At 41.4% G+C, this 237,624-nt stretch overlaps 7 protein-coding genes across 22 annotated transcripts; 3 read left to right on the forward strand and 4 right to left on the reverse strand.

The window, feature by feature from the left end:
• The first annotated feature begins 18,839 nt into the window (after positions 1 to 18,839).
• Positions 18,840 to 55,844, forward strand: WIPF3 (WAS/WASL interacting protein family member 3). Its single transcript, XM_030479127.1, has 10 exons — positions 18,840 to 19,210; positions 23,101 to 23,294; positions 27,511 to 27,783; positions 32,167 to 32,305; positions 46,519 to 46,651; positions 47,254 to 47,382; positions 48,887 to 49,630; positions 51,160 to 51,306; positions 51,975 to 52,076; positions 53,001 to 55,844. Exons 4-10 carry the CDS (start codon positions 32,222 to 32,224, stop codon positions 53,039 to 53,041), a joined length of 1,380 nt encoding a protein of 459 aa, XP_030334987.1. The 5' UTR covers positions 18,840 to 19,210; positions 23,101 to 23,294; positions 27,511 to 27,783; positions 32,167 to 32,221; the 3' UTR covers positions 53,042 to 55,844.
• On the reverse strand, positions 53,012 to 93,686 carry SCRN1 (secernin 1). Of its 5 annotated transcripts, XM_030481267.1 has the most exons (10): positions 83,764 to 93,185; positions 83,580 to 83,671; positions 83,336 to 83,495; positions 72,188 to 72,369; positions 66,554 to 66,756; positions 63,459 to 63,653; positions 62,515 to 62,680; positions 60,502 to 60,682; positions 58,712 to 58,871; positions 55,757 to 58,437 (listed from the first exon to the last, which is right to left on the reverse strand). In XM_030481267.1, the coding sequence occupies exons 3-9, from the start codon at positions 83,492 to 83,494 to the stop codon at positions 58,713 to 58,715; spliced, it is 1,245 nt and encodes a 414-aa protein (XP_030337127.1). In that variant the 5' UTR covers position 83,495; positions 83,580 to 83,671; positions 83,764 to 93,185; the 3' UTR covers positions 55,757 to 58,437; position 58,712. The 5 variants fall into 5 exon arrangements, with proteins under 5 accessions (XP_030339724.1, XP_030337127.1, XP_030336289.1 ...); XM_030483864.1 differs by lacking the exons at positions 55,757 to 58,437; positions 83,580 to 83,671; positions 83,764 to 93,185 and adding exons at positions 53,012 to 53,733; positions 93,593 to 93,681; XM_030480429.1 differs by lacking the exons at positions 83,580 to 83,671; positions 83,764 to 93,185 and adding an exon at positions 93,593 to 93,686.
• Positions 93,687 to 103,685: 9,999 nt separating this feature from the next.
• On the reverse strand, positions 103,686 to 112,007 carry FKBP14 (FKBP prolyl isomerase 14). The gene is made up of 4 exons (XM_030491954.1): positions 111,549 to 112,007; positions 109,591 to 109,742; positions 106,761 to 106,888; positions 103,686 to 105,660 (listed from the first exon to the last, which is right to left on the reverse strand). Exons 1-4 carry the CDS (start codon positions 111,971 to 111,973, stop codon positions 105,502 to 105,504), a joined length of 864 nt encoding a protein of 287 aa, XP_030347814.1. The 5' UTR covers positions 111,974 to 112,007; the 3' UTR covers positions 103,686 to 105,501.
• Positions 112,008 to 112,269: 262 nt separating this feature from the next.
• PLEKHA8 (pleckstrin homology domain containing A8) lies at positions 112,270 to 141,825 on the forward strand. 5 transcript variants are annotated; one of them, XM_030486881.1, is made up of 15 exons: positions 112,458 to 112,535; positions 114,214 to 114,279; positions 123,010 to 123,126; positions 123,776 to 123,931; positions 125,404 to 125,528; positions 126,615 to 126,773; positions 127,500 to 127,540; positions 128,230 to 128,387; positions 130,244 to 130,403; positions 130,849 to 130,934; positions 131,578 to 131,636; positions 132,940 to 133,070; positions 133,568 to 133,638; positions 134,942 to 135,003; positions 135,946 to 141,825. In XM_030486881.1, the coding sequence occupies exons 3-15, from the start codon at positions 123,105 to 123,107 to the stop codon at positions 136,141 to 136,143; spliced, it is 1,428 nt and encodes a 475-aa protein (XP_030342741.1). In that variant the 5' UTR covers positions 112,458 to 112,535; positions 114,214 to 114,279; positions 123,010 to 123,104; the 3' UTR covers positions 136,144 to 141,825. The 5 variants fall into 5 exon arrangements, with proteins under 5 accessions (XP_030344474.1, XP_030340980.1, XP_030341828.1 ...); XM_030485120.1 differs by lacking the exon at positions 114,214 to 114,279 and having other exon boundaries at positions 112,279 to 112,535; XM_030485968.1 differs by lacking the exons at positions 114,214 to 114,279; positions 135,946 to 141,825 and adding an exon at positions 135,414 to 135,545 and having other exon boundaries at positions 112,279 to 112,535.
• Positions 141,826 to 148,807: 6,982 nt separating this feature from the next.
• Positions 148,808 to 192,780, reverse strand: COLQ (collagen like tail subunit of asymmetric acetylcholinesterase). Of its 2 annotated transcripts, XM_030489863.1 has the most exons (17): positions 192,548 to 192,780; positions 179,304 to 179,416; positions 177,437 to 177,541; positions 174,904 to 174,948; positions 174,181 to 174,207; positions 172,463 to 172,534; positions 170,016 to 170,078; positions 168,957 to 168,983; positions 168,250 to 168,294; positions 167,487 to 167,522; positions 166,487 to 166,567; positions 161,928 to 162,024; positions 159,721 to 159,860; positions 156,746 to 156,865; positions 156,073 to 156,193; positions 153,683 to 153,785; positions 148,808 to 151,695 (listed from the first exon to the last, which is right to left on the reverse strand). In XM_030489863.1, the coding sequence occupies exons 1-17, from the start codon at positions 192,651 to 192,653 to the stop codon at positions 151,626 to 151,628; spliced, it is 1,371 nt and encodes a 456-aa protein (XP_030345723.1). In that variant the 5' UTR covers positions 192,654 to 192,780; the 3' UTR covers positions 148,808 to 151,625. The 2 variants fall into 2 exon arrangements, with proteins under 2 accessions (XP_030345723.1, XP_030346540.1); XM_030490680.1 differs by lacking the exon at positions 170,016 to 170,078.
• A 9,224-nt stretch (positions 192,781 to 202,004) lies between these two features.
• HACL1 (2-hydroxyacyl-CoA lyase 1) lies at positions 202,005 to 225,755 on the reverse strand. Of its 3 annotated transcripts, XR_003994797.1 has the most exons (18): positions 225,649 to 225,755; positions 224,519 to 224,623; positions 219,745 to 219,785; positions 218,478 to 218,558; positions 214,984 to 215,056; positions 214,395 to 214,472; positions 213,334 to 213,428; positions 212,833 to 212,945; positions 211,313 to 211,448; positions 209,932 to 210,037; positions 208,429 to 208,512; positions 208,059 to 208,160; positions 206,973 to 207,127; positions 205,406 to 205,564; positions 204,991 to 205,098; positions 204,221 to 204,407; positions 202,649 to 203,934; positions 202,005 to 202,612 (listed from the first exon to the last, which is right to left on the reverse strand). XR_003994797.1 is itself a non-coding variant. In XM_030509866.1 (17 exons), the coding sequence occupies exons 1-17, from the start codon at positions 225,721 to 225,723 to the stop codon at positions 203,902 to 203,904; spliced, it is 1,731 nt and encodes a 576-aa protein (XP_030365726.1). In that variant the 5' UTR covers positions 225,724 to 225,755; the 3' UTR covers positions 202,005 to 203,901. The 3 variants fall into 3 exon arrangements, 2 of the variants coding, with proteins under 2 accessions (XP_030365726.1, XP_030365856.1); XM_030509866.1 differs by having other exon boundaries at positions 202,005 to 203,934; XM_030509996.1 differs by lacking the exon at positions 214,984 to 215,056 and having other exon boundaries at positions 202,005 to 203,934; positions 225,649 to 225,735.
• On the forward strand, positions 225,592 to 234,877 carry BTD (biotinidase). Of its 5 annotated transcripts, none has more exons than XM_030510368.1 (5): positions 225,592 to 226,035; positions 227,181 to 227,221; positions 229,058 to 229,292; positions 231,567 to 231,716; positions 233,395 to 234,877. In XM_030510368.1, exons 3-5 carry the CDS (start codon positions 229,074 to 229,076, stop codon positions 234,577 to 234,579), a joined length of 1,554 nt encoding a protein of 517 aa, XP_030366228.1. In that variant the 5' UTR covers positions 225,592 to 226,035; positions 227,181 to 227,221; positions 229,058 to 229,073; the 3' UTR covers positions 234,580 to 234,877. The 5 variants fall into 5 exon arrangements, with proteins under 5 accessions (XP_030366228.1, XP_030366064.1, XP_030366316.1 ...); XM_030510204.1 differs by having other exon boundaries at positions 225,962 to 226,035; positions 227,123 to 227,221; XM_030510456.1 differs by lacking the exon at positions 225,592 to 226,035 and adding an exon at positions 226,038 to 226,383.
• Positions 234,878 to 237,624: the final 2,747 nt, after the last annotated feature.

Here is a 237,624-nt window from a genome sequence, read left to right on the forward strand (position 1 = left end):
ATACTTCTAGGCGTCATAATTTTTAAGAGATCGCCACCCAGTGGTAAAAGAGAATTAATGTCATTTTTCAGCTGCTGTAGGCAGCAGCATTTGTGTATAGAAAAGCTTAGAAACTACGGTGCAGATCAAAATACCACCATAATAACACATGCAAAGCAAATATTAAGGATCATGCAATCAAATGATTTTTTTATTTTAGGGCGGATTAATCAAGGAGGTAAACTATTTGAAATGTAGATGTCATAGCTTTCCTTACCATGCCCTGCTATACAAGAAACAGCCCTAAGTAGGTAACTTACTATTTGAACTACTGACATTGGTTATTATGAAGGCAGGAACCTCCTGGACTCCACAACTCTTACTTATCACCATTCAGAAAACTCAATAGAATTGATTGCATTAACACGTCCACTTTTTTAGCTGGCTGGGTTTCAAGTAGCTAAGTCTCTGAAAAATTAGCGTGCTATTATTTAGTCACAGTTCTTCTGGACTGATAAATGTTACTTGTAAACTGCTTGATTGCTGTAGAGGCAGGATTACTCAGAGGGGGTCCTGGACAATGAGTTGGACATAAGCCAGCAGTGTGCCCTTACAGCAAGAGTCCAGCAGTATCCTGGGCTGGAGCATCTCACATACGAGGAAAGGCTGAGAGAGCTTTAGCTTGGAGAAGAAAAGGCTTGGAGGGGGTTCTTTTCAATGTGTACAGATATCTGAATGGAGGATATACAGAAGATGGAGTTCTTTTCAGTGGTGTTTGAGACAGGACAATAAACTGAAACACAGGAGGCTCTGTCTGAACATCAGGAAACACTTTTCATAATATCATAGAATGGTTTGGGTTGGAAGGGACCTTTAAAGCTCATGTAGCCCAAATGCTTGCTGTAGGCAGGAACAACTTTGTCTAGATCAGGTTGCTCAAAGCCCCATGATTGTGAACACTTCCATAGAATCACAGAATGGTTTGGGTTGGAAGAGGCTTTTAAAGATATCTAGTCCATCCATCACTGTGATGATGACTGAGCAGAGGCTGCCCAGCAATGTTGTGGAGTCTCCCTCTCTTGAGACATTCAAAATCTGTCTGGGCACAGTCCTAGGTAAGTGGCTCTAGGTGGCCCTGCGTGAGTAGGAAAGTTAGACAGATGACCTTCAGAGGTGCCTTCCAGTCTCAGCCATTCTGTGATTCTGTGGTAGGATAGTAATCTGGTTTGTTTCCATTTACCACACCTAGCTTACCAAAAGCTATTGCTTAAAAGTGAAGTTCTTGATTCAAAAAAAGGAAACTGTCAACTTGAAAGTGCTAAAAGAAGGGAGAACAGGAATTTCATATGCTACATCTACATAGTGGTTGATGTATTTAGTCCACTGAATATGGCTTTACAATTACTTTATTCATTCTTATTTGCTTGCCGTTTCAAAAATATTTTCTGTATTCTATGGCAGAAGTCAGAAAAATACGCAAATCCAGCATCGTTGATTCTTCTGTAAAGCTAACATACCTCCTACGTCACTTTTAGATTGTATTAATGCTTGGGATCACAAACTAGCAATTTCTGTAAAGCAAAGTCATCTTCAAATAGTATTTTCAAACCAGCTTGATTCTGTGTTCCACAGTACCGTTGGAGGGCTCTGCAATCATAAGGCCTTCTCTGCTCCCACATTATTTGCTGCTCATAAAAGCCAGCTATGCAGAAGGAAAATATGATCTTCAGGACCATATGGTCCATATGGTATGTTCAGGTGCAGCCACAGAATTCACTATGGGCAGTGGCCAGCTCCTGGCCTGTAGTGTTTCCCTCCCATGTTTCTGGATTTCATGAGAATTAATTTCATCCAGAACTTCCGCAGGCTTTGATCTGCCACCTAACAAAAGCGAGGGTGTTTGGGATCCTGCCCTCTGTGAAATGCAGTGCTTGCATAATCATTAATCCTCTCCTGTTTAGCTCAGATTTTTAAACTGTCACTTATACAGTAGGAGACAAGTCTCTAGTTTCACGTGATTTATTCAATGAAAAATAAAATTGCCAAAGAGCAACTTCTTTCTGGGCACTTAAACAAAGAAAGTCTTTTGTGTCTCCAGTGATCCATGAACCTTATCGCCATGAAATGTTCGTGTTGGTAATTCATTGTGATGTGACCAACCGCATACATCACCTAATGCAATCAGCTCCAAAGATGGAAAAACGCATACATACACAAGATTACTTTTCCTTCATTCTCTGGAATAAAGAGCCTCCTGCAACTCCATTGTACCCTGTTTTGAGGCAGTGATCCAACACAGACAACCTGGGAACCTTGGCTTGTGTCTCAGCAAAGACCATTCTCCAAACTATGGATACCAACAGGCTTCCTGTTGAGCAGCAAGGACCAAGTGCCTCTCGGGAGCAGACCCAAAGGAAATTTTACATAAAGATTGCTGGTTTGTAAAATAGCTTCATCTTTCAAGACAGATTGCACACTTTAGTCCAACTTCTGGCAGTTGCATTGGAACTCAAACCTGAAAGCAAGCTCCAGCTCCTGTCACTCCCTGGGTATCAAAGCAGACTGTGCTCAGGATGCAGCCACTACCAGTGTCACAATCACACTGTTATGACATAAACAATTTATGTCCTGAAGATACTGTGACAAAACTAAAATACCCAATGCTTTATCATGCATGTAGTTATACAAATGTTACTCATAGTTGGAATGTGTTCATAAAACTGTGTAGCTAGGTATGTGTTTGCTTAAGACCTGGGAGGCATCCCAGACTTGTATTTTCCTGTTTCCTGCAGCTTAAAGAAACAGGGTGCAGTTGAAATTTGTTGTGTAGTGGGCAGGATGCAGGCCTAAAGAGTACAGGAGATGTAAGGATCCTTTGCTCATGTATGCATAAAAGCCTGTGAGGATTATATTGGATTATGACAGTGGTATTGGTGCACATGAACACTAGTTAGAAATGAATTCTAAATTCAAGGGACTAGGTAATCCTTGTTTTAGCAGAATGATGGTTAGCATGTTACTTGTATTTGGTTTTAAACTGATACAGCTTAAACAATACAAAAACTAGAGGTAAACTGGGTAGCAGTAGGAAATAAAGATGCAAAGCACCTCAGTATCAGTGTATTATCTGTCCTCTACTCGTGTAGCTGTTGCTGGACTAAACTGCCTGATTTATGCACCTTGTAATAATTATGCCCCCAAATTTATCACACAATTGCAATTTCTTGATTGGTGTAAAGCTTTACTTCATGAACGTACCATTCAAAGTTAATGCCCCAGTCCACTATGTGGACAACTTATACATCAAAAGCTGCTGACACTGGCTGCCTAAGATGTGGTGTTGTCTAATCATATTTGCTAGCCCATCTTCTCAATCATACTAAGGTCCCATATGCAATTTCTTTTTTGCAATGGAAGCTTATGTACAGGCTGCTGCCTTGACTGATACCTTGAGGAATGAAGCATGGACCTTGGGGGAAACAAACCTCGAGGATCTATGCGCTGCTGCAGTTTGGGCTGAAGAGTAGCTGTGGGCTGTAAAATGCCTCTGTGAATCAGCACAGATGGGATTTGTATCACATACCATGAGGCATTTGCACTTCAGTTCAGCTGAGTCTAGCTACCTCAAGCAGACGAAATTTGGCCAGAAGGTTGAACAATGAACTGGTGTGTTTAAACTTCTATGGATTTAATGAATAAATACCTATGAAGAACACTATCAAAATGGCCCCTTGGTCTCTTTGCCTTTATTCTCATTCCTACAGTTATTGCAAGAGGAGCAGTGTCAGTTTGTGACTTCTAACCTCTGTGATGTGACAAGGTTATTAATCCTTTTGTCAGCTTAAGCCATGTTGAGAGACTAAAGCAGAAAATGAGGATCAGCTTTCTTTACCAGCATCCTTCTGTGTTTTGGGTGTGTGTATACTTAGCTACAATAATAACAATCATATTTTTGTCAAACCAAAGCTTTTTTCTTTTTACGTATTCATATACATTAATGGAAATTTAACATGTTTAGCAGAGATTTTATTTCTCTGTGTAGGAGAGTATGATGAAAATAGTCACAATTTTGGCAACTGTCTCAGAATATAAAGATCTGCTCATGAGTCTAAAGCAATGTTTGGCTGTTTCCATTTAATCTGTGCAACTTGATTATAATGTGTTTATACAATTTCATTAATGTTAAAGTACTGAAATAATGCAGTAGGCCAACTGTCTTCTCTTCACAGACCCAATGCTACAATGGACAATCTGTCGAAGAGATAAAAACTCTTACAGAAGGCAATCACCTGACCTTGCCAGTCACAATCAATGACAATGGTTACATCAGAAAAGTCTCACTAATTGATTCCTGGCTCCATGACTGGTGTCAGTGCCAGAATTTGGGGATTTAACCATGAGTGAGTTTATACAGCACTAGGCCTGCTGGCGACAGATGGGGGACGCCTGTCCCAAAGGGAAAAAAGGATCCTAGCCCAGGAGCTAGCAGGGCTTATAGAAAGGACTTTAAACTGGGTTTGAAGGGGGAAGGGAATAACACCAGTCTCACTAGAAATGAGCCACGGGGTAGCATGCTGCTGTTGGAGTCCAGATCCACAGGAAAACTTAAATGCATCTATGCCAATGCCTGCAGCATGGGCAACAAACAGGAGGAACTGGAAGCTATCGTGCAGCAGGAAAATCATGACATAATCACTGTCATAGAAATGTAGTGGAATGATTAGCATGGGTGGAGTGCTGCAGTGAATGGCTACAGGCTCTTCAGAAGGGATAGGCAAGGAAAAAGAGGTGGTGGGATTGTGTTGCATGTCGGGGAGTGCATCAACTGCCTTGAACTCAATGTTGTAAGTGGGAAGGCTGAGTATTTGTGGGTTTGTGGGAAGATCAGGGGGAAGGCCAACCAAGCCGATATGCTGGTATGTGTCTGTTACAGACCACCCAGCCAGGATGAAGCTGCAGAAGAAGTGTTCTTCAAACAACTGGGAGAAGTTACACGATCGCTTGCCCTTATTCTCATGGGGGACTTCATCTACCAGATGTCTGCTGGAAGTACAACACAGCAGAGAAGAAACAATCCAGGAGGTTCTTGGAGGGTGTGGAAGATCACTTCCTAACCCAGCTGGTGATTGAGCCAACTATGGGGGATGCCTGACTAGATGTCCTGTTCGCAGACAGAAGGACTGGTGGGTGATGTGATGATTGGAGGCCGTCTTGGGCAAAGCGATCACAAAATGATTGAATTTTCAACCCTTGGAGAAGTCAGGAAGAAGGTCAGCAAAACCTCCACCTTAGACTTTTGGAGGGCTGACTTTGGCCTGTTTAGGATGCTGGTTGGCAGAATTCCTTGGGAAACATTACTGAATGACAAAGGGGTCCAGGAAGGCTGGGCACTCTTCATGAATGAAATCCGTAAGGCGCAGGAGCAGGTGGTCCATATGTGCCAAAAATCAAACTGGTGGAGAAGAATTGCAGCCTGGCTGACCAGGGAGATATTGCTTGAACTCAGGAAAAAAAAAGAGAACTTATCACCTGTGGAAGAAGGGACTGTCACCCCATGAAAAGTACAAGGATGTTGTTAGGTTATGTAGAAAGTCAGAAATGCAAAGGCACAGATGGAACTAAATCTGGCCACTGCCATAAAAGATAATAAAAAGTAGTTTTACAAATATGTTAGCAATAAAAGGAGGGCCAAGGAGAACCTCCATCCTCTGTTGGATACTAGAGGAAACCTAGTGACTGAGGATGAGGAAAAGGGTAAGTTACTTAATGCTGCCTAGAGTTTGGACTCTTAGTGGGGCTTGGATGTCAGGATTGCTTTAGTTCCACTTCTGTGTGTTAGCAGGGTAAACCAAGGCCCCAGAAGCTGAAAACATGCATAAGAAGACATTTGCTCAAAACCAGTTCTGTTCATTGTTTTCAGACCTATTGTGTTTCACGCTACGAGAACAAAGCGCTCTCAACTGAATTCATTCCACAGGCTCCCCCTCTGCCCTGGCTTCTCCCCTAAGGTCCCCCTCACTCATGCTCCTCTCTCTCCATGGTGCAGCTGCTGAACTACAATTGGCTGCTCCTAAATTGATTTCAAATCCTATGTTTTCCAGGAACCAAATTCATTCACAGCCTTGCTCAGTCACAGCGCCCAACTTGACACCAGATTTATCACTAGACTTTATTAAGACAGGATGATAAACAGCAGTGGTTTACTGTCAGTCAAGCAGTGGTCAGTTGTCCAGCTACCCGAATCCCATAACCCTCAAGCTGCAAGTCTCTTTTGTGTACATTTATTTAGTTCCTATATCTTGTAGCATATTGTTGGGATTTATCTTTTATCATGCCCTTTCTAAATGGTTACATACTTAACCCACCCCCTAAGAAGGCTGAGCCCCAGGCCTCAGCAATGATAGGTGCTCAGATGAGGCTATGTTTCTTTGAATGCTGTAGCTGGACTTGTCCCAGTCTGCAGACGCAATAACACAGGTATCTTCTGTACACTGTTCTTAGTCCCTGGGTGGACTACAGACATTCTGCTACTTTGTCTGGTATCTGAGCCGTTAGCAGTCACACTCTCCTCTTTACTTCAGTTGCACAACTGAAATAATTAGACTTGCTGTTTTCCAGCCCTTTTTTGCATTTCATTAACCTATGCCTCTCTGCAGAGTCTGCATCTCTAGCATTTGCAATACAAATGCACCTGATGTGTGGCCTGCAGCCCCAGCAGTGCCTCCAAGGGTTGCCCCATAACCAAAGGGGGACTGCACCAAGGTCACTCCCGAGCAGTAGCTGCACACCCCAGTCTTGCATCTGTCAGGTGGCCTCCTGCTCTTGGGTGCACCCATCATACTTCCTGCTCCATCCATCATTTTTTATGAGACCTTTGGAGTCTTGTGCATCAGCAGCCAGGTAAGATGAGAGGTCTGATATACAGCAGGCATTCATTTGGAAAGGGATTCTCTGCCTTTGTGTACAGACTTGTTTGCATCCATTCCTGTTCTTTCTTGCCTCTGTACTGAAAACCTTCCTCTAACCAGCCTGTAACGTTTAGTACAGACTTCCATATAAGATTAAAGTATGATAAGGTATCTGCAGCAACAGCCAATTAAAGTGAATTTAAAAGGGAAAGATTTTGAAGGTTAAATGTATAGCAGGAGGTGATTTAATTACTTACAGGATAGAGAGATAGAGAGCCTAAATAGACAAATCAGTGCAGCTGGAATAATGACACCCAGCAGCCTCCCAGGGAAATACAGAGGACAGATAAGTCCATCATGAAAGAGGCTTAAGATAACCCACATTACATTGCATTTGCTGTGGGTTAAGCCTGAATGCAGTTGCCATGGTTTAGCTGATGTGAAGTAACTTCTTAAGCTCTCGTACCTTAATCACGTGTGTGAGCCCTAAGGTTGCAGAAATACACACTAGATCAGATGGGCAGAGTTGCATAAAAAATGCAGAACTTTAAAAACTATGAAAAGAAAACAGAATTTATTCAGAAACAGAGAAAACCACTTTCTTCTGTCTTGTGTAGATTCATTTCGAATTTCCGCAGCACCTTAACCTTGCAGTAATGTGAGATATAAGAAGGGAACCACTACAAGAAGGGTGGAAGTCAAAGATGTGAAATTATGTTATAGTTAAACTAATGTAAAACTAAACATAAATTTCAGATGTGTGCTGAACTGGATGAAAAGCAGAACGGGGACATGGGTATTTAGGTGAAATCAAGAACAATTCCATGCATTGGGCAAAAGGAACAACAACCAGGCTTAGTGCCAGAGTCATGGAAACAAAACAGTTTTATCAGTGTCTTTCCCACAGGAGTCATTCATACACTTCAAATGTTCTTTGGGTCAGAGAGCAAGCAACGGTGCAGTTCAAGGCACTCGTGTGTGACTTCCAGGGCCAACCCTGATGACTGGAGTTATACAAAGTGGACAGTGTCAAGAGCAGATAGATGCTCAAACACTCCTGGAGTCAATGACCAAGATACTCTCCTATAATATCAGACCTAAATATAATTCCTTGTTCCAAATCAGGCAAAGAAGGGATCTGAGCATCATCTTCCTGTACTCTAAGTGAAAGCTGGATATGTAGTTCAGTATAAGCAGCAGAGACAAGAGCTCCCTGGGCAGCAGACACCCATGGCCTTGTTTCCCACTTTGTCAAAGCCAGAGCCTGAAAATCCAGTCAGGGCTGTTGCTTAGGACAGGGAATGAGCCATTTCAGAATAAGCAGTTGTCATTCTCACCCATTCCTCTTGCAGCAGCAAGTCTGTCTCTCCTGAGCTCCTGTCTGAGAGTCTGTCTCTCCACTCATCATCACAGCTCTGTCCTTCCCCTCCCTCCCTTCCTCCCTTCCTGTGGCAGGCAGAACCCAGGCCTCTTCTCCAGGCAGCAAAACTCATTTTTATTGATGCTGATAAGATGCCTTAAGCTGAACCTGGTGTAAACACAACACTTTTGCATAATAAATCTCATTTTATTCCAAACTGTATACAGAATCATACTTGGATCAAAACTCAGAAAGAAGTTTTTTCATCAAAAGGAAAGAGTTTTATTTAATTCATGGGATATTTATGAACTGTAAATTAAAAAATAAAAGTTTTTTGTCTTTGTTTCCAATAATAAACTAAAAATTTGGAAATACTAGAAAGGAGTGAAATAAAGGCACGATCTGTTATAAATCAGAATGAGAGACATACCTGACCTCAAAGATGAATAGAGAAAAAGATCTGTGAAAGATCAATAACTACATTAAATGCAGTAGCTGTGGTAGAAGCTACTTGGTATGAAACCTCTGATTTCAGCAAATTCTATATCAAAATCCCTTCTTTTTTAGTGGGGACTCCAGAACTGGCTCCCAAGTGGAGATGAGAGTGGTATTCAATAGGCTGCAAAGTACTAGAAGGCAAAGAAAAGGCAGAAGTTAGCTGTTAAGGCAAAGTAGCTGCCTGCTGGGTAAAAACCAAATGGCATAACTGGTGGAGACATGATGACCTTGTTGCCTGGAAACATTTAAAGTGAGTTTTGTTAGTGACCTTCCAGTTGGCTGGGGTAAAAATCAGCCAACCCAGAGGTGTTGGCTGATTGCTAGCAGCGTGCTCGTTTTCTGTGGGGTCATTCTGCCCTTTGTATTGAGACTAATTGAGCTGGTGAAAGGAGCTGCACAAAGGTGGCTGCTGCAGGGCAACTGAGGAGTTTGGCACCCACTTCTGCAGAGTCCTCCAGAGGGAAAGAGAACCGAGGGCTACCTGCATGGCTTCAGAGGAAGACGTTAGCGTTCCACAGCCCTCTGGTGCTAAATGCCAGAATGATCAACCTGATTAGTGCTGAGCTGCTCCTCTGCACAGTGTGTCTTTGCTAACCTTGGAAACTCAATTAGAAATTATTTTAGCTGGGCTTTTTCTGCTTATTTATTCATTTGGGTTTTGAGCTGAACTGCACGCCATTCTTACGAGATGAGCTGATTGGGCAGTTCTGGATACTGCAACACTTCCTAAGGGAACAAATATTCTTATATTTTTTTACTATTGCAATATCTAGGATCCTCAGACAGCCTTCTCTGATCTTTCTTACCATAAACAGCACATTCCAACCTCAGAATAAACATTTTATCTCCCAGTATTTTCTAAGAATGTGTTCAGCTTTGGCCCATTTTACCTCATGTTCAGGTAAATTATTTATGAGAATTTATCTGAGGATGAACATAGTGACTTGATAAATATATTATCAAAAACAAATGAAAAAGCACAATAAAAGCACTAAATAAAAGGGAATTTGATGGCAAGTCTGTAATAGAGAAAGTGAAAAAAAAAGATCTTGCCCCAAATTCTGTTCATAGATTTTCCACCTGTGGGACTTCTACAGTTTCATAAATTACCATCTCCTCTGCAAAAGATTATTAATCTTATTTTTCCTAGGGAGAAATTAAAGTCGCACTGTTAATCATGTTGCCTTCTACTGAGAAGTACTAATGCTTGTGGGTATGTTGGTTAGGTTGCCACAGGTGGAGATATCAGAGAATGAAAGCTGAGTTATTTTCTTTGTGTTTTGTCTCCTCAAACAGGATGGTAGCAAATCTCACAACAGCAGTTTTTGCTTGCCAGAGCAGGTGAGGCATCTTTGTCTGCATCAGTAAGAACTGTAGTGGGTCTCTCTCAAACTCACAAAAACTCAAAGCAATGCTGCTGCTCCAATAACCACATTCCACTTGCTTTTCCATCCTTTAAGAAAATTCACTTCACAACTAGACAAAACCCACAATTTTATATTCATCTCAGTATCTAGAAAAGATGAGTTGGCAACTAAGGCTCTTCTATGCCCTACAGGGGAAGTGGATGCAAATAAGAAGATGAAAAAGAGTGGTTTTGACACACCATGCCTTTTACAACACTTCCAGGACAGTTATTGCAAGGCAATTGAACTCTGGAGAGTTTTATCCCAGATACTTAAACATCTGGCTTTTAATGCAGAATTCATTAGCACCTGAAGTCATAATTAATAATGGAAAGTGCATTAAGATCCTGAAAGAAAAACAGTTGTTATTGCAAAGTATTAAACATTGAGTAAAAGAAGCAGCTCCTCAGTGGCATGTAATAGTTACAGCTCTTACTCCACAAATCACTTAAAGCCACTTATAACTACTATTATTAGCTATAAAAGCCCACTTGGGTTTTATGAATGCTGCAGAACTGAGACAAAAAGATTGCTTTGAAAAGAATGGTGTCTTGGTCATCGTAAGTCTTTTGGCCTCCAAACAGGCCTGGTCAAAAGAAAAATGGAAATTATACCGGTCCAGTTACCTAGAAAAATATCTGAAGATTTAAATGCAATGTATCTAGGAAGATTTTATTTTAATTAGAACATAGCAGAATAACAGCAGCAACCTGCAGTGATATCATCAAATCCAGGCTGTTTCTATGGTAACACCACCAACTCCCAGAAATTATCGTGTCAGTTTGCCATAAATAGAAAAAAAAAAGAAAGAAAGAAAAAAGGATTACTGGAGAAAGAAAATGAAGAGGATGCTTATTGCCAATATGCTGTCAAGTTTTATTCTGCAAAAAAATGTAGTGAGGTGAAAACCTAAGTAAAATTTACACTGCTCCTGCCGCACATGTGGGGCCTTGAACACCTTTTCTGAAGACTTTATAAATGTTTTTTATGGAAAAAAACCCCATGCAGTGCACTATTCTCTACTGATCTCCCTGCTTTCAGTGCTGTCTACAGCATGAGTGAGCTCAAGGTTGGTGTGGGAGAGAGAAATGCTTTTGGTCATAGACACTTGCTGTATTTCCTCATTTCCATTTTTCTGTTAGCTCTGCACTTTGAAAGTCCCATCTGAAAGGGATACAACTACAGAGAAAGAAAAGTAAGCAATGAATATCACAAACAGAAGCTATTCTTTCTCTCCATACGCTTATCTGATTGCTTCCAGCCTGGTGCCTTCAGAAACCACATAAACACAAGGGAAACCACTCAAGTTCCTCCCAGGAATATCTGGAGATGTCCTATCCCTTTGAGACTCCAGTCCAGCAGCATTTCTGCACTCTGGCACTTGGCAGGCTTGTTTCTGTGGCTCTCCTCACCACTGCAACACGCTCCCTTCTGTGGAGGCAGTGTCTTTCCAATGAGCTGCCCAGACCACTGTCAATAGCTTCCCAGCACTGTATTCCCAGCTGTGAAATTCTCTTGCTCATGGTTTGTGACTACTATTTTTCCACTTACAAGATGTGTTCTTCTCTCAGTGATTCTCCTTTATTTCCCCCTCACCAGCCATTCCTCCTGAAATTATCCATTATAATATTTTTGAGCCCTGCCCTATTGTGGCTAGTAATAGTACCTGAATGTCACACCATTACCTGTATCATTTGCTTCATATATCATATGTACTGAGAAAAAATTCTCCGCTTAGAAATAGTCCATGGTAATAAATTATTATTGAATTTTATCTCATTGAATGACTGAAAATAATAATGTCACTTTGGGCAAAACCAGATGGTGATAGCATCGGTAACGGCTGCTGAGAATATTGACAGTGAATGTGATGATAGTCCTTCAAGTGTCATCTTTCCTCTTTAACAATTTAATTGAAACTCCTGTCTGCATATAGCACAGCAGAGGGCACTCCTTTCTTCAGGTCCCTACAATGAGTCTAACATACTTCAAGTGCTCTCATGGGCTGGAAGAGATAGCAACTATATTTCAAAGAGGAAAATACCTTTAAACATCTATTAAAATGTTGATGCCATCACCTGTAAAGAATATGTGTGAGCCCATTTGTTCCAACAGGACTTACACAAATATTTTTCATATGCAGCAGACTATAAAATATTTCAGATTTTGGTAATAAGTGCTGAAAAGCTGAACAGGCATTTACTAATATATATTTAAATCTTGGTTTCAAATGAGGATATATCTTTCTTTAGACATAAAAGGCCAAATTACTATTTCAAATAAAATCTGGAGGATTTGCAATAGTATATCCAGATGCTAAAGCTGCAAATTTGTTTATGCAAGCAAATCATAAGACCTGCTGCCTGCCCATCTCCTGCTGTCTAACAGCATAGACCGGTCGCTCTATATGAGCATGATTCTAAGGACTGCAGAGTTGAACAGTTTTTCAGGTCTGACTGGTGGTGAACTAGATAGAGAAGCAGTCCAGAGGCAGAGTGTAAGGGAAGCACAATAATTTGCTGAGAATACTCAGTTGTGCCTGAGTTACTGCCAGGAGCAGTAAGGACTACCTGAGCACTTGTACTCAAGGTGACCAAATACAGACTTGCACATCTTTTTGACTACACTAATACTTAAGCTGCACATGCAATGTTAATAGCTGTGTATGCCATGACGTAGGAGACTTTCTTTTGCTGTTCATCACCCTGTTCTAGGTAAACTCTGAGCTAAATCTAGTATTTGACACGTTGATGCTTAAAAAAAGAAGTGTTCAGAATAATATGTTCAAAGCCCAGGATGCAGAAAAACAGTCATGCTGCTGCTTTGCTATAATGTGATAGTTGAAGCAAAAGGAATTTTGGGGGAGGGAATTGCTCACAAAGATCACAAAGTACCTTTCTATTTCAAGAAAGTGGCAAAGGAAACCGTCCTCTTGAAACAGACTATTTGTGCCTACTAATTATTATCTTCAAGTACACTCCCCCTGGTGGGGATGAAAAGGTTATACTCTGAAAAGTGAGATACGAAAATGGTATTCTGATTCTTGCCATATTCCACTTTTCACCCTAATTGCAGGCTAGCACCAGGCATGCTTTCAGCCCATTATTCTCTACAGAGGCCTGCTAATGGTATTTCATCTACTGCCTAATTCTACAGCTTTAACATGGAAAAATTCCTTTCAAATTCAATGCCAATGGAGAGCAAACACTAGGTCTGCCTCTCTGCTTTTTGTTTAGCTGTTCAGTAACTGGATAAACATTAACCAGCTGGGTAGTGCAATTATAATTTTTTTAAGGTACCATAAATGCTTGCAACAGCATATTATCTGGCAGCCTCACAAATATTAATGAATGCATTCTTGTTCCACTCACGCTATTAAGAGCGATTAAGTACTTTCACAGAGGTCATGCAGAAAATGAACGGCAGACCCAAGAAAAATCCAAAGCTTTTTTAGTAAGAAATACTTTTTAAGACATCCCACAGCATAAACAGAAAAAAGCAAAAGAAATACAATTAGTGGAGGAGTTGACATTAAGTACTAATTATTTACTATGAGCCTGAATGTACTTAGACATCATTTCCAATGAACTCGGCAAACAGCTTGCTCAACAAAATCAGGAGTAAGGGTTTAGGATTTGGATTAAAAACACTGAAAAAAAAGTAAACACTAATATTCCCCTCTAGGGAAATCATCTCTACTAATTATTTGTCTACAGCTTTCCTCAGTATTGCAGTCTCAACTGCATTTGTAAACATGGCTCCGTTGTTCTGTAATAAGCAACTCAGCCACTTCTAGGAGTTTCTTATTAAAATGTATTAGAGCAAACTAAAGTTCTGAGTTATTATTAACTCTCTATGGAAAGGACAGAATTTGTACAGATAACAAGGAAAAGATCAATATTTGGAGACAAACATATGGGAATATCTCTGTTCATACATGGGAATGTCTCTGTTAATTGTGGAGTTAGTTAAAAAGTCATTAAACACAATGGCTGAGACTGTTATTGTAACAGAATCTTCAAACGTTGAAAGCTATTCAGAAGTGCAACCAAATGGCATGCTAACTTTTTTCTTTCTCCTAAGCTTTTAAGTTTCATGCATTTTTATGCAAAAACTGTTTTTTACATTATGCTCAAATGCCTTGACCTATAGTTTTAGTGTGCCATTTGAGTACACACACCAGATTGTTCTCCTCAAAATGAGTAACAATATGCAAATTAGGAGATGTGGTTCTTCTTCCTTTGTTTGAGACAGTCTTTATCTCCTCTTAAATTGTTTCATTTATTTTGGGTCTTTTTCATTTTCTTGGGTGGGATTTTGAGAGGTCTTGAAGATTACAGTGTCATAACCACGCTCTTAGTGGAGAAAGATATTTTTAAAGAAGAAAAGGTCAATGATGTATTTGTTAAGAATAATTATCTAGTGTTGAACAAGTTATGAATGGGAGGAATCACCTATTACATGATCTGCATTCTCTGAATTTGTTTTTATTTTCAATTATTTGTAATAAAAGCAGACTAATCAAAATGAAATTTCTCTTGCTACAAAGCATCACTCTCCCACCAGATACTATGGCAGGTCACCACAGGCCATTCACATCTCTCATGCCTTTAATGATCATGGCTTCTTGGTATACAGCACAGAGATTCTGCTTCCTCCTGTTTTGTGTTAGGTTAGACTACACATTTGTAATCTCATAGACATTATAGGCTCATCATGAATTCAGCTTTCCACAGAATGGCTAAGACCAGAAATGGAAGAGTGCAATATTTCTCATTTACATTGTCAAGGCTGAAGGTCTGGGCTGGGGTTCAGCTGCACAAGAGAAGGAACTGTAAGAGAAAGATACCAAGTATACTAGCTGACTGTGCTAGAATAAAAAGATGACACACCGGGGCTCTTGTCACTCAGCACAGCCACCCAGAAAGTACTCCCCACAATGACCTGAGAGACACATTCCCAACCTGTGGCAAAACCCAAATTAACTCTTGCAGTTGCTTGCAACATGGTGCCAAGGAACTACGAAGAACATTGCACCAGTAGCCTGCATCTCAGACAAGATGCAGAGGTTCTCCTTTTCTGGAGAAATTGATATATTGTTTGATCCACATTAAAATATATTTGTCAAGAGTAAAAACATAATTTCAGCATAAAACATAATTTTTAATAGTTTTTCAGATAAAACGTATGGAAAATAAACTCATATTTACACCTATGTTTTGTAAAATGTATCAGTGTTAGCTACAAATGTTTGAGGCCACTTTACTGTATTTGAAACACTTCAAATAATCTTAAATTGGTAGATAATAAAACCCAGGAAAGGCACATCCTATGTAACAATTTGGGATCAGTTTTGTCCCTGCTGCGTTGCCCTTCCTGTGATCTTGGATGCAGCTGTGAGAAGGAGGATTTCATATGGGGAACCAGAAGGAATGGGGGTTTCAGTGCACTAGCCTTCACAAATCTCCTTGCAGTTTGTACAGAAGTCTTTGTCCTCTTCCACTACCATTGAGTGTTCCAGAAGTGCCTTCACACCAATTCAGCATTGGAAAGAGAGCACTTCTTTACTATGCCTCTCAAGAATGAGACTTGTAATTCCTCAGCATGCAGCCCCGTAGTAATCTTTTAATAACATCTAATTCTCAACAGGTTTCTGTAAACAGCTTCTACTAGCCAAGAGGCAAGTATTACACACTTCAGTGTACTAAATGTATGCAAACTATGTACCATGGTTAAAGTTGATTATTTCAAATTAGATCAGTGCATAAACTTCATACCAGCTGCACGGGGGGAAGTAGCCACTGTCTCACTGTACAAATTCTGCTGTCATCATGTGGACCTCATTGGGAAGTGAAAGGAAGTGAAAGAAAAGCCATAGGAACAGGATGAAAACAATTTTTTCCTGCACTCTTGCAGCTTGTTCCCCTGAAGTTCCTTTGTAATCTAAACCGAAAGGTGGACAAAGTCCATTTCAGCATTAGAAATCTAACATCAAGTCTCAGCTGAGATTAATTTGCATGAATAATGAAAGCTATTTTCAAATGTGGTGTTATATAAATTTTTTAAAGTAAATGCTTACTTTTTTTTTTTTCCCCTGGGGCACTACCTATGGTACCTTTGGCTTTGCTTTGTGCTTTAAAGTTCAAACTAGTGACCAGCTGGAAATGAGTTTAGAGCTCCCTGACCACTGTGGAAGCAACAGCAGCAGATACTTAGGACTGAGAATTATTTAGTCTGACAAGCAATCAGAAGGCTATTCCCAGAATAATAAATCAAACTCACACCTCTGGACAAACAGGATAGAGAGATCCAGAGCATGGATTTTATGTCCCCGCCCTGATGAGCAGAGGTGCCTCAGCCCATGGGTGACCTCCACCAGTCTCAGAGACTGATATTGCCATCATCCAGATCCCAAGTGACATTGATTTGTCTGGACTGCTTTATAATCAAGCAGGGCAACGAAAAACCTGATTTTACATTTCTACAACTAAACAGGTTTTCTAGAGAAGATGGGCTTGCCTCTCAGCCACCTGCAAGCACCATCCAAAGGCCACTAGGCAGACAAGAACCCACACTTCAATCTTTAAGTTATCCAACAGCATCCCCATTCCTGGGGCGCTTGCTGCATGACAAAATGGGGGTGTCTCATTCCTCCAGCTGGCTGGGAGGCTGCTTGGCAGCAACTCCCTCACCCTGATAAGGAAGGCTCGCTAGGGCAAGGCCATAATGTTTCCATGTGCAAACTGCCTTGAGAAAATACAGAAAAAAACAGGCTTTTTTTATTTTTTTTTTTTTTTTCAGATGCTTCTAGTGCTCTATCTGGGGCACAAGAAACAAGGGCACCCAGCCGGCTCCAGGGGCAGGCACTCCAGAGGCTGCTGGGCAGAAGCGGTTTGGCAGGTGGATGGCCTCTGGCAGGAGGACAAGGCAGCAGCACCTTTTCGCTGTGCCATGGGGCAGTATTTTGGCTTCCACATGGGCTTTTAAAGACAACCAGCTCCGCCAAGGCACCTGCCTGCGGGAGGGCGGCCAGACCGCAGCTGGACTTCACCCACAAGCAGAAGGGTGAAGTTGGAACCTCATCAAGGGTGAAGATGGAACACGCGGCCCAAGGGTGGGCGCCCTGCCAGCTCCTCCTCCCTGAGGGTCAGCCCCGCGCAGGCACCTCCAGGCCAGGGACCCCGGGCCGTGGTGCTGCCGCCCGCGGGCGCTGTGGGGCGGCGCTGCGGTGCTGCTGCTGTCAGACCCGGCCGGCTGCGGCCGGCGGTCACCTGCCTCCGTCCGCGCTCCGCTCTCGCTCGGGGCGGTCTGTGTGTTAAACTGCTACTTAAAGAAAACACAACTGTTATTGTTCCCAGGACCGGGACCGGCTCTTTTCCCCTCAAGAGCTTAAGATCCTTCCCCCCGCCTCCCAGCCAACTCCCACCTTCCCTGAGGGTAAGCGGGGGGGCGGGCGGCCGCCATACCTGGCGCCCTCTGCCCGGGGAGGAGCGCGCTGCGGCCGCTGAGCAGGTGGGCACGGATGGGACACGGAGCAGCTGGGGCTGGGAGGGGTCCGGTGCCTCCGACCCGCCTCGCCGCGACAGTCAGCCGGGTCGAGGCCGGGCCGGGGGCCGCGGGGGTGCCAGTCGGCCGGAGGAGGCTGGAGCTCCGCGGGGGGCGAGACAACTCGGCGGACAAACTTGCTGCCGCCGCGGCTCATAACCGGCTCCCGGCAGCGGCCGGGTACCGCCGCGTCCCCCGCGCTCTGCCGCCTCTCCGGGCAGGGCCCGGCCCCGGGCAGCGGCTGTGCAGGGGGGGCACGGGGATACCCCCGCGTTTGGGATGCGGTTGCTCAGAGCGGTGGAGGAAGCGCGGTTGCTGCTAGGTACGAGCCGTGCTGCTCTTGGGTTCGCCAAGTGAAACGGGCGGCGGTGCATAGGAAGAACTTTTTTTCTTAGCTCTCGCCCTTGAAATAGGTGTGCTGGAATAGGTCAGCTGAGAAACCGGGGTTGAGTAACTGAAAAAGCTACCGTGTGTTAAATGCTGATATACCTGTTGCAGGGGGAATGCTGGAGGAGTGTTGGAAAGAAGCTCTTAAAGGTTTAATAGCAATTAACATGGGTAAAAATAAGGCTAAAACTTTCTCACTTTTGCATCAGCCTGTTCGTGCTAATACAGAGAGAGGAGGAATGTGTTGGTAAAGGGTAGGTAGCAAGAGGGTTTTCTGTTATTGTTCTTAGGCTGTGTTTTATCAAAGGCATTACAGTAGTAGGTTATTTCACAGCATCTCTGCCCGTGCAGGGAGGAGTGGAAGAAGGCGTGTTTGTGTCCCACAAGGAGTTCAGGAGTTCTAGGAACAGGAGGGGTGCATTTGGCCAGCATGGCTTTTTTTCATCTGTTACTAAAAGTAACAAACCTACTTAGTACCAATCTTACTAAGTGAGATTTCTGAATGGTAGCAAAATAAATCTGATTTACGAGAAAAGACACTGAGATAGAAGATAAGGTTGATGATTTCAACACAGAACAGTCTTGGGACAGTATGGATTTATGGGCTAAAATTTGCAAGTTCTTCTGCTAATTCAGATAGTGAAACAACTGGAATTGTGGTAACAGTTATACCTGTTATCATGCATGCTGCATGAGTTTGACTGTTGAACTGCTTCCTGATACATTTAGTATTTTTGGTTTGTCCAGCTGTATATCTAGCATAAACGCCTGTGTATTCAACAACATGTGTTTAATCATTGCTGAAGTCTTCAGTTCGCATCCTTTGTACTGAAAGACAAGCCACAGGGAAGATGATCAAGGAAACGAATACATCTTCGTTCTGTGGTGGCGGCTTGAGCTGAGACACTTGTTAGGTGTGTGTGTATGGTATGTATGTATGCATGGTATGTGTGCGTGAGGGCTTTTCCCGATCACTGCGTGGACCTGTGACCCGAAGCAGTGTCCCGACCGGAATGCGCAGGCGGTGCAGACGCTGCTGCCACCCACAGCTCCTGAGGGACATTGCCCAGCGTGACGTGGAAAGTTTGAATCTGCTTTGCTGTCAGCTACCAGCTTCCACGTACAAGGTAACATACCAGAAGCTCAGTGTGGGACTCTTAAAGAGGATTGTGTAAGTGTGTTTTGTTTCACTGATAGAATGCTTTGGGTGTTTTGCCGTAGAGGATGATGACAAAAAGTGAGTTAAACTCATAACCAGAAATAAATTCTATGGGAGTTGATTCTTTTCCTGTAGAAGATCCTGGTCAAGGAATGGGGCTTAACAACCAACATGCAACCCTTCTTGATGTTATGATGACACTGTTGTTAAACATTATTAAGTGTTATCTACAACATCTTACAAAGATTGAGGCTCTAGTAGGCTAAGTGGTATACGAAATTGCCTGAAAGTGCAGGTGCCTGTGCCAGCTTGCAATATGAAGCTTGATTCATTGATTGATTTTTAAATTAAGCATATAAATTCTGTGAAGACAGGTGTATAAATAGTTTGATCAGCTTTGCATACAGACTTTGGTTGCTTAGGGGCAGATGCAAAGCTCAATTCATTAGCTGCAGTGCTCAAGTCATTGCTGGTTAGGATCTCTTCCTGAAAATGATTGAGATGCACTAGAGACTCAGATTCTGTGATTGCACCGCACTGGAAAGAGCAGTGATTATGATGTGATTTATCAAATCATATAGTATAATGCAAAGCAATTGACTCCTTTGTTTCTCTCTCCATGAGTACCTCCAAAAGGAAATACAAATAAAGATCCTGTAACATGTCGATTTCTGTTCCTGCAGTACATCAGGAAAGACCATGCTGGGACTGTGTACATAATGAGCACTGAATCTGAATTTGCAGAAAGTATTTAGATAACGTTTTTTAAATCAGAACATAGGAGTGTCACATCTCAGTAATCACGCCATAAAAGTCAGCAGCGTTTCTTGAATGTCTTAACAGAACATTGCATAGGTCTTAATAGATGCTCTTTATACTTTAAAAAAGTAGTTTTTTTGCCTGATGAGGTCAGTATTTTGGGAAGTTCATTGTCCTCTGAAAAGAAGACCTTGAACTGAAACCAGTGACCTAGTTGTAACAAACAGAAAAATACTTGCACATTGTAAGAGAGAGATGTTAAAGGCTTAAAAAGGTGAACAACATGATTTTATATGTAAAATAAATGTTAAGTATTACATAGTTTAATATTAATATTTTAAAATATGCAAAGAGAAGCAGAGCAGTGAAAGGATTGGCATCAAATTTCTTTGTATGTTTGTTAGTCATAACTTGCCTATAAGAATTACATGATCTTTTCAGAAGCATCTGCTTCTGTAGAAGCTTTTCTTGCCTGTGCTCAGTGACCGGGACAAGTTCTGTTCAGTTATGAAAAATAGGTGAGACTGGACTAGCTCAGTTCAGCTCTCTTACCCTTGATTTCCGTAAGTTACTGATCCTGGATGTGTGTGAGCTTCTGCTGCATTATTATGTGGGTATTTTATGCCATTCATTTTAAGGTCTAATAAATGAGATCACAGATGAGAAGTTGAAGCAGATGATTGCTTTGGAAAATGATACTGAGCTCTGTTGTGCCAGAATAAAGATTCTAGCTTCTTCCAAGTATATGTAAAAATATCTAAATAAACATAATAATCAACTATAATATCCCATAAATTCTTTTATCTAAAGTCTTCAGTACTCACGTTACACTGAATTACTAGTGACTGCTATGTAGTTCTGAGATACAGCTTTCTGGAATGCCTTTACCACTATTCTTGTAGAACTTCTCACACAAAGTAGTTGCTCTCTTTGAAAGGCTGAAGCTTTCTGAAAATTGGCTCAGAGTAGTAAAACTTTAATGTGACTTCACAGTTGCTTTTTCATCTGTGATCATTCTGCATCAGGGTTGTTTGGTGGCTTCATAGCCATGATGAATAGTGATGTAAACAGTGCTATAGTTGCAACCAGGAAAAACAGAACGCCCTTGGGACTTCCAAATCAGAGAGAAAGAGTGTATTTTTTACAAAATTGTATTCTTTTGAATATGCCCACCTTAATTTGACTTCTGAGTATCGTCAAGTGGACTTACTTAGTATTACATACTTGACGGCTATAAAACTGCCTTTGGATTGCTTTGAAGGTTTGTGAAACAACTATAGAGTTTTCAGAGGGTGTGAAAAGTGTGTTTTCATGCCTTGGTAATTCAGACAACAGCTGAAATGGATTTCCTTTAGACTACCAGAAATATCTCTCAAGTAAGACAGGGAGGCGGATTCTTCGCAATGACCCTGTGTTGTCTTACGCCACTGTTATGAATAGATATATAACCCTCTTTGATGAGAATGGTGTCATTCTGTAGCCAGCCCAGGCACAGGAGAGCAATGTTAACGGCCACACTATTTTTTTGTTGCTACAGTATAAGTGATACTGCAAAGTGAAAAGCAGAGGAAAACTGGACCAAAGGTCTCTACAAGATAAAGTTCACTAAACACGAGAACAGAAAATTCCACATAAAAGCACTTGCTCATTCTTGACACTGCTCTTACAAAGTCTAAGAAAACTACCCACTGTGTCTGCTCTGCAGCTTCTATGTAATGGATATGCTATATCCTTCATTTGCACTGTTGGCAACTGCAGGGTTTGCCTTGGTAAATTAAAGCATTGGCTAGAAATTACAGTGCTTCTCCTTGATTCATAAGATAGGTGTAACATGCTTCCTTCTAGATGAACAAAGTGAACGAATGGGTTTAGAGATAGTAACCCCTTTGTGTTTGTCCCTTTATGCACAGGTCTGTAAATGACTGCTGTACCATTTAACTTTTTCTAGTTACTATATCATGTTTTACCTTCTTCATTATAAGTGACAAAAACAGAAAAAGAGGAGAGCAGAATGTGGTACTAAATCATAAGGGAGGTCTTGAGATCTTTTGTTCCTCCTTTGTATCCTCTCGTTTGAAAGGTATTATGTTATTGCTTTCCTAACTGGCATAGTTTTGTACAGTGAAAAATACACATGCACCAGCCCTACTGACTGCATATAAAATAGTCCTGGCAGGTTTTGGGCTTTTGTCCAAGTCAGTTACGCTTTTTGTATGCTAAAAAAGAAAAGAAATAACACTATATCTGTACAAAATCTATAGATCTGCTGTGTTAGTTGAGTAGACACATAAAGAAAATCACGAGTTGCAGTAAAGGCAAGCCAGGCTTACACAGACTTCTTTTTTCAGCAACTTATTTTCAGAGGGCATGTTTACTCCTCTTGCGGGTGCATGAATCACTGCAAAAATACCTGTCAAATTCTGCCTAGGATTTGGACAAAAAGTTGCTTTAATCGATCGGTTGTGTGAATGCAAAAAGCTGAACATGTTAGTGATATTATTTGTGTTGCTGCAGCTTGTATTTGCTTGAGTTTTTTCAGAATTAAACCCTAAAGAACTGACCTCACTTCTGTTGAAAACAAATGAAAATTTAGCATAAAAAATAAGAGATGAGTTAGCCCCTAAATTAGTCTCCACCCCCTCTGTCAATTGACTATCTCAGTTGTGTACTGTATGAGTGACAGATACGGAGCCCAATAGGGCATTTAATGCAGAATGAAAGCCTTTTTTAGCCTTGAAATGACTATGTAGCAAGGAAATTATGCAAAAGCGGATAGTTCAAAATATTCTTGGATCAAGTGATCATGAGTTTACATTGACTAAACAGTAAAGCACTACTACGTGGGATACTTGAGCTTGCTCTGAAGAAGCTGTACCAGGAGCTGCAAAGGCCTGGTGTAGCTGCAGAATGTGTATACCGTGGTTGCTTGCTGCTTTCTTCTGCCCAGATTAGTTTACCTTGTTGTTTTTCTCCAATATTTCAATCTTTTATCCAGTCCATCAGGTGAGGCTTTGTACACGGGTGCTAATACTTATCAGCTCTAGTCAGGATATATCTATCTCCTGGTACCTACTAGAATCACCTTTCTTTTTTTTTCAGAGCTGGAGGAGCATAGTTCTGCATCTTTTCTGTTTTTCTCAAGACTAGCAACGTGTGCTGAACCTCTAGTGTCATCATGCAGAGTTACTTACTTTTGCACCATATGCAGTGTTTGTTTCTCCCATGGCAGACAACTCCACCTTTGAAATGAATTGGTTCCATTTGTCTTGCCTTCTGCAAGCAGCAGACAACAGGTGAGGTGAATGGTGAAAAGAGCAAAGACAAAGAAGAAAGTGGAGAGGGGGAGTGGAGAGAGTGATAAACCACTAGAAAAGGAGAGAAATTTTCAAAGAGGGAAATAAAGAAAGAGAAGGGCCAGATCCAGCATAAAACTTGACACCAGTGTTGGTGGAAATGAGTGAGTCCTCATCTTTCCCCTGCTTGGTCTGGTGGTAGCAGATCCTGGCTGTGCTGGAAGTATTATTGGGAGCTCATTCTGCCAGCTGATTCTGATCTACTTGTTCCAAGGAGGAAAATTGTAGAAAACCACCTTCCTGCTTTGTATCGATGATAGACACAACTTCAAAAAAATCTTCTATTGCCAGTTAATCCCTAAAACTACTTTCCTTCTTCAGCAGAAGTTAGCTGACTACTTTTGGATTCTTAGTGTTCATTGCTTATTCTTTGTGAATGTGGATAGGTACAATCACAGTCCTCTCTGAATGTAATGACTTTCACAAAGAATTGCAACTGAAGTCCTTTAAGAAGTCAAAGGGCTGAATCTTCAGTTTCATAAAACTCATTGTTTTTTCTGAGAACATAGTTTTACTAGCAATTTGGAACTAGGCCTACAAATCAAAACATCTTTTTTCAGGGATTTTTTTTATGCCGTTGCAAATGACTTTGTGAGTTGTTGTTCATTCTACAAAATGAAATCATTGTCCTGAGTAAATGGATGTAAGTTTGAAGCTTCAAAATTTTGTCCGTTGCCTTTATAAACAGCTGACAATTTTCTGTACAAGAAAGCACATTTACACTTTTATGCACATAGGAAATTTTATAAATGTATGAGCTATAACATTTAAGGGGCAATAAGACACTTTGCATTTTATTTTTTTCAGGACAATGAATTAGTTAAAATACTAAAAATGCAACATTATGGTAGCGTAGTGAGGCTTCCTTAGTAACATAGGGGTTTATATACCTTTTACTTACAAGTATGGAAGGCTTACCCTGGGGTAAAGAACATCTGAGATGAAGTTATCAACTATGTCATTGAGAAGGAGCAGTAGTTTCAACAGGACTGACAGATAAAAGCATGAAAGTAAGAATGTATGAGCATGTTCAGAAGTTACAGTTTAATTTGTCAGGACATTAGGGATAGGATTTTTACCTTTTGAAATAGATTTGGAAGGGAAATTAAGTAATCATAATTTCAGTGAAAACCAGGATCAAAGCTTCCCGTTCTTTCTTTGAGGTGAGGATTTCCCTGGCAACTTATTCCTGCAGGTCACTAAATCATCACGTTTTACATCTCTTATGAAAGACAATTCTCCTTACAGCATTACAATGACCACAACCCATGCTGGGGCATGGTGCTGATACTGCATTGTAGGGAAGAATAGTTCGTGTTGAATTGACAGATTTCTTTTCCTTGCATTGCCAGTATTAGACTGTGTTTCTCAAGCTGGTAGATATTAGCCTGATGTGGCATGCATACACATTTCTATAAATTTATATTTTCCAGATGGAAAGCTATGAAAACAGGATCTCTGATGAAACATCATGTGGTTGAAAGTGAAAATTTTAGAATTGAGACATGGATTTTGAAAGTCCTGTAGTCTTCTGATACTGATTGCAAATTTCCATTTGCAAATTCTTTTCACTTGACTGGCATTTGAAAGCAGATATTTGTTGAGCTGTGTATAGCAAATATAAAAAAGCTAGATACTGAATAGTGCCTCATTTGACTTTTCTCTTTCGATGCTAGCTACTTAATTGAAAGCAAAACTTTCTTCTGTTGGGGGAATTGATCAAACAACTTTAGAAATTTCTTTGTTGGAAACCATTTTGTGTACTAGTACACTTTTCAAACATCTCTATATTATATGAATGATAGTAAAGAAATATACGAATAACTATAAAGAAATATGTTATTAATAATTATGTGAAAACATGCCTGTTACTTCTCTGCAGAGACTGCAAAACTTGTGTTAACTTGAAACATCGGGTTGCCTGTACTAAGAGAGCTCAAGTGCTGTTCACACTGAAACTCTTGAGGAGTGTAAACAGCCATCTTCAGAATGCGGCAGTGACCTTGAACTTCCACTGAGCTGCACTTTCTTTATTTAGCTTAGGCCAATGATTAACTTTGCTAATGACCGTATATCGAATTCACCATTGTTCATATATCTGGCACTGAATGATACGTATGGATGATACAGTATATTCAAAGGAAACTCTTTGTATAAATTGTTTCCTTTTCGAAGTTATGTCTTTATGCAAGTTCTAATTGCTTCTCATTTACCCCGTTTGTCTTTAGGCTCTTTAACTTCAGGTTAACACTACATTAGGCATAATATATTTTTTCTTATGTGTCTTTTTTTGCTCTTACTCCTTATTTAAAAGAGGATGACAAATTCTATTATTCTGCTCCCTTGCAGCAATTAGTCTTCTATGGCAGATCCCCATGGAGCAGAGGAAGTTACACCCTGAAATAGTCATGTACAGGGACATGAAGTCATCTCTGCAGCTTTGCCTCTGAAGGGAGGTTTGTCAAGACATAGCACTTTAATTTCTAGCCTCAGCACTGCAGGGAACCCAGCAGAGATCTGCCCACAGCACACATGGAAGCAAGGCGTCTCCAAATTCCTGTAATCTGTGCTAGGTCAGCCCTGGCCAATTTGTTGCAGTGTTATCAGAGTCCTGACAGAGTAAGAGTCATGCTGTTTTTTTCAGGCAGAAAGGAGATGCAACCCTTAGCTGGATTGAGCCTGGTGGAAGTAGTCCAAGCTGAGGAGAACTTACGTTCCTTGGCTTAAATACAGGATACCGTTATGTGCTGTGAGGCAATCCCACAGACCCTCTGTAGATGAATGCTGCTTAAGCATTTCATCACATGTTAAATGGAGGAAGAGCCCTCAAGGTTTGTACATTTCAACTGAATTGAAAAAGCCAGATTCTGCCTTTAATTGCAGTGATGTGAATGGTGACTGAGAGCAGAAATTTCTCTCTTCAAGTTGCATACAATCCAGGTACCATCTGTTAGGAAATGATGGAAGACTAGAGTTTTCTGAGTCAGCTGTAGGATTATACATGTGAATGTCTTAAAATATATATAGTAAGATGGGTATGTATATGAGTGTTTGCCTTTCTTCTGTAAAAGAAGATTGTAACAGTTTAACACTTCTGCACTACTCTTAAATCTCTCATATACAGCAGAGATTGTCAAGGGTTTTGTGGACAAGGTTATTTTTGCAAAGGAGAAAGACTGTAAGGATACTCGGGGGCTCTACTTTGATTCTTCGTTGTTCTGTTCTCTAAACACAAGAAGTCATTCACACTGAAAATGGTAGAAAGAAATGTAGCATCTGATGCTTAAATTTATGTGGTTTGATTCTGTTATAATTAAAATATAAACTGGTTCATTCCAAATAGAAACTTTTTCCAAGTCATTTCCAGTTGTGTGACAGAGACAGCAGAAAAATTTATCTGTGTAACACACATCTACTCTTCTCTATTTATTTTTTTTTCTCTTCTCTGCCTCTGCACGTGTTGTACTGTCTCTAGAAGATCTGTGATATGCTCATTCCAGTGATTTCAGCTGTTCTTTGATGATGTTTCACAGGAGCAAATGGGGACACAATTAGGCTCATTGTCTACTTTTCAGATCATAAAAGTTGAGCAGATGCTGCTGCTTCTGTGTAATTTTGAAGTTCTTTTAGTTTTCTACTAAAATAGCAGGACTTAAAAGCTATAACTCTGAACAGTATAGTTAATGGGGAAATCATACTTAATTATATAAAAGCTGATTAAAGTTAAAACCAGGTTTTGTGGTCTACTTTTTTCCTTCAATTTTTAATTAGGAAAATAAGACCAATGTTTTAAATAAGCTTTCCTGCACACCTTTGAAATATCTACCCCAGCCTTCAATTTCAAGCAAAAAAAAATCTGTTAATTTCCCCAAAGCTGAATTAGCTGCCTCAGAGTGTGCAGTTGCGGTGATTGCAAATCCAGTAATAATGAATCCGTTATTTTGCAGTCCTTTCACCAAATTAATTAAAAGGGCTGCATTTTCAATTCCAACCATGTCACTTCGTATTAATGGCTATACCACTGAAAGACCTAAGGATTGTAGCCATTTAAACAAATATACTACTAGTTAAGAAATATTTTTGTGTATAAATGCATATTATGTGCATTTAAATAACTGCGATTTTTTTTTTCCCCCTCTTGTCTTTTTCCCTCTAGACATTGAGGGTTTCGTGCCTTCTCTTTCCATGATGGGTGAAGGTATTTCAACATAGTCTTTGCAAACAGACCTGCAGTGGTTCTGCTGAGCATCAGTGTGGCAGGAGACGTGTCAGCTGCTGTCCAAAACCTGTGTTGTTTCTTAGTGTGGCTCTGTGCTGCCAGCAGGACTTTGGCTTGGTGTAAGCCCAGCACCGTGGCAGAGACACTTCAGGAGAAGATCTTTGGGGAGTGCTTGGATCAGAGCTCGTGTACATCTGGTGACTGGGCAAGGTAAGACCAAATCTGCATAAAAGCTTAGGCAGAGATACTGAGTTTCCCACAGGTGAATCCACCACAGGACTGAGAGAGCAGAATATGAAGAAGGAAGATCTGCACCTAGTCTGTCTTGTCTGTGCTCAAAATCAGAGTCTGGGTGAACACTTTATTTGAGCCTTCAGAAATTTGGGACTCGAGTTCTACATTGAGGACTGCACTGTGGTTCTTAAACCCAGCTGCTATTCAAGCAAGCACTATGAGAAGAAGCATGGAACAATCTGTGACACCTAAATTACCAGTTTTAGAATTACCCTTACCAAGAGTACAAAAAAGCTGATTGTTTTGAGATCAGTTCACTGACTGATGGGATGACTTGTGAGAAGTAGAACAGCTCAAAAAGTATAACTAGTCCTTGTAAATGTACTTCTGAATTATAAATCTATTTCACAAAGCTGATGCTGAGGGGTAGGAGAAACTAATTTGCTCAATATGAGGTAGAGTCATCTGCAGTGGAGTGCAATCGGGATCAAACTAAGAAAAGGAGAAATTAGGCTGAGTGTCAGGCAAACTGAATTATGAGAGTTATTTGACTGTGAAAGAGCTTCCCAAGGGAAATAATACAAGCCACATTATTTGGGACGCCTAAAATTAGTCTTCAGAAAGCCCTAAAAATAATGTACAACCTTGCTTTGGAAGGGAGGTGGACTAGAAAAGGCAGGGTTTGGGATTTTCCTGGGGGGGTTTTAGCAATAAATTCTGCAATTGTTGGGCCTGATTCTGTTCTGTGATGTGGAAGCCACAGGAAGATTTACATTACTTTTTGCCTGAGAAAACTGAGGCTAAACATACAGGCTTCTCTCCTCCACCTATTGCCAACTTTTTAAACTGTATCTTTTTATTTCTGTCCCTCAGGGATAGTTCAGACCCCTCTCTTCCCGTTACAAATATCTATATTTAGAGCAGAAAAGAAAGGACGCATGTCCCCTAAGGATCCTTCATGGCATTTCCCTCTTTTCTGGCTCTTAACAGACACTAGAACTGATCAACATGATAATCCTTTTTTGGTTTTAATTCATAGAATCATATCTAGAATGGTTAGGATTGGAAAAGACCTGAAGATCATCTGGTTCCAACCTGCCTGCCATGGGTAGGGATACCTCACACTAGACCATGTCACCCAAGGCCCTGTCCAACCTGGCCTTGAACACTGCCAGGGATGGAGCATTTATCACTTCTTTGGGCAACCTGTTCCAGTGCCTCACCACCCTCACAGTAAAGAACTTCTTCGTTACATCTAACCTAAACTTCCCCTGTTTAAGTTTGAACCCATTATTTCTTGTCCTATTGCTACAATCCCTGATGAAGAGTCCCTCTCTGGCATCCTTGTAGCCCCCATTCAGATGTTTCAGCTTACAATGTGCAAATCCATATCCCCATCATGTTCTGAAACTATTGTCTGAAACTGACAACCATATTTTAACTAGCAGCTTCATGGGTGAAGAGCTGGCGGAGGAGACCTGGTGTGGAGGGAAAGAAGTGAAATACAGCCTTTAACCAAGGAATAGAGGTCTCCAAATAACATGTGTTGATATATTGAAAATGTTGCAGACTTATCCATCATTTTCTTTAAATACCATGTAAGTGAGATTGGTGCAGTAATACAAAAGAGGTTCTCAAAGCCAGTCCTACATATTCCAGTGTGTAGATTGTGCAGTTATGACTAAATTTTAATACCCTTTTTATTATTATTGTAAGTTAGATTGACGATGCCTACCTTTATCTACATACAGTCCTTCTTTGCTGTCATTGTCTGCTTCTGTGAATGACAGCACTCCTCCTTCCAAAGCTTGAACAAATAGAATCTTTCTGTGGAAAATGGTTCTTCATTGTGTAGGTATGAGATGTGATCACCTTCATACTGTAATAGTAATTCTATAAAAGGCTTATCAATTTGTGTGCACGGGACGTCAAGCCTCTGAATTTGTGATACGAGAAAGGAAGGCACATATGCAGAGTTTTTTCTGAAAGCTAGTTCATTTGTAGAGGATTTGAAACAGCATGGGAGGAAAGCTACAGACTGTCTCCAGTATTTCGTTCAAGGGCTATGTATCATAGCCCCCCAAAATGCATTCTTCTCCTCTGGAGAAGATTCAGGGGGATTCAGGATAGAGGAGTGGGATACATGGTAAAGTGAACACTACCTCTGCACTGAATTTTGGGTTGCAGACCACACAGTTTCTGTACCTGGAACTTAGGCTGGAGGAATGGGTGCTGGGACAGCGACTGGTGAGGGAGGCAGCTGGAAAAGTCATTTGGTTGCGTTTCAGACTGTGACTTCTAAATACCAAGAGCCAATTCCCGTTTCCTTTCTCCCACGGCTGCTCGCCTCCAGTGTGCTTTAGCTCCTGCTGCCACGCATGTGGTCTGCCACACAAGTGTGGGTTGGATTTTTTTTCTGATTTGACTAAGAGCATATTTCCTAATCTAAACCCTTAATGAAGACAAAAGGTCTGTATTGCAGGGTAGGAAGATACTAACCCGAAACATGTTATTAGCAGGGAAGAGTCATTGTCCTTATGTCCATGTTTTTGAATGACTTAATTGAGGAGAAGAGCTCTCTTCTGATAATAGCTTTTTGCATAGGGCAACAATGAGGATGGAATGGTGGAAATGCTGTGATGCCTGCTTTCTTGGAAAGCTTCATTAAGCCATTATTAAAGTGACTGTAACCAATTCTGTTACAGATCCAGAGAGCTTTGATATGCTAGTCCTTTGCATAGCAATCTCTCAAGGGAGGAAGCAAGTGTTGCAGAGGCTCTGCATATTTAATTTTTGATTGATCTTCCATACAATTTTACAAGACACAGCAGAGTGGAAAATACTCAGATATTACTTGGATATCGTTCACATACACTAGGTAGGAAATGGACATGGCTGCATATATGTTTTAACTTCACTGCCTCTTCTAATCTATCCCTCTCTAACAAAACAGCCAAGTATTCCCCTAAAGATTGTAACTTGCCTCATTTCTGTCTTGTCTTCTCTCCTGAAGTTCTCCAGATTTAACTGTATCATGACTCCTGCTTACACAGGTGATTCTTAAATTACTTGACCAAAAGGTTTCAGACAGCTGGAAAAGCATAGGGTGCCTGATTTTAAAATAAAAGGGAGGGATGAGGGGAATAGGGCCTAGGAATTGTGGTCCATTCAACTTAACAACAATTTCTAAGAAAATATCAAAATGAGTAACATGTTTCTAAATGCTTGGAGGAGAAAGTAAACAAATTATCATCTACAGAGATGTATAAAGAGCAAATGTGTCAAATCAATGTAATTTCCTGCTGAGGTGAGGTCTTTCTTACAGAAAGAAAATAAATAGTGGATGTCATATTTTGCTTAACTGTAGGATTTTGACGCTGCTTCACATGACATTGTGAAGAGCCTCAGAAGACAGTCATGACATGATGGACATAAAACTAGATGTAAAACCATGTTTGGAGCATTTATCCAAGAGTCACTATCAAAATAAAAGAAGTTATGAAGTGTGGCTTGCAGAGGGCTCTCTTTGGCTCTGCCTAGTACTTTCATTTGCAATTTTACTGATGAAATAGAGTAGCTGCATGTTAACTTTACAGATGACCTCAGACTGAGAGGGTATGCAGTCATCCTGGGGGCTGCATTAGAGGTGAAAATCAGTGAGTGATGCACTGTTATTCTACAGGAGACTTTAGGGGGAAAAAAAAAATAAAGGATATAGCTTTTGTTGGAAGATCAGTGTCTTTTTCATCAGTGTATTACTAAAGAATTGTGAAAAGTTAACATTTAAATGGCAGGAAAGACTCATGTGACTTGAATACTTGAAATGTCTGGTCCTTATATGCTGCCATTTGGTAATAGAAGCTTTAATTTGTAGAATTGTTTCTTCAGTTATTATTTTCCTTTGTTTCTTTTTAACATTGGAGCAAGTCCAGTGTACCTTACAAAATTCCTTACTCTGCCCTTAGAACAGCAAACCTCTGGCTTAAAGTCAACAGTTTTTGTTCCAGCAGAAATGTCTACATGCGATTTGTTCTCCTCTGAGTTGCATTTCAGGGCTATGAGGTAGATTAAGGCAAGGTGTAATAGCTAAATCTGGACAGGCTGGCATCTATGCATTTGGTATTCGTGGCACTTGTCCAGATCTGTGAGCTTGCTCTTTAGATGGATGTTGTCATCAGATAACCATAATGAGGCTGTTCGTACTGTAGGTTTGGAAGTAGCGGAGTATAAAAGTCTTCAGTCTGCTGAGAGCTAGAAATTTGGCTGATCTTCAGCTTACAGTGTATAAACACATTCATCTCTTTTTTTTTCCCACCCATTTTTCCTATTTCTCTTTCTCCTCCCTTCCTTCCCCTCAAGGACATAGACTTTGGCTGTATTTTTCATAACTGCGTGAAGCTAGAAATCTGAACGGATGCCTGTGCCGCCACCACCACCACCACCTCCTCCACCACCACCTCCACCGCCTTCTGGAGGGCCCCCTCCACCACCGCCTCTGGTAAGATTGACTTTTCATCTCTACTAGCAAAAGCTTAGCTGTAGGAGTCAGTTCAGTTCATTTATGACTGAATATATATTGGGATGCATGCTAAAAATGCTATTACTGCTAGGGGTGCAGGATCAAAAAGTTCAGAGATGATTGCATTAGAGTGCATATGGTGAGACTTTAGCATTTGTGAACACTTCTCCAGCCACAGGGAACACATTTTGTATTGGTAACGTGCAGGTGGTACATGTTAATTTCTTCATCCTCTTTCTTACAGCTTCTATTAAGACTCACAGTGTTCAGCTGTAGGTGTTGCTTTTTCTAGCACATGCTGTCTTCCTGGGGATACAGCACAATACGCTTTTATACATGTGCAGGAACAATTACTGCTTGTAACAGATCATTACTCTGTTGTGTTATGAAGCAGAATGTGTGCCCTGCCAGCATGTTTCCTATAAGTGGAGGATGCTCTGAGTGGAGTTTCAGGGTATTACATTTTGCTACAATCACAATTATTGTACCTATGGTAAAACATGTTCAAGTAATTCCTTGTATTTTGCTCTCATTTGTTCATAGCTTGTTTCTGCATTGAAGTTCTTAGAACTTTTTTGAAATAGTGAAGCCTGGCATGGTTGTGTTCAAGATATCAAATCTCTGCTGACTTCTTTTCTTTTCCATATGTTTTTCTGTCACTGCTGTGCTTACTTGTGGTAAATGTTAGTCCCTGTAGCAAAGCAGTATGTGGGACTTCAAGTGTACTTTGGTTTTGGGGTATTTTTAAAGAACTTTGTTTCCCCCTTTCATTCCCTGGCATCTCTGCCTGTTCTGTTCCCATGAAGGTCTGTTGATTTGGTTTGATAATGTTCTTATGTTATCTTCTTCCAGAAGGCTTCCTTGCATGTTTTTCTCTGCTGCTTTGCAGGCTGAACTATTCTGTAAATCTCTCCATGAATTGTGGAGATGAAGAGGAAGAAGGTAAAGACAGCACATGAAATAAGCAGTGCTTGACTCCTTTTATCATTCTGGTTTGACTTTGGGCACCTTGAGCAGTGTTTTCAGTTAGCAGCTCTTCTGGATTGGTACACAACCTATAGTTAGATACTGAAATATGTGGGCTGAATTTTGTGAGCAACTTAATGCCCAGCAATTAACGTCAACAGAAGCTGCAAGTGTTCTTATCCTAATAAATTTAGCTCAGTAAAGTATCTAGAAACATTTTTAGACTCCTCTAACATATGGCAGTTGTAAATGACTTGAGAAAGCTAAGAGGATGCCTAAGGACCAGTAGGACCAAGTTTGGGATTTTTGTTTCCCCTCCTTTTCTAATGACTAAAACCACTACTGGGATAAAGTCTTGATACAAGAAGGTTTATACTGTATTTCTGTGTTTTAGTCGGAGCAGTCTATTTCAAATGTGATCTTCTATGCATAAGAATTGCAGAATTGAGGAACAGTTTTATCTTGGTGATACGATACAAACTAAACATATTTTTAATGTCTGATATTTAAGCTTTCCTCTTGATAAGTGTTGACACTAAAAAGAGCACATGAACTAACAATAAAGGATTAGTAAAATAATGTGACAGAATGTTGTTGTTTTCTGCAACAGCGTAAGGCCTTTTCCCTGTCAAAACTGAATGAGAGAGGGCTGACTTTGAGAGGATCTGTAGTCTGTTTGGTGTGTTCAGCAGAATCACAGTGTAAGTCAGCTCTCCAGTTGGTGCCAAGTTGCAGAGTAAACTCTTATAATTGAGGAATTCATGAAAAGTTGCTCCAGACCCTATTTTCTTTTACTAAGAAACTGTTTTCTAGGTGTTGGCATCTGTCTTTTACAGCTGCTAAACTGCCCAGCTGTTGTTACACTTGCAGTATCTACAGTTGGAGGATGGAAGAAGAAAAAAATTCTAACAGGCATGTAGCTTTAAGGAACACCTTCAAAACAAATAAGTTTTATTTGGTCAACCCCTGGAAACATTCCAAAGCAAACAGCACTGTGATTAAATCAGAATAATGTTTACCTATTAGCAATTATAAGTTAGGTTTTAGTTTTGCTATCGATATGCGGGCAAGCCACTAGTTTAACTCACTTATGTTAAAGAGAAAAACATCTGTGAGTAGGCTGAGGTTTTAGAATCCTGTCATTTTGACTGATGCCACTGCATGGGTACAATAGACTTGTCTTGCTTTTCTAACTATATGGATAATAGAATCATAGAATGGTTTGGGTTGGAAGGGACCTTAGAGACCGTCTGATTCCAAACACCCTGCCAGAGGCAGGGACACCTTCCACTAGACCAGCTTGCTCAAAGCCCCGTCCAACCTGGCCTTGGTACTTTCCTCTTGAGTTCACTATTAAGAGATTTTTAGCAGCAGCAATCACTACATTATCTCTCTTTCTGCACATTTTCTTAGTGAATATTGTGAGTCATGGTCCCAAAGGATTCTGCAGTCCTTACTTCATTGAAATACTAAGCACTGTTGGCACTTGACTTTTTTTATACTGTTAACTCCCTCTTAAGGCAGAAGAAAGTTAGGTTCTTCCCTACTGTTTTCAAAGATTTTGGATTTGCAGATATTGTGTAAGTACTCGTACAAAAGTTTCTGCAAGGCAATACTAAAGTGATTTGGAGATGGTATACAAGACATGCTAGGAGCCACCTGTGCCCAGCAGCTGAAAAGCTACTGGCTGTTAGAGCATACTTAAAAGGAAACAGAATGGATTTTTCAGGAGGGAATGGTAGGGTATCTGCAGTAGCAGATGTAGGTGGCTGAGTCAAACGTAAATATAGCTGATTGGATTAATTGAGCATGTCTTCAAATGCCTGCCTTCTGGGGGTCATAGATAAAGATGAGATGGATGAGTAGGCAGAATAAAACTGTGCCCCAGTATATTTTCTGGCACTGGCTTATAGAATTCATATCTTCTCTCTTCCCCCCTCCACCCCAATAAAGGAATCTTAGAAAGGAGGCATTGGGATGTTTGCTCTAAACCTCTTCCAATTTTATAGGCATATGTACATCATGTAAGGTGGGGGTTTTTTAAATAGGTTTTTGTATTTGTATTTTAGGGAGACGGTGTTATGGTTTGTGAGGTTTGGTGGTTTTTTTAAAGCTTTCTGCTTCTGAAAAGCTTCTTTTTATTTCCCGTTTATTTCTTTTACCCCTTTTGCCTTTTAGTTTGGCATATCACAGAACCATCAGGGTTGGAAGGGATGTCTGGAGATCATCTAGTCGAACTCAAGGCAGGCCCACCTAGACCCCAGGTTACACAGGAACATGTCCAGGCAGGTTTTGAATGCTTCCAGAGAGGGAGACTCCACAACCCCCTGGTCAGCCTGTGCCAGTGCTCTGCCACCCTCAGCATAAAGAAGTTCTTCCTCATGTTGAGGTGAAAATTCCTGTGTTTTGTTTTATGGCCATTGCTCCTTGTGCTGTGCTGAGCACCACTGAAAGAGTCTGGCACCATCCTCCTGGTACCCACCTTTGGGATATTTCTATGCATTAATGAGATCCCCTCTCAGTCTCCTCTTCTCTATATGAAACAGGCCCAGCTCCCGCAATCTCTCCTCATAAGAGAGATGCTCTAGACCCCTGATCCTTGTGGCCTCTGCTGGACCCTCTCCAGTAGCTCCTTGTCTTTCTTGTGCTGAGGAGCCCAGAACTAGACACAGTATTCCAGATGTGGCCTCACCATGGTCAAGTAGAGGGGGAGGATCACCTCCCTTGACCTGCTGGCCACACTTCTGATGCACCCCAGAACACTATTGGCCCTTCTGGCCACAAGGGCACATTGCTGTAGTGAACTTATCCACCAATACTCACAGGTCCTTCTCAGCTGAACTGCTGGGAGGCATTTTGGTTAACTTTGGTTTGTCGTGTTCCTGGAGTAGATACCACCACTGAGACTGACTAAAAGTTTTCTTTACCTAATCTCCCAAGAGAAGATTGAGAGAGAATTTTGCTTTGATAAAACCACATTCACTTTCTACACGCAGTGGAGACTTGTTCACTGCTGTGCAGCCTTTGTACATTCAAATTCCTAATGTTACAATCAGTCATCACCTATTAAAATGTTAATATTGAAGGAAGTGTGGATGTGTAGCTGCCCTGCTGGGTTATGCTTTATTCAGAGAAGATGTTTGTTTAATGATTCATATGTTTGTGGAGTTTAAGAAAATACTTCTGTTCTCTTTAGAATTGTTATTATTAAAGTCTTAGCATAGAAATTAACCCCAAAAGTCACAAGGATTGGGTGATTAAAGCCAGTAAAGTAGCACCAGGAGTTTATTTGCCTTATTGGCATACTGAAAACTAGGAGAGCAGAAGAAGAAAGGAATATGCTTACCTTAGTGAGAGAAGTGTGAAAGTTGAAGTAATACTGAATGCTAGATAGCATGTAGATGGATTTTAATGATTACCTCACTCTTATGTAGTCTAAAATAATAAATAAATAAGTAGGATTTCTGTTGTAGGTAAACATATTCAGGGTTTACCACATTATCCTGACCTTGCTTTCTTCTCCTGTAGTAAAAAACTCAGAAAAGCAATTCCTCATGGTATAACACTGCGATAAATGCACAATTTACAGAGGTGGATTTCCAAGGTTAAGAAAAACATCAACTGGTAGTTTTCCTTGGAGGAATGCTTTTTTCTCCTCCTTCATGCAGTTGTCAGAGTGTAAACCTTGTCGAGCTGTTTTCTTCAGCCTTCCCAACAAATTCAGAGCTGCAGTGCTTTTCTGAAGCTGTGTGGGAGCTGGGTTTGCTCCTATGACATTTAGCACTACTGTTCTTTGGAAGGAGGAAAAAACAACGTATGCAAAACAGCTTGGTTGAAGGTAATGATGATTTATGGTGTTTTGATTTGGTCTTACCAAACACAAGAGAATGTGTGCTTGTAAGTGTGTGTATGCATAAATGTTTGTGCATGCTTGCTAATCATTTATTGTAAAAATTAAGGTAATTCTCCAGTTTTCATTCAGACCCCTAGCTGTGCAAGCATAACACCGGAAGAACAGAATCATGTATAGTGCCAATTACAAAAGATGAAGGAATATGTTTATTAAAATTCTATGTGAGCTGTGAGTAAGATGACATTTAGTACTTTGTCATGAATTCCCTAAGTCAGGAGATACTAGATCATTTTTATTGCAGATAGAGTGGATCTTGTTGATGACTGGCCATTGTGCAGACTGTGCTAAAGGCTGGGCTAAGTGCAGCTGAAATCTTTGAGGATGCTTTGTTCCAACCAAAATAAAGGAAACCGATTTATAGCGTTTTAATAGTGTATCACGTCTCATACCAGTCTGCTGTCATAAAGAAGTGAGAGGCAATTATATAGAAAAAAGTGCTGTGCCTTTGTGTGGTTTATTTCACTTAATTTTCAGGTAGTGGAAAGCATGTGATTGCGTAGCTATGGCATCTTGAAGTGTTGCTGCTTTAGCCTTCTATTCTTATAGTCGACAAATGTAGGAGGGGTAAGTGAGAGAGAGAAAAGGTTTGGAAGGTGTAAAGAAAACCTTAATACTAATATTGCTCTGTGTGTTTCATGTGGACAGGTACAAGGGCATGCGTGTTCATATGTGCTAATCTTGAATGCTTTACTTGAGATCTCTTAGGTGAGCACATTTAATGTATTTAGATGGTAATTTCTGTTTTGCAAGTTTCTTCGTAATGTTATGTGCTGTACATGTTCTCTGAATGGAATGGAAAGCATTTAAATGTATAATTTTTTTATTCTTGCTGTTTTTCACCTGTATAATTTTCCACATAGAAGTATGGAAATTGCAGCATGTCCCAGAGGTACCAGTGTAAATGATCAAGCCCATGTAGTAGATGCAGCCTAGCTGCAGAGAGCTAATAGATTAATTTACCATTCTAATCACAAGGTAATATTGCCCTGGAAAAGCAGTACGCAGTGGCTACATATTAAATTCCATCTGTCAATTAATGCTACACTTGTAGCCTTTTAATTAAAAGAGAACCCAGAATTATAGCGATACTTGAGTTGGACTTCTCTGCATGGCTGGAAGGTGACATTGCAAGAAATGTGATTTCTCACTCTTCTCTTATTTTGGGCTGACCATAATTTTGCGTAGATGCTAAAAAGCATGTCAAAACGATCAGTAGCTTCTATACAGGTAACTGGGTGGGAGAAATGTTCTTAGAACAGAGATTAATTTGTGATACATATAGGCTATCACATGTTGGATATTTTGTTATCACCTTTGTCATTGTGGGGACTCACCTATGGTAGACAGAGAGAATAAACAGCGGTAGCATCACCAGCTCTCCCAACAGTATATTCAGCCTCATGCTGTTTGATGTTTCCATTGCAATGCCAAGGTCTCAGTTTTCCTGTTTACATAAGAATTTTGATTTCTGTTGTCATTGATGCAGAGGAAATCTTGAGAATTTGAATAAAAAAAGAATTAGAAATCAAACAGTGAAATTCAGATTTATTTTTGAAGCCAGTCTCAGGGTATTTTTGGTATCTGACTTACGATCTTTCTGAACTGCTGGGAAACACTTCTAGAGCAGTTTTGATTTCATACTGCCCCCATTTTGGTGGCTTCTGTTACTGCATACTTTCTTTTAGTGAAAGAACAGCCAGAATTTGTATTTAAAATGTGGGTGTCAGAAGGTTAAATACCCACGGAAAAGCTAAATGGCTCAGCAGGTATAAACCATCATATTGATTCTGTTGCACTTTTGCATTCAGGCACAGAAATGTAGCAACCCACACTGGAAAACTTTAATTACACCCTTGTTAATAAGCCCACTGCTCCATTAGTAACAGGACCAGTTGAATGTTTAAGTAGACAAGATTTTACATTGCCTGATGGAGCAGTGCTAACGTAAAATGAAGAGGGTTTTATTGGGCACAGTGGTGGTTGAAATGAGCACTGGAATGTAGGTGTAAAGAAGAGAAACTCCTGCTATGCTATTCTTTCATTTTTTTGTTCCTGCCACTGTTTCTGCTGGTACATTTTGAGCAGCTGGATGCTAGAGCAGAGCAGGCACTGGGCTCTGCTCACACTGAAACGCCTCAGTACTTGGGACTAATGCCAGGACTAGGCCGTGGCTAAAACCCCAGGAAGAGATCTGTAACAGCTGCTGCACTGTACTTCCCTTGCTAGAAGTTGAGGAACAAGCCTAGTGTAGGCACAGCCTATCTAAGTACACACATTGCTCGATGGCCTTTTCAACCTGGCAGGTTCAGATTGCAGAACTATGTGCGATGGAGACTGAGATCACGGTTAATCATTATTGAGCTGGGTGTAGATGGGATCATGAAATGCTGGTCCTGTCATTCTCTTGAAACAATGCCTTTATTGGCTGCCAGGAAGCTATTTGGCAGGTCCCCTCATGTGCTTTCCCTCAGAAAAGTTGGCTGGAGAGTGACCGCGCTCTCATGGGAAGCGTTTGAAGCTGAGCTTGCTTGAAGGCTGAGAGACTGCTGTGTTTAGCCAGGTAGACCAAGTGCCAGGAATTAATTAGTTTCACCCTATGCTACACAGCAGAAACACAAGAAGCGGCTCTGATCTTGCGATTGACTCTGCAGGTGGAGTCTTGCACTGTGGTGAGGTTTCCCATAACTAAAAAGCTTTAAATCAGAGGTCAGGGCTCTGTTGTAAGTAGATGAACCCAAACTCGCACGTACCAGATCTCACAAGCTTCTTTATAAGCAAACAGGTTAAAATATGTAAAATGAAAGAAGTCACATGCTTTGTTGTTGAGACTTGTTGGGTTTTTCCTTAAGCTGGAAGAGGGGATTGTTTTGATGATTTTACTTTGTATTTGACAGTACCTGTGTGAAACCACACCTGATGCATGTTTAAAGTAACTTCAAGAAGGATGACAATATTTTTCTCTATTATACTTCTGTTTGTGACTTGCTGGAAACTGGGTTTATTTCATTATTTTAATAAGCTTTTTGTTGCAATTGTGTTTCTCAGCACATTCCCAGGGGAGGCTTTAGCTGCCGCTCTGAGAATTCATTGTAAAAGCAATGCTCCTGCCTGCTGGGCAAACTGCTGCTGCTGCAAATACAAAATCATGAATTCTTGGCATAATTCTAATCTACTAATAGGGGATTCATCTTGGGAGAACAAGTTCCTCTGGTGTTTCAGATTTCCTGTTGGGTCACAAATGCATAGATTACTTCTATAATCCTATACGATGTCAAGGAAGATATCCTGGCTAGCTTACACTGAGATTTTTGGTCATCTTCCATTTTCTACCTTGTTCCTAAACAACCTCATTCTTCTATTAAAAAATTATGACATTGTAGCTTGTTAGAATGTTCTGGCATCTTACTGTCAATATATTTTCTTTTTAAATCTCAGTTCTTGTTTGGAAAAAGGTGCAGTCTTTGAAGAGTTTAATTCATGTAAATACATCAGTCCTGATGGTTACAAAGATCTCCTTATGGAACATTTGTGGTCAGGAGCTTGTGATTAAGTAGAAGGAAGTTATGGAGTAAGTTGCTTGCAAGCAGGTCTCCCCTGTTCTTAGTCCACTTATTTTCATCACTGGTGCTCCCAGAAGGGTATTTTAGCTGGATGTTGCCCCTTAAGGCCCCTTACTCTATGTCTGTGCCCTCCAAGCCTGCTGTGAGCACCAGCCCTGTGCCTGGCTTTCCTTCAAAGGAGCTGAAGCCTTATGGCTGGATGGGGACCCACTCATCCTCTCTCCCTCCGTGCTCTCCTATTTGGAGAGCCTTGCTGTGCCATATGGGTGGTGAGAACACCCGTCATCCTTCCTCAGATGATTTACCAACCCCCAAAAAGCTGTGTTTTCCTCTCAGTATTCATTCTGACATGATGCACATGCAGCATCATACAGCTACCTTCACCTTTATTGTCCTCTTTCCTGATCAATCTATATATGTTTATACCAGAATTCTACTTATTGTTAATATAGGAGTAATATTTGGATGGGGACTTTTGTTATAATTCCAATTGTTCGGGCTCTTCCTTGATGCTTTGCAAGTGCTTGAATTAAGGTATAGATGTTTCAGTTGTCTCTCACTATTGGTGCATGATTTCTTTGGCCAGGCTCGGCACTGTCACATTACTGACCACGTTGCCTATGTGGCTATTGCTGCTTTTGCCCTGTCTGCTGTTCTACGTGGTGGTTTTAATTGTCCATTGACATGTCTGTACACTTTTTCTTCTGCATTTCTTAATGTAAGTTTGGGATCTGAATCATGTCAGATCGGATGCTAGAGAGGCCCAGCACTGGCCCAGGAACTCTGGTTTCCATGAATGTGTGTGTCTGTGATCCAGCACCCCTTACCCTAGAGCTTTCTGTTCATCCTTCTTTCATAGAATCATAGGATGGTGAGGGTTGGAAAGGACCTTAAGATCAATTACTTCCAATCCCCTCACCTAATTCCAGTCCTCATCTTTATCTTGCTGCAACGTCTTTCCTTTCCTCAGAAGCCAAACCTGAGGTGTTGCCCCTTGCATTGGTGAAGATGCCTTGGCTCAGCCCCTGTCTGTGCAGGTTTGGCTGAGCATGGCAGAGAAAAAATAATAAAAAGGCAAGGGTTTGTTAAGGGGTGTCCTCAAACTCTTCTTTTACTAAAATACATGCTGCTTATGCCTTCTGCCAGCATCTCTTCTTGATGTCTGTATTAAGTCCTTTTTTTTTTTTTGTCTAGGGTGAAAAAATTGGGCATGGGAGAGGGGAAGGGTGATTGACACCAGATTCATAGAAATAAATGAAATTGTCAGCAAAAGAGAGAGCTCTCTTTCTGCCCATAATAAAATACTGTGTGTGAAATTGATTGATTTTTAATTTTGTTGGTACGTATCTCGCCAAATAGATAGTTAGGGATAAGCTAAATGTATTTTGACTTCTTTTTGGTTTAGTTTTTTCATCTAGTTCAGATACACCCAATATTTCCCCAATATTTCCCATAAAAAGTGACCAAGAATGGGAATCTACTGTGATGATACAATTCATTACATGTTAGGAGTATAAATATTCTCTGAAAGAAAAGAGAATGTAGTGCCTTTCGATGCGATCATGCTTTATTTTACCTTACTTATGGCTCCTACCTATTATGGGGCTGGAGTACCGGATCCTCTTTTCCCATCAGCTGATGGGATTATTGTGAAACAAAGGCCTGTGACTGCCTGGCTACTGGTTGTCCAGAAGGCTGGAGGTACATTTTTGCTGCAACTGTCATGTTTACGACACTTCCCAAAAGTATTTTGCAAATTCAGGAAAGAGCATGTTTAAAAATCAGAGTAAATATAACCCATTTATGGGACAGGGTATGAGTCCACTGTGACCTGAAGTACCTGCCTGGCGTCCAGAGGATTTCCCCTTTTCTGTGTGCAGGGGTGCTCTTTAAAATCTGAAAGACAATAGTTAGCACTACCATAAACTTCATCAAGTGCCTGGTGCCTTCTGCATTTACATCAGTTTAGTATCTGAGCACGTATACCTCTTAAATATTTTAAGTGTCACGGGAGCCCAGAGGGTAGGTCGATGCTCCCATCTGTCTTGCAAGACGTAAAGTGACTTTCCCAAGGTGATGCAAGTATCTCAGCAGTCATATACCAAAAAATGCAGCTCATTGCCACGGATTTCAGTCCGTTTTGCTTAAAACCAGAAGTCTCTTGGCAAGTAATTTGCCTGATGCAATGCAGTTTAGGGTGTTAAGATTGCAATTAATCAGAGCCAGACCTTGTGTGGTCCATGTATGCAGCATAAACAGAGCTGGTCTCTTAAACAAAATGATTCACTTTCACAGAACTCGTCAGTGGAAGAAACTGTTAAGAACCACGGGCTTCCTGCCCACTGCAAGGTACTGCACGTCAGTGCAAGTAGCTCTGCATGGGGCATAATGGCTTGTGCTTCACAAGAAGCACTTCTGACAGAGACGATCCAGCCTTGATCTGAAGCCCAAGAAATTGATAGTCTGCTGCCACCCGCAGCCCATTGCTGCGGGGAACTGTCAGTCTTGCTGCTCCCATGCTTGCTGCTTGCTAATCAGAGCTTCCCTGGCCGTGTCTTCCATTAATTCAGCAAATCGCTGTCTCTGCTGAGTTCTCACCATCATTTCCCTGTGAAGGTCAGTGTGTTGTGCAGGCAGACCACCCGCATGTAGATTTCAGGGCTAGCAGGACCAGACTGAGCTGCTAAAACCTGAACTGTTTCCTCCATCCTTTTTGAATACCACTTTGGCTCTTTCCTGTGCAGCTCCAGTTTTCCAACGTTATTTTAAAGATCTGCAGGCCAGAACTGAACCTGTAATTCCATTTTTGCTTGGGTGATTTTTTCTGAAAGGGTAAAATATCTCAGAGGAGTGTGCTGTCCCTCCCTGCCACAGCGCTGTGCTAAGAGGCCAGGCACACTGCTGGAGCCCACAGCCACGTTCAGGCTTGTGGCACTCTGAACGCAGGCTTTCGTTTCAGAGGTATGGCCAGAACTTCTCATCCAGTCGTTTTCAGTTTTGCATTTATACCTTGTGCATCTTCTGGGGTTTTTTGTCTTTTTTTACTCCTTTATTTTTTTTTTTCCCAATGTTGCGGGGGAGCATGTTTCGATTTGTTGTTCTTTTCCTCAGCTCCTCAACCTGCAGTGGTCTGGATCTCTGTATAACCATGCTGTCCTCATTAATTTCTCTGCCAGTCTAAGTTATCAGCTGCAAATTCTGAAATGCTTATTTATTTCCATCACTGGTGATTTACATTATGGAACGTCACTCTAGATATTGTGATTTGATGGTACTTCCCTGTTTACCGGTACTTTGGAGCTCAAGCATTGACCCTATACCTTACTCAAAGCTGAGCATGTAATTTAGGACATTGAAGACAAAAGTAGTGGAGTTTGGTGAGATGAAAAGCGGGTAGTTCATTTACATTCAGGCTATTTACACATGTGGTTTGATCTGTTCTGTTTCCAAGAATGTATTGAATGTGCCATTCTTTGTGTCTGAAATAGTAGCAGAATAACCTAGTGGTTACTAAGGTAATGAGAACCCACCGTTCCCTCACCAGTTCATGTGAATAAAGTATGGAATTTAATTTCACCCTGTGTTACCTGAGGCAGCTCCGGCATCTGATAAAACAAGTGATCTTCACATTCTTCTCTTCCCTTCTGATTTTCATTGAAAGATTGAGATGTTTCTCTTTGTGTAAATAAATGTGGCTGCCCTGCGGATGGCAGAGGAGAAAGTAGCCTCAGGATTACATCTTTTGTCTTGCAGCTCTTTTTCCTCAGTGACTCAAAATATATTTGTCTTCATGCCGAAATGCTTCTATCGCATGTGATCAGGATTGAAGATTCAGCACCATCGAGTTCCTCTTTTTATTTTTCTCTTGATACACAACTTACATGTTTGGTATCTGCTCTTGTACTATGGATTGCAGGCATAGCATAAGTGTGCATCCCAGATTAATTTCTTAATCAAAGGGAGGAAGGTGCCTTTCTGACTGTGTATCACAAAGCAATATGGTAAAAACACGGGTTTGCACAGGCAGGACACCAGTAGGTGAGGGATGAGATACTTACTTATGTGGGGAAATGGTTATTGACAGGGACTGTCACTGGCCTTGGGAGTGCAGGCAGCAGACAAGAAATCCAAAGGAGCGAGCTCTGAGTGCTGTGCAACCAGGCAACAGTACACCCCAGAACGTCTTGACTTTGTAATGGAAAAAGAGAATCCGTATCAAGCTACTCAGCAGCTAATCAATCACCCGAGTCCAGCAGGCTGGGCAGGGAAGATTGTATCTCTCACGTACACAAGGAGGAAGAAGTGGCAGCTGGGGCATGGGACTGAGTTGTGCTTGAAGTAAGGGGATCTATTGTAAGAGAAAGGCAGCTCGTTTGCTGCATTATGGGCCTGCAGAATAGTGTTCCTGCTTTTATATGCTACGGATTGTGAACAAATTAATCTCTTAGCCATGGTACAGTGATAACAAGTCCCGGGTCAGTCACAAATACAGCTTGTCACAAGTGGGGTATTTTCGCCTAATAGCTATTGGAATATCAAACCTTCATATTCCAGTAGCCTATCTGCTCAGAGAAGTAGATCAGGGAGATGAAGTGGACAGCTGGCATAATATATGGACACTTGAACCCGGAAACGAAAAGACAGCTGCTGGATCTAATTTTAAACACAAGTCTTGATCAGATCCATTTCGATCCTGGTTGTCCCAATACAGCAAAGTCATTAGCGGGAGTCGAGAGGTGTGAAGTTGAAGATACGGGCAAAAAGCTTTTTGTGAGAAGGGGAATCACCCTGTTGCAGTTATGGTATTTCCATTTCTCACAGTGAGTATTGTCAGCTTACAGAAAATGTGAGTGGAATGTGAGTTCTGGCTGGTCTAATGCTGCTTATACAGGCAGCTTTTCTGGGCTGGCTTACTGGGCAGTGGGACACGCTGTCCCGCAAGCACAAGGGCAGGCAGCGCTGCTTCAGATTAGGAAACTCTGTGATAGTGTGGGGGGTTTCTAATATTTTAAAATAATATACGGTTACAGCCTTGGCCAGGTTATAATTCTGAGTTTTACATCAGGGGTCAGGAATGCGGCGGGCATTAGCAGCGGCCTGGAGTGCCATCTAGTGGGGCTCTGCGGAGCTACCTTCGTTTTGGTTTTGGTTTAACAAGTACAGAAATAACCACAAGTAACGCTGTATTGGTATAATTCTTCGTTTAAGATGAGGAAATTAGACATTTTATTAATTCAGCAGCTGGATAAGTATTTTCAAGTTTCTGTTTTGCTTTCAGAATGCTATCACCAAGTTGATTTTTTTGTTTTCAAAGAATCATAAATGATAGAATGGTTTGGGCTGGAAAGGACCTTAAGATCATCTAGTTCCAACCCCCTGCCATGGGCAGGGACGCCTCACACTAGACCATGTCGACCAAGACTCTGTCCAACCTGGCCTTGAACACTGCCAGGGATGGAGCATTTACCTCTTCTGTGGGCAACCCATTCCAGTGCCTCACCACCCTCACAGTAAAGAACTTCTTCCTTATATCTAACCTGACCTTCCCCTGTTCCGCTTTCTGTCTTAACCTTTCAGCTTTCCTGCCTCCTGTACAATTGAATCCTGTTCTTGTTGATTCAACACAAAGGCCTTGAAATGACAGCTGCCAAGGATGGTCTATTTTGAATCTTCTACCCCGTGTTTGCCTATGTGTTGTTTTGAAGCATGCATTTCTGTGTGTACCTCCCATCTAATGCTCTTCTCATCCACAGGCAAGTTCGGAGGTACCAAAGTTGCGAAAGGAAGACCAAAAGGCACGGAATGCACTCTTAGCTGATATCCAGCAGGGAACTCGCTTAAGAAAAGTGACTCAAATCAATGATCGCAGCGCACCACAAATTGAGAGTAAGTGTGTGCCCCTGAGCAAGGTCCTGGGTGAGCTTCCCTCAGTCGTGGAGGTCAGCTGGACAGTGTTCAAACTGAAGGGCTGCATCTTCACAGGGCTCTAGGATGCGGAGAGGGGACACTTTCTAAACTTGCATCTTGCTCGAAGATCAGTAACTATCAACACTTCATAATAGCTCTGTAACTGGATATCGCCTTAACAGGGATTCCTCATCCAAAAAAAATCACAAATGAAGAAACCTTTGAGAGTTTCTCAATAAAATATTTGCTTAAGTGGGAATTGTTGGCTCTAGTGGAAGAGTTGTTCTTTACTAAATAAGAACAAAAAATACCAAAGAAATCTGGAAGCATAAATTTAATGTTGGCTAACACAACTTTTCTGGTGTCATTATTGATGTGAGATTACAAAGTACCAGACGGTGCTTTGCTCCAAGATATGGGTCAGAGAGTAATGGCAGTTCACTGTATTACCAGTAACTTTCCTTGCTGAGTCTGCCTGAAGAGGAAAAAGCCTGGTCTTGGCTGTGTTTGGTGCCGAGTCTTAGCAGTGTGAGGATGAAGTGACTTTCTGATATACCCTGGTTTTTTATTCTTTCTAACAGAACCCAAAGGAACTAACAGAGATGGAGTTAATCCAGCTGTTAACAAAAGCGGCTCCCCGCAGCCCCTGGGAGGCTTGTTTGCGGGTGGCTTTCCTGTCCTCAGACCAGCAGGCCAGAGGGACATGTCGGGTAAGGGCTTCATTTGTGTCAATGAATAGCTGGGGGGAAGTGTAATTTGGGGTAAAAGTACCTTGCCATGAGCTTTATTGATTGATTTCTAATGGGGTTTTTTCTGAAGCCTTAGTTCATCATGTGCCTATGGAAGGCTCAATTAATAATGATGTGCTTAAAAGCATCTTTCTAGATCTCAGGTGCCTTGTTCCATTTTAAATGCAAATAATAAGCTGTCTCTACATGAGGTAGGAAAGAAATTGAATAGATTGTACAGGGGTTTAATTGAGGCTTTTTATATTAGTTTAATGAAAACTTTTAATCGTGCCTCCAATAGAGCATTGAACTCTGAGCTTATCAACTTCAGCACAAATTGTAAAGCAGTCCTATTTCCCTCCCTCCATTAGTGTGTATTTCTATGGTATTATGGGCTTGTGTGTTAAAGATCCACATTTAAGATTTTTGCCCTCTGGATTTTATAAAGCACAGTTTTGAGCCAAGAAGGTAGTTTATTGAGCTGAAAAAGAAGGTTCTTGTTGCTTCACAAAGGCAGGAGGGGGGCATGTGTGGGAGCCCTACTGCTGCTTTCACCTCAGGAAGCGCCAGCATCAGTGAGGGGTGACTTTAGAGTGGCAGCAATGGCCTCTGGCCCTGCTGGGCAGCTGGTGCCTGCTCAGGCAGCACAGAACAAAGCAGGTATGTGCAGGGAAAGACAGAACTTGGCTGTATATCCGGGGTTGGTGGTTTTCTCCTGGAAGGCAAACCCAGGATGCACAGCACTGCCTGTGCTAGGGCTTCCTCACATAGCATCACCTGCAGCAGCTGCTGTGAGTTGTTGAAACTATGACCATGCCTATCAGACTATGTGAATACAGAATGAGATGCCTTTCTTGACATCTTGCTTTGTGAAAAATCCTTGACATTTAATCAAGAAAATACATTTTGTAAGGTCAAGTGTTTGGGCATTTGCTGTTGAAAAGGAAACATCTGAACCTGTACATTATGGAAAGCCTTTGGGCACTGCTTTTAAGACCTTGACTTTTATCCATGGGACTGAGATTTATGTAAAGTTGGTGTGAAGTTTTTAATCTTAAGCGAGCACTTCAAGGAAGCGAGGTGATGCATGTCAGTCTGCTTGTGTTCTTTGAGGCCTTTTTGCTAGGACTCTCGGTTCCTCCAAGCAGACGGCTCGTGGATGTTCAGCAGGCTGTACCAGGCACATGAGGCTGGTATGAACCACCCCAGGCCTCTGCAGAAAAGCCGCTTCTCCTTAAAACTGTTCCATTTTGTAGAAACTGAGGAGCCAGGAGGGGAGCGGAGTCCCTGGTGCCCACTGGAAGCCATCACCCCTAAGCCCCATTACAGCAGGGGCAACATGTTGGATTATGAGGTGTTTTGGAAGAATTAAGTCACTCGGGGTCACCACTGGGGAGAGGAAGATTAAGAGCTCATCCTTTGCAGTGTTTTGCCTGAGGAGCGGGAACAAAAAGCCAGTGTATAACGTGTGTTACCTGTTTTCCAGCTGGGAAGCCCGGGCAGCTCCCTGGGATCCGAGCAGCGGCTCCGAAGCCCGCTGCCCCACCGAACAGCAGCGCCGCCAAGGCGAGCAGCGTCCCCTCGCAGCCCACTGAAAGCCCCAGGGCAGCTGCCCCACCAGAGCCCCCCAGCACCCCCCGTGGAGCTGGGGCAGGCCCCGGGCGGCCCAGCCTGCCGGCCCCGCCTCCACCGCCGCCTGCTTCCAGCAAACCTTCCCTCACCTTCCCTCCTCCTCCCGCTCTGCCCCCTCCCAAGGGGGTGTCCCCCAGCGCGGCTCCTCCGGCCCCGCTGCCTCCTCAGCCTGACAAACTCACTAAGTTTCAGGCAGGTGCTTCACACGCACCCCCCCCACCACCACCTCCTCCTCCCCTGCCCTTCGTGCCCCCCTGCGGGTTTCCGAGCAGGACAACCGATTTCCCGGCTGCTGCTCCCGCCCCAGCTGAAGGCAGGGACTGTCTGCCCCCCACACCGCCCCCCCCGCCTCCCCCTCCGCCCCACGCGCACCCCCTGACCTCCAACAGGCTCTCCTTCCCGCCCTCCCCAGCCTTTAACAGCGCTCCCGGCAGCGCTGACGTGCCCCCTCCGCTGCCCCCCAAGTCTCCCAACTTGCTGTCGCAATTCCACAAGCCAAGCAGCATCCAGTCCCTGCCGCTCCCTCCCACCCCCGGCATCCCTCAGCCCGCAGCGGTGGCACCGGAGACCAGGAAGAAGAGGCCCGGCCGAGGCGCAGGTGAGAGCAGCATGCTGGAATGCTGGAAGAGGGGAGGCTCTTTTTCCCTTTGGCCAGCCATGGAAACTGCACTGGTGGCTGGAGAGCTTGGAGGGATGAGGGTGAGCTGCAGCTGAAGGGTGAAGTCCATGGCATGGGAGGAACACGTGTAGGTTTGCATGGCGTGCATGTGAGATTGCCAGGTTCTTCTTAGCCCTGGGCACGTGTGCCATATAGTTTAACCTGTGATTCTTGGAAGCAACATGCTGATCCGTGGAAGCAACATTTTAGGACTGCTGGGCTGCTTCTTGCCTTTGTGTTGGCATTGGTGCATCTCCAGCAATCTCCTAACAGTCTCCTAACACTCTCAGGTAGGGCAGTGGAGTGTACATCACTGTGTCTGCCCCATTGCAGCTGCTCGAGTGCCAGCCTAGCCACAGCATCCCTCTACTGCTGTGCCGCTGCAGTATGGAGCAATATTGGCAGTGGCTGGGAATGTTACAGGAGAGAATAAAACATAGATGGGGCAGCTCCAGCCATAGATGAGCAAAGGCAATATGGGTGCACTCCTCTGCTCTTCAGCAGAGGAGCAGCCAGTGCCTCCCATGATTAAGGCAGTAGGGCCAAAGGTTTCTCAGACTGCTTGGGAAGTGGGGATATGAGTTAGTGTGTCCTTGAGCAGATGGAGGACATTTATCAGACTTCTCTGATATAATGAAGATAATTAAAAAAAAATGAGGCTAGATCTGTGTGTGTTTGAGAAATGGAGACAGCTCCTTAATAAGGCACATCTGAGCAGGATGTTCTGTACCCTGTACTTCAGCAGCCACATGTCGAGAGGAAGATTACTGGTTCCCTTTGACAGCCATGGGAAAGGCCGTGTGCAGGTCAGGTGCTTCGTGATGGGGATTAATGCTGCTCAGGAACTGTCAGATGAACTGTTATGTTATTGAGCTGTCTGTGCCACGTGGTGGTTCGACTTTCAAGGTTTCCATCAAATTAGCCTGCCTGTCTCCTGGCTATCCAGGGGGAGCAGCAGTTTGGAGAGGCCTTGGGCTCCTTCCCCCTTACACAGTGCCTGCGGTAGGTGTGCCCAGAAGATGCAAACTTCAATGGCTCTTGCAACTCCTCAGTGAAATGCACAAGAATGATGGTAATACTGCTGCATAGCTGCCAGGGTGTCAGGAAATTGTTTTCTTTTAGAGATACCATCCAGCATGGTTGGGTTTGGTTTGATTTTGTGTATTTTTCGTTAAAGAAACTGCCTGTTCTTGTGAAAGTGGAATGATAGTCTTCCCCTCCAGACAGGGACAAAACCATACTTCAGAATGTTGGACTTTCCTTAGAACTAGAACTAGCATAGTGACTTAAATTCAGTACTTAATGCTCTAAATCCACGGTCAGGCTGGACAAACAGCAGCTATGAAGCTGAGTACATTTGCCCCCAATATTGCGCTCCTTCTGTGCTTCCCCCCCTCTTCTGCAAAGCTTATGCTCGGTTTGTTAAGTCATGATGATGTTTATGTGCTGGTCTGCTGCTGCTATTTCAGGAACTGGTGCTGGGAAGCTATCCACACCTCCACAGCCACCTGCAAGATCACCTACAACTGAGCTTACGAGCAAGTCTGGAGTCTCAGCCTGGGCTGCAGCTCACGACCCCTACCCACCACTTAAAAATGGAAACATGCACATCATCGGTAATATCCTCTAAATCAGATCTCTTAGCCTTAGTTAATAATTTTAGTACAAAACCCTACGTGTCTCAGACATCAAAAAGTCAGTCAAGACTTTCTCACAGCAGTAACAGGGTAGTATAACCAGAACCATTAGAAACATTTTTGTACGACCTTATATGAGAGAAAATGAAGGCTTTTCACGAAGGCTTTGAATCACCCAGTAGACAAGAAAAGCATGAGCTACCTGCAGAATTATTTAAGATTGTGAAAAGTTGCCATAGTGTCCTTATATTATTATTCTTAAAACCAGTTTGTGGATATTTCGTAGCTTCAATCCTATAAAGCAAAGACTGCTAAGAATTATTTTTGTGGTCTGATGAATTGGCCATTCATTCTTAGCTAAATGGCTTGAAAACCACCTAGGAATAACCTCTGTTACCACAATATCATCAATGCAGGAAACTGGAACGGCAGCCAGAAGCTGAACTTCAGTTAGTAGCAGGCAGTGTTTGCAATTAAGCCAGAAAACTTGGATGGCTCACAGAAGTATTCACCAAGATTGGTTACACAGAATGAGCCACTATCAGTTCCAGGGGAAAACGAGTCAGCATTTTAAGTTGAAGTGACTTGTGGCATTATAAAGTATCTCTCTAACAGTGACTGATGTTTATTTCTCTGAAACTTCCCAGATGACTTTGAATCGAAATTTACTTTCCATTCTGTGGAAGATTTTCCCCCACCTGATGAATTCAAGCCATTTCAGAAAATCTACCCCAGCAAGATAGCTAGAGGTAAGTGTGTAAATGTGAGAGAATCCAATAATTATCCAATAGGATTAAAAGCAGGGAGTGAAAATAAAGAACAGAAAGCAGCATTAACGTGAAGAACTGGGCTGCTAGCATAGGAACAGAGAGGAATGTGATGTTACAGTGGTAACAGGGACCAAAGATATAATGAAAAGCACTTAATTAATTAAAGTCTTAGTAGCTAAAAATAAAATGATGTGGCTTGGCATGCAGGCTGTGTTCTGTGGAGTGCTGAATTTGCAGAGCCCTTAATGTTAAAAACGGTGGTGTCACGTAAGCAGACTTAGGCAGCTACTCAGTTGGGGTTTTTTGTTCATGAACTTGTAAAATCACAAAAGAAAGGTGACTTGATCAGTGTCTTCCATCATGTGTTTTGAGTTAAATCCTACACAGTGTTTGACATACCTGAGTAACAAAGGGACTTAGTACCTGAGCCTTGTGAGGAAAGTAATGAATGACTGAACCTGCTTCCCCCCTTAACTTAAAAACTGGGTATCAGGTCACTGTGGTAACAGCAGAAGTTCACCTATCCAGCTTTGAAAACTGGTAGTTAAAGGTGCTGAAAGATCTCATGTCCATATCCTGCTTTTTGCAAACCCCTGTCTTTTCTGTATTATTAGTTCTAACTATTTATCTTCAACTTTAAGGTTCGGAGTTTTTTTGTTTCCATGTCAAGGTACTTTGTATGACTTTTCATAGCAGCTTCTGTCAGTCTAAATTGTCTGCTGTATGATCTGATCAGAGACTTTTTACTGAAGGGCTACAGAGCATGAGCAATATATGTGTATATATATATGTATCACTTCAAGGGTAGGAGATAAATGCTGTAGAACTGCATCCAAAATACATACCCCAAAAATGTATCTATCTATCATCTCCTCTGATTAAACATCTCCTATCTATTTACAGATCCCTCCAAAAATCCTCCATTAAGAACACATGTGAGATGAGAAGAGTCTTCTGATGGTCTCTGGATTAGTATTAAAGAAGAACAACATCAAGATAATATCTGAAGCAGAGGGGTCCCCATTACAGTGATAGAGATTGTATTTGAATTGCAAGTGCTGCACTGTTAACATTCTATAGACTGGAACAGTGATGTACATGATGCTTTTTGAACTGGACTACATACTACAGGAATGTTAGTACAGGCTTTTAAATTATTGTATATAGGTGGATATTTTTTAAGCAAAGCGGCATAAAATTGAAATTCTTTGTAGTGTTGAAACAATTCTCAATCAAGCTGACACATTACCTCAGGAAACTTTTTTGCATTACATGCCTGGAGTTAATTTTTCCCCTTCCATCATAATTTTTAAGTATCTTGGAAATTCTCCAGTTATTATTCAGCCATTTTTCAATGACCTGTCAGAAACTAACCTGCTACCTTTAGTCTCTTTGTATCGTTCGTTACTTCTTCTATTCTGCCTATCCTCAGATTGCAGCAGAATGTCACTTTCATGAACAGATGGGCCCACAATCCTTTTCTCGTCAAGCATGAAGAGGACAGAGATGACCAGGAGCTGTGGCTGCTGTTGAGCCTACCTCCTATCGAGTACAGATCCTTATAGGATAGTGTCTGAAGAAGCCCAGCTGGGTAGGGTGGTCATGGACTTGACAAGGAAGATGGAACTTTTCCAAACTGGAAGAAAAGAGAAGTTGTTCTACTGTAAGCAAAAAAAAAAACCCCAATGGTGTGTGTGAATACACATGCCATGAAGTATGTATGTAAGGGCAAGTGTCCTGTCTTTTCCTGCTGGCAAAGTGGTTATTTACCATTTTGTGTGACAGAACGTCTTTACCCAACAATTAGGAGGCCTTTGGATGAGTGGTCCAACACCTACATTTTAAAGAGGCTACTAGACCTACTATTGTTCATGCAAAGCAACGAGGATTCATTGTCCAGAATACACCACATGGAGCAAGCAGTCCCCAAAGATAGAGTTGGCTGAAAAAAAAGAGTAACAACCTAGAGCAAATACTCTTCTGCTTTTCATATGCAGCCTGGGGTAAGGTCTTTCGATCGCAGATGTTCAGATCTGGTCGTAAGAATCTATTCCCAGCACGAAGTACTCTTGTGCGTTTCACTGCATTAGGAGTGTTGCCAGCAGGTTAAGGGAAGTAATCCTTACCCCTTCACTCAGCACTGGTGAGACCATACGTGGAGTTCTGTGTCCAGGTCTAGGCTCCTGAGTACAAGAGATATGGACATGCTGGAGAGAGTCCTACAAAGGGCCACTAAGGTGATGCAGCAATGGAGCATCTCTTCTATGAGGAAAGGCTGAGAGAGCTGGGACTGTTTAACCTGGAGAAGAGAAGGCTCAGGAGCATCACATCAATGTGCATAAATACCTGAAGGCTCTTTTCAGGGGTGCCCAGTGGCAGGACCAGAGGCAGTGGGCACAAAAATGAAACAGAGGCTCTGTCTGAACACCAGGAAACACTGTGACACTGGAGGTGACTGAGCACTGGCACAAGTTGCCCTGGGAGGCTTTGGAGTCTCCATTCCCAGAGATACTCAAAAGCCATCTGGACACAGTCCTGGGCAGTCTGCTCTTGGTGACCCTGCTTGAGCAGGAGGGTTGGACCAGAGGCCCTCCAGCCACCCCTTCCATCCTCAACCATTCTTTGACTCCCCTTCTTACAGGAGTTGCTGCACTTGGGTTACAACAACCCCATGCAGGCTTGGTGAAGAGTGGCTGGAAGTTTACTTGGTCCTGGTAAGGCTGCACCTTGAATAACATGTTCAAGTTTGGGCCCCTCACTACAAGAAAGATACTGAGGTGCTGGAGTGGGTCCAGGGAAGGGCAACAAAGTTGGTGAAGGGTCTGGAGCACAAGTCTTATGAAGAATGGCTGAGGGAACTGGGGTTGTTCAGTCTGGAGAAGAGAAGGCTCAGGGGGGACCTTACCGCCCTCTACAAGTACCTGACAAGAGGTTGTAGTGAGGTGGGGTTGGTCTCCTCTTCCAAGTAACAAGCAATAGGACAAGAAGTAACAGCCTCAAGCTGTGCCTGGGGAGGTTTAGACTGGATATTAGGAAAAATTTCTTCACTGAAAGGGTTGTCAAGCATTGGAACAGGCTGCCCTGGGAAGTGGCTGTATTTAAAAGAGGTGTAGATGTGGCGCTTAGGGACATGGTTAATAGTTAGACTTGATGATCTTAAAGGTCTTTTCCTATCTAAACAATTCTGATTCACCAGCCTGCAAAAGGGCACTGCCAGGCTATTTACAGTTATTGCATTAATTTATAGAATTGCCATAAATTCCCCTCAGCTACAGCTGTAATAACATTATAGATCACAGGTAAAGGTATTTCCCCATGGCCATGCCTTTGAACAAAACCACTCGGAAAAGACAGGTAACTGCATCTTCACATATCTCTGCTTTTCTCTTAGTTGTTTCAACAGCTCAGTTGTGCTGTAACTCCTACTCCCACACACGTGCATTGAGAATGGTGTAAGGGTAAGCAGCTCTTCACCTGCAGGCCTCTGAAAAAGCATCTTTAGTCTTTTCCTAGCCTATTATGATACCTTGCTGTACATCATGTGAAAAGAAAGAAACTAATCAGTGATGCTTTGACCAATACTTACTGTCACTGTCATTATTATAGTTACTTGATAAATATGCATGAATATAGTAATAAGCAGGGGCCAGCAAAGACGCTGCTGCTCAAACAGCCAGAACCATTTATTACTGCTTTGACAAATATATTGTTACAGTACTATTAAAGGTGACTTATTGTTGGTTCTCATTTGTTCTGGAACTTGCGTATTGCTCTGTAATGAGTACCTTCATAAGGATTTTAAAACTCCTTAATGCTAGTTGACCTGCCAGAAGATAACTAAAGGAGAAAAAAATTTACTCCTGTTTTTATTATGATTAGACGCAAACCTCATATTTCAGGGATTAAATTAGAAAGCCTGTACACATTTGGAAGCATTGGGGAAATGTTATTCCCTTATACACGAGATTGTTGTTCAAGATCCACTGAAGCTTCTAAGTTCTGTAACCTGGAGATACAGAGAATCACAGTAGCCATCACTCCCAGTAGTCCCATTATGTCCTTCCACTGAGCCAGCGCTGCGCTTGAGACCACTGGTAGTTTTAAGGCCACGGGAGTGCTCTGGTTTCTCAAACGTGTAGGACTAGTGGTTGCTAGAGCAAAAGCAACATACTACTAGAAAATTAGTACCTGGATCACTGTACTCAAACCAATTTATTAGTTCTGGCATAAGCAGTTCCAAATAAGGACATAAATTCCCACAATATAATTGCAAATGTTGGTTTCCTCTTTCTTAAGGAACAGGCAAATAAGATATATTATGGTTTTAGCAGGAACGCCCTCTTTCACCTTGCCTCCCTTCCAACCGTCAAAGGTTGGAGATCCAAATCGTGCAGGAGAGCTGTGTGAAGTGGTATATCCTGATTTGAGCCCTCTGGATGGGACAGTCATTTTATCTCTGTTCTCTCCTGGTCCACAAATATCCAGCGACTCCTATCAGGACGCAAAGTGCTCAGCAAGCAACAGTTTAAAGCAGCAGCTTTTAAGTTCAACATGGTATGTGTTAAATGTACTCTCATTAGGAGTATTTTCATTTGAAGCAGCCTTTCATTCCAAAAGTGGATTTCATGGGAAATCCATTTACTTCAGCTATGGGCACTGTGCATCTAACACAACACCCTGAGAAATGAAGCATGGCCCTTACAGACCCTATTCTGGCTAGTTAGATAGAAGCTTAATTTTAGGGTTACCTTGCCTATTTTCTCCTTCCCTTGTCTCCATTTTCATAATACCGAGGCACAGGAGCTGCTCCTGCAACAGAGAGTGGGGGAGGCGTGAATTGTGAGTGGAAAGATTATTAGGCAGGCCATAAGAGAAAGTATCTTCATGCTTGTTTTCCATAAGTGAGAAGGCTCAATGTTTTCTTGTCCAATTGCCAGTTGTCATATAAGGCAGCACCAAAGCAATGAGTCTGAATGGAGGAACAATTTCATTACAAGAACTTCTGAGAACTAAATGTGACAATATGGCGATGACTGTTTCCCTAATGCACAACTCTTACAGTATCAAGTTGAGGTGTTGCTGCCTTGCCAAGGAGCTTTTATTTCCTCAGTACAGAAATCCATGGTTCTTCACAATCCCCTTCCCTGAACAGTGAAGGACTTCAATACCATATGCTAACTTCCACTTATCAAACACGCGGAATTCTTGTCTGAACCTCCTGTTAAAAAAAAAACCCATCCGTCTTCCCATGACAGGAAACAGTGTTCACTGGTTTAATTCTTAAAACTGTTTGCCCTATCTCATTTCTACAAGGAAACACATGAAAAGCAGTTCAGTCTGCAGGACTGTCAAGGAAGGGAAGCATGCTGCAGAACCACACTTATTGTAAGGAAGCATAAGACAGCCATTTCTAAGCCTAACCAGCTGGACTGCCACAACCACCAGTAACTCACTGGTGCTTAATGGATTCACCAGCCATGTATGCTCACCACAGAGATTACGAGGAGCTGTACAAAGGCAGAAAGATGGAGAATAGTCAAGTATTACTGATCAATGTCCAGCATCTATTCCCAAAAAAAATCCCAATTTGTAGCTTGTATATAAATACAACATCTTACGAATTGCATCTTAAGAGCCAATAGGTTATAGATAGATGTCTTAAGCATCCAGGCTGGCTCTACTTTTCAGTTCTCAGCACTGGAGAGGCAGCCAGGTGCATTACAAACACAAGCTTCCCTAAGTTGGGTGCAGGTGAAGGCAAAACTTAACCTGGGGGACCTAATTCTGATCATTTGTACAGGCATAGTGTCAGAAGCAGAGTTACTGTAACCAGATATACCCATCTGAGGCCAGTACAAGGTCAAGAACCAGGACTTACCTTCCTGCCCCCTCAAAACTGGGATTTCAACTCTACCATTCTTTGTATGAATTAGCAAGAAGAGGAAAATGCGAGTCAGCTTTGCTGCAAGCTAGTCCTGAGCAACAAAGGCAAACCAGATTGCTTTCAATGATGATATGGCAGTTAGCCTGATGAAGTTAATCTTCGCTTTAATTGGTTGCCCAACATACATATTTAAACATTCTGTACTAAATTAGCCAGCATGCACACAGTAATTGGACCAGTCAGTGACTTTCTCCTTTCACTATATACATACACAAACAGGAACACCACAAGATTGGACAAAGAAAAGCAATTTGTTAACCGGATACAGCTAGCAAGTAACATTTTTTTTCCTCTAGAAATGTTTTTTCCTGCAAATTCACAGGTGTAAAGACTTTCTTTCAAGGCCTGAAGAACTTTGCAGTCTTCCAGTGAAAAGGCTAGCAATAGCCACCGTAGCTGAAATGAGATAAAATTCGTTTAAAATCCATTCCAAGCAAGAGTGAAATTGAGAAAAATAAAAACTGCCTGCAATGTAGCATAGGGAAAAGGGACTCTGGAGACAATCTGAGCAGATGTACTGAGGTAGAAAGGTGGCTTTGGACCAGATTCTGAACACCCTTAGCTTAGTGTGAAAGAGAAGGAGGAGCATCAGAATCAGATCCAACATTTCACATTCACTGATACCTAGTAGTAGAAACTCAGTATCTAAAGAATTGAAGTGTTTGCTTACATTATTTGAAGAACTTTAGTTCTGTGTCAACACAGTCATAGAAAAGATCCACTACTTCAGCAGGATCCAGAACCTCTGCACGAGTGAGGATATCTTCCATTGCTTCTAAGCCTTGTCTTTCAAGGTCTAACATAATCCTCATTAGTTTCTGGCCTTTATCCTAAGGGCGTGAAACAACCAAACTCAATTAACCAGGAAACAGACTCATTAAAGCATTTTACTGTTCTATTATGGAGATCTTTTCAAGTACTTTTAAAAATGAGAAAGCCTTTTTAAGTACAAACTATTTCTGGTTTTTTGGATGGTCAAAGGCTAAAAGGAACAGTGCTGGACACTTAATGCATTAAGAAAAATAACCAAGAAGGAGTTGCTGAGTTTAAAGCAGAGAAGGCAGATGGAGTGAGAGATGGACAGAGGAAAACGCTGTAATGCTTGTACACATGAGAAAGAGGTAAAGCAACTTCTTAAGCCTGTAAACAGGACTACGTGAGAAGACTAGAAGTAGGATTGTACAGATCATAGTATGTACATTTGTATTCCTCAGATCATCACCTGCAAGATGATGATTAAATCTGAACTTATGTGTCATGTAGCAGCATTAAGACTCCAGGTCCCAGGAAAGGCTTTGTGTGCCATTCTGACGTACTGCTCTTCATGTTTCTGGGCAGGAAATTCTCTTCTAAAGAAAGTGTCATTTTGTTTTACCCAGCACATTGAGTTGACATTACCAGAGATCACAGACTTCAAAATAAACCATTCTGAGGGATTATAAATCATGTCTAGCCAAAACTGCATTTATATAAAGTTTGTACTAGTAAAGGTTATCATGGTTTCCTTAATCACTAATGGCTGAATCTGGATGCTGTTCTGATCTTAGCAAGACTCTGACCTATGCAAATAAACACAGAGGAAAACTGCAGAAAAGCAAGTCCTCTGTGGAAATTCAACATGACTACGTGCGTCTGCCACAAATTGCCCAAAATACCAACACGAGTGTGACTGACATGCCCTGGTGATCTCTCCTTCTGAAATACTTCTTTATAGCCAGTAACCAAGTTTACTGCTGTAGTTGTAATTGCAAATGTCAAAGAACAGTTACCGAACTATTTGCATTATGACAGCAAAAGCTGTATCTCAATCAGTTGGAAAAGCTGTTCAGAGTAATCCCCTTCCTGCCTTGATTTATCCCCAAATTTATTCCCATAAGAGATCTTCAATACTTCAGGTTTTTACACTGGAAGGTTTTCAGCGCTCACGTACCTGTTCAATGGCACTGGAAAGCATCATTTCTTCTGCATAGCATTTTCAATTAATTCTTACAAATTAATAGAAATGCATTAAATCGAGACTTGCAAAACTGTCATGTGCCAATTAGTTCTTAAGAAAAAACCCCAAACCTCCAACTACGTAGTTCTTAATCCGTCATATAATTTAAATTACAACATTCCTGCTATCATCGTAGTATGTAATACTGATACCATGTTGCACTAGCATCTAGTGTTCAATAATCACTTTAAAAGGACTATAAACACACTGAAGACTGAACAAGCTCATCAGTTTCTCAGTTTGACTCTTCACTTTGTGAAAGTAATAGAGCAGAGCAACACTTTCTGGATAACCAGAAAACCCACTATGCAGAATAGAGTGTCCTTCAGAGGGCATCATTATTCAAGCTAAACATGCAAGGATTCCAAGAATACTCAGAGAATGTTTTTCAGTGAGTGATTCTGAAGTTATGGAGTTAGGAACGTACATTCATTCACTTTAACTCCAGGTCCCACAGCTCTTACCTGATCATTCTCAAGGAGAGATCGGGCCCATTCATGTGCCTTGTACAATTCATGCCTGCGATCAGGTTTCTCTTGGAATCGAGGTATCTTTTTAGCAGGATCATCATTGCCAAAAGAAGGAGACTGTACTTTTGGTACTAATTTTACATCATCAACAAAAATAAAGGGTTTAAATATGGACCTGAAATAAATGAGAATTACTGCTTGCAGTAATAAGAGAGATTTTATATGTTGTTGAAAGATTCACCAGGCTATAATAAAACAACAGATATGGAACAGCAAAAGTAATTCAACTGCACTAGGCAAGGACTAGGCTAGAGAGTTGGTACTGGTCACAAGCAAAATAAATTTGTGTTCTTTAAAAGAACTGGGTTTGTTGATTACTGTAAAACTTTATTAGCCCTTTTTACCTATAGACATCCTTGGTCTCCTTCATGCCAGCTCTGTCACTTCTTTAGAAAAGTAGGACTGTATTTTCCTCTCCAAGTTTGTTTTAAACAGATCACAGCATTCAGCCTTGCACCACTTTTTCTCCTCTGTTCATATAGCCATCTTTCCTTCTCCTCCCAGATTTAGCTGTCATTAAAATCGAAACCACACACTTGTGCAGAGCAGGGAAGATTAGATACCTTGCTCACTACCAGAGGATTTGGCATATAGCTAGCAATACTTCAGAATTTTATGTTGTGGGGGGAGACACAGCCACCAATATTGCGACACTTCAACACTGAGTTTGAATCTAAACTCCAAGAGAGACAGACAACAAAACCCCAGCAATCCAGGCTCTTCAATGCTCAGAGTAGGTATTGGCAAGTGCATGGAGAAACTGCACCCTGCATTCTGCAGTAAAGCAGCTGCCAGAAATGCAGGACTTCTGCAAAACATGATTAATCACCACTGAGTGCACACAGTCAGCAGGTTCATTGCTGCTACCCTTTCCATCACTGTCATGAAGCCTTGCTGACTAAGAGTTTATGTGACTCATTAGCTGCACTTAAAATAATGTGGGTTTTACTGCTTTAGAGTGTAAGATAAAGCAAGAAGGGCCTCTGAACAAGGGTTTTTTACAGCTGGATTTTCCACCTTTTAAAAGAACAGAAATCCCACCAAAACAATGTGAAGCTTTGCTCCTTTTTATCTCAAAGGATTTGCACCAAGTCAAAGTTCTGGCAAGCAAGCTCAAACTTCATACTTAGCCCTGAAAGTCTGAGTTACATAATGCAAGGTGAGTGGAAAGTCCCTTTGGCATGGATGACTTCTGTAGCCCTCAGTAGAACCTCCTGCTTACTACTACTCTTACAGGAATGACTGTCAGCTGTTCAAAGGTACCATTTTCTTCTCTCCACAACCTCTTTACCTCAATGCAAGTGGCAAGTGTTTTAGTTTAATTTCTGTGAATCCCAGGTGGATTCTGTTTAAAACATAAAATAATTAATTAGTTCTTTGATTACCTGGCCCATGAGTTCCTGTATCTCCTCTGCTGCCTTCAACTAAAGACGACATCATTTAAAGCAACTGGAAATTGTCCCCATAATTGGGATACCTGGGACTTGCAGATGTTTTGCTCTGTTAACATTTAGATCATACAAGGCTACCTAGAGTACACACCCCCTCCTTACCAGTTAGACACTGTATTTGTTTCAGTTTTGCACCCACTTGTTTGAGAGAGGTGACTAAAATGGTCCACAACCTCATCATCTCAATAAGAAGCCACTGGAAAGCAACTAGGCTGCAGTAGTAGTTCCTGGGACTCCTCTGAGCTGCATTTATTCTAGAAGCTTTGAATTTAGGCAAAGTTCCAGACCTGGCCTTTCAGCCCAGTGGTGCTCATTTAGAATTGCAGCAAGATGCAGTTCAGTAACACAGGACTGTCAGATTACACACCAGCAACTACTGATTGCATTTCTGGTTAGAACACACTCTCGAAGCATGCTCCAATTTGGGTAGCAGGATTTAATATCTTTCAACCCATCACCTGCTCTGCCCCCAAGGAATCCCAGTGCTGTGGCTTACCTTGAAGGGTCTGGCGTGCCAGTGAAGTAGTGAATACAGGGAAAACTAGGGTCCTGAGGCAGAACAGACACTATGCTAGCTGTAGTAAGGAAAGATTCAGAGTCCACACAGACACCGCTGTCCTTGTCACGCAGGACATCAATCATGGCTTGTGCAGAAACATCACCTATATGAAGAGGAAAGAAAAATTCCTGAGTGTTCAATGGCTTGGACCCCAGGTAAGGATTTAAGCCTGTATGGGTTTTGACCTAATATGACCACTGACAACTGACATGGACATGTCACAAATTCCAATGAATAGGTTCTCTTCAAACAATATAAAGCCAGAATGAACTTGCCTAGCTAAGTAAAAGAGAACAGTAAGCAGCATTAAGTAGGTATTACAATAGCTAGGTAGGGAGAAACGTCATTAAAAGGGTATTTTTCAAGAAGGCCATCATGTCTGCAGCATTGCTTTAGCAATCACCATGAACTTGCATAAAATCACCAAGACTACTTGCACGAAACACCCATTTTCCTCTAAGAAGCTATTTCTACCCAAGCCCAGGCAGGACGGGAGCACCCTGATCTCCCACTTCTCGCCTACTTCCATTAGCTCTCAGGCAAAATTCTGAAACATTCACAAGGTGTTACAGCAGATAGGGCCACTATAATTACACTAAAGCACAAATGTAGTGGCACATCACGCACATCAGAACAGCAGCAAAGAAAGTTATTTTATAATTTCAATCCTGGTTTTAAAGCATTAAAATTGAGGGGGACTTGAGGACTTCATCCTAAACTGTGGCAATTTTAGGGACAGTCTTCAGCTCTGGTCTTTCTCTTCACATTGTTCACACATAGCGGTTGTCTCAGTTACATGTAGTTCTGGACAGAATGCCTGAAAAGAGGCAGTAGTGACTAAAAATCCCACTGCACATACAGGAAGATGGTTTAACACTCACCACCTTGCTTTTCTAGGCTCTCCCTGCCAGAAGAGCAGGCTAAATGGTCATCATTAAGAGAGAACACTTCAGAAAAATTGAAGTCCGAGTCTCCATTCCACCAGCCTTGACTTCTCACGTAATCCCTTAGTTCAGGATGCTCAGCATCAATTTTTGTAGTTAATGAAAGCTGATTGCAAATGCATTTCACCCCCTCTGTAGAAAGAGCCACATATTCAAAGAGAGCGTTAATACAGTTTTTCTGGGAGAAGCTGGAAGGACAATTTAATTTCAATTAGGAAACAAATTAAACCATTGGTTAGGATGTAGATTGGCATGACTGCATAACTACACAACTAACACACGCAGAATTACCAATCCCTGCAGGTTGCAGAGCTCAATTCTCTGTGCCCTACTTAGATATTTACACTGCCTTGTGATTAATAGTGCTATTTAGTCAGAACACCAGTTTCACAACTTGGACCTCTCACATTCTGACCATGAAATAACAGGGGTCTCCAAATGCACCTACCTGTCTCCAATGGTGTATTCCACTGCCACAGCAAGGCTCAAGGTTTGACTGCATTTAGTTTCATGAACATTCCTTGCCCCCCAAAACTGAAAATTTGATTTGGAAAATGGTTTTAAAAGCTTACCAATTGCTTTAAGCTTCCCAGTTGAAAAACAGTTTTATTCTTAGTCGCAAGATAGGCTTAAATTAAACTTAATTTTAAATCTTAAATTTTCAAATGGCATGAATTAAAAAGAAAGTGTGAGCAGCCTTCAAAGAATATTAAAGGGTCTTTTAATTTGCTTTTCTCAAGAACACCGCAGTGCTTATATCCATATATCTACAGCATGACTAACAGTGGCTGCTGCAGATATTCCTCAGAGAGCATAAAGCAAATGCATTGGAAGCCAGAGAAAGAGCTGATAAAGTAAATCTCTAAACTAAAACCAAACCAGATTCTGGAATTTGGCACAACCTTTTTCTTAAACAGAAACCAAAGCAGCATTTGTGAAAACTATTACGCTGCCTTCCCCAAAAGCAAGCTTGCTTTTGTAATGCCTCGTGCATGCAATTTAAATAATGAGTAACAATTTAGAGTAGGAAGTTCTCTGCATCAGCCTGCTAAAAAGTCACTGCCATTCAGTTCCAACTTATACCAGGGTCACTGACAGCTTGTTCTGATCCACACTCCCAAACAGGAAACCTTTCAGGGAACTTTCTTGACTTGAGTGATAGGAATATTTGTGTTCATATCAAGGTAGGCAAGCCACTCTTAAAGAGCTCTTTAAATATTACATTTAGTAACTTGTGTAAAATAGTATTTCATGGGTTTGATCTCCTTCAAGAAATGAAAATCTATCAAGCAATTTTTCTACTCCAACTGAAGAGCAGTAATAGGAAGGATTGTAAAAGTGTTTATCCTTAAATTACTGTAAGAGAGTTGCTTGATAAATATTCACTATAAGCTTTACAGAACTGCAGCAGTGATGATAGAATCAAGAAAGAAACGCCTTCACACTGGGGAATGACACATTTTCCCTGTTTTAGCAGCATTTGTGCACTTATTTGAAAGCCTAAGAGGCACGCCTATGGTTGCAAAGAAGAATCCCCTGAACAAACTATGAAATATAGAGTTCTTACATAGCCAGCAGCCTGGCAGCCCCTGGCAGCCTCAGCAGACTGCAGGAGATGGAAACTACTTATCTGCGGCTCGAAGGGACCTCCTGAAGAGAAACACGCTCGTAAAATCAGAACAGAGCTGCAGTATAATTTCAAAAAGCTACAAGCAGCAGGTGAAGGCAGCAGTATATTTGCTGGGAAGAAGGATGGGAAGGTTATGTATTGCTGGATGCAGCTAAAATGGCTAGCAGAAAACACTATTCTTCAAATATTGGCCAGGTATATCAACAGAAGTCAGCAGGATGTCACTGCATTAGCCCAGGAACCTCAGGAGCCAGCTGCTTTCCAGAAATTGGACTCTGAGGACAGCATCACCATTCTTCCCTCCCCGATGTCTGGTATCTGTATGTGCTAGAGGACTCCTTCTATCCTGTAGGTTTCCTTAAAATGCAAGCTTTGCTTGGGAAAACATCATCCCTGCTAAGGTAAGCTGATTCATATTTGATGGCATGAACCGACAATAGGCCATCACACACCTTTACGCAGCCTGGTGTTATTTCTTTGCTTTGGGATTTTCGAAGTTAAACCTCCCACCTCCCCATATCTGCTACCTCCTACCTTTCATTGAAGGGGAAATGAAAACTGAATTCAATGTATCTGCCACAGCTCAAAGCATGGATGACAAAAATCCTTTCAAGCTACCTGAATTTTTAATTCATTCAAATGTGAGTAAATTTTAAAAAGCTCTACTCTTATGAAAATAAAAATCCCTCCAAAACCAAAACCAACAACTGATAATAAATTAAATATAAAACCCGAGACACTTGTATTATATTAAGGCAGCACATATCTGCCAGCAAAGTTTTAATTAAGATCAGCCACCAAGCCAGTGAAATCTAGAAGATAGTTTGGCAGCTCTGGCTTCACACCTACAGAAAAAGAAACCACCTACAAGTTTAAAGAGCAGAAAAGTATTGTTCTGCAGTATCAGATAAGAAACGGTGATATGAGGGGACTGTATCTATTGCATTAAAGCAACCAGCAGCAGCCCATTCCATGTACCACTTACCACAAGCCCTTTTCTCGAAGCTATCAATGCCTATCCTTCCTTCTTAATATTTTAGATTTGTAAGTAACAATTCAGGCATTAACTGCATCAGAAAGACACTTGACACATTTCAAACAGTAAATAAATCTAGCAGAATACAACACTTACCAAAGACAAAAATCTAAGCATGATTATTACATAGCTGAGGTATACAGGCAACAATCTCCAGCTTCACAGAAGATGCCGAGTTACATCAGCCAGTGCAAATCAACATTAAAAAATGAATAGTACAAATACATAAAGTTAAAATCAATTATTTAATTAAACATTTGCATAAATTGGTCACTTATTTAAACTCAATGACTTTAAGACCAATTCTTCCAAGACAATTCTTACAGCTATTTATAATAAGGAAGGTTTGCTGTGAGTGATACCGACCTGTGATTTTTTCCGCTGCCCAGTACCTTCCAGAAGTCTCCAGTATCCAGGCTTCATTTCTGTCCACGATCAAAAATGCACTTTGGAAAGTATGGCATGAGCTCCCATCTTCATAATAATTTCCACCTTGTCCATGCTCTTCCAACAGAGCAACTATTACACCCAAAGCTTCTTTAGCTGTTGCTCCTCTTTCTAGGCCAAGTCTGTAAGAAAAGGGCAAAACTGAGATTCAGACAGACATGTAACAGTGAGGTCTCCGTAAGTTATTGATTTTAAACATCAGCACTAATCTCGTCTTAAAATACCGAAGAGGTGTCAGGTATGCCCAGGGTAAGAATTCCTGCTTTACGGAGTTACTAGAATTACAGGATAAGATATTAGATGATATAATTTGTTTCAAGCCTTTATTTTCTACACTGCTTCTTCATTCTGACACCTACCATAGCTGGTTTTTAGTTTTTAAAGAGTCCAACTACCAACCAATGACCTCAACTGCACCGTAAACATGCAATGCTCTATTTATCCCTGCCCCAGGCAGAATAAATTTGAAGGATAATTTGCAAAGGTCTTTTTAAAGTAATAGCTGTATGGAAGCTTACTTTGCTGTACAGAAAGTGGGGTACTGCAAATTAATATTACCAGAGATCAAAAAATGGAAGAAGTATTCAGTATTACAATCTCTCTGCAACTTCTCTTTTCCAATGATCTGATATTTGTTTGGCCATCAAAGCTAGATGCATGTTATCCTTGGATGCATATGCACACTGTAGACAGAAGCATTTGTGCACAGTCATGCTTCAGTGTTCCTGCAGAGGCTTCCCCAAAAAAAATATTTAACACCAGATACAGCTTTCATCTGAATTAAGAGTAACCATATGTCTGAAAGAACATGATTTTAAAAAGGAAGTTTGAGCAAATCAAGGGTATTTTAGGGAAAAGAAAGCTGAGGAACAAGAATAGGTTTTACAAAGCTATAGGGAATTACTGTATCCTGACATGAACAAATGGGTGAAATAATCCCTTGAGATAATTTACAGCCCTAACCAAGTCAATCAATGAAAGCAGTAACTAGAAAAGTCTAAATCAGACCTGCAATCAATTCCACTCCAAAATATAATTACTGCTAATGAGGAAATGCACTATTTCAAACAGCAGCATATCCATGCCTCCATCCTTTAGGACAGTTACCTGGATCAGTCCAACATTTCTCTCTGCTGGTTATGTCACCTTAATATTTTCTGCTTTATTTATCTTTTTCTAATAGGTCTATGCACAAAGTCATTTTGACTGATGGATAGTTCCAAGAAATTCACTTTTTTAAATCTAAGTTCTGTGCTAGCCCTTTAAGATCCCTTCCAACCCAAACAATTCTATGATTTCCCTGGAAATCACATGACAAGAAAACACCACCGTTTCTTTCCTAAAAACTACAGTACACAAATCAGCTCCTGGTAACTTGGATAAAATTTGCTGATCTAAATAGTTTTGTATCTGATCTCTGCACTGGGCCTATTTTGTTAAATAGCTGGCCACTATTAACCTTGGTTTAGGTCAAATTGTTGAAAGCAGTGTTTTCATCTCTCTCCGCAGCATCGATTTATCACTTCATGACAAAGGAGAGCCAAGTAGAATTTTAGGTCCTAACTTACAGTGACAATTTCTCCCCCCTCATCATTTTACTTCACATTTATTGTTGTTCCCTCTTGTCTTGTTTCTCATATTAGCTGAAATTGGTTTTGTATTGTTGTCTCCATTTTTAGTTCCTATACATTCATGTTATTCCTCCATTCTTTCCATCACTGGTGCAATTGCTTTTTCAGAGTAATACAGAGATGTCAGTCCTAGCATGTAACACAGAAATCATTTAAAAGCCAATCCAAAAGCATGTCTTATGTATTCCCCAAGAGCAATTCAAAGAGCTGTCACTGCCACAGGTAAATGAATGGGCTGACAACTACATCAGTGACCATATACTCACTAGATTCAATGAGAATTTGCTCCCTTCTCCCCAGTTTATGACCAAAAGCATCAGGTTATAATTAGATCCAAACCTACCAAGAGACATAACATCATAACTTTTAATAACGTCTCCCTGACATTATCCCTCTGAGATGGCTATGGTCTAGCTTTCTCTGTCAAAACTACAGCAGATATTCAGGCTGAAGAAATCTCTTTCAGGTATGTTTTTTGCAAATGGCTCTAATGTTACATTTACTTCCATTTAACAAAGGCCTAGGCCCTGCTTTTGTTTGGGTGCTCCCATCTGTCAGTCACAAGGGACAGCAAACAAACCCCATCCTACGCAACAACCACACAGCTCATCTCCACAGAAACGTGGGTCTTGCCACGTATCTCTACATCAGTGTCCTGGGTAACTGCAGCGTAACCCTCCCACTAATACATTTCGGAGTACCCTTCAAGGTGAGCAGGAAGAAAATTTTAAGTAATTTTACCCCCAGATGAGAGCTTGAATTATTCACTAGGCAAATTTCAGTGACTTCGTGCAATCCATTGCCTCAGTACCTCCAATATGCTATCACACTGTCAAAACATTATCTTAAGCTTTTTAACTTATCAGTTAGAGATGCCAAATTTCCAAATGCAGTAACATACATGATGATGACATTCTACTTTATTCAGTTTTGATGTCTCTAAGGAAAGAAATCGGTAAACAAATTAATACAATTTTAAAGAGCATTCTTGACTCCTTGCCAAGACTGACATAGAATCATAGAATTGTGTGGCTCTGAAAAAGTGACTGCACCAGCAATGAAAAGAACTAATACACATAGGGTTTAAAAATTAAGACAACTATACAAAAAAAAGGGCGTATTTTACAGGTTTCTTCATAATACACTGTATGATAATGTTGTCCTCTTCTAACTGTAGTGGCATAAGCAAAAGTGTGCACCAATGGGTCTTAATCCTCAGATACAGCAGTGTTCTGTTACAGGGTAACACACTGTTTTCAGTCTTTAAACCAGGAGTCAGTTACCAAACGAGCTAAAAACTTTGCGAAATACATCGTTACTGATGTGCATCGTGACCTTTATTGAAAAAAATCCTTTGCCTATGATGAATTTCCAATTTCCTGTTTCAACAACAAAACAAGCTGACTTCAGAATTATACTACCCAGCTGAAAGATGCCTCTGGTCTGTTCAATCCATGTGCTCTCCCAACACCCACCTACAGCCTTTGCCCATATTGGCTGGATTTTAAATCCTAACTGAAAAGTGACAATTCCAGATCAGTTCAAGAGAGAGGAAGTCTCCCCTACAGGACAAGAATAATCACGTTAAAAGAATGTAGAAGCAAACTCTTAGGGGAGCCTGAGCAGCCAAGCAAAATTTGATTCTATTACCTGAATGACATTCCTGGGTTGACAACTCTTAAGTGGGCTCTGAAGAACATGTTTCAGAGTCTAAGTTTCTTTAGCAAACAGCTAGTCATACATGCACATACAGAATGTCAATCTTCATCCTTCGCTAAGGTCTGACACAGATACAGAAGTCCAACATATACATAGACGTGAGAAAAATTTCGCCAGCAGAGATGTGCATTTCTTAATTAGGCTTTATTTTTATTCCAATAAATCCTGAGTGACAGAATTAGCCTGTTCTCAGATGGGTAAAAAGAGGCAGAGCTGGTGCCAGCTGCTTGATTGCAGGCGATATGACTGATTTTGTACTTGATGGCTCTCTATTCTATGAGGTGATCCAAACCAGATAAGCTTAATGCAACTGGCCAAGTCTTCACAGTAAGAGAAAGAATCACTATGGCTGGAACGAGCGGCAGATGGTAGTCTGCAACATATCTCTAGTTCTCCTTGCCTAAAGCACACTCTGCATTCGAGCTACAGACCATTTTTTCTGCAGATAAAAAGGAAGAGAGGGAATGTAATATCTACACATGATGTTCACTCATAGTTTATTACCAATTTCTCCTGATTTGCTAGTGTGGGTAAACCTAGAGATGCTGGACACCCTATATATTTGAATGTTAAAAAGTATTTTGAGACTGCAATAACTATGACAAAAATAAGCAGAACTCTGCATCTAAACCAATGCTTTGTTAAAGTTTCAAAAGAATGGTGGTAGGAGGGAAAAAATAAAGGTGGAGCTTGGAAAGTCACCTAACATCTCTTTTTTTTTTTTTCTGACAAAAGCTTGTCCTGTATTTTCTTAAAAGAGCCTCTGAGTCTCCCTTCATGCAATTAAACTCATCACTGCAGTTAGTCCTCTAAGGTACAGCTTCTCCACAGACTCCTTCTGTAATTTAGAGTTTAGAGAAAACACCAAAGAGAAACATAACCCAAATTCCCTCATGACTTTCACACCGGCCAAATCCTATAGATCTTAGATCATATTTTCCATTTCCACTGCATTCTCTCCAACTGGCTCATAGTCCTCTTGGTTAACAGTAGCTGGAACCAGATACTGTATTTCTGCAGAGACATCATTAGAGAACATCTACAATTACAGTTTCAGGCAGCAATATACCTAACAACAATTTCTTGTAACTCATGCATCCCAGCTTGCTTATGAGAATACCTTCTAAGGTTTTAATGCCCTCTTAAAAGTCAAGGTGTCTATTTCCTATCCTCCACTCATAAAATTTGTTAACTCATTGCAGGAGTAAAGCAGAATGGTCCAACAGGATTTTTCCTGACTAACAATTATTATAGCATATTTATGAACTCCTTGATATTTAAGTGTTTTTTCTCCCCTTCAGGAACAGTGGTTAAGCTGGTCTATAACTACAACTCTTTTTAACTCTATTAAGTATATCCACAATATTTGACCTTTTCCAGCCATCCAGAACCTCTTTCATCTTTCAGTAGTTTCCAGAAAAATGAGCATTCACCTGAAATTGGTTCAGCCCACTCATTAAATACCCTAGAGCAAATGCCAGCAGGACCACTGCCTCTAACACTGATTCACTTAAACAAGCACTTGTCCTGTCCCATCTTTAACTGAGTCCATTTGCTCCCTTTCTCTTTTAATGTTTGATGCATTTTCTCTTGTTCTTTCATTTTCGGCTTTCTTCTCCCACCCAACTCTCCTTTAAATTCTCTCACTACAAGATCAGCATGCAGGTTGAGGTGTACAGTGCAGCCAGGCTTCCATGAACAGACTTACAGGAGTTTGCCAGCATTTAAAAAAGGGCAATGGTTTACATTGGAATGCATGGGCTGAAGTGAGACATAGTCGTCTGTTTATGCCTACAGTTGGCTATAAGCCCAGAATAAGCTTTTTAGGTCAGAGTAGGCTGTTGTAACATGGGGGAGAATGAAGGGCACACCAGCAATCTGATGTTGCAAATCAGTTAGCAGTTCTTTATTAACAATGGAATCATGCCTCTTATCCTGTCAGAACAGCCACTTCTAGACTATAAGGTAGGTAGACAAGGTAGGTTTAGTGAACCTACATTAGACTGGTACATATTTGGGAGCCAAATTCAGATTCCAAGTGTTTTAAGTGTTAACTCAGCTGTGTCTCAAGCTCTGCCTGGACAGGTCTGCTTATATCATTTTAAAATCTCCTAATGCCATCACCACAAAGCGGATACCCAGTATCATCATCATCTAATCCTTGGTGTTTGAAAGGCTGGTCACAGCTTGGCAAGCCACCCACCTGACAAGATCCATTCCAAGCAAGGCTTCAGATTCAGAAGCTGGTTCTCTGGTCACGACGGCTTCATTAGCTACACAGACTCCATGCTCATTCGCTCCCATCTCTGCCCCCCAGAGCCAGGAGGGCCTGCTCAGCACAACAGCGTGAGTCTTCGGCACCTGCTCAATCTCAATATATGTGCACTGCAGAGAGAGCAGGAAGAGAAAAAGCAAATCAGTTGCAAGCACTTTATCTAATGCTGTGACTGAAGAAATACAAGACTTCCGTGTATAGACAGGGCACATTGTTTTTAAAAAGTCCATGTTTTATGTATAAGCAGGGAATTTTTTAAACAACATTTAACTGTCATATTTGAATCTTTACAGCCTTATATTGCAAAGCTGGAAAAATACATCTCTTTTGGTAGTTGCAGGCTTCAAAGAGTCAAGCAGAACACAAGTGCTAAAAGCAGCAGAAAGCAGCAGTAGACAGACTGTACTGTTACAGTAAAGCAGCAGCGATCACATCTGTACACAGTAACAACATCAAACCATTATACCATCTCACCTAAGCACAATCTCCAGTATGTTATTAAGTACATAGTATAACAATGGTAACTGGATAAAATACATTAGAAGGCTTCCCCCTCTTCCTTGCTGCCTCCCCTGCAGCTGCCCCCAAGACTGAGCCTGCCAGTAGAAAAGGGGGTGGGGGTGGAAACCAAGACTTGAAAAGATTCAGTGGAATGCTTTGATAAACAGTCACAGGAAATAAAACACGGGCATTGTTTTTGATTAAAGCTGATGTTTCTGCTAGTTTAAATGGTCTACTGTAATCAGAGTTCTGTGAATGCATTCTAAGTCAAAAATACAAAGGAAGGCTGCAGAGAAATAATTGAAATGGCAAAGAAGAAAGAAATTATGTTATCCTTCAAATATATTTACCTTTGCCTTGCTCTAGGACTTAAAAACAAGCACTGTTTTCCCAGACAGCACGGAAGAGAGCTTGAGCCATCATCAGATCATTGGCTTGTAGAAGCCAAAGGAATGGGCTTTACATTTTACTACCGAGGTCACATTAAGTTCTTCAAGGACCAAACTCTGCAGAATTTTCTTTTAAGGAAGCTGAAGCTGTCTGTGTTATTTATGAGACACTCTTACTGCCCAGCATTCCTGTCGTAACATCTTCCTTGCAGGAAGTAATCTGCAACATTTTTATGGAGGAATATTTGGTCAGACATATCAAAGTGAGCAGGATGAGCAGACTGGACTAGTGGACTAAAGGTTGTTTGCCATGAAAACACATGCTGTGAATACATTGGAACCTAAAGCCAAAGGAATCAGTCCAAGATTATTAGCAGTGAGAAGCTGGTTTTTTCCTAACCTGTCCTTGCCCCTCTGGGGATTACACAGCATGATCATCTTCAGCCTTCAATCTTGAGTAATGATATTCACAGAAATAGTTAGGCTAGCATGCAATTAAAATGTATAACAGACTATCTTTGATCAGGAATGGCATTTGTAGAGTCCTTCAATCTAACCATGCAAGAAGGACACAAGAAATGAGCTTGCCACCCATGTGCAAACAGGTCAAACTGTCACCTTTCTATAGAGCAAATTACAGGTGAAATAAGAGGATGATTTCTCACAGAGGACACATGTTCTAAAACAAAAAAAGAAAAAAAAAGGAGGGGTGGGGAATTCTTTCATTCTAAGGCATTAAAAATAAAGTAGGGACATGCTTCCCTTTTCCTTTCTGCTGTGTGCTTCATTTTGATTTTGGCTTAGGCAGTAAGACCCCAGCAGGGACTTACAGAAATACCTGCTTTATTTGCTGGAGAAAATCCCCAATATTTGACCAGGCTGTTTGACCAAATCACTTATGCAGTAATACACTATGATTGTGTAGAGGCAAATTCCTCACCTATTGAGGTGCAATGACATCTGGCACTGACTAGGAGCTATGATCCGAGTAATAAAAACACTACACAGTTCACCTTCTGCTTCATTTTCTAACCAAGCCACGCTAGAGCAGACATTTATCAGGACTTATCAGGACCCCCCCTAATCCATCTGGTGAGCTGTCAGCAATGAATCACATTTTTGACATACGGAGTTTTTTCACAGCTTTAGGTCAGAGCTGTTTGGATAAGCATGTATGTGAGTGAAGAGAGAATAACTGTATTTCCTGGACATGCAAGAGAGGAGCTGCACCAGCACGAGAGAGGGCCGGGCCAAGCACCTTCCCACGTTACGTACGAAGACATGACCAGAGCAGCTATCAGGAGGCAGGGCTGCAGCCAGGCAGGCACCAATCCCAGCACAGCACAAGTCTGGGCTGCCTGCAATCTCATCACAGGTGGTCAGCTAGCTGCAGCCATCCTGCAGAGCCATCCAGGACATGAACCTTCCCCACTCTGCAGCAGAAAGCAAAAACCAAGGCACAGTAGGGAGGAGACTTTAGTACTCCCTAAACCCCCACTTGCATAGCATTCTCTGTCTGAATAGCCCTATTATACAAGCTTGCTTATGCTGATGCTTTGATTTTCCAGAAGAAAAAATGATGAAAACACTCGGAAAAGTGATAGGCTAAAAAAATGCTGAATGCTTTTTCTCTGCAAAACATTCTGGCTATCCTTGCTACCAATTGCTGATTACTTGGGGCCTCATTCCAAAGCCAAACATTTCCAAAGCTGCTATTCATGATAAAGATTTTATTGTCAATGGTAGCAGTCAAGAAAGGGGAAAGAGGAAATTGCTCCTGCTTGAAGGATCCAGAGCATTCTGGGGAAAACGTGCTTTTGCTTTGTAACTATGCAATCATATGACAGAAACCATTCAGAGGCCTCTCTACCTCACAATACAGCTGTCACCTTCTATATTGCTTCTTCACATTCCCCAATCCAGTGATAAGCAAACATGGACCATATCTTCACATTATTTTCAGCTTCCACACAATAACTTATGTACATAGACAATGTGCAAGCCTCATTCTTATAAACTGCCTTAGAAAACCTAAATAACAGGAAACCATTCCAGTCTGATAGCAGATGACAGGCCTTGTAGAACTACCATTGTCTTGATTCTTGTTCAACAATCCTTTGCCATGGTTATTGCTGAAAAAACCTTGATGAGATTTTACCTTCCCATTAGAACTAATTACTTCAGTAAGCAGAAAAGTAGGCACTCAATAGGACTGACGTATGAAGGCAGGCATTTGGTTCATATTTGCTAACAATAGGTATGAGCTTCTCATAAAACTAGGGTCCAGATGTGACAATCGATTATTCAATTTTAAACATAAACCTCCCACTCTGTAACTCCACACACCCCACTCCACACACCACCCCCCCCCTTAAAATAACATCATCAACTTCCAGATGAAAAGAATATCTTCACGTAGGAAACAGAGGAACTGAGCTATCCACCTGTAGCCAAGACGCGTTAATCGCAAAGGTAGCTCAACCAAAGCCAGTCGCTGGATTTGCAGCACAACAAACCATTGCTACCTATTCCACAGAAATCAGAATGCACGCTTACAACAGCTCAGACATGGAAGGAAATAGTGGGGGAAAGACAACACTATCCATCAAAAAGCCTCCCTGGCCACTAGATCTTTAGAGCTCAGATGATGACAAGATTTCAGAAGCAAGCACAAACCACATCCTCCCCGTCCTCTCTCCGGCACCCCACCGACCTGGCAAATCCCTCCAGCACAACAGCATAGCAGCCTGTTCTGCTGAGAGCCGTGCCAAACTAGGCAATGACAAATAAAGTGGATATAAGGTACTGCTGTGATTCTGTTTGCTACCAACCCTGTCTTTAAAATTCCTGAAGCATCCAGCCTCAGCATGTCCTAACACTAACATTTTTCTTTGAGTATGAATGCTGAAACACAAGAATACTGATGTATTTGGTGGCAACGGCTGTGAGTGAGTGGTGTCAGGCTCCATTGATTTGCTAGAACTCCAGCCCCGAAAGCTGCGTAACTGGCACGATGCCCTGTGACAGTAAATTCCCACAGGAAATTTAAAAGCAAAGAACAGAGACTTCACATACAAGAGATGCAGCCAATAACTTTAAAGAGAATTGAGCAAGCTGCAAACTTTTCTTTTTATTTCACTTACAATATATCAAGAAAAGAATCTTATCAAGGCAGTTCTAAATATAGTACAAGGCACAAACGATCTCCCACCCTAGCTAAGGCATACAGATAGGTTGGAGGTATTCCAAAACCAGACACAACAGTTATAAGCACAAGAGATTTCTTCTTTCATTAATGAAAAGAAACTATTGTGCAGCTTCTACTGTACTCAAGCTGCAGAACAGCCAATTCCTAGCACTGTCAGTCAGGTCATTATGAAATATCAGTGAAATCACACAGGCTTCAGCCCTGGATAACAAAGGCAATAGTCAGGGAATGCTTTAGAAAGAAATGATCTTTGAAGAAGGGCCCTAAGATTCTAGATTCCAGAAAAGATTCCTCCACACCACTCTCATTAGACTCAGGCTCTAACTTGGAATTAACTCTTTGCTTAGCTACTTTAAGCACTGCTGTACAAAATATCTGTACTATTGCAGTAACTCGAGAAGTTGCACCGTGGCTGCTTTTAACATGGTAAAAATGTGACAAGACAGTCTGGCAGCCTGCTGCCTCCATGGCCATAAAGACTGATGGCCTGGCTGGATCTGGCTACAGAGGAGACTCCAGAGGTGACGTAGGCTACCTGGGCCCTCGCGCTGTGGTGAAATGGGGAACTGGAAAGCTAGAACATGGCTGTTCAAGAAAGCCCCTCAGACCATCCCCTGTGGATGTGCCTGACAGAATGTGTTTTATAGATAACTCTTTTGCTGCTTATTTACAGGAAAAAAATGTAATACAGCTAAAAGGACAGGGAATGACCATTGACTGAAAAGAAAAATATGCAAGCAGTAGCACGCAGTGCTAATGGCTAGCTGATGCTCTTAGCACTGCTTGCTTATGCACTAACCAGCATCAAGTATACAGTAGAAGACACGTGGATGACTTTAAACACCCATTATGCATGGCTATGATATCATAAAACTAGCAGCAAAACTGCTGTGCTGCAGTGGAGGGGACAGCCATACACAAGGACACATCTAGCCTGGGTACATCTCAAGTAGTCAGCCCTAGTTCTAGAGGTCACAAAGTCAAACCAGAATGCTGAACAGAAGTCTCCCAATGGCAGGATGAATCCTCAGGTAGCTAGCTTTCAAAGACACATGCTATGCTACCACTTGTATCCTCATGTTGCAGCCAGATATAAAGAGCAGCAGCATTTACTAAGTGTAGAAATACAGAACAAAACCCGTTCTTTGAATTAAGAATGGCTTATCCTTTTTTATGAAGCCCCTAGTACACTTTATATGAACTTTTGTATTTGCATATTATTCTTTCCTGTTTCTGCTCATTGCAACCAATAACTGCAAAATTTGAATCTGTATGCCTCTGATCTCTAGCAGTTTCATTTATCTTGAAGACTAAGAATGATAGATTTTATTCTAAAAAAGATTTAGAGAAACTAGAAAAAGCCAAACAATTCCCCTGTCAAAAAGCAGAACTATACACCCTCTGACCTACTCTAACCTGCTCTTTCAAGCCACCAAGGAGTGTGAGGCAGGTGAGCCACGGTATGGAAATGTGCTCAGCAAAATGAAATATGAAAATCTTTAAACAAATAAAATACGCCAAAGTGCAGCAAGGCTCAAAGGCCGAGAACACTCTCTGAAGACAGAGTCAGAGTTGATTTAGCAGTCAAGAACTCACCTCTTATTTTTTAAGTTACAAATCAAGCAGTTTTCTGAGTGAAGAGCAAAAGTAAAACTGAAGTAGCGATGAAGCTTATTAATGTTTTAAAACAGTAAGAAACAGATGTCAAAGAAGCCACAAAAAGCCCATCACGGAGATATCCCTGAACTCTCAGATATCCTCGGACTGATTTCTTTGCTTGGCCACTTTGAAATGCCTCACACATCTTTTTTGCCGTAAGTAAACAGTTTGGGTCAAAACAGGATAGTTGGCGGGTTTTTGCCCCACACGATTCCAGCACTCTCCCTCCTCTTCCTCTTTGTTCCAATTTAAAAAATTGGAGAATAAGAAAAAGAAATAGTTCAAGCTAACCAGTTTTGCTTTGGTAACAGAAAGGAGCAAAACAGCAGCACTCCTACAGTAAAAAAACAGAGGCTTTGAAAGGGCAGAAACAGCCAAGAGATTAGGGCTTCTACCTCTGAACTGCTGCTGACTCGTGCACAGTGTTACAAAGCAAAGTCAAACACGTTAGTTTAAAGGCCAGCCGCCTGCAGTGGAGCAGAACAGAGAAAAAGCCCCCATTAGCCAAGCAATAGACTGTTGAAGGCAGAAACTACTTTTACTAGTTGCTGTCTGCCTGTATACTGCCTCTCTTCTATCTCTGTGCGAAGTCTAAGGGTTAGTTTAAACAAGATGGCTTGATGTAAGCCATCTGCCTGCATGTGCCATGACATGGGCTGCTTACACAGCCAGTTACTGGGTCTCAACTGAGAGGCAAGACAAAGCAGCTTCCTAAACTCTCTCTGAATTGTAAGCCTTTAGACTATAACCTTTTTTATCTACACAGAGTAAATGAAAATTTTCATCACGGGCACAAACACTGCTGTGTTTCAACAAGGTTTCCTGCCAGTGGGTACTTACCCATGGAGGTGTCGTAGCGGGGCTGCCCAGTTCAAGTTCACAGCTGCAGTAACATAACTGTAAGAGTGGCACTGCCAATCTAATCTGGAGGCTTCGCAAGGAGCAAATTCTAGATAGGTTAGGCTGCTGCTTGGCTTCTGTTATCAGGTTCTGAACATCTTACCCCAGATTTAATGCAAATAACCCTAACAGCTGGCATAACAAGGAATCAAAGTATATCAGAACTAAACTGCGGCACTAGCACAATGCCTAGTGATTACATTACAAATACCAGAATTAAGATACCTCCAGGTAGTACAAAGCCAACTTTAAAACACTCAAAGTCTGCTTTCCAAGCTTTTTAATCTATCTTGCAACAGATAGAGACCCTCAGTTAGCTTCAAGTTCTCTACCAGTGCTCAGACCAATGCACAGCAAAAAAAAAAAATCTTACTGCTCTTCTGAAAACTCAGCAAGAGATGGTAGGGTGTCCTTAAAAAAAAAAAAGTAACAACCAAACAACCAAAATCACTCAGGTATAATTGTGCCATGAAGTTTTAGGGAACACAAAATTCCTCTTGCCCCACAGAGGGCTGACTTTAAGCCCAGAGGAGTGTTTAATACCAACATATTAGAAAAGTTTTCCATATTCCACAATTTTCTAGATTTCGTTGTAGACCATTGTCATGGTTTGAGCCCAGCCGGTAACTCAGAACCACACAGCCGCTCGCTCACTCCCCCCCTTCCTCCCCCCGCTCCCAGAGGGATGGGGAGGAGAATCGGAAGAATGTAACTCCCACGGGTTGAGATAAGAGCAGTCCCGCAACTAAGGTATAATACAAACCACTACTGCTACCACCAATGATAATAATGATTAGTGAAATAACAAGGGGAGAGGATACAATTGCTCACCACCCGCCGACCGATACCCAGCCCGACCCGAGCAGTGATCTGGGCCTTCCGGGTAACTCCCCCCGGTTTATATACTGGGCATGACGTGCTGTGGTATGGAATACCCCTTTGGCTAGTTTGGGTCAGGTGTCCTGTCTCTGCTTCCTCCCGGCTTCCCCTCCTCCCTGGCAAAGCATGAGACTGAGAAAGTCCTTGGTTGGAATAAACATTACTTAGCAACAACTAAAAACATCAGTGTTATCAGCGTTGTTCCCAGGCTGAAAGTTAAAAAACACAGCACTGCACCAGCTACTAAGAAGGAGAAAAATGACTGCTATAGCTGAACCCAGGACAACCATCCTTTCTATTCTCCCCCTTCCACTCCCTCCATAAGTTGTGTGTTATTAACTTGGAAGAGCTTTTACAGCTCTGCACTGAAACAAGCAACCATGACTATTTTCAAATCATGGATAAAAGGTCAAATTAGAAGAAAGAGAGGTTGATCTAAAAGGAAAAAAAAAAAAATTGACCTGGAAAATTCGGCTAAGAAAAAGTCACCCACTCAGGACTTCTGAAGAAGAAAGAAAACCACAGCAAGCAGCAGGTTACCAGAGAACAAGAGAAATCTAGTCAGTAAAATCTACCTTAAAAAGAAGAAAAGAGGGCTTCACATCTTACAACTCATACAACATGAATCCTCACAAACACATGAAAAACTCTAAAAATCCACAACTGGGGAAAAAAGAACACACTTACTTTTAGCAGAGGAAAAGGCCCCTATTTATGGGTAAGGGAGCAGTATTTCACCTGCACTCACAAGTTTACTAGACTGATCACTGCAACGAGGAAAAGTGCTGACAGCATCTGCCACTAGAAAATTACAATGCAAGCCAAGAACAAACTTTTGAGAAAGTTGGAAAGTTGTCACACACAGAGAACAGACCTTCATGAAAAGCCCCATTGTTCAGGGTCTTGGGAATCTGCTGACATGAAGGGAAGGAATTATGCTGATGAGTTAGTTGCAGGGTTACTTGTCTGGTAGGTTGAGTCAAAAAGACCAAGCTTAAAATGACTTGCAGTATTGACTGAATTCCCTTGTTTAAGGCTCTGCCATAAACTAGCTGATAGCTATATAGCATAGTCTGCCTGATTCCTTTATGGCAGACCTGCTTAGTTTTATAAAACACAAGGGAAGGAAAACTGTAGCAAACATACCCCCACCCAATGATAACTGAAGTGTTGGCAGTTTTCACAGGTTTTAAAGAGCAAAGTAAAAATTCTGAACATGTCAAAGCCTGCATCTAGCTTTGACATTCTTCTTCACTCCCCGTATTAGCTAATTACCTTCAACAGTAAGTTTGCTTATAAAATGGATAGTGTTGCATGCCTGCTACTTAAAAAACATGAGGTAGCTGAATTCAAGCCCTTCCTAAAAGCTTTTCATAACTTTCAGAGGTACTGCTAGCAGTACACGTGGAATTAACAGGCTTTGCACAAGCTCTGTCTATAGGTATATATGCATTTGTCGTAAAACATAGTCTTAGACACAACCCTACAATAGGAGAAATACACATATTTCAGCTAATTAGCAAACCTGAAGACCTTACTTCTATTCTGCTCTCACAAAGCACGTTTGAAACTGCAATCTTCTTATTCACTAATGTCCTTATTTCATAAAACAGCAAAATCTAGAAGCAAACCTAGCAGCCTAAACCTTGGATTCTAGAGCTTTTACTGATCAGCCAATCTTTCACAATTCCTACAGCAAAGGGGATTATTATAATACTTTTCTAAAGACCTTCCAAGTGGCCGGTTTTAAAAGACAATAAGTTAAAATACATAAATAAATAAAAGGGTTATTTCTAAAGAGAATTACTCTACAGCACTGGTATTTTCTGGATTTGTTTGACTGAACACTCTCTGCAGGTGGGGAAAAAAATCTTGAACTTTAAAGAAGAAATAATAAACAAATCTATGCTTAGGTCTGTCCAAAGGAGAGCAGTTAAAGGAAACAAGAAGAATTTCAGTAAACATCTGGAGCCTGTATGTTTCTGTATACCACTATCCTTGCAAAACCTCAGGCTAGCTAATGAAGAATTATGCAGTAGCTCAGACTGGCAGAAGCCAAACTATCCAGCTAATTAGGGCTTAAGCCACTACTTAAAGAAAAAAGTATTAGCCCACTCCAGTCCCTTGTCTAAAAGCACACCTTCACCACATTGCCACAAACCTCACCTTCATCAGTGAAGAACCAACTGAACATTTAAGGAGGAGGCTTGAAGGTACTGGTTAGCAGAATAGATCTACAAATGGCAGTGTGCTATGCAAAGGGATTGTGCTCCCTGCTTCCAAAAGACTGGCAAGAGGGTCCAGTTTATGACTGATTTCTATAAAAGGCATTAAATTGGTTAATCATGGGGTGGGAGAGGGATCATAATAAGATTATATATAGCTTAATTAAACCCTTCAGCAAATTACGACAGTCTCGTCAAAGAATAAGATATGGGGCAAAGAGACCAAAAGAATCAAGTACTCTAAGTTCTTACAAAGTACCCTTTAAAGATAAAAACACTCGAGAGCAGTTTCTGGAAGTTCATCTTCCACAATAAGAATTTTTTACTAAGAGGGTGGTGAGACACTTGTTGCTCAAGAGAACAGGTTGCCCAGAGAAGCTGTGGCTGCCTCATCCCTGGCAGTGTTCAAGGCCAGGTTGGACTGGACATTGAGCAACCTGGTCTAGTGGAAGGTGTCTCCTGACAACACAGATCAGGCTCTGTGTCCTCTGCTTTTTAGCTACCTCCACCAATCCTCATCTTCCCTTCTGCTGCTTCAGCCTCTTCATTCCTTCTTCACCACACACTTTCCCCTCTTCCTGTCTTCTTGTTTCATTTGTCCCCTTGTTCCACTCTTCCACATCTGCTTATCCTTTCATTTCTCCTGTCTTTAAAGTGAGGCTACAGTAAAAACTATAATTAAAATTACTTCAAGCAGGGTCTCTTTCAACCTGCATCCGTGCCATCAACATCCAGCTACAGGACTCCACATCCAACCTGAATTCAGAGAGAAGCCACAGTACTGAAAATTGACCATGATGCAGGTGCCTCAGCTGCGGAACGTGTCAAAGCCAACTGTTATGTACAACAGTTATGTTTGGCTTACAAAGCTTACATTCTTGCTTTCTTCCTCACTTTGCCTTATTAGAGCACAAGTTATTTTGAGGCAGTGATTCCTGGCTACCTGTTTTGCAACATGCGTAGCATAGTCAGGCCACATTATAACTGTAAAACAACTACCATGCAACAACACAACACAAGCCATATGGCAAGTGACAAACTTTGAAAATTTGCTCTAACTTACAGTTAGCCACAATATTTTTCCCTTAAAAAAATCCTGCCTGTCTGCTGAATTGTGGTTTTTTCCTCAATTAAACAAAAAAGTTACATTCTGAGTTTCACTTTCAGGACTTTCAAAAATCTTGTCTCTTCTCTACTCAAGAGAGGTTTAAGTGAAGGGAACAAGGACTCCACTCCATCTGACTACAAAACAACACAGCATTCATTTCTTCTAATGATAATTTCTCACAGTTTGAATGTAACAGTTCACCCTTACCTCAACTTTGCTTCCTGGATCATGATCTGCAGCAGCAAAGTAGACCACCTCCTGTACTTCATCCCTTGGCCGTGCAGAGTTCTTTCCGAACACCACCAGCCCATCTTTAGAACATGGGGGAAAGGCTACAAAACAGTAACTTGGAGGAGCTGCAGCCATCCTGGAAAGGAAAAGAAGAGTAAACAAACAAAACTAGTGTTTGCTGAATTCATAACTGCATGCATTAGAGAATCATTCAGTCTACCACTACTTATTGTAGCTAAGAGATAACGCATTCCCTCTGTCTGTCACTTGATTGTCCAATGATAACGGAAGATCAGCTCACAGGAAGCTTATCTGGATTTAATAAAAAAAATTATAGTCATTTTCAGACATTTTTCAGCCAAAGCTCGTGAAGGAATAACGAAGAGGAAAAAAGATAACTGTACCTTAATAAGCCTACTCAGCCTCCACACGAAGAAGATACTCTGCACCGGAGCTGTTCAGGAACACATGACCTAGATGTATTCTGCTGACTCAGGCAAGTACAGAGACACAGAATAGCTTTAAATAATTTACTCTCTGCTCCCATGCAGTTTGGTATTTTAAAAAAAGAGAAAACGTGTTTGAGAGATTCCTGAAGGAGGACAATGATGTAACTGTAAACTGAACAAAGATATAACACAATTATATCAAAACCTGTCAATTTATCTGCTCAGATCAGAGAGAGCCTGAAGCACTAACTGCACTTTATTTTCTCTGTGGTTTGCCGGCATTGCTGCTCTTACCTAAAGCTAACTGATTGCAGTTTATTTGTGTATGCAGGCTAATGTGAATACTCTTTAACATGCTTACAGAGTAATGCAAATATTTTCAGATTTTAAGTGTTTCCAATGACAATATATAAATAAAAAATGTAAACTGTTTCAGGTTTACAACACTACTGTAGGAAGTCTTGTGTGTATTGCCGTATCTGCCATTTTTTCTACCATTCAGGAAAACTTCTGACACATTTAAAAACAAACCAATACAATTAAAAGTTTCCCCCCAAAAGCTGCTGATTTATTTGAAAGACAAAGGGGGGGAGGGTGTGGAAAGCTGTTTTGATCATTAACCTGCACATCTTTCAAACCATTCAAATTTGACCTTTTATTTTTTTTGTAAGCAGTACCATTTCAGCACACACTTCTCACCGGACGCAGGCCTCCAGCATTAGCCCAAAGAAAGAATACCTTTTGGATAACGGTGATAGCGCATAAAGTGGTGATCATTTGTGAAGAACACACTTAAAAGTTTGCCTATAGATTATGAACAGATCACACAGATGCTAAACCTTGCAAAAAACAACTTCAAGAGAAGATGAGTGTTAAAGGTGTCCTCTACCAACACAATGTGGCGTGAATTGTCTACAGAACTGACATGACCTTTTAATTTAGGTAAGATTATATAAAAGAATAATCTGCCAGTAGAGTTGGAAGTGCATTAGGAAACAAACCAACCCCTTTTTACAAGCAGGGTTTTGACCAGTGAGAAAGGATAAGCTACTATAAACTGGAATGGCTTCAGCTGACAGAATACATGAGCAGAGGACACGTACCTGCAGACTTGCATATTGTACCACTGCCAATACACTTGTTTTGGTTAATGTCTTGCAGACAGACATGAAGACAAAGTCCCATTTCAATTACCACTCTTACCACTTGTGAGTCATCAAAGCATTTGTGATTAAACTGAAATGCAACATGTAGAGTGTTGCCCAAGCTTCAATACTAATGAAATCATGGAGTGTTTTGTTATGAATTATTCAGAGTATGTATATTTATTTTGCTGTGTTGGCGATGTCAACATAACTGCTTTCCAGCACCCTGAGAAGTCACATCTACCTTCAGGTAAGTCATCATTTAGTGCTCTAAACCTGTCTTCTGCTGCCTTGCCAGACCAGCCAAAATCTTGAATAACTTGCAGGCTTACTATAGATCTCAGTTCTCGAATGAAATATTTTCTTTATTCTAAACACAAGCTAAGTGGATTTATTTGAAATGCATATGGCAGCTGAAAGACATTAGACACCCAACAGCCTAGAGAGAAAGTTTAGAGTATTAAAGTACTAATTTTTATTACATGAAGTTGTAAGAAGGCTTAAAAAGATGGGAGGGAAGACTTCATCACTGAATTACTGAACGAATTGGAAGGTATGCAAGGCAGACTTTCCTCATACGCAGACCTTCCCTGTAGGGCAAACATACCTACAGACTAAAGCAGGCAGGGAAAAGAATTAAAAACTTGTATCTAACGTTCTACAAACTTCTGAAGTCCTCCTTGGAATAAAGCAGCCTCAATTGTACTTGTGAGAATTTTTTCTATTTTTATCCCTTAAATATACCAACAGTTACTAAACAAAAAACAAACTGTCATTTTGGTAACACTTTTAAAGTACAAAAGTATGAGTAAACTACACTGTAACCAGAGTTCACTTCAACATACAGTGTATTTCATACAGGGAGGTATATAACAGTTAAACACTGCAAGCCGAATGTTACAACCTTATACTGAAAACACAATTGTCGTAAGAGTTAGCGCCAAGACCTTAAATCACATTTCTAGAGAAGGAAGCTAGCCAGCAGTCTACTACAGTTTAACTCTACTCAGTTTGCTAGGTAGCAGTTTTTCCTAGAACCTCATTTGGTTCATTTTCAATATGGTAAGGATGGTGGTTTCTCAGATACACCCACAGCTTGTTCAGAAAACCACTGAACTTCATCTTCCATCACTTAACTAAAGCAGTGTTAGCAGCCACCTATCTAAGCAGGACATTTCTACTTGCCTACTTAACTTTCTTTTTTTCTTAGCTCAACTTCAGGTTGCCCTCATTCTCAGTTTCACACATTTGCCACTTCTTTGCCCTCTCACAAGCTACCATCCTGACTCAATACCAAATAAGCATTTTTCATCCACAAGAGGAGCAGAATACTCCTCCTTCACAGTACCTCTGATAAATCAGGCTAATTTACAAAACCACCTACTGTTAATCCCTACTCTTTCTTTACAGATTATTTACTCCTCCAACGAAAGGCAACCCTGAAAACCTTAGAAAACACTGGGAATAACTGTAAGTACATCTCAAAGAATACCCATTCACACAGTTCACTACAATAGTGCATGTTAGCATACAGGCCTGATTTTCTCCTACATGTTAGGGCAGACAAAGGTAAATCTACACACTGTATGCCAACAGGCCCTGCAGACCACGACACTCATGGATGGGTCACTGCAGCTTAAGAGGAACAGGGAGCAAACAGTCTATATACAAAACCATTCTACATATGAAAGCGGTAGAAACAAAGAGCTGTATGTTGTGCTATGCCACAATGTAATGCTGCTGCAGTTTCACATAGTTAACAGGCACCACACTTGGCTGACCTAGAATCGCTTTCCACAAAGGCTGCAAAACCAGCTCTGAGCAACAGCTACAAGGTAATACACTCCACTTGCCATCTTTTTATTTGATAAAAATGTACTGCAGCTGGGATGCAATATTATACGAGGCCATATTTTTTCCAGAGTCTTCTGGTCACTATGGCACTTAGCTTAGTTTGTGTTCTGACACTATGAAGAAGTTTTGTTTAACAAGTTCCTTGATTAAGATCGTCTCTCATTGTGATAAATCTCATTTAGAGGCTGCCAAGCCAAATTAATTCTATGAACAAATAACCATTACTGTCAGTGGTAAAACACAGGGGCACTGGGCAACATGTGGCTCCAACAGAAGTGAAACAACAGGTATGACAATTACGAGGGCTTTATAAACATGTGTGAACATGACCATACTCCTGAAATAAGGTGAACATGGAAGTGCTATGGCCTAGAACCACCTCAAAAAAACTAACCCACAGATCTCGACAGACACAAAAACCTAATCTTCCAGTTGAAAATACCAAGCTACAGAACATTTCATTTTAGAGTATTTTCCATTCCACAATATGAGGATCTTACAAATGCCAACGTGTATTAAGACAGGTCACAAAATCTAATTAGAACAGCTTGCACTATTAGTGTCAAAATTTGTCCTCAACCAGACTTCTGGAGCGGTTGACAAGCAAAAAAAATGTTATTCTTTAAGTCCGTACATACGGGTTGTGACATAATCTAATAAAAGCTTCATTTAGATGTCATTTTTCAGTTATAAAAAAAGAAATAGACAAATAGTTCTGTTATAGCAACAGACATGGAGGAAAATCGCAGTATCCCATCCTCCCCTGGTGAACACAGCTGCCAGAGACGGAAGCCACACTCCTAGGAGAATAGGAATGGGCATAAATTATTCAGTGTGTTTTGGAATCTTCCCCCCGCCAGCCTGACCCCGGAAAACTTAAATAGATGTGTATCCACAGCAAAGCACTCTGAGCTTAGCAAGTCAGAGACCAGACTGAAGACAGGAAGATTTTCATACTAACTTGCTCAAGACTTTTTTGTTTTTCTGGGTGGGTTTTTTCTCAGAATAACGTTACGTACTGCTTCTCCGAAAGCTGCAATTTGGTACTGAAATAATCTTTTATAAAGTTCAAGAATTTGACTGCTACAATAAAATAACTTCTAAGAAAAGTAGCTTCATCCTCCCATATCAAATAGGTGTCCTCTTTTCAATCCAACTAATTTTCTGTGTTTGCCAAAATATCCTGAAGACATTAAGCACAAAGTAGATATTAGTATTATGAAGTTACAAATTAGGTGAAAACTGGCTTGCCAACGGTAGCTTTCATAGTTGCTATGTCTTACTTATAACATTGTTTTGTTTTTTTTTAATATTAGGTTTTGAAGCTCTTCTAATAACTTATTGTTCAAGCAATTCCAAAGCTTATTTCTAAAACAGTAAAACTGGTTTTGCCAACAGCAGTTCGTTTCTCTGACCCTTCTTTCAATTGCAAAACAAAACAATAGGCTTATAATGAAAATGGAGCACTCGCTAGGAAGCAGTAGGCAATAAAAAAGGATTAGTGTGAGAAAACAGGGTCAAAAAAAGGGGTCTATCTTGACATTGAATTCATGCTTATTGAGCTGAACCAATATTTACTCTGCACACTTTTTTAATTGCTGCTAACTTAATGCCCTGCGACTTTATCTCAAGAAAAGCTAAAGATGCCCCTAACGTCATATACAAAACCCCCTTGGTTTTAATACAAGTTAGGTTAGCTGGGGTTTCTGAAATGTTAATTAAGATTTATTGTTAATGTTAATTAATAAAAATTTCTGAAGTAGCTATTCCTATGTGTAGAGCTACTCCTTTCCTGACAAGGCACCATTTAGGACATGTTAAGTGATGCACAAGTACAAACAGTTCTGTCCTTAATACACCACACAGAATTTTTGTTTTCTACACCAATATAGTCTCTTGCCTAAGAATTTAATAATACCCAGTCACCACCACATAGAGCAATACCAGACCAGTAAAAGATACTATACGGGAAGTCAGCTACCACCATTAGAGCTCCTCTTCCCAAGAAATCAAAACAACGCTCAAGTAGATAACAAGGAAGAAAAGTTCAGTAAGCCCAAGCAGTCAGCACTGACGACAGAAAAGCATTCACCTCATGTTACTATGCATAGAACTTAACTGTAAAATCTGTCTTGTGTTGACATGATTTGACTCACAAGCTGGCAAAACTTCAGCTTGATCAAGCCAAACCTTCACCTAAGAGCACAAATGCTGCATTCATTACTCAGCATAGCTATGCTAGCAAGTCTTCCAGCATGGATGGAACCAGGAACACCACACCTTGCTTTCATTCAGCTTAGTGAGGTGCTTGCACAAATATATCACAAAAACTCATCTTCCAAACATTTTCAAAGTTTGTCTTCAAGGGTTTTTTTGGCATAACTGTTGAGCTTTCTGAAGAACAGACGTAATCAAAGTGGTTATCGCCAATGCCGGCAATAATCAACATCATGTTTTCAAGACAGTGCAGGTCTTGAAAAGACCACAAAAACAAAGGTGGGAGGGTTAACACTGGGGTTTCATCTCAGACCTCCATAGCACTTTGGTCTGATCATATAGCCTATTTTTTCCCCTCTCACTTCTACAGTTTCTTCAAATTAAAGCTGGTCTGGAGCAGGTGCTTTAGGTACCAGAAATACACAGGGTGCCAAACTTGCTGGTAAGTTCTGAGTGCATTCTGGTGATTGACAGCATTTTCTTTAACATTTATATTGCAAAGAGATTTGAGCTGCTTTAGAAATCCAGAAGCACATTAAACCTTTTACAAAGACATTCTGTGTATTAAAGAATGACTTCACTATACTTTGGGCTTTTATAACACAGAAACCCAGCTGTGCTAATGCTTCTGAATTATTTCAGTAGTGTTTAAAGATCTGTTTTCATTGCTACCAGAAAGAATAAGTCACTTAACCTGCAAGAAACACGTACAATGAAAAACTGAGAGGCAATATCCGAACAAGGGTCCTCAGATTTGGATCAAGACATTAGGAGAGGAAGAATATATCGAATAGGCCACACATTATTTATTCTCAATTCTCCCACATTTTTAACAGGTTGACAGGAAAAAAGGTCAGTCAGAACTGTGAAAACTTTGTTCAGGGTTCAGTTCTTCATTTTGAGCTCCTGTTTTAGCTTTAAATTAAGCTGTGCCTGAGACAAGCTTGTATTTCCATTTACAAATCAAGCCTAGTGTCTTATGCACATAGAGACATGTGATCTCTGCATCCTGCAGAAAAGCAATGTTCCCAAAAACAGAAACGAAAAGCAAAATTCATTCAGCTGCAGGCAGAGAACAAAGACAGTAAACTGAAAGGCACAATAATAATATTGTTTCCATCTCAGGAAACATTGAAAGGTTATTTTTTTAATTGACAATTTGGACAGTTTTAATGCATGACTTATCAGGAGAGAGGAAGGTTGCATTTACCAAGAAACTAGAAAGCAGAGACTGTTCCTGAATATAAAGCACAAAACCATGCCTGTGTCCCTACAGTTTGGACATTTCATTATTAGACCTTAGTCAAACTGTTTGACACTTTCATTACCACCAACAGACGATGGCACTGATTTACCACTTGAAGGTGCCACTCTCAACTTTGACAGTCTCTGTCTCTCTAAGCTGTGTCTGAGAAGATACCTAAGAGGACTTATCAGCAGCTGAAACTTAGCAAGCCATGCTCAATATTTCTCTGTCCCATTCCCCCTCCTCCCCCATTAACTACTGAAAATTTCTGAAGAATTTGCTCAAAATGAGCAACATCTCAAATTTCTAGTCAGAGATTTGAGATGGCCCCTTTCCCCACTAAGTTTACTTTAATTTTTGAATTACAAGACATAGCAATTCCCTACACCAGCATAAATTCAAGTTGCGCTTCAAAGCTTCCCTAAGCAGTATATCCCCTTCAGTGATTTAACTGAGCAAATGCATAATAGGTCTGGAAGGAACTGAAAATATTTCTCTTGCTGCATGTGGGAAAATTTGGAATATTCCTGGCAACAGCTGCCAGATTTCTTAAGGCCATCTAACAAATTAGATATTGGCCATCAAATGAGCATGCTAAAACTCTTCAGCATTTAAAGTCCTAACAAATGGTAAGATTTCAGCCGTTATAAAAGTTTACAGTCTCTTGACCAACCAGTTCTATTTTAATACAGCCTTACCCAACCTTTCAAAGCAGGCATCTTTCAAAAAAAGACAGGATCTTATTTTTTGCCTCAAGAAATCTGAATTATGTTAATGAAAACAGTTCTATTTAAAAACAAATCAGGGTCAGTCACCCAGAAGACAACAGATTTCAGTCTCATTTCCATCACAGGCTGTGTATACAGGCAAAATTCATTATTTATACAGACTTTTCACTGAGTGGATGTCAATGCACTTAATTAAGTCTCCAAGCAGCCACAGAACTCTATTCCTTTTGTAGCTGCTATTCCAGCCTGCAGCCTAAGGTCATATCTGTAAAACTCTTCATTCCATAGCGAAGCACCTGTTTTCCTGCTTCTGCCACTGGTGCAGAGACCTCTGTTAGGAGCTACTGGCATCTAAAGCATCTTTGTACAACACACAACTTCATAATGAGAAGTCGCCAACTGCTGCGTAACACTTCGCCACATAGCTTTCCTCTTTGTAAAGAGCCAGCATAACCCAATTTTGTGCTTTAGTTAGGCCTTCATCACTGCACAGAAGAGACTGTCCACCTCCATGCACAGCTGGCTAATACACACTGACTGGTAGTCATTTCAAATTAGCAACATCATTATGCTAACAAAGGGTAAAATATAAAGCAAAGTACCTTGTTGGAAGTCTCAGTTTAGTTTAAAAGATAACTTAAACCAACAGCAAATGTTGCAATACTAGCAACAGAGTTTGCAAACGTTAGGATGTAATGAAACACATTGGCAGAAACCAGCCATTTGGGTACCTTAGAGAGAGGCAGTATAGACAGCAATTCTGTGCAATTTCTCAATCTGCTGAATTTACAGAAAGTCCAACATAGCACAGGGACAATGTCCAGCTTCACAACTCTTCAAGTCCATAATAAACACAGAAATTCTAACTGGAAGCTTCTAGCATAAACTAGCACACTTTCCCATATGCAAGCTGCATAAAACATCCATGGTTGACGACTTTTGAAGGAAAGGGTGGAGAGCAAAATTCAGTACCATCTACCAAAAAGGCCAAACTCGGCAATGGTAAATAAACAGAGCTTAAGCCATGCCCAACTTTACGAGGAAAAAAGTTGCAAATTTCCTAAAAAAAAAACCCCAAACAATTAACCATAAAAATCTCAAACTCTACGCATCAGAAATACTTTTCTGGGGAGGACCAAACCTACATCAATAAAGGATTTCCGTCCATCACATTTACCTCAGTGTAACACCTGTGTGTCTGGACTGTCATGTAAGCTCTGGGTTCTAAACTACTTGGGAAAGTTCACAGCACTATGAATGGCATAAGTCAATTTCAGCCCTGATTCATCTCAAATCAGTGAAAGTCCTGTATCCACAAAGGTCAATTTCCTAAATATTTAAAATTCAGGGTTCAAGATTTTCTGTTTGGCCGGAGGGTTTGGGAAGCATGTTAGAAACAAACCAACATGCTTAGAGGCACTTCAAATCCCTAATTCTAATTCTAAACAGCTTTTAGACCAGTATCTGAAACAGTAATAGGCCACAGCCAAATGAGTCAGATACTCCACTTCTCACAAGTTCACGTATTTATTCTACGCTACTGAGCAAATTTAACCTATATCTGTAGTTTGCATCACAGAATTTACCAGGTGCATTGCAGCACAACCACTTCTCTGGGATTATTAAAGTTTGACATCTTAAAGGTATGGATGGCTTTACCCTGTTTTAAGGACATTTTTCATATGGATAGATTTATACATACGTGCACTTGTAGAATCAGGCCCTAACAAAGCTGTCTCCTGGCTGAGATGCTGGTTTAATATGATTTTCCCCCCCTCTAATCATCATGACCAGAGATAATTTTTATTTTTTAAGGCAGGTTAATCATAGCCTCTAGCATTATTACAGTAGCAGAAATAGAGATCTCAGGTTTGCAGACTCCTGCAGGAAGGTATGTCTGCTCATCAGGCTGCTCCAGCGCATGAAACCATCACATACCTACCTAAGCATAACAGTACGCTCAGAAACGCACACGAAGGCATCTAGATTTCAAGGTGACTACATGAAAAGGCACCTTCAAAATAAAGAAGGGGGGACACAGCCCACGCCGGGTCTTTAAAGAGCAGAAGGGAAACCAGCAGCTAAGTAGACAGGGCAGCCAGGGAAGACGGACACCGGAGAGCCCGGCTCCAGACTGGAAGGCAAGGGACCGCCGGGCACGGCGCTTGCCGCTGCCAGCCCCACCACCGAGCCCTCCCCCGGCTCCGGACCGCCACCCGCACCCCCGGGGCCCGGCCCCCGCGGGGCAGCCATGTTACACAGTGCCCGCAGCCCCCGCCCAGGGCGGTGCGGGGCCTCCCGCCGCCGCCGCGGGAGCAGGTGCGCCGAGGGACACCGCCGCCGGGGGAAGGCGCCCGCACTGCACCGACACCGGCTCTGCGCCATCCCTCCCCGCCATCCCCGGCGGCATCCTCCCTCCCTGCCTCCCCGCCGCCGCCCGGCGCTGACGGGGCGAGCCCCGCGGGCAGGTCGCTGCCCGCAGACCCCGCATCCCCCCGGGCCGCTCAGTAAGGCACCGGCCCCGCCGCTCAGAGGAGGAAGGGGCCGGGTTGATGCCGCCCTGCCCCGCAGCGTTACCAGCACCGCTCCCGTACCTCAGCGCGCCTCTCGCTCCGCTCCGCTCCCCTCAGCCTGGCGGCGGCCCCTACCGGTAGGAGCAGGCGCAGCGCACGGCACCCTCCCCTCCCTGCGCGCGCAGCCGCCGCCGAACCGCTCCGCGCGGCGAGTCCCGGCTGGTGCCGCGGTGGTGGAGGAGGGGGTGGCCGCGGTGTGACCGGCCCCGTGTGGGGCAGCGTCGCTCGGGCCGCACAGCGCGGCCTCCGCCCGGGGTGCGCCGCGGGGAACGCTCCTGCCCTTACCCCGAGTCTTCCTCACGTCCCCCCCGCTTTGAGAGGCGGCGCCGGTCCTGGCTCCTGGCGGGAGCCTGCTGTCCTCGGGGCAAGAGGTGGTGGGCGCCGGTGCCCCGCTGGGTGGGTGGGTGGGTGGTTGTACCCTCCGTGCCAAGGGAAAGGCCGTCAAAGTGCTAAGAAGAGGCATCCGTGTCCTGCATGCATGGATAGGGAGTGGTGCGTCGCCCTTCAGCCCCTCAGGGAGCAAGGAGGGCACAAACACTCCCTTCACGTTATGTGTTGGAAGAGCAGGAGCTCGTTTATTCGGTTTTAGTCATATAATTGGGTGCGTGACATGTATCCCTCTGCCTCACACACAGGATAAGTCTAGGGAGTAAATAAAGCAGGCAATACAAAATGTGGCTGCTACCTCGTTAACCAGTCAAACCACTGAATAAGGAGTCTACCAAACTTGGCTGAGCTGTGAGGATGGCTTCGTGACTGGGGACGTTGCTGCTGGCCACCTGAGAAACATCACGGTAGGGTCCTGCCCCTCCAGCAGCTGAACCCCTGGGGACCTCTCAGCTCTTGGGGTGCAGCAGCACCAGCACCGCCAGGCCCGGAGCAAGGCAGCACTGACCGTCCCTCTGAGGCATCATGCAGAGCACAGCATCCCTCGGCTGTGGTGCATGGAGCAGGTGGCCTGTTCCATTTGCCAAATGGAGCTGTCCAGTGTGTTCAGCACACAACCTGTGCCTCCGTACACAGGTGAAAGTAACTTCACTGCTAGGTGTAACCATGCAGGTTTCCAGCTACCTGGTTAAACTGCTCTGGTTTAGGAAAACAAACATGGTTTGCTGGTGTGAGGCATCACCTTTGTGTTTCTATCTCTGTCTTCAAGGAGAGGAACCGAGGAACCTTGCTGCATGCTGCACCAATGCCTGCCTCAGACACAGTGTGAAGAAGACTGACAGGTATGTTTTGTGGGAAGACAGGAAGGTTGAAAGGAAGCTGGGGACAAGGTCACAAAGGCAAAGCTGTGAGGATGACAGCAGACAGAACAAAGAGCATCAAAAGCTAGAGCATTTCAGTGCCAGAGCAGGAAGGAGCAAGTGTGTTAGGTTGGTGCAGCAGTGTGGAACTTGGGGAAGGCACAGAAAATACAGAAATCTATAAAAGAGCGTTGTACCTAAGTGCAAGGGGTTTTACACTCAGCTGTCGCCTCATTTCACAGTTTTTAATGCTTTTTGCCAGCAGAACTAATTACCTGGAAGTACCCTGTCAGCATGTCCTCTGTAGCGCTGCACAACCGGGCTGGGTGGTCAGAGTTGGGTTCCTCAGGATGTTTGCTTTTCTTCCTATTTCTGTTCAGGAGCCTAACTCATTAACGTGGGCCAAGACAGACTAACATGTCTGCAGAAGCAGCTGCCACAAGAAGCACAGGACTGAGAGTCAGTCCAAATTTCAGTTAGTACTACACGTGATGCACTCCTACAAGGTAGGAATCAAGACACTTAAATATCACACTGCTTATTAGATCAGTAGACCTTGTTTAGTAATCTGGCAAAAGACAACCAAAAAGCCAGGCAGAATCTGAGTATGGGACCCTACATGAAAATAAAATTTAGAAGGAAAAATGCTGGAATCATATGCAGCAAAAAGACTTTCCTTTCAACACCACAAGGAGCAGTGGTTTGTGTGTATTCAGAAACTATGGACAAGCGTTGGATACTTGCTGTCAAACTTAATCACAGCGCAGAAGTTGTAACTTCATTATATAACCAAAAAAGAAAATAATTTGCTGTTCCCAGGCTAAATCTCAGTGAATGTGAAACATTGTGGCATCTGCACCTTTTGGGGGTGTATCAGTAACCTGAATAGGGACTAATTTACAAGCCATTACTTAGGCCCAATGCTTTTCATTTAAAAGCCAGGCTGATCATCAGCAACATGGGGCCCTTCACGCTCCAAGATCTTCCATTATGTGTTTTAAGCAAGAACTTTGTTTTCCTCTGCTATCAGTTTGCTGTCATCAGAATTACAGTTCAATGTGTGTTGCAACAGAAAAAAGGCTGGATATCTCCTGCTTAAACTACCTAACTGAAAGGTGATTTGAATCACTGAAAGGCTGAGGAGTTTATACCAATTTAATTGTAACAATTTCAGTTAAACATAAGAACCCAAATTCTTTGCTCTGGAGTTACATCAAGGATGAACTGTGTCATAGGCAGCTTGCTTCTTAGAATCAGAAAGATAGCCGATGAAAAGAGCAGGTGCTGTAACACAGCACTTACATTACCCATATTATGCTCACTTAGATGACTAAGTCTATTCTCTAGTTACACTGGAGATGATTATGGCTGAGTATAATCTACCGAAGAATTATTAGACACTCTACAGAATGATTACATACCAGCGACACAGAAATCTTTGAGGCTTCCTTTCTATGCAAGCTGTCATGAACTGCATAAAGCAGCAAGGATGAGTGGTTAGAGCATGGTCCTGGGAATGAAGAGAGCCTGGGGTGTATGTCGTTCTGCTGTAAGCTTGCTGCTTGGCTTTGAATAAATCTTGTAACCTCATAGCAATTAAATTACCTCATACATGAAATGGGGAGAGCATTTACTCACAGCTGCATCTATGAAATCTTTGAATGGAGATTGCTGTGTAAACAGAAAATACAGAAGTATAACAATTAGGACAAAGCCGCAATGCTTTTTTATTGATTATTTGTTCTTCATCTTTAATAACATAGCAGCAGAATTTATGGATATTAAAAAGTGATTTATTTCTTCTGTAAAAAATGAGTTTCCAATGGGATGCAACATCAAAGAAGGAGCGCAGAGAGGAAACATCTTTAGAAAAGAGAGTTTCAGAGAACCTTCATTCCATGTTTTATCTGTGAAAGGAAGAGACCAGAAGGCGAACAGAGCAACATACAGCTTAAGTTACAGTTTATTTTTGTTCTTCTTTAAGCACCTTCTTAGTTTGAGATCAAAGCCTATTCAGCAGAACTAGTACCCAAAAATCCTCAAGACACTGCAGCGCTAATCTTTGATTCATCATTTCCAAAATACTTTTGTCTGCAAGTTCAAGACAGCAGCCATGCAGGCATACAGCTGATGGAACTGGTTTTCTTAGCAGTTTTTAGAATGAAAGAAGTTGGCTTAATGCAGATGGAAAAAGACCATCTAAGAGTTGAAAATATATTCTAAAAATTTACTGTGATAGATTCTGGTGAAAGGATAGCGATTCCAAGAAAGCCCTTGTTGATATTCCTTTTTGCTGTTCCAAGCCACTATCTTAGTCTTGTTCTCTCCAGTGGAGCACTGATTTGGAGTATGAAAAAAAAAATCAGATGAACTGATTTTTAGGGGTTGTACAGAACAAGTGAAACTTCTTGCTGCTAAGTCAGAATTCTAATCTTACACCCATAAAGGCATCTCCCTAAACTTAAATGATTCTTCTCACAGTGAGTGATAAGAACAAAAAAACTTCTTACATAGAGTTAGCGACACTGAAAAACCCTACCTAGATAATAGTTACACCATAGGCCAGTAAATTCAACTGATGTCATAAAACAATTTTAAAGAACAAAAAGTATCAATGGTAGTTGGGTGTTCCAGGTTTCTTATGTAGTCATATTTATATGCTCCAGTCTGGAGCAGAGAGTTGAGAGTTCTTTTCCCACGCTAAAGGTGGCTTCAGCCATAACAAAGAAAGAGGGTGGCAGGTGCAATATTCTGATGCGAAGTAAAGATGTCACCTGCCGGGCTCAGTGAATGTTCAAAATGGAAATGATAGGAGAAATCCTGGCTGCAGCCCCTTTATCCAATTACGCCACTGAAGATTAATCTATGGAAACGGCTGCAGCTGTACGTAAGATGTCATCGTAGGCACAACGGCAGGCTTAGGTGCTGAGCTTTTACTCGTGAATCACAGAAGGTGATTAGATTCTTCATTGCACGAGTAACACGACAGAACACAACTACTTTGTCTGTGTCACAGGGACAGAAGATGGCGTGCTGCAAGGAATCAGAGACTAGAAACCTATCAGGAACAGCACTGCACCACAAAACTAAGCTGCTCCATTGCCCATCCAAAAAGGTTGCTGCTTTTTGGAGTAATGATTTATCAAAAAACTATCAGTCTCTTGATTTGTTTTCATAATTTTTGTATTTTTCCTTGTTTTAATTTACAGTAACTGGTGACCCCATACTTATTTTCATAACTCTAAAAGGTATCACAAGGGACATTTTTTATTATTGGCTTATAAAATCCATGAGCCTGGAGCTTTTTTAGTGTGTTAGAGCAGAACCTGTAACAATAAGGCTAAAACACTTGACAATAGCTTAAGACTCACAAACAGCCGAGGCGGGTGGAAAAAGGAAACCTGTCATCCTGAGAAGATAAGCCAGCAGTGACAACAAAGCAGCAGAAAATAGAGACAACAGCATTGCTTTCTTATGCAATGACCCTGTTTAATCTTCATGTATGCTTCCATTGTTACAATGCTGCCTGTACAGAAATGCTGTAGCAGACCGATGAACTGGAAAAGGCGTCTCACTTCCCTCTGCAAGAAATGTGCTGCAGTAACTCTGTGCTATATAGTTACCCCTTATTAAGATTATATTAAAATTCAATCATAGTTTTTCTCAGCTTAGCGTTATTCATAAAATTGCAACAGCTTGAACATCAATACGTAAGACAAAAACCAGTTCTGGTGTTATGCAGGTGATACAGGAGTTCACTGAAGTGACTGCATACCTGAAGCAGCTTTGTATTTTGTATTAGTATGTCGGGTCTGAATAATCTATGTGTAAATTGCTGTAAATTCAATCACAGCACTTTGGGAAAAGATTGGACAGTAATTCAAGGGACAGAAAATTCCACTACGTGATTTATCAGCCATCTGGTGCAGTTCAAACAGCACTCATTCAGGGGAGGTTACAGTCTTCTGATTAGTTACCACAGCAACAGGTCTGCTGAGTACACTTAAAAAGTTATGCATGTGTCAGCATCAGCAACCTTTTTTTCCCCTCCCATACACAATACACTGGGGGCTGTGAGCAGTGGCATGCTTTAAGGAGCTCACCTCAATGATTAAATTGTTTTCCTTACTCATGGAAGTGGTAGATATCTGCAGGTGGGAAGCAACCTCTGATAACATACTTCAAACTTGCGAAACAAAGAGGTTCTTTTCACTCCTGTACTTCCAAAGGACAGGAAAAATATATTTTTTTTAAATGTCCACAACTGAGTATCTCAGTCATAAAAGATCTCACATTTACATAAATGGCCTTGTCCACAGTGTACAACTGGAAAATAGTAGTTGATGGATGGGGAAAAATAAAGCTCAGACTGTCTTGTATGTTTCATGCTGTTTGTGTGTTATTCATTATGTACATATTTTAATAAAGAGAATAACTTACCCAGGAGTTTTTAAACTTCCTTTTATTAGATGTGGATGTCAGCCAAGAAAAACTGGATGGTACAGAGAGCTATTGCCCTGCCTATTTCCTCTGCTATTTCCCCCAGTACAAGGGCCCCAAGCCTGCTCTTGGCTTTACCCCCAGGCAGTGGTGTGGCAGGGCAGACCTGGCACCGACATATCCCTGTGCTGCCCTCGCACGGCTGCCTGCTCAAGCAGCAAGGCGTGAAGGCTCAAAGCCATCAAAGGTCTGGCAGATCATATTAATTGGTGCTCCAGATCCCACCTCACCAGCCCACCCTCACACAGCTTCACCACTGCATAAAGGGCTGGTTGTGGCCAAAAGGTTGTTTCCAAAGTTGTTTCCAAAGGATGCTATGGCTCAGGTTAGCAATAACAGGATGTGGTGCCAAATGAATAGGAGCTGTTTCTGTGCCATACGTGCTCCCATTGCAGTTTGTGCTCGTTTGCCAGCTGCAAGATGAGCACCACATGTCTGGGAGCTTTGCTTCAGATTGAGTTCTGCAGAGGCAGAGCACTGAATTATTTCAGAGTGCAAGCCTACATCGCAATGCCCATGTGACCATGTTAAGCCCAGCTTTTAACCCAACTAATTATAGTGACACTAGCAATGAGGACATGATGGCATATAAGGGCCAAAAATACTGTTTGCAAATGTAAATTCTTACCTTCTGTTAAAAGGAAGGAACATCGCCAATCTTACCTCTCTAAGTATAGTGGTCAGCATTGCTAAGAGTAAAATCCAGCAGGTAGTAATTTTCTTTAAGCTCCAATTAGTCCGTTAGCTATAGCCCTATAGGTTCCTTACCCAGAGATGGACACAGGGTCACCAAAAACGTTCTGCATTGTATTTATGGAATGAAAACCTGTTCTCTAAAGACATATCCCAGGAGATTAAAGACACCAGAGCTGAGCTGTGCTATTTACTTCCAGAGAGAAAGCAGGGCAAGCACGCAAAAGAAATTGGTATTACCTAGTTCACTATTCGGGGAAAGAGGCAGAAGAGGAAACATCAGCTGCTTTAAAGAAATCTCAATGCTGTAACATGTAAGAGAACAGGATTGATTTAATGCTTTCAGTCTGACTCCCAGATGAGGAATCAACTATCCTGCATCATTTAATCTTCTTAAGCAGGGCATGACACAAACTAGAAATTAGAAGCATTGTATCTAACATGAAGAGCAGCTCTTAATGGTAGTTAGCATCAGCCTCAGATTTTTTAGAGGGAAACATAACTGGGAATTGGGAAGCTCTGAAGAGCTGGCTACACTAGCTTTCCACAGTCAGCTCTTCAGATTTTAAAAGTGGGTTTGTTCATTGTTTACCTAATGGAGACGCAGAGTGGAAAGGAAAAAGGGGGAAAGGAGAAAAGGGGAAAATAGGGAAAGGAGGAGAAGGAAAAAAGGGGAGAGGGGGAAAGGAGGAAAAGGGAAAGAATGGGAAAGAAAAATACTATCCCTGTGGACAACTTCCAACCATCCATCAGGAATTTTGCCTTCAGAAACCTTGCACATTACTTATACCTGACGAGTTTCAAACTATCCCCTATCTTTATGGCAAATTTCTCACCTAAATCAATCTCCTACTTTTTTTACATCATTGACGACGACAGAAATACCACACGGCTCCTAAGCAGGTGCAACCCCTAGCTAAACCAGCCTGCTTTTGGAACAGAACCTCCTAGAATGAAGAAGTGTGGTACAGGCGGAGGTTCCATCTGAATCCCCTCCAGGCTGGGAGTGCTAATAATGAAGGTCCTTGCCCCTGTACATACAAATAGATAAGTTTCCTACTGAGCTTTTCAATTAACATTTCTTGTGTGAAACTGTTGACACAATTAAGCAGGAGCATGAAAACAGAAGCAGGATAGCTAAAGAAAGATCCTTTTATCAAATAATTGTTTTTCCTATGTACCAGAAGAAAACTAGGGCACAGAATGTAAACATTAGATTAACTTTCAGGAGAGGCTAAAATTATCCAGGATTATACAAATATATGCAGTTTTTGTTTGTTTTGGTGTTGGTTTGTGGGTTTTGTTTTGGTTTTTTTTCCTGGTACTAAAACCAATTCAGTGTTAAAGACAAATGAAGGTGTTTGGGGTAGAGGGGTTTGGCTTTTTTGTCATGTGTTTTTGCAAAAGCTCTATGACAAGGCAGATGTATTTTTAAGAAGCAAACTCAACATACCTGTTCTGAATATTCTTTAATGGACCTTGGATGTATGAATTTAAGCTTTGACCTAGGAGTAAAAATCCATATAGGATCTGGCTGAAGCAGTGATTTCTAATCAAAGTCAGCTCAGGAACTAGTCTCATTATTTGCAGTACCTGCATTAGTGGCTGCCCGTGTTCTTTCTTCCAAGTAAGCAGGTGCCAGAGGATCTAGGAAACAAAATCTTTTGTATTTCTCACATTGCTTTGTGAGAAATACAGAAACTCTCTCTCACTACTCTCTCGCACGATATTTCCCCTAATTTTGCTCCTTTTCCATTTCCTTTGGAATGCCCCAATGAGCTCTCCCCATCCTGCTGATACTCACCTGCCATCTGAAACTGGGATGTCTGGATCGAGGGATAAACCACCTTGTATCTAACAGCAAAAATGATGGGGTGTGTGGGGAGCATGTATGACAAAGGCAATTGTAATTTAAAGGCTGACCTGTACCACCTATTTTTACACTGAAGTACTCAGGAAACATGCTACAGATCATTTTTGTTCTAAATGTCATGAAAAATAAACTATGGTAGCAGTTTGGCATGTACTTCACACTGCAATTTTATGACTCTGTCAGATATAGTACTCACCAAAACACCTCTATACTGGGAATGTTGCTGGCAGCACAAGGACATAAGGTACTGAAAAGTAAAGATTTAAGGCCTGATAAAGTGATTCCTTCATTTTCAACACTATTTGCCTGTCAGTTGGTCTCAAAGAAGAAAGCTTTAACAAACATTTCAGACTATAAGCACCCTTCGCTGATGCTTTGCCAAAAGCTTTCTTGTGTCATTGCATTGCATATCAAGACTTTTCAAATAAAAGGAGCTCTGAAGGCTGCTTCTGTACCTACAGAAGGCAGCAACTCCCACTGTAATTGTTAGGTACTGGCTGTGAATGACAGGCTGCAGTTCTAAAAACCACCAGTACATGTTTTCCTATATAACCACAAAACAAGAAGAAACGTATAAAGGCGGCTCTAAGAACAGGAAGAAAGGGCACTGTATGGAACCCTCTCCACTTTTTCAAATGCTGCATTTTACAGACACACGATGAGGGTTTGTTTCTCCAGGGGAAATACACCTTGCACTTCACACACAAGCCAGCCAAAATGCTGCTGGGTGCCACCACTGAAGTTCCAGTATTCCTCGTCCCCTCAGGGGACAGACAGCCGCTTGCTCCTGCTCTCCTGCAGGTAGCTAGCTGGCTCCTGCTGGCACTGCAGCACCATGCCCTGTGGATTCACAAGCAGATGCAACTGAGGTTAAGACAGGCAGTGCTATTTCTACCCAAAAAAATCCCTTCATCTTCACAGAAGGACTGTAACAATAGCAAACAGTAATAATGTTGAAGTGGCTTCCCAAATCTGCTGCTGATTCTGCACTTTTGAGGGTTTTTTTCTTTCAGTTCAATTTCAGAATAACACAGCTACCAGGAAGAGCACTAAAACCAAAACCTCTCCACTCATCCAGCATAAACCTACATGCAACACCAAATAAAGCATCTTGGACCTGCAGCTTTAATGCCTGCTGGGATTACAGCTGAACTGCATGTTCACTGAAAGTTATTTTTATGAAATAATTTAAAAATCTAAGCAGCAGATAACACATATGTGCATTTCACAGCATTCGCCGACTCCAAACTCGTATTTAATACAAAGGAAACAACAGTTCCCTTTACTGAAGGCACATACTAGCACCCTCTTTTAAGCTTAGCTTTTTACATATTTGGTCATTAACCTGGGCTAAGTTTTATTTCATGCTTTTATGCTTTCATTCCCCAGCCAGATGTTCAGAAAACACACTAAACACTGCAAACAGTCACCTGAAACCTTGACAAACCCAAACTAAGTGTCAGTTCTGCTCTTCCCAGTATTTCCCCACATCCTCGGCAAGACAGCCTGAAGGGTCAACTTCATCTGCTACCAGCCCTCCTTGCTGTAGGCTATGCTAATTGCCTAGGGTCCCCACGCAGTCAATGGCAAAAGACAGGAAAGTCTATTTGTAAGGCTTCTGTCCCAACACAACATGAACAATATACGTGTGACGTGTTGCCCCCAGATGCCTAGTGCTCTGGTGACCATAGGGTAAATCAAGACACCCAGCACAGAACATGCAAGCAACCTTGGGAGAGCTGAAGTCAGGCAAGCTTAATTTTCACAAGGAGAAAAAAATACCAACATGCGAAATCACAACTGGCACAAAGAGCTATATTATTCATTATTCCCTCACAATACAAGAATCAGGATTGGCAACAAGCCTAAAAAACAAAGGGAAGTATTTTCCTGCACTATTCTACTGTGAAAAATCACTGCCATAGAACATTCAAGAAAACTAGATGGCATTGAGGAAAGAGACCTAAAGGTTACTGAAAACAAAACAGGCGGCCACAATTCCAGTTAGGCCATCAGCCACAGAATACCAGATGCTTGAAGGAAAAAAAATGCAAAACAAAACCCCCCACTATTGCATGCCTTAACACATTTTTTCTGCCAAAACAAACAGTAACCTGTAAGGTCCATATGCAGCCAAACTCTGTTCAACAAGGTAGTCTTCTAATACTTACTTGCAACACTAGGTGGCAGGGAAAATATCTACCTCATCTGCAGCATTTCAATGTAGAGTCTCACTTGGCAATTCTTCCCTGTGAGGGTGGTGAGGCACTGGCACAGGTTGCCCAGAGAAGCTGTAGCTGCCCATGCCTAGCAGTGTTCAAGGCCGGGTTGGATGGGACTTTGAGCAACATGGTCTAGTGGAAGGTGTTCAGTAGACCCATGTGTTAGTGGTGCCAGAATAGAGGCTAATTCCTTCCCTGATATACCCTGCCCTCTCATTTAAGAAACCATAGGAAATTGCAAAATGCTTCTTCCTCTCCAGAAACAGTTCAAACACATGCAAAATGGAGGTGAAATCCTCATGGTCTCCTCCTTCATAAAAACACAGCACTAACATTTACCTCATGCCTCTATTTTTCTAAAAAAGTCACTTTATTACTTAAAATTCACATCACTTGTGTGCTACTTGTGCAAATACTGCAAAGGGCAATGATGAAACAAGTTCTGCAACTCAGGCAGTCACAAAGCAGGCAAGCCAATGCGGATTGTTCTTCAATCCATTGTTCTTCAGGCCATACTGATCCTCCTGTCAGTATGCTCTTCCCCTTCTGGATATGGGAAAAACTTCAGACTTGTAACACTGTGCTCAAGATCTCCCTCAAAACTTGAGAAGGGAAAGGTGTGATCTTTCTTCATGAATGCAAGCTCCGAGTTTCAAAACAAATGTAAAGGATCACCTCTGCACTGCAGCATAATTTGCTATTTTCCAAACTACAGACATTTCCTAGAACCTTGCTGCATTAAAAGTCTGACATTTAACTCCTATTTTGTTCATGTAATTTAAAGAAAAATGCAGACAATTATTGGGATTGTTGCTAACACTTTACCTTCAAACAGACTTTCAAGAGCAAAATCAGGACAGGGTAGTCATTCATCTCTGTATCAGTTTCTCAGCTGTATAAAGAGATGCTGATGCCTTTCTAGTACATCTTTTTAAAATCTGCAGGAAAAAAGCAAGGTCAGCACACTGCTTTTTAAGCAGTGACACACAAGAAGGAAGGGCAAGTAATTTAGCCACAGACTAGAAGTCATACATAAAGGAGTCGCTGAAAGTGATCTTAAACACACAAACAAATCACAGAAAGGCACTGAACTGGATTTTGATTTTCACAATGTTTGGTAAGAGGAAATTTTGTTTCATTTCTGAAAAATAAGTTAATACAAAATTTAAAAAAACACTGATGTGCAAGTCTTTGCTGCATAAAAGGAGGTACATTTCCATACTTTAAAATAGTTTAAAACATTTGTACATAATGAACAGAAATTTTTTTATATAAACAAAGAGTGTTTCTTTGCTGGCAGCAGCTGTCAACTCCAAAACACAGAATTAAGTTGACAAGAGAACCAGACAGTCTGAGTCACTGCCATTTGTGTCAAAAAAATTATGCCACCCTTTTCTACAGCTCATCATGCTTGTATGTGAATTCCCTTGCAGATATAAACCCATCACTGTCTTCATCTTCTTTATCAAATATGTCTTCAACCAATGCATCATGCTGGGTGTCATTGACCACTGCTCCATGCCTTTCAAATTCTTTCTTCAAGTAAATTTTCACCTATTAGACAAAAGGTGAGAGATTATGTTTTTAGGCTCATGAAAGAATTTATTATTATAGAGTAAGAGAGGGCCACTATGTTCAGAATTATACTATTAGACAATAGATATCTTCCTTCCTATGCCACTGCCAGAGTAATACTTGTCGAACTGGTTCTGCAGCCCTGATCAGTGATGGAAGACTCCAGTAATATAAGTGACAGTAAAACTAGGAAATCAGTTGCCATACCTTTATGGCATCTGACTGAAAAATGAGCCAGGAAAACCTGTCATCTGGTGTCTATACAGTAAAGTATAAATATAGCTAGGCAGAAGTTATCAGCTACCAATTTGGTCAGACTCCCAAACAGCTTTTTCACATCCTAGCACTTTCACAAACCAGTAGATGTAAACAGCCACCCCAAATATATACAGAAATCTGCCTGCAATCTCAGCGTTTGCTGCTGTAATGGGAACTACCTTAATAAAGATTTATTTTTGTACATCTCAATTTTGAAGGACAAAGATTTGAGGTAGCTTTTAAACAGACTAGTAGAACAGTTATTTACACTAAGCTAGTTACTAAAGGTGAGCTGATACTGAAAAATAATAAAAAAAATCTATTGTTAAGGTGTAAGCAAATATGTGAGCTGAAGCCATGCAAGAAGGGCAAAGCACAGACAGGAGCTTAATTGTTGAGCCAGGAGTAGCGGTTCAAGAACATTCAGCAGGAGAGATACCAGCACGAAAAGGCATAAAACGAAGTCAAAAAAAGCAGAGAATTAGAAAGCAGCAACATAGAAAAAGTCATCTCCAGAGAAGATGAGAGACCCACCCTTCCCCACATGACTGATCATCACCTGGCCAGCAATGACTTTTTGGGTGTCTTACCATTAGTGATATCAGTTCAGTAGTTATGCTAACAAATAGCTACCCATACTGTGCATCACTCAATAAATGCCTTAAGCATTCTTAAATATTGTGCATTCTGCTTGCAGAGTTGCTCTGTGCACAGCAGTAGCTAAAAACCTAACTTACATTTAGATGCCTCCCTCAGGTTAAGCTTTCCCTTTCCACTATCCCATCCTATTAGCTTTGCTCACAGAAGGGCAACCCACTCACCTCCTGCTTGGACAGTTTCCAGTCATCATTAAGATCCATCTCTTGGAATGACTCATGAGATCTTGGTCCATTCCTAATTTCTAGAAGGTCAATGTTGAAAATCAGTGTACTCTCAGGTGGAATTTTTCCTGCCCAAAATGGTAAACATGGAGAAAAGTTAAAAACACAATTACATATTCAGTGCCATACAAAAGCCATATGCCTCAGAGAAATATTCCAGTAATCCTACTACTTTAAAAGCATCCTTCAATTGGAACTAAAGAGGATAAGTAACTATAACAGTGATAACTATTTCAAACTGTAGCCTGGACCCAGAGCAGCCCTTACAGCACACATGCAACCTGAGATGCAACTGGTTTTGTTGGAGACTAGTACACGTTGATGTGAGCTCATATTCAACAATCATCATCACAGGTTTATCAGACAATGTTCTTGAACCTTTTTTCATGGCCAGAGCCAGATGAAGTGGAAAACAGTGAAAGAGACTGTACAGCCAGCCAGGTGGCCACAGCTGCAACTTACAGCCAAGACTGATGGACAGGGTAGCAAGAAGAGAGAGTTCAGTGCTCCTGACACATCATAAACCCACTAGTGTCCAAATTCTTCTCCACTGCCAACTGACACCTTGTACCTGCTAGTCTGCCACTGGAAAAACTCTCCTTGCAGAGAAAGCCAGGAGGTCGGCAATGCCGCCAGTATTCCATAGCTATCTGGACTGCTGCACAGGGCACTGAGCTATTTCCAAACACACAGCAGAAACTAAGTATGTAAATCTGCCCCAAAGACATGTGTTGGCATCATGCTATTTCTGATGCAGCTGAACAGACCGGTCATTTCCTAACGGCGCCAAGGACCAGCCCTCCTATGCGACCACCCCTCAAGGATTCCAGTTTAGCAGGCACTGGCTTTTACAGCGATGTGATATGCCTTCATGCCGATGGCTGAAGCTACTGTCAAAGACCCTTCTGCACACCACTTTGCTCCTTATACAGAGAAAGGTTGAATAGGACCAAATATATTTCTAAATTGGATAGCAGCATCCCCCCAAAAATATTCCTGTGCCTTCAGAAGACAGGGGAAAAAAAACTAATCCACGTCTACTATCTTGGAGCTATGGTGTTAAATACACTCTGAGCTGCAGCAACAAACAGGCTTGCAGATTTCTGGGATGAATAAATGTGCAGAAACTTCTGGAAATACAAGGCGCAGTGGCCTGCTTAGAGTTTGGAACACAGGTAATTTTTCTGAGTGTTCCACAAAAGGCATCTGACTCGTCATTCAAGTCAGACAGCAAGCAAGGTGGGAGGCTAGTGAAATTATGTGCATTCAGAGGAAAGCATGAAGAAAATGGAGTAATTTGGTCTTCAAGGGCACAACCTGAATATAGCAACATCATTATTTTCAAATACTTCAAAGTGTTCCCAAAGCAAGTAATTTCTCACAGCAGTAGCAGTGTTTACTTGTTCAACCTTCTTACACTAAACACAGAGGTGAGGCTTGCAAGTCTCTGAGGAACAACTGTAGTGCTTTACATATTAATCAAGGCAAGTAGCCTGTGACGACTATGTGAGTACTGCAGCATTTACTATCTCTTTGTGGAAAGTTACAGTTGTGCCCTGCATACAATCAACTGACCACCACAAGTTTTGTGTTCTCTACTAGAAACATGATTATTTCCAATACTATCTCTTGAACCCTCTCCTGGGTTCAGCCCCCAAACCAAGGCTACTAGAAAAAAAAAATGTTTTAAAAGGATACTTTCAAGAAAGGAAGGTATGGAGCATGCTGCATGTATGGAGTACTATGTAGCATGGAGTAATATGGACTATTACTTAGCCTATGTTCAGCCTAGTTGCCTGAAGATACAGACATGTAAACATTCCTCATTTCAAAAACAGACTCAGATTAATGGGAGAAGACAGTAGCAGGAAGGATTATATGTTCCAAGACATTTATCCTTTCTGCTTTGAAGCCTGGTATTACCAGAGGTCATTGTGATAACTGTTGTCATGACAAAATACTCCTAATAACTGCTCCAAGAGAAGTAAATTAAAACAAACCCCATAAAGCTGCCACTTATTTAACTGCAAATTCCTGATCTGGCCTTCCCATTGAAACAGGAATCTTGGCATGGGAAAGGAAAGGAAAAATACCAAACACCATCAGTAGTAGACAGGTTGAGAAAACCCTACAAAGAATACTTTTATCTGTTTGTACACCATTCAATACATTTTCAGTAGATGCCAACATGACCATCCATGTGCCTGCCTATCTGTCAAACTGAAAATAGCTGAAAAAGGGAAAGAATTAAGTGGCTCTATAGGAAGAATTAAGTGGTGACTTTCCACTGTATCAGCTAAGAACAGCAGCGGCACAGGGAGTTTCTTAGGGTTCTAAAAGAAACCTGTAAGCAAGAATGAGGCTTGCACACGCCCATTCATGAAGTATTACCACAAACAGAGATGCAACAGCCAAAAAGCCAACCGTTACCTAAGCAACCACTTCCAGCTGGACTGTAAAAAGAGGAAAAAATAAAGCAAGAGAGAATAAAAAAGGAGGGCACTGTTGAGCACAGCACTAACAGAAAAGGCACTCAGAACATACTGCACAGCAGCTACCATCAATTCCTGGGGTTTTTTTCCTGCATTCATCACAGAACCACTTAAGGGTTATTTCTACAGAAAATAAATCAGTGAGAAAAAAGCACCTGACTCCATCAATTCTCATTTAATGGAATCAGCCTGGAAAGCTTGCTAACCTCTTAGGCCAAGAATAACAGTAAAATACAGAGATTAAAAAACAATTAAGGGAAGGATTTCAGGCGTTTTACCTTTCCCTTCTTTTCCATAAGCAAGGGCTGGTGGAATAGTTAGCTTTCGCTTCTCTCCCACACACATGTCCTTCAAACCTTTGTCCCAGCCTTTGATAGCTTCCCTTATGCCAAGTGTAAACCACATAGGTTGACCATTGTTATGCTTGTGACTGGAAAAGAACAGAATAAAACACTTAAGTCTTTAGACAGCAAGTTCCATAAAAGATACGTGGAGCATGTGGAATATGCACATAATTAAAAACACACCACTATTTGGCACCTTGGCATTTCTTAAATGAAAGACCCAGACTTTTAAAGTCTTTAGAACGTACACCTCGCATGATAAGGTTCCTTAAGAAGTAAGAAGAAATAAAACAACACCTACATGGTATTTTTATGACAATACTAAACAACCTGAATCTCCACCTTCACTTCCCTGATCATTTATTTCCACTTTGAAACTGATCAGATTAGAAAGGTATTTCTACTTAAAAATCTACATTCAAGGCCATGCGTATTGTTTGGTAAATCAAAACCCAGTTTGGTCATGATTACAATATACCTAATAAAATGCTTGGAAGAATTGGCCACAGATCTTCCAGAAAAGCCATTAGGAAATAAAAAACTACACAACAGATAGTCTAGAAAAATAGAAACAAATGCATGCAAAACATTCACGTTTAAAATAGGCAGACAAGGCCCCTTCCCAGTTTAACCAGACGGTACACCAGGACTACTTTCACTCTCGCTACAGACACAGTTTTAAAAGCTCGATTTACTAGTTATGCAGGAAAGGTGCTTAACAAGAAAACAGCACTTACAGAAGTTAGTCAGCAGCAAAAACTTAAAGAGTGCCACTAGAGCTCCTTTTAGAGAGGCAGGTTAACTACAAGAGAAAATTAGTGAGATTTTAGTGCAATGGTCTGCAAGAGCCTAAACATGCAAAACATTGTCTATTTGTTAATACGTTCCACACAAGTAGATTTCAGACACGGCCTGCGGACACCTGAGCATTTTGCTGTCTCCTGCTATTAACACTTCGTTGATGTTTTACAGGAAAAGCGCCATTAGCAACCAGTTGCAGGCTCTTAGCACTCCCTCGAATTTCTGGCTCTTCCTCCTACTTGCATTACTGAGGCTCTGCTATGTGGATTTGTCTGGCCGGGGGCCGGTGAAGAATCCGCCGTTTCGGTGATGAAAAGCTGTCATTGTGCTGCCAGTGGTGGACATATATATGTACTTGTTTGGGGTTTTTTAAATTAGAGGCAGACTTCTCCCCTAGACGTTTGCTTTAGAAACTAGACAGAAATTCGTGCACAGCAGAAGACTTATTAAACTGCCCATACCATATACCAAATCCTGTGTCTAAGTTCTAGCAGAGGATGCGTAACACCCCCCTCTTTTAACAAATGCTGCATGGCTCTGCTTTCTACAGACTAACCAGAAAACAAAAGCTAAATAAGGTTTCTTTTATAGCTTCGATCTGGCAAACGGGAAGGAGGTAAGTTTTACTATTGGTGTTCATCTTAAGCAGCATTGCGAGTCAGTGATTCCTAAACTGCCAAAACATAAAGGTAAACCAAACTTTCCGAGAAGAGGTGGCGGTGGAAAGGGCCCCACTGACAAGTTTGTGCAGCGTTATTTAAGCTATTTTAATTCAATAACAAGTAAATTCTAGGGCATACCATGAACACACGCGCATTGCTTTTGCTTCCCAGCACACAGGTAAACACAAATTTTGGGAGGGAGAGGTAATTGTATAAGTAAATAAAAATCCACCCGTCCTCAACAAAACGCTCCTCACGGAGCTATGAGGGGATGGACCGCTGTGAGGGGTGCGGATCCAGGAAAGCGCTGCCAGAAGAGATCACCTACACGGAAACAAAGGTACGTATCGAGAGGCATAGAGCTGCTTCCCGGCTGAAGCTCACCCACCAGCCCGCTCTGAGGCGAGCCGCCCGGGGCGAGCTACTTACGTGGAGTGAAACATGGAGCCATCCCTCTCCAAGTAGCCCTCGTAGTGAACCAGCATCATGTCCCCCCACTTGGTCCTCCTGTGGCAGATGAACGGCTTCTGCAGCACCTCCACCTTCACGTCCGCCGCGGGGATCAGCGCCGCGGCCGCGCAGCCCAGCGCCGCGGCCAGCAGGGCGGCCCGCAGCAGCGCCGCCATAGCCGCTCCGCAGCCAGGGGGGGTCGCCTCAGCGCCGCGGAGCCGCCATCCCGCACCCCTCGCCCGGGAGGCGGCGGCCAGGGCCGGTGCGCGACCCCGCTCGCCCGTCCCGCAGACGTGGCAGCGGCCCTTGCAGGGGGCAGCCCCCGGCTTCCGACGGCCCGGGACCCGAAGCGCGCCCTCTGATTGGCTCGCCTCAGAGAGAGCCCAGAAGAAGCAGCCGCCCATTGGGTCACGCTCCTGTCCGTCCTTCGGCTTGTCCAATCAGCGGCCGCGCTCCGTGGGCGGGGCGCTGAGGGAAGGGGTGTGCGGGCCTCGGGGCTCCAGGAAGCGAACGTTAGCGAGCGGGGGAGCCCGCCGGGCCGCTCGCACAAAAGAGCCGGCTCCTGCCGGGCGCTGATTGGGCGGCGCTCTCACCGACGGCGCGTTTCGATTGGCTGCGGAAGGCCACCTGCTTTGGGCGGTGTGTGCCCGCCCCCCCCTCCTTTCCCATCTCGGTCACATGGGTTGCGATTCCCGAAACGGCTTGCGCTTGCGTAGCGCTGTGGGGTCGTTGTGTGGGTTCGCAGCTGCGCTAGGAGCGTGGCGGCGGTGGGCCGGCTCGGCGGTGGGGGCCGGGCCGGCTCGGGCGGGCGGGCGGTGCCCCGCTATGGCCCTGTGTGCCGGCGGCGCGGCGGGGCGTGGGCGGCGGCGGGCGGCGTGACTCCGCCGGGGGGCGGCCGCGCTGCATGGGGGCGGGGGCCGGCCGCCATGGAGGGGATGCTGTACAAGTGGACCAACTACCTGAGTGGTGAGTTGCTGCCAGTCCTCAGCCTCCGCGCGGGGCCGGCTTCCCCAGCGGCGCGGTGCCCTCGTCTGTTTTATATGTGTATTGGCTGAGTCTGGATCCGCCGTGCAGGGCACCAGCCCCGGCTCACCCCGGTTTCCTAGCTGCGCTGCCACATCGTCACCGCCCAGCGCTGGAGGAGGCGCTGGGCTCGGTTGTGGGGCGTCCCCGGGGTGGTGAGTTGGGGTTCGGGACTGTTTTGGATGCGCTGGGTCATACTCGCCGGCGAACTTCCACTGTGAAACTTTGATTGCTCTTATGGAGGCGCTATGGGGAGTTAGGGGACTCCTAGACCCGAAAGGAAAAGGTGTTGGTGTTAAATCACGCTTGGGCGATTTGGGTAAAAATACGTTGAAAACAAGAAAAGAAAGAAAGACAAGGAACTGTCCTGCTAGCGCTAGGCCCAGATTGTCATGTTTGGGGTGTCCCTGTGCCATGGGAGGCTTGGCTTTGTTAGCAGGCTGGAAACAGCAGTACGTGGCCAGGGTTTGCTCAGCAGAGGTCGAAGGTGGTGGGGTCAGAAACGCTGCAGAGGCAGGAAGGGTCGGTGACACCTGTGGGACTTGTATTCCTGTGGGATGTCCACCGCTGGATGCGTTGGAGTCAAGGGTGGCTGTAATTTGGGGTGTGTGGAAGGGGTTTTCCCTGGTGCGAACCTCTCTGTGGTTTGTTGAAGCGGTTTGGAAACTTGATGGTCAGAGAAAAATAACAACGAGCACCTCGACATTGCCATGTCCAAGTTTTGCTCAGTAGTGTATGTACGAGGGCTGCCTTCTTGCTGGATTTCTTTCTCAGAGAGGCTGGAACAGCTGCACTTCTCTGATTCGTTGGGAAAGTGTAGGAAATCAAAATCAAACAAAGAAAAAGCTGAAGTACAAGCAAGTGGTGAATTCATGTAGCAGGGGGATGGGGGAGAGTGGTGCGTGAGGCTGGATTTATTGGTGTGCTGGAAGATTGCTGCAGCTTTTCTCCTCTAGGCAATAGGTGTTCTGAGAGGGGAATCAAAATTTGTCAGGTCTCAGTGAACAGACATGGATTTTTATTTTTTTATTTTGAGTTATGGAGCATGTGGCTTGGCTTTTCCATTCAGATTGCAGAACTCAGGCTGTGTTAGGGGGATTGTAACTAGATGATCTTAAGGTCCTTTCCAACCTTAGCGATTCTATGATTAGTCTTTTCCCCATAATAAAAACATCTATGGTTCAGTTGATCTGCAGTTTTGTGTGTTTTTCTTCGCATTTCTTAAACGCTGGGAAGTATTTGGAACCCTTGCACTTGCTTTCATGCCATGACACCAGGGAAATGTTTGTCTGTGGGAACCAGTGCGTGTTGTAGATGACTGACAGGCATTTGACATTGTAGTATTTGTGCCCAAGTGAGTGCACGGTAGGATTGGCTGGACTTGTCTTCTGTTTTGATGATAAGATGAAGATTAAGAACCAGAAATATACCTGTTCCATCAATATTAATATTTTTTCTTTTGCTAGCCACACTGATATGCACTTTCAACCAAATGGCTCTTCATGAAGAAGGATGATGCTTTGCAAAACTCTTAAGTGAATGCAGACTGAAGGAATATCTTTTCCTTGAATATGTGAGACTTGCACTCACTGAAAGCTAAGTGAGGTTTTGTTTTCAACAGAGAGAAAATCTGTGATGGAAGATTGATGCATCTTTCCGTTTGCTTTGCTGAAACTTGACTCTGATAGTAAGTGTGGTGGTCAAGGTCACTACATGCCTTTTCTTAGGCTGTAGAAGATCTGTCATGTGTTTGAGAACAAGAAATTTGTTGTTCTGCTATGCTTACATGTGCTTACATGTGTTCTCTTGTTCTGCTACGCTTACATGTGCTTGCTTTTGGCATAAAATGAAGCCTTCCTGCCCTGAAGCCATTAAGTTTTAAATTTATGCAATGATGAAAAGAAAAACCAACCCCCACATGCTGGAATGTGGCATTTTATCATAGCAGTAGCAAAGACCTAGGGAGTGAGAGCCAGGAAAACCTCCTTTCAGGGATTAAGGGAACTAAGAAGGTTCAACAGGTCATCCAGAACAGCATTTCTGCCATATGCTTTCTGCCCCCAATATGCTTTTCCTCTTGATGAAGTTTAATTAATCTGGTGCTGCATAGTGTAAAGGATGTATGCAAAGGGTAGGGAAAATGTGTGTAATCACTGTATGTTGATGTGTGCCTGTGCTAGTAACACAGTGCTGATACAAACATATACAGCAGGTGTCTTATGCACTTTCCTCCTCATAATGAAGAACACACCTTTGTTTCACACAAAAAGAAAGGAGATAAGACATTCATCAAAGAACAAGCTTATAATTGTAGAAGAGGAAAACTGCTTCCCCTTCTTGCTATGAAAGAGGAGTTGGTTGGTTTTATATGAGTCTTTTGGTTTTATAATATCACCATCATGAGAGGTCACGTCTACATTAACCTGTTTCCCCCCAGCTCTTGGGCAGGGAGCCGGATCTGTGTTGTAAATTACGTAGTTATTGGCAGCAAGAACATTTCAGAAGTACGAAACAAGTTTGGCTTTCTATGGGCACAGAAAGCACAGCATGATTGCCAACAACTGAAAGATAGATTAGCTTGCCTTACTGCTCAAACAAGTTATCTTGTTTATAGCAAAGGCACTTGTTTGCTTTATATAGATTAGGGTAAATCGAATTAGTGTGTTTCCTCTGGTGTCGATCTTGAGCTCATGTTGTGGTTTCTATATGCAGGGGTTCCAGTGCTGCCTCAGAGAACTGAGATTTCAGAGTTTTTTCTCTCCTCTAATGCAGTGGCCACCAGATAGTGATTGCTCAGTGTGGTATTTTTAAGTGAAGTGTGCCAACTTTGGATCAGATATGCATGCATAGAGATCTAGCCTATGAAAATCCACTTGGGATCTTGTGTTTGCAATAAGTGTGTCCTAAGATTGCTCTAATCTATGCTTCCCCCCTCTAATGCGGTTAAAACCTTAAGGGAGGAAGGAACTTTGCAAGCAGAGTTATCATTGATGTATAAAGTGTTATAGCGCTTTTTCTCTTGGGCAAGTATATGATGCCTTTGCAAATTTCAAATTATAAATCCTAATAAACCCCAGAGCTGGGTGACTTAAATCCTACGGGTGTTGTTGGCCTCAGCTGAGCCTCGGTCAAAGCGTGTAACTTGATCTTAAAAAATTCCTAGGTTTCACCCTTTGCCAAAACTCTCTATCTAATGTTAACATTGCTTGGTAAAGGTTGTGGAGGCTAGGGATAGATGAGTCACATGGATAAAGGGAGTATAACTCTTATTTCAGTACTACTTATTGTAGTAAGCAGTTGAGGTGATAAAAGTATCACCCTATACCTTCCCTATACAGCTCCTTAGTCTGTCGTGCTGCCACTGTCTGTGGTCCTGGGTGAATATAAAGCATGCTGGTGTGGACAGTAGCAAAGCCAGATCCTGTCTGCGGTGTTGTAGCAGGACTGATCTCAACCTGGGCAACGCTGCTTGCAGGACAGAGAAAGGAGAGAGTGGAGGTGAACTGCACGTGAAGGCTGCTCTTTGCTGTTTGGAAGCCGTTTCTTGCAGGACTCTGACTGAACTCAAGCTCCAATTCACATTCTTTGTTAAGCATACCTTCTGATTAGTAAAATAAATCTGTCTACTCTTTGTAGATTTCCTTGTAAATATCATCTGCAATTTTGGTTCCTCACCAGGTTTATCGAATGAGTAAGCTATTGCTTACCCACAGAGAAACAGAGCATGGAGTTGGGGAATACCTTTCTTCAGTGGGCTGTGTGAGAGAGCTTGGTGCTTTCAAGTTAATAACCTCCCCTGCTGAAATTCAATTCAGTTCAGATCTTCAGCTTAGGCACGCCTCACGTGGGATCACTGGCCACAGGCAGGATTGCCACTAACTCTGGAAGAGGTTGTATGTATCCGCTCTTGGCTTGGGGATCAAAGGCAGCTTCGTCATTAAAAAGAAAAATGCTGACTGCCTCCACTGACTTGCCTGGTATTCGTTATGTGCTCCGTGAAATGGCTTTGATCATTTTTCTTCACAAAGCTAAGATTTTCTTCATATTTAAACATTCACTTCCTTAATTGTGCTGAGTAACTCTATTTCATCTTCCTCGAGGTATGACACATTTGTATTCATGCAATCACTAGTGACGCTGCATCGTACCATATACCATAGTTAGCTCTCCCCATTTTCCTGTATGTGATCATCCACTCTTATTTGTTTGTTGTGCTCTGAATTCTTTTCAGTTTATCCCAAGATGCCCAGAGCCAGCACCAAGCAGTAAATTTCAGCATTCACATAAAACTTTACATTACTCTTGTTTCTAATAATTTGGAATTCCTTAACAAACTTGGGGGTAGAGCTCAAGAAAATGTGAAAGAGCATTAGGTTTTATAGCTTGAATCAGATGTATGTGATACTGCTTATAATAGGTCTTTCTTTTGGGAGTTCAACTTAAGAAATCTGACCTTGGAGGGTGGAAGACACGTAAACTTTCAGTTGATATCAAGCTCTGGAAATAAGGTCATATGTTCTCAGAGATGAAGGAAGTAATTGAAAACTTCACACTTGGATAAACATCTGGTTTTAAAAAGCTTTTGTTTATCAGGTTTTTCCTTCTTTTTAGTCTCTGGGTATAGTCCAAGTTCTGATGGTATAAAATTAGAAGTCTGGCTTTTGTGGAGGTGGACCTAAAAAGGTTTGTGTTGCCTTCAGGGCAATGGTCTGCCCACTGTTGCTGACTGTAGCTGCTTTCAGAGACCAAGTGTTAGTTTACATGGATGACCAAGTCTCACCCAGTTCTGGCTACACTTTTCACCCCAGATGCTTCAGGGACTGGTTAGTTCATTCTCTTTAGATTTTGCATAATTATATTTGTGTGGTTTGACCTTCTTTCTCACGTCTCTCTTCCCTTCTCCCCGATTTTCTTCATTAAGCAATCTTGCTTTTGTCATACCTTTTTGGAATTGAATAATGTGCTTGCAGCAGAAAAGTTTGGTGAGGCTGCAGGAATGGAAATCAGTGTCCCCTCTCTCCTCTGTTGGTGTTCGCGCAATGCTGCAGAGCCTACATGGTGCAGTGTTCCCTGCCAGGTACGCTGCAGTACCGGTGCCTCTGCATTCAGTCCTTCTGCACTGAAATAAGTAAGTGATCACAGGGAATGACTGGGTAGGACAGAAATGAAAGGTGTGGCAGAATGATCATGAAGAGATACCACAGTGTGGTATCTGTGTTTACATAAATTCATTGGTTGGCTGAGTCTGGCCTGATAATCACCCCAGGGGTCAGATTGAGGAGCAGCTAGTTTGCTGGGGCTGGGAAGTGCAAGCAGAGGAGGGAAACTCCCGTGAGCAATGAATGACTTGAATGAGTGTGTCTGAGCATCGGCCTGAATTATTGAACTTTTGCCTCTCGCTCATCACAATCTCATCTCTGCCCTTCGTCCTTCCACTGTGTCCCCTTCAAAAATGCCTGACTGCTGATCCGTTATGTTCTCCGTGCCTTGGCTGGTCACTGGCATAAAGTCATTTGCAAGCAAATCCCTCAGACAGCAGGATGCTTTTCCAATGCTGCTAGCACTGCCCTAACAGTTGTGATTGAAATGAGAGTGGATTTTATGGGATCCATGCAAGAAAAATCATTTGGGAGAGGATCACTGTGTTAAAGCTGGTTCCAGCTGTTGCTCTAGTGTCCCTCAAACAAGTGCTTTAAAGAGTGATACCATTGTTGAAGCGCTAAATCTGTTAACTTCATTACTGTTAGGGGCTTTTGGTATTGATTCCTGCTGTTAATATGCCCATAATCAGAGTTAAATTGCAATATGGGCATTTTTTAGAAGCTGATCTCTAGGTGAGAAGATGGAGGAAGATGTCTCTCAGAGGAGAGGCATAAATTGTCACACACTCTTGACTGCCTTTCTGCTGTCCCTCATGGATACAGACTGGATTTTCATCCTGACAAATTGTTTTGCTACAGAATTAAGGCTGGAAAATGTTTTCTATTGCCTGGGATTGCCCTTCCCAAAGTACTGGGTAGCCTTAGGAGGCTGTATGGAAAAAGCAGGCAGCAGTTTCAGGTGCAGATTTCTTATGTCAAGATAACCCTTTAACTATTACTTCTGTTTGTTGTATGAGAAAAAAGAGGGAAAGTTTTCAAGTTTGGTCTGTGTAAGATAATTCTTTGACTGAATGCTTTTCCCTACTGGAAACCTGGTGGTGACTGGCAGCATGGAACACATGGCTGTGTGCACTGAACTTAGTCATGTAATCAGTTGTTAAGAGCTGGATTGTGAGATTTAGTGTGGGTGCCCAATAACTGAGATTGCAGGTGCTCTGGGATCTTGAAAATGAGCATTTCCTCAATTTGTGACATGGAGAATTCCATAGCCTTAATTCCCGAGGGAAATCCTCATCTGTTGGACATTGGTCTGTCTGGGCCAGTATGAAACATTTGTGTTGTATAGCTGAGGATCTCAGTGCATAAGCCAGGGTTTTTTTTGGCACAGTCCGTGGCAGTTCAGCAGCCTTCTTTCTAAACTGGAAATAAGATCTCTTGATGTGGTCCAATGTTTTGGCTGTTAGGTGCATCCTCTAACTGGAAACTATGACTTTCCTTGTACCTGGAAGGCAGGTGTTTGCAGTCACAGTTGCACAAGGGGAAGGTGCTGTCTTCTGGCCAACAGCTGCTATGTGGACAACCAGGAGCAGGCTGGGTTTTAGCAAAGGTGCGAAGCTGATGGCATTGATAGACTTACATCAGCTCTGGCAACTGGGAAAGGACATATACTGGATTTGCTCTTGCTTTTTGCAAGACACCATCACTGTCTTGGTCCTATTTGAGCTGAGTTTTCAGCAGCTCTTGTCCAGCTATCAGTTGTTGATACAGCACTGGGCAGAGCCTGTGGTCCTTCTGCCTTTGGGTGCTGGGAGATAAAGCGGTAGGTGGTGGTATGGTGAGCACATGGCACAGCTTACTTTGCCCAGGGTGGGATGAAAAGATGGATATTGTTTATTCTTGCCATGAGATGTCTCTGACTGTCAGAGCAGCCACTCTGGGACTCTCTTGTGATTCTGCACAGAAAAGCAGGAATCTTCCCCTGCTCTGCCACCTGCAGCCAAGTCTTGGGTTTTGTCTGTGATATTGCAGTATGGATGTGATGAAGGCGTTCATTTCTCCTTCACATTGAGCAGATGTTGCCATAACATGGAAATTTCAGAATTTTGTCCTATCCACACTTAAAACCTGAATTAAGGTCAAAGAAGTCCAAAGACTATCTGTTGCATAAGTTTTTATGAAGACTTGTGTTGAAGCTCAAGAGATTAGTAAGCAGAAAGTATTACATAATTCTAGTGGAAAGCAAGCAATAATAAAATCCTAGGTGTCTGGCCTTTGTACCTTGTAGAAATGCAACTGGAACTGGCATCTCTTAATTGCAGCCTGTTTTCCAGGTCATCAGTTTGACTTGTTGAGTATGCTGTTCTCCCAGATGGTTTGGCTTTGTGGATGTCGAACATGATCTGCATGTCTTCAAATGTTTTTTCTGTCTTCAGGCTTGGCACTTTGGAATGAATGCTGTCTGGAGCCTGAGTTGTGTAACATTGAGGTTTGAATTATGTCCAAAATTCAACTATGTTATCGAGAAATGTCAAGTTTGCTCAGTGATAGCTGCATCCAGACTTCCTGAAGTGTAATGGTGGAAGTAGGCAGATCTTTCAGGCTGTGGAAATTTCAGCAGAAATACTGAATCCTTAGCAGGCACAGCTTAAATATCTGTTTCTGTAGTGGACAATATAAAATCTTCCAGGTACTGCAGGTACTGTAAGTTTCACACAGGAATGCAGTATGTATTAGGACCTTAACCTGTGCCTGTGAAGTTGTCTGGAATCTCTTCATTTTCTTTTATGGCTGATACCTTAAGCTACTGCTCACTTTTATTGTGCTTTGCATTTTATTGTGTTTTTTTCCATACCTATCTTTCCCCAGCAAGGTCAGTTTTTACTGTTAATGGCTCTGCGCCTCCAAAATGAGCTGTGGAAATACGAGCTATATTTTTTCCTGTCTGTGCACCACCACTATAAATGGGCTTAGTAAATTCTCCAAAGTTGGGTTGGTGCTAGTACCAATAAGACCTTGGAAGGTTCAGCTTTAACTTTCTGTATCAGGTGAGGTCTGAATGTTCAGTTCCAAAAATTGCAGTATTCTCAGGACAGTTTACAGGGAGAGAATAAAAATGAATAAACCCAAGACTTGTGTCCATGGAAGTGTCCTTTTGCTGCTTTGATTTTTGTTGTTGGTTATTTGAGGTTTTTTAGTTCCTTCCCTTTTCTCTGTGCTTGTCTGCCAGTGTGAAGCCCCTGTAGTTGAAGATTGTATCCCTGTTGCACTGCCCATGATTTGTCAGCCACACACTATTTTTAGCTGGTTGTTTAGGATAACCTTGCCATGGCCGCTGACTCAGTGTCAGTGAGTACCAGGTGGTTAGTGCATCTTCTGTCAGAAAGAACCTTGCTGGGATCTTTTTAAATTGGTTTTCGTTTATTAAAAAAAAAAAAAAAATGTATTTTTATTAGTGTAACATTTCTGTTCTGGAAACATAAGCTCTCCTAGTTAACAGTTGCTTGTCATAGACTTTTTAACACATATCTGAGAAAGAAGAGCTAGGTTCTGCAAAGGAAGACAGGTAATTGCTGCTTCTCCCTCAAAAAAAAAAAAAAAGGACCCAGTGCCAAAAAAACCCAACCAACCAAAAACCTCAACAAAATATATTGACTCATAACATATTTTTAACCAGCCTCCAAAGTGATGGAGGCAGAGTGCTTTGTATGTTGGCTAATTGATTGCACAGCCTTTGATTGATGGGATGCAATTTGGTTTAGCATCAGCTGCAATTGTAAGCTGTAGGACCATGGCTGAAATGATTCATGTGCAGCAGCAGGATCTCCAGACTGAATTAGAGGCTTGTATTGACTGTGGCGCTGTGCATTAGTTAAGGGATCGGTTCTGTGCCATTGAGTGTCTGAAGCAATTAACTGCTTCTCTCTGCTGAACAATCACCTCCTTTTTATGTGAGTTCCTCTATATCAGTAGTGACTTTTAGGATAATTTCTTTATTTTGGTGGCAAGACAAATAAAAATCAGTCTTGTTTTCTTTATTTCTTAATTCTCATTCTTGCGATCTTTTTCCTCTTCATATAAAATGAAGAAGTATTGAGAATACTTTGGCTTTTACAATGTTTTTACATTCTTCTACGAAATAATGGACGAGCTCTGGAAGGGTGTGGAAAAGGATTTGTTTAATTTGTTTTCCAGCCACCCCTAAGGTTCAGCAAACTATAGAACAGGTTGGCCCAGCTACAGTGGTATTGCTTGTTTAAAAAACTAACCAAATAAAAACCCCAAACCATACTCCTACTATTAGCCTGTGGCTTTAGGGCTTTCAAACCTTAAACTGAGTTGGGCTTGGTTTCAGCAGTAGCCTGAGGAATTGGCCCCTGGGTGGTAAGGAGCAGTCACTCCTCCAACATGGAGTGGGAGCTTCGGCGTCTCACTCCATTGATCCTGGCCAGGGAAACTTGTAGCTCAGTAATGAAAGCTGCTTTCCTCCAGTGGTGTTGCTGTCTCATTTCTTCTTAAGTTAATGAGCTTGTAGTTTTTAATTACACATAAATGGTGTCTGTTGTGCCTCGTTTGTTTCTATCTTTTCATAATGCTGTAGTACTTCAAAAAGAAGAAAACAAAAGGGGTAATTTACTTCTAAAGTCAGGCAGCAGGGTGGGCAAAAGTATACCAGAACTCTTGGTTTTGGGCTAGTCTGGTGTTTTGGTTATTCTCTGGGGAGCTATCCAGAAGTGCAAGTCATTAATTTGAGACTACTTTTTATGTGGGCAGCACGGGAGTTTCAAGAGCTGTTGAGAACTGTTTAATTGAAAGATGGTGTTCAGAAATCAATGCATCCACCTCTGTCCCCTCCTTCCCTTGATTTTTAGGAGTTTCTTGCCCATTGTTTTTCAAGACCATGCGGCTAGCCCTTCCCACAAGGAAGGCAAGACAGCTGGGGTGGCTTTTGGTAAGACTGGAGAGGTAGGTTGAGGAGCGATGGAAGGAATTGAGGGGTGGTGAACTGAAAAGGTGGGTTTGGAAGAGAGAGTATGTCAGTGATGCATGTTAGCAGAACTACTGAAAATGACATATGGCATCTTGGAAACATACTGCTGTGGTCCAGCTGCCTGCAGAAAGGACATGTAGCTGCCAGCAAGCAGGAGCTGTGGCGTACAGCATCCAGGCCTGTCCACAGATCTTTACTACTTCAGAGGGTTTAATTTTGCAAGGGGAACTGGGAACCTTTGGGGCCTTACTTGCAGTGAATCCCAAATGAGAGAGGTGGTGGAATTGCACGAAGAGGAGTAACTGAGAAATGCAGTTTTGTTTTTCAGGCTGGCAGCCTCGATGGTTTCTTCTCTGTGGTGGCATCCTGTCCTATTATGACTCTCAGGAAGATGCCTGGAAGGGTTGTAAGGGAAGCATCCAAATGGCCGTGTGTGAAATTCAAGGTAACTAAGATACAGTAACACTCAGCCGCATGAAGTTTTTCCAGTAATGTTGCACTCAAAATGAGATTTCAAGTCCCAAGAGCTATTTTGTGGCTTGATTTCTTTGGTATGTATTTGTATTGGTATATATATTAATCTATATACCAGTTTTTGTAGTATTTTGAAAATGTTAGAGAGCTGCAAGCCTCTAATATAATGGGTGTTCTGCAGGTGGGTCACTGTGTTTCATGAGCCACGGTGGAACATCATACAGCTTCAAATGACTCTTCATAAGCACAAAGCTAAAGCTAGAAATATGAATAGTAAACTAGTACTGGGTCTGCTCACTCAGAGCATGTTTGCCACATGTGTAAGGTACAGTTATGGGCTGGAAACCTGAAAGAGAGGCTTGCCAGAGAGGACTCCCTTTCCATAAAGACTCCCAGATTTTACTCCCTTTCGTAGCCTTTTATCCCACAGCTGTACATGTGTGTGTCCTGTCTGTTCCCCAACTCAGAAGAGAAGTCATAAAATGGAAACAGGGGAAGTTTCGGCCTGCATGTTTCCTCTCTTTCGTTACTACTTGGCCTGCCACTTAACATATCTGTTAGGATATTCAGTTGGGCTGGAAAGGGGTGAGAGACTGGTCTGAAATCTATGTTGCTTCCAGTTCATCCTGCAGATAACACACGAATGGACCTGATCATTCCAGGGGAACAATACTTCTATTTGAAGGCAAGAAATGCAGTTGAAAGGCAAAAGTGGCTTGTTGCACTAGGAACTGCCAAAGCCTGTCTGACTGACAGCAGGACACAGAAGGAAAAAGGCAAGAATACACTTTGTGATTGATTTTAAATATGCATACTCGTATTTGGAAACTGAAATGCCATCATGGTTAGGCTATGAACATTAATTCACTTACCTCCTTGCTTTCATCAACAATCTCACTTTCACCCCAGTGAAAAACCCTCTTGCTTACAAGTATGATGTTATTCATGAGTCATTGTGAGACTTCTTGGCTTAACCTTGTGTAACCTCGGCACAGTGACTATGCAGAAGATGGGAAAATGTTGAATTATTGTTAATATATCAGTGATCCTGAGTAAATGCAGGGGCAGAAGATACTTCCTTTACCTGAGGTGAGGAATCACTTCACCTCTTAGCCTTATGTGCATCTTCACCAGGCTTTGCATCTACCAGTTCAAACTGAGTCAGAACTGAGCAGAAGATGCTACTTGTAAGGTCCTGCACAAAGTGGAGATCTGATGTACAGTGCCTAGAAGCAGGGCAAAGCTTATGCAGCTATAACTGATATACAGTAGCACAGGGTGAAAAGCTACTTACGTATTTGCAGAACTAAACCATGTTAGTATTATTAACAGACAAATTAATTTGTTTTGTAACTCCGGGACTCCAATGTAAAAAAATACTTCTGAAAAATCTCAGATTGACTGTTAGTCATATCTGGATTAATCTGCTCAGTTCTGCACTCTCCAGTACAAGAAACATATGGACATACTGGAGTGAATCCAGCAAAGGGCCACTAAGATGATTAAAGGAAATATCTGCTGGAAGAGCATAAGAAAAATGGAGCCAGACTCCTAGTGAATGGATGAGAAGAAATGGACATAAATTTAAATACAAGCAACTCCACTGAGACATAAGCCAATATGTTTATGTTGTGAGGATGAGGGAGCATTGAAACAGGGTGCACAGAGAGGTTGTGGAGTCTCCATCCTTGGCAGTGTTCAAAACCTGACTAGACCTGAGCAGTGCTCTGGCTGACCCTGCTTTGTCCAGGGAAGTAGCACGAGCTGGTCTCCAGAGATCCCTTCCAACCTCAACTATTTTAAGATTCAAATATATATATTAAATTAATCCCTGTGTGTTGGACTGGATGTGTCTTTTTCATCCAGTGTTTTCTACCCAGAACAGTTTAATTGTTTGCCCCTTAAACTACTTAGTGAAAACAAAAAATAGGACATGTAGGGATTTTATCCTATTAAATGGCTTATTAAGGTCAAGTGTTGTGTACTTGCTTTTTCTGTGTCCTAAGTCTAGGAGCATATCTTATTCACTGTTCTTATCTATGATGGCAAATAATAAAACAATATTTTATCTGTCAGGAGCATAATTTATGGCAAATCCAGCTCATCTTTATGAGTTGATAGAAAATGTTTTGAAATAAGGAAGCACTGGCTGAATTAGATTGGATAATACTATTTCAGCAGCTTTCCAAAATCATATACTGCAGGATGAATACAATAAATCTAATTCTTCTTTTATTTCACTTTTTAGAGTTCACTGAAAACACAGAAGCCTTGAAAACCAAAATGTCTGAACTTAGACTGTACTGTAACCTCCTTGTTCAGCAAGTGCATAAAACGAAGGAAGCCAGCATTTCTGGTGTATCAGAACCAGAGGTACAGCTCTAGTTTGGTGTAGATCACATCTGTAAACTCTTGAGCATTGTGAACTCTTCTGGTTAGCCAATGTAGTATTCACTCACAGTTACTTAATATTGCACCCTCCCTGATTAGCCTCACTTACGTTAAAGTTTCAAACCTTGCAAATCTTCCTGACCAAAGCAGCCTCATTTAAGTGAGGTCTCCTAATGATAGTCATCTACCCGTTGCTTTGAGAAAGATGTGAAGGAGGATGCACATCACTTGCTAGAAAAGCTGGTGTGAAGTTCCAGGATGCCTTCGCCTGGAGGAATGGGTCCTCAGGTGCAGGACAGGCAAGCACAACATCTGAAGGTTAATCATTTGTGTGTCCAAACCGTCTCTGTAAGGATATCTGATAAGCTGTTTATGGTGAATTAACAGCCAGTGCAGAAGCATGATGTAGTGTGTGACTAAAAGTCATTGTTAGAACTTGCAGCTCACAGGTATTTGACAATGAACAAGTAATGTGGTGTTTATTCTGCTCATAGTTCATGCTTCTGGAGGAAAACTCACTTTCCCTGATCTTGCTGGTATTTCACTGGAAAGATTTATTGCTAAAAGCATTTCAGCATCAATAACTGCAGTTTGCAGTGATGAAGAGTATTGTAGCAATGTGATGCTTCATGCTGCCTGTTTTTCAATTGCAGTAATTTTTTGTTCATGGGATTTTTGAAATTATTGTCTGCAGAACATTCTGTATTTAATTTGTTTGCTTTTCATTTCTCATGTCAGTGATGTCTTGTGGAATGTCATTGTTGAATACATCACAGTTTAGTATTTAATACACTTTTAACACCAGAGATAAGCAACCAAAAGACATTGCTTTTAAAATGCAAGCATACCGAGCTTGCTGTGGTAAGAGACTGACAAGAGTGGTAATGCTGTGAGGGGGCATAGCCCCAGTAATACGTGATGTCAGTTCTCTGAGCAGCTGACACATTGCATTTTAATTCACGTTAAACAGAAATCATGACTGTAACAGTTGGGGGTTTGTAGATGTTAGTTGCTCCAAATGTATCTTCTGTGGTGAGTCCATTTATTCCAATTGGTTTCTTCCCACAGAGTGAGATTGATATGGGAGCTCTGTTAAAATCAACCTGTGACACCTTCCTGAAGACTCTTGAAGAATGTATGCAGATTGCAAATACTGCCTTCACTTCTGAGTTACTGCATCAGACTCCACCTGGATCCCCACATTTAGCAGTTCTCAGAACGAACAAGGTAATGGCCAGTATCATCTTCTCTCAGCCTTGGGAGGGATGCTAAAGCCCCCTTTTGCAGAAGTAGGGAATGTGGTTTTATTATATTATAGCTAGTAATCCTCCACTGGACATACTTGGCTATTTCTTGTGGTTGACAAGTGAGGTAGGGCCCTTTCTTAATGCAGTGACCAATCTCTTAAGTTTTAACGATAGGGGGAAGTTATTAAACATTAACTTCCTGAGCCTGCTCCAGCTGCAGACAGTGGCATTTCGAAATACCTTGGCTGTATGGCAAGTTGGTCCACAGTAGCAGCTCACAGCAGTTATTACGTCTAAGCTACTGCAACATTGGATCTGTGGTAATGTGCCAACAGGAACTGATGAGCTTATCTTTTGAGCTATCTTATCATAGAGCTTATAAGCCCTATCAAGGGCACTTTCTTGAATCCTGGGTCCACAACTTATGTACGCAAAACTGGAGCATCTCTGGCAACAGCAGATTAAGGTGTATGTAGGAAAGTAGATGTGTCCCTGCATCTGAGAAGTGTTTTAATGGTGTAATAATGTAGCACCTCTTTTGTGTTTGTCTGTATACTGCCTCCTGGTCAGAGAATTAGGGAGCATATGCTTAGTTTTTCAGCTTTTTTGCTGACTCCAACCTGTGCTTAGTAAAACGTGAAGTTTGAGAAGCATGATACAGTTTTCTTGCTTTAAAGAATATTCTTTGTCCCCACTTATCTTACAGATAAAGCACTCTGTTTTGTCCGGTCATACCCCAACGGAAAGGTATAATAAAATTCTTTACTGTTAATCTCTTTCTAACCTGTTTTTGTGAAGTGTCTCTTATTTCCATATTTTTACTATAATATTGCTACTATTGGACGCAGGCAGAATTGCATACTTGGAAGCTGACACAACAAAAGGGAGCTGGTTCACTGCATGTCTCTCCTTTATCAGCCCTTTCCCCTTTATTTTCCTCAGACATCCACTCGGTGACTTACTGGTCAGTCACCAGCCAGCTCTCTCCCACTTCAGTACTCTGTCCTGCATCTCTGGTTCCACTTCATAAGATCGTAAAATCATTGATGGAGAGCAGGCTATGATTTGTGGAATAGATGGCAAGGGGATATGTTTTAAAGTACCAATCAGGGGATATTATTTTAGTTACAAAACCTGCCTGTGATTTTCTTTTTTGTAATCAATTGTATTATTTTTTTAATATGTCTTTTTTTAATAAGGTTCACTGGAAATATATTCAAACTCTGCAAGCTGAGGTTGAATCATTAATCCTACTTGCTGCAAAGAGCTGCCTGGTTCCTTTTATTATTTTAGACAAGTTCTTTTGCTCAGAGCAGCCTGTGACAGCCTATAATTTGTCTGCTATTTTTCTCTTACTGTTGTTTGTGTGTTTTCACAGGAAGAAGCTTACCAAGCAATGTTTTATACACTAACCATTATTCTTCCTCTTTCTTCAGGCAGATGGAATTGAACCCCTGTGAAAATGGCTCTATAAAAGTAGAAATTAACCATCAAGAGCAAACCCTTATTAAAAGTCTGGAATGTTTAAACCTGGAAACAAATGAAGGGAGCAGTGGTGTTTCTACTGACAATCACATAGCAGAGGATTTGGCAGGTAAATACATGCATCAGCTTTTATCCAGGATTATTACTTTTTTAAGTGTAAATGGAGGGTGATGTAGGCTGCTTCTGAGAGTGCTGATACCTTGCTTCCCAGGAGAGGGAATGTCAGTGTGTTTTAGTCTGATATCTGCCCTTTGGAAGCCTTCTCATAACCACAAAGCTGAAGCCCTTGTTCATAGCTAACTTGGGACTGAATGGGGGAGGAAACCAAAAAGTCTTTTTTTGGCAAGTGGAGGCTCCTCTAGATGCTGATTGACGTGTGTAACAACACAGTCTGGCAGAGCTTGGGCTCTTCTTGCGCTGTAGACAGACACATTATTCTCAGAGGCCCTCCACTGGGAATGCTGGCACCTCTGCTAGTATGTAGAGCTGCAGTGTCAAAAGGGGGACATTAAAGCTTTGTGTGCCTGTCTGTGAGGGGTTGACCTTGTAGTAGCACTTGATTGCTATAACAAATCATTACAGAAAATTAACCCTTTTTCTGCAAGTAAGAGTTTACTAGAAAGGACCTTATTTCTTCCATTACTTTAGCAATAGCATGAAACTTAGATTTGTGTGTGACTTCGGTAAAAGGCTGTTGAAGTGATTGACTATAAAGTTCCATCCAAACTAGCTATATTTTTAAGGGCTGCTGAACTTAATTTTGGTAAATCTATACAAGTAACACATGATTTCTGCTAGTCCTGTTGAATGGACTGTATCATTCGTGAACAGTAGCTTTCTCTGCCTGGCTGTTATTCCAATATATACTATGCAGTCAGTGAATAAGCTGAAGTTTTTAAGCCCAAGTTAATGAACATGGTAATTTTGCTCTTACATGGGTTCTCTCTTGGGTTTTTTTTCCCCATTTCTGTGGCTGGTGTAGTGTAGTAAGTCCCTGCAGAGTAATATGCATGTGTCACCGCTTAGCGTAACACCTCCACAATACAGTGCTCAAGCAAGGGGATCAAACTAATTCAAATCAGATTGTTGGTATGTAATCATCAGTGGCATTTGAAAATCTTCCTTTGCTGGAGAGACAGGTTCCCTGAGAAATCTTGGATGCTAGTTTGACAGTGGCAGCAAGATGTGCTATAGCCATGGCTTGTATGCTGCAGATGCTGTGAATATATAATTTTTGCTTCTTCACTTGTTCTGTGCACTTCTTCATGAGGTCAGAAGGTCTTGCCATGCAAGGGATATGAAAGACTTTGTCTTCCTTTGGAGATGCTTGTGCAATGCTTTGTTCATTTGGAATGGGTGTGCTTGACCCCAGAGAAGAGATAAAATAGACCACAGTGTGGAAAGGGCATTTGATTCTTTTTCTGAGAAACTTTAAACATACTCACACAAATCGGGGAGAACATACCAGCCTTTGATGTCATAGCAGTATCCATCTAAGCAGCCAGTTTTCTTAGTTATCAGAAGGAGCAAACAAGTCACTGTTACTCTTTTGCTTTTGAAAACACACTGTGCCACTTTATCAGCACTGGGGAAGTTAGAACCATGTGAGAAATAATCTTTCGAGGAGATGGGTCAGCTCCCTGCTGCACCCAATCACTTCTTCAATCCTCTTCTCTCATAAGGCTGTTCTTGCTGAAGATGTGTGGGCTCACCTACATTGGAGCGGGGTGCTTGGCCTGTTTCATTAAAAGAAATGGAGGGCACTGGTTGAAATGTGGTCTGAGCACCCAATGAACCTGTGGTGAGGGTCATAGTGCTGGCAGGGAACGCTTTTAAACGTGCATGATCCAGATACCCAAGTGCCTTCCATCAAATAGAAAGCATCTCAATGAATAGGAATAACAATATGGATATGTAGCTGTTTTCTCTTTCTATGTTTTTTCTTCTGTTTCCTGTAAATGTAAGGCATTAAGGAAGATGGAAAGAGCAAGCTGCAAGCTGTAGAAACCTCTGGTGCCCACAAGTTGCTGCAGTTGGAAATGAATTCTTTAAGTGGATTGACTCTGTGTGAGGAAGACAGAAATGAAAATGATTCGCCTACCTTCTTCAGTGTCATGAGCAATAGGTAGTACAGATTTCAATTTAAAAGATTATTGAAACTTTGTTAAGCCCTTGACTCATTTTTAAGACTCTTCTGTCTGTAAAGCTGTATTTGCTGAGATTATTTAACAAGGCTGCATACAGTACAGTAATTAAAGAAGATATCCTTTGTAGAATTAGCTGTGCAGAGTAGAGTGGGAGGTTTTTTCCATGTTTGTAATTACATGCCTTGCTTGCACACCACTGAATGTGTATTTTCTGCAGTCGTTTTCTTTAACCTACTGAAACAAAAGCCATGTTGGTTTTGTTTCACTAGGTTTTGTTTTCACTAGGTTTTATTTGGTTTTTTATATAACTATAAATTTTACCTCTATGAAAATGAAGTGGGCATGAAATGTAATTCTGCCTTTAGAAGTTGCACAAAAGGAGTTGTTACGGTAACAGTCTTTTCTGCTTGCCCTGGACATCAGATTCAGTGATATTGAACTTCGGGAGGAGGAGGGCATTCCAACAGAAGAGTTTCTGGAGTCATGTTATGCAATTGTGCCTGTTCTTGGTAAGCAGCTCTTTCTTTTCTTCTGACTCCCATTGGCTGCTGCCAGCTGCGAGAAAAGGTAGAGCAGTTGGTTGGAAGGATTAATTTCTCTGCCAAAGTGATACAGTAGAAACAGTTCCTATCAGCAGAATCAATTTGACTGATAGCTGGAGATGTTTCTTACTCCTTCCCTTTATAGAGGATCCACTCTCATTTAGAACAGACCAATGTGTAGGCTGTCTGGAAATCTATGGGTCTATCTGGAACAGCAATTTCTTCCCCTCAAAAGAGCGGTGCAGATGACTTGCACGTCCAGTACAGCTGACAGCGCACCATCAGCTGTACTAGCTGTATGATTTTTTGAAAGACTTCTATCTCCAGCTAGTGCAGCCCCCCACCTGCTTGGTCCTTGCATCTAACAGTGGATGGGAGGTCCTTGTGAGCATGCACCCTTTTAGAAGACTTCTGAAGTGTAGGTTGGTGTATTTAGCATTTGTACCAACATTGGTTCTACACCAAAGAAAGAACTTCGATTGTTCATTTAGTATTCTCCTGCCATTTAGAAGGATTAAGACAGTAAATGAAATTAATTGTTACTAAGACATGAGGACTGGAAAAAGACACAATTTTAAAATATGGATTTTTTTTTTTTTTTTTTTCCTAGACAAGTTGGGACCAACTGTTTTTGCTCCTGTTAAAATGGATTTTGTAGGTAACATCAAGGTAAAAGCTTATTTCTAGCACTGATTTTTTTTTTTTTTTTTTTTTTTTTTATTAACAAAGTATCTATTTTGGTCACTAAAGCTCAAGAATCTTTGTAGGAGTCAATACTGGAAGGCTGTTTAATGTTTGATAACGCTACCATCTGTCAGATCAAAATGCCGAAAAGCCCCTAATTCTGTTCTTACAGTACATGCGGTGTTTGATAAATCCAGTTGTTGTGTGCAAGCTTATAACACACTTGATTGACTGCCATATAAAACATCTGTTACACCTAAAGAATATGGCTCTGATTCTGTGCTGAATAGATTGTAAGTCATGATGAGGTGGTAGCAATATTGACTTTAGACTGTAAAACAAACAGAGGAGGGGAGGGGGGAACCCTTTCCTCAACCAGGGAGGAGGAAGTTAGTGCGTTAAGAAGCAGCTCCTCAGCAGCCTCAGTTCTTGTTCTGGAAGTTCTTCCAGCTCCAAGTCTGAAAAGGTTTGAAGTGCTGCTTGTGAGAGAACTTGTATTCATAGCGAGACTTCATGGCTTTTCTTTAAAGGGAAAAAAAAAAAAAAAAGGCAAAACATATCTTCTGAGTGGATGATAAGGAGCATTGCGCATGTTCGGATTTTTTTTGGTGCAAAGACACATATTCGCTTATCTTACTGAAGGTAGCCACTGAAAGACAGAAAATAGCAAGAGAGGAGAACACTATTTGAAAACCTAAAACCTTGAATATTTATTGTCAAGTGATAGGCAGCTACTCCTTTAATGTAGAAGAGGAATCTGTTTATGTGCCCCTTATATATTTTTCTCTCTTGTTTTTGTGAGGAGTTGTGTATAACAAACTTAGGAATAAATTAAAAAAGCTTAAGCATGCCAATGACTGCTAAGTGTAATCGAGAATTTGCAGCTAGCAGTTGTCAGAAGGTAGTCTTGTTTGTAGTTAAGGCATGGGGCAACGGGTACTTTGCTTGGAGAGCAGGTTGACTTAACTGCTGTCCACTGGTGTAGAGGATGTCATGTGAACACACAGCATTTTTGTCAGACAGAAATGGTAGGTTCCATGTAAATCTTTGACTGAGATGGGTTTTTTGGTGGTGTTACCCAGATGGCTAGCTAGATGTGTCTGGGGGGTGCCCTGGGAAGGCATGCCCAGCATGGCAGGCAGTCGTGCCGTGGGTAGTGTGTGACATGGTTGGGGATCTATGGTGTGCCTTTGCAGGGAAGAGTTCTGGTAAATAGGTGGTATTTATAGGACAGTTCACTGTTTTGTCTTAAAAACCTAAAACTTTGGCTCTTGGTTTTTTTCTCCAGAAAATAAACCAGAAATTTATAACCAACAAAGAAGAGTTCGATACCCTTCAGAAGATAGTGCTCCATGAAGTGAGTGCAGGTGTAGCACAAGTTAGAAACTCTGCTACGGAGGCTCTCCTGTGGCTGAAAAGGTAACAGCCTCGTATCTACTTACACTATGAACTGCTAAGGTGCAGTGAGGGACCTTTCACCAGTGCAAGCTTATGTATGTGGAGCAAATCAGTTACTTTCCGCAGGCTTCACCAATTCAAACTGGCTAGGTTCAAGATTAATGTGTCATCTGTGGTTGTATCACTGCAACTTTGCCAAAAGGCCTGCAAAAGCGATGGCAGGCAACCTTTTTTCCCATAAAAGTGAAGTTATAGTGAGTGACTGATCTTTCTGGGTCAGAACATCAGGCAGGTGATTTCAGGCTGCAGCAGCAATGTTTTCTCGGAGTGTTTTTCTTTGGCTGGGAGAGAAGCTGGAGGTTTTGGCTGCATTTTTTTAATCCAGATTGAAAATGGCACCTTAATTCTGAGTTTTATTTCACTTCTGAGTTGTATTGTAACTTTGGGGGCTTTGTTATACTTTGGGTTACTTCGTTATAAACGTGGTTTCTTTTTATTTCATGGGTTCATCCTGACAGAGGCTTAAAGTTCTTGAAAGGGTTTTTGACAGAAGTGAAGAATGGGGAAAAGAATATCCAAACAGCTCTGAGTAAGTGCTAGTTGCTTTGTTCTTTGTGTGCTTCTGAATTTACATACTTGCCTGCTTTCCTTCTCCTTTAGAACCTGTTTGCTTTTCTGTAGTGACTAATGATGCAAGTAATCTCCAAGACATAACTTTTTTGAAAACGACAGTTTTGAAAATGGCCACCTTCAAGCGGATTGCTAGATAACTGGTCAATGTTGATTTAGTAGCAGATAAAAATTCCTTTAACTGGCATACTTTTGACAAGGGAAAAAAGTATTCATTATGTTTTCTCCACAAGTTTGCAGCAAGAGTGCTCTGGAATTTATGGCTGCTGTTGTGTTATTTTTTTAGTTCCTTGTGAGATTGGCCTTTACTCTTAGATATCACCTCTTTGCCAGTATGGCTGTGAACTGCGTGTGTCGATTAGAAGGGAGTTTGTAATAGAAGAGAAGGAATTTTTTCCAAGTACACAATTTCTGACACTTACCGAATTAGTAGTAGTGCCCACAGCAAGTATAAAACAAAGTACAAACCCGCCTTAGACTTGACGTGGTTATCCCTGAGTAAGCAGCAAAATGCAGAGGTAATTCTTTAAAGTGAGCTCAGGGGAAGTGTGATACAATGTCAGATACTTAAAAATTCAACTGAAGCACAAGAATATGAAATTACAACTGTAACAAACTAAGAATGGGAAAATATGGCTCAGAGATGTTTGGCTTTGTATATAAGAAGTTTTGTGTGTCAAGATGGAGCTGCCTAGGAACATAACAAGGGTCTTCATCAAAGGCTACACTCCGGGCATTCGCAAGAGAGATCCTGAGGGTGATTTTAATAAAGGCCTGGTGCTTTCTGTTCCAGTGATCCTCAAAACTGGACCTTCAGGTGTGAAGGTAAAGTTCTTGGTTAATGCCTGAGCTAACCACTTTGTTCGAGGCTGGCTAACATCAGCTTTCAGGATTGTTTAACCCCATATAATATGTTCTCAGACTTGCACTGAACTGAGATCTAACAGTAGAAGAGGTGTTAACCATGAAGCACAGGTAGTCAAATAAAAATTACATTTGCCTTCCTGTCTGTTAGAACACTTGCTGAGGATGAGTCGAAGGAGATTTGACAGCAGAGCTGAGACCCCAGTGTGAAAATCCTGCATCTGTCATCTCCATTCAGTTATAACTGTGGTGCTCAGAAACAGCCATTATTTGCATCCAGTGACAAGAATATATCATATAATAGTCATTTTTAAGCTCTAAGTTCTCTTTGTGATGCAAACTTAAAACTGTCATACATCTATCTCTTGATTTATTTCTTTATTTACTTTTCCTTTAAGACAATGCTTATGGAAAGACATTACGGCAGCACCATGGTTGGGTTGTCCGTGGGGTCTTTGCAGTAAGTATTTATCTTGCTTGCTGATGAAGGTGGGGGTCTTGTTCATGTGATCTTATGTTGAATGTAATTGATAAACTGTGTTAAAGTTCTAAGCATTATAATTAATAGATGCCTTTGTCAGACCTAATCCTCATGGTGAGGATTGTGGTTATCACTAAATTTAGTATTGGGCTTTCAGGGTGGAACCTGCTTTCTGGTGCCAAACCAGATCACGCTTGCATGCATACTTTGTTCATTATGTGTTTTTCAGCACAGTCTTTCAGGGCTGTTAAATTAAGAAATTTGAGATTGCTTTTTTTGAGGATTGATCTGTCTTTGGATGTGAGCATTCAAGAAGGTTTAGTGCAAAATGTGTCAGGAGTTGAAGTGGGATGTATCAGCTAGAGGAAATGGTTTATTTTTTTGTCCAGTCTGGCAGCTCCCCCTCGTGTTTATCACTGGAAATTATCACTGAAATTGCAAAAGACAAAAGGAAAGCTTCGTCCCCACAGTCATGACAGAGACTTCGACTGGGAGAAACAGTAATGTTGGGGAGAGCTTTCTGAAGAGCATTTTGAGAATGGGACTTTAGTGCAGTAGTGTGTGTTACTTGGTTAGGAGTTCCCCTAACAAACTGCACTTTCTTTGGGGTTTGTATTTAATTAATTTCTAATGTATGTTATTTATCAGTACAAAATATGATATACAGACACTCCCTAAAAATCAGGCCTCCCTGAAGATGACTTCGACTGGGGATCTATGCAGAGATAATAAAAACAATAAAAGAAAAAGATGTTATCCTCCCTCTCAGTAGAAATCCTTAACATATGCACGTACACATAAGTACGTTAAAGCTATGCAATCTAAGTGCGAAGAGAGATGTCTCAGAAGGTTTTCTTGGCTTTAGTTAGGTTTCTTTTCCTGTTCTGTTTTCAAATCTGATAGCTTTGTTTCCTCTCCCAGTTAGCTTTAAGGGCAGCTCCAACGTACGAAGACTTTGTGGCAGCTCTGTCTGTAGAGGAGTGTGATCCTCAGGAAGAAACATTTTACAAAGGAATGCAGAGGGACCTCAACATTTACTTACCAGCCATGGAAAAGCAGCTAAATATCTTGGACACTCTCTATGAAGTACATGGTTTGGAGTCAGATGAGGTGGTATGACTACAGCAAGACTGCATCTTAAAACTTCAGGGACTGTGTCTGTTAACAAAGATTTCTTTCATTTTGGGTTATTTTTGGACATTGTTTCTGTTCATTGTATCTTTTAAGGTGGGAAGGGTGTTGTGATTGTTTTTGGGGAAGGGTATGTGTGATTTTTACTTCTTTGTTACACTTGGTTTGTGTTTAAATGCAGAGGTACTGTTTCTCGTTGGATCATAACTGTGTCCATGATGAATGTTTTTGATTGTTTCTCTCCTGCCTGTGCACTTCCTCTTCTCTTCACCTCATAAAAGCAACAGAGCAGAATTTGGCCTTTGCTCCCTTAGGAGAGAGCTGCGTGTGCAGTGGAGCACTAGGACGTCAACACGGTGCCCAGGCAGGCGCTGCTGGCTCTGGCTTTCCCATGCCCTGTGCCCACTCCCTGCGACTGTGTAGGACAGAGGTAGAGAAAGTTATTGTCAACATGGGCAGCTAAATGCCAGCTTATAAGGTGTGTGGTGAGTCTGTCATTAATTTCTGTTGAAGCTTTTTAATGCAGCACCTCCCCAGTTATTGCAGAGATCTTCACCACAGGCATATGTGGCTGGTGGTCTGAGCTTCCCTGGGAACCAGCCTTTGAAACTGGGTGCCGTGTTCCCTGACCAGTTCCCAGTAAGTGTCATGGTCTCCCTGTCAACTCCTGCCAGTGGTCCACAAGAAATTTGCTGGCACAGACTGGCAGAGCCCAGCTAATTCCAACAGTGCTTCACACAAGCAATTGAAGATCATGTGCATTATCCTGGTTTATTAAAGTTTTGGTGGTTTTTTTCTATTTTGGGTTTAGGGTTTTCTTAAATTCACACAAAAACAAAGTATTTGCTTTTAAATTGAATACAGCTGGCAGTTTAAGAGGCATATTTCATTAAAATCCTTCCTGAACTGCCATTATGGGCAGTTACTTCATGAAAGTGGATATGAAATGAGTAAAGTGTAGGTGAAGCTAGAATTTGTCATGGAGCTGTTACACATTGGGCCAATTACAAACGTTAATTTGAAATGATGTAGAAGTGACTGGAAATTAAGAAAGTAATACTTGCCCTTTTTCCCATTTTGCTGATACAGATAAAAATGTTCTCCTTAACGCTGCTACTATTGAAAACAATAAGGAAGTTCTTTTAGCTAGTGATATGGAATGGACAAAATTCCTAGTTGTGTTTATGACTAGAAGGTTGCCTGTGAATTACTGGCTGCCCATTCAAGGCATAAGCAGGTATCTCAGTGGTGACCTAGGGTTTCAGATGGCTTTGCGCAAACAGTTAACTCGTGCAGGAGAGAAGACTGTGCTAATACGGTACTTACAATTAGTAAATCTTCATAAATATAGAAGTCAGTGTTGCCATACAGGAAAAGTACTGGCTTTTGCTAGGCTAAAAACTGTGTTGTCAGTAAAATGAATGTACTGCAGACCTGCTGCCCTGCATTGCTCTGTGGTGGGAGCCTCTCTGCACAGTGAATACTTGATCCTTTCTAAAGAGCCTAGCATTGTTAGCTTTAAGAAAAGTGTATGATGCTTGAAGAAAAGACCAAACCTCACACTTGGTGTATAAAGCAAGACACCAGGACTCTAATTAGGCATTTGAACAGTGCAATTTTCTTGTTCCTGTCATCTTCTCTGAGTTGTGCCTGTCTGTAGTTCCTACATGCTCCAAGAGGAATCAGAAGGATGTGGGGGTTTTAGTCTTTTGGATTTTCTTAAATTAAGTAGTACATATTTATTTTTGAGTACAAAGTCAAATTGATCAAAGCTCCATTCAATTATTTCATACTTGCAGTGGTAAAAAAGAGGTAGAGAACCTCTGGGATTCAGCTGTCTGCTGCTTCTAAGCATGAATGCAAAGAAACCACTCCTGTAAGTAGATCAACTAACTTTCCACTTGGTGTGGTTTCCTCAAGGTTTTCAGCTGTTACGCGGAAAACTTTGCTGTAACAGTTTTTAGCTGAATGCTTTGGAAAGGTAATGGAGACCATGATTCCACAAAATATCAGCCGGAAGAGATCTCTCTTCTCTAGAAATTAACTGTCAGATCATGACGAAATGTGAGTTCCCTTTTTGCTCTAAGCTTTTCCACTAGGAGGAACATGTATTCAGCACTTAAAGTCTTGGAGGTATGTTTGGGTTTTCTGGTTTTGGTTGATTGGTTGTGTTTTGTTGTTTGGTTTGGTTTGTGTTTTTTTTTAACTAGCAGGAGAACCACTAGTTTGTTAGTAGTGCGTCATACCCCGTATTAGATGCAAGAAGTCGGGAGGCTTTATTTCATAGGCAGAAAGCTTCACAGCTTCACTGGTTCATTAGCTTCAGCACTTACTAACTCCTACCATTCTTCTTTCTTCTAACAAATAGAGAATGGTCCACATTACATATCCTCTAATCAGCATGGCACTCTGCTTCAGAGCAGGCTTCCTTGTCATGCTCTTCTATGTAGAGTTGATCTTTCTGAACTCTGAAATTGGTGCTTGAGAATGTTTTTAGGAGACCGTGGCTTCAGGAAGCCCCTGTGTGCTTGTTGTTAACAGGGGCCTTCTCTTGTAGAGAAGGGATTGAGCAAAGTGTCCTTGCCTTCAAAACTTGTACTTCACCGTGTGCTTCTCTTGCAGGGTGTTGAGCACTTCTAAGACTTACAAATGCTATCTTTCCAGTCAGATCACCACAGAGAAAGAAACCCATGCACAATGTTGTAGAGCTGAACCCCAGGTTATACCCCTAACGATGCAGTAGACCAGATGACCAAGAGGAAGCAAATACACTGGTGGACAATTCTTTTCCTGTGATGTCATTTTGGCAAACAGGATTGCTTTTGATTTTAATAATCATAGAGAACAAGCAACTGACTTTTGGACTTCAGATTTACAATTGGAGAGAAGGCTGCTGTTTTCTGTTTGGTTTGTTTGGTTCGTTGATTGGTTAGGGTTGTTCCGGGTTTTTTTTAATGGCTGACGTTTACAAACAGCTAACCTGCACACTGATAGAGGTCCACATGATTCCCGGATAACAGCACCCTTGCTCTGTACACTTTACATGAACAGCTTTGGTTTCTTATACTGCACTAGTCTGAAGTTTTGCATCCCTTTCCTTTAGAAATGCTTTCGGCTGTTTCCTTCAATGTCTAACAGTTGCGTATTCTCAGGGATTTTACTTAGCCATGGCAAAATAAGAGTAATCACAGCCTTACCCTAGGAGAGTAAGGCTGCTTTTTGTGAAATTAGTATAGCTGAGCACAGAACTCTGATACAGCATATGACACTGGCAGTGTCTATCCAATGTGCATCCTTGCTGAGACATGGTAAATCCCAAAGCAATCTGATAGAAGTGCTGAATAATGGCAGTCAGCATATTTGAATAGAGATCATACATGCATCTTTGTAATATAGTGCTGTTGGCATTAGAGCAGGGCTCTCAATTTCAGACGAGTTCTGCTTAGCGATGGGAGGCTGTTATTTATTTTATTTATTTTGTTGTTGAGGGTTTTGGGGTTTTGGTGGGGTTTTTTTTTAACTATGTTCTGGAGCCCCCTCTGCTATTTTAAGACCCCATACTCGGTTGCATATTGAAGTACTGTGACATTACAATTGTAGAATATGAACTGGATACTCAAACGCTTTAGTGTAAACTTAAGTAATCTTTGAAACGTCCCATCTTGACACTGTTGTAATATGGGTCTCCCTTTAACAGATGCACTTAACTTTTAACGGCCATATACCTTCGCTTACAAGCTGTTTGTAAAGAGGACTTAGGTCACAGCTCTTTGCTTTAAAAATGTTCCATAGTTTGAAAAGTGTTTGCTGGATGTCTAAAAAGTATGCCCAAAATGTGCTCTAGTTGTTCACAAAGTGCTTTGGCAAAGGATATGGACCATTATAGAAAACAGTGTTACATGTGTTCATGTGCTGGACCCAACCCTTTCTTTTCATTATCACTTTTCATTATCACTTTAGTTGTTGTGAAAAACATAAGGGAACCTTAAACTGCGTTTCATACCCCAGAAAAGTTTGTTAGCATGTTACTACCTGGCTGTATTTTCCTCTTACCTCACCTGGTCCCCATCCCTTCCTTTCTTTCATTGTCATCTGTCAGGTCTTCCATTGTTGCTGTCAGATTGAAGCATCTCTCCATAAGAACACAAAGCAGAAAATTTTGTGATACAAATGTCAACTTAGAAACTCAGACCTGAATACTTTGGCAGGCAACCAAGTATTCAGTCATATGGAGAACGTGTTGCTTTTGCTGGAAGTTTCTCCCTGGTTTGACATATTTTGCTAGGAAAACCACACCACTTTGAATGTTTGATTTCACTGCTGAAGTTTAAATTGGGGTGCTTCAGACTTGGCAGTTCTACCTCTTATGAGTGAAAGCACAGGGATTGTTTTTGGTTTTAATTGACTTACTTCTCTTGTCTTGCCTGCATAGTATGGATAAAACAAAAAGAGAAGGGGGCTGGGAATAACTGAACTCATGCCGCGCTGCTACCTTCTATAGCCTCTTTGTGAACAAACCCTGCAAACTAAGGCGTGCTCTAGGCAATATAAAATCACCCTTGTGCAGAAGAGGTATCATAGCGCACTTACTGGCCCTGAGCAAGCCCAGGCAGTAGCTGATCGTGCTCACGGTTCACACAAGGATTTAAGCACTTACTTTGAAGTTAGAACGTAGGCATATGCATCACTTAAACACTCATGCACCCTCCCACTGGCATGCAGTTCTTCCAAATGTGATCTTTGACTGTCATTTTTAATATCCCTTTCTTGGTATAGGATTTCTCCCCGCACATACTCCAGATGTGCTGGAGGTGGATTTTCTCATATATATATATATATATAAATGTATATATGAAACTTCCTTGTTTTCATCTCATGATTTCTGCTTAACACTGTCTGTTATTTTTACTTTTCATTGCAGCATTCAGAGGGTCCAAAACTTATTAATTCCTTTATTTAAAGCCGTCTTGAAAGTTTGAGATTTATGTCTACTTGAAACTAGACAAGTAAATCACATTCCAGAATATGGTGACTAAACTGAAAACCGAAGCAGCTTGCTTTTGTGTTTTCCTTTTCTGTTTTCTTTTTTTAAAGCCAATTTTGGGCATACATTTTATCAATGTCAAGCTAAGCTTATGGAAAGCCTTACTTATATATACTAAAATACATTACATACATACTGAAATACATTTAAAGATGAAGAGAAGGTTTTCACACTTTAAATTTACCTAATTCTAAGGGCTTCTTCATGCCCCCAAAATCACCTGTTTCAGTGTAAGCATTGCACAAATTGTGCTTTCATAAGCAATTATGTCTGAGATACTTTGGAGTTTCCAGTCTGCATCATCTCTCAGATCATACAGCATCTGTCTCTTCTTCTGGAGCATTGTTAAGACCTTTGTCAGACTTTTATATTATTTCATTATAATAAACTTATTTTAAATAAGCATGTTTTAAAATCTTGCTTTCTCCTTGCATGGATTTTGTTTCTTTTATTGCATCAGGGGGCCTAAAGTGCTCTTCAGGACTGCATCTGTTCTAGGTACTGTGTGAACAGTCAAAAACAGTATGTTTCTGGTTCACAGAAACTACCTGTATGTATCTTTGTATGAAGAATGTTAACAAACATGGAGCCTGTTTAGATTACGAGAATAAAAGCTGTTTCTGGCATGTGGCTGTGGGTTCTTGGCCAGTGTAAATATGTAAAGGCTATAGTTACAAAAGCCAGCCTGGCAGTGTGAGAGTAAGTATCAAGCACAAGTACTAGGGTGGAGAAAATGAAGTGTGGGAGAAGCTGCAGTATGCCAGACACTTCCAGACATTGGTGCAACCAAGCTTAAGTGTCTGTCCGTCTGGAATATTTCATCAAGATGTTGCCATGTATTTGTTCCTAATATTTCAATATACTGATCCAACTATGCTTATTAATTAACAGATATTTATTCCTCTTCTTTTTCTCCTTTTGTGTCTTAACACAGATTTTAGATTTTTCTTGCATGTCATCATTAAAAAAAAAAACACATCAGCCTTAGAAAGCTTCCAGCTGCCCTTCCCAGCCCTGTGAGGGATGGTTCCCAGAGAAGCTGCAGTGACAGCAGTGCAGGCTCAACCTGTGACTTTGGAGATGAGGGAAAAAAGCTTTTTCAAGTTTCGCTGTGTTCTTGCATTCCCCTATCCTTCACCCCTATCCAGGGTGTTTTGGCTTGCAAGATCTGGTAAAACTTCTCCAGGATCTTTTGCTGTTAACCCACTGCTTTAGCAAGACATCACCATTAGTGCAGGAGTTTCACCTGGAACAGGGGGACCTGAAATTGGCGATACTTGTGTCCTTCCAGAGCTGTCGATCAAGGAGTCACTGAGATGCTGCTTCCCTGGTAGAGCCCCCAGTGGATCCTGGTGCCAACCACCAGCATTTGGCTGCTTTCTAAATGTGTACCTCGCTCTGTTCGGCAAGATGCAGTGGTGTGTGGCCTGTGCAAAGTCCTGCAGCCATGCCAAAGAGAGAGCATCTTTGGTCACTTTTTTCTCAAAGTCAAACCGATCTGAGGCTTCAAAATGCATTTTTACATCAATTCATCTTCCTACCAGGGCTCCTGCTCCAGCTATGGCTTTCCACCAAAATAATTTCCAATCAATTTAGCGTCTGTTTCCAGTGTCGGTAGCGCCAGCTCATCTGTAGCCTTCAGCGACCAGACGTGTCTCACATAGTTTCCTATAGGTCATAGTTTTCCACTTGCTTTCTTGCTTAGCAGCTGGTACCCAACCTCCTTCCTGCAAGCGCGAGGAAGCCATGTGCCACGCAGCCTCCACTGTGTTGCCTGTTGCTTGCCCTGCTTTCTCCCTAGCATGACATCTGAGCTGTGGTCTCAGGCATTCAACACTCATTGAGCCCAGCGCTCCATATCCCATGCGTAGAGCAGTAACCAGCTTTCCCCAAACCAACAGAACAAGACGCTTTGCCCCATGGGCAGGACACACCTGTGTGTGCTCCTCCAAGAGCCTGGGAGAGCTTTCTTGCCAAAAACATGGTAGGAGACAGTCATCAAGAGCAAGAGGCACCCCCTCCCACACAGAGCTTTCTTCTGCTGACCTTGTGTTGAGGCACCACCAGTCCTGCTTCAGCAGGTATGCCAGCCAGGCCCAGGGACCTTACAGGTGCTTGTCTGTAAGGAGTCGTCTCCTTGTCAGGGACATGCTGAATGTTCCAGTTGCAGATTGGATCCTGCCAGGACATTTCACAGCTTATTTTCTTCAATCCAGTTTATTAAATTCCCCTTCCCCCAAAGTCTTTTAAGGATTTGTATTCTCACACCTTTAATTACAGCACACTGTGGGTGTATAATCACTGCTGCTTTTACCCACCTCATACTTCATCACTCACCTTGAGAATGTTGCTCTCCCCGGGGGCTTGAACCAGCCCCTGGGTGGAAGCTAATTCAAAGACCTTGGACATGCTTCTTGTCAGCCAGCCCACAAGTTTCTTTATGTGACGCTTTATTTTCTATATTGGTCCTTTACTTGTGTAGAGAGTTCATACACCCAAGCTTTGCTCCTGAAATAGGACTCTCTTCTGTTGAAGCTCTTTCACTTTGGGTAAAGTAATTAAATATTAATTTACATTTTCTTAAGCCTGTAACATCAGGCAGTGTGACCAGCCTGCCACTATGTAGCTGTTACCAGTACAGGGAGAGGATTCATCTGTCCACTTAATATTTTCTTGTCCACAGACCATCTCATATGGAGCACTGTTTTCAGCTATTGATATAGATGCTTAAAAACACATCGAAGCAGGATATTCCTACACAAATGTAACTTTTCAAAGGTAACTATTTTTTATTACTCCTTTTTTTTTAACAGAAAGAAGCAAAGAAATAATCAGCCCTCTGTTGAGAAATAATCAGCCCTCTGTTGTTGTAATGAGCCCTCTGTTAAGTCTTGCCTTAAAGGACTTTTCTTATGGGCTTCAAAATTTGGTGAACCAAGACATGGTCTGGAAAACTGCCTTGGTTCTGTCTCTAAATAAACATCAGACAGATCTGACCATCTCCTTAAATCAGAGCTGCCAAGCATGGGTCCCTCAGTCTCAGCAACAACCTTCAGTTGAGCCATAATTGGTGAGGGTGCAGAGGGGAACTCCTTCCAGTACCAAATCACCATGCAGTGCATCGATACAGTAGAAATTAAGAAGACTTCAACCTTCATGTGCTCACCAAACAGTTCAACCAGCCGTGAAACCAGGTACTGGTGTTGCAGGCAAGGAGAGAAACCAGAGCTACCTGAGCATCGCAGGGCAGTGCTGCATGGCACTGCAGAAACCCCACTGCTGACACAGGGCTAGCGACCTTTTGGGTGGTTTTGCCTGTCTTTTATCCCACAACTAGAGTCCCGCCATCCTCAGGGCTCCAAAATACAGGGACAGTATGAGTAAAGAGAGCATGGGTTTCCGCTTGCAAATGGTCTAACAGATACTTGACTGCTGAATGCAGGAGGAATAATGACATTATTTGTTTGTCCTCAGGGCTCGGTTCTTCCTTGCTGATACCCAGTACAAACTCTTCTTACTTCAACCTATTTGCCCCAAGGGCCAGTCACAGCAGTTGAGTCATTTCTGCTGTGGTTACCCCCTGGCAAACCTACAGGACATTACCACTCATCAAATAACGGAGCAGTGTGGAGTGGAGAACAAATATTTAACATCTTTAGATCAGGATAACAGCTCAGTCTCAGACAGCTTAAGGCAGAGCTGAGCCTGCTAAGCCCAAGCAGCAACAGGTACAGCTCCCTGACTCTATTTAGAAGCTGTAATCCTGCAGCATTTCACACCAGGTGTTGTCTTGCTTAAAACATCCTGGCACAGAGCAAGCCTCTCTGCCCTTCACTGTGACCACCGAGACCTGTGAGATGAGCAGCTTTACCCTGCTGGTCCCATGCTTCTGCTTTGGGGTTACTGCTGGATTTGACAACTAATATCTGGTCAAATGACTGCAAGACTTGTCACTAACGTCACCAGGTGGTTTATGATGGTTTGTCTGAATGCACTGGAGCATTACAGATGAAATCTGGCTTCTTATTGTACTTCTTGACCAGCCTCCCTGCAGGTTTTTGGCCTATAATACACACGTTTCAACAGGACATTTCTGGACAGTTCAGTTGCCTCAATTGTTCTCTTTCTTACCCCTAAGCAGTCATCTTCCCCTTTAAATCTGGTAACAATTCAAAACCTAAGCAGTCCTCAATATTACCTTGCTTGGCATGTCCCATCCTCAGAGCAGTGGTGCCAGGTAGGTGAGATGAGAAACCCAATGGAAATGTATAAAAGGAATTCTATTGCTATAGTGTGTCAGGGTTGCCAGGGTCCCCTGTATGTTTGCCCATCAAATAACCTCCAAGAGGAAGGCATGGGAAGCACCAAATGTCTGACTGGCCCCTTCCCTCAGCTCCCTCATGGTGAGTTTAATGCCTGATGGAAATAAGAAGGGCAAGCAGCAATGGGAGCTCTTCTCTTCCAAACAAAATTCATCACTAAAAAGTTTCTGGCCCCCCACAATGGGCTTGGGAAGAGTATAGCGTCCCCAAGCTATTTTCTCCTTGCTTCACCAAACTGGAGATGCTCTGCTTAAGAGGGCAAAGGAAAATGAGACTTACATGCTTGCATTTCCACGTCCTAAGTCAGTGCTTGCTAGTGCTTCACTGGGAAATGCCATTGGGTGCCTCTTCCTCCTGGGAGGGTGATGGTGAATAACTGTCATCCCCCCCCTTGTTCACTTCATACAGGGGATGCTGACCCTGACAGGTATCTGTCTCCTCTCTAAGATGAATCACAAAAGCTTCCTTCCATGCCTGGCACAAGGGTCAAGCACATACATTTTGCCATAGGCTTGAATTTAACACTGATGTCAGTTTGTTCACTTATTCAATGGTGACACTGTGGCTGAGAGTCATAAGTTGCTGAGTTTCTAAATATACTAAATGTGCTGCTCTGCGAGAAGGTTTATGTTACCTTCTCTTCCTCCTGGCTGATTTATCATCCCATTGCCTCAGATTCCTGCTCCGTCAGGGCTCCGCATTTGTGTTGTCACACACCAGCTGGGCAGGCTCCCAGCCGTGCCTGCAAAACAGCTCTGGGACTGCTTTGTCCTTCCCTGTGTCCTGCATAAGATGCCACTGGTAACATTAGCCCTGGGGAACAATGGGGACAGCCTGACACATAGCTTTTCCTGAAGAGATGCACATGTGGCACGAGGCCCCTTCCCACCCTGAGCACGATAGCCAGAGAGGCTCCGGCTCCCTGGAGTGCCCTGCAGCACTGCTTAGCTTGGCTGGCTTCAGCTCCGTGGTTCTCCTTCCCCAAAGAAGATGCTGAGCAGCAGCCTGTGCAGGGAGGGATACTTGTTCAGCAGTGGGTCGGACAGCTGCAGCAAAATACAGCTGTTTAAACCCTATTCTCTCTCACTCAAAAAGATCATGCATCCAAACTGGACCCTCCATCAGATGCACAGGAAGCTGTTAGAGTGAATTAAAATCCCTAAAAGGCCAGGGCTATAACTCAGTGCTTTTAAAGTGCCAAGATTTTGTTGGGGGAGGAGGGAGGGAAGTGGACCATAATGTAATTTCCAGCAGGAGTACACTCCTCTAATATAATTTGCCCTAACTACCCTTTCAAACACAGCCTTTCCTTGGCTGGGCTGGTTCAGGGCCATCCTCCTAAATGCCCCAGTAATTACCAATGCAGTGAAAGCATGTGCCCAGGCTTTGCTCTGGCCTCTACAGACCTGGAGTCACACCAGCCTTCAATATAGAGGACTTCAGCAAAGAACACATTGCTGGGCATGGGGCTGAATGCATTAATCTAGTGGGGTTTTTTTCACTGACCGTGTTCAGTAGAGACACAGAATGGCTCGTTTGCTTGGGCTTTGCTCCTTTTTTCTCTTTGATTAAGGTTTGGCAGCACTCAGACAGCCTGCAAGTTGCACAGTCCCTTACCAGATCAATAAGCATCAGTTGCTCTGAACATTCACTAGTGGCCTGCTTTAGTTTGTCTTCCTGCCAGTAGCTTACATTGCCTGTAGCAGAGTTCAATAGCCCATTACTCAGTGTTTTCCATGAAGGAGAATGGTTTCCAGGGGAGGGACACTTGCTTTGCTGCATCTTTTGCCTAAGGAGACTTAGGCAAAAGCTATCAGAGGAAGAACTTGAAAGTCTATGACAAAGTGGTGTCTGTTGCCTCACCCTTTGTAAATTAAAATGTTATTTTTCCAACACCTGTTTAAAGATCTTCTTGTGGCATTGCCTTGCCTGCATGATACATTTGACTACATCAAAGAATCACAGTACAGCACTGGTTTACTTCTCTTGGGTTTATTTTGGTCTTTTTTTAATACATGCCCTGATCGTCTGTGACAGCAGAGTGCCAAAGCTATTGAATTGTCCCCAAAAGCAGCTAACCAGGGACTTATTACTGTTATTACTCATAAGCAGCTGGTGCTTAAGGACTGTGCCTGTTCTGGGGAATGCGCGGTTTAAGGATACCCTCCAATCCCCTCTCCTTTTGTCCAGATCACTAAGACTGAAATGGGAATTGCACCAAGATTACCTTTAAGAAGGAAAGAATTGCGGCCAAGGGGCTTTGACGTTTGTGGGGCTGTGGCATGCAGACGATGTTTGAAAAGGGGTGGCGTGAGAGGCTGAAAAAGAAGCTGACTAAAACCAGTGCTTGCAGAGCAGTGAGGGCATTGCAAGGTATTGGAGAGACTACAAAGGCTAGGAACTTTGGTGACATTAAAGGAAACTGTAAGGATGAAAAAAGGCAATGAGCTGCATGGCCAGATTTATGGGCAAGGACGGGGTTGGCTACATTTCTGGATGATTTGAAGTGAAGAGAGACATGATGTAAGCATTTGGAAAGCCAGAGAGGTGAGTGTCACAAAGCTGAGCTTTTAGAAAGGACAGGCAGAAAATATACCGCCCCAAAGACTCATTCATCCTCTGGCTGTCAATTCACTTCCATTTCCCCTGGGGATAGACAGCACTGCCCTTGTCTGGGATACTCTGTTGTACAAAAAGCCTCTGGATGACTGCTATGGCAGGGCATGAGCCTCTTCCCAAAGCCTGGGTGCTGGCCGCTGGGACTGACCAAACTCTGGGTGCCACCACCACCATTCCCATCATCCATCAGCACCCAACACCATTGCTTTCAGGTTTGCAGCCATCAGCTCAGCCACTGGTAAGAGTTACAAACCAGTCATTAGGCTATGAGGTAGCAGGAGGAGATAGCACCCAAACTACAGCCCAAAGCTCTCTTAAAGCAGCCCATGTGACACCAATTACAACCAAAAATCAATGTAGGTGGAGCTGTTCTGCGCATGGTGTGTTGCACAGGTCACTGTGGGGCTGAGGCAGTGGTAAGACTGGGTGTGGGGATGCACAGTCACAACCCCAGGCTGTCCATGATGGTGTGACCACACAGAGCTGGGTCCAGAGGCAGCTGGGGAGAGGCAGCAGGCATGGGAGGGGAAGCACAGGCTTTTTTCCCTCCCCAGTATCTTAAACTAAGTAATTACCTTTAAAAACTGTGTTTCCAAACCCAAAACAAAATAGGTTAAATTAAGGACATAGCAGAACTAAGGTAGCATGATTTATTGACATGAGCTGCTAATACACACAGTAGGTAACTACATATATTTAATTATATATTAAGTGCAAGCTGGATTTTTAGTAGACATTTAATACAGTGCATGGTGTAAAATCATACTGGTTTTGTATTTCTCTAGAGCTGCATACTAATCACTTAAAAAACTCTCTCACAAGCATTTGCTGCTCCAAAAGGCCAAGGAACTGCAATACCCCAATTAACTTTTGAACCAGTCTTGGCACAACATGTTAAGAAACTCAGAGCAGGAGGGAAGATAATTCACAGCAGACCAGGCACTGTCCAGCTGAAGAATCCCCAATTAATGATAAAGCAGTATGTCAGAAATAAGGAGGAAGGATTTATTTTGCAGCCTTTTAAATCATATATACTTAACACCTTCCCAGATATCTTCCTCATGCTTTGTCATCTGAGGGAAACATGACAGTAATGGCAGAGAAACTTGTTTCAGGTCTTTTTTTCCCCCTTATATCTTATGCTGCTTTCTTTCTGTTCAGATGCTGAATTAATGAAGTCCATTTAAAATCCATGCTTTGTGAATGTTTTCTGACCAGACCAATATGCCCCTTCCTGAACATGTGCAGCACAGTACAATTTTACTATATGATCAGATCTCCTGTTTATATTCCCTACCTTCTATGCGCTTTGCTTTGCAACTCAATGTCCTTTGGAGGTAGGAGCTTTTAAAAATTATGTGACTTCAACCTGAAGATGAAAGGCCACTGGAATCACCAATTTTCCCAAAGACTCCAGCCTTTTGGGGAGCAGAGATGAACTCCTTGGAGAAGGTGAGGGGTTCAGATGAAAAGTCTCCAAGCTCAGGATGGTAACACCAGGCAGATGTTGCCAGAGGTTCATCTGAAGGATTGGCCAGCAAGATGTGCTGCTGGAAGCACAGCTGTCCTTTGGAGCCTTCTGCCGGGATACGTGCTACTGCATAGTGTGACGCTGCTGGAACCCATCACAGCACAAGGGGAAATTGAAAGGCAGCTGTGCTAGCACCCAGATTTCCAGAGCTTAGGGCAAGCTCCTTGCCCCAGTGGTTCCTTGGCCTGTTATTAAGACGTCTGTTTAAAAAGAAGAAAAGCAACAAGATGAAAAAATTTGAACTGGGCTACAAATGCTGTTGGCCTGGCTTCATAGCAACATAAATAGCTCAGGTAAGTGACAGCCACAAAGAGTACACCAACTGTGGGTTTTGTTGTTTTGGTTGTTTTGGGTTTTTTTAATTGATGATTTCCAGTATCACTTTGGACACGAAGAGTTGGAGTCTTCTATACAGGTGGTGAAAGTTGTATGCATTTCTTGATTGCTTTAATGCGTTATCATTACAACACAACATCCACCTTTATTTAACCTTTACAGTATTACCAGTGTGAGTGCAGCTGTTGCAGTGCTGTCACCGGTACAGATAACTCTCGCATTTCAAACAGTCGTGTGCAGCATTGATCGCGAAGCAGAAAAGAGTGGCTTGTATGAAAATAACACCTTGATTTGAGGCTTCTAGTCCTGAATTCTGCACATCCATTGATTCATTTTCCTCTGTTATAGACTCTTTCACACGTAACATTTAATACACTTCCCATATGAAAGTCGCTCTTTAATGCTTACTAATAAATAAGTATATAATTACCCTGACTCCTATCAGAGCTAATATAGTTGAACAAACTTTCTGAAAAACAAAAATACATGTATATTACACTGTATATTACACAGCATGTATGAGCATCCATAAACACCCTACTCCAAAGTCTGATTTACAGCGATACAAAAGTAAGAACGTACACGGAGGGGTACCCCAGACACAATGGCGGAAACAGTGAGTGGGATAGAGAGAGGACAGGGTGTAACCGGGATTCAATGATGATGGTTGGGTGGACAAGGGGATGAAAACGAGAAGACCTTCCAGTAGATAAACCAGAGTGAAGGCGGTGTGTACGTAGTCATGGTGTAGTTTCAGGCAGGTGACCAATGCAGTCCCACCCCCTTCGGGGTCAAGCAGAGCACAGCCAGCTCAGCACAAAGGTGAAAAATATGGAAACATGTTCCTTCTTCATCTTCCCTCCTTGTCTGATTCCTCTCCTGGGAAAGAGCTCCTTGGTTACGTCACAGTTTATTTGTCCTTTTGGCCTTGGTGGTCTGCAGTTTCAGGCCTCCTGTGATTGCATTGCCATGCATGCACACAGACACACAGAGCCTTGTTAACGAGCTTTTTTGGCTGATTTGCTGATCCTGAAAGCATTTACTGAAGGGCATCTGCTCCTTCAACCCACGAAGGTGTATAGCTACCCTTTAATGTCGCTGAATCCATCACTCAACTTGCAAAGTTCACATTGTAAAAAGAGAAAGTCTCTATAAACACCGCATCCAAGATACGCTTTGTGTTTATGCTGAGAAGGTTTAAAGACAGAAACCCTGAAGAGCTTACCTGTAGGTTTAACAGTGCTAAATCGAGGTAATATTGTTACACGATATTCCTGGTTAGTGAAAAACTCAGTTTCCAGTAGCTTAACATGACATTTGTGATTGATGGAGTGTGAGATGCCACCCACAGCCACATAAAGGTCTTTCTTACTGGTAAACACCGTTTGACATTTCTCTATTAAGACAGGATGCAGTGGTCCTATTTTTTCCCAATCTGGCTAAATTTTAAAAGAAAAAGAAAAACATCTCAAAATGGCCATCAGCAGCATGATGTCTCTTTGTTTGCTTTCACACAGAGGTGGGTGGGGGTTTTTTTTGTCCCAGTCCTTCTTGGATAGATGATAGTGTAGCACCTAGCACCCCACTGCGTGTGGGATGCTACCCACCTCCGCTCCCCTCATGTGAAGTATCGACACTGTGTAGAGTCGATGTAGCAGTAAGAAGTGCATCGCAATCTTCCATAAGACCTAAAATAAAAGAGAATATCTCAGTTTCAAAGTATGCTATAGTTCACATTACGTGGTTTCTGGATGTAACTCTCTGTAGGAGTGAAGAACATCAGAAAATGCTATATGCAGTCGCAACATATGGGAACCAAAATAAGAGGATAATTTCATCAGTGCTCCACTGTGCTCCCACTTGTCAGCAAAATAAGAGTCCAGGAGAAACTATGAGCGAAGACTTAATTCCCAGTAATGTCAATTAAAGAATAAAATCCCTGTGGGCACCGGGACTTGAGCGGGGGTGGGTGCAGGAGGCCTTGGCACTCACCCTTGGGAACTGTGTAATGAAATATCTGAGCCTTTAAGTGTTTTTCCAGTTACTTCCAATATATCCAGCAGGCATGACTGTGCCTGTCCTTTAACTTATTTTTTGTGTACTTGAAATAATGACAGTGACACATGCCCACCTTTGAGATTAAAAAAAAGGTGAATGTAAGGGTCCTTGCAAAATAAGGAAATCCAGTGATTTTTGTCTTTCTCCTGACTTAAACTGAGCTGCAGTGACTCTACCTACTGAAGACCTGAGCAGAGATGTTAATAAAATAAGCGTTTTGATGAGCTTTTATTGCTAGCATATCTATAAGTGAATAACCCATGAATCAAATAATCCACAAACTGTGGATTAAGCAGCCATTAAGCAGGTCCTTAAAGCTATGTCCTTGGATAACCCACATTCTCAGAAACCCAACATAAAATCTGAAATGAAGATGTGTGAAACAGAAGGAGGGATTTGGGGACTGAGAAGAGTAGAAAATGGGAAAAACAGTTGCAGAAGAGCTCTTGGAGGAAAGGATACTTTGGGATGAAACCCCCTTGGGAGTGCCCACTGACATGCTTATGATTCACAGCTTTTTCTTTAATTTAGCAGATAACTTGCAGACTGCACACACAAAAATAAAGTATCTCAGTTGCTCTTCATGACTTGATTGTACATGGAATGTGAAATTTATAAAAAACTCTCACGCAAAAGCTTGCTATTTTTGGCACCAAACTTTGGGTTCTTAGAAGGGAATAGCTTTTGCAGTAGAGAACAGATCCACGCTGTCTGAAGATGAGATACTGTCTGTAAAATATTTCAGATTGCCAGGTTTGCTGGTCTCCATACCGGTAATCTCTTACACCAGGAGTGCTCCAACAATTGCAGTGGAAGGATTAGCACAGCACCTGATTTACAAAGACATCCTGTGGTTTCTTATTCCTGTCAATTAGCACATTATTCTTCCATGAATGATGAGGGCTCTGTGCCTAATTTCATTTGCAAATTAAATGTTTCCTGTTAGCCAGTAACAATACCTGACAGTTTAATAGGAGGACTGCTGTAGGAGGCAAAATGCTCACCAGAAGAAGCTGCTTAAACAAAGGCAGAGAAGGCAAGTCAACAATAAGCAGATGTTTTAAATGAAGGCCATTGCTAAGCAGATGCATGGCTTTGCATCACTGCTGAGTGAATTTCCTGGCCTTTGGAAAGGTTGATAGGTGACTGGTTGATTCGGAAACAAACATACCCCTAGAGTACCCACTAAAGGTAAGGGCAACAGGAGGTCAGCTGGAGATTGTGGTTTTGGTTTGTTGGGGTTTTTCCTTCAGTGTAATCATTTTCTTCTCATAGTCTTTCCTATTCCTGGGATGTTGTGGGTGAACATTAATGCAATGATAATGTCACAAAACAAGGAAACCTTGCAAGCAATGGGCAAGCATATGTCTATTTACCTTTACTCATTTTGTGCAATAAGAGGTATGTGCTAATTACTGAGAGATGAGATTTAGCTCTCAAAGTCAATGATATAAAGAAATAATCTGATATAGTCTTTCTCTCCCACTGCCTGCAGTGGTCCCAGTGGAACACGGTTGAAGTGGGTAATACTTTTTTGCGTTAAAGCTGGCGAAGAGAAAACAGAAAAAACAACCAGATAAAACCCCCTAACCCAAAGTGATGGCAGCTCATACATACCCAGGGAGATATGTTTTACACGTCAAATATCCAAAATCCTTTCCATCACAATCTTCAACCCCTTCATGTCTATAGCCATCTCCACAGTAAGCACGGCGGCATCCTGACGAAAAATACAGAAAGAAATACTTTCAAGGCACCTCATATGTAAAAGAAGCAGATAAGGTAAGTGGAACTAGATTTTTAAGGACAAAGTATAAAACAAGGCATTCTGGGGAGGGCATCCTGTAAGGACTGTCTTAGGAGGAGGAATATTCTTCACTACAAAGAATATGGTGTGTTGGGTTTTTTTGTAGCCTAATTTCAAAGACCAAGGGAAAGAATGGATAACTGCTAAAACTATTTGCTACGGAAACACTAATTGCAACAGCATCCTAATAATTACTATCACCACAGATAATTACTACCAAAATGAAAATTAAAGTAAGCATAAAATATAGTTAACATAAATGATTTGAGGAGGCCACAGTTTCAAAAGAACATTCTGAGGTCTTTAAGTGGTTTGAAAATCCCAGCCTAGACCTTTACCCAATATTGCATGGTATCTATGTGTGTATACTGCAAATGAGTTCTCACATACTACCAGAATTCTGCAGACCTATTGCCTGTCTATCAAAACTAAAAAAGGGTATGTTATGATTGCCAAAAAGGTGTTTTTCCCACTGCCGACTCCTACTGACTGGGGTGTGAGTGGGCCTTGTGGCATTTTTGCATGCTGACTGCATGTAGGCTGCTGTAATTAGTGGGTTTGTTTGCTATTCTAGCAAACAGACTTTGCTTTTGATGTCCTCAACTTTTTGAGTGTGACTCAAAACAAATTCATTTAGCTAAAATCCCTTTGACATCTTCTTGGAAAACTGTTAAACTACAGATTAAAAGGACACTCAAGAATAGGGAGTCTGTAGGAGGTAAAGTGGGTTATTTACAAATAGATATTATTAATTAATTGCACCAAGCATCTGTTTATTAGAAACTGATGCTTCCAAAAAAAAAGAACCTATTTTACAGTTAAATCTACTTAACATTTGGTTAACCTTTTTCTTTCGGTTCAGTCACATGAGCAGAAGAATGACAATGTGCCCATTTCCAAGTAACTCAGTGATAACTCTTCAGGTCACATCATTGTCAGAAGGCCTCGATTGACCTAAAGCTTTGCCCAGCGTATAGCACAAAGTAACACGATGTACTTCCAGACAAGCAATGTACAATGTTGCAGGCGCTAGAACTAATGAACACCATTTCCTGCATGCTTGTTCCCCAGAGTTAATTGCAAAGTCTAACTGAATCATTTTCTCATGCTTGGAGGCTGGAGAGCTCATGCTCTCTCACTGGATTACTCTGCAGCCAGGAAGGCTTAGAGGGGTATTTGTTTATATGTCTCCCTATACCTGTTGCAATTGTACTGCCTTTGAAATCTCTTTCCTGTTGTCATCAAGAAGTTGGTTGGGATTCCTCAGTTATAAGGGGAAGCGTGGTGGGGGACAGGTGGATGGACAAACTCACACAGCGCATGGCTGCACGCACTTCATTTTCAAAGTCAGGCTAAAGAATGGAGTGCTATACAAACGACAAAGAAAAATTAAATCTTTCAGTGTCAGCTGATGCTTGTTCTGAAATGTGAAGAAGCATCCGTTTGCTAGAGCCAACAGAGTAACAAACCTGCTGTGTGTCAGCTGTAGATTGGGTAGAGTGCTGTGCTCTGGGGAAGGAATCAAGCAGTAAAAGTAACTGAAAGGTAGATATGAAGGTTGCCACATCTGCTTGGATGCATATATGCTTTTTGCTATCCACAACCAGCAAGATGAAAGGAAGCTTGACTAGACAGGAATCAAATGTTATATAAACCAAACAGTGAAGGTAGTGAAGGCTGACACCTTCCCTATGCAAGTGAATAGCAATCAAAAGCAGTTTTACTGGACCCAGGATCTAGCTTGCTGCTTGCTGTTAGCAACAGCCAGCTTTACTGCCTATCCTAAGGGGTTTTGTGATGCAATGCAAAAGTATGCTACATCTTTTGGACAGGAAGCTGGCAGTCCCCCAGAAAGGTGTGTAATGTAAACCAGCTGCTGGATTTGGCCCCTGAAATGCAGTGGGTTTGGTCTGACTGCAGGTGCTTCTGCTCAGTGAAGTACATGGCCCTTAATGAGGGTGCATGAGAAGCACTTGGCAACACTTCTGTCTTGTGCTGGTGTGTGGCATCCACATGCATGAAGGACCTCAGTTTTCACACTATGGCCATTGTGCCTCCCTCCCCCTGCACTCGACCCACAAGCCATGCAAGTTCCCCTGAGTGGTACACTTGTGTGACTTACGCAGCAGTGTACCCTATGGAAACAATTAATGCACCTTCCCTGGTAGAAAGAGGCTGCTCTTGATGCGCTGTAACTTACTTATACAGTCATCGGTCACAACCGTATTGCCATCATCGCACTCTTCCCCATCCTGTACAATCCCATCTCCACAAGTATCGCCATCCTCAAAGCGGTAATCCATGGGATAGAAAGGGGATAGCTGGCCAAACAAACACACAGCAGTTACTGAACTGGACCATGAGCAGCCTGGCTAGCAGGCCGAGGTGAAGGGTTGTGGGAGACAGATCCCATAACCAGGTTTTCATATCCCACTATTTGGTGGTTCGCACTTATACAGAATCTGATTCAAAATCCAGTAGACACAAGAAGGACCCTGCCCCTGATTTCTGCAGGACTTAACTTAGCAACTTGAAGCAAAAAGGAAATACATAGGTTTGATTTGCAGGATTTGTGTTTTTCCACAACTTTGTACCCTGGTGAGTTTTGCTTTATTTTGCATTAAAAAAAAGGACATTCTTTACTATTGTAATTCCTCCTCATAGGGACGTTAGCAAAACTTGCAACACTGGTGAGTTAATGCCTCAGTAATTAAGACTCCTGTGAACAAAAATCACGTAAGTATGTACAGTTGTGGCAGTGCTCAAAAATGAGCTTTTTCTCCATATGACACCTTAAGTGCAGACATTATGTTCTGTATTTAAAAATGAAACATACACTCACGAGTTTTCTGAGACCACAGTCATATTTTCACCTGGACTGGGAGCCATCCAAAGGTATCCTTGAAATACAAAGATCTCTGATCTCTTCTAAAAGCTAAGGCATTTTCAGTGTTTAACCGGTCCAATTCTTCTTGATTATTCACCACAAAAATCTGGGACACAGAGAAAGAGGTGGTTGGTGACGTCTCAAGAAGTATTTTGGCTTGTCACAGAATCTAGTTTTGCCAACTGACATATGTATCTGCACATAATTAAATAATTATGTGCAGAAAAATTGTTTGCTTGGTTTCAGATACAGAATGGTGTGAGAACTTCCACCCATGACTGCCAGACCGTAAGAGGCTCCTTTGTGACTAGCAAGAAGAGAAACAAGTTTCCAAAGAAGAATTGTCTCTCCTGACCACCCAGCTATGGCTCCAATGGCCCCTATTACAGCATGTACTTCCACAGGTAATGATCGTGCAAATGCTTAAGCATAATAATTGCTGAGAAAAACTGTCCGATGCTCAAATGGTTGCAGGCTGGAACAACTGCAAAATCCGTATGGGCATAAGTGCTTTTTGGAGGCTTGTCTATAATTTTTTAGGCATGCTCGTGGCTACAAAATAAATAACTCATTGCTCAATGCAACCTTCACTTATTTTTTACTACTTTGTACTTTATTTAGACTTAATTTGCATAGAAATGCATGTTTCTTTTTATGTATATACTTTGGTCTAAAGCCAAGTCTTCAATTAAGCAGAGAAAAAAAAGTTTAAAATGGAAAAATTAGGATAAGCTGCTCTCTTACCCTTTTTAAAATGTCTTTGGTCACTGCAATTGGCTGTAAGGGGCATTAGGAAATAATCTCTTCCTTCAGCAGTTTAACCAAATTAATTTTAGCAAGATTAAACCATTTTTAAATTAAGAAAAAGCAAATGGAGTGCTTCTGATGAAAATGGATTTAGGGCTGAGGCTGATTCCCACCAGCATAAACAGAATTGGCTCTTTTTAAAACAAATTACCCTGAAATTTTTACATAGCCAGAATATTCCATAGCCCTCAACAAAGGCCAATTTCATTAAGGAAGCACTGAATAAAAATGCCTTCAGCTTGAATGAAAGAAAGCAAAGAAACAGAAAGCCAGCAAAGAACTCATCCTGTAATTGTGTTCAGGAGCTCAGCCCCAGAGCTCTAATTTATCTTGAACTCAATAGCAGATCTGTGCTCTCTGTTACAGATACTGGCCTTTGAAATTGCAAAAGATTTAAAAACCAGAATGAATCTTGGCTACTGACAGAAAAACAGTGGTTTGTTTCCTGGCCTCTCCCCTCTCTGGCAGTACTGGCACTAGAGGAGTTGATGGGCAAATGGGTGATTGCAGTGGGGATGTGTTGCAGAAAGATGCTGCTTTGGCAAACCACTCAACACTGGGACTGGCTCACAGAGCACTATCTCTGGGTCTTTTCCATCTACAGCTATAGAAACCTTGACAATAGTTTTCAAGTGGTACAAGGCACACTTCAAAGCTGCTACATGGGGATCTGAGCAGAATAAATAACAGCAATGTTTAAGCTCCAGCTCTTGACACTCCAGGGAGCAAAAAAAATGGGGCAGGAGAATGGGGACTGCTGCTATGCACGTGCTCCACTTCCAGAGCTGAGGTTTACTGCTTTGTCATCTCACATTTCTGAGAACAAACTGGTACTTGATCATCACCAAATGAGGGTTCGTAGCGATAGAGCAGGGTATTATATTGTTAGGTGGTTACACTCTCATTACCATCTTTTGAGATCTAATATGAAACTGCCTGATGGAGAAGGAAGACAACGCAGAATATTGCAGCCTTATACCTTTTCCTATGAATTCTCCATGTCATGAAGTACATGACAGGTTTTTCTGCAATAGTATGCAGTGTGATGTGCACCTTTATTTCATGCACTTTCTTCTCTCACCATTACATTTTCAAAACAACTGGGCTTTTTTGTAATGCAACACAGAAAGGGATGAGTGAGCAGCTGAAAAGACTTGCAGCACACTCATGCAGAAGATTGAGTTCAATGACCCGGTTTAATGGGAAGTGTTGTGAATAGGTCCTTTTCACACACTGTAACAGCTTTCTGACAACGTGACAGATGGGAAAGTTAACATGGCTAATTGCTGCTTTTTGTCATTCAGAGGCGACCAGACACCAGCAATAGCCATGCATGAGTGGAGTGGCTGTGCTGTGCTGGTACATAGCATCAAGGTAGCATTTTCATTGCTAATTAAGTGCTACAGTGCACAGAATAATAAGGTGGGGCCCAGCAGAAGGAACAAGTGCAGGAATAGTATTTACAAAGTCCAAAGAAATCAGAGATAAAAAATTGCTAGGTAACCTCCCACCAGTGACTTGTCCTTCAAAATGCTGTGTCCAATTTGCCTACTTCAATGCTTTCAAGAAGGCTAGAGATTGAAATTAACTATACAAAGCATATGTCTATAGACATACAGGAGCTCAGGAGTCTGGCTCCCACAGTTTGTAGAGACTCCTTTTTGGTTCAAGGTAGAGGGTCTGTGCTTTGGGAGAAAGTTCTATCATATATGCAAAATGCTTGATCACAATATTCAATTCTAAAATCACTGTCTTTGCAGAAGAAGATACAAAAAATAAGCAAGAGATGCTTACTTCACTGACCAATCTGAAATATATTTCTGTTTACTGAAATAAAAAGTACAGATTACATATGTACAGTAGGAGAGGAGAGAGAGCATCCTCAGGCTTGAAAAAGGTTTCTAAACACATGCTACATTACTGATGGTTTGAAACAGCTGCATTTCAGCACCACAATCACAAAACCCTCAAACTAGTTATGAGACCAAACTCTTTTGCACCAACTGGATCACAGAGGTTTTGGGCACTAGAAATAACACATTGCATACATATGGACATCTTCTCTGTTAAATCTAAAATATTAGTGAGTACACCCCCTCTTACAGTAAAACTACTCAAGAACTGCTCACACCGTGTGCCAGGAAATCTGCTTACCGCAGGGACTTTAGGATAACTGTGTCCAAACACAGATTCCTCATATGGTGGGTGACTCATGTGTTGTGGGGATCTGCAGAGACATCTCCCCGGAGGCCCTGGAAGTCCTCTTTCTCCTTTTGGTCCTACTGCAAATTGTCCTAGGAAGCAAAATACCAGGTTGCCTTGTTGAGAAGTTAATACACAAAACACAAACACAGCCTTAGTGGAGAAAGTATAGGTCAGGTGTATATAAACTTTATATACACCTTCAGATATGCATATCTCCCACCAAATCCACTGGGAACTAAGGGAAGGGATTACCTAAAGAAATCTGGAAAGTGACTTTTTACAAGGACATGTAGTGACAGGGCAAGGGGGGACCAGTTTTAACTGAAGGAGGGTAGATTTAGATTAGACATTAGGAAGAAATTCTTCACTATGAGGGTGGTGAGGCTCTGGCACAGGTTGCCGAGAGAAACTGTGGCTGCCCCATCCCTGGCAGTGTTCAAGGCCAGGTTGGACGGGGCTTGGAGCAACCTGGTCTAGTGGAAGGTGTCCCTGCCCATGGCAGGGGGTTGGAACTGGGTGATTTTTAGGGTTTCTTCCAACCCAAACCATTCCGAGTCTATGAATTCTATGATTACCAGAACCACCAATTCCAGCACTTCAGGAGAAAGACTCAAGTTTGTACCACAGTCATATTCCAGTTCACTGTTTAAATTTTCTACCAAGTTTGCAGAGAAAGAGAGACACTATTTGCTTAGCATAAATATCAGCCTGTTTGAAGCTATAGAAATTTAGGACATGATGAACACACAGATCACTCTATAGTACCTATGCACCAAGTTTAGCAGAGTCAGTCTATGTATACATCCACAACGCATTGGACTTGTGCATTTGTACAACCACTTGAGCAATGCTGTTTCAGGGGTACAGGAAAACACAACTAGAAATATAAGAAAGCTGCAAATTAAAATGTAAAAAATACTGCTTTTTGACTTCAAACTTTGGCAAGGATGTGCTACTCTGCAGAATTAGACTGTGAGCCAACATGTTCATACCGCAGGCAGTGACATCATTACAGCAAGGTCTTTTAGGATAAGAACTTATATTCTAGAGGAAAAAGATTAACAAGCCTGACACCACATAAACTTTCCATGGATGGAATTACTTTAAAAAGTAATCTCAAGATCCTGGCTGCCTTCCCATTGGCACAGTGAAAATTCCACCCTCTGAAAACTTCCAGCTAATTTACTCAAGACAAAGATGTTTCATAATGGGAGACATGAGGTTTGTGAAGATTTTGAAGCAACCCCCAGCTTCACAGATGTACCATTTCCTCACCACCACAAGAAGAGACCTCCTGCTCACAGGTGTAAACAAGGGAAGAAAAAGGGAAAGCAAAGTGGACGAGGACATTGAACAGATCAACTGCAGTAGAGCAGTTGTTGTCCATTTGAAGCAAGAGTAGTTTCCAGATGGCTTTGCTTTTGTTTTCAGATGCTTTAGTAAATATCCAGGTTGAGCAACTCCTGCCTGATGTTTCCCTGTCACTGAACACTGCGGGCTGTGTATTGTCCTTCATGTCTTTGCTTGGTCTTACAAGCTGCCCAGAGTTCATGTGCATGCATAGATTTGAAGCTGTACGATTACCAGTTACGAGGGTTTTCTCATGATTTCTACCACACACACAATTGCAGCAAGCAGAGATCTCCAGCACTTAATTAAAGTTTTTCTCCACTGCCTTTTTCTCCCCCTGACTCCTATCCCTTCTCTTCCCTTTTTTCCTTAACACCATTGTGACTTGAGTCTTATCTTGTTTTCTGTTACAGAGCTGCACACGGTGAGTATGTTGATTAGAAATAGGTTTTTCACTGTAAGCCAGGATATCTGGAGAAGCAGCAGACCTGTGATGGTGGAGATTAACTAGTCCCTCCAAGGCTGACGGATGGCTATTCATCATCCCCATCTACCAAAGTCCCACAGGAATCACATAAGCCATAGTTTTGGTTTTCTTTGAAACATCAGAAACCATAATGTAGGCTTGAAAGTGAGGTACAGAGTCCTTACAATGGACAAGGATGGCATGACCTGCCTTCAGGAGAAATCCTCTGCTTGCTGTCAGTGGAGAATCAGATGAAGCCCTGCAACACTTTTTGTAAAGGGGCCTATGTAGGTATACGTGATGAGCTAGGAGGGGCTGGGGAGCAAGGGATACTGCTTACCTGATCCTGAAGGTCCAGGGGGGCCTGGCTGGCCAGAAGGACCAGGCCTTCCAGGTGGACCCATGATACCTGCAGGTCCAATGTCTCCCTTCAGCCCCTAAGAGAGAGGAGACATCCATTTATTTGCTAAACTATTCATAACACACAACCTCTTCCAGCCAGCATGGGCTTCCCTTTTAAGAAAGCCAAGAGATTTGTCAGTAAGAAGCATGCAGCACAAGCTTCATAGCTAGCACCCCAGGGAAGAGGTGCTGCCCTCTTCTACCTGGAGACAGAAAAGTGTGTCCAGGCAGGACTTTTGCTCCTAAATGTGAGTGGTCCCAGAGTTGTGCTCTGTGTGGAGTCAGGAATCACCCTGACTTCAGTAATTTCATAGCCCTTCTTTAAGGATGCTTTTTTAGCCCTAGTAGCTGTCAGTGCAGCTCAGACAGAAAGGGCCGGTGGAGCTGAAATAGCTGACCATGGAAATCCTTAGTTACTGGGCTAATACACACTGAGAAAAAAGACCATTCACCAAGTAGTCGGCAAGGGCTTCCACAGTGACATTTCCCAGTCCTAGGGTGCTGTCTTTCAGAAGGACACTAACGACTTTGAAGCCCACACTGTTTTCAGAAGTACCTTAGGTGCCTAGACTCCTGTATCTCCTTGACTTTCACCATGGGTATAGCTATGTTAACAAATCACAAGCCAAGCAAGGGCTTGGCTTTACAAAGTGCAAGCTCTTGTGTGGCAACCTATAGTGTTCCTCTGGTACCCTATCACTCAAGTCAAAATGCTGTAAAATTGCCTGTGGGAGATCAGCTTACACACAGTTACCATACAATAGCTAATATTCTGCAAAAGCAGCCCTAATTTGCCTCATGGGATCTTGTTTGTGCAGCCATGACCTTAGACATTGAAATTTTCACCTTAGAACTATTCAGCACCTTCATATTTATGCTCCTGAATTTAATATGGTGATACTTATTAAAAATAATTATATTTATCTTCCTACTCATGCACTCTCCAAGGCTTGGGTTTCTCAGCTTTATATTTTGGAAGCATATTACACAGCTTAAAGTTTAAGTCTGTGATTTGATTTTATGTAACAGCACACATTATTTAGCATAGCAGAAATGGTGTATATTGTGTAAGCTTTCTTTTAATAACAAAGGAGACGAGTTCCTCGAAGATAGTGTAATTCTAGGTTAATGTGCGTTCATGGGCTTGTGATGAGTGGTTACATATCTGATTTCAGAGTAATAAAGCATATGGGGTAATGTATGCTAAAATAATCTATTGTTATATAACATGTCATACCCCATGGATACATTTGAATGTCACTTGCACCATTTCAGCAGAGGAAGGTTGATTTTGCCATGGCCCATAAAGAACTTAATTGAATATTTGCTTTGTTTAATCCTATTAGGTAAGCTCTGTGCCATCAGACTCTTCCAGGATTTATGTGAATGTCAGCGATGCTGATCCCTAATTACTTCTTACATTATGCAACACAGAACGAGCAGACCAGGATTTTCTAGCCCCAAAGAAGTCTGTGGGAAACCTCTTTCCCCCACAGAACAGCGATCTGGCAGAGGCAAGCCGGTGCCAGTTGGACATGTACTGCCTGAAAACGAGCTGTCTTCTATGTCTCCTGCTTTGGAGGAGTGGTTGCTTAATGCTTGCTTGTTTAGCACAGATAGATTAAATAATAATGGCAGAGATTTATGTTAAACATGCTTGCCTTGCTTCTTTTCAAACGTGCCCATGGCATTCAGAGAAGCTTTTCCCAGGGACAAAATTTATATTCCCTTCCTTTCTTTCAAAGTGACATTGTCTAAAGCCCTGAGTCATTCCTCCTTATCAAGACTGAAACCCTAAACTTGCTCCTTAGGATTAAGTCCCAAGCTACAAAGCTTTGGATGTTATATCTCAGAGGGCAGTGAAGCTGTGACTTGTGATTCCCAACTCCTGGTCACCTTTTAGGAAGAGCCTGCCCAGGGGAGAGCTGAAGAAGTCTGTGAGATACTCAAGACGTATCTCAAAATGGAAGTGGAAGTGACACCTTCCTAATTTAGCTGCTTTTATCTAGGGATGTCAGCAGGATCAAGAGACAGGAAACGACCCCATGTTGATGGAAACTATCCTCTCAGCTGAACAAAGAGCCAGACAACTACAGCACTTAAAGATAGCACCCAGACCCACAGAGCCTTAAAATGTCACTCTCTAGTTTTTTCAAAGGATTAGAAAAAAAGAAAGGAAATCGCTAATTCACCAATTGCAGAGAGGTAAACCCAGTTTTCATGCAGAAGATCAATGCTAAAATTGCTTTTAGGGCACAAGAAAGGTTTGTGTATTGAGCCTTGGGCCTGGAAATCCTAATTTAGGGCCAGACTACAGTTGTTTCAGTCACACTGATTGTTGCCTTAAATTATGACATGCCTTATGCCATCACTTTCTGATTAAGACACAGTGTAATGTGACAAAATGTCTAAGGTCAAGTAAGGAGCACACTGTGTTCAGGTTGATCTGCCGGTGCTCTGTCTTCGCTTTGTCTTATGCTACGGAAAGACATTGTGTGCATATTACTTTGGCAGGACAGATGAGCACAGTTTATAAAAAAAAAACCCAAAAAAAGAAACAGAACCAAACCAGTAGAAAGCACACATCAGCTTTTAAGACCTAACAAATTAAGGACAAAAAACCACATTTCTTGTGTGTCATCTAGCAGACATATTATTTCCCCCCTAACACTCAACTTTTAGTTTTTCCACACTGGCTATTCTTTCATTTCAGATATAGCTGACAGCATCAGAGCCACAGAAGCGGGCACATGCTTCTGTTTGCAGTGCTGGGCATAACCAGACTGCAAATAAAATACCTTCAGTTAAGCCCATCAATCACCTCATCTACAAGCTCCTGTGTCTGAGCAGATACAGATGTACGTTAACACCAAGTCAGCGTAGTGAGAACAGGTTCCCTTCCCTGTTAGTCAGCAAAAAGAAACAGGCTCTGCAGGTAGCAATTCAGAGCACCAGGAACTGGTCTCCTTCGTACCCTCAGTATCATTGTTTAAAATAAATACAAAAGGAAAGGTGCACACAATTCCTGGTCTTTACAATTCATCTGAAAGTCTGAAGAAAAAAAAAAAAGAAATAGTTCCACCAGCATAATTATTTTGAGCTCTAAATAAGGACCATTTGTCAACTATCCCATTCCTGAACAGCTTCCATACAAGATTACCATTGCTTAAAGTCAATATGTGTCTTCCTGACCTTTCTCAGAGAAGAATTTGTCCCTGGCATGCAGTACTATGGTGAGAACTGCCATATAAATATCCAGTCTAACACATCTATCTTGATTTAGAGTTAACAGAGGAAACAGGAGAAACAGAGAAGGTGTTTTAGTGCTTTGATTCTTTGCACTGTGTGCCAGACGTCTCCAAGACCTTGTGGCTCTGAAAGCTGATCTGTGTAGACTTGGGTCTAGGCAAAGCCTGACTCAACCAAATTGGATGGTGTGGAGAGAAAGCATCCTCCAGGCGGGCTTGGCAGCAAGGGCAGAGCCTGAATATACACTGGGTGAACACTTAGTACCTGTGCTAGAAACCCGGAGTGTATTACAGTCCAATACAGGGCTGAGTTTTGGACATATAGACCAGTGTTTTTCCTTGCCACACCCCACACACCAGTTTAATCCATTACAGCACACCATTCCTAGTGTACAGGCGGCTCCTGCCAGTGCACACGAGCAGTGTGTGTTTTGCTAGCAGTAGTGTACCTCTTTGCACTGGTGAGCCAGGGAGAAAACTTATGGACAGGCAATGGGACCTCCCTTGCAAGATGTTGATGCTGCCCTTTCTGCCCTCAGCTGAAGTGAGGAATAATTAGTTTTTGTAGCATCCACAGCAATCTCCCTTCTCATTCAGAGATCCAGAAAGCATGTGTTCCCCTACAAACCTTCCTTCACTCATCCCAGGAACATGTTACTGTGAGGGATAGGGGATGGCATTGGGTGTTGAATTTTGGGTATATCCCTTTTGCCATTGCAGCCTGCCTGTAAATCAAGCAGCCCCGCTCCCTAAATCAGCTTCAGGTTTAGGATCTACAAAGTGTTATATCCCACCTGCTCACTAAATCAGCTTCAGGTTTAGGATCTACAAAGTGTTATATCCCACCCGAACATCTACAATGTTACATCCCACACTAAGACCTGAACCTTGCATCAACTATCTAGCCATCAGGTGGGGCTGGGACTGTAGCTCTGTGTTGCTTAGGACTCAAAGGAGGGGTTCAAGGTCTGTTCAAGTTGTATTCAATGAGTTCATTATCAAGCCAGGAAAAATATGACTTTCCCCATGCTGCACAGAGAGAGAGCTGAATGTTACAGGTGAGGTTCCAGCCCTAAAGCTAAGGCTTTAACTTCTGCATAACCTGCGCGTGCACATGAGGGGTTTCAGGGTTTCTGTCTGCTCCCTGTGTGATAAAGTGCGTGTTACCACACATGCACAGACCACGCAGTTGTACACCACAACCACACATACGCCATGAGTCACAGAAAGAGAAACACCATGATCCTACTTGTTTGCCTCGTTTTCCGGGTCTTCCTATAGGTCCTCTGTGTCCTGGTACTCCAGACTGTCCCTTCGGGCCCATCTCTCCCTTGGTGGGTGCAAAGGGAAGGAAGGAGGATGTAAGTACATGGTTATACATGCCTTATACAAGACAGCAGATAGATGGTGCTTTCATTCACATGATTCCTCTAGATAATGCTGGCACTGTTTCTTTCTCAAAAATCCGAAAATAAAATATTTTAAAACAAGCATAAAGTAAAAAAATATCCCTTAAAATTTACCCACATTTTCCTGAAAAATCATTTATCAAAGAGGAGGCCAAATGGAGAGATCAGAAACATGCTCAGAGACTTGGAGAGGCCAAGCCTAGCAAAACTCTCTGACGCCTTCACAATATCTTGCTTTGCTGTTAAGAGTCATGTATAATAAAATCACTCAAGGAAAGGGAGGTGACTTCACTCATCTTCTAGCCTCCTCAGAAGCAACTATTATTTCCTTATCCTAATTTCAGAGACAAGATGTCATTACATCATAAAATTATCCTCCTTTAGAGTTTCTATCCAGGAGCCAACATCCACATTTTATTGTTTTTCAAGCACAGACTTATGATGACATAAAAACTGGTCAGGGTTATCACTGCTATTTATAGAAGTGCCATTTCAACTCATAGTATCAAGAAGGAAATGTTTATTAGCTTCAAGTGAATAAACCCCAAACAATTAGGGCAGTTTGAATCTGTAATAAGGATTATGAATATGTTAAACAGAAGGAAGATTATGACCAAACCAATGTTCTGGGGAAAAAGAGAAACAACAACAAATGGCTAAATTTTAGTGTTTTCTCCTAAGATAAAAAGTCTAAAGAATTTATCAACCAGTCCAAGAAGTGTTGGCCACTGAGTCAAGCAAGACTTTCAGTGTCTTATACTTCCCAGGATGCCCCTGAATCCACTCATTGACCCTATGTCAGCACTTAGCACAGCTCCCCAACATATCACAGCCACTTACTTTTTGTCCCAGCATTCCAGGGAAGCCTATTTCTCCCTACAAAGTAAAAGGACAAAAATGATAAAAAAAAATGTGGAGTCATCTTTGCCAAAGCAGAACATTCCTTGAAAGCAAGAAAAACAAGAGCCATGTACCAATACTGGTTAAAGAAAACCGCACTGTGATTCAGCACTGTGGGTGATGCAGTAGGTGGAGAATTATAAGCACAATTTTACTGTAAAGCCCCTTGTACAGTAACACTATTCCTCTGCCACCTGCTTCCTCTCCTCCAGCAAGAACATCCTCATCATACTTTTGTTTGCAGGCAGCCCTGCTACCTGGACAAATCCTGCATTTTGGAACAGCATTTCTCCATTTACGTCAAAAGCAGTTTACTTTCCCTTTCTCAGTTAAAAGATCCCCCAAGCCACGAATGTCACTCCTGCTTTTCCTCCCCACCCCCAGCATTATCATTCACCAGCTAAAACCATTTTGGCAAGCTATCATGCTTCTGGACTGCACAGGCCAGGAGAGACTGAAGTTACCTCCGGGGAATTCCCCTCCTGACTCATCAGCCTCCCTGCGTGCTGGCACTGGAGGACACATGGAAATGGAGGCTGCCCCATCAGGTAGGACCACTGCCTTCCCTCCCCACTCTTGCCCTCCCAGGAAGATGCCTCCTGGCTCCCTTCCTCCAAACCACTCCTGGTTTTTGCTGTCAGAAATACATTATTCCCTGTGCACATTCAGTGAATGCTCACAGCCATTTGGAAAAGAAAATTACCTGGTCTCCTTTGACTCCTTTATCACCCCTGTCACCTCTGGATCCCTGGAAAGAGGTAATAGGGTGATAACAGCTTAATTACTACCATTTCATGGGGAGACAAAAAATATTTCTCCCACATGAGATGTTATTTGGAGTCATGCATAATACAGTATTATCTTCAGAGTGAGGTATATGGTTTGATACTCTAAAATGTTTCCTTATTACTTTCATTGACATTATAACAGAATTAAAAGTAAGGCTTGCAGGAAAAGGGATTCATTCTCCCTAGATAATTACTTTAAAGAAGTGCTTTCCTGGATATAATACTACCAAACTTGATTTTTTTTCCCCACTTGGCTTCATCTAAGTTCAGGTCCTACTGTAAGGTCTTACAGTAAAAACTGTCTCTGTGCCAAAGTATATATATATAGCCTAAATAAACCAGAGGGACAATTAAAAAATTGTTATAGCCATTTTACAGATGGGGAAACTGTAGCGAGATGCACTGTAGTAACTTGTTTGTAAGAAGACAGGGTGTAAAACTCACTTCTTCAGCATCCCAGCCCACACCACAAGACTGTTCTCTTTCTTGATACTTGTTTTCACTTCTCAGTGGGACCTTTAGACTTCACTCCATCAAAAAACCAATCTCATTTCTACAGTTACTTTTTTTGCATTACTGTTTCCAATGGTTAACTTATACATTATTCTGTTGTCACACTGACCTTTTCTCCTCTAGTTCCAGGAAAACCCTAAAAGGAATGATAGATATTTTAATGCTTCTTGCTTTCAACATCACCCAAGAAGCTGGACTTTCAAACATTAAAGTGAAGAAAAAGAATGAAGCACAAATAATTAACTGCATCAACTTGTAAATGCAAATGCATATTTATAGCTTCTAAAATTGCACTGAAACAGAACTATGAAATATGAATTAAAGGCAAGACAACTCAGCCCAAAAGCCAATGTGAAAAAGCCAGGTAAAGCCAGCAGGTTTGATATTGTTTTAAAATTGAAACAAGGGAAATAAAATGTAACTGAATAAAGTCTTAGATGACATAATTAATAATCTAAAATATTTTTAGCAATAATTTTCTTCTCCTGGATTGTCGTGTTTGTTTGGGTTATTTTTCCCCCCTGCAGAACCTCTGTAAGTTATACATAAGTAATCTTCCAATATGAAGATTACTATAAAAACGAGTTTGTCTTTCAGAGACATACAATAAACAAAGGTGTTCAGTTCTTCTTTCCAGTCCTTCATTGAAATAAACTGATTGTATAATTTTTTTCAAGTATCTAATAATGTTGTGGCTTAAATCTGTAAATGCAAAGGCTATGCTATAGACAATGATGTGCAGATACCAGAACATTCAGACCACACTGTGCTTACTATCCGACTGTCAATACATATGCATAGATTTAGTAGAGGACCAAAATGACCTCCAGTCTTGTGAGGTGGGTGGAAAACATTGCAGACACGATTTAATGCTGCAGATATGCTTAACAACTCCAGTTTTCTAGTGGGACACAATTATATATGAGTTTTGCCTTTAACATACATTTTTGCATTAGAATAATTTATACTGAAGCATTTTTATGAAAAGCCAAAACCACAGCCAAGCCCAACGAGACAACATAACCTTGCTTGAAGGAGAACATATCTTTTAAGCTGTATTAGAAAAGATATATGTTGATAAATGCTTTCCAGCCAATTCATGAGGGAAGCAGCTGTCAGCAGAGAGTTAGAAACCAATGTCTGAAAATGCAGTGCTTGGTTAACAAACCTTGGAGCCCATTGGTCCTCTTGTACCTGGCAATCCCATCACACCCAACTCTCCCTTTTCACCCTAAAGGGGTCAATAAAGAGAGTTATTGATTGTGGCTCTCTGATGAGGTCGCATTTGAATGTCTGACAGTTTAGCTGTTGAGGTTTTGTGTGAAATGGTTGAGACAAGCCTGATCTTGGTGTAGCATTACAGTCAGAGGTCTGTATTTCAATCGTATCCTACCTGAGCCCTCATATGTTATCTTATTCTTCTATTTACATTTTCTTGGGTGCATAACTTGTGCTTCAGTTTTGCCAGATGCTATTAAAGAACATGCAAACAAATTAGCAGCAGCAGTGCATCCTTTTTCTGCATGAAGGTGCATTATCTCTACCCAGCATCACTTCCACTGAGTTGCAAAAAAGAAAGGTATTTTGCTGCAAGTCTTTATGGCTTGGGAAGACATAGTGACTACTTTTATTGCATCTCTGAGACAACATGTGCTTTACAGTGGTTTGGAGCCAGTAAATCATGAAAAGGCTTTACAACTTCTCTGGCTGCTGCCAGTTAATTATATCTAGCGTGAAATACAGAGTAGTCCCCGCAGACATGCAGTAGCACTACCAGCATACAGTTGGCTCTCATTCATTGGCTTTCACTGTCCTAGAAATGAAGACGATTTTCACATTGACTGCTGCCCCAGCAGAAGTTCAGAAAAGACTTGAAGAGACAAAGTAGAAGTAAGGATTAGACCAATGCTGTGTCAAAGAAAGAGAAGACAAGTAAGGAGACACAGCTAAAAAATAGAAGGCACAGAGATGAGAATGAGAGAAAAAAAACCCCACAACAACAAAACAAAACAAAGAAAGAGCAGCTTCCTGGAGGTTTACAGCAAGAAGAGAATGCAGCAAATGACTGTAGAGAAGATTAGTATCAGGAGTCTGGGAAAATCAGAGATGAGAAGGAGAGAAAGGAAAGAGGGAAACAACCGATGGAAGTGAGCACAGAGATCTGCTGGCCTCTATTTGACTGGAGCCTTTACTGGCAATCAGGAAGCCGAATTCATAAAGACCAGGAGAAACGAAAGTGTGAATCCACCTAAAGAAAACAGGAGACGGGTATCAAAGGAGACAATAAAAGCAGAAGAACTGGAATCAAAGAGCAAGTAGCACTTGCAGTCGAAGTATAGGAAAATATATTAATACTGAATGTGAGGGATGCTTCTAGAAGCGTGATGAAAAAGCATAACAACAGGCATAGAGGAGATCTAAATTAGGAAGACTGTAAATAAAACTAGAGCTTACATAAGGAAAATGCCAAGTGAAAGATTTTTCTGACTGTTCTGCTCTTAGTACTAAGACTGTGAGGGAAGGAGGTAGTTGAACCTTCCTTCTACCCTCACTGCTCCCACTGTGGTAAATCATAGCACACAGTGCATTTGCAGGGGGTACACCATTTCCCATCACACAGCTCAAAGTGAATGTTGTCTCCTTTTAAGCAACACTCTGGTTGCTTGTCTACATTCCCATATTCTATAATATGATGTTCTTCACCTAACACAGTGAAGAGCTTGAGGGTCTGCTCCCCAGATGCGGCTTCAATTCAGAAGTCATCTGCTAAAATTCTTGCAGTCCTCTGAGGTGGGGGCACCAGCCTTGATGAAGCAAACGAAGAGTCAGAGATGTACTGGAAAATGCAGCTTCGAACTAAACCTTGTGTGCAGTCTTTTTGCCTGATGCATACTGAATTGAAGGAAAGCAAGTTACCTCAAAAGTCCCAGTAGAAACTCTGTATACTGTGGCTTATGTGAAGAGCTATAGCTTTTGCATAATGTAATACTCAGTAAAGGACTGTCTTGAAGCTTTTTTATAATAAACGCATAGGAAGCAACCACTCTGCAGTAGCAAAGCGTGTCCTGACATTTCTTCTGCTGTTGGTTATTAAAAGTCACAGGAATAAATGTCTGTTTGTACAGGAATTAGCTTCAAAGATGTGATCAGTAATCCTCATGGTTTGTAATCTCTTTCCCCTGAGACCAGCGTGGTATTTCTCCTTTGATTGCATGGGCACACAGTTATGCTGCCAAGAAGTACACATTCAGGCAAAGAGATCATCATAAAGAACAGTCATAGAAGTGATGATCAGTTTTAAAGCACTGAACAATGTGATTATGAGACACTAGTGGTTATCAATGAGCCTTCATTAGATTGATTTTCAGTTTCCCTTTGACATATTTGAATCAACATAAGAAGTGCTACAGGGGCTAGCCTGAAGGTGGAGTAAGCTAACCCTAGACTGGGCAGGTCTTTACAGACCAGTGTAAGAAACAGGACAAGCACAGAGTGTCCTTGCACTGCTGCAGCTTCCCAGCCCCCAGCAGATAGTGGCTTGGAGACTTCCCAAGCCAATTGTCATATTCAGATAGTGATGTTGAACAGGTTATTCCATGTGAATTTTAGTCTTACCTTCGGTCCCACAGGTCCAGGCCATCCTATTGGTCCCGGCATTCCAGGAACGCCCGGGGAACCTGGTCTACCCTTGAACGGAAAACACCGGTTACAACAATTCATGCAACACTATTCCTACACACAGGCTTCCACTACAGACAGGAGGTGTGAAGGAATAAAGTCTCTTTAGGAAAAGACCTGCAAATGCTTCTTTACCTTGTTTTTAATCAAAAAAAAAAAAAGAAAAAAAAAGCTATGTTATATTCATAGTACAGTTTGTGTTGATGCTGCTCGAGGAAGTGTGGGCTCGCAGAAGTACCAAGTTATACTGATTCAAATAAGCAGTTCAGCTACAGAGTAAATCTGCATGCAGTTAAAATAATCATCCTAAAACCCCAGTGTGAATAACTTAAATCTTCTTTTTATTTAATAATCAGTACGAATCCAATTTATGTTAAGAACAGAACCAGGTTTTTAACTAAGATAGTCATATATTTATTGACTGTTATTCTGAACATTCTCATATTACTAACTATAACAGATTCTTTATTAGCTACTTTATGACTAGCAATAACTACATACATACAGTTATTTGTCTATTTTAATTACTGCCTGTAAATCACTGTTTGAGTATCTCAAACAGTGGTACTCCAGTACTTTATGCCACTTGACAATATGATCCCAGAAATGTCCTTGTGACTCTGGGGCCATGAGTGACCTCCACGAGCCAGACAGCTTTTAGCAAGGCTTACACTGTTTTATTTCCAACTTGAGCAACTTCTCTTTCCGGACCTATCAGTTTTTCTTAGAAGAGCAAGTATTGATGTACTATGTTTAAGGTTTGCACTTTCTTGTAGGTTGGTGGGTGACTCTCCCTGAGACATTATCGTTTTGAACTCTTGGATTTATATAAGCAATATCTTTGTTTACTGTGGGGCATTTGCAATTTAGATTAAAGAAAAAGACCTCTTTTGTTTATGTGTTTCATATTTATTTGAATTGCTGATTGGTGTTAAAATCCTTTGTATGTTATTTAAAAGGTGTTAAAATCCTTGGTATATTATTAGAAGGGTACTTCTTTTCCTGGTTAGTGACTACCCCCTGCTTATCTCTGATTTCATCCTGCATTGCTGTCTTCTTTTAAAGTTAATTACATTAAATGGAGGTACTTAGTGACTGAGGTAACGTATTCTGTTTCATCACATGTAGGGACACATATTTTGGACAATATATCATGGCTCATGTGTCACCAAGCATAGGACCGTAGTCAGCATACTGCATTGCTGCCAGAACTCTTGAAGTGTAATCATTAATGGCTATCCCCCCTTTGGAGGTATTTGGCTGAGCCTTGTTTAGACTTTGGAGGAGTAAAAAGTTTAATGTTGTTTTGGGCTTTGTTTTCATACACCTTTTATGATAGCTCACATACTCCACTTGCCCTGTCCACAGAGGCACAGTTCAGGTCATTCCCCATTCTGTTTTAATACAGAGATGTATGCTCTTACTGAGGGAATTTGTCGAATTCAAACCATCTGGGACAGGTCTCCAAGCCAGAGGGCCCAGCTTTCCAGCCCTGCACCCAGAGCTCCCTACCACTCACCCTGGGTACCAGGAGAAGGAGCACATACAGGTTAAACTCCAACATTAGCTAATCGTTATTGAACTATTGTCTGCACCCCTCTCTGACAGCTGTGTCAAGTATTAGATGGGTTCTGAGAGAGCACCTTTGTTCATACCTTTCTTCCTGGCCTGCCAATTTCCCCCTGCCAGAGAAAGGAATATGTTAGTCTCATAGGCACCACATGAAGCACAGTGGATCATTAGTCAATGCATTTATATAAAAAATAATAGTAATTAGGGAATACCTTTGTGTTCAAGACTTACTTTGCTTCCAAAGGTAAAATGAGAATTACTTTAATAAAGCTCCTTGGTTTTTCCTGTGTTCTCAGCCCTAAATCTACAATCATCCCCTTGTATAGCAAAGCACATAATTATGTGCCCAGCTTCAGGTATAAGGCTCTTAAAACATCACCATGGAGCAAATGCCATAACTTAACATACAGGCCAATTTTAGCATCTGAGCTGACCCACACAATTAAGACTGCGTGGGAGAGCTCTGCTTTTCATGTCCTCCCAGAGGGTCAGGGCATTCAAAGGCTTTTGGATCAATAAGATCACTGACTTGTGCACCTGAGCTGCTTTCTTAACACATACTCTAGACAGAGGTAGCTGTCATGACAAGCCATAAAAGGTATGCCAAGATTGAAAATGAACACTGAAAGATGAAGCTTGAAATTATAGATTCAAACCAATTCACAGCCTTACATTCAAATTAAACCAAATCCCCTCATCCATAAGGTCCACCATTTGCTAAACAGACAAGGAAAAAAGTGAACATGCCCCCACCCCCTTCTTTCTTCCTCAAAAACATATCAAACTCCATAACAACAGACGCTTACTTTCTCGCCTTTTGGTCCCATTATACCAGGAATTCCTTGTGGGCCCTAGGGAGAAAAGTGAATACTGTTATTAAACTGCATTAGTAAGGAGGCTGGACTGATACAAGAAGTGCAGGGGCATCTTCTAGTTGAAGAAAAGCAGCAGGAAAAAGGCCTGGGGCAAAGGAAAGCTGAGAAGTCTTAAGAATGAGTGACAATGAGGACACAGAGACACTGTGTCAGCTGGCAAAGAAGGTCAGTCAAAGGGGTGGTAAGGGAAGCAGCATAAAACATGTGGGATGGGCTCTGCAGTGTGGTATGGACATGGAGGATTGCCACCACTTCTGAATCCTGACAATATTTCTCTCTCTCAAATGAGGATGGTTTTCTCCTTTCAGGACACTTCTTAATACAGGGAGATCTTGAACCCCATCTCAGAAAAAAAGAAATCAGAAAACCAGTGTTGTTTCTAGAGTGCTTCAGGTCACAGACCACCTTTTATTGGTGAATGACCAAGGAAAAAACTCCCATGAGCCTATATCAGAGGAGCATTAGATTCACCATACAAATCACTCCAGATTTGGATCCCGGCTGACTTATACTGTCCAAAACATGATGCAAATTGCACATGAATAGCAGCAAAGTATACCCTCTAATGCAAATTACTCCAACTATTTTTGTCAGTAGAGTTATTTTAGGTTTTCAATACTATAAATCGGAATGCACCCTATTAGAGTCAGAGCCCAATTTCATCTTATTACTTTCATTTTGCCTTAGGTTATTATACTGTGAGTTAAATCATTACAAATGTAGCTCTTCTTCTTATGAAAAAGTGTTAAAGTTTAGCTCTGAGTTGACAGTATGAGCTTTTACAACCCCTTTGAAAGCCAAGCAGGCTACAGCAGAAAAGAAATCAGAAGTACTTCTTAGATTATTTTTTCTTTTTTGTAATGGTAGCATTTCTTTTCAGGTGACCATTGTCATAAAAGTCTTGCCCAGAGGACTGCTGGCTCTAACACCGTCCCATTGCATGACACAGTCCCATCACGTATAATTAAAAATTCCAAAGCCATGTTATACCCACTCTGCTGTTTGCTGTTGTGATAAAATCTGCCAGCCTACTCCATTTAAAAATGTTCTTGGAGGGATCGTAGGTCATCTGGTTCCAAGATTAGTATTATTTATAGCAATGGACCTTGTAGAACAATAGAATTGATGTTATTGTTCTTCCAGTTTAAGTCAGAGAGAGCATTAAGAGGATTCTTCTTTTAAAAAAAGACAGCCTAGAGAACACTGAAATAACAACTGCTTCTTTTACATGTGCTGCAGGTCTGGATCATGGCCAACCACACTGCAGGGCTGTTCCATAATGCAGGCGAGGACAAACACTTCCCATTGCTTCTCACATCATTCACATCCTAAATGAATCTGCCTTGTCCTGCATCTCAGCAAAGACAAAATGGCAGAACAATAACGTCAAGATTGGTAAAACAAGACTTTGTGGCTTTCTTTGCAACTTCTTGACTGTTTACAAATACCTTTTGAAGTACTGACTTATAACTAAGCTCTTTTCCACATAACTGAGCCTTTACTGTGATGTATTGTCCATACGTTTTAAATAGCGTTTGGGTGCTTGTTAACTTCTCATGCTGTTCAAGCCCCACCCACAGCTTTGCTGCAGCAAAGGTTCCATGCCATGTCTCCTACTAGCTGTATTGTAATAAAACTGGCACTTGAGGAAGATCACTGTCCCAATGCACCAGGCACAGCACATAGCTTGGGACCACCTGTGCCCCAAGAGAAACTGGCATTACTTCTCCATGAAAAGCTTAATTTTCCTTTGGAGAGAATGAACTGGAATGGAAAGGCAGATAGGTGATCTTCTCCATGCTACAGAGGTGTGTGCAAACACCTTACCCTTAGAGGTGGACCATTTTCTTGGAAGATTTCTGGCCTTGCTCAGAAGATTTCTGAATGTACAAATTGTACAAAATGAAATGTGAGGCCAAAAAGACTGGCCCAAGGCTACCCAGCAAGTCAGAGGCAGAGATGTTGCAGGTCAAGCTGGAAGATCCCATATCTCCTGAATCCCATCCCACTGCCCTCCTGAAGCCCCTCCTTGTCTTTGATGTTTACTGTAGGTGTTTGCCTTCTCAGGGATGTACTCCACTAACATGCAAGTTCATTGCACCTTTTGTGCATCTGTTCCACAGGCTCATGTGAAGGACAACAGAGTCTAAAGCAGAGAGAAAAGTAACAAAGATCCTCTAAAGGAAGCGATGACACCTCTGTGATTTTTGATGGGTGCTACTCACTGTAAAACTACACAAAAAATGAAGGGTGAACTTGAAACCGACTAGAATACACAAGGCAGAGATGAGAACATAATGTAAAACGCCTACATGATTTATGCATAGCCATGTCACAATGAAATTAAGCTAGAGCTTAATGTGCTTATTAAGTGGTAAAAAGCATTGCAGATGTTTTACAGCTTTGTAAGGACCTTGAAGCAAGTGAGAGAACAATGTGGTTTAATCACAAGGGCATCACTCACCTGGGGGCCAGGTGGCCCTGCTGGGCAGTATGATTTGGGCAGAGAGGAAGCCTGTATTATCGGGAGCTCCTGACACAACTCTTTCATATCCAGGGCAAGGAGTTTCTACATAAAATAAACATAGGAGTGAACATGCAGCCAATATGTAGCCTGTTGGAGAAATGCATGAAGTGCCACAAAATGCTACAGCCCCAGGAGAGTTTATTTGCTCCCTTAGGGAGAAGCCCAGGGTTTGTCACAAGGATATCTTCACGCATGCTTGAACATTAGCACTTCAGCATAGTGTCCTGCCCCACGCTTCCTCCTCCTCCTCTCCCAGAGGCACATTGCAGCTGGGGTGCTGTACACCTATCCAAGCCAGCGTGGGACCCTGGCCTATTCTTAGACCTGACCCTGCTCTCTCCGTTCCACTTTACATATATCAGCACCTCTCCAAAAATAGAGTCTTTGCTCTAATAATAGAGACTATGCTCAGCAAGGGTATAGGCAGTGTGAACTTCGCTCCAGAAGACACCAGCCCATAGGCTCTCAATTACTGATCAATGAATGTTTAATCTTTTGACTTTAAAATTAGGATTGCATGAGTAACAGTCTTGTGACGAAAGTTATCTCCCGAGGGAACGTTGACTAACACTGAGCCAGAAACACTGGGTTAACACAACCTATCTTCAGCTTCCCAGTGAAAAGCCAGTCTCCAGAAAAGCTCCAACTAGAGGCTCCAAAGCACAAAGTTCATAGTGAATTCACACGGCTCCCACCCTCCTCGTAACCACTTTTATTCTCCCTTCCCCCATCCCATAAGGGGGATGATGTGAAGGGTGAATTTATGCTCAGATTACTCTCTGGGGGAATCTCAGGGACCCCTGGTCCCAACCTCATCCTCAATGGAGTATACCATATTCCTAAGGAAATCTTGTCTCTGGGTCTCCTTTCTGTGGACACCAAGGCACAGAGAGGGAATGAGGAAGGTGGAAGCAACTAGATTTTGGTCTGGGGGAAATAGCAGGCTGAGCTCAATCCTGGTCTCTCTGAAGGCAATGGAGAATTTTATACTGTATTCTTTCTTGTGTCAATTTTTGTCAGACAGCTTACTAATAATTATTTACATAACAGTAGCAATAATTGCAGTATTTGCATATGGTAAATGAATAGTAGAATTAAGAAAAAGGAATTATGGAGTAGGTAGAAAAATGCTTAATGTTGGCATGGAAAATGTATTGAAGTTAACAGACCCTGGCAATAAGAGTAACTGGGCAAACATACCTATCTTATCCTGTATGCTGCATATGTTAACATATATGTATGGGTACATATCATATAAAGCTGGTATGTGCATAGGTGGACGAGTGAAAACTGCGTACAGCAACTCAAATATGTCTTTCTGCAAAATGAAATGGTGGGAATAGATTCCATTGGAGGATTTTGGGACCTTCATTTCACCTGCTGCATAAGGCAAATGTGATTTAAACTAGGACACATACATAACATACGCCCTGAAAGAATTGTGTAGGATGGAAAATCGCCTTTCTGTCCTTACTTGGTTTATTGCATTGCTATTTCCTTTAGTTCAGGATTGCCTTGCTCTAAGTAAGTTCCCAAAACAGAATAAGGAGAATATTTTAAGTTCATTGAGTTAACTGCCTGAACAAACCCTACTTCATTTCATGCCTTGACCTATTTGAGATTTCCTTCAAGCTCCAGTCTGGGATGTGGAATGATTCTCCTAACAGAGCCATATCAACACAGCCAGACCAGAGAGGTTTGCTGAGTGACACCATGCAGCAGTGCTTGAGAGGATGCTTCAGTCTTTGTCGTATATAGATAGACTCATTTAAAAAGAAGAGAAAGGCTCCAGGGTCACACTTACAGTGTTCCAGCCATGCCTGAAGGACGGTGGTGGGAACAGGGGCGGTGGAGGAGGGATGAGGAGGCAGCACGCTCTGAGGTTGAGCTGTTTCTTCTGTTCCAAACAAGGGAGATCTGTTCAATACAAACACTCATGGGTTGTCTTGAACACCACAAACATCTCTTACAGCATAAGAGGAGTTTCCATTCCACAGGATTTTCCTACATCCCATGTGCATTGATTGTAACACTGTAATCCAAGCAGGGATTTAAGAAACCAGGTGGTCCCTCAAGTCTATAAATTCCTTCTTGTGCTGAAGGAAGGCTGTGTGGAGATTTAAGCTTTTAATGTGGCTATTTTGGAAAATTTCTGATAGGCAACACTGGAAAATAGAAATATTTCTTGCTTTCTCTCTCTTCTTCCAAAAGTTTATTAGAAATAGCAACTTCTCATTCCCATTACAGCCCTCATGCCGTGAGGAAGCACTCCGTGCTGTTGCCCACTAACACTCTCGTGGACCAAATTGTTTCAGGCACTTGTTGATAACAGAGTGGGAAGCTGTCCTACAGCACATTTGCTTATATTTCCCCTGGGACTGAAATCAGGTTGCCGTATTTCTTATTCGTGCATCATCCCTAAGAATAAATACTCTGCAACCCAGATTTAGCTGGTAGCTTCGTCACGAGCTGACTGGTAAGGCAGGATCTCAGTTGTGTTCACCAGTGTATTTAACCTTTTCTAAGAGGTAAATTTCCATCAACAATCTGAGAAGCTGTGACCAAAGATTCACAGAGAAAGGGTGTGAAGATGATGCATTTATACTGGGGGGGAGGGGGGTGTGGGAGTGGGGTGGTGTTCTGCATCTATTTACTCCTTGGGAAATACATCTCTAATCAGGGTGGAGGCCTTTTGCAAAGGTTTTGCCAAGGACAGCAAACATTTATTTACGTCTGTTGGTTTCTTCCTTTGGCAAATGGCAGCTGGAATGGGTGTCTGTGAACTGAAGGGTGGCAGGGAGCCAAATACAGTAGGAAGAAAAGCCTATGTTGGAGTACCTGGTATTAATAGAAAATCTCTAAATTAAGTTTCTAGGAAAGCAACCTGGACAAAATTGCTAGATTTGTGTGCAAATCAATCACAGGCTGGATATTAGTCACATCTCAAGGTAAGGCAAATTTTCTAAGGGACAGAGGTAGTTTTAGTTTTTAAAAAGTCTCAGAAAATGTATTATATCAGTTCCATCATCCCATGCTGTTAATAGAGACAGCATTTTCTCAGTCCTGATGCACAGAAAATGTGCATGCCCAGAGGAATGTGATTCAGCAGCATTCAGGCATAGTTTATGTTATCCAGATATTTTTCTCTATCAAAATACTATTTGCAATAATATCTTTGAGAGATGAGTCAATTAAAGTCTGAAAGGGTCCATAATGAAGACTCTTTTACAACCTCATCTCGCAAATTTGAAACTGAACCAAAACCTTAAATTTAACAGAAAGTCAGAAGATTTATAATTAATAAATAAATAAAGAAATAAAAATTATAGACTCATAGGATGATTTGGGTTGGAAGGGACTGGAAAGCTCATTTAGTTCCAACCCCCTGCAACAGGTAGGGACATCTTCCACCAGACCAGGCTGCTCAAAGCCCCGTCCAACCTGGCTTTGAACATTGCCAGGGATGGGACATCCAAAACTTCTCTGGGCAACCTGTGCCAGTGTCTCACCACCCTCATAGTGAAGAATTTTTTCCTAATATCTAATCTAAATCTACCCTCTGTCAGTTTAAAAATGGACCCATATTAATTCATTTCAAGATTTAAATACATACTGAAACGGCCAATGCCTTTTAAAAAGTAACAAAGGTTTGAGTTTGCCTGTCTCCAGTCGCACAAGTGAAAAAATACAAAGATAAGTAGAGCTAAATTCTGTATTGGCTTATCCTGAATTCAGTCACTTTTACGCAGATCTAACTAAGGTCTTCAATTTTTACTACATATACTTCTGTGTTGTCTTAATTTCAAGATTGTATCTGAACGTATTGCATTGGGACTAAATTGCATATTACTAAAGCAATGGACAGCTGGTAATTTAACAGGCCTAAAGTGTGCTTATTATTTTTTTTAGGCCATATTCCAATATCATCACTCTTTCTTAGTATTACTTTATTCCATGATCTAGCTAAATTTCAATATGATTATTATCATTCAATAAGAATAAGAATATCAAAGCTGGCTCAACGTGGTTTAGTTGCTAAGAGATCACTACCAGGCACTGTAGAAAAAGGTTTGAGTTACTGCAGTTGTACTGCCTTTTTTTTTTTATAAAGAAGTGTTGTCTTTTAATTATTTTGCAAAGATAAGGTTAAATACAGATGTACATCTACAGTTTTAATAGTATTAATTTATCAGGTCCTTATGAGTAAAGTCAAGTCCTGGGTTATAAAGTGTTTGGATTTTTTTCTTAGCAGCAAAGTCTGAAACTCTGTGGAATGGGTTTTATTGTGAAAATCACCCTAATTAAACAAGTCAGTAGCAAACCAGCCACTGATTTCAGTCTTTATAGTCTTATTCTAATACTACTGTACCAAAAGTTAGGTTGAAACCCTATTTAAGTTTGCTGGTATAAATGGTGATAGCATGTACTGATCTCAAAGCAGAAACAAGAAAAAAGCATCTAATTACTATTCTGTAGGATAGATATAAATTATTAATGATGCAGTTAATATTTCAGGGGCTCCATCATTAAGCACAGCTATGCTCTGGAAAGTGTATTTGTAAAGCAAATATTTAAGAAAAGGCTGGTCCTGGACCCAAGGACGTCCCACATTCAGGTATGAAAGGTGATAGGACAGCAGATAGAGAAAAAAAGCAGGTCACTGAATGACTACAGGTATGACTGCTATAATCTGGTCTTCCAATAAGCACCACATTTCATTGGTACGGATTTTGTAACTGCGATAGGTCCAAGATGTACAACCAGTTCAGTATTGGCTTGTTTTCTATCACAACAGGGTTACCTTGACAGGCTTACAGGCTCTCTGCAAATGCAATGTATATTTTTAGGCTTCAGGTTAGCTTTGTTTGCTAAACACAGCTTCAGAATACTCCGGTCCCATCAGTGGAAAAAATCTCAGCCCAAGAATAGGACTGTCATAGTTTTCTGTGAAATATGAAGACCCTGCCTACACTCAGTGTGTGTTTACATATCTCCTATGGAAATTGCTCTGTCAACAACTTCAATATCGAAGAACGTATTCAATAAAAGAAGGAAAACAAAATTAAAAACTCCTTCTAGGACTTGTCTAAGTGACAGTTGTTTTCAGAGAACATAAAAATTATAATAGTCAGCTTTAAAATAGAAAGTCTTTACCCTTTTCAAACTCAAACTATTTTTACAGTCTAGGCTATATGTTAATCTAGTTCAAGAAAGTAACTATATATATATATCTATGGGTATACTGGCAATGGTTGCTTCATAAAATAACATATTCCAGATAAGCCGTTGCAATGTTTCATTTTGTTCCTGCAGGCTGCTTGCTTCTGACCATAGCTGGAATCTGGGAACTCTTATCCGGGGTGATCTAACATAGAGACAGAGAGAAGCTTTCATCCATGCCAAGTCCCCTGGAATGGGGCTCATATGAGGTCTCTGAGCTCTCCTAGTGCTGATCCTAGAGCTGACCTTCAACCCTCAAACCCCCTCAGCTACAGTACAGCGGGGGTACCAGAGAAGTGCTGCCCTGGGTTGCAGCTGGACTTACAGGATTTCATTGAATAAAAACCTCATAAATAAACCCTGAAAGTGACTTTTATCCTAAAGCCTAGAGAAGAGAAGGCTGTGTGGAGACCTCATAACAGCCTTCCAGTATCTGAAGGGGGCCTACAAGGATGCTGGAGAGGGACTGACCCTTCATTAGGGACTCTAGCGATAGGACAAGGGGTAACGGGTTCAAACTTAAACAGGAGAAGTTCAAGTTAGATATAAGGAAGAAGTTCTTTACTGTGAGGGTGGTGGGACACTGGAACAGGTTGCCCAAGGATGCTGTGAATGCTCCATCCCTGGCAGTGTTCAAGGCCGGGTTGGATGGAGTCTTGGGTGACATGATTTAATGTGTGGTGTCCCTGCCCAAGGCAGGAGGGTTGGAACTAGATGATCTTAAGGTCCTTTCCAACCCAAATCTTTTTATGATCCTATGAATCACAAAGCTGTAGGCCAACTGTCAGGAGGAAAGGGCATGAAAGGAAAGAGGTACTTAACATGTGTTTCCCTTCCTATTTGCAACCACATTCTTCCAGCAAGCCCTGACGGGAAGCCGAGCTGCTATCCAAAGGCTTGTCACCCTGACAGCAGTGCTGGTGGCCTGCCAGCTTGTGATGGGCAGGACTCTGCTAGACAGGGACCTCTGATGGCTGATACCCCAACACAGGTGCTTCTCCTGCTTGGATGGCACTCAGAATTAATAATAAACAAGCTGGGCAGACTAGTCAGTTAATGAATGTGGGCTTGTCCAGCTGAAACTGAGACTTTCATCTGCTTTCATCTGCTTTGTTGTCATTCATTCAGGCTCCTCTTACCCTCCTCGCAAGAAGAGCAGTGTGCCAGGGGCCACAGCCACCCAGTGCCATTCTGTACATCTATTGCAAGGTGACTAAAGCACATTTTCCTTTTAAGTTAGGGAAGTTTAAGAGCCTGTCAAAAGTGTCTTTTGAGAACCATATAGGCCAAAATCCTTTATTTACAGCCAGATGCAGGAACTAAGCTCTGCTTTAAAACTCCAAAGACACGCTTCAGCATTAACAATACATACCTCTTTAAAACATGTTTTACAAAGTTTTGTGACCAAAAATGTGCCTTACGGACATATAAGCACAGCTGGGAATACAGCTGGTGTCTGGAGCTGGGTTAAACAGTCAGGTTGAAGAGCCTGCATCTCTCAGTACACTTTTGAACTTAAGACCTTATAGTTGATGGGCTAAATATATCTTTCCCTATAAACCAGCTAACATAAACGTGTCAAAGAAGTATACCAAGCCCTACAGCTTAGGTAATGGTGTCTGCGTGGAGGAGGTGGTGACCCTCCACCTGAAGCTCCCCTGGGAGTTACAGGATGAGACAGAGCTGCAGCTCTCCCCCTCCCCTGCTTCTGATTTCCTCTTGCTTGAAATGGGGCTTCAGAGTATTTAAGGAACAGAGAAAATCTGATTAGAAATTAATCCGCCATCCTTCTGACCAAAAAATAAACAAATCCACCTGAAACCTTTGCAAGTTTCTTTTCAGCCAAGGAAAACTCATAAAAATCTGAAAATACTCCATTTTTAATTCCCAAAGTGGCTACGGGCTGTGGCAGCAGTAATGTGCACTTTACCAGCTGGCTCACACTCAGAAGCTGTCATAATAAATAAATAAATAAACAAATAAATGAATAAATAGAAGTATTTAAAATCAGTCAACGTTCAACAAGCTTGACAATAGCAGGAACCCTGGCACACCGCCTGGATAGCGGATCTCAGTATTCACCCGGCCGGAGGAGCAAGGACACTCTGTCCCCAGTCCCCATCTAATACTTAGCCCACGTCCCCCAGCATCTCCAAGCACCTCCCATGTGCTCACAGGCAGTGAGGCCCCAGTGAGCCCCTTGCAGCCCAGCTGGGCAGTTGTAGGTAGCTGCATCTTTGCAGGACAGCCTTAGAAAACACTGCAGAAATGGCAAGACGCAAGAAAACAAAGATTTCTAAGCAGGGAAAGGCCTTTTATTCCCTATATGCAAATATTTCAGACATTTAATCTGTGTGTATGTGCGTGTATGAGGGCAATGCATATGCCAAAAGATTAGATACTGCTCTCTCCGATTGGCTGCAGTAGGAAAATTCTGAGGTCAGTACCGAAAGAGAAGCATTTGCTTGGGTTGGTTCTGCACTCCAGTTTCACAAGAACATGAAAATCCCAATAAAATCTCATGGGTGGAACATGGGTTACTATATGGGTTTATAAAATAAACCCATGGCTTATAAATCCCTATAACCACAATGGGGCTATTTTGTGCCATTTTCTTTCTATTGCCTTCCATTTGCAGATGCCCAGAGTTCTAAACACTGCTAAACAATGTTGGCAACTCTATGTGCTCCCCTTCAGTGCATGAGAAACTGAGGCACAGAGAAGTTAAGTAACTCCCCCACAGCCACAGACAGCTCAATTACAATACCAGAAACAGAGTTCCAGTCTGGTAAACCACAGTATGTCATCTCAGTCATTTTATGAACTGGATTATAAAACTCAACTGCTTGTCATGCCAGAAGTGTAATATATATACTCTATATAAAGCCTAAGAACCTTCTACAGTCTGTAGAAGAGCTTGAAATCCAAAAGATTAATGCAAGATGGCTGCTTCATCAGCCCCAAAAGACTTCTACAAGTCATTCACTGCTGCACAGTCCTCTCCCACTTTATCTGTGAGATCAGAAGCCACAAAGCCGAGAGACACCACTGCCACCCTTCTGCAACTGCAAGATCATAATCTGTCAGTGCTGGCACAGATCAAACATGTACTTGACTTTGATGTTGTTCCACCGTATGCTCAGAGAGTCCCAGACAATCCCTATGAGACTGTGGGTGTTGCTGTGTGCTCAGAAACACTTCAGAGATATGCTTTCAAATTCCTCTTTAAGACTTTGCTGCCATGGACTAGATTAATGCCTCATGACTCCCTCGCTGCAACAGATTCACAGCCTAGGTGACTTTATTCTCCTGCCTTTCACAAAAAATAACTCTGTATCGACTTGGTATTGTAAAAAGTCATTACCTTTGTAGTCTCAAGAAGCTAAAATAAAATAAAATCAATCAACATTTTTCCCTGGATAAAAGAAAACTGAAATTGGGGCACTGCCTTCTTTAGACAAAGCACCTCCCTTTACTTGTGTACATTCCTCAGGCACATGATTTATGCACACACATTTGCAAATTCCTGAGAAAAATGGTTAATAGCTTCTTTTCTCTTTCCCCCAGTCTCAGTCCTCTTCTGCATTCTTCCTATATCCATCTTCTTATCCCAAATGCTTTTTTACCATTACAATTGCATGACTACAGAAAGCAGCCCCCCAATTCCCTTTTCATTAAAGTAATGATTCGTTGGAGAGAAGAAACAGCACATCTAGTTTGGGGTCTGTTAATTCCTGTGGGCTTTTTCTCTCTTGTCGTTTCTGATCTTCCTCAAAGCCCTAGAACTGAAGGGCTTTCCCCGTTCCCTTCTACCTTCTATGCTGCAGCATGATGTAGGTCTCCTGGACATGTCCTGGGTGAGTCCACTACTGAATTACAGATGAATGTGCCCCCTGATTTTGCAGTCACATGCTATTCTAGCACTGAGAGTTGAAGACTGCAGGGATACATGGCCTATCCTGACAGCAAACTTCTTCCTGTATAAACACAAATGATATTTTTCTATAGTTTTAATTAAGATTAGTAATTTTTTTTGCTGCAATCATGCTGCTGGTGCTCCTGTGTCAATACAGCCTACCCACAGAGAGCCCCTGTGTCCCATATGAACCAGGCTGTAAAAACCAAGGAGGCTAAAATGCTCAGTCACAGACTGTTCCCTTCCTGTGCAGGGGTTTGGTAACATTGACAAACCCACAAACGAACTCTCTGTACTAGGAACAGAGGTCTACAAAACACTGTCCACAAGTACATAGGGAATAAACTGATTTTACAGCACTTTGGATTGTTTGTTAGTGGAGCTCCCATTCTTGCACTGAGGTTCCCTTTTGGACTGGCTGGTGCCTGTCAGAAATATTCACAGGTTATAGAAAACCCTTCGGATCAGTTACTGCTTCCTTTGCTGGAAAGACAAGCAAGAACTGCCTCCGCTCCTGTACTGACCTCTGTCCCTGGCAGCTGGAGAACTTCTTCACCACGAAACAACTACTGGCTTTGCTTGTGCTGTGTCTCCAGAGGAGCTTCCACAGCTTCAGGCTGGACAGCTGCCTTACTTGTCACAAAAATGTCGCCCAGTGGTGCAGTCCCAGCTTCCTGCACTTCAGGAGTCCAGGTATGAAACTTGCCTTCTGTATTTCAGCATGCCTCTGCCCCCATCAGCTCACCACATGAAGCCAAACAAGTCAACCTTTATATTAAACCAGAGGGAACAGGGGAACTCTGGCAGGGACACCATGTGGCACTTTGACATGCATTTTCTTGAGTAAATGAGTGTTCACCGTATGCCATGAGAGAAAGGTCTATGATCCTTAGGTAACCTCATCCCTGAGTATTGTCTGCATTGACTCAAGCATGGAACCCAATCTGAGATTCTCACAAGTCATCTCTACCAGGGCGTGAAACTATGGATAAAGACAAATCAAGTGCTTCTTTAACCTAACTGTGTTTATTTTAATGACTCATTTACTTAAAGCAAGAGTAACCACACTATACCAGCCTGTTATTTGCTACCAGTCCAAGCCTTTTCCCAGAGGCTGTTCAGGAACTACCTTCTTCGAAGGTTAACCACTGTACAACATTTCTTTTGGCTTATTGTTCTAGCCACTCATTTGGGCCTATCCCAAAGTTATGTTTTTCTCTCAAGCTGAAGAGCTGTTCTACTGAAAGAAATTGTTGCCTCCCTTTCAGGCTTCTATGAACCACAAACAAGATAGAAAGCTTTTAAATGCTCACCCCTAAGAGAGGCCAGCCCCAAGACCTTTGCCTAGCCCAATGCACAGCCAGGTGACTGCCTTGTCTTATGGCCAATGATACTCTGCTTTCCTTCTCCTAAGGAAGCTGTAGCCTCTGTCAGTGGCTCATTTCCATTAGGAATTTTAGTGTACTCAAAGCTTTCCTGCTCATGTGTGTTCCATGAGAAAACCCTTGACCAACAGTGTCAGGATGCTGGGCACCTCCTGGGCCCATGCTGACTTTCCAGAGCAGAGCCAGGCTTCCTCCGCTGGGCTGATATTTTTGCCCCTCAAAGATTCATCTGTGCTTGCTAGTCATTCTTTGGGCTGTTTTCCCAGTGGACTCTGGCTGCTGCCTGTGAGAGTCTTCCAGCTTTTACATTTGGTCTTATTTTAAATTCCTTCTGAATCTTTCTTAGTCCTGTAAGCACTCTGATCCTTTTCTCCCTTGTGATTTTTACATAAATAAATGTTTACAATTACTCTCCTTAGAAACAAAATCATCCACCTGACATCTCTTCTGTCCTTTTGGGCAATGTTTAGGGTTCCTAAAGGTTGCGTCATTAGAGGAAAAAACCCAAAACAAAACCCAAAAGGAACGAGGGGGTCATATATTACAGAACAGCAGCTGAGATCCTGATTCCAGCGATGTCAGGAATTGCCACTTGGTTTTATGTTTTGTCTCTCCTGATGTTTCGTTCTTAAATGCACAGCATCCTTTTCCCTAGTTCAGCAACACAGAGGGTGCCAAGGTCCCCTCCCCGCACTGCCCACTCAAGGCTGCACAGCTCCTGTTCCAAATCCACCTTGCCCATCACTGTGGCTCTTACTGCTCCAATGGTGCTGGTCCACAAGAAAGCTGAACAGTTTTCTGCACCTATTCCACATGAGGTCTGGTTGCAGGTTAGTGTCACACCTTCCCAAATCAAAGAGGCTGTACTACCTGCTCAGTGAGACCTGGTGTTCCTTTTTTTGGGGGGGTCAATAATGGGCAAGAAAGCATGAGGAGTACTGTTGATAGTGCTCCGATGCTACCATCCCGTTTCGTTCATTTAAATTAATCAAGCATATTCTTTTCATAGGGCTGTGTATCAATATTGATCGTAGGAGAAAACTCAGTCAATGCATATACATTTGTGGCACATGTAAAAGGCAGTTTGGGTCAGAAAAAGCATCAAGATACCATTCTTATTCTGCAGCTGTTGCTGGTAATTTAAATACTTTCCCGTCTCTCTGCAAAACCTCAGAAATCTTTGGCCTGGGTGAGTTGAATAGAGGAGGAGAAGGAATGAAGGGGAGAGGAAGAGTCTTTCTACTACCTGAATTTGGAAGGTGGCTCCCTTCAGGCTGGTCCTTACAAGGTGCAGATAGTTCATGTAACGCTACTAAAAATGAGTATAAAATTCATGCCTAGTTTACATCACGTGAGTGCAACCTCCTCAAGCGCACAATGCAGGAACCTCAGAGAGCAGAGCTTTGAAAAATAGTTATAAATGACACCATAAATGCAGTGGCATAAGGGTGGGATACAACAGGTTACCCTGAAAAGAAACCTTCTGTCTCCAGGAGGGTTGAGCTACCCACTCCTGGGGATCTTCACTGCCATGTGGAACCACAGCAACATGCTTGAGTGTGTTGTAGTATTATTCCCTGAAGTATTTCCTCAGAAATGATGCTTCAGCACCAGAAGACTCAACTCTTTGGAGCTGACGTGACATTCAAAATACTTTCAGAAACAAGGATGTACTGTTGCTTGAGGCTGATGGGAGTATAACATGGAGTTGGCAGCAAAACAAAGATCCAGATTATCCTTCTTTCCCCAATTATTCTGCAAGCCTATTTCCTCCTTACTAGTTGTTTATCTCTGCTTTCCAGTTACTGCTTTGTGACCTCTAAAACTTTTTATATGTGACCTGTTGCTATGCAGAAATAAAAGTACTTTTAGCCCAGAAGTTTTCAGACATACCTGGAAAATACCCAAATGCATTTCCAACTGTAGGAAAGACAAGTTGTCGCTTAAGAACATCCTCACTGTTAAATGTGATTAGCTTTAGAATGTTTAAGTACAGCGCTAAATCCATTCTTTAAATGTGAAATTACATCCTGGTGCCAGATACAGCTGACAGTTACAGAACATTCCAGAAACCATTAAAATAACTGAGAGTTTAAATAGAATTAATTCACCTTCTGTACCTGCTGTGAGATTTCTACCAGCTTTTTTCTTAGGAGATATTTCTTAAAATGCAGATTCAACCAAAGCACTAAAGGAATTTTTTATTACACCATTTTTCATACCAAATAGCCCTGATCAGCAAGTAATAATGGCACACAGGTATGTAACAGCTTCCCAAAGTATGGCTCTTAATCCAGCCCTGCAGTTGTGGGATTATGACTGAATCATCTGCCTGATGCTATTTCATCCACGTATTATCATATAAACATTTATAATATATTTGTGATGGAAGCCTTGCTAATGCTTGCTGGATATAAAGGTGATTTCCAGTGGCTTGGCCAGAAGAGCACGAAGCGGGGCTTTGTCACAGAGTGGTGCAAGGGATGGCAATCTGCCCAAACTGCCACACTGGGAACCAGATTTCTCAATCAGGTTCACACGTTCTCCAAGCCTAAAACCAGAAGCTGTTGGCTGGCTGCAGTCTCTGCCCGGGGAGCCCTGGGGTCTCTTGCAGGCAAGGCCCTGGGGCTGCACTATGGAAAATATTCTACTGCAAAGGGCAGAGCCTGTCATTTTCCCTCATATTTGCCCCTCCTACTATGATTTCAACGGAGATGAGAAGTCTTTCCTCTTCTAAGGGGAAAGTTATTTGTTGAACTGCAGTTTTTCAAGAGGACAGTTTAAATGGCTTCTCTAGAGAAGTGTGTGCCATAGGAGAAAGTCCAGGCCATGCAGGTGATGGATATGTGACATTCTTGTTTGTCTGGGTGGTCCCTACAAGTGTCAAGTAAACAAATTTGAGGTCTAATAATGTACATGTTATTGCAAAGCAATTTGGAATATATGAGTGAAAATAAATCTTGGCAATTCCTGTACCTCAGCATTAACTTATCTCAACATAATGAAAAAAGCCTACCCAATTGAATAGAAATGGTAACAAATGTAAATGCTTTTTAGCATCCCACAGAGCTTAGTAGAAAAAGCTCTTAGTTCCTAAAGGTTTGAAAGAATGGATCAAATTATTTTTCAAAGGATGTACTTCTTCAAACATGAGGCTTCTCTAGATGCTATCTTAAAAGCTATCTGAAATGACTACAGGACTGTAATGGCTGCATTATTAAATGCTATAGGGCTTTTCCCCAAAGGACATCTGCATTACTCTTTTGCCCCTCAGAATCTTATTAAGTTCTTTAAATGAATGGACTGTTCAGACTATTTGGAGTGAAACGCAGTGTACTGGTTCTGCATATTTGAAAAGATTAAAAAAAAATCCTTAGAAGAATTCATGCATACTGTTACTTAGTGCAGAAATCTATCACCTCAAAGAAGCTACCCTCTCGATAGCCTTCTCTCATAAACACCTTGAATTAAACCATCTGGCTCTGTGGTCACACCAGAGATCAGAGATAGAGAAAGGCAGTGTGTCTTTACCTTCATGTCTAAGGCTGGTTTTATATGTAGTCTTAAAATGTGCAGAGACCTTTTGGTCTCTGTCTTCATGTGAAAGACACGGAGAAGGGGGGATATGTAGGTATAGCTGAACTTGAACTACAAATCTCAGTTGAAACATCTCAGATTTGACACTGAAGGAATTCAAGATGTTAGTCGAAAGCATATCCGTTGACAAGATGCAGAATAACAGACAGAAGGTGGGAGACAGCGATTTGCCATGAGCTGGTAAAAGTTCCTCATAGGAGAGATGGAGTCAGAGTTCTGGCCAGCTTTCCCCTTCCTTTGCACAGAGCGTGGCTAAAGGAATGTCTTGCTGATGAAACTGTAAAATCTATTAAGTGGGATTTCCAGTGCCCTGGCTCAGCTGACGACTAATTTGTTTTGCCTTCGCCTAACAGGGATTTTCCATGCAGTGGACTCTTGTTTGCTATGTAAGTCATCCGAGTATTTGTTAGTGTCATAGCCAGAGCCAGATGATGTTTATTCTGCTAACATCCAGTCGGACTCTGGCAGCGCTCATTGAGGTCAGGGCTTTATTTATAGAAGCAGATATACATTGAGATTCATTCTCTTTCCCTTGCTGTAATCCACCTAAACAAATCCAAAATAGAAAGAAACATGCAGACATGCAAGTAGTATACTAATTGGGCCAGATCCATGAATTAGCACAGCACCATAGAAGCCAATGGAAAAAAGGCATTTTAAAGCAGCTGAGGATCTTGTCTACTATTTCTCATTGGGAAGGGAAGGGAGGGGGTTAAAAACAGAAATTATAAAGAAAAAAGCAGAAACAACCAAGCCACAAAACATCCCGGTGTGTGGCAGAACAGGTCTGCAGTGCAAAATCCCTTCACCGAGATCTGCAATTTGAACTATTTGTTTTTTCCTCCTGTGTTCCCAATCACTGGACAGTGCAAGAATCAAAGTGCAAAGAGCTCCAAGCAAGGAATAGTAACAAGACTTAAAGCAATTTACCTGCTGAAACTGAGAAGACATTGTCAACGTACGCAGTCTGAGATAAAGCAAAGCAGAAGACAAGCTGCAGGTAAGATCCCCAGACAAGCGGGCTGAGGACCAACATGCTGGCTGTGCCCTGGCAGCTTCCAGCTCAGAGGTGCAGGGCTGCTTTGGGGATCTCTCTCTCTCTACCCTCGCTCCCTCTCTGCCTTGCCTGCTCTCTGCCTCTTCCCTCGCTGTGGGATGCGTGTGTGTCTGTGTGTGTACGTCTCCCTCTCTCTCCCCCCGCTTCCCGTGCCTTTAGGAAGAAAGAATGACAACCATTTCCCATTAAATCTTCTCCTTACACTAGACACGGTTATATTTAACTCTTGTGCTGGATCAGTTGCCCCTATTGTGGACATTAGCTGCTAAAACCGGGGCATGGGGGATTCGGGTTTTGCTAACAGAAGCAAAAAGGCACTTTGGATAATAATAATGATGAGCAGGAAAGGGAGAAATTATGAACGGGACTATAAACAGCATCCTTCGGTGCAGGCAACCAGACACTGATGTCGAGATGCATAAAAACCCTGACCGATCATCTTCTACAGGTCACTAATTGCCTTAATGAGAGAGATGAGCCGTGACCTAACATCTGCTTGTCACTGGTAGTTGCATTCATTTACAGAGTGCAGCGCAAGCTGGGGGATGCCACAAAGGCTTCACAAACCACAGAACAGATTATTATTTAGTACTTAAGTGAAAACGACAGTATCACTGATAGTGCCAGACATTGTAGGACAGTAAGGATTTACTGACAGGGTGCAACAGGTGGAAGAAACAATACATGTGTCATGATGGGGTGAGTGAAATGCTATCAGCTCCTGGGGTGGTGATGGTCAACAGTCTACACAGCACTGTGGGAAGAAAACACACCTCTGACTCTCTGAAAAGCAGCGTACACCCTTGTAATCTGTACAAAAGCTTGGTGTTTCTGCATCTCATTTGCAATTCCCAAAGGCTTTGCAAACAAATTTCTTTCCTCCAAATAACTAGCAGAGGGATCCTCCTTTCTGCCTGGAATCTGACCTTGGTTTCCATGAAAAGTAGAGGTACTCCTTTGCTGTCCGTCATTACTCCCTTTCTTCCAGATAGAGATGGTTTTCTTTGCCTGCTGTTTATTGCTCCTCCCAAGGCAAGCATGGAAACCTTTTGGGATAATTACAGAATTAATGGGGCTTTTTTCATTTGAGTAAAGTACTCATTGGCAGAGACAATGACCTGTCCCCCTGGGCGTTAATTCCTACTGAGTATACCACTAAAGGGCAAAGTGATGTAATTCCACAATTCTAGTTAAACGCTCTTGACTGTTACTTTCAAGATATTTTAAACATGTTAACAAAATCTTTCTAAATGTAATGGTTTGATAGGAACAATCACATCTGCCTTATATGTTTCTATGCTTAAAGGACATAATATAACCACAATGCTTTCTAAAATCTATTTCCAGTACTACAACACTTTGGATAACTGAATTTATTTTTTAATCTAATCTACTTTATTCCACTGTCTGTTACTTTTTAGTATTTGGCTATTTTTGGTAAAGACAGTGGCTTGGCTTCTTCCTTCTTAGACCAAGATGACCATGGATTAAGTAAGTGCTATTAGCTGTTGGCATGCCGCATCTCAGAGGGAAAGGCATAGCTGCTGAGAAGTTTATCATGACAAACCCTAAGAAAGCCTGCATAGATACTGGAAGAAATTGCTCAAAAGTTAGAACGTCAAAATTGTATCAAAAGGTTCACCTCTGAAAACATTTGACCAACTCACTAGAGCAACAATTGAGTAACTTCAATTCCTCCTGAAATTTTCCTGCAGTCTTTTAGCAATAGAAAATTTGGTAGAAATTTGTAGTGTAAAATATGTTCTATTTGATAAGGAAATTAATTAATCCAATAATACCGCAAAGAATTAAGATCATGCAGTAGGACCCATATCTTTCCCCTCCTCCATCACCTCCTTACCAATGTCAGTTCTTGGTTCTTCAGCCTAAACCAGAAACACGTTTTGGTAAAAATGCAACGTCTTCCTCAAAGAATATTGCAAGGAATTCTATCATAAACCATGTCCACCCTCTGATCTGCTTTAAAGAAGATAGGAACAAGGAATATACCTTTTCCTTGTAAGAAGGAATGCTACATTAGAGGGGACCAGTGATGATGCAGAAAGCCAAGGCTGCTTCAGATTTTAAAACACCCCACACATAGATAGCTTTGCAGTCAATTCTTAGGTACAATTTTTATCAGCTTTTTTCAGTAGAGAACCATGATTAAAAATGGATGTTTTGTTAACATTCTCCTTTCGACACAGCATCTCCATCACTCTAAAGTCTGAGCCTGTCTGACTTTCAACCAATGCAAGAAGAAAGCTCTGTAGGCAAACACTCTTGTGTGGAAAACATGATCTTCCACAAAAGACTTGAAAGGAGATGTTTGGATTTATGTTTGAAGAGACTTTTTCATCATGGTGTAGTGGTAGTTCAACTCACTGGTTTTTAGTGGGACCACCATTAGGTCAACACAAAGGAGAGCGCTCACTCATTACAAGGCAGCAAGCCAGGCCACCTCAAGGTGCAAATGCAGGGTTTTGTTTCCTCTCATTTTAAGGTACTGGCCTAACCAGCTGAAACTGCTGGTTAGCAATCTGTAAGGTTGCTAATGGTTTCAGCAGGAGACAAATGAAGTCTGTTGGAAATAAAGTGGACAATAGCTGCGGGCTTTATGCTTTTGACTTAGGTGACAGTGCACAAGACTGACACCCCATGCTAGATGACAAGGATGTACACCTGGTTACACTGCTTGTTTCTGACCACTGTGGCATTGGTGCATGGGACACAGGCAATCCTGAGGAGGGGAAGTGTCACGTAGCAGTGTGAATCTTACAAGATGTGAGAAATTTGACAGACGTGCTTTCCAGGCCCCCGAGCCATCTATCATCTGTGGACTTGCTCAGTCAGGCGGTGCATTCTTATGGCTATTCCCATGGGCTCATAAAGCCAATGGAAAGCTTCTGCTCCCTTCAGATAGCTCTGCAGCAGGTAGCTAAGGCCAGTGCTCTGAGATGTGAAGTAAGTCCTTGTCTCTATTATCCAAATAGCAATCAATAACAAAGGACTTTTTTTTCTTCTATATTCACTGCTGCTGCTGTTGCTGGGTGTAGTGAAACCCCATATTAATATGACTTCATGGTGTAACCACTGAAGAAGATCCATAAATATTTGGGGATAAAAATATTGTAAATCTTTGGGGGGATAAATAAATGAAAAATCTTAAAATTTTTATACAAATTTATGCCATTGCTTGAAACAGCAGTAATCTATAATTCTTATTCTTGTCTCACCTAGAATTGTGGCTGATACCAGGAGCAGCATTCACTGAATGGAAATGTAACAGCTTTGGCAGTATTTCTGTTTCATATAACATTAGCTTAAGAAAGAAACACAGCAAAGATTTCACACTGCAGTTTCTGAGTCTTATAAGATACCCTAATGGCCTGAGTGAGAACAAGGGGTTTTGAGGACTTACTTAACTTTGAAAAACTGTTCTACAGCGAGAACCCCAGTTTCTGCAGTTCTGCAGTTTAGTGTTCAAAGGTAAAGACCCCCACAGACTTCTTGCAGCAAATCAACTGCAGTTTGAAATAATCCTATTTTGAGTAGATACCACAGCAACTAAAAATGTCAAAAGCCAACCAACACATGATGGAAAAGCAAAGTCTACACAGCTTACCTGCTTAAGTAGCTGTTGCTTGAGCTTTTCAACCCAGAAGGTGTTATCTGAAGTACAAAAGCAGCTGCTGAAGTAAAGAAGACAGTAAGTGCAGAAAACCAACAAACGGCTTCACAATGCTGGTGTATTTAAATTTAACTCAGAAGCTCGTATAGGAGCAGACCCACTAACTGTGCGATGAAGTAAATTCAACCACATGATGAAGTTCTGGCTTACTCCACAGCTCCACCCGTGCCAGTCACCCAGCTGGATATCAGGCATACGGCAGGTGGCCAGTTAAAGGCAAGCCAGCACTAGTAAATCTTCAGATTACCCACTGGATGAACAGGGTGAAGGCAGGACATTGCTGTCTAGCAACTTCCAAAAGCAATCCCTTTTTGGAAATTAGCCACTTAATGGATGCTACACACTGCACTGCACAACAAGTGGCGGCCTTCCGGCCTCCTCTTTTCTCTGTCCTCCATGTTCACAAAAATGCATAACTGGGTAGGGAATCCAAAATATTTTTTCACCTTTCAGAGTATCTTTATATCTCTATATCTGTATTTGTTTCCAGAGCAGCCCATTTGTTCCCAGAGCTCTCACCCCATTTTTAGGAAGTTCAGGTCAAAATTTTGCACTTTTAGACCTATTTCAAAGACTCAGTCCTTCAGCTTTTTTCCTCCTATGATATGCATGTATCATTTATTTTTCTGTTGATGATAACGGAACAAACTACAGAACAGAAAAGTTATGGACATGATTAAAAATTATGGGATAATGCAAAGCGACTTTCTTCACGGCTATCAGAACCCCACTGTGGCCTTGTAATGGTGGAAGGCACAACAAAGTAGAACAATTTTAAAACAATAATTCAGCCACAGACCTTTATAAGATTACTCTGCTTCCCCTTTCCTGTTTCAGCTGCCTTCTAGACCTTGCTGTTCAAACTGCAAATCATTTGGCATTCACTGTGGGATTGCATAAAATTTTGCATAATGGCAGCACTACCATTCACAGCTGACATGTCCATATACATAATGCGGTAGACATGCAGAAAACCTGCGCTTCCCTACAGTGCACACACATGCTGTAAAAATCCATACAGGCAAGAATCCCCTGGACTTGCTGAATGAGTTGATCAAATATGCAAAAAGTTTGATGGCTGCTCACAATGTTCAGGTACCAGATGGTTATTTGGTGCACACAGAGTAAGCCAAACACATACCTATTGTGCTGTATCTACTGAGCAGGAGCAGACCACCATGCTGAACACCTGGTACTTCCTGGATGAGATGCACTCATCATACAAGATCATAAGCCTACACAGAATCAAGAGATGTATCCAGGATTGCCAGGTATTTGGAAATCCTGGACAAATAAATCCTAAAATTAGTCATGGAAAAATGTTCTAGAGGAAAAGGAAGATGGTCATAGAAATCCATGTGTACAATAGCCTTGATAATGGGAGTCCTGGGCAACTGAGATCTATATTTACTAGCAGGTAAGTAGATAAATAGCTTTTAACATCCTAGGGTGGTGAATCACAAAAAAGTCACAACTGTAACCCAGTCTGTTCTTGATATTCACATTTAGAGGAGATGGAAATAGTCCTCAGAGTAATTCTTCCATCTCATTTTCATTTGGATTGTCCAGTGCTGTTATTTACTTCTATTAGTAAAAGCCTGCAGAACTCGCTGCCCATACTAGTATCACTGCAGTGCTGCTGGAGGCACAGAACAGAAGAGTAGCTGGCAGTAGCTGGCTCTCATGACTCCTAATTTATGTGATTTATCACCTAGCTTGCCAAACAGCCCAATCAATTAAACACCACAAAGCACAACCTTCTTTTTTCTCTGTTAACATTCTTGCAGGAAAAAAATACTAATGTTACTGTTGTAATGCTCACACTAGGCTCAGGACTCTCCAATCCAGAGAGCTTAATGGATGCTGGCAATGCAACATCCTATTCCCAATTTTCATACCGCAGTACAGCCCGCTAAAGATGCACATAAACATGGATCCAAACACCATACACACATAGGAGAATGTCCCCTTACATAGGCACTGTGGCCTTCTGTAGAGGATCCCTATCAGATGAGTGTCCAGAGCACCACGGATTCAGGAAAAGACTTAATGACAAGCGTAACCTCAGGCATGCAAGAGAAATCAATGAAGCTGCTCCTGAAATGAAGTATGTTGTATAAGTATCTTGCCAAACAAGGGCTTGAAAAAGCTTCAGATACCTTGTTTTTAACATAGAAGGATGCCTCATTTTCCCCACAGCGTGTTTTCCTCTCCTCTCATGAGTACCTCTGGGCACTAAATGTTTATGGGGATCCTGTGCCTTGCAGAATGCAAAACCAGGAGCAGAGCTGCTGAACCCAATTGGGGAGCAGTAGTAGAAAACAACACTCATGGGTTTATCCAAAGGCCTGGTGAAAGAATCAACATTATGAAGCTGGGGATGTGCAAAGAAATGGTCACAGTAGAACAGCAGGAAGAAGTAGCAGTATGTTGCCAAATTTGCTTGACTTTTTTCTTTATTTTAGCAAATGAGTGGCCACAAGTGCTGACCGTGACATTACAGCAAGCAGAACTCAATGAGACTTCTCTATAGCAGCATAGTTGTTGGGCAGCCTGCATATATGTTTTAAAACTGCCATGGTATTGTAAGCTGGTGACAAATTTCATGCTGATCTCCAGGGGTGCTGGGTCAGGCTATGGGTGGAGAGGCTTTATTTTCTCACAGTGCTTCACACTTTGAAGCCCAGGCTACGCTCTTACTGCAGCAGCATACAAAATGGATGGCCAGTACATACTCCCCAGTCATTCTGGGATGCCAGGGTTGCCATCCTCCAAACACAGGCTAACAGCTGAACCTAATCTAACTGGACACATGCATTTTCCCAGCTTCTTTTGCAGAATCAGGAAGCTGCAATTAAGACTGCATTAGCATTTCCATTATAAAGTCTTACTCTTGAAGCTTCAATCATTTGTATTTAAGACATCCTTACCAAGCAGCAATTTGGCTCAAAGGGATGTTAACTTGGAGGAGAAAACAGCTCTTACTACTGAGTTTTAATACAAAGGTCTCACTGATTCAACTACACAGAATGAGGCCCAGCATTAGCTGCTTATCTGTGGTAACTTGAAATCTCTGGTAGGGCTGAAATATTAATTTTTCCTAACATATTTCCTGAGCACTTGAATGATATCCCTGTTTGCAGAGCAGGCAGAAGGCTTATGGCCTGGCTAATGAGGTTTTACATATCTAAATCCCAGCAGCCATGTTTCCTTGTTGCAAGAGGAATGCACTGCTTTGGCTGGAACTTCAGGTGTACCTGGCAAGTCCACCAATATTGACATCGGTGTCTCCCAGTGCCAAGGTCTATAAAATGACACACGTGCACATTACCTTAATGACAGTGCCAAGGAGAGAGATGACAAGTTCTTCAAACACTTCCAGGAAGTGCCAACTTTTTTTTTTTTTTTTATATTTTTTGTGTGCTGATTTTGCTAGAGAGAGACTTGTATGCAGACACTGTGGAGCTCAAGCTTGGATGAGTGCCTGAGGATATGTTGACACCACTGCAGCTCCAAGATGGTGCAGAGGTAGGCAAAGCCACTGTAGCCACCATATGGAGAGCAGAAGGGCCTCTCTGTCCAACAGTGTTTCTCAGGTGGCTTGAAGTTTCATGCTGCAACAGCTACAGGCAGTCATTGCACAAAATTCATGCCTAGTAATAGCGATTGCCTTCTGGAAGCAAAAGCCACAAAAAACTTATGTTGCTGTGTAGACTTAAGGTGTAAAAAGACTTATATCATCTTTCACTATCTTCCTCATGTGGTAGCATTACCAACACAAAGTACTGGAGGAAATCTCCCATTAGCTATGTGCAAGGATATTCTGTGATGCTGACATTCATGTGCCCATGGTCATTTACACAACCTTAGATGGGCTGCTAATCCATTTCTTCAGCTCCAAACTCCAGCAATTCAAATCCTGTCTTCAAAAGCATCCTTTCTGTGCATCCGGTTTAGAATTTGACACAAGGTATTACACAACTAATTGCTAGTTGGATTGCTCAGATGTCCTATAGCTGACAAAAAGTAAAAGAATTCTGAATTAAACTATTCTAGACAATATTTTCAGTAGTGTGCTTCCGTACCTCTATCACCCCCTTGAAAAGATTGATGAAAACAAAAGATTTCTAAGAATATTGACTCAAGCAAGCAAACTGTCATTCTATTAATTTCTCTTATTTCTGCACTATTTCAGTCAGTCTAGAGATTCCGGGAAAGAACAGACACTGAAATAATTCTCTTTTATATTAGTGTGACATAATTAGCTGGAAGGGCCTGCTTTACTGAGGGCCTCTTTAAACCTTGTCCATCTGGTTTCAATTAAATCACCCAAAGAAACAGCAAATTGCTCCTCCAAAATAGCTGTTTCTTACTCATTACAATATTCAGTTTTAAGTAAATAAATTAGCAGAAGTCACATTGCCTGTATGTCATAAAGACAATCACCAGCTATGCTACCTGGTCTGAACTCAGAACACCAGTAAGTAGATCACCTCAAACCACCACTCTTCTAAACACAGCCATCAAGCTCTTTAAATAGCATAAAAAGAGCTGCAATGGGGATTTTGACTCCAACGTATAGGAACTACATCAGGAATGAAGTCACATTTCTTAACAGGACTTTTCCTATAGTTTACAGCCAGTATGTGCTAGTTTCTTGGGTATGGAGTGGCAGGCCTGAAGAAGCATTGCTACTTGTTTTAAGTGTACTTGGGATTTTGCATGCGTGCTTAAGAACAAATCTAGCCAGACCAAGTATACATCTCCCTCCTTATCAAAGTGGATATGTGCTATATGGCATAACAATCAAAGTCAAGCATACACAACATACACCCCCCCAAACGTTCATAGGGCAAACAGTCTATAGAGTTTACTGCAGACTAAGTAAGAAACTAAAAGTTAGCAATTACTGCAAACTAAACCAGTTAGCAAGCTGCACACACCAAGAGGATGCAGGAACACGCACTCAGCACTTGAAACTGTCTTGTGAGGTGTTGAGACAGTAACAAACCTTACTTCTTATTCCTTATCCCGGCTATTGTGTTTTGGCTGCTGATTCACCTGTAGTACCACAGGTAAATTACCTGATGGGTTTTGGACATCTCTGTAACACTGTTCCTGTAACCACTTGTTGGTCACATGTAAGTCTCAGTATTTACACTCAGTACCTCTTACACAGCAGCTTCCCTCATCCGAGGCTCTGTCATTTTCTTCCTCTTGAGTTTGGGGTCTTGAGTCTGTTCAATACCTTTAATTCCATGCTCTGGGCTTGAAGAAAAACTTCCAGTGGCTGAAGCCACATATATCAGCATTCTCCAGACTTACGGCATCTGTAATATTTTGCTCCTTTTAATAACATTAGGACAATTCAGAGATACTTTGCTTCTGTTTCACCTCCGAAATAGTCTTCTTTCATACAGTTTCATCTATCCAAGACTGTAGTGTTATTATTTTTTTATTTCATTATCACCTCCCCTTATTGAAAGTTTCAAATTCTTTGCCTTCCATTTACTAGGCATCTTCACTTATTAAAATGAATTGTGCATGTTATTGTGGTTATTCAACAACTCTTCTAAACATCCAATGTAAGCTGATTTCCAAAAGCTGACACAAAACACTGATACAGTTAAATACTCTCATTAAAGGAGAAAACTTATGAAAATCACTTTTTATTAATTTTCAAATATAAAACAAGAATTTCTGCATTTGCATATCCAATGCACATGATCTCATTGACCTGTGGTCAGGCCCAGCATTAACTCTTACAGATATTTTACTTCATCATAATGGATTGTTTTTAATCACTGCAACATATTAAAATCAACTTTTGAGAGTTAAAAAGAATGAAACAAAATTGGTGACAAGATGCAATGCTCCACATTCCTTGCAGAGTACTCCAGAGAACACAGCAACTCTGCTGTCTCAGCAGCCTTACACTTGTTCATGAGTTGTATCCATCCTGCAGATTTTATCCTTTTGCACTTGTTAGCAGCCCTCCTGAGAATATCACCTTATCTTGACTCAGGCATTCATAGTGCCACATGGCTATTCCACACCCGTAACAAGTAGTGGTACCTCTTAGTCAGACTGTGGTACTCTTGCTCATGTCTGATGCTATCCTTCTGCACAAGCGTGCAGAGACAGTCCTCTGCCTAACAGTAACCCATGGCCTTGTGCCAGACCCAGACTTAAGTGCAAGCACTAATAAGCCAAGCTTTTTGCAACAAACTTAACCATAGGCCAGGATCTGCGGCCAGCCCAGTTCTCCTCTTCCTTGGGTCACCCAAGTGCCTTTAACTAGTTCACCAGCACTTAAAGTCAATGGAATAATAGACAATAAAGCAATCAAAACCCAAGTCAGAGCCAGAGTTTTCCCTTTTACACATATAACATCAAAGACCCTCTTGTGCATTTAAGAAGACACAAAGTAACTTGTTCAGTAGTAGACTGAGTAGGAGTTGCTGGAGTCCATGACAGAAGCACAGGGAAAGAACTACTTCACTTTTAAAATGTGAGCTCTAAGTAAGACTGTCAGATGCAACAATAGATGAAAGCACAGTAGATAGAACCTCAGGTAGGTCAATTATCCACTTTGAACGTTACCTCTGCAACACAGTCAGTGAAAGTTGGGTACTAAGTTTCTATACAGTAAGTACATTATAGGAAGAACTTTTGTTTCACAATTAGCCAACCACAGCATGAATACATTAAGGTCCAACCTAACACTTAAGTTATTGTTCTGGTGAAGGTTTCTTTTTCTTTTTCTTTTTTTAAATGCTTCTGATTATAAAGGTTCACAATCTATTAATCCTTGAAATCTCACTAATAAATACAGTCCTGTTTTCAGCTGAGAGGGATGATAGCACCTTTGCAAAAAGCAAAGCTTCAGACAAAATGTCTAAGATTTTTTTCCCCTCTACAAGCACTGTCCCGCTAACAAAAAATGCAGTACAGCCCTTGAGTAAGTCTGCATTTTTAATACACTGCTTCTATCTGCAGCAGAAGCTGAAAATGCAGCCTGTAAAATTAGGAAGTGACTATCAACCCAACAGGCTTCAAGGCATAATGAGGCCAATCAGCACTTTTTGACAAGATGCTTTGTTTTTGTCCTTACAGGACAAAGTCTCTAACAAGCAGCATGCTGGTGGTCAGTTAAAAATGAAACTACTATAATTGCACACTGCCAACGATATTCATGCCTCAGTCGGCATAAAAGCATCAGCTCACTCCCTTTGTCCAAAACATCCAAGACTTTAATTCACAAATCTTGATGGGTATGGCTCTGAGTAAAAGAAGTAGTATATGATCTTATCAGTGTTCCTGTACAATCTGCTAGAAGATTTGGTATAGATTCATGTGTGTCTTTCATTTTACAATTACTTAATTTCAGCATTTAAAGAGTCCTCTAGTACCAGTTCTAGAATCCCATTTTGTTTCAATGTTTATGTAAAACGGAGTTGTACCAGTTCCGCTTCTGGAAAATGATTTGGTTTTGCTTAACACACTGCCTTGCACCACCATCATCTTCATCTTCTACTACAGGTTAGAACGAGTCAGCCACGGAAACTCCTAGAAGAAAAAAACAAAAATAGAATTAAAACTGTATCAGAATGGACAAACAGTAAGAGGAGTAGGATACAATTATGTATTGACTACCAGATGGAATCCACAGCAAGTAAAGACTGCTCGAAAACTGTCTCATGTTGTCAGGAGTGAAAAGAAAGAACATAAGTTCCCAGACACACTAATTAAAGACACTATGCTTTTTCTGTGGTTTAAGTGATACCACCTGAGAATTTCAGAGGCTTGCCTACATGAAGTTTGCAGAGAACGAAAGGAGAGTATATATACATACCTGTTTCTTTCTGTCAGACTGTGGATCAATCATTACATTTATAAGAGAAGGTGTTTGCTTGTCAGTCAGGCTTGCTTTGAGAGCATTCTGCAATTCTTCTGGCGTTTCAACAAAGTATCCTTTACCTCCAAAGGCAGACATAATTTCCTCATAGTGTGAATTTGGCAGGAGAGACACAGGAGGCACACTGTAACAAAACAGAAAACCTGATTAATAGCAGGGAAGAATTGCCAGACACCAATTTAATTACTTCACACTTTTAAATCAGTGCTAAGATGATTATTGTCCTGGCCTGATGAATTCTTCTAGGCTGGAAGAACTAAGTTTCCTATACTGTTAAAGCTATAAGGTAGCATACTAATTTTCATCTTCTCGAGACATTCCTGAGCAAAGCTTTAGCCTAGTTTCCTTGGCAGAGAGTTCTCAGCTCCAGAAGCAGAAGCCCAATGTAATCTCAGAGTACAAGTCTCAGGCAATTTTGGGGATTATCATGATTTTGGAGGTTAGCCTGCTAGGTGTGGCCTGAACTGCTGCAGGATCCTGAGACAACTAATAGACATCTCTCTCCTGCACAGTTGTGTAAACAATAGACTGGAATTAGGTTGGTTGCTTACCTTTGGTAACTGGTTCTTACTTACACAAACTTAGCCTAGAACTAAGTTCACTTTATGAAAAATTTCAATCTAAACCACAAAGCACTAAAAGTGAAGAGAATGACCATTTTGGCCACTTCTTCCTTAATTAACAGGACATTCTTTGAAGATGCTCACCACGTAGCAGGATCTCCAAACTTTAACATCTCCTTCCAGGCATCTGCACCCAAACCAGTGTAAATCCCATTGTTGTTTATGATGATAATCAGGATTGGCAAGTTGTATCTACAAATAGATGCATTCGGAAGAATTCTGAAATATGTGCACCTTTCTGTAAGGTATTAGAAGAGTTACTCTGCCTTAAAAGGAAAATAAATAATTTTAAAAAATAAAACATTTCCTCCTGAAACATCATCTACTCATCACTGGTGATAACACATTATGTCTAAACAGCATAAAACTGACCATGTATATTTTTTAGCTTGTTTTCATGTGCTTTTATGAGTACCCCATCTAAGATCAGCATCCTTGGCTACCTAGTTAAATTGATCTTGGCAATACATGAAGAGGGTCTTGGGCAAAAAAGAGTTACCTGCAAATAGTCTCCACCTCCATCCCAGAAAATCCAAAAGCACTATCTCCTTCTATGCAGATGACTCGCTTTTCAGGTGTTTGGTCTTTAGCTATCATTGCAGCTGCTATTGCAAAACCCAGTCCAACTCCCATTGTTCCAAAAGTACCTGCATCAAGCCTAAAGGGGACAATACAGAATTATTATACCTTCATTTCTAGTCAGGCTTTTAAATTAATCCATAGTGACTTGTCTTTACTTTTAATAATCTTCCATATAGTATTCAAATACCTTTAAACAAACAATTAGTATAAAGAGATACCAGATGTATAGATTATTATATTCAGTCAAACATTTTATAAGACTGCAAATATTTTAAGTGATATAAACATACTGGAACTCTAATTAAAATTAAGAGCTCTCATACACTGGTTGTACTACAGTAAAGAACTATTCTTGTATGCTTTTAGCTTGCATAGTAACAATATTTCAAAAACATTCAATTACTGTAGAGATAGGCAGACTACATGAAATCTTTCCATATTTAATTCCTTGAAGCAATTGGTTAAATACTGCTGTTCAAATTTTAGTCTTCTGTTCAACTTCTGAAATCAAATTTAAAGCTGTAATTAAGTTAGGTCATTTCAGTCAGAAGCACATAATGGATACAAAAGTACATAAAGAACTAGATTATTCTGGGGTTAACTTTTCAAATTTGCTTTCAGATATGTGCAATGCAATCTGAAAAGACAACCATTAACATTACTGTGCCCTTATTCTAAAGTGCGAGGGGGGGAAATGCAAACTCTTCCCCCAGGTTTACTGGAAGCATGGGGGTTTTTTTTTGCTTGGCTGGTTATTTTTCTGTTTACAAACAAATATTCAGGTTCATTTAGGACTTCAGAGTTCCTTTCACAAGCAGGCACAAACTTCACAGTCAGTCCAGCAATTTCGCCTCACCAGACAGAGCTCACTTTTCACCCTCATTCAAGAAGGCATTTAATTCCATCTTACATTAAAACTAGATTACACATAATGATTAAAGTGACATACCAACACTTCCAAATTTGAGTGCCTATACTTTAGGTATGCAGGTTTACGTGAAAGCATGTCCAATATACAATCAAATTTTCAAAATTAGTTGATTCTTCTTATATTTCCCCTGGTTTTAAGTATGTTTCAAAGAAAACCTCTCTGTATGAATTCTTTTTGAGAATCCAACAATTGTTTTTACTGTAAATCAAAGTTTACCACAGACTCTGAGCACAGAAGTAAACATCTAGATCAGGTAATTTAACATGATGCTCCTCACTCACTTTCCACAAAAAAGACTGATAAACTATCTGTTGCAGAGCACACGGACCAGTTGTAGAGAATTGTTAAAATCTATGACAGGACATCAGAAAATGCGTGGAAAACTTCCCTTAACCCCTCTCCCAACATACTAAACTTTTTTTTTTACCCTCCTCCATTTAGAACCTTTAAAAAAGATTAAAAAAAATAATCTGGACCACCATACTCCTCACATAAATGGAAACATTTATACATAATCTATCCTGTTGCCAGCCAAACAAAGAAAATATCGCACCTTTGACGGGGATAGTAATTTGGAAGCATAGTTCGTCCAATGTCCATGGTGTTTGCTCCCTCACTTACTAAGATGCAGTCCTTGGGTATCAGTTCTCTGATGTGGTGGAAGGCTGTGTAATAATTCATAGGCAGGGATTTCTGTAATGCTAATCCCTTAAAAAATAAAAGACATTAGTAACTCCTATGGATAGACTTTATACTATGGTGGAGAACTGAGACATGTAAATAAGAACGATGGAAATAAAAATGCACCCTGCTAGGTAAGGCTGGAGTATTTGGTTTTCCATGTACTACATCAAGATCACTCCCCTTCTGTTCCTATTCTGGTGACACAACATATTTATCAGAGGCTCACTCAGCTCCACAACCTTGGATGCCCTATCATTAACAAGAAGCCATTAAAACTCAGTTTAACCCTATAGGCACATTACATTTTTCTGCACGTATGTTTGACTATTGATAACCCTAAGGGAGCTGTCATCTGTGTGCTGGGAGGTAACTCAAAAGAGTGATCCTGCTAGAATTTTAGATCCCAATCTCAGAAACATGCATCTGAACTTGAGTTGCATAAAGTTAGGCATATGCCAAGTATCTGTGGAATTTTTGGCCTGAATAGCTACTTGCTTTTAATACAAATTTTACTTCCACCAGCATTGCTAACCAGCACAATTACAGAAGAAAACTAAGAATGTATCTTCATGTAAGCTAGCTTCCACTTGGACTACTTGGAGGTACCTGGAGTACCTGTCCACTGCTTAGAAGTCACTGCCCATAATACAGCCGCTCTGGCTGTGGTCTTCTAGTATTGGCTTTAAAAACCCAATCCCAAAGTTCAATGAATTCCACACAGTTTGAATTTATAAAAAACCTAAAATACTTCACTTACAGTAAAGTTTTAAGTCCTAACTTACAGCTCACAAGCCTGACAAGAGTAAGCCTGTACCAGAATGATACAAATTTTCAAAGTCTGGGTGACATGACCGTCAGAAGTAATTGAGGAGCTTTGACATAAATCAGTGACAAAACCGACTATGCATTGGTACCTGTTAAGGAAAGAAACCTCTTTTCTTTAACATAAGATTACCTTTGATCTTTCCTCATTGTTCAACATTTTCTCTCTTAGTCTCTTCCACCACTCTGAATTAGAAGGATATTTCACTGATCTTTTGCTGAATTCTTCCAAGAGCTGGAACAACATTGAAATGTTGCAGAGATTTCTTTCAACACATTTGAAAAATAACAAACCGTCACGAGCATCAAGAATAATGTTACCAAGAAAGATCCCAGCACAACCACAGTGACACTAATCAGAATCTTTAACATTCAACATGTTGCCTGAAAAATGGTTTTCCTTGAACAGTTGTTTTTTTTTTTCTTCTTCTTTTTCTGTGGTAACTTTATATAAATCAGAGGTAATTAAGCTCAAAACAGGAGGATACCTGATATTACATTACCTGTCCAGTCACGGCGTTTATGTCACCTAATAAAGTTGCAGCTGGTCTCACATTATTCCCCAGCTCTTCTGAACAAATATCAATCTATATTTAAAAAAGAAATACTACTATTAACTCAAGGATATTAAATAGAATTTTTTTTGTAAATTCCAGTGAGAAACATGGTCTGACAATGTCTTCATACTTTGTATTGGCTATACGGATAGCTTCCTCTGCCTTTCATTGAAATAACATCAATGACATTGATTTGAAAATTACTTTAAAGTAAAATCCCATGGTACATACTCATTTTAATAAAAGTTCATATATATCCTCAAAATTGACTGCTTGCTTCTTACAAGCTCTTGCCGACAGTACAGAACTTTGACTATTAAGAAGAAGGTGGTGGTGAATTTAGTGATAATTATACAGGAACTACAAATCTAGGCTTAAGCATACCCTTAAAGGCTATAAAAAGCACTAATTTTCTTACTGAGAGAAGTATACGTGCGCTACTTGGCAATAAGAATTTGGATAGTACGAAGAAACTGAAAAGTAAATTGTGACCACTGAAACAGCTTCCCCATTTTCTTTATCAGTGATGTAGGAGATCTCTTAGGTTACATGGAATACTAACTTATGACCAGGTCACACAGGCTATGAAATGAAATAGTATTTTAAAACTAACCCTTGACAGTGAAAAAATTTACTTTAAGTGGGATGAAATAATATTATTATTTTTCTTTACTTTCTTTAGAACAAGGAAGCATAAAAAAAAATAATCTATTATTTCATAAGTCAAAAGGAATTCTAGCTTAAAAAAATTATGTTATTCCCCTGGAAAAGATGTAAAGTTTGGAACCTGAGATTATGTTCCAGATCACTGAAGGCAGGCCAGTCAGCACACTCAATCAACTACTGTTCTTTGATCACAGACTCTAAGGGAGGAGATTTTAAGGACATAAACAATTTAACGACTTGACTTCCTAAGAGCTGGCAGATTGCTAAATACATTAATTAGTCAAATAGCCTTTCTTCCTCTTATTAACATTTCTGAGTGACTTAACTCTTGTAGTGACTGACTCTGGATATGAAAGTAATTCTATTTCAAAAAATCCAGCTGGGAAAGCAGTCAAACAGTTTGGAAGATGTCACACTTTCAACACAATTTGATTCCAATCACAGGAACTCCAGTGCTCCAAAGATCACACAAGTATCATGAGTCTAATCCTGTATTAGCCAGCTACTTGAAAGTGTCTGCCCTCCTCATTACAGCAGCACCAAGTCCTTGATAGCTGGAACAATGCTGTAACCATTTTTAGAAACAACAGGGAAGTAAAAGAAATAATGAAAGAAATCAGAAGTATTTCTGGACAACTACCATAACAGTATGCACTGTTCTTGCTGTCCATAATGTACTTCATGCGGCAAACAACGTCCTACCAAAATAATTTACCATAATTGTCCTAGGCAATGCAGGAACAGAGAGAACTTTCTGCAAGTGACAATCATTTTCCTGCTCACCTGAATAACCTTTACATCTTGTTGAAACCTTGGTGGTAGACCAAAATGCAAAATCCAATTCAACCTTGCACCAAGCAAGATGATTACATCAGCAAGCTGTAATGCCCTAAAAAAGGGAAATAAGAGAATCAAGGAGGAATTGGTATTAAATTTAATAATGTTTTCAAAATTAGAAGTAATCCTAACCACCACAGCAAACCCCAGAATATATCCTTTCGCTAAGTTGCTTGCTTTATCCTCAAAACCTGTATCCTTTTACATAGCCAATCATCAGGACATTCTTGAGTTTATGCACTCAAGAAGAAAATTAATTACTATTAAATTCAAGTGTTCAAGGCCAGGTTGGATGGGGCTTTTAACAACCTGGTCTAGTGGAAGGTGTCCCAGCCCATGGCATGGGGTTGGAACTAGATGACCTTTAAGGTCCCTTCCAATCCAAACCATTCTGTGATTCTATGATTTTCCTGATACACCGTGTTTGGGAAAGGAATTATTACACTAGGACACTCACAAGATGCTATAACTATGCTGAGGTTAAAGCAAAAGACTAACTACTCTGACACTGGCAACAGTGGGTGTCAAAATTAAAGATTATTGTGGACCTTTCAGCTTAGACTCCTGTTAATTTACCTTTCAGCTGGGCAGACAGTATTTGGTATGTTCTTTAATTCTCCATTTTTCTTAACAGCATGCTTAACAGTGATTAAACTAAGTGCTCAACAACAGAAATATTTTAATCTCAAAGTATATAAATGCTCCATCTGCAAGCTGACTGCATATTCACACCTAGTAGGGTTCTTATAGTGCACTTACATTAATTTTGCCAAAAGCCAAAAAAACCCCACCTTTTATAAATGACTTTAAACACAGTCCTTCAGTGTAGTTTGAAATACCATATTTTTCTTTTAAAATAATGTGGAATTTAGTCATGGTGTATTGCAAACACCAGGCAGAGACAGCAGATAGCAAAACTTCAACTGCAATGTATGCATCTTAACCTCTTGTTCATGGTTTTAAAATAAAAGCTAGTAGTTTGTCTAGTGCACCAAGTTAAACGTTTAACAAACTGTTTGCCAGTTTCATTTTACGTTATGAAATACATACTAACAACATTGATATATCTACTTGTCATAGATTTCATAGTTACAGAATATTAGCTCTCAGACAAAGTATCTTCCTGGCCAGCACTCTTAAGCATTGTCAAAAGTGATCCACCTAAATCTGTTGTCTCTTTCCAAGCAAGATCTTCAGTGCTTTAAAATGAAGTACAAAATGTTGAAAAATTTGTTGTGTGCACTCTGTCTTCCCTGGCATCTGTAGACCACCACAATTCCTAGTTGATTCTTAGATGTTAGGATTAGAAGCCTTGCTTTATATTTACGTTGATCTTGCTGCAGCTACACAATTTGGATGGTTATCAGGAACTACTCCTTTTGCCATTGGTGTAGGCAAAAAAGGCAGTCCACAAAGGTCCACCAACTTTCTGATGTTGTTTTCAGCATGTGAATAAGCAGCACCTGAATGAAATGAAAGAGACTCCTTAATACTACAGGAACCTACTGCATTTGCTTGAACTTCAATTAACCTGATTACATTAGTGGCAGAAAGAGTACTATTTCATATTACAGAAGTTGCCTGTTATTTTTCATTCTGGAAAATTCAAAGCATAATATGCCAAACTACAGGTATTAGGTTCAAATTTCCCATATTTACTTACAAAAGCCTTTCCCCCTCCTAACACTTCAGCTGAACTATTCAGCTATTTCTGTGAAGCAGGACAGGGAAAAATAGGAGATTTTGTGTATCTAAAATGAAAGTTTTGAGTAGGTGAAGTTTGGTCTTACGGGGCTGACTTCTGCAGCAGCCACAGATGACAACCTTTGTGTTGTGTCATGTAATATTTTGCTTGCCCCCTGTGTGCTGTTGTACCACATGCTCCATAACAATCTGCCCAAACAGATCTACCATAAGTCTTTAATGAAAAAAAAAAAAAAAAAGCTCAAAAAATGACCTTGTAAAGATATATGCCTATGCATAGATCTACCATGATGCTACTTTCAGTACATGGCTGCTGAATTAAGGCTGCCTAGGAAATCAAGAATAACTGGCTGGTGCTCATGCAATAACTTAAGTCCGTAAGTCTTACATCCTAAAGAATAAACTTCCGTATTTCTTCAAAAACTTCTGCTAACAACAATATGTAGCAGAAAGTCCAAATGTATTTGTTAAGTAGATTCTCAATAGCTGACATCAACAAAACATGTATTTATGTATTTTTGAGTTTCCTACCTTTCACTTTCAAAGAACACCCTTCTGTTCATGTGTATCAAGCCAATGAAGGGGTAGGGGGGAACCCTCTCCTGATCTACCTTCTGTCTACTATTTTACTATCTAATCAATGATAAGATCTATCTAATCTCAATCATTTCAGTCCCCAATTAAACACAGAACTGCTCTCCAAGATACAGATGATACCCACAACTGCAGGGGAACAGCTTGGGTGAAATAAGTTGGTTATTTCAATTCTGTTCAGTTCTTAAAAGAATTTGTTTGGAATTTTGGAAGTGATGCTTTGGTACTGGGCTCCAGTCTTAAGACAGTGGTTATCTATTTTTTTTTTCCCTGCTCAAACTTGTATTTATCAATTGACTTTTCCCTTATATTAGATGAAAAACAGAACAGTTGCAACAACAGAACATATTCTAAAAACAGAGCAGATTTTAACATAAAATTTTGAAGAAGTTTATATTTTTTTTTAATTCTGTTTTGGGTACTTTTCGCTTGTTTGTTTTAATAAAGAGTGCAAAGGATATGGCTAACACTTATGGGGAAAAGAGGTCACTTTGGTTGTTATTCTTGTCCTGAACTTGCAGAATTCAAAGCAACATCAAAGCATGCTACCTTTGCCAATGATGAGCAGAGGCTGCTTGGAAAGAGCAATGATAGATGTCGCTTTGGATACAGCGGAGCTTTCAGCCGTGCTGATGGGAGGGGGCAGGCAGCATTCCACATACCTGGAAGTCAAGCAAAACAAAAAAAGCTCTTAAAAAATTCAAACCAAGAAATGTTGGAAGATAAATCTGCGGTTGCTACACACCATGTTACTTTCAGCATTTATCAGAACACGACATATTTTTACTTAAACAGGCTTTAAAGCTTTTCTTGCATGTTCCTTTCATCTCACAGGTAGTGGTGTTCCAGAGATTTACAAAGTGACATCCTATTGTATTACCATCATATTACTTCATTCCTTTTTGCACATTTCATTACAAACTACAATCCATATCACATTATGATGGAATGTTTACATTCAGAGGCTGTATTTTCTCGTTTTAAGAACATATAAAAATAACTACAATTTGTTCAGTGACTTGAAAAATAATGAATATAATCTTTACGCACTTGACAGAGCTCTTATTCACCTGAAGATTCACAAAATCCCCAGGTATGTCAATATAGCAGGAACCTGGACGACCATATATGCTGGTTCTCACAGCCTAGAAAACAGATAATCAGTGTTAGCCACCATTTGAAAAGACGTTAAGAATCTTTATGCGTAAAAAACAAGAAACCCCTTCTGGAGGCAGAGAAGGAACATGCTGTTTCATACTGCTGAACCACCACAGGACTGATTTATACCAATAAATTCAAGTTTTGATACATTTTGCCCTATATACAAACAGAAGCCTTTCAGTAGATGGACAGTATTAGACTGTAAACTCTCTGTCTAATTTACAATGAGACAACTGCATTAGCTGCTGTGTTTGGAAATCCTAAATTAAACTTCCAAGCTGAATTCTATTTAAAGTAGCACAAACACAGAAAAACCAAGACAACCGATGCCTCCATTTTCTATTACTTTTGATTCCAGTTCTTTTATTACAGGTAGATGCACTGCTGAATTTGCACTTTTGGAAACAGTAGCACTGTATGCAGAATTTAGGCTGACATGGCTAAAGTGTTGCTACAGCAACAGCGAGAGACTTTTGTAACCCTTTCTGAAGCACTGAGATAAGGAAGTGTTTTCTCTCACTCCATCAAAAAATCCCAACAAACCAGCACCAAACTCAAATCTCAAATACAATCATCTCCACTGCCCACCCTCTAAATCTCTTTCACATAATGAGAGTGGTAAAAGAACTGAAGTTTGTATTATTACATTTCTAGTTATTGCACCTCTCCCTAAAAGCTTTTTTTGTTTCCTAAGAATGTTCCAGCTCTGACTGAAGCTAACAAAAACCACTGCAGGTATCAGTAAGCACCAGGCTAGACCAGAACCTGTTTCTACCCTGTGCCATAGCATTGCTCATAGGAAAAGCCTCTCTGCTTGTTAATTCACTCCACTGCTTAACATCTGCTGGATAAAACTATTTTTGGTAACAACTATATAAATAAACCCTCAAAGCTTATATAGGAGGAGACAGTTACTTGATGCTCTGTTGCTAACTTAGTATTTTTCATACCTTTTCAATAACAGCAGGAATAGCTTCTAGGCTGCTCGGGCGGACAGACAGTTTGTTGTACAGCCTACCAGCTTCAACCTGAATAAATGCATACAACCATTATATCGATTTAGCAAAGTGATTTGCTCGTTTCTATCTCATTTCATCATGAATAAAATGGAAGAAATGCCAACTGGAAAACAACAAGCTGAAAACCCGCGTAAAGAAAAATGCAGTTCCTCAGCTGGTAGAAACTGTCAAAGCCATACTCATTCTCCTAAATGCTTAAGTATTTATTTTTTTTCCTCCTGGAAATTGGTGCTGCTTTTCTTGGAGAGTTTGCTTTCTTCCATCTCAGAACAGACAAAGGCAATTTATACCAGCTGACAGCCTTAAAACAGATCATGAATTCTAACATGAGTATGGAAAAAGACATTCCAGGTTATCAGCTATATTTACACAATTTCGACCAGTAGATGGAGCAAGTCAACAGCATTATAGGATCTGCTAGGAAATGTTAGTGTTTGGGGTTGTTATTCCCACACTAATGGAGAAACAACAGCCATTATTTAACTGAAACCTTTCTGTGGAAAGCTGTATGCCTGTGTACCTGAGGGAATTCTTGGAAAGCTCCCATGGTTTCCTGATTTCTGTCAGAAGAGCCTCCAATAACAATCAAAGGCCTAGAAAAGTATATTAAAAAACAAAACAAAAATAAGCAACCTTAAGCATACAGGTATTTTTTTATAACTGCAGTCACATCTCTGAATTCTCCTTATTATCAAATCCTACTGCTTTTAGCATAGTGTGCACCTTCAGCACCCACAGATCTTAACATAAATAGAAAGTGACCAGCACAATACAGGAGTGGATTCTGAATATCAGCGTGTCAGCTCGTAGACTTCCTAGCAGCTTTTGGGGCACTAGTTTTAGAACAATCTGGACTTTTAAAGTGATCTGCATCTAGCATAAAAATTCTAAACTGAAGTCATGTTTCTAGCAATTTTCTTTTAAGTTTGATAGCATGGGTGCCAAAGTGGTTTGAGAGGAATGGCAACAGCTAATCTAAAAAGTTGACAAGTATTGATTGATCTAAAAAGTATTAAATGTTTAAGAGGCAATGTAACATGCACAAACACTAGAAATATAGTAGGAAGCAATCTTTTCAGAAAGACTTTTTTTATATACAATTTGTAACACAGAAGCTAGCTGACTATCCAACAGCACTTCTCCCTGCAGTTTTTCATAAAACACCCCAAAGACCAAAGAGATGAACAAAAAATTAACATGCCTATAAGCAATCCTGTTCTTAAATTAGTTCATGTGAGAACGGCAGCATTAGTTTACAATATGGGTTATGCATTCCACAGGAGCACATTTTTATTATCACTTCCACAAAATACAATAATTAATTTTCCTACGGTGAATGAAAACTGGTCTTTTATTCAGTTTGTATGTCAAACTCCTCAAAGTGCTGAATGATGAGTCAATAAAAGCAAGCTGTCTTATTAATTTGCTCATTCCTCCACAGTAAATTAAAATATTGGGTCAGTAGCTTTCTAAGCTTTTTTCCTCATCAGTTTCTCTTTAGATACAGCCTTTCCTTTGACTGCATTTATCTATGCAATGCATTAAGCTGAAACATTTACAGTGAGCTCAATGCATAATCCTAAATTTAGTCGCCCATAAGATTTGGAGATATCTGTATCTAGAGCCAAGCTTCATAACCAGGCCATTTCTCTGCCACAAATCAAAAATCTCAGTTCTAATCCCTTGACATGGTGAGATGAGAACTTCAGGCTGTAGCTTATCTTTGTGAAAAATCGTTATGGAAAAAGGCATTTGATGTATGCTCTAGGTATTTTACCCTGCCAATTCTCCCCTCTGAGCAAAATTACTATCATTATCCGTATATAACCAGTCTGTTCAGTGACAAACCCTATGTTCCTTTCACTTACCTTTTTCAAATTTATTTAAATGTTTTAAGAAACAAAACAACTACTGCTTCCTAATACCGAAATATAATTAAGAAAGCACTCTACTCTTAAGAAAACCAACTCCAATAGCTGTATCTTGAAAAGATTCGGTTCTGCTTTTCTAGTTTACACAGTTGTAACCAGAAAGAAGTTTTTCCCCCAATGAAATCATTGTACTACTGTCACAATACTGTAGACACTTTAAACAGCAGTGTTTATAAAATTAAATCAAAACCCAGTAGTGAGGCAGGAAGAACACTGACTATAATGAAACCACTAAGAATAGCAAGCCTTATGGACTTGCAGGAGAAGAACTTCAGTAAATTGAAAAAAATCAGATGCAACTTCAGGTGAAGAGCATGGTATTTCACCATGCTACTGTATATCGAAAACTTACTAACTATTGCAGACTCTTCTTTGGAGTCTATTCTCATAGCCAAACCAAGATACTAAAACTTTCGCTCAGAATGAAGCAGGAGATATCTATGGGGGCTAACCTTGCCCTACAAGTTGGTCTATTCCAATATCTACTCCTATACCACTTCCTCCTAGGGGATGGTATAGAGCAAGAGACTTAACACCTTGTTGCCAGAGAAAGAGGAAGATCTAATGCGTAATGAACTGAATGTGGTTGTTGGCACAGACAAGTGCCAGAGCTGTCAAAGAGGGCAAGCAGCAGGTGTGGAGATGATATGGGCCTATGCCCCTTTTTATGCAGACTGTGTTAGACTGGTGTAACCAAACCCCTCAGCACGTATTGTATTTTCACCTCCTTTCCTTTGCTTGGGCTACTTCTGCTCTCCCCTTGCAACACTCCTTCTCCATAGTATCTGCCCAAGCTGCTGTGAAACAAGCAGCGAAACAAGCTAGAAAGCTCATTAGTTAAGTCAACAGAAAAATCCTCAGTTTTCCTCTTTAAAGCATAGCACCCTTTCTTACAATGGTAATGCCAGCCAAAAAGTAAATGTGGAAAAGCATGTTTGGGATTCTCAGACACTCAATGGAGGTGCCTACTAATGAAAGAGACAACTTCTCTTCTTTTGGCACATGGCAAGCAAAACACAAGCCTGATGTGACCAATGAAAAAAAACACAGGGCAAATACAGTGATTTGGTCAGTGAAAACCAGTTTCTTGCTATATTGTGAAACCTTCTGTTGAACTAGGTAAGTCACTCCCTTTACCTTTGCCAGGAGATTATGCAATATCAAGTCACAGGTCTGTTTACCTGACAAACACCACCTGTTCACCTGTTCTCAGACAAAGGTAAGTGTGAGAAAACAGAAACAAATCCTGCAAATCCATAAGCAAGTGCCATGAATGCTTCTTGCTTATAACCAGATCCATGACTGTTCAAAAGCAAGGTTTTCATATGATTTTTTTTTATCTAAGGTCACATAGGGACAACAAAACTTCGGTCATTTTTTTTTTTTTTTTTTGAAAAGCATTTGAGCACTAGTGGTCTTTTTTTCAGTGTCAGAGACCTGATTTGTTACCATTCCATTATAAAGCTTCTCTTGTCAATCAGCCACTGCTCATCTAATACCCCCCATTAGATGTGCTTGGTATTACCAGAGCTTCTACCCAAAATACCTCATACAGCTTTCTGGGCAGTTTTCAGTAGCAGACCAGCTAAAATTGCTAGTGAAGGCTTATGGGAGTAAATACTATCACTCTGTACATCATTTAATTCAATATTTAATGATTGCTCTAAATATCTGTGGGGAGAGCAAATAAGGGTTTTAACAATGCAGTTGTCAATTTGTTCACGTATGGAAGAGTAATTCAACAGTGATGTGTATTTAAATTTAGGAAAAAATTCTAAAAGTCTTCATCATCAATAAAGCATTAGAGGCTGAATATCACCTTCATTTTCAAATGCAACCATACAATCAGATACTGATAGATTTCCCAATATAGGCACAGTGGGGTAGGACAAAAAGAATTTATCCATGAGAATATAAAACATGGAACTAAATGACTTTCAGGGTTGGTAAATGAGGAATTTCCTTCTCGTTACCCACATGAAAGAAATAGAAGTCTTATCCTAAATACTGTGGAGCTCAACATCTGCAATAAGTAACAGCAAACAATTATTAGACTTTTAAAGGGAAAACATAGTTAAATTACCAGCAGTTCACGGTTGCGTTTGCCATCCCACCAAGGGCATGTAAAAAGCCTGGACCAGACACTACGAGACATACTCCCGGTCTAGAGAAAGAGGAAAAAAAAAAAAAAAAGAAGCTGAAATATAAAATATTAATCATGTCATCAACGTGCATGAATGCAAGGGATTTGTATGAAGGACTAAAGACATGGGAATCAGAAATCATTCAGCTGTATCAATCCAATTGAAAGAGCAAGTGAACAGTTGTTACGTGCTACCATGTAGAGGTCTGCAACATACGCAGGCTTATAACACAGCTCCTTACTTCTTTTATCACATTTATATGGAATTTATGGAACACTTATATTTGCAGTTTTTTCAACTCCACTTCAGCACTAGATGTCAATGAAGAAAGCTCACAAAAGAAGAAATGCTTCCAATTCGACACAAGTTTTATTACAGTTTAATTTCAGGCAGAAGCACTTCATATTCCATAAGGTAATGAGAAATGCTCAGTAGTTAAGAATGATTTCTTTTTCTTCAGTAGCTTTACAGACTCTTTACATATCAGAAAAAAATCCACACCCCAAACCCCCCAGCTTAATTCAAGAGGATTATTCAAAGGATGAAAAACTACAAAACTGCATATAACAGGTGTCATGCTTGCAGATACAATAAGGAATGGGCATCTGCATGATCAGGTCTGCATTCGTAAGCAAGCAGACACCAGATGTTTACTTCAGAAAAAGGATACAATGGATACCCAAGAAGCACATCTCATAGGTCACAGAATGCTTCACAAAGACCTTAAGAACAAAATGCAGTAAAAGAGGAAAAGCCAGTGCTTTGTCTGGGAGACTGGAAGGTCTACAGTCAGTCTCTGTATTGATAAGGTATTTGTTGAACAATAAGCCCAGATGATGAGATTGACGTATAGCAGGTCCACCAAGTTGCAACAAGCAACTGTGGCATGATTTCTGCCCCTCACAGCAATGGTGTTAAGCTACTCTTCAGATATTAAAGGGGCCATAGAGGGAAGAAAGTCATAAAGTGGACAATATTATAGGAGCTTAAGCACCTCCTTGCTTCTGTCCTGAATCATAGCAACAGAAATATTGATAAGTATTATTGACAGTTATTCTAAAATTCATGTTCCATTTTAACTGCCCTACATCTCCACACACTGAAAACACCCAGCTCCAAACCACAAAAACGTTCCTAGCTTCTGTTGAGTCTAACACAGTTATTATAAAATATATTACTATAAATATTAATAAATATGGAACATACCTGCCAGTCAAATATCCAACAGCAGATGCAGCATAACAGGCCTATTGAAAATATTGGAGTTAATTAGACAATTATTATTATTTATACATTTCATGATATCTTGTACATAACTTTCAACAAATACTGAAAATAAGCAGATACAGATTTTACCTGATCATCAGAGCTTAAATGTAAGTAAAAGCACCCCTTCACCCTTCCCCATTATAAGGTGTGTTCATGAGGGTTTATGTGCAAAATGCCAAGACTGCTCTCTACATTGCAGACTCCTGTTTTTCCAGGACATTACATCAGGAATATTTGGGATTCAAAAAAAACCCCAAACCCACATATAAAAGAAAACCCCTAAAACCAGGGAAGCGAAATGAATACAACAATGTAAGAAACTTCTGCCTTCTGGACTAACACAGAAGAGGGACTTGCAAGACAAAGCAACAAACAGAAATCCAGCCATCACTGGAATGACTCACTGTATTTCAGAAATTAACAAAAAGCTTGAAATCACACACTGGAGAGACTAATTAGAAAATTAGGGATTATCTTTTACAAGCTGAGCTGCTGAAGTACTTCTCACTCCATTTCTAGTACCACGCTTAGCTTTAGCTACTTTGATATTTTAAAGAAAAACTGCATTTTGAGTAATTTTCATAGAAGTTATGCCTACAACTCATGTTATCATAGCTTATAATGAGTATTATTACAGCGTATGTTTTCATACCATTCCTGTAGCATATTTATCTAGTATTAAGCAGTCAGATATAAATTTCACCTGGTAACAAGACAATATGTGATCAAGTACAAAGGAAGCTTACAGGTGACCCACGAACTCCAAAGGATTCACACCTGTGACACTGCCAACTCCTTCATATTCTCATGCTTTTGTCTTGAATTCAGCAAGTTCTAACACTTAATGAAAAAACCCCTCATTTTATAATTTATTTTTCTCCCTTTTTTTTTTTTTTTAGTAAGCTCCTGGCCTTGGAGCCTGCCTATTTTTAAATAGAGTTGAGATTTTGTGTTTTAGTTTTGAGAACTATTGTGCTAAGATGAATACGTAACAAACTCCTCCTAAAAGTTTACAAAGCTACTAAATATTTTCCTCAAACCTAAGAAGAATTCTAGATAACACAGCATGCTAGAAATCTCAGCTTAAATGAGTGAAACACAGATGTCTTATAAGCTTTTGCATGGAAGGAGAAACTGTCTTTAACATCTTCATGCTCCCACAGATACAGACCAACTGTGTGCGCGCAAAAGCATGGAGAGGAATGAGAAGAAACCCTCAGTTTCTTTGCAGCATTAAGATAAGGAATTGTTGACAAAAAAAAGTACATTGGCAATAAAAATCTCTTTCTGCTTTTCATATGCCTGACATGAAGAGGAAAAATGCCAGTAAAGTTCAAGAATTAGATAACAATTTGATGACATATCTGTGTGCAAAAATTCAGAAATATTTGGAGTAGGTGTTACTAAAAAATCTTGTTAATGGAGCTCAAAGCATGGTGTTTCATCTCCATGGCGAATCTAAACCAATCATGTTTTAGAATTGAGTGGCAAAATAAAGTAGTACATAGAATTTGGGTTCACATACAGTCATTGCCATTAAAGCTTTTACTGCTTCACTCTGCAAGGAAGCAACATAACTAGAGCTATCTGTATTTAGAGGAGAAGAGACTGTAAATAATTTAAGGTATGCTTAAAACACTTTTTTTGTGCGTGTGTGAACAGTATGGACAAAAAAACACTTTACTGATGAACCTTGCACCCTCACCACTAAAATGTGAGTGATGGCACTCTATCTGTTAAGGTCACAACACAGTTTATGAGCTTAAACCAGATCCTGATGTTCCTCAGAGAGGCAAGAAGGCGCAGGCATATAAAATGAGATTTCCTACCAAAACCACAATCCACATTAGGAAGAAATATAGGAAGCCTAGACGCAGGCACTAAACTCAAAGTCTGCAACCATCCATGAGTGCTGGATTTGAACTGTAGCTAAAGCAGAGGCCTCTTCCTCCCATATAACTAGAAGTACACTAAGAAGGGTTTAATTAGTCTGATTTCAACTCAAACATAAACAAACTAATACAAGTAAACAATGCTTAAGCATTTTTGTACCCAGTGGCCCAGTTGAAACGGTACAACCATGCACAGGAGCAGTTCTGAAGCCCCTATGTTAATTGTACATAATGCTCAATGTTCCGGGACTGGCCTATAGGGCTTGGGATCAATTTACTACAAGAATCTGCTGTATAAACCTGAGCTCAACACATGGTGTCTTCTGGTACCACATACCACTTCAGAGCGGGTCTGGAAAATCAGGTCACAGATTGAAAGCAGCAATTTCAGAATAATAAAGAATTTGCTTTAGAATAATAAATTCTTGCTTTTAAGAATTTAAAAGGCCAATTACTGGTCACTGAAAAAGTACCACTTTGAGACCTGGGAAAACATGGGTTTTGCTTTAAGTAAAATGGCAATGGCTAAGCAAAAGATAAAAACAAAACAGAACAAAAAAACCCCAACAGATGTGCAGCAGGATAAGGCACCTGTCTCGGCCTGGGAAAGCACCATCCAGCATGGCACAGTCCATAGTCCAGGCACAGAGGACAAGGGGTAAGATCTGTTCAGAGACCAAAACATTGTATAAGAAGAAATCTTGAATCTAAGGAGTGGAGAAAAAAATGCCCACTTTGTCTTCAGCTGCCCTTACTGAAGGGTCCTCAAGCCTAATCCCCTTGACAGCTAGCACCATCAGCACTAACCACGCTGCACCAGCTCCAGCATATTGTATACTCATGACTAACTTATGATACGATTATCAAGAGATTGTTTTGAATATGTACTGATAATTATTATGAAAGATTAAGAACTAGACATTAGCAAAGTGTGTTGTTAATGAATAACAATCATAACAATAATGGTTTTTCCTGAAGTTTAAAACTGACCTGGGTTATCAGTCTTCTAAACAATCACAGCAACCTCTAACTACCCAAGGACAGATACACAACACATGTCCCATCAAACTGCAATATAACTAACTATTCAGTGTCCAAGGGGCATAGAGGACATGGGTTAAACTGCTTCTAGAAAACTTATATTATAGACGCAGGAGACAAGCTAATGGATATTGGTAGTACTACCTAGCTTTTAACTTCATGCTTTAACCTGGTCTTTCTAGTCAAACAGCTTATTCTGCAGTTTTATGAGCTTCTGCTACATCTGGCCCAGAAATGAGGCAGAAACTCAACCCCTCAGATCATATACAGCTGCCTTTACAAATAAAGGAAGCAGCTGTATACACATCCTCCATAGCCAGACCACACAACTAATAAACTTAGACAATTAAAGCTATGACATGCAAATATTTAGTGTATCTTGAATATACTGTGTATAACCTTTTTTCCTCTCCTCTGCCAAGTAATTACTCTGTCTTCACTGAGGACAAAGAACAAAACCAAACCCACTCCAAGATACATCTTTGTTCATCCTTTTCCAGTGCCCAAGAGACCTTCTGACATTCTGACATTAAACCAAGTCTTCACGTTATTGTTACTCCCCTAAGCAAAAGTATTTCACCATTTAACCAGTAGAATGTTTTCTGTCTTCTGCACTCCAGCAGAAGAGAGTCAAGTAAAGAGTGATAACTAGGACAGCATGTCATTTGGCACTGCAAAACAGTCTTCTCTGTTAATTACAGACACATGAGGAAATTAGTTTTAATCATGTTAATAATAAAAGCTAAAACTCAGAGCCTTGCTAAATGGCCTACAGGAATAAAAAGACTGTGTTGAATTCCCAGTCCTTCAAAGGAATCAAATACACATTTTAAATATATTTGTGTATGTTTGCCTCTCTCATGTGTTACAGATTTTTCCACATAAAGACAAGCACTCCTTTATAAATTCTCGTATTTCAATATAAGGATGTAAGGATTAGACAGCAAAAACATACAGCTTTTGACCACCTGATTTAGAAGAACTACTATTATAATACTTTGTTGTGCCTGGGAAAATCCATGAAGGCTATGAACTATGTGGTGAAAAACGAAAAGAGAACACTGCTGAATACTGTGCAGGTCCAGAATATTACAAGGAGTTCCTAGTAAAATTCTAATTAATGATGTTCACGGAGAGACAGAACCCATAAACAAGTTAAAACACAAGAAAAATCTCCTGATAAGATAATAATCAAACAATTTATTTATCTGTGGGCATCAGAGCATGGAAAGCTGATGGTCCATTTGCTAGCAGTCCAAGAGCTAGCAACTACCTAACCAGCTTGCGTAGCAATCCTTGAAAGTGAGGTATAAACCCAAGGTTCTTATGTTCACCCTCAGACCACGTAAGAAACTACTGAATGCTTAAAGTGCTACTATTGGGGAAAACCAAACAAATCCAGAAGTACTGGTATAACATCAACATGCTAATGAGGTTCAGTCAAATTTTGGATACCTAGACAATGAAGTTGATATACATATATAATTAAGAGAGTCTAAGGATATGATCATGCTTGATTTTGAGTATTCAGAAACATTACAACTTTCTATGGTTTGCTGTTCGGGGACCTTTTAAAACTCAGTTAAGGGGAAAAAAAGATTATCACAAGAAGGGCAAAGAATGCACCAATACGTTCCAGAATGACAGTAACTGCTTCTCTACAGGTTCTTTTAAAGAAACGTTCAGAGACCACATTCTTGATGTAAGAAAATGTAAACTGGATTTCATTCCATTGTAAAGTAGTTAAAGGATTGTTCCTACTATAGTTCTATACTTACAGCTTGTTCATTTCTCATTCCTACATATTTTATTCCGACCGCTTGGGCTGCAATTGCGATTTCGGTGACTGGAATACCAACAATGCCAAACATGTATTCAACATTCTAAAAAGAAAAATGTTAAAAGAAATCAGAACTGTTTCCAAAAGATAGCTTTAATAAGCACATACCAAACACAATCATACTAACTAGACGAGCAGTCTAAAAATAAATTGTAACAACAGATATATATTCTCACATAAGTTCACAGGCCACTGTGGGAACATACACGATGCCAGCTTATGTTTGCAGCTCAGTCCTGTGCAGTTGTGAAAGCACTGGATTTTGGTGGCCTACGAGCAGTGGAACAACAGTTCAGCCCAGCTCCTCAATATATGCATGCTTTGTACTTTTTACTGACCACTTCTTACTTGGGATGTCTCTGCTACACCATTTTCCTGCTTCTTACTATGCAAGCCTCACGTCCTCTGGAAATTCCTTGTTGCGTTTCATGTTTTCATACTTTCACAGAAAATCAACAACAAAAAGGCCCCAGGAAAAAACTGCAGCACCATGCCCAAAGAAACTTACAAAGAAAAGACTACGCTTATTTTTGTTACAACTGAACTACCTTTTCGTGTGTAACAGGCCAAACAAAAAGCCTTTTATGGAGGCCAGTATCAGTTCAGCGCCATCCCAAGTTGAGAGACAAGAGAGAGTTTTGATAACCGTAAAGGTGGATCAGGAGGCGCATAAAGCTGCCACAGGAACAGGGCGGTCGGCTTTGCTCGATGCTAACGGGGATCTTGAGCTCGGGAGGGGACAAGCTCGGGAGAAGCCAAAGCTACGCGAGGGCTGGGGAAAGCCGCGCGGCGTCGCCGCCTCACGGCTGCCCACGGCGGCACAGGGACGCGGCGGGGCCGGGCCAGGCGGGGCCCGATCACCGGGCTCTGCGGCGGGACCTCCCTCCTCTTCGCGCAAGCGCTGCCCACCCGCTCCATCCGCCCCGGGAGAAAGGCGGCGGCGGCGGCGCCGAGGGCGACTCCGGCCGCGCACATTCGCCTGCCCCCAGCCCCGCGGGCACCGGCGGGAGCTGTCCCTGCCAGCTCGCCGTAGAGATCCTGCTTGCCGGTCTCCCCCTGCCCTCTTACTTGAGCCTTGAGGGACTCGGCGATGAGCTGGGCGCCGCTGACCTCCTCCTCCTGCGCGGCACTCCCGGAAGCCATGCCGGCTGCGCGCCTCCCCAGCGCCCACCGGGCGGAGCGCCGGGACCCCCGGCCGAAGGTCGGGTGCCGTTGACTGGCACCCCGCCCGACCAATGAGACAGCGGAGGGGGCGGGCCCTGCCAATGAGACAGCGAAGGGGGCGGGTCCAGGAGGACGCGGATATACACCTCTGGCGATGGCTGGAGCGGGCACCCAATCAGAGGCCGGGAGGTGGGCGCCGCCCCACGCCGCTGCGGGCACCCGGGAGCGCGGAGCAGCCGCCAGGGGGCGGGAGCGGCGCGGCGCGAGGCTGGTGACGCGGCCGTTTAAACGGTGATTCTGAGGGGTCGGGGCCGGGATCGGAGTCGGGATCGGGATCGTGCGGGCTCGCGCCTCGCCGAGCGATCAGCCTCAAACGGGGGGGGGGAACGGGAGCGGGTGGCCGGGTTCGCTGAGCAGGCTCCCGTAGGGCCGCGCCTGGCGTGCGGCCGCTCGACCTCGGAGGCCTGTGGGAGCCGCAGGGCAAACCGCGTTTGTAAGTAAGGCAGCCGCCTCTGCAGCGTGACCCGACTGCGCTCTGGAGCTGGTCGGAGGTTGCTGACACAGGGCGGGGCGAAGTGCAGGCTGTTTCAGATGAAGATACCTGCTGCCAGCGTTCGTGAGGAGAAACGGGAGCATAGTGTGAGATGCTTCTCCAAAATCATCGTACAGTGGTTTGGGTTGGAAGGGACCTTAAAGATCAGCGAGTTCCAACCCCTCTGCCGTGGGCAGGGACACCTTACACTAGACCAGTTGCTCACATCCTATATGAAGGACGGCATTTTACCTGGCTCTGGCCGTCTTCGCCATGCCAAGTGCAGGTGTCTGAGAAGTGACACAGTTCAGAACGTTGTGCCCCACCTTCTGACTGGTTGTGCTGCCATCTGGAGTTGTGCAGGCTGAACCGCTAATAATGGCAGCATTCAGTTCTCCTCACTCGTTAAGTTAGTTAACATAGATCTTTTAATCATGAGACAAGGTATATGCCAGGAACCCTGTGAAACGTATAAAACTTATTGTAAAACATTAGATTTGAATGGGCAACATTCTTTAAAAATAGATTGCGCTCTGGATAAAAGCCAGGAAATTAGAGCACAGTTACATAATGCATTGCACACAGAATAAGCATTTTTCAGAAAAGGAAATGCAAGGTACCTCTTTATATTGAGCTACAATTGCTTTGCAGAAACCCTCCCCAAACTTCCTAAAAAACTCTATACAAAAATACATATATGTAGGGGACATTGTTTTATTCAACATATTAGAATGGCAACAACATCATGGATATTACTCAAAACCAAAAAAGACTTAACTATTTTTTCATAGCAATTTTATTTTTCTACTAATAATTCTTATTGTTTATGTTACTATATCTTAACAGGCATTTGCTGTTAATCACTTGGGAGGACCCAGACTAATGTGCTACTTCTGTTTTTCAGTCTGTTGGATTCTTGCGAGTATAAAAGTGCTAAGAAGCAGGGTATGTATTGTTTTTCTCTGTGTATACATCTGTATATGGTGAGAGTTGACAAACTTGTAAGTTTCCAGAGTTGTTGAAAAGTGAATGAATGAATGCTTTGCTTCACAATGTACTGTGATTAGTTGGTTCTGGAAAACTGAATAGGAAAACAGTCTGCACGGGGACTGGGGAAGTTGTCTCCTTGATATCCAAACTTAAACACCACTCTTTCTACCTTTTGTATAGAACTGTAACTAGAATACTGTGACTGCCTGACAGTAATACTGCGTTGAAATACTCATATTTGGGTGAAATGATTCTACTGAAACATGTCTGCCAGGCAAAAGACTACATAAGTCACAAGAAAGGGACAGAAAAAGATGAAATTCTGAAGCATTTCAGTTCATGAAAATTTCTTTTAAAGTCGCAGCTCAGGTGAGGTGACAGCTCTGTAGACCCAAAGCAAATAAACTTCTCTTCGACAAAAGGATTTATTAGTGTAGCATTTTGCATTACAAAAACAAACAAAAACCACCACCAGAATGGGGCTGAGACTTCCTTGGAGCCTCAACAGCCTATAGGGTTGAGGAAACCCTGATGATATCCTGATTTTGGCTGGAAAGGTTACTGTCTCCAAGCTCACCTTTGGGCTTGTCACGGCTCTCCTTGTTAGAAGCAATCCATTAGATAGAGGAGTTCTGTTGTTTAAGCTGTCATCTAAGGGAAAGGCAGTAGGGAGCACTCATGTAAGTGCTCAGACGCCATCTGTGGTACTAGCGGTAGTCGCTACCAAGGGTAAGGACGCAGAGGAATTATTTTATTTGGCCCAGATTCTGCCAGATGGGATTGTGTATTTGGATGTTCAGTGCCAAACCTGCTGTGCATCTAAACAAGGAAGGGATTCAGGTTAGTACTCTGAGAGTTTCAGACCACCAGAAAATAAGCCATGATGGGGAAAAAAAAAAAGTAATTCTTCAAGCACATCTGTAAAACAGATTTTGTAGAAGCCCATTAACTGCTAATTTTTTATGTTGGTGTTTTCAGCTTAGAAGGCCAAAAGGCTAATTTTGTAACACATAGCGATTCCATCCTGTGATCTGAAACTCACCAACTTTTTCCATCACTAGTAATGATGAATTCTAATTACATCTTAGTTGACAACTTCATTGAGGAACAGCTGACTAGAACCCATTCCTATCCTAAATAGGTGTTTTGGCTCTGAAAGGATGGCAGAAATAGAAAGGAGTTTTGTCAGTGGAGTGCAACACTGTTTATTTTAAGTGGCTTCCTTAACTATGAGAGGCTTTCTGCCTCTCCTCTCCTCTTCCTCCCCCTGCTGCTGCTTTATATCTTAACATGTACTTTGGTATTTCATTTGCAGAGCTAAGCTACATAGGACAAAGTAGGATCCTCTATTCTTGATATCACCGCCCCATAAGTACAAAGTGTTTTCCTCCAAATGCAGAAGAGCAAGGGTAGCTTATTGTACATCACTTCCAAAACTGTTCATATAAATTGAGTAACTTTAATTTATGTTGACAGAGATGCCAAGGCTTTATTCTGTTTTTATTGTGCTCCAGGTAACTTTAAATTTACCCTCGAAGGCATGTATATATCGACACTTTGGTGAAAATGCTTTTAAACAGGGCACAGTTATTTAAAGCACCAACGCAGTTAGATTTAAGGTTTAGAAACAATATGCATGTGATCACTCAGGAATTTAAAAACAACATGCTCAGTTCAAATGCTGCTGAGAGTCTTGGTTACAGTCCATATTTAATAGTAAATTTTAATTCCTGGCATGATTTGTTGATCAAGCTCTCTCCACCCCACCTGTTTATTTTTTTTTCCCTCTAGATTTCTGGCGTACACCATGGTGGCTCTGTGCTGGAAGCTGTCCCTCTGCTTTTTTTGCTATCAAGTTGTCTCAGGAAGAGTTAAGAGGGAGGGGCATTATATTGCTGCTGTGTACGAACATGAGTCCATACTGAGTCCTAACCCGACAGCCCTAGTTGATCGACAGTCTGCGCTGCAGCTCATGGGCAGGAACCTAGACATCTATGAACAGCAAGCAGTGGCTGCTGCAAGACAGGTATGCCACAGCTTAGTAGCAGTTGCGTGTGTCCTATGTTTATGTAGAGTAAGTGCTGTTTGAGGATAATCTTTCACATTTGTGTTCCCAGGCAACTAAAGCCATATTTACATACATAACTATGATCTGGTTTTTCAGACATTCTGACCTGCCAGCAGCTCTGAAAAAAATCAGGCCAATTAGCAGCTTGCCTGGCTTGAGTTATTCCAAGCTTGGAAAAACACGCCTATAGTTATTTAGTATAGGGGAATTAATTTTCTATTTTGGTCTGAATACCCAGCTCCTTTCTGTTTTCTTAAATAGAATGTTTTTATTGAAAGATTGTCTTACAGGCAGCTGTCTTTGGGTTTGATTTTATTCCAGTGCTCTCAATGGAAATTCCTGAATGTTTCTAAAAACTAAAGAAGTTAGATGCTTTGGATATGAATGTTCCACCATTAACAACTTTGTGGAAGTAAACTTTTCTATTCCTTTCTCCTACCCTCCATGGAATGGTTCTCAGTCTAAATACATTTAGAGGAGAGACACTAGTATTTCTGGCTGTTCTGATGTGCAGCTTCCTTTCCTTGCCTCCCCAAGAAAATCCAAAGCTGGTTATAGTCAGAGGACACAGAGAAGAATTGACTTGCAAGTTTCACACAACTGTTGTTCTGGAACAGAAGAATTACCATTCTTATACAGTTTGAAAACATTAATTACTTTTTTTTTTAAGATGTTCAGGTGACACATCTGACAGTCCAGAAGCATAACAGCTATTTTTATGCAGTATGGCATCCAGGACACATAAATTATCCCAAAGCCGTAGCATAGTAGCACATTTGGTCAGACTTTTGAAAAGTCACAGGAATTTGAGTGTCTGATGCTGTGTCTGATTTAAGAGGAATTCACCCCACTGAATTGTTCATTTCAGATCTCCCTGAACTTCAGGTTGAGCCAGCCTAGCTCTGGCATGGCTACATTTCTACTAGAATCATAGAATGAATCATAGACTGGTTTGGGTTGGAAAGGACCTTAAGATCATCTAGTTCCAACCCTCCTGCCATGGGCAGGGACACCTTGCACTAAACCATGTAACCCAAGACTCCATCCAAGCTGGCCTTGAACACTGCCAGGGATGGAACATTCACAACTTCCTTGGGCAACCTGTTCCAGTGCCTCAGCACCCTCACTGTAAAGAACTTCTTTCTTATATCTAACCTAAACTTCCCCTGCTAAAGTTTAAACCCATCACCCCTTGTCCTATCTCTACAGTCCCTAAGGAAGAGTCCTTCCCCAGCATCCTTGTAGGCCCCCTTCTGATACTGGAAGGCTGCTGTGAGGTCTCCACGCAGCCTTCTCTTCTCCAGGCTGAACAGCCCCAACTTGCTCAGCCTGTCTTCATACAGGAGGCGTTCCAGGAGGCCCTCCTCTGGACTTGCTCCAACAGCTCCACGTCCTTCGTATTTTGAGGACACAGAACTGTTCACAGTGCTCCAAGTGGGGTCTCACAAGAGAAGAGTAGAGAGGCAGGATCACCTGCTCCGACCTGCTGGTCACGCTTCTTTTGGTGCAGCCCAGGATACAGTTGGCTTTCTGGGCTGCGAGCGAACGCTGCCTTGTCATGTTAAGTTTCTCATCAACCAATACCCTCAGTAGCATCATAAAATGGTTTGGGTTGGAAGAGGCTTTAAAGATCATCTCATTCCAACCTCCCTGCCATGGGCAGGGCCATCTTCTGCTAAATCAGGTTGCTCAAAGCTCCATCCAACCACAGTCAACCTGTTTCTGAAATCAATACTCCTGGTACTCTATCCAACCCCATATACCTAATCAAGGTATATAGACTAGATTAAATGATGCTGCACCTTTGACACGGGTACAGCACCTTTGACAAAGTTCATCTGCTAATAGCGTAATTCTGAAAAAAAATTAAGGCAAATTTTAACGTGGTTAGTCTTCAACCTGAATGATACCATTTTCATGACTCGTATGAATGGAGAATACTTTTGTTAAGAATTTCAGTGAAGTCTGCTCTTATTTGCATGCCTGTAATGTCCAATAAGTTATTTTCAAGGTAAGAAGTATATGTCAGGTTAAATAAGCTTTTTTCATACAAAGAGTTATACCTACTATGAAGTCAAGAGAGACATATTTTGAAACTACTGTCTTGTCAAAACATACTTGGGTTGTCCTTTACTTTCTTTAACTCTTTTTACCCATGAGATTCCTTTTCTCCCTTTCGTATCTAGGTTGGTTTTCCTTTGCCTACAAAACGTGTCTTTGTTTTACATGCAGGGGGCACAGATCATTGTTTTTCCTGAAGATGGAATCCATGGCTTCAACTTCACCAGAAGCTCCATTTATCCTTACTTAGATTTCGCTCTGCATTCACAGTCTGTGAAGTGGAATCCGTGCAGAGAGCCGTATTTGTTCAATGACACAGAGGTAAATGTAGGAACGATATCTGCAGAGGTGGAATTACTGAATGCTAGATTTGTGCTCCAAGTAGGAAACTGGCTGTAGTCGTTTTGCTTAGGGAGGTAAGCAAGAAGTTCCACAACTTGTAGTACCAGGTTCTGTTTTCATGGACTCTCAAGTTTATGCAGGTTTCATTCTTAGCAGAGGAGGGGTTACATGCAAGAGGATTAGCTTGTTTATGAACCATCTGGATTTGTCATCTCATCCTCCCCAACCCATGAAATGGTAATTATTCTCTAATAGGATACATTGTGTGATTTAATTTGGAACAGCATTGTTCTATATAAAACAACATAGCTGTATCTTCACTTTTGATGCATTCCCATGATGCAGTTGTAATGACCTGATGACATCAGAACATTCTGATTCAGTGATTGTGTGTGAAACGATTAGCACAAATAACAGGACTTGACCTGCTATAATGTAATAGAAGTCACAACTTGGCACAGACCAGGTGTGACCTGCAGGGTACAAAATTGGTATTTGCATCGACTGTTCTCAACCTGAAGTGAAAATAACCATGTTTAGTAATACAAACTATTCTTATTAACATTACAATAGTCAATATAATGAAAGTAATTATGCAGGTGCCTACTAAGCAGAATTTGTGTGCAGACATTAATCAGGGTTGTAAATGGTGACCTACTTCACCCTGTGAGTCTTTCCTATCTACCAATGATGATGGGCAAGCAAGCAAGCAAGCAAGAGCTGAGTTTGCCATTCAGATCCTATTTGGAGATTGCAATGCTGTCAGTCTTTGGTACATACAACCTATGGTGTGGAAAAAACATCCCAGGAATACTGTAGTCTGTAATTTTTTGTATTTCTGTTCTATAACTATGCAAAGTCTATCCATTTACATCTCTATTTCTCTGAAGTTGTAGCTATAAATCCTTTTTTTCTTTTTTTTAATTTTAGATTAAAAATATCTAGTTGTAGGAACAAGCCATTACAGGTGCAAATCAGTGAATCATAGAATCACAGAATGGTTTGGGTTGGAAGGGACCTTAAACATCATCTAGTTCCAACCCCCTGCCACGGGCAGGGACACCTTCCGCTAGACCAGGTTGCTCCAAGCCCCATCCAACCTGGCCTTGGGCACTGCCAGGGATGGGGCAGCCACAGCTTCTCTGGGCAACCTGTGCCAGCGCCTCAGCACCCTCACAGGGAAGAATTTTTTCCTAATGCCTAATCTAAATCTCTCCTCTGTCAGCTGAAACCCATTGATGATCATAATTAGATGTTTGCTGTTCTAAAGGCAGACACACAGGTGAGTTACACTGCCTTGTCAAAGCTTTCAGTTGACTTGTGGTGTTTTAAACCATTAGTGATCCTGCAACAGTCAGAAGTTTCTGAAAATTAATACCCTTGAAATAGAGAGGTTTATTTACTTAATTCTCAGGATATAAAACCCAGATTTTTTTTTGTCAGTGCTATTTTTAAATTAATATCTTAAATATTTTTCAGTCTAGAAAGTTACCAGTTCCAGATCATCAGAACTTTTAAATTTTACAGATATGGTCAAATGTGTTCAAGTCCAGTTGAAAATAATAATTTGAAAAGTGTTAAATAAGTCACAGCTGCTTAAGTAAAACTTACTCCTCCACATTCTGAGGTGCTTACATTTCCCCCTGCTGTTCTCCAGGTTCTTCAGCGTCTGAGCTGCATGGCACTGAAGAACAAAATATTCCTTGTGGCAAACTTAGGAACTAAGCAGCCCTGTGAGCACACAGATCCTTACTGTCCCTCTGATGGAAGATACCAGTTCAATACCAACGTGGCGTTCGATGCTGACGGCATGCTGGTAGCCACATACCGCAAATACAATCTGTACTTTGAATACGCTTTTGATACCCCGCCAGAGCCTGACTATAAAGTCTTTGATACCCCTTTTGCTGGCAAGTTTGGTATGTTCACTTGCTTTGATATACTTTTTTTTGAGCCTGCAGTGAACCTCATCAGACAATACAATTTGAAACAAGTTGTATATCCAACTGCCTGGATGAACCAGCTCCCACTCCTTTCTGCTGTAGAGTTTCAACAAGCTTTTGCGACAGCTTTCAACATCAATATTTTAGCAGCTAATATCCACCACCCAACCTTGGGCATGACAGGGAGTGGCATATACACTCCAGCCAAATCGTTCATCTACCACAACATGGAAAGTTACGGTGGCAAGCTCATAGTAGCAGAAATTCCTGTGATTACCACAGATCATGAAACCAATTTGGAGAGTAATGAAAGAGTCAGAGAGAATTTGCATCACTCATGCAAGACTTTTATAGGCACCTCACTGGATGATCAAGTTTGCTTTAGGGAGGAAGAAGAGACCCCCAGCAGAGTGTCAGAAAAAGGAAATGAACAGTTAGTCCCTGTATTTTATTCAGAAATGATGTATGACAACTTTACTTTCGTTCCTGTATGGGGGGAAAAAGGAGAGCTCCAAGTTTGTGCCAATACCCTTTGTTGTTACTTAAATTATCAGAGAGCTGATTTAACCGGTGAATTATATGCTCTGGGAGTTTTTGATGGGCTCCATACAGTGCATGGCACATACTATGTCCAGGCCTGTGCATTAGTAAAGTGTGGTGGTCTCAACTTCAGCACTTGTGGAGAGGAGGTTACACACGCCACTGCTCTGATAGATTTCCAGCTATGGGGAAATATGAGTACCCGTTATGTCTTTCCTTTACTGCTGACATCTGGTATTGCCTTGGACTTTGCCGATCACATGGGCTGGAAAAACAACCACTATTTCATAAGCAAAAATAGAACATCTTTTGGCCTACTGACAGCTGCTCTATATGGACGATGGTATGAAAAGGACTAGCACAGATACTTGATTGAATCAGAAAACAGCTGCCTGTATGCTCAGAGCATATATCTTAACGTAGGTTGTTGAACATCTGTACTTCCTAAAGCTTCAGGTGTGTTTGTACATGACTACTGATTGGATTTCACATTTGAAATAAGTGAAGCACTTAACCTAAAAGGCTGTAAGTATCATCTATACCTTGGTAGCTTAAGTCCTACCAGAAGTAAAAGAACTGCCTTGCAAGGATAAAGGCTTGTTGTAATGTTTCGAGATGTTTTATACTGGGAAAATAACATTTCTCATTTCAACAGAATTTGTTTCTTTTAATTTAATCCTTCGGTTTTCTGGGGTCCTGGCTGGGAGCGTGGAAAGGAATGGAATGGAAAGCCATTGCAAAGAGAAGAAAAACAGAAAAGAGAATGGAGACAGAAACACTGTGCATGAAAATATATCTGTATACATACATATAGCTTGTATATGGTGAGCGTCTGACTTTTGGGTAGGGTGCCGTGATTTGAGGTTTGTTTCTGATGAGTCAAAAACTCACAGCTGAAATCACAGCCATGCACTGGCCACTCGCTCGGTTGTCTGTAATCCTGTTAGAAACTCAGTTTTATCATAGACTTTTAACAGGAACTGGGTGTTACAGTTGTGAACATCTACGGAACAGCTAGTCTAGGGAAGAGGATATCAAATGATTGTGAAAAGCTAGACTGCATTAAGACACAATTTCCAGCCTACTGTGCAAGGAACTGTGTTTAAAGAAAACATCAGCAGTGAATATCAACTACTATGTTACGTACTGTTTAAATACTTTTAACTTTCCCTGTTTTGAGACATCATTTCAAGACTGTTTTGACTTTAAGACGTCTTACATGTTGTTCATAAATGCATTCCACAAGAGCTATGAAAAGCACATAATGAATTGTGGGTCAGCAAGGTTTTTACATAAATACTTTGTGAGCCAGATGGCAGGATCCTGCTGCTAAATGAGTAAAACACACTGTTCTTTCCAGAGCAAGTGCTGTAACTGTTATACTGCAGTGACAAACTGTGCTACTGCAGTGAAGAAGTTGGGAAGAGAATATTCAAAGGATATAAGTTTGAGGTAGAATTCAGAGAAGATAATTTGATTCTTAAACTTTTTCATTTTGTGTGGTCATATTGGCTGTTATGACCTCATCTGCATAATAGCTGTTGACTAATGGAATAAATGCAGCCATTCCTTTGGTGAGTCCCCATGTTCCAGTTGCTCAGTCTGTTAGTTAAGCCGAGAGGAGCAGAGCACTAACAGCAGAGCTGTGAGTCTACATTTGGGTGATCTGAGTCAGCTCCGAGCTGTGTTCAAACTCAGACCATTTGTGGCAGCTACAGGTATGCTCACTGGAAGGTTCTCAGTAAGCTCCTGAGATTATTGAATGAACTCACTTTCTGGCTTCAGAAAGCAAAACAACCAAGAAGTTGCTGAATTTCTACCTTAAGGTTTCTGAAATATTTACACAAAGTAAGTGTATAAATATTGATGATCTTGGGCTCTATCAAACCTTCCTTCTGCAAGTTATATTACAAGTTGTATTACCTAGTCACACTCAGCTTTGATGCAGCAACACAACAGGTTTGTTTGTCCTGCGGCACATATTGGACAGAAATACAGAAAGTGGAATATCTATATCTCATTGGTTATAAACATGCTGATGTAAAAGTAAGCTGTCCCACCTTAGGGTTATTAATCATTCATTCTTTGGCACACTTAGCAGTGTTCTTGCTAAATGCTGTACAAATTCCAGAGCAGGAATTTGAGTAAAACAGAAGAGCATTTGTGGTGCTTATTTGTGCTTCTGGTTCTAGTACCGTACAACCAAGCCTAAAAGAAAGAAGAATTTTAGCTCTCAGGACAAGCCTCCCCGCTCTACTTTGTAGGCTGAAAAACAGGCATCCTCTTGCATTAACTTCTGTTTTGGATTTAGTTCTAAACCAGTATTACAAGGAATTAGGCTAAACAAGTAAATGGTGTTACATGTATTTTCTATGTTTAAGGAAAAAAAAGGTATCTGTGAGATACTTGCAGAGTATTCCACAGAGCTGTTCTGACTGTGAATATGTCAAAACCATTAGAAAACAAGTCCTTCTGGCCTTACCGTTTGCATGGGGCACGTTGCTCTGTCTCCTTCCTGAAAGCGTGTTCTCATACCTTGTTCCCTTCAGCCAAAAAAGCAGCCTTTAGCAGAGAGACACTGGAAAAAGTGGAACAGACAGTACTAGACACAACGGAGAATTACCAGTAATTAACTTACCCCCACCATCCCAATCTTTGAGTGACAACAGATGTATCCATTCTGAAACTGGGCAGTAACCTATGACACTCACCACCGATGGGTGGCTTTTGGAAGTCTGTGCTGGAACAGCAGTCCCAGCACTGCCCTGCTGGATGCAGCACTGTTCCCCGTCAACCCAGTGCCCGTGTGAACAAAGCTACATACCATTTGCTGAGGAGGTGCAGTCCATCATCCATTATCTCTTTGACAGACAAACAGTTTTATTAAAGCTTCCTGAACCATTTTCATCTGTGAGTGCAACAAAACCAAAGCAGAGCACAAGGATCTTTTGGCATACAGAAAGTACAGGTGAAGCCTAGAACAGCTTTAAGGCACTCAGTCTGTTGGCTTAGGTGAAACCAGGATTTGGAAATTTGTACTGACACCAAAAGAACATCCTGTCTGATACAGACAGCAGGGGATGGTGTCTTAAAGGGCCTTGACACTGTCCCCGGCAAGAGGAAGACAACCACAGAAACTGCCCAGGTAGGGGAAACAGTATGGAGTTTCCTCATAAGGGATCTGCTGCTTTGGGATTCACATGACCAGTGAGTTTTCCAGGTGGATGGGGGGATACTCTGATTACAGTGAGAGAAACCACCAGAAAGCATGCTAAGGGCACATTTAGCAAACAGGACACTGGAGTTCAATTATTGAGAGGCATGGGAACAGCCCGAGGAACTGGTGACAGTCTGGGACAATGAGATCTTCGCAAGGCATGAGTGCACATAAGCTCATGAAGTCA

The sequence above is a fragment of the Strigops habroptila genome, chromosome 1 (genome assembly GCF_004027225.2).
Source record: "Strigops habroptila isolate Jane chromosome 1, bStrHab1.2.pri, whole genome shotgun sequence".
Taxonomy (NCBI): domain Eukaryota; kingdom Metazoa; phylum Chordata; class Aves; order Psittaciformes; family Psittacidae; genus Strigops; species Strigops habroptila.

What these genes read in the sequence shown, in the direction of transcription:
- HACL1 (XM_030509866.1), bottom strand. Translation starts at nt 225,723, where the DNA reads ATGGCTTCCGGGAGTGCCGCGCAGGAGGAGGAGGTCAGCGGCGCCCAG. An exon ending in TCTGCTCATCATTGGCAAAG is followed by an intron (nt 211,449 to 212,832) that starts GTAGCATGCTTT and finishes CATTTCATTCAG; the next exon opens with GTGCTGCTTATTCACATGCT. An exon ending in GTAGCTGCAGCAAGATCAAC is followed by an intron (nt 210,038 to 211,312) that starts GTAAATATAAAG and finishes TCCCTTTTTTAG; the next exon opens with GGCATTACAGCTTGCTGATG.
- FKBP14 (XM_030491954.1), bottom strand. Translation starts at nt 111,973, where the DNA reads ATGGGCGGCTGCTTCTTCTGGGCTCTCTCTGAGGCGAGCCAATCAGAG. An exon ending in GGCTCCATGTTTCACTCCAC is followed by an intron (nt 109,743 to 111,548) that starts GTAAGTAGCTCG and finishes GTTCTTTTCCAG; the next exon opens with TCACAAGCATAACAATGGTC. An exon ending in GGAAACTGTCCAAGCAGGAG is followed by an intron (nt 105,661 to 106,760) that starts GTGAGTGGGTTG and finishes TTTGTCTAATAG; the next exon opens with GTGAAAATTTACTTGAAGAA.
- WIPF3 (XM_030479127.1), top strand. Translation starts at nt 32,222, where the DNA reads ATGCCTGTGCCGCCACCACCACCACCACCTCCTCCACCACCACCTCCA. An exon ending in GAGGCCCGGCCGAGGCGCAG is followed by an intron (nt 49,631 to 51,159) that starts GTGAGAGCAGCA and finishes CTGCTATTTCAG; the next exon opens with GAACTGGTGCTGGGAAGCTA. An exon ending in CCCCAGCAAGATAGCTAGAG is followed by an intron (nt 52,077 to 53,000) that starts GTAAGTGTGTAA and finishes ATCTATTTACAG; the next exon opens with ATCCCTCCAAAAATCCTCCA.
- BTD (XM_030510368.1), top strand. Translation starts at nt 229,074, where the DNA reads ATGGTGGCTCTGTGCTGGAAGCTGTCCCTCTGCTTTTTTTGCTATCAA. An exon ending in CAGTGGCTGCTGCAAGACAG is followed by an intron (nt 229,293 to 231,566) that starts GTATGCCACAGC and finishes TTTTACATGCAG; the next exon opens with GGGGCACAGATCATTGTTTT. An exon ending in ATTTGTTCAATGACACAGAG is followed by an intron (nt 231,717 to 233,394) that starts GTAAATGTAGGA and finishes GCTGTTCTCCAG; the next exon opens with GTTCTTCAGCGTCTGAGCTG.
- COLQ (XM_030489863.1), bottom strand. Translation starts at nt 192,653, where the DNA reads ATGTTGGTCCTCAGCCCGCTTGTCTGGGGATCTTACCTGCAGCTTGTC. An exon ending in TGGGACCAAAAGGCGAGAAA is followed by an intron (nt 174,208 to 174,903) that starts GTAAGCGTCTGT and finishes TTTCTCTGGCAG; the next exon opens with GGGGAAATTGGCAGGCCAGG. An exon ending in GTTATCCTAAAGTCCCTGCG is followed by an intron (nt 156,866 to 159,720) that starts GTAAGCAGATTT and finishes TCTGTGTCCCAG; the next exon opens with ATTTTTGTGGTGAATAATCA.
- PLEKHA8 (XM_030485120.1), top strand. Translation starts at nt 112,496, where the DNA reads ATGGAGGGGATGCTGTACAAGTGGACCAACTACCTGAGTG. An exon ending in CTGGTGTATCAGAACCAGAG is followed by an intron (nt 125,529 to 126,614) that starts GTACAGCTCTAG and finishes TTCTTCCCACAG; the next exon opens with AGTGAGATTGATATGGGAGC. An exon ending in GGTCATACCCCAACGGAAAG is followed by an intron (nt 127,541 to 128,229) that starts GTATAATAAAAT and finishes CTCTTTCTTCAG; the next exon opens with GCAGATGGAATTGAACCCCT.
- SCRN1 (XM_030483864.1), bottom strand. Translation starts at nt 83,494, where the DNA reads ATGGCTGCAGCTCCTCCAAGTTACTGTTTTGTAGCCTTTCCCCCATGT. An exon ending in ATCCAGGAAGCAAAGTTGAG is followed by an intron (nt 72,370 to 83,335) that starts GTAAGGGTGAAC and finishes CTCTCTCTGCAG; the next exon opens with TGCACATATATTGAGATTGA. An exon ending in CTTGGAATGGATCTTGTCAG is followed by an intron (nt 66,757 to 72,187) that starts GTGGGTGGCTTG and finishes CTTTTCTTACAG; the next exon opens with ACTTGGCCTAGAAAGAGGAG.